Here is a 288,358-nt window from a genome sequence, read left to right on the forward strand (position 1 = left end):
GCAGGGACTAGAGAGATACTATTTAGAGACTAAATTACAGACCAGGAATTATTGGGTCCACAAGTGAGGAAGGGGATAAGACCAGGCTCCTGTGTCACATGAGTGGACCCCAAAGGAGAGTCCTGGGGTGCAGACTTCCAGAGGGGACTGGCAATTGCTATACCCTGCCTCCAGGAGTTTGGCTTCCAAGTCTAATCCATCCATCTTATTAATTATCATCATCCTGAGGGTTGGGTTACCAGTAAACTCCAGACAATCCCACCTATCAGAAGAAAAGGGAGGCAGAGAAGATATTGAACTCCAACAGAAACAATTTTTCAATTTTCCTTCAAGACTCCTTTTTTTCTTTTTCCATTTTTTTTCTGTTTTCTTTTTTCATTTCCTGCTTTCACATCCCCATCATCATTAAAATCAAGTAAATTTCATGCATCAGGCTATTGAAGGACTAGGAGGTTTGAGTAGTATATTATAGTTCTGTTATAGATTCTTTTTTAATTTTAATTTTAAATTTTTTTCTACCTCTATTTTCCTCTTATTTGTTTCCTTGGAGTCTCTTTCTTCCTTTTCTTATGCTAACAATCAACTTCTTTTTATTCTGCATTCACATTTCCTATGAACTAGTATCTCTCTATTCTCACCTCTTACCTTATTAACATTGCATCCTACACCCACCCCCACTCTTTGTCCACCATTAGAAATTGTGGACCTTATTGCAAACCTATCATTTATGCTGCAGATATAATCAAACTCATGATCTCTGTTTATTATGACAATACTGTTAATGTCTTAATAGGGGTTATTTGGTTTAAGGCTGCATATTGTTTGTATTCAGTGGTGCTAATATTAATCTCTCCCTTAAAGGGGAGGTATTGGAAACCTGCAAGGACACTATAATCTTATATGGGGGGAACTGTAATACCTCAGATCTGCAATGCTAGAGGGGAAGATACATGAACAACATTAAGAAACAAGGGGAAAAAGTGCCCCAAACAAACCAAGATACTATATTAATAGAATCTATTGACAGCAAGGTAGAAGAAATGTCAGAAAGGAGTTCAGAATGTACATAACTAAAGTGATCTGTGAAATAAAGGATGATATAAGAGAGCAAATGCAGGCAATGAAACATCACTTCAATAAACAGTTAAAAGAGCAAATGCAGGAAGCAAAATATCATTTTAATAAAGAGAGAGATTCTAAAAAAAAAAAAAAGACAAATCCTTGAAATGAAGGAAACGATAAGCCAAATTACAAAAAAACAAATTACAAACTCAATAGACAGCAACACCAATAGACTATATCACTTGGAAGACAGAACTCAGACAATGAAGACAAAAATATCTAACCTTGAAAATAAATTTGACCGCATAGAGAAGATGGTAAGAAATCATGAACAGAAACTCCAAGAATTATGGGATAACATGAAAAGGCCAAATTTAAGAATTATTGAAATTGAGGAAGGCACAGAGAAACAAACCAAAGAAAGGAACAATCTATTCAATGAAATAATATCAGAAAATTTCCCAAACCTGAAGAATAAAATGGAAAATCAAAAGAGGATTACAGGACACCAAATGTCACAAATTACAACATATCCACACCAAGGAATATTATAATGAAAATTCCCAACATAAAAAAATACAGAGAGAATTTTAAAGACCATGAGAGAAAAGTATCAGATTACATATAGGGGGAAACAAATACACATATTAACAGATTTCTCAGACCCTAAAAGCTAGGAGGACCTGGAACAACATATTTCAAACTCTGAAAGAGCATGAATGCCAACCAAGAATCTTATACCCAGAAAAACATTCAGATTTGATGACAAAATAAAATCTGTCTATGATAAACAAAAGTTAAAAGAATTTACAAATAGAAAGCCTGCACTACAGAACATTGTCAGCAAAATATTCCATGATGAGGAAATGAAAAACAACAATACAAGTCAGCAAAGGGAGGAACTACATTAAAGGAAAAGTCAATCAGAGAGAAACCAAATCAAGTTAAAAAACAAAAATCAGCCAAAATGACCAGGAATACAAATCATATCTCAATAATAACCCTGAATGTTAATGGCCTACACTCATTAATCAAAATACATAGACTGGCAGATTGGATTAACAAAAAAGCCCCAATAATATACTGCCTTCAAGAGACTCATCTCAGAAAAAGACATCCACAAACTGAAGGTGAAAGAATGGGAATAAATAATAATACATATCATGCACACAGACTCAGTAAAAATATAGGATTTTCCTTCCTCATATCGGATAAAGTGGATTTAAAGTCAAAGTTAGTCAGAAGAGATAAGGAAGGACGTTTCGTACTGCTTAAAGAAAACATAAATCAACATGATATAACAATCATAAATATTTATGCCCCAAACAATGGAGTATCTATGTATATCAAAGAACTTTTTGTTTTGTCTATTTTTGAATTGTTTCTTTTGTTTCAAAAATCATTTGGAAGAAAATGGACCCAGAATAGCCAAAGCAATTCCCAGCAAGAAGAGCAAAGCAGGAGGTATCACAATACCATACCTTCAACTATACTACAAAGCAATAATAAGAAAAACAGCATGGTACTGGCACCAAAATAGACAGGTAGACCAATGGTACAGAATAGAAGACAGAGACAAACCCACATAAATACAGTTATCTCATACTAGACAAAGGTGCTAAAAGCATACAATGGAGAACAGATAGTCTCTTCAACAAATGGTGGTGGGAAAACTGGAAATCCATATGCAGCAAAATGAAATTAAACCCTGTACAAAACTCAACTCAAGATGGATCAAAGACCTAGGAATTAGACTAGATACCCTGCACCAAATAGAAGAAACAGTAGGTCCAAATCTTCATCATGTCAGTTTAGGGCAAGACTTCCTTAACATGCCTCCCAAAGTGCAAGAAATAAAAGTAGGAATCAATAAATGGGATGAATTCAAACTTAGAAGCTTTTCTCAGCAAAGGAAACTATCAATAATGTGAAGAAAGAGCCTACAGAGTGAGAGAAAATCTTTACCACATGCACTTCATATAGAGCACAAATCTCCAGAATCTATAAAGAACTCAAATTACTTAACACCAAAAATACAAATAATCCAATCAATAAATGGGCTAAGGAAATGAGCAGACACGTCACAGAGGAAGAAATACAATCAATCAACAAATACATGAAAAAATGTTCAACATCTCTAGTAATTAGAGAAATGGAAAGCGAAACTACCCTTAGGTTTCATCTCACCCCAATTAGAATGGTGATTATTAAGAATACAAGCAACAATAGGTGTTGGTAAGGATGTGAAGAAAAGGGTACACTCACACATTACTGGTAGTGTTGCAAATTGGTTCAACCACTCTGGAAAGCAGTATGGAGGGGTTTCAAGATGGCGGACTAGAGGGTGGCTGCATTTCATGTTGCTCCAGGACGCAGGATTCAAAAGAGTAGATATTGAGAGACTTGGGACCAACTTAAAGCCACCGGGTTAGTCTCTTCCATTGGGGTGGTGTCCCGGATGATGCGGTAGCCCTGGAACGCAGGGAACTTTGTGAAGTAGAGTTGCCCGGCAAGACGCCCCTCCCCCCACTGGAGCGGTAAACACGCACCACTGGGATCATCGTAGAGGTGGCTGCTCAGCACAGCGCTTGGACTCAGAGCAACCACTGGGACTCCAGGCGGCTGCCTGAGGAGGAGCTGCGTGGTGAGCTGTTTGGACTCAGAGCGATCACTTCTGAACACGGGGGGGGGGGGTGCCCACATGAAGAGGAGGAGGAGTGCGGCGGGTCGCTTGGTCTAGGAGTGACTGCATCAGAGCTACAGGCGGCTGCCAGAGGAGGAGTTACGCGGCAAGCTGTTTGGACTCAGAATGACTGCTTGTGAACACTGGGGGGCTGCCCAGAGGAAGAGGAGGAACGTGGCGGGTCCCTTGGTCTAGGAGTGACTGCATCAGAGCTACAGGCAGTTGCCAGAGGAGGAGGCGAGTGGTGAGTTGTTTGGACTCAAAGCGACCGCTCCTGAACACCGGGGGGTTGCCTGGAGGAGGAGCGCTGTGGGTCGCTTGGTCTCCGAGCGACCGCTCCTGAACACCCAGGGGGCTACCCCGAGGAGGAGGAGGAACAGGGTGGGTCACTTGTACTCGGAGTGACTGCCTAGGGCTACGGGCGGTTGGCGGGAGGAGAAGACGCGAAGTGAGTTGCTTGGACTCCTAGTGACTGCGTCGGAAACCGGGCGGTTGTCCGGAGGAAGAGGTGTGTGGCAGGTCTCTGGGTCTCAGAGCTATTGTATGGGGCTCCAGGTGGTGGCTCAGAGGAGGGGCCGCATAGCCAGGCGATTAGGTGCAGAGCAGGGTCCCAGGACCTAGGCGGTTTCTTGGTGGAAGAGCCACACAGAAACACGCCTAGGGGCGGAGTGAAGTTTCCAGGACTGCGGGCAGATTCTCTGAGGAGAGGCAGCCTAAGGAAACTCGTCTGCGAAGGGTGAGGCTCCCAGGCCCAGGAGGTAGGTCCGGGCCCCTGGGAACATTGCAGAGGAAGGCAGCCCAGCCCAGGCAGTAGTTGTAGATTGAGGGGAACCTCTAGGAGGGGAACTGACCAGTGAGACCTCCCCACCGGGTAAGTCTTCCCTGCCGGGTGAGGTTTTCCCACAAGGACGGTAAAACCAGAGACACAGGCACAAACAGGCCTTGCCTCAGCCTGCAGCCTAGCTCCCCTTTGGATGACCATCGGTCAACAAGTGGAGGCACCTCTGCCCACTATCAGGGAATATACCCCACCTGAGGGTCACGACCCCTAGAGAGGCAGCTTCCTTGTGGAGCACCGCATTATCAACTTCCTCCAAGACTTCAGGCTACTGAAGGATAAGAGGGGATATACTAGCAATCTTCAGGGACATTATAAGTCAATAGAGGAAAGCAGTATGGAGATTCCTTAGAATACTGGGAATGGAAACACTATTTGACCCAGCTATCCCAATTCTTGGCCTATACCCAAAGGACTTAAAATCAGCATACTAAGGTGACACAGCCACATTAATGTTTATAGAAGTTTAATTCACAATAGCTAGATTGTGAAACCAACCTAGATGCCCCTCAATAGATGAATGGATAAAGAATCTGTGGTATATATTCACAATGGAGTATTACTCAGACATAAAGAAGAAAAAAATTATGGCATTTTCAGGTAAATGGATGGAGTTGGAGATTATCATGCTAAGTGAAATAAGCCAATCCCAAAAACACAATGATCTAATATTTTCTTTCATAAATGGATGCTGATACATAACAGGGGTGGGTAAATGGAGGAATGGAGGAAAGTTGGATTGTGTAAAGGGAAATGAGGTGAGGGGAGTGAGCAGGGGGAAGGAAAGATGGGGGAATAAGACAACCATCATTACCCTTTGTTCATGTGTGATTGCAGGAATCATGTGACTCTACATCATGTACAACTAGAGAAATGAAAAGTTGTACTCCATTTGTGTACAATGCCTCAAAATGGATTCTTCTGTCTTGTATTACTAAATAGAACAAATAATAAAAATAAAAATAAAAAAGGACTTGTAACCCTTCAGATAAGAGAAATAAGAAAGACAAGTTGTATGATTATGGAGGAACATTCTGTTTCATGATGCAAGGAATTTCATAAGCAGAGCATAGCAATTTTCCTCAGCTAAGAATGAGTTATGAAACATAACAGAATTCACATTAGGCATGGTAGTACACACCTGCGATCCTAGCAATGTCGAAGGCTGAGGCAGGGGAATCTCAAGTTTGATCCTCAAATTTAGATCTCAAAAACATAATGAGATCCTGCCTCAAAATAAAATATGATAAAAAAAGGAAAAGAAAAGAGCCAGGGATGTAGCTCAGTGATAAAGAACCCCTGGGTTCAATCCCCAGTACAAAAAAAAAAAAAAAATTTTTTTCAGGAAATCTGGTTTAGCTGAAAACTGTTGTGCTATTGGGAAGAATTCCAGAGAGTGAAGACTATGTAACAATCTTTATAGAACTTCATATTTTTTGCACTGACTCTTTGCTGCATCTTAAGCTGCTCCTGCACAGGGTGAAACTTGACAAAGTCAAATGGGTGTAGCTTTTCTCCTCCACAAGGCAGGTAGTTAAGAATTGACTAGTTATAAGCTGAACAACCCCTAATACTCGCTTTACACAAATACTTGAGTACTGATGAGCCAGCTTGCAGTGTCCTTCTTGATCAAGTGAGGCATTTAATAGAGACAACAGAGGACACATGTCATAGCAGTAAATCACCCCTATGAGAAATGTCTCCTCGAACCTGCCTAAGAAAGTTTAACAACTTTAAAATATAGTAGTGTCCCCTCTTTCTTTATGGGAGATACATTCTAAGATCCACAGTGGATGCCTGAAACTGTACTTAGTACTGAAATGTATATAAACCATGCCCTTTTCTATTCATACAAACAAAGGATGAATTGTAATTCATAAATAAAACACGGTAAAAACTTAACAATACCTAATGACAAAATGGCACATACAACATAGTATAGTGGAAGTTATGCAAATGTGGTCTTTCTCTCGAAAGAGTCAAGATAAATGCCAATATCCAGACCATGTTTGATTATGGATAACTGAAACTGAAAAATGGAATTTTGAACAAGTAAAGTACTCTAACCATATTTATCCACAAGTAATTGTCCACCAGAATAAAGGACAACACTTCAAAGGACGAGTACAAAATCCAGGTATACAACAGACACAATGTCTAGTATCCAATAGGATATTCTAGGCATGCTGAGGTATAGCAAAATGTAGCACATAATGGAGGAAAATCAAGTCACAGAAACACAGAAATGAAAAGAGATTGTAGAATTAGAGGAAAAAAGCTAAAAACATACATTCTAAACAAATTATACTCAGGAGTTTAATGGAAATAAATGGATCCAAGGAGAGGAATGAAAGACATTAAAAAGAAATGGTCTGGGCACTGTGGTGCATACCTGTAATCCCAGTGGCTTGGGAGGCTGAATCAGGAGGATCATGAGTTTAAACTCAGCTTCAGCAATTTAGCCAGACCATAAGCAACATAGGGAGACCCTGACTCTAAATAAAACATTAAAAAAGGCTGGGGGTATGACTCAGTGGTTAAATTCTCCTGGTTCAATCCCTGGTACCAAAAACAGAAAAAGAAAAAAGAAATAAAACTTTTAGAACAGAAAAATAGCAGAAATTTTAAAATTCACCAAAGGATATCAACAACCTATTGAATGCAAAATAAATAAATAAATAAATCATTGAAATTGAAAATTAACCACAGAAAAAATTCAAACTGAAAGAAATAAATGAGAGAGAGAGAGAGAATAATACTTGCAAAATTGTCAGTGTCTCACTTACCTATGAGACTATATAAAGTAAAGATACCTGAATGGGGTGGAAGGGGAGTAAAAACATTTTCAAAACTTTTCCAAATTTGATAAAAACCAAAACTACATATCCAAAAAACTTTAAGAAAACCAGACAAGATAAAACTAAAACTTCCGAAATTACTTTGTATTAGAATTTTTGAAAATAATTGAAAAGAGGAAAGAAATAGGCAGAGGGACAGACTTCACTAAATGCTGAGAAAGAAAGATAAGAAAACCAAAAACCTCAAACTGTGCAAACCAGATGGCAATGAGAGGGATCTTTGGAGAATTGATAGGCAAGGGGAAAAGCTGTCAACCTAAAGTTTTATATCAAGGAAAAACATCCTTCAAAACTGAAGGCGAGCCTGGCACCTGTAATTGCAACAACTCTGGACACTGAGGCAGAAAGTTTGCAAGTTTGTCAGTTTGGGCAATTAATAATAATAAATTATTTTATTTTACATAAAAGCAATTATTTCAGTAAAATTAAAGTATGATGGGATTTATAACATACATGAACAGAATGTATGACAATGAAGAGTAGGAGAGAGCAAATACAGTTATTGAAAATTTCTTTATTTTGCCAGGTGCAGTGGTCCACGCCTGTAATCCCTGCAGCTCAGAGGCTGAGGCAGGAGAATCACAAGTTCAAGACCAGGCTCAGCAAGTTAGTCAGGCTCTAGGCAACTTAGGGAGATCCTGTTTTGAAATTAAAAAAATAAATAAATAAAACATAAAGGGCTGGTGATGTGTCTCAGTGGTTAAGCACCCAATCCCCATACCAAAGTGGGGGGGGGGGAAGAGAGAAAGAAAATTTCTTAATTTTATATAGAGATGTATTATTTGAAGGTAAACTTGAATATCTTAAAGATTCATGTTTTAAATACAGAGCAATCAACAAAAACAACTATTATTAAGAAGATGCATCTAGTAATGAGGATATTATGGAATGCTACAAATTTATCCAAATGATGATAAAGAAAAAAACCAAATAATTATGTTGAAAAAAGTAAATGCCTATTTGATGTTTAATTTCTATTGGTCAAATATAGTCTAAGCATTCCAATCAAAAGATAATGCCAGGAGATAGCTCCGTGGGTAGCATGCTTGCCTAGTATGCACAAGGCCCTGGGTTCAATCTCCAGCACCATCAAAAAAAAAAAAAAAAAAAAAAAGATGATAGCAAGAACTGCTAAGGAATTGAGTTTTTTTTTTTTTTTTCTACTTATAAGATTGACCTTTTTTTAATTTCACAGAGGGCTGACAGAAGACATAGACTCCACCAGGCGGAGACTAAAGACTTGTCTACTCCTGGCACAACAGTCAGCAACAAATGCAGGTTCACATTTTGTTCCCCTTGTTTCCCCAATCACAGAAGAGTGATGCAAAAGTGCATTAAGGTAGATGGGTTTATGTCATAGCCGTGGAAACCCTATTTTATGTAAGTGGTTGCTGGCAAACCTGCCCAACATTTGCTCTGGAGGGAGATGTAGTATCTGGTAACCTCGAAAGTGAACGAATCTACTCCAGAGGGAGAGTCTCATAATACCTTTACAGCTTGATGAAAAACTATTCCGAGGGGAAAGAAAATTGAGATCTTTGGTAAAATAAAAAAAAAAAAATTCTTAAAAAAAAAAAAAAAAAAAAAACTGTACAGAAACAAGAAGGAACCATGGAGAATTTTTCTCCAAACAGGCCAAAACATCGGTAAGGTTAAGTGCACCTGAAGCATTAAAATATTCCATCTATTGAACCACAACATAAGGTGTAGTGAATTTCACAGGACTGAAATAACACAGAGTATATTCTTCTATCATAATGAAATTAATGAGGAAATCACCTACATGAGAGAAATGTGGAAATTGGCAACATTTGGAAATTAAACAAAAAATAATGTATGGGTCAATCAAAGAAGCATCACATTGAAAATTAGAAAATATTATATGTTGAAAGAAAATGCAAACAATTTATATTGTTAATATAACTAAAATAGTAAAGTAAAATTTATAGGTTTTCTTGATAAAAAAAAAATCTAAGATCAATGATTTTATCTTCCATGTATGTTATGGAAACAAAGCTGGAGGGCCAATTAATCCCAAATAAGAAGAAGGAAGAAACTATGGAAATATGACTATGAGCAATGAATTAGAAACAAATAATGTAAAAATAAATTCTCATATTTTTAAAGATCAATTAACACTAATAAACTTTAGCTTGATCAGACTAAAAGACAAGGTATAAATAACCATTATAACGAAAGTAAGTGCATATTGAAAAAAAATTCTGCCATTTTAGTTTAAACGTATGAGTGTGTGTGTGTGTGTGTGTGTGTGTGTGTGTGTATAATACAACTATCGATGTTTATGTGTGAATGTACCTTGAATTAGACACCAGAGCTGTTTGCTATTGGCAGTCTTTCAGAAGCAGGAAAGAGATTTACGACTGGGGTCAGAAAGAGAAATGCATTTTATTGTATATTTGTTTTAACTCAATCCTTTATGCAACCATTTGAATTTTTCCAATAAAAGAGACTAATTAAAAAAAAAAAAAAACTAAGGTCAGGAAATTTTCACCTGGTAAGAGTTACACAGGTAAGGGAGTCTTCATTAAAGACTATTTTATTAAGGAAAGAGAAATCAATTCCCCTGAAAGAAAAGGCAGGGGAGATAATAAGCACTGAAGTGTCTTAGAGGAAAAGGTCTGGAAAACATTGAAAGGTTGGTCAATAAGGTTGGACCATCTGTTTGCTGACTGATAATTATGGAAATCCTATCCTCCTATAGAGGACAAGGAGTTAGGGGTACAATCTTTCTTGCATTTCAGAGAGCACTCAGATCCTTGAGAAAGATAGTTTGGTTTGTAAAAGTGCTAAGAAACAAGAATAAAATTTACATATTGGAGAGGAAGGGAAAGAAATTACAATTTCAATTTTTCTTATGTAAATGCAATATAAACTCATTATTAAATTGAATAACTGAAAATATCAAGAATGGCAATAATATGGGATAAACTTTCATATATACCACATAGATATATATGAATGTAAAATGCATTCCTAGCTGGAATTTTAACAATATTAACTAATATTATCATTTGACCAAGCAATTCTATCCTTACTTTTTCCTCAAGGCAAATGAAAACATATGTACACATAAAGAATTATACAAGAATGTTTATTCATAATAGCAAAAAAATTGGAATCAACCCATATACACAGATCAATAGGCAAATCAGTGAAAAAAAAAATGGAAAGTGATTGGAAAATATGTAAAACATGGAAAGTGTTTTAATAATAATTAAAAACAAAATCTCCTATTGATGCAGAAAAATTCTCCACAAAGGCAGAAGAAAAGGAAAGTGGTTTTTCACTGAGTAAACATCAACACAATTGAAATATGTATCACAGGTACTATGTTAAAGAGTTGCTAATGAAAAAGAAAAAAGAAAAAAGAAAAAAGAAAAAGGAAGAAATCTCACCAGTGTATATCACAGCAGATACATTCCATTACTTTCATGTTGATTGTTCTTATCTAAAGAAAGGAATAACACATCTTTTAATGAACAAAGAGCTATATCTTAAAGCCAAATGCCTATACATTAAAATACCATGAAGACAGGGAGACAGGTGTCACCCTTCCGGATATTTACTAAGAGAAAACTACTAAGTATCCAAATATACTTCTGTGATACAAAACTCCCAAGAGACTTATTTGCTTTTTGAAAAAGTTGTACATACATCTCAATGAGACACAGGTAGCACTTCGGGTTTCAAGATTTCTAAACTAAATTCTAAAGCAAAATTCTAAAGAGTAGAGATGGGTAGCTTACATTTTGCAACAGAGATAATTCACTTTCATCTGTATAGATTTGTTTTTAATCTTTTAAAATGTCATATAATGAAATAATACTTAAAAAGGAGTGAAGTACTGTTTCAGTCAAGGACATGAGAGAATTTCAAAGACATTGTGATATGCAAAACTTGCATAATTTGTATCCATTTATTTGAAACTTCTTAAAGACTATAAAAATATGAAATTATTTGTTGCTTAGATCTAACTGTGATATATAAGGTTGGTTGGGAATGAATGGGTACAATAGAACTTCTGAGGTTTATGGAAATCTTTAACATCTCAAATGAGTGACTTATTACATGGCTGCTTTTGCTTATTAAAACTCAATCAATGCAATGTGCACATTATAAGTAAATTGTTCATCTATAAAAAATAAGCCTGTAAGAATATACATAAAAATGTTAACTGTAGTTTCTGAGATATTAACTGTCACTTTATATCCTTTCTTTATGAAAAGATTGAAATTTTTCCAAAGAGCAGGAATAATTAATATAATGCTGGGGAAAAATAAGGTTTTGGTATGAAGACCCGATCAGTAACTTCAGCATCGTCAGTGAATTTACCTGAAATGAATCTGACCTTCCATCCTACTTTTCTAAATCAGCATCTACATTTTAATCAGATGCCCTCGTTATTCTGCTTATTAAAATATTTCTGAATAGATTAAATTTTATCATTGCTCCTGGAAAGACTGGTGAACCCCAAATATCAGGAACGAGTGGAATTTCTATTAAACTGTATTTATGAGGCTGGATTAGACATATAATAATGAATCTTATGTTCTGTCCTCTCAGTTGATAAGAATACCAAGGTTCACTGAGGAGGCAGCCAAGTGTGCTGACCTCGACTTTCCATTTAATGTCTGGAGGCCAGAGTCGTATCTCATTGAACAGCAAAAACCCTCCAGAAGTATAACCAGAGAGGCCCGAGAAGCAGGAAGAGCTCTGAGAACCACAGCCAAGCTTTCCTCGGTGGTGCGCGGATGGCAGCATGTGTTTGGTAGTACCTAGGCTTAGCCGCGGGCCCTGCAGCGCTGCATCCGGGTTGCACACCCGCTCCAGGTCTTTGCCTTTGGGGGCGGAGCCGAGCGGCAGGGGCGGGACGAGGTAAGGAGAAAGTGGGGGCGTTGCCGCGAGAGGCGGGGCCCAGCGGGGGCGGAGGGACGAGGCGGGCGGAGCCGTGGGGTGGGGGTGGGGCGTTGCCGCAGGGGGCGGAGCCGACGAGAGTCGCTAGGGCCAGGGTGGGGGCGGGGCAAGCGCCGAAGGCCCGGGACCGGTGTCGGTTCGCGCATTTAGCGCCGCCTGTTCTGGGCGGGCGGGGTCTGGGACCCCTTGCGTGTCTCCATGGGGCTGTGTTTTCCTTGTCCCGGGGAGTCCGCTCCTCCCACGCCCGACCCGGTGAGTAGCGCGGCGTCACGCGCACCTGTTCCCCGACTGGGCGCGCAGGAGGCCCGAGCTGCGTGCAGCTGGGAGGCGGTTATACTTGGTGGCTGTTGTACTTGGTGGCTCGGGCCTGGGAGCCGGTCACTGGGACCTGGGTGACGAGGAAGTGTGGACCTCTACCAAGGGCCCTTGGGAGCCTGCGAGAGAGAGCAAGGCCTCCGCCTCCGTGTTGCCCTCTCGGCTTTTTACCTTTGGCTGACTGGCAGATCTGAATTTGTTGGATGGTGGTGTACACAGGAGGTGCTGTGTATGGGCCGTTCTTGGCGGTGCGGTTGATGAACTTAGGGTGCAAAAGGAAAATTCTCTCTCCATCTAGCGCTCATGTTCTAGGAGATGTGTATTTTCCTCTGTCTATACGAGCTGTTTAAAGAAGGTGCTTAATAAAGTCGCTTATACCCCTGCGCTTTTTTGGACGTTTATTAATCAATGATTCCCTTTAGTGTTTGATTTTTAAAAATTCTTCCTTTAAAAATATTGTATATAGGTTAACGTGTACAATTTGTAAGATTTGCATATTTAGCAAAATACTGGATGCCCATTTAATTTGAATTTCAGATAAACAAGGAATACATTTTAATATAGATTTCTCCCGTGTAATATTTGGCATATATCTTTATAAAAATAGTTATCGTTTATCCAAAATTCAAACTTGAGGAGGTGGTATGTAGTATAAAACAATTGTACTTCTTGTAACTCTTTGTTGTTAACAGTATCTTTACATTAGTGGTCCTTACAGGGAATTAATAACAACCACAAAAACCTAAATTCATCTCATTTCTTCTATAGTTAAAAATTAACTGAAGAAATGAAGTATTTAGGGAAGTACTTTAACTCTTCATTCTTTAGACTATGGATACTGAAAAAGCATCTGATGTGGGGAATTTCAACTTGTCTTGCTTGCTGCTGTTGCTTTTAAATGAAGTTAATTTTGTTTATCTTGCTTTTGATAAAATGCTACTGTCAGCGTTTGTTAAGCCCTCCCCCCATCCTCAGGCTATACCCTCTTCCCTTGATAACTATTCACTGTTGAATGTCATTATGTAAGTGAAGTTTTTCCTGAGCTGTCTAAATGTTTTCCATTATACTGCCTGCACCTCCTTCCTTATTTATCCACCATGCCATTGATGTTTTCCCCCCAAACATGACTGAATTCTGACATTTACTTGATTATATTCCTTTCTGTGTCCTCATTGGAATTTATGTTCATGTGGGTAGAAACATTTATCTGTGTTTTCATTGCTATATTCCCATCACCTAGAAAAGCTCATGAGGTGATGGTGATAATAATTTGTCCAATGGATGAATAACTATATCATGGTATAGGAGAAAAATAAATTATGAATAGCATTCATATTTTTAAAAGTTAATATTTTTAACTAAATGATATATGGTATAGGAAAATAATAGTCACTGTTACCCAACTTGGAATAGTATCACTCATCAATATACTTGTTGTACTCATCTGACACAGTTATCAACCCATTTCATTCAGGAACCTTTCCTAAAAACACCTGCCTATTTCTTTCTTCTTTTTTAACTGGCAGCTCCAAACTGTGTATTTCCCTCCTTATAATTTTAATACCATTGGCTTTATTGTTGTCTTGTTTTCAAAAAGAAAGCCCTTTTTTCAAAAAATAGATTATTATATAGTCTATACTACTTACATTTATTTTAGCATGCACTAATTTAAAGGTATTTTGATTAGGAAAATGAAATTCAGAAAGTTGAGTGTTTTACAAATTTTCTAATAATGGTGTTTTTGTAGTTTTGTTTTGGTGTGGGGCAACAGGGTCTCCATAGTTTCCCAGACTAAGCTCCTGGATTCAAGGGATCCTTCTGTTTCAGACTCCTGAGTAGCTGCAGCTACAGACACACACCATTCCTGGTTTGAATAATAGCATTAATTGTGAAATATTTTGAGTCAATACTGAATGTTTTTATAGTTATATTACCTATAAAATATAGGTATAAAATTTGTACATGATAATGTTAGCTTTTCTTTTGACTTTTTAACATTTTCTTTAGGAAGAGAAAGAGCAAAGCTTGCAGAGGCTGCAGAGAGAAGACAAAAGGAGGTGAGATTAAAACTAAAATTATGCCTACTTAGATAATTAAGTTTGCATTTCACTTTTATAGATGTCTATTACTAGTGGTAAGGTTCCATCATGTAAATGGTATCTGATATCCTAAAAATATGGGTTTAAAGGTAATCATTTTCAATATTATTTCTGTATTTCAATATTATTTCTATATTCCTTTCACTATTATTTCTGTATTTCTATTCTGAATTATATTATTTAATATAAAAAATTAGCCTATAGAAGTTTTCTGCAAATTGAGGTGCTCCTATAATAATATTCTTCCTTGGGACAAAATTGTCATGCTTTGTAAAACAGTAGCAAATGTGAAGAAAGTTTAGGGGGAAATTTCCTGTGGTTGCAAAATATTCAGTTACATAAGGCTGTTGTAGAAATGTTCTTTGTTACCAAAATAAACCCACTCACCACCCTCAAAGAAAAATCTAAAAACAAATGAACAAACACCTTTATGCAGCAGATACCAATATTTTTACATCCCTTATTAAATTTCTTATAGGCTGCATCTCGGGGAATTTTGGATGTGCAATCTGTGGAAGAAAAGAGGAAGAAAAAGGAAAAAATAGAAAAACAAATCGCCACTTCTGGGCCCCCACCAGCAGGTGGACTTAGAGTAAGTATTAAAATTTACTTACAGTTTAATTTAACTGGCATTTTACTTAAGTAGCAATTCATTCAATAATTTCCTCTGAAAATGCATTATGAGAAAAATTTGAAGTAACTTAAAAGCATGTATGGGTTAAAAGAAGTGTCAATTTATCTTAACATTTGTTGGGATAGATTTGCTCTTTTTTCCTAAAGAGAAAATAATAAACTTTTCTTAATTATCTTATTACTATATTTTAATACAGTCATACTTAATATAAACTTAAATGTATCAGAAATTCAGGCAACACAGAAAAATATAAAGAACAATATAACAATCAACCAAATTCATTGCCATTTTGACAGACATCATTTGTAATCTCCATTTATACATCAATCATTAAATTCTGTTTTCTAGCCTAAATTTTTTCCCTCTATGATTTGGGATTGTTGTTTTTCCCATTGCCATTCATTATCATAGTTATGTAAATGTTAATTCTGACCACAGGGTGTACAGGTGTGAGCTCTGCACACATTCCTCCTAATGTATCTATTGCAAAGGGAGACACAGGCTATATAACTGTGGAGAAATTATTCAGGGTCCCTGAATTCTGGAGTCTTCATTGTGTAGCAATAGCATGTATCTCACATGTTATAACTCAGGAAAATAATGTTTTAGATATTAAGATTTATTCTTGGTTCACTTTAAAGGAAGTACTTTTCTAAAGTAAGTCTATTTGTGAAAGGGACAATGTCCTCAATTTCATTTATATTTAATTTGTACATATTTATGAGTGTTTTTTTTTAGCTCATTTCATGTTTGCAATTCAGTTTTGGTTTTACTCTTAAAACTGCACTCTTCCCACCCACCCACCATCACACACATATCTGTATACCCCTAAATTGTGGGACAGGCACTTGAGGAGTGTCTTTAGGGCAGAGTTGATTCTGGCTCAGTAATATCATATAGAGATAAGAGTTATCTATGCTATTTAACATTGTAAGTTACTTCATTTAATTTCAATTAGTGAAATTAATTTTTTTCTTTATCATGAATTTTTAACAATGTGCAAAAATTGATTTCAGTGTTAAAATACATAATGTGATCATTGTGCTATTGTTTTTTATATCTCTGTAAGAGCAAAATAAATCTAATGCAAAGTTGGGAAATGACAAGGTCAAAACTTCATTATAATTATAGTTTCAATATTCTTTTGAGATAAAGAGCTATGTTACTAGGTTTAATTTAATATAGGGTTATCAAAAACAAATAAAAAATATGAATGGTAAATTATAGAACTGGAAATGATATTGAGATCCACTGTTCTATCAAAGCAGAGATACTTAAATTTACATATACTCTTATAAAAAATACTTTAATCTACATACAGTCAGAATTAAGAAATCCTTATTTTCCATGTGCTAACCTAATAAATTTAATATCTACTTTTTAAACTCTGAGAAAGAAAGGGGCTTATTTAATTAAACCTAAACTTCCATACCTTGAAGTATATATATTAAAAAGAAATTAGGCTTTATATTACTTCTGGCCCTTTCCAAAGTATTTTAAATAGAAAACATTTCCAGTGTTAAATTTAGTGTTTCTTTGTTTTTCTTCATGTGCTGCTTTTTTTTTTTAACAATGAAAAAAAAGGAGTATTTATTAGTGGTTTAAAAAATGATACTAAAGCAAAGTCTCTAGCCCTTTTATCCATCCTATTTAGTAAATATGTATAATTTCAGAAACAGGTAAATAAATATTTAGTTCTTCTACAGGGCAGAGAAAAATTTGCTTTACAAATATTTAGTTTAACCTACCACTGTTCATCTAATACCACAAGTTACCACAGTGATGTTTACTTGGGATAAAAATCAGCAAAATGTCAGCTTAGAATTCAATCTGACATCTCTTATAGGAGCTCTAGGTAAAAATTATCAGTCCAATTCTGTCATCAGAGAAAGTTCCTGAGGTGGGTATAGTCTCTGCATTAGTCATATCTTTGCAGAACTTGATTGAATGGAGTCCTTCAATTCCAGAGGCAGATTTCCATTCAGGTGACCTTGGATCCCAGTTTCTATGGTGATTACTTTATCACCATAAGGTCATGAAAATTGTTTTAAAGGGAAGAATTTTAATAATTATCTATTTTTAAACATTCCAGTAATTTCTGAATAACTAAAACAATAGAATATTACTCAGCTATTAAGAAAAATGAAATTATGACATTTGCCAGTAAATGTATGGAACTGGAGAATACCATGCTAAGTGAAATAAACCAGTCCCAAAAAACCAAAGGTCAAATGTTCTCCCTGATATGTGAATGCTAACCCCAAACAAGGGAGGGAAAGTATAGAAGTTCATTGCTGCTTTTATAAGAAATCTTTCTTAATCAATTAAAAATGATTCTTGAGTCCATCCAACTGGACAGTGGCAGGAATATTTTCTCAAAAAGAGTGACTCACTCTCAGAAATCATTACTGCTGCCCACTCTGGGTTATTTTTCCTTGGGATAATCACTTCTGCCACAAACACACTGGTTTCAAGGGGCATGTTCCTACAGCATATCCAGAACATGGCATTCAAAAAAACATTTTGGAGGCCGAGGGATAAGAGAAGAGAAAATACAAGGTAGAGAGAGTATCTTAATCCTCAAACCTTTTGTTAGAGCTGCTGTTTGGCTGATTCCTATAAAATAGCTAGAAAAATATTTCCTTTCCGACTTCATACTTCATGTATTCTGCTCTGCCCTCTCTCAGGGTGGCTCAGGAAAGCTGCTCCAGTGGATGGAGTCTTGACTGCATCTACCCCACTGCAGTCTGGATGAGAGCTCCTGGAGAGCAACCTTCCCTGGGTTTTATGACTCTTGGGATGAAACAATGCAGGACATCCTGTTTCTGGTGGGGTACTGGAAGACCACTATCTTTTCTGGTCAGTCCCTCCCTGTTTCAGGATGGTATGTTGCAGAACATTTTATAGTTATTCTTAAAAACTACAGGCAGAAAAGTAGGGAGAACTGGGTCTGTTCAAGGCTACCCATAAAACTGTACTGCAACTAACCATTGATCTGCTCAGATATTTTTTCTTTTTAATGCATTTAAACCATAGTATTACCTCATCATATTTGACCATGATGTAAAGTTTTATTATTAGTTGTTAATCATAAAAATCATTTTTCATTTCTATATCCCATGTTATTTTTACATATTTATTCATTAAAATTTTGTGACATAACTTTAAATAAAAATTTACTGTTCTTTATTTTTGTCTTTTCTAGTGGACAGTTTCATAAAGCATAACATGAATAAGAGAGTCTACTGCCAAGAGTTGTTCAACATCTGCAATCAAATTGAATTCCTTAATTTAATTTCTTCTTTTTGAAAACAGTAAGAGTCAAACTTTGTAATATCAGTGCCCTTAAGTGCAGAGCTAAATCCATACTGAAGATATTGGAAAAACTTGATTTTCAAGCTCAGAAATTAGTCAGACCTCTCATTAAATTCTTATTTCCTGTGTTTGCTCTTCTATAGAAAGTGAGTGGTTTATTATTTTTTCATAGTTGAAATGTGAATCAAGGACTGGCTCAGTGGAAAGAGTGCTTGCCTACCATGTGTGAGGCTTGGGTTCAATTCCCAGCACCACAAAATATATGTGTACACATCTAAATAGTATATATACATGACATGTAAAAATACTGCATACATCTCTAATTTTAAAATTTGGATTACAGTTCCTTCCTTTATAAAATGACCCACCGCTTATAGTTGTGCTGCATAACCTTATATTGGTTTTACTTCACTACATATTTTTGCTTAAACTTATGGACTTAGTGCCTTTAAAATGGTCATCAGGGAAAATCTTGAAAATTCATTTGAAGGGCTTATGTGAAGAATGCTATACATTTTATATCTTGGTAATATTTATAGGCAAATGTTGAATTTATTTATTTTATATGTCTATAGCTTATAAAATTAACAGATCATTTTACATTATAATAAAGGTTTTCTTTGCTGAATTTAAAATTATATATTAGTGCCATCAGGGGGCAGTGATGTACTATTGTGTAATAACAGACTCAGCTCTTTAAAACTGTAGAAATTGATGAGCTAAATAATCTGGATGAATTATGAGAGAGAATATATTTGTTTAAATTTCATAAACACTTTTATCCTTTTGTATTTATTGAAGAATACTTATAAGATCCATACAGTTGTAAAATTGCCAAGTATGAATATAAGAAAGAGCAACATGTACATATAGTATTCTACTTCAAACATAAAAATATCATTTAATTCTATATGATGCATAGACATAAAATTTTAATTTTTCTTCATTAAGAACATGAGTTTTATAGTACTTTAGGTTTTTTCTTATTGATACATAATAAGCTAAAATAGAAGAATTACTATTAACCATCATGGATGCTCACTCTTCTAAATGGCAAGGTCATATATCTGAGCACTAAATTAGAATTTCTAGATCCTAAATGCCAATAAAGGCTATAAATTAAATAAATCAGCCCTCTTGATTTACAGAGGGAATACAGAGCTACTATTTCACTCATTCCTCCCACAAGGCTTCTATTAAATGCAATGCATTGTACATGTTAATTTTAAAGAGTTTGAACTCTTAATATAGGTCGCGTGACTTCCTGTGGGAAAACTACTTTTTCTGTTATGATATGAAATATTCTATAAATAGCCTGTGAAGACAAAGATAGCTTCAGTTTTCTTTATTCTTTAAAAGATGAGTGACGTTTTCGTCATAAAAGGTAGTTAAATCATTGAAATGCATTTTAGAAACAAAATTTGGACTTTAAAAGATGATTCATTTCTCCAACACAGAGAAAGGATCGTTAATAACTGAATGGATACAGAACTAAAGTATGTGATCCTTGACCTGTGCAAAGCCTTTCTCCTCTGTTACTATAAGAATGATTTTCCCTTCACTGTGTCTTGAAGAGGTAGAGTTTGGTGTACAAACAAAAGGATTACTTCAGGGGACAGCACCCTATTTCTTAACACTTTTATCACAATAGCATGCTTTAGTTACTGTTGAACCATGAGTGAGAGGAAGGGGTGTTGCTGTGTTGCTTCTGGGGGAAAAGGGGATATGCTGCTCCTGTCAAACATGACCTCCCTCCATGGTGTGGCCCACTTTCCTCAAAACACATGCACTACAGGGACAAAATGGTGTGATAACTCAGATATTTAAGAATATTGTTAGGACAACGAAGACCAAAGGGGAAGCTAGATGCTTAATAAGAAACTAGTAAATGACTACTTTCCTCATAAAGTTATGGATAAGTTCCTATGAAAAACATAAGTGGGAGTGAATTTCCCCTCATTCACAACTTAAATCTTACATAACATTATAATGCTTAATGTACCATCCAAATTCCCTGTCCAGAATACTAAAACTTGGCACAGTAAGATGCACACAAAATTGCTATCATGTTACTATGTAAAATGCTTAAACCAAACCTTCTTAATTTGATTCACTGAATTATTAATATGGCTAATAAAAAGCTCTATGTTATTACGCAGCTCCTTTGTGACACATTGCATGTTTTTAAAACATCTATATGTGATTCTGTTGTTTGACCAATCGTATTTGGAATGTGATTTAATAGTTTTACCACATGGTTTTGTTATAAATTCTGTATTGCCTTTGGAGGATATAAATATAAATTTTTAATATAATATTTGGGCTTTGGCCATCTCTGTTTACCAAAATCTTATCTTTACTACATCTTCAATAATGAGCACATGGGTTGGTGGTTAGAAACGCATTTCTTTGGGATTAGCAACAGCAAGCAAGCTAATGACTGGTCATACAATCTCTAAATTTATAGATGGGTGTGCTTCTTTGTTTATACTTTAAGGTAGAAATGATGTTATTACTCTAGTTTTTTAAGAGAAATAATGGTACAAGTCCTATCATTTTTGGTATCCTAGGAGAATTGACATAAGCTGTGAATTTTCCTTTTTCCAGAAGTTTGACTTGTTTATTTCCACAGATAATTATGCTATGTCCTTAGAAAAATGAAAGTGTATCTTGTGAATTTTGAAAAATAATCTGTGTAAATAGATCAGCAAAAGGCAGAAAGATATGTCTACCTATCTAAGTTGAGATTTAAGTTATGTTTCTTGGGCTGGGGAGATAGCTCAGTCGGTAGAGTGCTTGCCTTGCATGCACAAGGCCCTGGGTTCGATCCCCAGCACCAAAAAAAAAAAAAAAAAAAAAAGTTATGTTTCTTTAAAATCCCCAGGCAAGCTTTAAATGTTGTATATGTTCTAAGCTGGTTCACTTATGATAATGAGGCCCTTTGATTTTCTAAATAGCACTGACACAAAGCATTTGTGTGTATAACAGACTTTAAAGAACTTTTTTATTTTGACACATCTGTGTTCTGATAATTGTTGTCCCAACAACTGTTCTTTTGTTCCAACAATTGAAACTTTTAAATTTCACATAGTACGTGGCTTTATATTTTACTCTTCTCCCTGCTTCTGGGTATGCCTCATTTTACAAATATTGCCTCAAAATAGGACTGCTGTGGTTTAAGAACTGAATGTGCATAAATTCCTGATATGGATGTGACACCTTTGTTATATCCTGAATTTCAGTGGCTATCTTTATAACACCATATTTATCTTATGCTGTTTCAATTTAACACCCTCTAGTTATTCATATTTTAAGAACATTGCAATTGTCTTCCGAGTGACACAGTGCCCACCAGTTCATGAAGTGGGCATTACACTTTAGATAATTTTATAAGGAAGTTCTTTTCTTTGAGCTGCATTGAAGACTAGAAGTTTCTGTTCATTCATCCTGCATCTATCCTTTGACTATCCTTTGGTCTATTTCAAAACAGTCTCTAGGCAAGACATCTAACAGTTCTCATATTAATTTCCTGACAGTTCAAACTGAATACTTTCAGAGTTTCTGAAGTCATTCTTTAGGTGTTGGTGATCCATTCTAGGGACTGTATGGGATTTCTCCATCCCACAGTGGAAGAAATAACACAGTAGCAGTGGGTCACAAAATAGCTCCAGAACCAACTTCGTCTTCTCCTCTTGCTGGCATTATTTCTGGTTGTGGTCTTTTCACTATTTATTTACTGGGACTTTACTTTTTGGATATTTCCTCTGTTATTCTCATTCAGACTTCTAGACTATATTGATTTTTGATTCTTTATTTACATGATAGAACGAACCCATGCTCTCCATCATGCTCCCTTGGATCTTACTTCTAGCTGAGAATAAGGTGATACTAGTCCAGTCCACTGCCTGGCCAATCTTCACTCAGGAGTCAGTAAGAGCCATCTAGATTCTGTCATTTCCTTCTTAACACAGTCTTATCTTCCCACATCCCTTTTCTCTGCTGATTAGTTAAGTGTTGGACCCCAATGTCAGCTGTAACCATGTTCTCAGCAATATGTAAAAGATGATCTTAGATGTGATGTAGGATTAATAATCCTCCTCTTTCCCCAAATATATTTATGCCCTAATTCTAGGGATCCATGAATATATTGGTTTCTATAACAAGGGAAATTTTGTAAATCTGATTAAGTTAATAACCTTTTGGAGGCTTATCCAGTTGGACTCTAATCATACAGGTCCTTAAAAGTTGAACTTTGCTCCGGGTGTGTTGGCACACACCTGTAATCCCAGTGGTTTGGGAGGCTGAGACAGGAGGATCCTGAGTTCAAAGCCAGCCTCAGCAAAAGGGACGCGCTAAGTAACTCGGTGAGACCCTGTCTCTAAATAAAATACAAAATAGGGCTGGGGATGTGGCTCAGTGATCAAGTACATCCAAGTTCAATCCCTGGTCCAGGGTTGAACTTTCCAACCTGTAGTGAAGGAAAGGAAAGATGTGGAAAAAGAAGGATAAGGGAGATGATTTGACTTTCCTTAGAACTCTCAGGGAAATAAGCCATTTGAAGATGAACTTTATTTCAGATTGAAGCATTGATAGAGAAACAAGTAATATTTTTAAAATTTATGTATTTAAATTTTTGAATCAGTGAGGACAATATTTTGCTGTTTATTGGTACAAAACAGCCCTGTCTAGGTATATAACGGTATACATAAGTCTGTAATATCATTAGCTACAGTGAATTTACTAGACAGCTTAGCAATGTAGGATTTAGATATATTTTAATTAAGAAAATGCTTTAAAATAACATGAAGTAATATTTGTACAATTCACTCATCAAAATATAAATGTATGTCAGCTTGTGTGTGTGTGAATTACACTAAGTCATGCTAAACACAGACGTGTGATTACAGGTATGTGAAATCATAAGCTATTCTCTAAGGGGGTGTCTTGACTTCCAAAAGTACCCCAGATATTTGGTCAAAAATAAGAGATAAACTTTAAGGCAATCTTCCAAGTGAATGTAAACTTTTCTGACTTGGCCTTTCCAGTAAAGTATTACTATTCTGAATCCTTTGTACTTATTTATAGTGTCATTGGATGTTTTTAGTAGCACATTATCACACAAATTGTCATTTTGTAAAAAATAGCTTAAAAATCCTGCAATTATAAAAATGTCTGGGGTGCTTTTACTCATAAGCATACAGCAGGCACTTTCTGTTGACTTATCTGCAAATCCTAAATTCTCCTAAGTTTTATCTTGGGCATCTGTACTTAGAATTGTGTTCCTAATATTGTTTGTGTTCTAAATACTATGCTCACATATTGAAAAATAATTTGTCTATAATTCATCTAATTGAAATCTGAGTTTAGAATTTATTTGAATAGGTCATTTTCTACAGAAGCATTGAAAATAAATAGTGCTACTCTTTGAACATTTTGCAGTATGATGACATTTTTTTTTTTTCTTTCTGTTACACCTTTTTCCAAAGTAGTTTTCAGAGCATGTGAACTAAACTGACTACACTGGAAAAGTGGATATAGGCCATTCTGAGAGTCCCCTTGTCGTAACCAATTAGTTTCATTTAATCTCCTTCTTAGCCTTATAGTTGGCAGAGACCACCAAGTAATTATCAGGATTCATGTCCTTAAGGGTTGGAGATTTGCTCTGGATGGGGGATGTCTTGCCATCCACACGGGAGATCTGCAGCATTCGGCAAGGGTCATGTTTCAACAAATACCCTGCAAAAGTCTCCCATCCTCCTCCCACACGAACCATGACATGTTTGTTGTGCAGCATCTGAAATGAAAGAAGAGTAAAAGTGTTAAATTCCAAGAATTCTTACAGTATCTAGAATCAACTCCCAGTTCTAGTGGAATCAGTACTTCTGTTTGTCTTGCATTTCATGCCCCATTGTTTTTCTGCTTGGTGCCCAGAGCCTGAGTTAGCCTACAGTTTATGAAAGAAGCCTTGTTTTCTCCATGCCAGGGGCTCTTGGGTAAACTTTTGCCTAAGGGAACTGGCATCTATGTATACTTCTTTGATTCAATGTATTCAGAGGCTTTTCTGGTTACTCATAGTCCATTATTGCTCTCATCACTGCCTCTGGTTCCTGCCTACTTCCTGGTAGGCAGGTTCTTCCTACCAGGTTATTTCCTGCTCAACCAGAATTTAAGAGACCACGGAAATGTCTGCTATTGAATGATAATGTGATCACACAAACACTTTATATGAAATAGAACTGAAAATGTTTGCAAAGAAATGGAATATTCCCTAGTCATTGTCTGAGCACTTTAAGGGAAGGTGTGTTTGAATAATTAAACATTTATGATTTTCTTTGTTCATACTCTTCCTTATTACTGCAGAATGCATCTTAAAAAGACAAAAACAAAACAAAACTTACCTCCAGGCCCAGCTGTAGATTTAAAAAGTGACGAATAACGTGGTTTATTCTGTCTAGTAAAAACGTGAGAGTCATGGAGACTTGGCATGGAAAGCCAAAAAAGTTGACATTGGTTTCTTCAAATATCAAAATCTAATAAGGAATGTTTTGTAACCACCAAAGCACCATCCTGCTGCAATATATGGACACACACAGGCCCCACAATGTCAGGAAGGGGAGGGATATGGGATGTCAGGGTCATTGCGGAACATAAGCAGTCTCTTTGAGTTCCTTTCTCAACATGTCAGCTTGAGATCTGGACTTCACTGATTCCATCCAGATTGGGATGATTTGTGTTCATACTACTTTAACTTAGCTTCTGAGAAAGTGAATAAAGTCTTGAACACTCTCTTATGCCTATGTCTATAAAATTTTGCATGTGAGTTTTATGGTCTCAGTGTAAAAAAACTGATTCATGTGGTTGACATAAAAGTTTTAAAAATTAAATATTGTATAAATTACTAAAGTATGATGAATAACTATAGAAATTCACAAGAATAAAACTGAATGAAATTCTACAGGTTATTCTCATGGATAGTTATTATAATTTTAGACTAGGAAACATCTTAAATCTAGAATTCTTTGTGTTTATTTTAGGCTTTAACTGCTCATTCAATAGTATCTCAAGAAGCACTCAAATAAGGTTTAATAAGTCAGGACTTAAGTTGCAACTACATTGCCTCTCCTGCCAGCCCTTGGTACCCTGTTCTTATGTTACAGATGAAGACAGTGAAGATCTTATCTTTTATGTGATTTGTTTAGGATCCAGATTTCCTGACTCCAATCTAGAACTTACCCAAGAACAGTTCCAACTAATACAACCCATCAAGGCTTTTATAGTTTGATCAGTATATTCCCATACCTACAAGTTTCTATCTGTGTCTCTACTGCCTACTTCAAAACCTGGGACAAAAATTACAAAGTAGTGTCAAAAGAGCACTTTGACCCTTTCTCCCACTGTGCCGAAGAGTTGCTTTACCCATTATTCAATTTTTGCCACCTTCCAGTCCCGCTATTTGCATTCAAGACTTGTCTCTAATCATTCTCCATTCTGGCAGTATGCCCCGTTGACTTGAATGTTTGTGATCAGACTCACAAACCAGAAAGATCCACCAGTCAGAACTGTTTTTAAATAATTAACTCTAGGAGTGACCAACATACTTTTCCACGTGGAGTATACTGATCGTTTAGGAACATACTGTGCTTGCATATTCTTGAATGGATTTGCAGGACCCTGCAAAGTGAATCCCAGAGTCATATCAAATGTGAACAACACAGGAATTAACTTTCTGTCCACCTCTTCTTCCACATCCTTCCTACGGCGGTTGTAGATTTCAGGCCAATATTCTTGCCAGAATCAATAGCTGAGGATTAGCAGAAAACACTCTTATAACATTTCTAGGTTCGCTTTTCTTCCTTGGTAATTGGAGGGTAATGGACATAACTGTATTTCTGAGTGACTTCAGACTTCTTACATCTAACTGCATCCAGTGAAAGTGCCTTTAATGAGAACCACATTTTGAAGAGGCATGCATTTCTCCTGTGCTCTAAAAGCTTTGTTGATGGAATGACTGTGTGAGGGGGAAGTGAGGGAAAGGGTTTGTTTTCTCATTATGAAAAATCATTGTCTCCTGTGATTGTATCATTTTCATCGTGTTTTATAGGTAATCACTAGAGAAGTATTTTTCTTCAAAGATATAGACTGACCATCCTCCCACTCCCAAACTTTGAAACGACAAACAACATAATGTATATCTACGTTTAAAAAATTTCACCACAGAATTAGATTCTTTCATTTTAGAAACAGATATAATTTCCTGTAAAATATTTATATGTGTTCTACTTGTAACACTGCTTCATTCAAGACCTCAAGAATTGGGGCATTGTTAGTACCAAAATCAAATATAAGAGATTTCTTTCTCCTGAAAATTTCCATTAGGTTTCAGTCTTAATAATATACTTAGTTTTCACAGAGTTTCAAAGAGTTTTTTTTTTCCCCCTGATCTTCCCTATGGCCCATATATACCTCTGAAGCTTGGATCCTCACAAACAAACCAAAAACAACAACAAAATGAATATATACATAAATCCATTAACAACTTTCACTGAGTGTTTTGTGTTTGTTTGCTTGATTTTGGGTACCAAGGAGCACTTAACCACTGAACCGCATCTCTAGCCCTTTTTTATTTTTTAATTTTTAGACAGGGCCTCGCTAAGTTGCTACGACTGGTTTTGAACTTGATATCCTTCTGCCTCAGTTTCCTGAGCAGCTGGGATTACAGGCTTGTGCCATCATGCCCAACTCTGAGTGCTTTTTTGATGAAATATTTATGAAGGGTTTATGCAGCTGCAATCCATGCACACATATATTTATTCATACTACTTAGAAACAAAATGGATTTTCTGTATTTTCAATGAAGAATATTGATTCAATATTGAAGAGAAGCAATTGCAGAATCCATTATCTACCCTTATGCCTCTTTTTGGCTACTCCTGGGAGTTGGAGGGAGTTCGGGTTGATATTATTAGTTTCCATAGTAAAACTTAGACATCTTAGCCCTTGGAGAGATAAGTGACCCTCTTTGGATAAATGAGAAGCCAGAGACTTGTCTGTCAACTTTAAGACATTCTCACTCCAGGCTCAGTTGGACCTTGCTAATCAGTAGCTTGTAATTTGCTAAGAAAGCCAGTGGTCAAAAGGCACCAGCTTTGGGGCTGGGGAGATAGCTCAGTTGGTAAAGTGCTTGCCTTACAAGTACAGGGCCCTGGGTTTGATCCCTAGCACTACAAGAAAAAAAAAAAAAGGCACCAGCTTCAAGCATGGGATTAAGATATAAAAGGTTACAGAGATTTGATACCCCTGATTATAGAGATTAAAAATGCATGACCCTTTTTAGTTTGTGTTCAGTTGTTAAAAAAAAAAAAAATTTAAAAAAGTTCAGCACCCACCCCATCTCCTACTGTTTAACCTAAAATCATACTAAGCTCTACAAACATTACACTTCATTTTGTCTTCCCTTTCATTTAGACATTTTTCCCTACACTGATTTGTTCTAGCAGAAGGGCTCAGCTGGTTTAGAAGAGAGATTGTAAGCTTGCTCCAAAAATTCAATCCATTTTAGAGATTAGTGATGTTTTAGACCTGGTTCTCTTGCTTTTGTTTTGTCCAGCTCCATCTCCTATTCTTCTGTCTTAAACATTCTAATTCATCCCCACTCTTGATGATCTGCTGATACCTTCACCTAGATCGAGCATGACTCCTCTCTCTGGTCACTTCTACCAGCTAATTTATCTCAACCTATATTTATTTTCTCCTTTGCTTTCTCATCTCAGAAAGATTTCCCTTTCAAGTTCAGTTGCCTTCACAATGGCATAATTCCCATCACCTCTCATGCTTGCTATTATACCTTCTCCTTACATGAGAGCTTCTTGATAGTTCTTATAGTTAAATATGTCCTTGGTATATTAACATCTAAATTCCTAATTACTGTACAAACTACAGTGCACATTGCTGTGCCCCTACCTCTTAATGACTGCACAGAGGAAGAGAATCACCTAGATTCCACATGCCTCAAATTCAATAGATGGCCCTTCATCCTTATCTTTCTTGATTAATCTGTCAAGTAAAACATTTCATGACATTTCACATCTCCCTTGAAACTTTCTATTCTTTGTCTACCAATGATAAGACTCTGTCTTGTACTGCACACTGCCTAACTCATTGTTCTTTCTCCATCTCCTTTATGGGTTGCATTTTTTCTGACTTTTCAGGTTTTGCTTTTCCAAAGCATTTGGAATGATTCTATCCTTTCTCTACTGCATTTCTCATTCTGACCATTCTCCATTTGCAACCTCACCTCTACCTTGACCTCCCAAATTAAAACACTTATCCTTGACTTTTCCTGGGCTTCAGAGTGCACAAGCACAGCAGGCTACTGTCCTTCACCAGGAGAACCTACAGATCTTTCCTAATAGGGATGGTGGCATGAGCATCTTTTATAGCTACACAGACACCAAAACATTCATTTACCCCTGAATGTTTTGCACGGTCTTTATTCCTGTTGCTGATATTTAATTCAGTGCCTCATCTTTTCCCTTGGCTACTGTAAGGGTGTTTTTGACTGTAGAATTTTCCCTTCTTATCTATTTATAAACTGTTTCCAAAGAGACTTTTCTAAAATGCAAACTTGACTTGATTGTCTCCTGCCTAAACACCTTCATTAGTTCCCTCTCTCCTGTAGTCAGAGATTCAAGTTTCTTTATCCGCATTTATTATTCTCCACACCAAGTTTGTCAACATTTATGTGTCTTCCCTGTTTCCTGGGACCCATGAATTCTTTTAATTCTATATTCCAGATAACACATTCTTTCTTTCATGCTTTTGCATGCTGGCTCCAAAGTGTGAAATATACTTTCTTTTCTGCTCTCCCTACTACTACTAGTAGTCTCCCAAGACTACTAACATTCCCCTGATTCAAATACCACTTTCCAGGGCTGGGGATATAGCTCAGTAGGTAGAGTGCTTGCCTTATAAGCACAAGGCCCTGAGTTCAATCCCCAGTACCAAAAAAAAAAAAAAAAAAAAACCACTTCCCCTGAAAATTCTCCCATGACCATCACCCTCACCAGATAAGTGACTCTTTCCTTGTTGTGCTGTTCATTTATACATGATTAGACTATTACAATTCATCCTACAGAACTGTAATTACTGGCTTATATGTTCCTTTTTGTAATGTGTGAAAACCAGAATAACATGTTTCTTATTTTTGGAATCTCGCATGTATAAACTCAGGACAGGGTCAATACTGTAATCACATAACACACCCTTTCATCTACATTTTCATCGTATGTTCTTTGCCTAATCCTGGTGTCACTGTCAATATTACTTGTATTTAATAGATAGGAAAACATCCTCTTAGAAGTTAGGCTACATTGGTCCTACACAATGCACCAGCGGGCAGAACTTCAACCAGAATCCTTTCTTAACTATACCCACTTATCTGCAACACACCTATATTTGGATTTCCATACATGCAACGTTACTTACCAGTGATAACTTGGCACAGACAAGCCCTCATTAATATCAGAAATAGTAAGTGACTCAAGCAGACTAACTGCTCATGTTAAGTGATTTATAGTTATATCATAATAAACTCTAAATAAACATTGACTTTAATTTCAGATGGTTAACATCTCATATCCTTAACTATTTCAGAAATAAACATGTGTCAAGTGTAGGTAACAGGATGGAGTGCACTCATCCCCAGTCACCTATTGGCATCAGCAGGATCAGGCGTTGATGCTCTGTCTAATGTACGTTGTGTTGCTCCCTCACTTTGATCCTTCATAATATTGTAAAATTTTAGATTCTTTATTCAAAAAAGTAGCACCTCATGACAGGAAGCATCAATGCCATGTCCACTGAGTATATATTGAGCATGAAATCTTATGTCATTATTTGCTGCATTATTTCTTAAGAAAAACGGGTTAGAGTTGTTATACATGTCCTCCTACACTGTGTATGGTGCAAAGCAGAAGTTTTTAATTGTTAGCACCTAGTCTGGCCTTGATCATTTTCCACAAACTGCCTTGACCATTTTCCACAATCTGCCTCATTCTTCACTATGCTTCTGTCCTAGCAGAAGTGAGATCTATTATTGGTTTAGGGAATATTTCTCATGCTAAAGGAAAAACAGAAGAGAGTAACCAAAACCTTATCTCGTCGTTTTTCCCAATGGCTTTCATGAAGGTCTATAACCATATCTGAACTGTTGCAAACACTGCACAATTTTTTTTTTCTTTTCACATCTCTGAGTGACACATATTCTTTGCCCAAAGCCAATCCAAAAAAAAAACAAAGGTCGAATACCTTTGCTGATATGTGGAGGCTAACCCATAATAAGTGGGCGGGGAATAGAAGTTCAGTAGATTTGAGGAAGGGGAATGAAGCGGGGAAGGGTAGGTAGGAAAAGGAGAGACAGTGGAATGAATCTGACATAATTTTCCTATGTGCAGATATACATACACAGAGTGAATCCCACCATCATGTGCATTCACAAGAATGGGGGTCCTAATAAGAATAAGATGTATTGCATACTTGTATAATTATATCAAAATGGATTCTACTGTCTTATATAACCAAAAAGAACAACTAAAAATGTTAAAAAAGAAAAGAATCATTAATAAGAATAGCTAATAATTTCTCTCAGTAATGAACTAAATATTTCCTATCTTATCAAAGGCAAAACAAAATGCTAAGGATTGTCTTGCTTTCTTAGGAGGCCTCTTCCTGCAGTACAAGGGGACCATATTCTTTATATGATATACAGTGATATAGTAAGAGCACCAACTACGTGCAGAAACAATGAGAATAAAAAGAAACAAGATCTATAGAGAAAAAGAGGATTAAAAAACACAAGTCATCGGCAATGCTCTGCCTTCACATATTCAAACAGGCAGAGAGGGACAGGCAGGTGTTCACCTGAGCCAGGCCAGAAAGTTCATCTCCTTTATTCAAAGTGTAGTCACAGCTTTGCTATTGAAGACCTGTTCATTCCCAGAATTATTATTCTGAAAATCAATCTAATATTTCAATGTGGGTAAATCACTCAGCTATTGACCCAGCTGAGGTTTATGACATGTCAGTTGAGTCACCATCTCTGTTTACTGTATTGTCTGACTACCATGTGTCCCTAATACCTGCTTTCCAGCACCAATTTTTAATCTTATTTTCCTAAATTTATAAGGTAACAGACTATATCACAACCAACTAAATGCTGTAGCTCATCCAGATATCTATTCTAAAGAGAAAAAATGGGTTGAAAAGTAATAAGTTAATCCTCACATGTAAACTTAGAACATAATGGAAACTTCCGAGGTTGTGAAAATGATCAATCAACAGCTTCCTGCAAATCCTGGGAGGTTACTGCTATATCAGGGGGCCCAGTGCTGGGTTCGTATGACATGTGATAACAAGATTTCAGAAGGGAGACATTTTTTTCTTTCTAATTACGTAGCTTGGGGAGGGAAACAAGAATCACATTATGTGCAGGTATTTAGAGCCTAAGTGAGAAGAAGAATGTCTTTTTATTCTTCTTGGAGACATTAATTAGTGTCTAGAAACTGAAATATATCAACTCACTTTTCATTGAAAAGGGAAAGTCTATATTTATATAGATCACAGAAAATTATAGGCTTGACTAAATGAAAGAAAAAGATCTCATAAGAGAACTGGAAAAGTATTATGGATTAATTAGTAATGTACTTGCTTTAAGGTGATCCATTCTGTGTACAGCTTAACTTTATTACACAAACAACAAACAAGCAAAAACACCTATAACAGAAATAAACAACACTTAACAGAGCATATCTTTTGTGTGAGCAGAATTTCATATTTGGAAGCTTTATTTAATTAAGCCCGCAGCAGGGATCTGCCTAAATGTGCATATCTGTCCCAAACTCTAACTCCTGTGAGATGTTTCAGGTATCATCACCCTCTCAGGATAACACTTGACAAATTCATTTCATTCTGACTCTAATCTTGGGTTGGTGGCTCTAAAAATCAGGGGCTGTGGGAATATCTCTTGCTGTGCTCTGAACACCAACCTGATGTTATTAGGCCCTGAGGCTATGGAAGCCTTTCAGCAGGATGCTCACAGACTCTCACACTGCACTATGCTAATCCACCCTCTAGAGTCACAATAGGTGATCTTTCTAGAAAGAGAATCTGGTTATACTGCTTTACTTAAAAATCTTAATAACCTGTACATGGTTTCTCCATTGTCTGCAGTGTTTCTCAGACATTTTCAGCCCACCGGAGCACTATGATTAATACTCATTGGAGCAACAAATAAGCAGTGTGGCAAAAATTCTGGGATTCTGGGAAAGCAGTGGTGGTGGAGGGGCAAAACCAGTGGCCCCCGGGTGGGCAAAAACATACATAATTTGGACAATATTCTAGCAATTCTAAAATCCCATGTCTTATCTCTGTCAGTTACCCCTTTCACTATAAGAATGACTAAGCTTGGCACACACGACTTTTATAGTCCACCTACCATTTTCCTTTCACACTTTTTATTTTTATTTTTTTTTGTACTTGGGATTGAACCTAATGTCACTTTCCCACTGAGCCACATCCTCAGTCCTTTTTATTTTTATTTTTTACTTTGAGACAGGATCTCACTAGGTGCTTTAGGGCCTCGTTAAGTTGCTGAGACTGGCATTGAACTAGCAATCCTCCTGCTTCAGCCTCCTGAGTTACTGGGATTACAGATGTGCACCACCATGCTCGGTTTTCCTTTAGCACATTTTTTTCTTACTAGGTCAGAGTTACTATATCAGAATGTGCAGGTTGTACATGGCAAAAGTCTCAGTTCTTCTGGGTCCTACTTGTCTTTGCCCAAGTCTACTCTCCAAAAAACCAACCCCACAGATATTATGAACTCAGAATTGCTGCAAAGTTTCATGCCTTTCTATATGCAGATATTTCTTGCACATTCACCAGGTGAATTAAAGTGAATTCCTTCCTTTGATCATTCAATGAATATTTGTTGAGTGCCAGACAAGGTTGTCCCTAGGGGGCCTTACACAGTGCCAAGCACACAATGCTTATTAAATACTTTTAAAATGAATATTAAATGCATAAATCCTTATTAAATGTACAAACAAGATAAATACTACTTCCCCATCCAATCTTCAATACCTGTTTGAAATCCGTCTGCATGGTTCATGGGAAGAGAGAAGATAGGTAAATAGCAGAAAGATTAGTAAAGTAGAGGAAAGGGACCTGGGGAGGGAGGAGAGGAAAAGAGGAAGTACTATGGACTGATATAATTAGAGCAAATTATATCCATGCTTTTATAATTATGTCAAAATGATTCCTAGTATGATTACGTAAGTGGTATTGAAGCCAGAATTGGGGACAGGCAGTTAGTGTAGAAATAGGGGATTGGGTCAAATCGAGGAAATGAAGGCCATGAAAGCCATCTGCCTCTGGAAGGTGGAGACTGCCCCTGGGAGAATGGAATGATAAGGCTCTCCGGAGCTCATTGATTACCAAATTTACCTGCCCTTATCAAGGACTGCAAGCAAGGAGCTGCTAATTAATGCCCCCCTGGGCCCTTGCCTGACTGAATCACTTCGGTCTTCCCCCTGCCCCATCGGCTTCTCACTGTTTACATCTCACCTGCAAAACCAGGCCTAGTCATGTAGGCAGGAAGGAGAGATAAGGGGGGAGAGAACTAGAGAACAAAAGAGACCTTAGCCTATAAAAGATGTAGGGTGCAGCTCACTTCTTGGGACTTTAGAACATCAACCATGGCCCCCTTCTCCCTCCAGGGAGAAGTCTATATTATTACCTTTAAATAAAACCTACTTAATAGGCTTGGCTTGGCGTGCTTCTCTAGTGTTCAAACTTCAACATTAGAGGGAGCAGAACTCATCACCGGTAAACAGCGGTATCAGTATGAATCTACATCGTGTACAACCATAGAAACAAAATGTTGTACCCCATTTGTGTACAGTGAATCAAAATGCAGTCTGTAAAAAATAAAAAAATAAATAATTTTTAAAAATGATTCCTAATGCTATCTATAACTAAAAAGAACCAAAAAAGGTTAAAGTTTTTCAGTTAAGTCCCAGATATTTGTTGTACAACATAATGTTTATTGTTAACAATATTATAGATACTTAATTTTTTTTAAAAGAGAAGATAGGGAAGGGTGAATTGATTTCTGTGCTTATTTAGGAAGAACAGTTCTAAAAAAAAATCACAATGTGGATGATAATCCACATGAATCTGTACTTGGAGAATTTCTTTGAGAGAAACAGAAATTTCAGGTCAAAAAATGAAGAGATAACAGGAACCACAGGGGAAAGAAGGATATTTATATGGTGAATCAAGAGAAAAATGAACAGAAGAATGTGAAGAAAGAATGAGAAATTTTAAAAAATCATAACTAAATCTAGAGTTAATAAAGTGTATTATTCTTCAAGATCTTCCTTCACAAATCCTCCTTATAACTGGAATGCATGTTTTTTAGAAAAATGGGTTACAGGAGGAATAAATTGCTTCATAAAATTTTCACAGTCCCTTTTCTCCCTCTTAATGCTTAAGTGGCTTAAGTATTGGGGGTCACTGAGCACAGCACTAGCTCTCCTTAAGCCCTTCCTCATGCAATGGACTATGGAGGCTCATATTTCTGCCCAGTCTCTTACCTGCTCTCCACCAGAGCTAGGCAACCATATCCGACACCCGTTGCTTAGAGGAGTCGACAGCCCACCTAAATTTAGCTCAGCTCAACCCCCTGGGATATCATATGCTTCTAACACCTCCTCGTCAGCCCCATTCACTGTGTGTTTTTACAAGCCATCATAACTTGAGCAAAAATATTGTTTTTAGAATGCAGTCATCTGCTCTCCAGAGGAAGAGTGTTAAATTAATTTATAGGACAACACATGCTGTCATTGCCTAATAATATTGTGAAATGGCATATGCTCAAAATCAGGCAACAGGGAGTTCCATTATTTGCCTAAGGTAACTGACACATGGAGGAATGAGAGAGCAGGTGTTCATGGAGCATTTCCATGCAGAAAGCTTGACACTAGTATTTTCCAGATAAGAGATAAGATCACCTGTTAACCGGGTAAAGCCTTTGTAGGCTTCCTTGCCAAAGATTGGGAATTCGTTTCAACCACTCTAGCTATGTGTGATTATAAATGGCTAATTACAGCCCAAACTTCTGCAATTAGCACTTTATTGTTTACATATTACTTTTCATGTTTAGTATCTCATAAACAGTCCATTAGTTTGCTATACCCTTTTCTTCAATAAAACTTCAGAAAGATGAACAGCAGTAATGAGAACACTAGTTTAATCTTTAACAGAATACCCAGTTATTGCTACCACTAGCTTGCTGTATAATCCTAATATTAACTGTCTTTGTGCCTCAGTTTTTTTAAAGCTAGGGCTTCTGTAATTCATTCCTCCTAGATTTGTCAGGGCAAAGATGTTAATATGTGTAAACATGTACCAACAATGTGTAGAACATGAGTATTCTCAATGGTAGCCTGATATTATTATTGTGTTTTTAAATAACAACATTGATGTGGTGTTGCTACTCCTGCTGCTGCTGGTTATGATAGGATTCTTATAGATTTTTTTTCTCATTTAATCCTTAGAGCAACCCTGAGTGGTTTACATTATTGTCCACATTTGCATATGAGAAAACAGCACAAAGAGGTTAATTGCCCAAGGTTACCCTTCTAGAAAGCAGCAAAGTTTATATTTGACCCTTAGTCTCTCCAAATTCAAAGAAAATATTCATTACCACTCAATTGTACACCTAAAAGGGACCTTGTCAAGGGTTTATGGTCTCCTGAATCTTATCTGAACTCTTTTCCTGGTCAACACCTCTTGATTTTAGGAAGACATCTTAGGATTGGATGGATATTGGATGGATTGGATGGATATTGGATGGATTAGTTGGATACTGCCCAACTCTGATTTTACCCCAAACCCAGAACAAAGAAGGTGCTTTAATGAATGATTGGAAGAGTTGACCTGAATTTGAACCTCACTGTATTGTATTACCCACAGAAAACTGTTGAAAGTTAGGTGTGCCCAGAGTGCTTTGCCCTCAGCCCTACATTGCAAAATGAAACATATAAAGGCCTTGACAATCTGAAAAGTACTTCTTATTTCATCTCATTTTGTAATCACGATTACTCAGTGGTTTGGCAACCTAGCATTATTGTTCCCATTATCTAGATGGAGAACTGAACCCTCAGAGAGGTGAAGTGGATAGCTCAATGACTTCCACACATTAGTCTCCTGATGAGCAGTTGTGTGATTCACTGTCTTAAATAGTAAATCAGATATTGGGGGAATGTCATTCCCAAACCAGTCTTTGAATGGTGAGTTTCTATAGTGCCATAAATAGTGAGTCAATTCCCCAACCTGAATAGGACTTTGAGTCAGAAATATTCTGACTATTGAAGTTAGAGATTAAAACAGAAAGAAAGAAAGAAAAAAAGGGGGGGGGGGGAGAATCCTAATTTGCTGCCATCATTTCCCTCTGGGAAGGAAAGTTAACTTCTGAGACTCATTATGGAGACAAATGACTTCAGTATCTTCCTTCTGGAAGCAAATATGAGAAGAGTAGCAAACAGATGATGTATAATGGTGGACTGGCAGAAAGTTCCATTTGCATCTGCTTAGAAATATGAATAGGAGCACTTAATGCCAAATCCTGTCAGTTCTCATCCGCTTGTTATGTCAGGTCTCCATTTTCCCGGCTCTGTACCAAATGAAATTAAGAAGGCTTAACTGCAATCTAATTACCACTATATGGCACCGTTTCAGGAGGAGAAAACAAAAACCATAATAAATATTTTATAGGATGGTCAACACAGTGAAAGCAAAGGGGTAGAAATCACTGATGCTGGGAGACAAGGCTGTCTAGAGGAAGGATATGTAGCCCATCTATATCAGAGTGAAACAAAACTTCATCCACAGCAAAGATATAAAATCTATTAGAGAAGGGAAGCTGAGATTGAGGGGAAGGGATCATTCCCTCAAATAATGGAGTAGGGTCACAATTTCTTGGTTCAGCCTGAACTCCATGTGTCTTCTAAGCCCTGATACCAAAATTCAACAAACAGACCAGAACAAGCAATGGAAGAGCCTAAGGTTAACATTTCATGGTGGTGATGCACAACGAACAGAAACAACAGTGTGCAAACCATATGTTTCCCCAAACTACTGCTTCGCCACTGATTTCAATGTATTTTTAAAATATTGATAGAGCCATTGAAATAAAAAATTAGATATTTCAACTCTTGATACTGACCAAATATTTGAGCATGAGTCTCCTTCCTTCCAAAGCCCAAAATGAAAGGCAAAGGATAAAATGTCATAAAGACACAGGACACAGAAAAATTAAGAGGATGGATAAAACAGCAGACAATAAAGATTTATGCATTTTTTTGAAGAGAGAAAACAAATGAATTGTAATGCACAAAGAGTAAGAGACGTGGAGCTAAAAGCCTGAAACATAATCTGTTCAAAATAAACCAACCAAATCATGCTTGCAAACCAGAGAAAAATCAGATTTTAGAATCATCAGTTACCTACATCAGATGAGGAAAGAAGTGCAACTGAAGAAAAGGAAAATGGGATGAAAATCAGTATAAGGGCTGTCTAGTCCCAGAATTGTTATGCCCTACTCCAGATTTATCATGCCACTGACTGTCTCACTCTGCCAGTGACTTTATCATCAGGGCAGGAGAATGATGGTTTATATTTGCAAAACCTGAAAAAGATATTCCACACTGAGATATCACATGAGCTTGGAATGGAGAGATGGAAGATGTAAGGTAAAGCAAATTCAGGAAAAATGTTCATTGCAGAGCCAGATGGTATTTGTATGGGTATTAACTTCTTTGTATATTTGAAAGTTTTTCCCATTTGAATATTAAGAGGAAAAACACTTCCAGATTCCCATCTGTTCTTAATCATCTCCACTGCAATCTTTGGTAAACATGGATTATCATGATAACTTTCAAATTAGTTTTCTACCCTTGTTCCTCAGTATGTTCTCAACAAAGCAACTGGAGGAATCATGTTAAAACAGATGCCACTTACTTGCACAACTCTATCTAAACCCTGCATGGCTCCCCATTTCACTGGGAGTAATTCCAGAGTCCCCTCAATAGCCTATAGTACCTACATGATCTAGAGTTTTGATAATTTTTTGATTTGTGTCCTACAACTGTGCTCTTCAATTGCTCTGAGGCAACCACACTGGTCTCCTTATTTCTCAAACACTCAGGCTCACTCCAGGCATTCTGTACTTGCTGTCTTCTGGACCCAGAACCATTTCCCCCAAAAAACTGCAGAGCCAACTCCTCATTTCTTCATACCCTTGTTAATGTCTCGCCTTCCAAATAAAGATTGCTCTAACCACTGTTTTAAAATTTCGATCCCTGTTGGCACTCCCAATGTACCCTATTTTGCCCTTCTTTTTCCTCTCAACCTGAGCATGGCATTTGTCACTTTTTAACAAGCTATTTATTTACCTATCATATTTTATTTTTGTTCATTTGGTCTAATCCTTCTCTTTTAGGGTAGCCAGATTTAACATAGAAATACAGGATACACAGTTCAATTCAAATCTCATATAAACAATGTACACTTTCTTGCTATAAATACATTCCCTACATTATATAGAACATACTCATATTAAAAATTGTTATTTACCTGAAACCAAAATGTAGCCTAGCGTTCTTTATCTGGTAACACACACACACACACACACACACACACACATACACACACACTCAAATACAATGTCCTGGAGAAAGGACAGATCATGTGCTCCGTCCGGATATATCTTTAGTTCCTCAAATGTTGCTTATCTCATAACAGATGCTGAATAAATGTATGTTGAATGAATGAATGAATAATTATACATTTTCTGCAGATGAACTTTCAAAAACAAGGAATAGTCCACAAATGATTGCCTTGCAAAAAATAGGGGATACCATAGTAAAAGGCAAGCTAAAGAAATCTCAGAATGATACTTTAACACTGACCAGGGAATGGAAGACATGTAGAGAGGCTGTAAATGAAACCAATAAATTACCAGCATGGGTGATGATCTCCAGCAAAAAGGAAGACAGGAAGTGTGCATGTGTGGTGGGTGAGGGGGGGTCAGGATGGTAAGTCATCCTTTTCCTGCTCCTGCTACTCTGAGTTTATGATTATACTATAGAAAATGTCTAAACGGAAAAACTAAGAGAGATATAATTATATAGTTTAGAAACTTGGAAAAAATACATGAACACATACCATAACAGAGGAACCCAGATGCCTCTGGAAAAAACTCAGCAGAAAGAGTCAGAAGGAGCAGGAAGAGGTAGAGGTAGAGCAGGTTTGTTGTCTTTGGTGGTAAGTCTTTTAGCACCATTTTATTAAATACATATACTTATTTTTATAAAAAATTAACATTAAATTTAAGGTACCTACCTCTGCTCCTTAAGAAAACAAAACAAAAAACAGAGAATTAGAATTTTTAAAACTTCTACTTAGGGAAAAAATTTTTCACTGAGAAAATTGCTTCATTACTGTGAAATCTTTATTCTTCTTTTATAGAGTAGCTGGCAGGCTCTCAGACACTTCACTTTATGAAGATGCAATTTTACCCGAAAGCACTACCAAATCAATGATGATATCCTCCTTAACTCACTTGAGGAGCAGCAGGTGATAGAACAGTATTCAGACTTTAGGCAAAATCTAGCCACCCAATCTAAAATTTGTTTCTTAACATTTTAATATTACTTTATATTTCTTTCACAGTTTATTTTTTACAATTGTTTTCATATGACACATTCTTTGAATTTTTCCCATCACCAAATAAAACCATCATATTATCCTCAGAAGAGTCCCTAACATGAACTTGACAAATCATAGCTTGGATGCCTTATTGATTTTTCTTGTTTTATCCTCCCCTTTTCCATAAGACATATCTGACTCAGGAATAACTATTCAGTATCTCTTTTCCAGAAACCCTTCTAACATCATGATTCTTGGCTCTTCCTATTTCTCTCCACACTTTCTATATCTTGACCACAGTGTTCCCCACATCCTAACTGGCTCCACACACACAATATGCAATGTTTTCTTCTTCCTATAAACTCTGTTTCTTAGTCATTTTTAGTCCAGAAAATAGTAACTGGTAAATTCTTTAAAAGATTTAGTTATTAGTTTTCATGCTATTTATTTATTTATGTATTGGTTCAGGGATTGAACCCAGGGGCATTTAACCACTGAGCAACATCCACAGCCCTTTTTATTTTATTTTTTTATATTGAGACAGGGTCTCCATTGCTTAGGGACCTCGATAAATTATTGGGGCTAGTCTCAAACTTGCAATCCTTCTACCTCAGTCTCCTGAGCCATGGGGATTACAAGCATGTACCACTGCACCTAGCTCATGCTCTTTAAATAGTTCATTAGCATAGAAGAAAATTATGAACCAACCTCATTTACATGTGTATATTAAATCACCTGGGCTAAATGGTCTATTTGTAATCTTTTGTTTTCATCTTCTGCACATATTTGCTATACCTTTTATGCAGTTTGACATATTTTGAATTCAAGCCTTTCTAATCTCACAATTCATTTTCTAATATGAATAAGTAAAGCTTGGAGCTCACTCCAAATTGTTCAGTCTTCTTAAAGATGAATTAAATTCCAGAAGAATTAAAGAATCCATCACTGACTGTGCTCCACTCTTGCTTCAGGGTTGGTCACATGCTGACTTATAAAGGAGCTTATGGTTCCATGGACCACCCAGAGGTCCCCTCAGGGATGACAGGAACTGTTTATGCAAGCCACCCACAACTGATGCTCTAGGATATTGTCACCAGAAACTGCTTGCTGAAACTCACCATTTTCAGACATCAACTCCCAAAGCTCCCATGTTGACTTTTCTTGCTCTTAAATTTACTTTTGCCTTCAAAAATTCTAGTAACTTTTCCTTTCATACTTTATGATAAACTTTTTACCAGTTCATCTTCTATTTCTGTATTTCCATTATTTTATATCTCCATACTCTCATGTCTATAATTTTCCCCATGATTTTCTAAATTCTTTCATGTGTGTACAGGTATGTGTGAACACATTACATACACATAGGTAGCTGGAGAAATAATTTATATAAATGTATCATATCTGATATAAATACATATACATTAGTTTCCCATTCCCTGTCTTTATTCTTTCATACTGTTAGAGAGATTTTGTTGTTGTTGTCTAATTAGAGCCTGGCCAGCACACTGGAACTACTTTGTGTTTGTTTACTCCACCTCTTTCAAATGATATGAATTTCCTTTTGATTAAATTCATGGTACAAATCCTCAAATACGTGTATAAATCCTCAAATACTGGGCTGCTTCCTTTTCTCTCTTCAACAACCTACTACATGCAATAATACTTTCCTGTTTATACAAATATCTTCAGATATTTCAGCAGCCATCTCTATGTTGATGAGAATGTTTGGTTTTCTGATAACACCTGTCTGTCCCTTTCATTCTAAGCTAAAGAATGATGTAGAAGCACCAACATTCCCTCGTCATTGACAAATCTAACTTATATTTCCTAATTACTAACTTTGAATTTTGCTAACCCATTGATAATGTGCTCATCTACTCCATGGCCTCATATGAAGAGCCATCTCTACCTTGTTACTAGAAATGTCACACTGCTGACAGTATGAAGCCATCTCCTTATCTTAGTGTAGGTCTAGGGAGCAAAACTAGCAATGGTAACTCACTCCAATTCCGTTCTCTCTTAAGTATCCATTTTCTGTGCTCTAGTATCTTTGAAGGCTACTCAAAGCTCTTTTCTGCTACTTTGCGATTCATGACCCTAAGTATCTAGCCAGATCATACAACAAAATCAAAACAAAACTTTTATAATTAATGTTAACATTACATTAGTGGTTTCCATAACCTATCCTTGTTTTCTCCTTTATACATGATATTAGTGTTGCACATTATTTTATAGAAGTGGATATTCCATCTTTGGCCCATTATCTTGGAAAAGTCATCATCAGTCTGGAAGACCTCAGCACTGAGATCAGCAGACTGAGATGTGCCATCCATCTGCACCTACCTGGACGTGGACTTTAAAGGATGACATCAGCACCCCAAGTGCTATTTTTACCTAGTTTCCATTTAAAGAAGGCTTTCTCCCCTCTGTATCTTTTCTAGCTCTTTACAGTTTCACAAAAAACTCCATTATGCACCATCTATTCATTCTTAAATCTCAAACCCACCACCCTTTCTTCCCTGTCTCTCACATGCCCTATGAGGTCTTCGGGAAGGAGATTTAATTTTGCCTGATCCATCGGCCTTTTCTATTCATTTTGAGTCTATCTGATCTTTGAGAGTGGCTATTTCTTCTAGACTTTTTTCAACTTTGTAGGTGTTGTGTCATTATTTATGTTCCCTGTTATTTTTATTTCTCCTCCAAAATTCGTTTTTAAGCTGCTTTATTTACAATTTTCTCCGATTCTCTAAAACAAAAATTTTCTCTTCTTTTACATTTCTCTGGATTAAAACATTTTTATCATCTCCCACATACCTTTGTCATACTCACCATGATAAAATTTTACAAAGGATGTTCTGAAAACTTTCATGAAAGCTTTCAGCCTAGTCTTGAGGGGCAAGGGGTCTTGTGAAAGTTTCTTGAATGAAATGATCTGTCTAAAAAATAATTCGAATTTTGATAGATAAGAGGCAGAAAGGGATCCTACACTGAGAGAAAAGCATGTACTAAGGGACAAAAATGTAAAGCATGAGAGTCTGTACATCACACTGAGTCACTTACTATTGACACAGCAAGAATATGAAAGGCTAGGAAAGACTCGTCAGAAGGCAGGATTTCTGAAGTAATCTGTGGCAGTATGTAAGATGCTTCCAAAAGTGTCCCTGTGCACATTGATTAGTGAGGGTCACTGATGGACTTTAAGCAAGGATTGTCATGACTAGGCTTCTATTGTACAAAGCATCCTTCAGCCCATCCATAGAGAAGTCAAGGCTTGAGGCAAGAGATGGGAGATCAAAAGTTCTTGTAGAATCTATGAAAGAGATGAAAGTGGCTGAGGCTTGGGTTCAGGGACAGGAATACCCTGCATCTTTCTGTTGTACCTTCACCTTCAAGTAAATGCATAAGTTATCTATCCCATCGTGATCTTTAGTTGGCCTCATACAAGATAACATAATATTATGAGCATTGTCTTTCAACTTCTTATGTTGAAATCTCTTCTAGCCCTGGTTAATGAGATTTAGACTTTGAAAAAATTTATTCCTGGAGATGAGCTAAAGGAAACTGCAGTTAGAAATAAATGCAGATTTGAGGAGTGTCTCAGACATGGAGCAGCAAGGGAAGGGCAGATCAGGTTGAAAATAAGACAGAAAAGCTGAAACACCAACCAAGGGTAAGCAGTTGGCAAGCCCAATAGACTTCACTTTTCTCAAATCCATTCCAAACTTTCTAACTTCCATCACCCATTATCAGAAACTGTTCTCTTTCCAGAATAATCAATTAATTCCAATTTATAATGCCATTATTTTCAAATTATCTGTACACACAGTTATAAGGTTGAGCTTGTTCTTTACTGGAACATTTTTACATATACATTCTAGATTCTTTAAAAGACGACCTAAGCACAACTTTTCAGCTATCTTCCCCAAACAACTTTTCAGCTACCTTATGTAACTTATGCCTACATTATGCAACTTCATTACTGTTTCCTGAATGGGGTCACTTTTTTCAAATAAATTTGTTATTCCTGATGCTATAGGGAGAGTTTTTGAAATCTACTTCATGGTTTTCATACTGTCCCATGTCTAAATTAGATGCTATTTGTCCTTCTGTTGAATCACTCACCTGTAGTTTTTTTTTTAACATTCTTTTATAATTAATTTGCCTTACCTCTTGAAGAATTGAAGAAGGAAAAAATAAGTTACTTCTTAGAAGCAAGGAGTCTTACCTAGCACCCTTCATAAAGCTAAAATTAGGATCTTTATACTCTTTATTCATGCTTTCCAAAGATATTTACTAAGCAAGTGCTGTCACACGAACACTGTATTAACCACTGGGCTCATCATATATAATACATGTAAAGCTTCCCTGTCTTCATGGAGGTTTAGAGTCTACTAGGTAAATACACCTTGAACATGTAATCACAAATGTAATTAATGCCATTAAGGATAAGTCCAGAAGGCTAAGAGATCAAAACACCTGTTTTGTATCCAATCTGGATTCACAGATGCAACAACTATTTAATTTCTTTATCTCTAATTTTGCCACTGCTGTAGAGGCAGCAAATTCTAAAAACGACCTTTCTCAGTTTTTGTTGTAGCTGGGTGGCCATAAGAACCATACTGGCCAATAAGCTGTGAGGAGAAATTTCAGAGGAAGCCATAAGATGTGATGCTTCCAGCTTGCAGTGACCATCTTGTGAGTATAAAGGGGAAAATGTGAACACAAGGCCAATACACTAAGTGCAGCTGAACAGATGACAGAAGAGCCTTCTCCCTTAGTGGATCAGTGTGTCAATGAATGGCAGCCGTGTCTGATCTATGAATTTTAAGTTACTGTGTCATTGAAGCCACCATCAACCCAGCTTGCATTGCATGCAATTATCCATAACCCCCAATGAGTTCAAAGGAAATTGACAATGTACTAAAGTCCAAAATGGTTGCCTGGATGATGAATCTTCTTGTGACAAGCCTTACAAAATGCATATGTGTTAATTTGGCAAAGAAAGTTAGTGGTAACATCCAAAGAAAAGCACTCCAATCGTGTGAATTGAGTAAGACTTTAATGTGAGCTGCTTTTCACTGAAGATGCTGCAGAAGTGTATGCAATGGTGGTGGATAAAACAAAGAGGACCATGCCATCCAAAGAGCCCAGTGAGGGTCATAAACCTTGTAAGACCATTGAACGATTCTGGTCCATAAATTTAATTCACAACTTTTAAACACTCCTAGGAGGGAAATAGCATGCTTATACATTAAAAAAAATCAATTGATTCTAGGTGCATGATAGTGACCAGACAGAAAGGAAGAGAACAGATATAGAAGACCTTTCTAGAAGTGATTGAAGTTGTTCAAACTAAAGAAGGATGACAGGGCCAGCTCATTTCCCAACCAGCTTTACATATTCACCTTCCCAGAATGCACCACAGATGTGCAGGGGTCATCCTGCCATTCTCTTTGACGTGATGTGAGGTAGAAAGAGTTGGAAGCATATGCATAACCCAATTAACAGAAGAAAAGTGAGATGCAGAAGGAAAACTGGCTTGCCAATTATTTTATCATTTTAGAAGGTCTTCCAGAATGAACTCTGAGCATCATGACTATGTATCATGTCAAGTTAAAAAAAAAAAAAAAAAAAAAAAAAGACTGGCATAATTTATGTGTTATAACAATGAACCTTCACTCTAATGTGCCTCTTATTTTACAACTCAGACAGCATTCAGAGGTAAAAATATTTCTTTTCTGCTAATTAATTTAAGACAATTTCTGATAATTAACTTAAAAATTTTCAATTTCTTTTCTGTTAATGTCAAAGAATGCATAAATATATGTGTGTGTGTCTATATATATATATAGATATATATATATATCTTTAAGTCTAGAGGACATCATACTGCCAGGAAATGAACTGTCTCTGTTTAAACTGATTAACTATTGACTATTGATTCCCTAAAATCATCTCCATCATGTTAGTGTCAATACCAATAAAAATGGCACTTAATGAGACCTCATAATTTCCTCCATAAAAATGGTAATTGAAATATTTTACATATCTTTATCAAAAATTTTCCACTAAAATTTTAATCTACTTGAAAAAATAACAGGTAAATCACCATTTTTTCCCTTATCAATACCACAATCCTGGCACATAGCAGGAATTAAAACTATACACTAAATTGTAACCAACAATTATTGAGTGATTACAAATTAGCAAACACAATGCTAGGGACTTTTAGTACAATATCTCAGTTAATTTTCACACTAGTTTTATAGAACACATACAATTATGGTCTCCAGTTGACATGAAGAACATGGAACTTAGAGATGCTAAGTTATTTAATCACAGAATTTAGTATTTAGCAGCAATAACTGACCTTCAATTACATGCTCCCAAAATGGGCACTGCAAGCTGGAGTCATTGCATCAAAGTTTAAGGAAGGAAGAAGTTGAAAGGAGTAGTGAGTGCCTCTCATGGCTTCGTTTCAGATCGCCCTGCAGAGCTTTTTGGCCATTACAGCCTTAGGGCCACATAGCTACAAAAAATCTAGGGAAGTCAGTTCTTGGATTTTCCTGCCTCAAGAGCACTGGCAAAAAAGAGAGATTGAGAATGTCTTCTGAATTCTGCTGTTCAGTGAGCTTGCTGGGATTCAAACTCAGACCACTAATGACCTGATACTGCCTCTCCCAAATATACAAATGAGTGAAGAAATAAATGGATTAATTGAACTTCTCAGCAATTCACTGGCCATCATACAAGTTTTGTCCCCAGTCATTACAAACCTTAGATAACTAAAAATACAAAAATCACTTTTTATACATAATTATTATAGTGTGCTTTTGTATCTGTGGTTCTCAGCCCATGGGACATTTAGCAATTTCTGGAGAGACATTTTTAATTCTTACAGCCGGAGGAAAGGGGTGTATGTGCTATACTGTCATCTAGTGGATAAGGATCAGGGATGCTACAAAATCTCCTGAAACACACGCAGAGCAAATCCCTAACAAAGAAATATCTCCTCCAATATGTCAACACTACTGATTTTGAGTAATCCTATTCTGTATCATATGACTGTTCGTATAAAGAAATCAAATCATATGCAAACTTTGCCTGTAAGTGGAAAAAAGCCCTCACATTATAATCATGATCCCAGGGTCAATTGCACTTTCTTATATTTCTTGTCTCTTGGTTCTCCTTTTAGTGTCACTTTTACTACCATAAGATTAATTAATATTAACATAAAATTTTGCTACTGGAATAGTAACAGTGAAAAAGATGTGGTGGCTACATTCCTTTTACTTGTAAAGCAGCAGTGCCTTGCTAAAATGGAGACTTGAGAAAATATATACTATTTCATATGCAGAGACCTTGACATATTGAAGAAAGACCAGCCTCAATGACCAACAAGAAGTCAATAACCGTTCTGCTTGATCCAGAAGCTAGTAGATACTACACAGTCTAAAATGGAGAATTAAATGCATTCCAACAGAAAGATCTCAACATTATTTATCATCTGTTTCAAAAAGACTATCAAAGTATCAAGCTGAAAAATCTGTCATAGCAAAGATGCGGTTATAGAATTCCAACACTAGGTGGCAGAAACACATAAGTGCTTGAGTTTATCACCAAACTAAAATTTAGCCTTACATTGTTTGAATTCTATTGGAACAAAAGAAATAAACATATTTCCCCTCAACATTTCTCACTAATGCTGTATGTATTTTACCTGGCTCAAACTATTAAACTGCTTGTTTCCTGGTAAATCTACTTTTCATTCTTGAATATTTGTTTCTCTGTGAAAGCATGTCTGTAGGTACACATTCGTAAGCACAATAATTATGTAGATAAAACTATGTATATGTACATACATTAAATATTATGTATAATTATATAATTTAAGTATATCAAATTTAGAATAATGACGGTAACAATACAATAATAATAATATTAATGATTCTATATTGAACATTTCCTCTCATTCAATGCTTTCAACAACCTTAAGAGGGTGGCATTTGCTTTTTCCCTTTGTAGTTTAATCGTGAAGAATCAGAGTTGTCGAACACATTTGTCAAGGTCTCACACTGTAATAAACTATAGAATTGAGATTCATGTCATTTGTTTCAGAAAGTTCTAAGTCTAGGAGTTTTTTGATATCAATAATTTTGTCTTACTAGTTTCTATTCTATCTCATCAAACATAGACAAGTGCTTAACATGCCAGCATGGTGGCATATGTCTATAATCCCATCTACTCTGCAGACAGAGGCAGTAGGATCTCAAGTTCAAGACCAGCCAGGACAAGTTAGGGTGAAGCTCAGTGGTAGAGACCCTGGGTTTAATCCCCAGTACTCCCACCCCCCAAAAAAGTGCTCAATAAATGTGTTATATCAGTTGAAAAACAAGTAAAGCTCATTTTTTATGTTTGTGAGGAAAAATAATTCATCACAAAATAGATTAGTAGGATGCATGTTAAAATTGGGATTATCAGGTGTCCCCCATGATTAAATCAGAATTTCTTATAGAAATTTTGTTTGTTAATGTTTTCCAGGTGATTGTAATGTGAGACAGTGTTGATAATATAGAGTAGAAACTGTGAGAATAAGGTTTTGAGTACTTATAGAAACCTTTCTCCCCCAGCCTCTGTCTCTCTCTTTGTACTGGAGATCGAACCCAAGGGCACTTAACCCCTGAGCCACATCCCCGACACACTTTTTATTTTTTACTTTAAGACGGGATCTCACTAAGCTACTAAGACTGGCTTTGAACTTGCAATCATCTTGCCTCAGCCTCCAAAACCATAGGATTATAGGCATGTTTTATTTCTTTTTGATAAATTTTCAAAGATAAAACCCCAAATGTCAAACAATTCTGGAGTTTTGAGTGTGAAGTTTCATACTGAAGGTTGTACAGTTTTGCAAATTGCCAAAATTGACAATGCCCCACCCATTGTGTCTGCTCCCTTTGTGATCAATTGTGACTTCAATGACAGAAGTAAAAATCTATTTTTGTCTATTTCTATGAACAGTATTGCCACACAAGGTCAACATTCATGGAAGTTAGTGGTAGGTGTAATTAATTTATTTCTGCCCTTATTACTGATTAGTTTTTAGAGCCTCAGTAAACTGTGCAAGATATGACTTGACATATCTAATACTAATTATAAATTACTATTATTGAAACGGTTCCTTCTCCATAATGGACAAGTGATAACTTCTTGCTCTTTGCATGATAAATATGTATCCATGAACAGGTAGACCAATGATCATAGGGTAATTTGTTAAGCAAGGAGATACATGGCTAGTCTTAATAGTTAATTTCAATAACTCATTCCAAGGCAGTCTTAGTAGTTTCTACTAGTGTTTCTATTGGTCCAATTGTTTTAAAACAATATGGATGGAAACAGTCCAGATGAAGGTTTTTTTCATAGTTTTTTTTAACTCACCTGTTCACAGATGAAAGTCAGGCAGGTTTTGTGATTGTTTTATCAGAACAATAAGATATAATTAGGAACATTTTAAGTTATTTGGAGGTGGCTGCCTCAGAAGTAGATTGTGTCTTTGGAAAGAAAGAACCACAAGATGGTGGCTTTGTGTTCTGGTTTACTTTAGTCTTTAACCAAAGCTCTTCATGGAAAACTAAGTCCTTTATAGGACTTATCTAGTGGGCTTGCTTTCTGTCACTGAACTCCATTATGTTCAGAATCAATTCCAGATCAGTATATATAACTCAGTGTTATCATGGACATGCCTCCTGAATGTACTAACAGGTTGACATCTTCCAGAATATTAATGCCATTTTCCTCATAAAAGTAGTCAATAGTTTTCATGTAAACTCATTATTCTGAAAAGCAGAACTAGGAAGAATTTTTAAACACCCTTTGGTGAAGGCGGTATCTTGTCTAGTACTTTAAAAGGCAGAGAACCCAGAGCAAAAAATCCCAAGTACTGTGAATGTGGTAGCAGATGTAAAGACACACCTAGCAAAGAGAACCCAAAGAAGCTTATAACCTATCCAAATTGTCAAGGCACAGATGCAGAGGTGACTGGGGCATTGCTGGATTCCCAAGACACCAGCAAAGTTTTTCAATCAGCATATATATTGTTCTGTATATATTGTTGTTCTTGAATATTAAGCAGCTGGTGACTCAGTGCCATCTGGCCCTTTCTGATTGAGCACAGAGCTGGTACAGTGAGAACATGGCAGAAGTAAGGGAGAGAAGTTTCCAGGGGGAGGATGTGTCAGAGTGAACCAGAGAAGGGAGGTAGGAGAGTCAGGAAGGACACACTATTACTTCTCCCAGGATGAATAGAAAAGAAGGAGGTGGCAGGGCACAGATGCTTTACACAGTTGACTTTCTCTTCTACCCAGACTATAATAAGGATGTGCTTTCTGAGTGCCATGGGTATTTTGTTGTTGTTTTGATTTTTTTTTCCCTTTCCCTCAGTAATGATGTGAAGTGTAGGACTGTGATCTACAGAATATACTGGGCTTCAATGACAAAACATCCCCAATCACACAGGCCAAACAAGCTGTCATTGGTATTGAGAATCACCAGCATGCAGCATGTAGGGTGTGACAGAGGAAATTTGGAGTCTTCCTTGTTCTCTTTTCCATTACTTTCCTCTGTAAGTGAAATGTCAGTGTGATTTTATCACAGGATTTTGCTCATTTTAGGTTTTCTGGAGCTTCTGTGGCCATGCCAGAAGTCAGTGTTCCTCAAATGAATCTTGACCATGACCTCAGACCTGACTCAGAGGCAACAGTGAGTTCAAAACATCAGGGAGAAAGAGTGACCCAAGGGATGACTTAGAAATGAAGGTTAAAGGCCTTCAATAAGAATAGAATACAGAAGACAGACACACTAAGGATCTAGAACACTTGCAAGAGCAAGTTCATAGGGCTGGAATTGATTTTGAGCCTCATCCTGAAGGCACCTGTGCAACTTGGAGCACATAGAATGAGTGTCCCAGATAGGAAGGAACCTAGCAAATTTGTGGGTAAGGGATGAACGGACTCCTTACAGTGATCAGCTGCTGCTTATAATGGTAAGAAATTTCTATCATAATTTTTGGCTCTTGATGTACAGGTATCTGGGAAGCAGTTATTTCTATATCCATTTTATTGATAAGAAAACTTAGGATCTCAGGTCAATGACTTGCCAGACAACACCGGGTATGGCCAAGCTGGGAAGGTTGGTGGGTGGGGAGCAATATAAACTGTCTGAGCCTGAAAGGACATTAGACATCATCAGTTCAAATTTTCCTTTTTGCTGCTGACAACAAGGAGACCTGAAATGATATGATGTCACCAAGTTGACTTACTTGTAATAGAGACTAGAATCTCGGACCAGCTAGGTCTTAACTTTGTGGAGCCCTCAAACACTGCTCCCCAACTGGCTGGCAATGAAGGATTCCTTCTAACTCATTTTGATTTTAAACACCATGTTTTGAAATGATAAGAAGGACGAGGACAAGACCAACAATGATGATAATCATCCGTTACTAAGAGACTACTAGGGCTGGGGAGATAGCTCAGCTGATAGAGTGCTTGCCTCGCAAGCACCAGGCCCTGAGTTCGATCCCCAGTATAGAGGAAAAAAAAAAAAAGAGACTACTAAGTACAGTTACGGATTAGGTGTCCTCTCTAGTTATCACAAGAAATACATCATAGATGTTATTAATCCCCTTCCAGCGAGGGAATTCATTCTCACAGTAGATGTGTAACTTACTCTAAGTGACAAAACAGTACCAGGGTCCCATCTTATATTATATACTAAGGGAATTTTCCAGCAAAATTTATTTATTATGAAATAAATTAGTTCCTATTTTAATTGATCAATAACATATATGCTATGCAGAAGATCAAATCATTAATATAAAGAAGCAATTATTATAGTAATCTGTCCTAAAGTCTGTTTTGGGGAGCCCATGCATCCCTGACATTAATAAATGTACAAATTCCATAATACTTTCTGAGATACTGAAATTAACCTATGAGTCTCTACTTCTACAAGCATATGACTAAGGTATGTATTTAACCCAGGGAATAATTACCTTGTTAGATGACTATAAAATAATTGATGATGATATTATATTTACACTATATTGCATTGAGTTAAATAACAGATGTCAAGGTTTATTACCTCTATATCTTTAGCTCAAAGAACAAAGACTGACAAGATTTGTTTTCCATTAAGGTTCCCAGTGTAAGTCTATGAGTTGTTAAAGGGTTACCAATCTCTTCCTACAGAAACAAAGGCATGACAGCCATGCAGGAGCTAATGAGCACTGAGCATTTCTCTCTGAGAGTGAAAAATTACAAAAGAGAAAAGATAGATGGTGCTTGCTAGAAATTTTAATTAAAACTGTGAATGAAAAATTTTGAATCAGGCAGAGTGGCAGCTGCACTCCTACATGACCTGCTGCAGTAGCAGAGGTGGGGACATGAGCCAGGAAATATTCTGTGAAAGCAGCCATAACATCCTTGAGTTTCATTTAATCCTGCTCTCCACAAGGCCTAGTTCTGAAGGGCTTTCTGGGAGATGCCCCCACCTCAGCAAACCTCTCAGAACACAAAGCAATCTGCTCTTGGTTGCTTAGTGACACTAGAATGTAGGCCACAGGATGTCTTCAGTTTATGGGACTTGTTTGTCAAAATACAATATAACTCTGCCACACTGCACTTCTGGTTTTGCTGTAATAATTAAGCAAGACTCCATTTGCAATTCCTCTAAGAACTATGATTAAGAATATGAGTGATCTATGTAAATACGATAATGTATGCTCCTCTCCTAAATTGCCTGCTTTACCAAGTTGGAGATGCATTGCTTCTCAACCACCTACACAAATCCCCTCATCAGGCACCGACATGTCTTTGGAGATAGGAGGAAGAACTTGGATTTAACATAACATGAAAATGCTTCAGTCTTAACTCCATCACCTATAGGTCATCTGTCTTTAGTCTGATCTGTTCACCTCTCAGGTTTTCATCGATACATCTATCTAGTTTTAGGGGGATATCACAAGATCAAATGCTCTCATTTAGAGTGTTTGGAAAATGATAAGTTATTAAATAAATGTAAGGTACTGTGACTATTTCTTTTTTTCTCAACTATGCTTACTCATTTACCACACTGTTTGAAAGTTAAAGACAAAGATGAATGGACAGAGACTAAATCTAATCTTGAGTATAAATTGGTGTATTAAGTAGCTTGCAGGTTAATCCATTTCTTAATAAAAACATGCTATTCCTTTATTGGAATCACTCTTGACTTGTGTATCTCCTATATTTCCCAAAATAGTAAAACAAAAATAAAAAGGCACTACTCAAAATAATATATTGTGTCAGTCAGGCCTGGTGGTGCATGCCTATAATCCCAGAGACCCTGGAGGTTGAGGCAGGAGGATCTCAAGTTCAAGACCAGACTCAGCAACTTGGTGAGGACTTCAGAAATTTAGCAAGACACTGTCTCTGAATAAAATAAAAAAGAGCTGGGGATGTGGCTCAGTGGCTAAGGATCCTGGAATCAATTTCTGATACATACATGTGTGTGGGCATGCACACACACGCACACACAAAGAATATATTGTTTGATCAGTAAATTATGTCCTTTAAATTTATTAATAATTATAGAAATAAAATCTTAAATCCAAGGTTCAAGTAGTGTTTGGTGACCTACCAGGTTGTCATTCAGAGTGCTAATCACTGTGATATATGCCCTGACCTCCTAGTTAGGAATTAGTCAGCTCCTAGGGTCTCTTTTCTTCCTCCAGAGCAGCAAAAATTTTAGCTGGGCACATAGATGTCCAGTATAAAAACTACCTTCTTAGTCTTCCCTGAAGCTAGATGTGGCCACATGCTTAAGTTACAGTTAATGAGATCTAAGTAGGACAGTCAAGGGACAGCTTCCAGGAACTGCCCTGAAGGAATACATGTGCTTCTCATCCTTCCTTCCATCTTTTCTGCCTAAGACACAGAGTCACCTGGATCATATGTGTCTGAGGGCCACTACTAGCAATGTCAGAGTGCTGAGATGGAGGAACTGAGTCCCTGAGGACTTTGAGAAGCAGTGTCATCAAGAGAACCCCAGATGTTCAGGACAGAGAAGTAAACTGTTATCCTCTGTAAGCCACCACTGCTTCATTCATTTGTACTTCAGGGAATGCTAACCCTAATTCATGAATTTACTGTCCCTCATCTTTGTTTTTAGAGTTCCTCAACTTTCAAAAATTCTACATTATTTCCAAACAATATCCATTTGACAAATACATGTGAAGAAACTCAGTACATGTATCTGGCAATATAGTGGAGAGTACATTGCACTGGAGACAGAGCCATGAGCAACACCCATGAGTTGTCCCTTAAACTCATTTTGTCCTATCATCACAGATGTGGAGCATCTATAAAAGTATATATAATACATAATATGATTACATAATAATAATATAGTTTATGTGTACTTAAAATTGGTCCCAGTTCCCAATATTTCCAATTATCATCATATAATGATATTAAGTAATATTTAAATAATAACATATATTTAAACTCTAGATTATGATTTCCAACCTATTTTAATGAATCTGTGTCAATTACACTATAAACACAGAATTAAAAGCTTGGGACTTAATGAGTTAACATCCTTAGCACTGAAGCAAGGAAGAAAACACAACAAAGATGAATGGCAACATGAACGTCTTGAATGAGAAGTGCAGGGTGCTTAGGATGAGCATCCCTTAACACACAGATCTAATCAAGCAGTGTTCCAACTCTAGGGAGAAGGAAAGTTTACTGAAATCAGGACATTATGAGTGACAGGTGCAAAAATTAAAATGGGATGTTAGACCCTGGGCAGAGAGGAAGGCACATTTCAGAAAGAGGACCTCTTTCTAAAGGACTTTCAGCAAGAAAAAGCACAGTATGTTGAAAGAAGAGAAGTTCACCATGGCTAGACTGAGGCAGGGACCTCGGACACAAGTGTAGTGGTCGCCACAAGTCCCCAGATTCTCATCCATTTTCTACTGTCTCCCAATCACTTTCCATGCTAGGGGACAAGCACAAAATGAGAAGGAGGAAAGAATTCATGGACAACAAAATTCCATTTTTCAAAAATTTCTTGTGGGTGAAGAGAAAGAATTTAAACCCATACCCCACAATCAAAGTATTCCCTGATTCTAGTCTTTTCTTTTTTTCAATCCCAAAGGGAAACACTGAAGTGAAAAAAAAAAAAAAAAAAAAAAAAAGATAACACTTAAAGGGATCATTGTTTTGCCCCACTTTATGTAAGAATGAACAGACCAAACTAAAATATGCAAGTCATTCCTCTCAACAGAACACTTCTTGTTCCCTTCCATTTCCAATCCTACTCATTTACAGAAATAAATAAATATATTTCTCCCCTTCAACAGAAGTTGCCTTCCCAGATTTTCTTCTTGCTCATGTTAAGGATTTTTATGCAAAACAAAAATGCATTTGAATGTGTGCACACACACATACACACACATTTAAAATCCTCACATTTAAAATCTTCCTCTACTGCGTAGACTGAGAAAAGTCCATCAACATGATTAAATAAGCGAGGCAGGACACTGGAGTGTCCTACGTAATTTCTACCCAGAGGACATTGTAGGCAGCGCACATAAATTGGTCCCATTTCTCTGAACTGCTCAAATATAAGCTGAAAAATCTACTGTATTGCTGCTCCTCCAATAATCCAAGCTCTGCACTTCACTTTCCTGTCACCTCTAAACTGCTTTTCCTGCACTTCTGAAGATAGATCATTTCTCAGCATGTAAGTTTCACTTCAAATATCACCTGCTTAAAGAGGCCATACTTTATAGTTTTACCTGAAGTTACCTCCCCTCCACCACATTACTCCATATTTCATCAAATATTTCCTCCTAACATTTATCAGAACACCAAGCTACCGTGCACATTTGCTTACTTATGCTGAATCAATTTCTGCCAGAAAGTCTACTTCTTAAAGACTAGGATCATGTCTTATGATTACCTACATCCCAGGAGCTAGAAAAGAATTTGTGTAATATCTGCTGAATCAATGAATAATCACTTTTCTAAAAACGACTCTTATAGTTCACAGTATAGATGAGTCACAGTTTTTTAAATAACTATCAAGGTTATACAGCAAATTGGTAGCAGAATCACTTGACCTCAGAAACTCTTTTTTCTTTCCTTAACTAATTTTTTTTCCTGGGGTAGTAGTAATGTCTATTAAGAAATCATAATTTAAAAATTCTAGTTTCAACTTTGCCTCTTCCCTCTATTCCCTTAATATCCAATCAAATCTACCCTCAAAATAGTGCAATGTGAGTATCTCGTCTTTGAAATGCTTGGGATAATAAGTGTTTCAGATTTTAGAGTTTTTTGGGAGTTTTGAAATATTTGCAAAGACTTTATCAATTGAGCATATCTAATTTAAAAAGTTGAAATATTCCTAACGCTCAAAAAGTTTCTATTTCAGAGCATTTCAGATTTGGGACTTTCAGATTAGGAATGTTCAACCAAAGTTCTCACTTTCTATTCTGTTTTCATTCTCTTTGCTACCATCTTAGTGATTATATCATATGATCAGTTAGAATAGCCTCCTAATTGACACTTTTGCCTTTAGTTTCTTTCTGCACCAACCTATAATTTTACATACAAACCTCTGCCAGGTTAATTGCCTTAAACTTCAATTTCATTATGCTATTGCTCAATATTTTCAATTGTTATCTAATGCACTCCATTAAAAATATCAGATTTTGGCTTTTAAATCAAGGCCTATTCCAATTGCCCCCATTTATCTTTCTCCTTGCTGTGATTTGAAAATGGTTTTTCTCATCCAAAGTTTATAATGGAGTTCAGTTCCCATCATAAGGTATTATGAGGGTGGTAACTCAATATGACTGTGATGTTCAGAGAAAGAGCTGAAAAATCTACTGTATTGCTCCTCTAACACAGTTATAAATAAGGTCAGCAGGTTAAGTCCCCATGATTGAATATTGGTGGCTTTATAAGAAGAGAGAGAGACCAGAGGACACATGCATGGTTTCCCTGCCTCCTTGTGATACTCTGTGTTGCCCTGGGACTCTGTTAGCAAGAAAGCCAACACCAGATGTCACCCTCAACCTTGATCCTCCAGAGTCATAGTGAAATTAAGTCTCTTTTCTTTATAACTTATCCTATGTCTGTTACTGTGTTATTAGCAACAGAAAACTCGTATTACTCTATATCTCAATTTTCTACATAATTTTCATCAAACTGACCTAACTATTCAAGTGTCCTTTAGTTCTTCTCATTCATCTGCCATGCATACTTTATTACCTTCCAAAATTGCTCTCCACACTGAACTCCCATACATCTCTCAAAAGACAGGTGGATTTCTGCCTTGTCTGAAAGCTTTTCAGATAAATTCAATGCACATCGATCTCATCTGTCTAAATTCATATGTGCCTAGAAAAGTGCCCAGTTCATTATTGGGGCTCAGAAAATTTTTGCCAAATGAATTAATGAATCTTTGGTTTAAATCATGCTCTTTCTCATAGAAACTCTCATTTATTTTTATTCCATTTGCACTATTAACTTTTTTTCATTTTAAATATGTTGCAGGATATAATTTTTTTTTAATTTTTAAAAAATTTTTACACAATGCATTTTGATTCATTGTAAACTTTTGAGTCTCTTTCCACCTGGGTCTTTGAGGTCTGATGACTCTAATGCAGTCCTTATATAAAAGAGATGATAATACCTATTGCCTAACAGATTATTCTTCATGCTTTAAGTGACCCAAACATTACAGATTAGTGATGAATTTGCAAACTCACAGTTTGTGTACTAAAGAAACAACACTACAAACCCTTATCAGAGAGACTACTTGAGATTCATAAGCACGTCTCTCCATTTCTTCAGTTAATGTTTTCCATATAGCCAAGTTACTTTGCCCTAAAGCATTTAGAAAAAAATGTACTGATCTGCACCAATTCTTTTTGGAATCCTACCTGCATATTCTCTTAACTTTTCTGATCTTCATAGCATGATATTCCTACAATTACCATGTGCCAATTACAGAACACCAAAGGAGTCAGCCAGGACAGCAACTAGGATAAAACACTCTTCCCACATTTCAGGGCAGCATATACAAAGACATACTGATAGATGTTATGTTTTCTCAGGGTTGAGTGAATATTATCATCAGCGCTAAGAATGAATTAGTGAAGTCTGGGGCTTAATGGGAAGCTATTATTTGAAACTCTCTTCAACAATAGCATAATGATTATTGAGTCCCTATACATATGTAATTAGCATGTAATTGCAGTTTCTGCCTTCTATAAATTTGTACTCTGAAACTTAACTTTTATAGTTTTGCTTATATTTTTAAAAGAAAGATAAATATATGATATTAACAACATGTTCTGTAATCACTTAGACACTGACAGCCTAATCACAGGACAGTCTTCCCCAGTCACTTTAGCCATAACAGCTACATCCAGTGCCTCTGTTCTATTATCTTTCATATTAGTACAGAGGATGAGCTTATTTAATAATCTATGGCAGGGGTCAGCAAATTATGATCCACAAAAAAATTTGATCCACTCTCTGTATTGATAAATAAAGTGTTATTGAAACACACCTAATACATTACTTATTATAGTTAAAACAAAATAATTAAGTACTTGTAATAGAAGCTGTATGCCTTCAAAGTTTAAAATAATTTTATCTGGACTTTTTTTTTTATCAGATGTTTGATCTATGTTTTTATCTTGTCTCCCCACTCCCAGACTATCAAAAGAGACTGCTTTGTTCTCAACTTTATCCATGACACCAGAGTTGGGTGCACATAGTAGGTGCTTAATATCTGTTGTTGATAACTTACAGACTTCATAGAAGAAGAATAAATTCTGTTATCTTGTGCCCAAAGCTCTGCATTCAGATACACATCTGGAATCTCTGCTTTCTGGTTATATATGTAAAAAAATTTGCAAATGGCCTAAGAATACTCTAGGGAGGATTTTTGGCCCAAGGATCAGTTTTATTATAAATGCTTTGGTCTCACTGCAAAGCTTACGGGCGGGGTGCTGTATTTTTTACAGCCCTGCTATGCTAAATGAAACATGTACTAAATCACCAGGCAAACCTGGAAATGAGAATCTGGGCAACATCTGGAGAATGAGAGCTGCGGGTAACAAATTTCTAAAAAGTTGTTGATAGGAATAGTGGTATGAGCCTTTATATTAATTTATTTGACTCTTGTCAATTGATATTACCCTGAGATTTAAAAAAAATCCTAATTATAAAATATAAAAATACTGGTTCCCATTTGGTTTTTGATGAGTAGCCTACAATTTTATTCTATGTAAAATTCTCACCATAGAAACCCCTTATTAACAAGTGGAAATTATGACCTATTGAAACCTAGCCAATTCCTCTTATGCCAGGCATATGTGTTGTAGAAGAAGCCAAAGTCAACATGTTGCTTTTCAGTTACTGTTTAAGGTACCAAGACAAATTTACTGTTTTGATTTTAAATAACTATATATTCAATGTAGAAAGTCTCACCTAACAGGTCATAATATATATCTAGAAATTTATCAGATAGCTCTCTAGGCTGAGCCCCACACCCCAGCCCAATGTGGTTGGATGGTATTCATCCAATTTTATACCCTTTTGATTCATTCTCTGCACAACCCAAGTGATTAAAAATCACTCAGGTCTACTCACATCTTTCCCATTCTAAGAAATTCTTTAGAATCTCTGTTGTCGTCCTCAGAAGACAGCATTCTCATAACACAGGCTGTGCCCTTCATGAGCAGGCTGTGTGTGTCTGTCTGGACTCTTCTCTCACCTTCCACACCAGCCTTTCATGGCCGGAGCCCCATCTTGTCCTCTGTGCTATAGGCTGTGCTTCTAACAGTTTTGGAAATGTCTTATTTTATCTCTGTTACCCCATTCCCTCTTTGTTGGTGCTTTTGGGCCTTTGTGCACGCTGTTACCTTTCTGATTGTGATTGGAACACTTTCTCCTCTGCTTTCTAACATCTGCTTTTTTCCTTGAGTTTCATCTCAGTCTATACATTTTTCTAATGACTTTCCTTGACACTTAAAGTCCAGATTAATAGAAAAGCCTCATGATAGGGAAGCCTCTCCTGGGAACTCCAACCCTAAATATGAACCAAGAAATACATCACATGAAAGATTAATGGAATGTACTTCCGTAGTGTTAATGTTAAGTTGATGTCTCTCCCAACAAGACAGTAATTCTTAAAGGCAATATACCAAGTACCATTTTAAGTACTCTTCCAAGCAGTTTAACTCTTTGCTAAATCTTCAAATGCTTTGCAAAATAAAGATATCTAGAAATCGTTCCTTTAAAATATGGTGAGCAGGTGTGATGGTGTATGCCTGTCATGCCAGCAATTCAGGAGGTTGAGGCCAGAGGATCGCAAGTTCAAGGCCAGCAATTTAGCAAAACCTTATCTCAAAATAAAAAAATAAAAAGGGCTGGGTGTGTGGCCCAGTGATAGAATATCCCTGAGTTTAATCCCTAGTATGCAATAAACAAATAAGTAAACTATGGTAAAAGTGCCCCATTTAAAATGACACACTAAATATATTTTAATCAAAATGTCTTGTTTTGAATTTCCTTAATTTTAAAAACATTAGAACATGATTGAAAATAACCATAGTAACTTTAACAGTTACACATTTGAGAAGGTACTGAGTTCTTCTGTTCTGCCTGTGGCAGAGTACATAGGTTTGGGGGTCATTGCATGTAAAATTGCACATAAGATGAAAACTTTGCCATGTTTAACTAAGAATGCCCAGGCAGCACATAATGAGTGAAAGCATTTTTATTACAGGAACACCTCCCTCACTAGCCTCTGGTTATGTGGAAATGACTGGAATACAAATGGTTAATGTTTTCAACACTTAAATTACTTGCTTTGGGAGCAGGGACAAGAAGTGGCATCTTGAAATGATGTTCAATGGAAAGGAACTGATCTGAGAAATGCAAACGAAAGCAGGTAGAAAAGGTAATCTTGTTTCAGAGAGAATGACATTCCATCCCAAACCAGCTCTGAGAAGAGTGGTCAATTTTAGTCCTACACAGATGTGGCAAGGCTGAAGGTAGTCTAAGCAGGAGGGATGAAGGTTGAGGTGTAGCATTAGACCTAATACCCAAAGATGAGGAGTGTGTAAGTGCCCTCCATGAAAAGGTGCTTGAAATGAGGCAGGGGAAACTGAAAACTGGGCACAGATGTGGATTATGAGACTCAGAAATGAAGACTTGGCAAGCATTTCAACAGAAGGTGAAAAATCCAGAGAACTGAGCTTCCTCCAGGGAGTAAGGTAAGAGGAGTTAGGACCACAAGCAGCCAGCCCCCTGCAGCCTCCTGGAGGAGGTTGGCCCTGCGTAGCCCTCTATGGACCTCCAGTTATTTCAACCTTTAGCTTGAACGTGTGACAAGACCTTCAAAACCCTGTTTTGCCACTGTTCCACTGTCTAAGAAGCTCTTGGTATTCTCCCAGAACTTCCTGAGTTCCAGGCTAGAAGGAGAGGTGACCCTGGAAGGGGTTGCACCTATGAAGGCCCTTGTGATTGTTATAGGACCAAAAAAGTGGCAACTGACATAGCTCCAAACTCTTTGGGCATTCCAGGGTCTATGAGAAATGCAGGAATCAAGACTTGCTCTTGATTTTAGTGCATTTAATTTCAAAAAAATACCTGTGCTATCACCCTACAATTCTATTTCCACAGAAAGAAATTCAAGTCATCCTGAAGGGAATGCCACCCCATGACTTGGCTAAATATCCTCCCTTCTTTGTCCTCTTCTCTGGGAGAAGAGGGAAGGCAAAGAAAGCATGGAAGAGAACTCTGTACAGTGTTTAGCCTTCCTACAAGGGGATGTGATCTGTCTCCAAAGAACTAACATGTCAGCTCCAATGTAGCCTCCCATGCAATATCCATGATGGTACTGTGATCATACTGACTTCAGAGATTTTTAAAGACTCAACCTTAAAAGAAGAAACATTTCTAGAGCTTTTAGATAACTACTTCTTATCTCTCAAGTTCAATAAACATGCCCCTTTAAAAGACACTTATGAAAATTAAAAAAAAAATACTAAGTAGTGAAAAGAACACAAAACTCATATTCTTTGAACAAAGTAAACCTGTTGGGCAGCAACCTCTTTAGCAAAGTGACACTTGAATAGTGAAAAGGGAATGTTAACACTAGCCAGAAAGAGTAGTTCAATCAACTGTGATGGCAAATGTGGATGGAGGTGATCACAAAACAGCTCCACAGACAGGTTCATTCAATAGTAATTTGCTTCCCAAGTCGTTAGGGAGCATCTTTCTACAGGTCCAAAGAAAGCTGTGCGTGGAGTTTCTGCCACCCGCCTCCCTCGTGCACTGCTGGGATCTACCCACATATTTTTAGGTTCATTGGAGAAATTTTCAAAGTGACTTTTCAATAATTCATCTTGTTCCTCTGTTTGCCAACTATTAACTGGGATAAGCAATTTAACCATATTGGATTTTCATAATTAGTATTTGACCAATAGTTACATTTATTACAAAGAAACAGCCTACAGAGCAATGTATCCTCAAGATTGCTAATAGCTCTTTCATGTGGCACCCACACATACAGGTAGTAAATGAATAAAGGTATATATGATGGATAAATAATGCATTTAACTGTACTCTTTCAGAAATCTAAACTAATTCTCATAATAAAATTTCAAGATACGTTTGTGTTTAGAGCAAAATTTACAAAATGGAGTTTCTCTAAATTCATATTTTAGTGTGTTATAGACAAGACTTTCTCAAGTAAGTTGCTCTTTCTAGATCATAATTATTAAAAAACTAAAAAGAATCCATCCTTGAATGTACACTGGCAAAGTCATGACCTCAAAATCAAGTCCTGTCCAAGTCCTCTCCTCTTTAAGCTTTATCATACTGAAGTAATAAATCACACATGTTAGTTAAAACACTGCTGGAAGTTAGGTATGGTGTCAGGAGCAGAAATCTGGCAAGGGTCCATGAGCTTCCATATGTGTTAAACCACAAAGGGCAATCTGTGCAGTGGTAGTAGAATGGAAACTTTCTACAATTAAATGGTACTCAATTTTTATTCTGTGAATGTATTATTTAAAGTATTTGAAAGCAAAGACCAAAATGATATTGTGTATGAAATCTAAATCCAGGTTTAAATTTTAAAACAATGTTAATAATAAGGGAAATGAAGGCATATACCGAAACTGAGAATTACACTAAGAAAAAGGCAAAAATGACTAGGTTACTGCTTTCTACTTACCCACATAAAACCCAGATTTCAATTTTTACAAATATGCAGAAAACAAGGGAAATAGTGCATAGTACCTCACTGAAAGAAACAAACAAAAAAAGAGGAGTAAAATAGTCACTTGGAGTGCCCAACTCCCCTCATTTGATTGGAGACCAACGCTTCACAGTGAAAGCAAAGAGGAGAGGTTTCCCCCTTAATTATCTAAGTAATTACCTTAAATGTCTGCTTTGCTTTGGCTGTGGAGACATAGGCACAACCATGAAGACCCTACTAAAACAAGAAGATACGAAGTTCATAAAATGCTCTCCATCTTCATTAAGAAAGGCATGTGAACATCACCTAAAAATGCAAACTGTGATCTTTCATGACAAGATAAACTATCTTCAATGAAACAACTATTTCTAAATCTTTCTATATCCTATATAGTAGGAAAGTGCTATTGCATATACATATAATCTGAGAATTAGAGACTGAGTTTACTATTATCATTTAGAAACACAAACATTAGAATTAACACTTTCTGGAATCCTTCGGTCTCCTTTTCCAATACAAAATATATAAGAAAATAATTTGAGAAACAGTCAACAAGTCTGTCTCAGTTGCACAGATGAGCCAAACCAGAATCCAGAGAATGTGTAACAAAGTCTATGGAAATTTTTTAACTAAATGAAGTCTTTCAGAGTGAAGCTTCTTACTTTGGCACAAAATCCTGCCATCTTGTTCTGACTCCCGTGGGACCTACTCTGCTCACTCGCATTAGCCTCTTGCTTTTTCACACAAGGTGTTACCATTATATTTGCCCTCAGTAAGTTGTGTGATGAATGGGCACAGGTTCCACTCTACCATTTCCTTCTTTTTTCTTTAAAAATGTACTTATGCAGCATTGTGATTGCTCAGTGGTTATAAGGAGACAACCAATTTATCTGAAAGTTGATTTTCTGAGGAGCTTTCAGTAAGAATTGGAAGTACACATCCCAGATTCTCTGCCTAAACATTAGGATGACAAAGTCATCTTTGGGAATAGATTCGTTTCCTTTCCCGTGACTAGATATTATCATGGCTGTGACTTAATTTATTTGTTTATGTATTTAATCAATGTCATCTTCCATTTTATTTTCAGAATATTTCATCTTCACCTTTCCTTTAGTGGATATAGGTAAATACATTATTCATCAAATCTATGGATGGTAGGCATGAGGGAAGAGTCTCCTCAATCTTTGTTGCCAAGATGTTGATTGAATTTCAGGTTTATCTGTAGTACTCCTTGGAGAATTTCATGGTTGTTACAAATGTTGAACAAATGCAGGAGATAAATGGAATCTCTAAGGTTGGATATCTCTTGAGAACACATACACTTAATTTTAAAATATCATTGGTTACTCATCATGTTAGCTGTGGGATTTTAGTGAAATGGTAGGAACTTCTAAAGTGTTTTGTAAACACTGTGAGAGAAGGCTTTGTGACATGCACACTATGGTCCATAGGTCCTCCTTGTGCAAAGCTAAAGCCCACCTTAGATTTAGACCTGCTAGGTGGACAGGCAATGTGATGTTAGCAAAACTGTGTACCTTTTACGTTTCTATATTTTTTCTAATACCCCAGGACTTAAAAGGTACATGGCTAACAAGTAACTGTCCCAGATTAGGTAATATTATCATTATTAACATATTGGTAGATGATGATAAATTAATATGCTGCTCTTTGTGTGAGTGTTGCATTCTGGATTGGGATTCTTGGAGACTTCATGCTTGATGCATAATTTGCAATCAGTTTTGCCTTTTGTCTGCTTTATGAGGGCTTGGAAAGACTACTCAACTATCTCTGTCACCAATACAGGAAAAAATATGAAAAACGATAATGCTCAGAGTGAAAGAGACTGTTATTCAAAGTGTGAGTCACTGGAAAAGGAAGCAAATCATTGATGGGTTGGCTTAAAAACATCAGCTAGGGAAGTATTTTGCAGGCGATGTCTCCAAACAATTATAATATTTAATGGAGTCATAGTCCCCTAAAACTTGTTTATAATGCAAACTAAATTATAGAATTCTGGACTGACTAAAAGGCATCTTTCAATATTTGACAAGAGTGTTGGAAGGAGAAGGTGTGAGTGCAGTGCCAGAGGATTAGAAGCTGCCATGAGTCCATAGAGTGTAAAAGAAAACTGCAATTAGGAGACAAGTAATGCCCTGACTGTGATTTCTTGCTAGCATTCTACTAGAAAATCAGGGAAAGTACTGCTTAATAGTTTTTTGAGGGTTTCTTGCTTTTGTTTGCCAGGAAGTTCATTTTAAGAAAATTGAATGATATGGTATAAGATTTAATCCAAATTATCACATTTTGTTCCTTCCAAAATCTACATAAAGAATTCCTCAAGATCTCAATATGCTTCTAACAAGATGGCAGGAAATGGGAGACTATATTTCAAAAAAAATATGACCAAACTTTAAGTTAATTAATTAAAATTAATTAATAACCAAATTGTAAAAGTATTCATCCTTAAAATTAGCACTAATAAGATGGAACACAGTATTCCAGTGAACTGTACCCAAAGGCTAGACTCAGATGCCTTCTGGGTCTAGGTCTATTACATATTTTCACTGAGGAATTGAAATTCAAAATTTCAAGTATTAGGGGGAAATAGTCTAAAATGACCAACTCATGCAGAAACTTAATAATTTTATGATAAGATAACATTAAATAAATGAGTCCTAATTTAGTATGTCAATGTAATAGTGGCAGCATTTCTAGCGTATAGCTCCACTATGTTCAATACAAACTCAAGATGGCCATGTTTGCAAAGTATATTTCTCAAGGAATCTGGCTGCATCCTGTTTATGCAACTCGAGCCCATGGGAAAATTATACACAATTTATAATGACAGGTATTTCACAGGTTTATCATTTAGCTGCTAGAAGACTCATCAATAATTTAAGAACACAACACATTATGTATAATTATTTCATTTCCTGCTGCAAAAAAAATTCATTCACATTTATATCAGCATAGAATCTATAAACCAACAAATATTCTTGGTAGGAAGGCTACCAAGAAGAAAGAGAAAATTCTTATAAACTTTTCTAATGTCACATTACTATATAATGTCTACTTTATAATTTAAAACAAATACCTTTAAATTTAAAGCACAGTGAACCACAAAGTATTTTTGTTTATGCTACATTTAAAGAAAACATCAAAGGGCAGTTTTATTGTGTGCACTTTAAAATATATGGAATTCTGATATGAAAAGGTTGAAGTAGCATTTAACCTGACTCAGCCACTTACTGGCTGAATTACCTCAGGAAAATTACTAGAAGATCTCTATTAGCTTTAGCTCCCTCTTCAGCAAGATATGTAAATTAATACCTATGTTGATTTTTCTCAAAGCATGGTAATAAAGCTAAAATGAGAGAATGTATAAGTGAATACCCTTCAAATACCATGTAAAATAAGATATCATCACCATTATCAGGCAACAAGATTTAAAGCAGTTAAGAAAATATGTTCTTTAAAAATTACTAAGCAGTCAATTTGAGGGAACTTGCATTCAATAACACTAGTTGTCAGAGCAAACTCCATGCTCATAATTTTAATTTAGACCCTTTAATAAAAGCATGAAAAGGTACAGAAGGCAACTTCACCTCCTTTCCTCAGAAAATTCTTCCATATATTGTTAAATTATGATTATATAATAATCTTTTCGGAGAAAAAGCCAATTGTAAATGGAAATTTATAATTGCAGCAAATTAGAATGTTCTTTAGATTGTTTTCATTCCTAGAATAAATGTTGCTTCTTTAAAATTTTTCAAATGTGATCAACAGATGGAAAAGAAAATCAGATTTGTTGAATATGTGAAAAATATTCTTAATGACTTTTGAATTTTTTTTTTTTTTTTTTTTTTTGGTTGTTGTTGCTGTTTTGCAAGACTATTTTCTGGATACTCTCTTCAGAATCTCTAACCGGGAATGGCTGTTAAATTCCATGGTATTCCCAAGAACAGAGGCAACTAAGCAAATTAGGAGCTACACATCAAATAAGGGTCAATAACTAATGGAGTTTAAAAGTTCAAGCAGTACTACTCATAACATGTTATGCCAAAAGACCATATACTCTGAAATGCAGTTAAAAAAAACCATAATGCACTAATAAAAAACATTTTTTAACTTCCCCTCTGAAATTACATACATTCAATTTAGATGAAGCCTTCAACTCTTACTGGTTGTATGATCTTTAACAGGTAATTAATCTCTAACAGTTTCTTCATTCTTAACATGAGTATAATAATAGTGCCAATAATAGTGACTATGTTAAAGAGTTGTAAAGGATAAATAAAAGAATCCAAGAAAAGCACTTAGACAAGTATTGATACACAATCTGCAGTGGGTGTGCAGGTATATTTTTAGTATTTTTATTAGTATTTTTTATATTTATAGGTATGTAAACATAGTCCCTGCAATACATGTGTACATATGATATATTTGGGGGGATAAAACATACATATATATATTTTTCAATTTGGCTAAAAACTTTATCTCCCCACATTATATATATATATATATAGATATATAGATATATATCTATATATATATATATACACACACATATCTCACATATATATACATATAACTTAATCCCCCACAATATATGTATATATATTCCTGATTAGATTTAAATTTCAGACAGAAAAAATCAATCTGACATTTCCTTTTAAATCAATTAAAATGCCAAATCATTGAACTAATTCAACTTTCTAATTCATTTTCACAACACTCATATACATATGTACATTTGCATATATAGAGATATATACACATACACATCATTCCGTAAACATACACATGTGTGTAAAAAGTTTATATTAATGGTAGGGATGCCATACAATGGAGAAGTTAGAAATGCAGACCACAGTGACTGTACATTTTTTTTAGTGAAGTAATTTCATTTTCCAATTTTTCCTCAAGTTTCAATAGTTTTGATTTGTGGCTACTGAAAGAAAAAAGTCCATTTATTCCAAATGCAGCATAATGGCAAAAGAAAACTGTGAAGATGAAGTGCAGTCATCTTGGCACCACACAACTTAAAGGTGTGGCAGACCTTGCTAGTGGAACTAGAGAGGAGGAAGACTAATCAGGTTCCATAAAAGTAGACAGATTTAAAAGCCTACTCGTTACATGGCTGAGAGTGACAAATTTTCAGGGAAGAATATTTTTGGCTTTGAGCTCTCATTTACTTATAAATGAGACATATATAAATGTAATATTTACAGAAATGTACCTTAAGCCAATAGAACGAAATGAGTTATCAATCCTAAGCATATAGAGACCTGCCTAGATAAATTAGCTTTTCTTTCATCTTCTAATGAATATAAAATTTCATTTTTTTTTAAATCAAATAAGTAGAGAGCCAGGCTGCAATTTTGGATAAACTTTGGCTTAAATTTTTCTATATTTGAGGTTTTCAACCACAAAGGATAACTCTCCTAAAAATACACTCCATGTCCTGAATTCTTTACAGCAGGGGCTAGTCATTATGCATTTACTTTGCATTTCTTTACAATGCAGGCCCTTCTCAGAGAGAAGGGAGTTAAGAGGATTTATTAACATTTGCAAAGTCCTTAGAGGGATGTTTTACCAAAGTGTAAATTACATCCATGTTATTAAGCCCAGCCTCAGCAAAGATGAATAAATGACAAATGAAAGTTTCTTTGATGAAGCAAAAACATTTTTTAAAAAAAAGTCTTCAAAAGCATTTAAATCTATTTTACATGCTATTGATTTCTTTTTCTGAATCTGGAAACACTCATGTTTGATGGTGGCCATGCTTCTCTCATCACGGATTAGAGCACTGTAAATGTTGTCTGAGATTTTACATACACAAGAAGCAAACACAGTTGCAGTTTTTCCCTAAAATCAAATATCTAATTTTAAGTCATAATGATACTCTCATAAATTTCCAAATTAGATGAAGAATTTTTATATTCTTTCAAAAACAAATTTTAACTTTGAGCTTCTAAGCAATGGCTGCTTCTATGATGTTTCCACTAAGATAAATGGAGGCTTTAATCTCCTTGTTAGTTGTTTGAAACTTCTTTGCATTTTTACACAACAGCCTGTTTCTCATCAACAATTTCAAATAGGCTACTTTTTACTCACAATAAATCAGTATGTGTCATAAGAGTAGAAAAGAAAAGAATATCACTCAATAACATTGGACCTTCCTTTAGAGCAAGTCCCAGAAGACCAGTCAGGTTGAGTTGCTATGGCAACAGAACTCTGATACTTTTCTGGTTTGGTGTGTTATAGTGAGTTGATTTTTACCACATAGTATTTTTATGGTAAAGTAAAAAAAAAAAAAATACAGTCAATAACAATGTGTATGAAATTTCTGTTGATCTATGATGATTTAATTTAAATGTAGTGTAAAGAAGTTAACTTCACAGCACTACAAATCCCTTTGCTGATTTCCAATTAAATTACTTATTGTATTTTCCTTAGGCCCTTCAAGTAGTCACATTTTTAAGTTAAGAAAGTAAAAGTATAGAATCTCACATGGTTTTACCCAATGTGGAGGTCTGCTATGAAAATGTTTTGCGATAACACTAATACACTTTGAAAATATCTACAATTAGTAAAAGAAGTCTCAACACTATACTGACAATAAGGGAAAATTATCTTCTAATTCCTATTAAAAAGATATCAGAACAGAAAGCAATACAACTTGTTACAAAACTCAAGTTTTGAAAGTCAAATGAAATAGATAATATAAAGCATCTTGAACAGATCCTGACATATAGTAAAGTAAATAACTCATAAATATTGTCACTATTATAATATAGGCAAATATATTGTATCCATTTTTATGGAAGGAGTCATTGGTTATGCAATTGCAATGCTCTTTGTATTCTGAATACTCTAAAGAAAAAATGGTATAAGAAATATTTTAACATAGTTTAGCCTTAAATATGTCATAACATGTCCTTTTTAGAAGACCAATCTTGTGACTAAAATATTTGCATTTAATGGATTTGTCACAAGTGGAAACTTGGAGTGGAATATGATGCAGGTCTGGGAGTCAGACTTTAATTTTATTCATCATACCACTTATTTAAGTTTTAAACTTTCTAAGACTTGTTTTTTGTTTTTGTTTTTTTAAACCTGTAACAAAAGCAAATTCCCAGATGTATGTAGAAAGGATTTTGTCAGATAATGTATATAAAGTACCTGTAAAATGTCTGACATGAATGATTCTTACTAAATTTTAGTTATCTTCCATGTAATGGCACTTGAAGTCAGAAAAGGAGTTCAAATTCAATATTCCTTATTAGTGTCTTAAAATACTTGGGTTCTAACTGTACCCACAAGACATAGAAAACTTTAATTTTAATATAACACTGTTATAACTGGAAGCAAACCTTAAAAATAACTGGAAGCAAACCTTAAAAATAAATTATATCTTTCTCAAAATATATTTTCATGACCACCTATCCCAGCGTAATGTTCTGGAAAAAAAAGATATAGGAAGGAACCATTTCTGTGGTTAAATACCTCGGGGAAATGCTATATAGTACTTTTCTCTCCAGGAGCTTACAAATCACATTAAGGTATTGACCCTCCCAGAAATTTTAAGCAAAGAAATCAGTATTATTTAGTGGTAAAGAACATAAATTCAGAGCTAAGCTCTCAGGCTTGAATCCCTAACTCATGCACTCATTAGCTTATAACTTTGGGACATTACTTAAATTCTCTGCCTCAGCTTTCTCAATTGTAAAATGGGAGTGGTAACAGTATTCCCCTGCCTAGAATGAGAGGTTACAATGAGACACGTCAGAACAGGCTAACATAGTAATAAAATCATTCAGAGGCCCATTTGAACTCTACCATGCCAACCAATCTTTACAAATAATGTCTTGAACATCTTCTGGAATGATTATTTTGAGGAAAATACTTGGAGTACAATGTTAGGGTAATACTAAGTTGTGATTACATAAAAAAAATTCATCACATTAACGTCCATAAAAAAAATTCATCACATTAACGTCTAATCAAGTAACACAAAAATTTAGCTACTCGCAATACATTATCCCACTGGCAACTATCTTGCCAGCAAGTCCTGCTATGGTAACGTGAGAGCAACTTAAATAAGTGTGAGGAATTTACCCCATGGAAGTTCTGTTCAGTAGAGCCATTCACTTCCATTTCCTGCATTATTATACTAGGTTATTTTCATGCTACTCAATACTAAGCCCTGAGGGAATGGGTTGACAAACAGTTGACGCTTTAATGATTAGTAGAGAGAAGGCCAAATGTGGGACTCACCGATTAGGTCTGCAAAGAGAAACGTGTTATCCAGATAGTGATCTGTTTGCAGGCTTCAGAATGCTAATCCTCAACAATATGAGTGAGTTTTCAAAGTGAATGAAATCAGTAAAGGAAAGGTAAGCGCTTCATCCAAGGAAAAATGTGCTAAATTTCACAAGAAAGTTCAAAATCCTCCCTAAATAATGGTCTACTAATATCAGAGCTCCAATAAACCTTCCTACACTTTTCTAGAAAAGGGAAGGTTAACAACAATAGCATCATGAAAATGAAAAATCAACTAATTAATCTGACAACTTTCAGAGGACCTTTTATTTGTTTTCAAATTTGTAATTTTATCAGATTACTGACATCTCTTGGTTCATATTTTTAATATCAGAAATAAATGCAAAAGAAAAACTTGTTCACTTATAATTCTATTTGATCAACAATTAAATCTATTTTTACGTATTCTTGTTCAAGTCTTAATTGTCATGTCAGTTCTACATAAGCTATTTTACATGTAAAGATATTTTAAATGCCTGTTTTTCCATTTACCATTATATCTAAAGCATTTCCTCACAGCAATACATAAAAATCTTTAAAAATGATCATTTTCAGTACCTCCATAGTAATATTGTTTCAGGATCAGACATGCAAGTGGTTTCTAATTGTGTTGCAGTACAATGAATCTCTTGCTGCATATAGTCTTTTGTTTCTAAAAATTAGTGGTTTTCAAACTTCGGTACACATCAGAATCACCCTGAGGGCTTGTGGAAACAGGTGGCTGGGTCCTAACCTTGGAATTTCTGATTCAATTGGTCTTGGAGGAGGCTCAAGAATCTGCATTTCTAAAATTTCCCAGATGATGCTGATGCTGATCATCTGGGGACCACTTTAAAAATCACTGATATACATACACTATTGTCATCAAATTTGAGATAAGTAAAATAGACATTTTAATGGTATCCAAGACATTTCTGAATTCCCTGCCTACAAGCTCATGCAGATTTGTATTGCCAACTCTCTTGATACTTAAAGCCTGGGTAGATACCAACTAATTGAAAAAACAGAAGAACAGGAGAAAATTGTTACTTCTCTCCTCCCAGAAATCATGATGTTAGACCTGAGATTCATCAATTCATATTTCAAAGATATATATCATGATTGATTGAAAATATTCAAATATCAGTTACTATAGAAATTCATAAGACAGTTTTATCATCATCTAAATTCAGAAGCCACTGAAAAACAATTGAAATATCTATACTTTGTAGGGCAGTACATTTGTATCTGTATAATATAGATACAAGTTAGCATAATTAAAAAAACAGTATTGCTCATAGGAAGGTACAGGCAAAAATCTGGCTTTGAGAAATTGCTTTTGATCAACTAGAAACAAACAGAAAAAGTTTCCATTTACCAAGGATTTGAGAGGATGTTTGCATAAAAATAAAGTCAAGAAGTTTTTCCTTATACTAAAGAATTCTTTATATTCAGGTAGAGATTATTTCTTTACCTATAAATAGATACATATGCATATAAACAATCATGTCTACAGAAGTATACACACGCATCCATGTAAGTGTACATTATATACATGGGAAGTATCTATTCATACATGGGTTTCTAGAAATCCACAGGCAAGACAAATGCTTAGTAAAGATATTCTCTGCAGAAATTTGTTCCTGGCTCTTCCTCTGAAATATGCTCATGTTTTTATAATATTATTTTTGTTGGTCTTTATTGTTTTTATTTGACTATATAAAAAGATATGCTCATGTACAAACATAATCATAAAACAATACAAAAACAAAGTGATTATTGTCAACAAATCTTGTAAAATAGTTAGTAATGAAAATATTAACTCTGGCTTACACTAAGAAGAGTATGTCAAGAATAACTTTTGGAAACAGGTTTGTTAAGAGAATCTTGTATTTATACGTTTCTGAGGGATAATTTTTTTCTGAGTCAGTGTTTTGATAATTGTGTTATCTTTAGGTAACAGTGAAGTCAATAATCTTAATATACTTAAATGTCCCTCCATTGTTCTTTGCATCAAAGAGATTTGTTATGATCCTACAAACACATGGCTGCTCTCAGGATGGGCTGATAACTCAGTGACAAATGCTAAGAAAGCAAGCATGTTTCACTAATATTTTACAAAACACTTTGCACAAATATAACCAAGTAAATATATCTATATTAGCCTTAAAAATGAGACAAAGTTGAAAATATGTTCACATTAAAAATTAAAACTTAAAAATGTAGAATGGTAATGAAGACAAAGTGAGTTATGCGTTCACCTAGTGTAGGAGGATTTCACTACAGTCACTATTTAATCCATGCACTCAAAGAAAAACAGTCAAAATAGTAGCAACAACAACCACAAGATCATTTGAAAACAATTTCAATAACTCAGGTTTTTTTGTTTTGTTTTGGTTTTGGTTTTTAGTAATAACTGCTAGTTCCTTACCATGAGTTAGGCAGAATGACAAAGTTACTATCTGAAACAAATCAAAAGTACTAAGCAAAGTGCGTTCACATCAATAACACATTTTTTTATCAGCATTGTCAAAACGGAGGAGGAAATAGGGATAAAATATGTACTGAAAGTCATATGTCACCTGCCTATGAGATTTTAATTCCTAAGCCTCTTGGGATAATCACAGACAAGGAGAGACTCCTTTTCATAATCCCTTTCCTTCACTAGTGTGGAAATGGACTTATAGCAATCAAAAGGTTAGATATATCAAGGGATATGTGTTCATGGAGTTTTCTTTTTTTTCAGTGCTAGGGATTGAACCCAGGGCCCTGTGCTTTCAAGGAAAGGGCTCTACCAACTGAGCTATATCCCCAGCCCAGATTTTCCATTTTTGACACATAGTTTTGGTTTCCAATTTGAGCAGTGATAGAATGTTTTCTTTAAAAAAAAATCAAGGTTTTAAAAAAAGGGTCTATTTCACAAGAAATTTGTTCTAAAAATAAAATTGTATGTGGACAGTAGAAAAATTAATCATTAAAATATCATTAAAACATGATTCTAAAACTTGTCACAGCCTAATGCTATAACTTTCTGGGACAACCTGAATAGCCACATCATGTATGACTCTTACTGCAGGCTTGCCTGGAACACTGGAAGTATGACATTGACTGTACACAATAGGTTCTGAATTGTTTTCTGATATTAAATTAAAATGTTATTGCCAAGGAATTTGATATGTTTCTTTCACTAATGCAAATCTCAATTCCTCTGTAATATACATGACTAGAATTCAACAAAAGGATACCATTTCCTAAAAAGAAAAATGGAATGTCAAAAAATAACTCATATGTTAAATACTATAAAAATAAGTTATTCATGCTTATGAATATTAAATTCTTTGACAAATGAACAAATATGGAAAATGAGATACAAATTTTGCCTGAAGATATTAGGTTACATTAGAAAGAAATATGTCAAGTTTATTAATCATGCATTATACTAACATTCCTATTATAAAAAGGAATAATTCTTTAAATAAATAAAGCCTTCTGCTTTGATTCTAGGCTCTGGGGACTAATATTATAATGGAAAGTAATTCTCAACTAAGAAAGTCCAGCCTGGTAAAATTTTAACACATCCATGGAGATACTAAATCATTATTATTTAATGTGGTAAAGTAAAAGCAGGCAACTTGACTAAATAAAAAGAAAAAAGAAAAAATGCATGTGATCCTTGCAATAAAGAACAAAAGAACAATAAGCCACTCAGTTAACACTCTTTAGGCCCACTCACACAGAGTTATTCTCAAAGCTCCAATAATAACATATTATTCAATCCCTTTTGTTGCCATTCCAAAGTAGAATAGCAATTATTTCCTAGAAATTAAAAAAAAAATCAGTAAATACTCACTTAAAATCAGGTTAAAATACAAAATGAATGACATTATATTTTAAGGCTAAATTATGATAAAACTTTTCATTTAATAAATGTTTCAGACTGTCATACAAATAAGTTTCAGCTACAACTTGAAATTAAAAAAAAAAACCTTACACTGACAAAATTTCTATTGGGCCATCACAGATATGAGTATTTTAACAATATTCATTGATTGTACTGGATGCACACCTTCAAATCATTGTGTTCTACAAAATAGCAAGATATTTTCACTTTATTAAAATGAGACTAGAATACAGTTCCTTCGAATCATAAGCTCTATTCTTTAGAAAATGGCTGGAAATAAGCAGCTGAATACTTACATTAACTGAAGATTTCTGGGACTATATTAGTGCTGTCTTTTTCATATTTTTACTTTTCAAAGGAGAATACTTGGCAAAAAGTCACAAACTTACTGTGATATTCAATACTTTTGAGTCTTAGCAAAACAGATTCCAGGTAAAAGGCCTGAAATGTTACCTTATTAAACCACCATTCAATTTATGACTATCTGTGATTTAAATTGGGATCACTGTAAAATGGACAGAGATTAGTAAACCAGTCTTTCATTCAGACTCAGAAAACAAAGTAAGACATTGTTGTCACTACCTAATCATGATACTATACTGAGTTTTCATTCTCCTCACTTTGATCCATAATCCAGAGTTCCTGAAAAGTCATGTTGAAATCACACGAAGGGACCCAGAACCAATAGGATCATCAGTTCCATAAGATGAGGTATGAAGACCAGGGAAGAACACTGTTTCTATTTCTCATAGCAAGGGTAGTGTGGTAGTTCCTTTGAAACTGTATCATTAAACCAAAAAGTAATATTTTTTTTCTTCATGATATTTGACCTCTATTATCTCTTTGTGTGTTTGCATATATATGAAAAATATAATTTTATTTATTTAGCACTAAGCAATACATTATCATGTATATTACTTTAAAAAAATGTTCATACCTTGCATCTTCATTCCAACAGTGAGCATTGTCTCCTAACCACTCGTTATTTTCCCCTGTTATGTTCCCCCAACTCAAGTTTTGAATATTCTCATAAAAAACAAGATAATAAGTAAAAGTTTACCCTAATGAAAAGAATCTTTTCTCCTACTCGGTATCTTCCTTGAGAAAGCCGCTCCACACAGAACTTGTTTGGGCATTTGCAAGGAGGATCTTCTGAAATTCGTTTCACCTGAAATAAAAAAAGCAAGAAAATTCATTCTCCTTATTAGGGTTGCATGTAGATTTTTTTTTTTTTCAAAACTCCAAAACCCCTGGACAAGTAATAATTTGAAACTCTTTCTTTATCTATGGGCAGAATGTGAGCACATGAATATACGTTAAACCACAACTATGCAAAGGTCAGATCCAGAAGGTCTAGTCTAAAGGCCAGAGACAGCACTGAGCCATAGGCTAGATGAGAACAGCGATGTTGGAGGAGGATGATGACAAAATCAACTGGCATCACAGGAATGATGAGTTGGGTTCTATCATTTTCCAGAATTAAAAGACCATGAGCCTTGGGGTCAACAAGCTCAATCTACTGAAAACAACACTAAAGTGATTCTAGGTTAAATATATTGAGAACTAGGATAAAATCTATATTAACAGAACGTTGTTTCCACAGTTTAATTTTATTATACTGTTTACTCACTTTAAAAATAAATGATCAATAAATTATTATTTAAAATGAACTTATTGTTTCATCTTATTTTGAACTCTAAGATTTTCTCTGTCATCTCAAATTCACCCAGATTCACTCTGAAATTCATTCCATTTTAGTAATTCCCACCTACAAATCTGAATGATGTGGCCATATTTTAGAATTTGCACACATTTTGTGGAATACATGGCTGAATATCAGAGTTTTATATCTAGAATATAAAATATACTAGAAAAATATATAATCTAAATTTGAAAAATATATAATCTAAATTATATGAGCACAATGTTTATGATAGTTGTGACCATCAGAAGATAATATAATAGACTGTGATTTCAGAATTAACACTTATGTTTATATTTTCTGGGAAACTACCATTCTTTGTTTCATAACTGTGATCCCTCAAACTAACCAAGAACCAGCCCTACACAATAATCTGTGTTTTGAGGGAAAGTTTCCATGGAAGACTTAGAAAGCTACAATGATATGCAGAAGCTGAACAGAACAAAGTCAGATTATGACCAAACTGGATTCCATTTTACTCACCCAAATTCTTTAAAAAGAAAGAGAAAGGAAACTTTGTACACTGTTGGTTGGAATACACAGCCATTGTGGAAGAGAGTAAAGAGGTTGCTCAAAATATCAAAAGTAGAATTACTGTATAATGCAGCAATGCCATTATTAGTCATATGTCCACAAAAATAATGCATTACTTTTAATAGCCAAGATAGGGAATGAACCTACATGACCATCTATGAATGATAAATGGAAAATGAAAATATGGAATTTATAGACAATGGCACACTACTCAATCAGAAGAGAACCAGTCATTTGCAAAAACAGAATGAAATGAACCTGGGGGATCACTGATAACTTGAAACTTGAAATAATCCAGGCACAGAAAGACAAATGCCTCATAATATTGCTAATACATGGAACCTAAAAAGTTAATTTCATGGAAGTAGTATGATGGTGGTTATCAGAGATTGGAGAGATTAGGGGAAGGATTTGGAGATGTTGGTCAAAGGATGTATAAATTACAGTAAGATCAGAGGAATAAGTTCAAGAAATCTAATGTACAATTTGGTAATGACAGTGATGAATGTTGCATTCTTGAAAAATGCAAAGAATGCATATTGTGTTAACAAAATGATAAATATGTGATATAATGCATTTGTTAATTAGAAAGATTTAACCATTCTCTAATGTATATATATTTCAAAGCATCTATTGTAAATGATAAATATATACAATGCTATAAATAAAATAAATAATTATTTAAAATGAAACTATGCTGATTTGGAGTTCTTACCAACAGGTGTGGCTCACTGGAAATCTTAAAAATGCTACTCTTATCTCTGAAAAATTCATTCCATTTTACAATCCATGAAACTTTGAGAATACATTTTTTTAAATGACAGAGGTAAATAGAGTCTCCATAGACAATCCAGAGTAAGCAAGTTAGCTCATATGTTTCAATGTCAGAACTTCATCCATATTTTTCTCATAATCATTCTTCAGATGTTAGCTGCTATCATTTTCTATGATAGTAATATAATTAGTTTAACAAAAATCATGGTACCTAGAATTTTGTCATGAAAGACATTCAATTCTTTGTCATTAAAGAAATTCAATTCCTCAAATAAAAATATGTCTGACTCCAATCAGTCTTATACCAAGCAAAAAGTGTAGAGCAGTCATACGTGAATTCACTTGCATGTTGGTATAAATGAACTGCTTAATTTTGTTACAAGTTTCCAGAAATTATAAACACAAAAGATAATAGAGGGAAAACCATAAAAGTGGAGGGTTTCTAAAATAAAATTTATCTTAAGATCTACATAATCGTGTCTCAAGATATAATGAGAAACAACACTTTTTTATTTTATTTTATTTTTTAGTGAAAAACAAGGGTATCAACTTCAGGATACACATTTTCATTCATACATTCTGCCATCCCTAATTTTCCCAAAATAAGTTTTTCTGAGTAATTTTTTTAAAAATCATCATGTATATCTTATATCCTGAATATATCTAATATGTTCTTGCTAGATTGAGTTCCTTAAGCATTAAGGTAGTATTTTGTTACATTTTGTCAAATCCTTGGAATAAAGCACAATGCATTAATGGTGTAAAAATAATGTTTGATAATTTCATATTGAATACATAAATGAACAGATGAATAGGAACATAGATCTATATAGGATGGAAAGAAAAGTTATTAGAACAAAGTAAAACTGGATTCAAAGGACCTTAGAGATGACTTTCATTTTAAAAATGAAGTTAGTGTTTAACATTAAGCTACTGATCAGGCCTGTCACTTTGAGTTCTGACTTTTTCCCACCATACTATGCTTGGCACATAGACAACTCATCCAGTCATACCAGTATTAACACAATTCTGTCCCAAGAAAAAATTATTTAAAGAATATCCTTGAATGGAATGGTGATCCTAAAGCAAAAAATATGAAAGTTTGGTTATGCTAATGTCATTTCCATGCAGTAATATAGAACAGTACTCTGATTTGGGGTCAGGGGGTGGTCATAGGACCAGTGAATGTGTCTATGTGTGCTATTTTCAGTGTTTCTCTACACTTATCTCTTTCCATGTGTGTTTACTATGTATATCATATATACCGTAATTAGAAGTGGCACAGTTTTCCTTATCACTACAATAAGGGCTTTCATGAGAAAAGCCTGGATGAACAAAAGGAGGGAGGGAAGAAGGGAAGGAAGCTTCGGACTTGGTCACCAAAAAGAAAACCAGATAGCATCAAAAAAGCCACGGCCTGAGGTCTGAACTTTAGAGGCATCATGATAAACACAGTTCTGCTTGCAATTCACTAAGCAAACAATAAACTGGTATTCAAGCGGTTCCTCTGCTAATGACAATTGCAAGTTTGTATGGGAAGCATTCCATCTTGCAGTATTCTTAGACAAAACAGAGAAACTGCTGGTGTCAAATGAAGTAAAGCATAAGGAACGTTTTCTCAAGTGGCTTGCCCTTCTCTAATGCCTTCCTCACTCTGAAAATGGACTTGATTTTTTAAATGAAGGTCTTTTTTGTACTGGTATAAGAGGTGGGGGCAGAAATGGAAGAGACAGGCCAAGCTGTGGACAGTGGAAATAGATTGTTAAGTAAACAGTGACTGATGACATCTTTGCTTCTTACATTACCTTGGGATAAGTCAGTCTGGCAGGTGTTCCGTTTTTGGTTAGGAACCCAGCCAGTTTTCTGCTGAAATGAGATTTCAAGAGGAGGCTGATTACTCAGAATTATACTATCTCTCATCCCCAGACTGAGGAAGTTGATGGAGGAGAGGAAGAAAGCAAGAATGGTTTCTTAGAACTGTATTCAACTCATTGTGTGGAAACTAGCTCAACATGAGGGAATGCAAAGAAGAGAACTAAACCTGACCCCGCCATTCTATCACAGCTGAATCACTCTATCAGGACATCTGGAGAATAAATTAATCTCCATGGGCTCCACTGTGTTTCTTTCATGATATTCTGATTAAAGAAGGTGGGCTACATTATCCCCCTAAAAGGTCACCTATTTTTTCCCCACTATTCCCCTAAGTATTGAGAAAGAAAATGTGAGGAATCATTGAAGGTTTCAAAATTGGCAGTTATTACTGAAACCATTGTCTGGAATAATCTTAACACAGGTCTTCTTTTTCTTCCTCTCTTTCCCTTTCCTTCTCTATTTCTTTACCCTCCTCTTTCTTCTTTTACTCCTTCACTCCATTATCCTTCTTTTCTTTCTTGTGGTTGTACTTAATAACTTTGCCAGAATGCAAAAAGTCTATAATACTAACTAAACACAGGAACTTTGCAAGCAATCTCTATTTTATATCCTTATTCTAAACACATGTTGGGGTGCATCAGTTTCAACCCTCAGCTGCTGTATATGCCTCACATGGGGTGAAGCAACTGTCATAGGAGCTATTTCCTTTTTATATTAAACATGAAACTCTGATTTAAACTGTTATTGAAGTTCAAATTACTTTTCTCTCTGCTTCACTATCCCTGAAATAAAACACTTCAGTGAAAAACTATACTTTAAACAGAATGAAAATAATTCAATGCAGTTTTTCCTAATGTAGAATAAAGGAGACTGTAAGAGATTTGGTGTTCAAATGAATTTGGAAAGTTCCAGGTTAAACGAGATCTTACTTTGGAACTCAACAGAGTTTCTAATATGCTAAAGTGCATTTCCAAAGTCGAGGTGTAGACTACTGTAAGTTTTATTTCTCAAACTAACAGAACCATGGAATTCTTTCCCCCACGGGGTATGTGGTGGTAGTGGTGCTTGACTATGTATCAAATGATGCTTAAAAAAAAAAAAAAATGCTAGTTTAAAGAGTTTCAGAACACTGTATTCTAGATGGTAATAGTATAGAAATATCTGCTTTGCACATTTCTTACATTCAATTAAAACACCTTAATTAAACCAATTGTTAAATTCTCAAACTCTGGTAAACATTAAGGAGGGTTTAAAACCCTTCAAAATGTCCTCCACTGTTTCCAGTGGAAAGAGCAGTATTTGGAATAGGGGGACCAAATGCAGTTTATTTTTTTCAGAAGTGGAATACTGGTAAACCTTCTCCCAAATCCGTTTCATAGTTGTTTCACCACCTTCTGGTCTTCTTCCTTTTTCTCCCTGTCTCAAGGAAAGAGGATGGCTAGATATAAGTTACGGAGAAAAGGGAACGATTCTAGCTACTTCTCCCTAGTTCACATAAATGGCTTCAAGTGACAGTGTTTTCTCCTTCTGCAGAGCTACAAAAGAACAGAAAAGTTCACGTGTTTCCAGAGCACATGGAAAAAACAGATAAAGAGAATAAAGGAGAAGTTTTTTAATAATTTAACTGCATACATGGATAATGTATCCAACAAATATAGTACTGGAAAGATACAGATTAAAATATAGTCCTTGTCTTTGCTAACTAGGACTGCATCTTGAGAGGAATGGATATGAATTCCCCACTAGGTCAATTCCTTATTAAATATATACAAATAATTCAGTCAATAAGGAGTGATTTGCCATTTTTGCCTGGGATGAGAAATATCAAGAAAAGATTTATATAGGAGGTAACACAATGTGAATTTTAAAAGATTAAAAAGTATTTAAAAGCAGATTTAAAAGAGGAGGAGGAAGAAGAGTGCAGAAGCAACAATGGCTACTTCAAAATATAGGACCTGCTCTAGAGGGCAAAATGGGAAACACCCTTTGGGCTGGACTATGGAGGGAAAAGGTGGCGTATGAATCAACCCGGGCTTTAACATGGATCTTATGGGGAACACTTACATAATTTTAACAGTTTCTGAGTTGCATTTAGTTGGTTCATTCTGGTTGCAGGAACATTTGTAGAGAAGAATTTCAAGAACCAAGTGATCAACAGCATCAAATGTCAGAACAAGCATCACATGAACATTAAAAATGTCATTTGATTCAGTAATTGATTCCTTGAGATTTATATGGTGTCATTCACCAGAAATCTTTGGTGATCTGGAACCCTATTATTCATTAAAGAATATGACTGCAGGTCATAGCTGAGAGGGCAAGAATTAAGAGCAGGTATTTTAGCTCTGAGACAAATTTGTAAGAGAAGGACTGAAGAAACATAATATCCTACGATAATTCTAAACCAAAAAGTAAAATTGACAGACAGAAAGTAACTCTTGTCAAAATATAAACAACACATCATTATTTACTATTAATACAATGTTTCTCAATTCCCTTGTAAAAAAATTGAAATCCTATGAAGAGCAAGGCATGTGCCTGATCCTTGAAAGGCTTTTGAAATTCTTAAGTGTAGCACTGAACTAACATGTCCAAATTATTCTTTATGTCTTCAGTGGATCAAGTAGCCAAAATAAATTAAAGTAAAATGGTATTGGCTAAGATACCTCGAAGGGCTAAGTTTAAGTTTGCTGCCCTTTACAGAAATGAGAGATACTGAAGGTTGAGACTAATTGTTGTGTTTCTGCCTTTCTAAATCTGTACTATAGGGTGCTACATGGAGAGAAGCAAAACACAGAGAACTCTCTTTTCCTACCTCTTATAGTGTCCATCAGTCATTTTCCCATCTCAGTCTCTAGAGAAAGAAATTACCAGCCAGGGACCAACAGTACTTTGCAGTCCTGCCTATTCTGTACAGGTGACATCACAGGTGGTGCTAGTTTCTAGGAATTCTTCCTATGCATGTGAGACCCACTTAAGTCTAATCTCTCTAGCATTACCACTTCAATAAAATTCCCAAGCAATTACAGCTCCTAATGAAATTTTATATGAACATCATACAAGTTACTCATAATTTCTTTCATTAATATTCTTACATTTGCACTCAAAATATATGTGAATGGGGGCATATGCATAAACATAATCACACATATTATTATAACCAAGAACTACTTAATAGACAACAGGAGTAGCTTGAAGTTATAATCCATTCTGTTTGCTGTTATACCTACAAACTGTTTACTGCGATGATGAGGGTAATACTAAAATATTTCCTAACTGCCAAAATCTGTGACTCAAGGACTGCTTAGTAGAGACCTTAGAGAGTTAGATAAAATTGTTTTAGACTCTAAGCTCCTCTCCTCCTCTCAGCAGGTTGCATAAAGCTTCCAAGTTTCCATTTCCTTACTAAGAAACCTGCTTTTCAGATAGGAGAGCTCTTGAAAAAACAATGATAGACTCTGACCAATAGCAGGCAGTCAATAAAGTACAGTTATCTTCTCTATTATACATTTGCTTTCCCTTCTTTAACAATCCTCAAGCTTTTGTGCCTTGGGCTTCCTGATCTGTGAAAAGAGGAATCATGAACCAGTAACAATGAGGCTTAAGTGTTTTCATTTTCAAGGAGTTATTTTCCTAGAATTTTAGATGCTACTCAACAGAATTAAATAGCACTTTATTTTATATGACTGGCTCAGTTTTGAATTTCAAAATGAATTGTAGGACAATAGGCTTTTTTATAAGGGTTAATATGAATTCAAGGACAATGAAATAAGGTAAAGTCAGATTGATATGAGATCATACAAAATATGTTGAGTAGTTAAAAAAAAGAAAAACAACTAACTTGGTAAGAAGTCTGATCAATTTACTTACTGCATCATCCAGTAAATTTCCTGTACTCTTTTTCCCAGAAGATTTTGATGAAGGAGAAGGTGAAGGAGAAGGGGCAGAAAGTGTTTCTTCTTGTTCAATTTCTTTCTCCAATTTTATCAAACCAGGAGGTTCCACACCATACCTTTTAAAAATACCAGATCATTATATATGCATAACTTCTAGTGATATAATTTCCATATATTACATTTGATTATAAATGCCATAGTAAACTGCTGACTTTTAAAAACAAAGTTAACTTTAACTGGTATTGAAATGGTAAGTTCTCTAATTAGCCTCCTTCAGAAGCAGGGAGAGAAACATGTATACCTGCTTTGTATGTGTACAAGCACATATATGAACACACACGAAGACATACTAAAAATGATAACAAATCTTCCATGCATTATGTTGGTGAGTCAATAACATGAATAACTGTGGGAAATTCCATCTAGATTTTACATTTACCAGCATTAACAGCACTAGTGCTATGATGAAACTCCTATTTTGAACACACATTTGGTAGATGGAGATATAATCAGTGAGGTTTGAAAACAGCAATACCTCAAAATAACATTTGCCCAGTATAGTGTCTAACACATGGCATAACCTCTGAGATTACTGTTGATAAATTAATTGGCTGCACAACTGAGAAACTGAAGCACTGAGGTTCTACTGCCAGAGTCTTCAGTATTTTTAAAATAATATACCACAAAATGAGATATTAACAGACTCAAATTCAGGTGTTATTAAGATGGAAAGTGGTATTGCTATTATTATGCTTTACAAATGAATTTACTATAGACTTTCTTCAAGAAATTTGCTTAGAATTGTAGAATATCAGAAATATCTCAGGATGGAAACTTGGCAGATAAAGTTATAATAAACTCAGCTTTACTATTCACTGGTCAGATGAACCTTTGCAGGCAAACCAATTTTAATCTCTCTAGACTTCTGTGGATTCTTAATTCTATCAAGGTATAAATTTGGGTTATAGTGAATGTTCTTAAGAGAATAACTTGAACTTGGTAGTGAGTCTTATACAAAAAAATCACAGCCAACTAAAAGTCAATCATAAGTGAAAATGTTATATTTGAAAGTATAAATTAGATCAACTGGAAAATATGATTTAATTTGTAGTTGTAGGCAGACACATGCCACCTTCCAGGAACAGGTTGCATAAGTTTTTGCCTTTTTTAACAAAGTGAAATGATAATAAATCCACTATTACAGTAACAACAGGCTCAACTCCATGTCCAATACAAACAAAGTAGAATAGACTCGAATAAAATTGGTAAAAAAGTCACACATGGAAAATCTCACCCTGGAGATTTTTCTTTATCTGGAAATGCTGAAAATTAGCTATGCCATTGAACATACAAAATCAACACTAAGCCCCAAATCTCTGCTTATATTGGCTTTTGAATACTTCAAGCTGCCTAAGGTACACTCAGGCAGTCCTGAAATGCACACTTAAATGCAATTCATTGGCTTCCTGTCTGTCTGGAGATGTCAGCAGGCTGTAAATCTTGGAATTCCCTTGGGGTTCAGGGTTTGCACCTGCAAGCCAACTTAGTCATCAAATAGGCCTTCTTTTAATGTTTTACAAAAGGCTGCTTCATTTTTATTTCCATGATTAACTTTATACCAATTCGGGTTCCTATTTTGCCTATAAGGTTTTCACAGATTTATAGTATTCTCTATTCTTTTCCAACTACAAGATTTAGAGCTTTAGAAGGGGGTTGCTGTTGTTCTCAAACTGAATAAGGATCAAAGTGAACAGCGGGAAGGTGAATCTGCTGACACCAAATCTCAGACCTGAAGAACTCAGTGATAAAACAGTGCGGTGAATTCTTAAAAGACAAATACTTATTTTTGTCTCATTTTGAAAAAAACAAGAAGATGATAGGGAAAGGGTCTATGATTCATGGTTTTATGATGAGAATATAGGAATGGATTTCTCATCTTTCTGGCACTTGCCACAACTTTTCAGTTTGATCTAATTGAAATAACTGAGTCCCCAAACTGAGCCCTGAACTAGGAAATTTACTCAAACTAGTAGACTATAGTTTTCAAACAAAAGACATCTGGAGTCTATTTTAGTAGATTTAGAGAGACAAAATTTATAGACAAATGAAAGAAATTCCCTCTTTTTAAGGCATGTAACAGATAGTTTTAGATTCTTGCAAGACAATTTTGCTCCATTCAACTTATATTTTAAAGCAACTTAAGGATAGACTTAGACTTGGAAAAAAATTCCCATCATGTGAAAGTACATGATATTCTTAGCCAGTCAGTTCAAGAGCTTTAAATGAGTCACTTAATAATCTTGATACAAGAATATTGTCTTTTAAGTAATATTTCTTTTCATTAGTCCAGAAATTGAAATAGAAGATTAAAGAAAATATATTCACACAGAATTTTCTTTTGAGTGATCATAAATTATGTTCCAAATCAAAAAACTACTCAAAATTAAAATCATAAGAAGTTCTACTATAATGTCAATTACTCATTATGGCACCAAACCAAAGAGATAATCTTATTTGTGCAGTCTGGCACAATGTTGAATTCATAGTAACTTTTTTCTTTTTTTCCAACAATTAATGTCCAAAGCACTTTCATTAAAAATATCTTTGAGGTTTTATTGACTTACTTTTGCTGAATCTTTTACTTTTTACAAGACCAAAACATATTCTGTGTTCAGAAATTGACATCTGTCTGAAATACTAGCACAGAGATTTCACTCTCCAGTAATGATAGCTCAATTTAGCTGAAAGTAAAGGGAAGTTTTACCCATGGGAACAAAAACAAGTGGTCTCATTCCCTCATCTGGGAATGGAGAAAAGCCCAAAGCCATCAAAGGAGTCTCAGTAAGTGTCCCCAGATGGAAGAAAGTGGCAGAGATTCAGAAACATTCTGGGAATCAATTCTGAAGTGACATTGATGCTTTTAAGATGATATTTTTGAAATTTAGAGAAGTAAATGTTTGGAGTCAAGCATAAGAAAGCATTATCTACCAGCGAGGAAAAACATGACTCCCAAGGCTGCATGCAAATCTGTTGAGGACAAAACTCACCTGCATGTTGGGAAAGCTAACATTGTGGTCCTTGAGAACTCTCTCCAAATTACTAAATCTGTTTTAATTCATATATTACTGTGTTTCTCTGTACATTAGTGAAGAAACGATGGAGAATATTTGAACAAATGTATATAGATAAGGATATATCTAGGGCATAATATAAGAGTAAAATTAGATTGGAGGAATGGTTTTCCTTTTGTTCCTTCAACTACTATGCTTCAATACAAGGTCTTGTAAGGTAGTGAGATTTGGCTTATTGGGTTACTGTTTGTAAAGCACAAATTAAATTAAATTAATTAAATTGAAACTTTATTTAAAAATCTTCAAATGTATAACAGAGAAAGATTAATAGACATTTAAACCTAAATGCTTGATCTATTCAGCTGGTGTTCAGTTATTCAACATCATGCTGCACACAGTAACAAAAACAATAACATGAGTGATATATTAGCTTATATTCTTTTTCACTGAAAAATGTGCAATCTTTCACACCACTCAAGTAGGTGAAGAAGAAAAGAAAGCAAAAATTATTAATTAAATGTAATAATATATAAATTATCTTAACCTTTATTTAGCTCCACTGTGACATTCGTAAATTTTTTGTACTATATCTTTTATAATTATCACTGATTTTACACCTCATATGGTCATGAAAAGTGGTCAAACATGGAATAACCCAGAATGACAATATTAATGTATTTCTGGTCAGAGGGAATCCTTCACATGGTACTTCACCATGAAATTGACAACTGACAATGCCTCCCATTCATTAACCAAGATTCTAATGTATTTAACATCCAATGGTAAAGGACAATTGATGCCAGACTCAGCAGGAGGAAAGGTGATTTCCAGTGGCATTTCCTCAGAGGGTAGCACATCTTCTGTGAAGACTTGGACACAATCAAAAATGTTCATTCCTATTAGAGGGTCCATGTAATAAAAAGCATAATTATAAAGTCCTAAAAATAGGCAAATAACTACAAAGTAAATGGGAGGACAATGACAAGTCCCAGCTGATTCTAGAAATAGAGCAATTCCTTCTGTTTATCTTACACCTTTCAGAAGCAAAAAAGGAACAAAAATGGAATCTGGTACCAGAGTATTTTAATAGTACAACTAAAGCAGACAATATGCTGTTAAGAAGGACATCTGGACTATCCATGCTTCTTTTACTGGAGCATTTTGGTGGTAAATGCTCATTTGTTGTGATTTTATTTCATGCCTATGTATTTTTAGCTTCCCCTTTCTGAGGGAATAGCTTCTGAGTCCTGGGTAAGCCTTAGATCCAGGGCTGTTTTTCCTGCAGACCAGACCGCCCAGCCTCTTGGTGGAGTGCACTTGTCAGGGTCGCAGGAGCAGCAATGCCTTGGCCCTGCTTCTTCACAGAACTCAAGGACATGGCAGCACTCAAGGGAACAAGGTCTTAAAGACAACCAGGCACCCAAGCTTGAACACAGCTGAGTACTACATGCTTAAGTTGACAAATATTTAACAAATTATTAAATCTTTAATAAACGATTATGGTAAAATAAAAGTCATACCTGAAGCACACTTCTTTAAAATAATATTGACTATGATGATTTAAAGAACTTGAGATTACTTCTGACTACAGGTTAATTTATTACTGGATCAAAAACGATCTATTCATTAACAGCAAGTTTTCTAGCCATGTTATAATTAACTGATTTACACATGTTGTGTTTTCTTTTCCTTGATATCTTACATAAATTCCTCATTTGAAAATGTACATTCAGGGCTATCTCTCACTGTATTTTAATGGTTCATACAATCCTAACCCCAACGGTCCATCCAAATTTGGATCAGAAAACATCTTTTAAGTAATTCTGACTTTTTATTTTGCATCAAGGCCTCTTTGAATATTTAAATCTTCATTTCTCATTCTTTGAGTTTCATAAGACTCTCAAAGACACTGTCTAATGGTTTGCAAGATAATGAATGGAAAAACATGAAACCAAAACAAGTTGGCTTAGGTCCCTGCCTCTGCTTATTTGCTATGAAGGCTACAGTTAATTTTTTTCTTCCCCTAGAAGAAAAATGTTCACAGAGATATCTCTATATATGAATGATATCCTATTAGTCTTTTTCTAATAAAAAGAGAGAAAACTGGGCATTATGGTGCAAACCTTAATCCCAGCAACGTGGGAGGCTGAGGCAGAAGGATTGCAAATTCAAGACCAGCCTCAACAAATTATTAAGAACTTATCTCAAAATAAAAAAAAAAAAAAGGCTAAGGATGTAGTTCTGTGGTGGAGTGTCCCTGGGTTCAATTCGCACCCAGTCTCCACCTCACCCTTCAAAAAAAAGAGAGAGAAGAGTTTAAAAAGAATTATTTCCCCCACTCAAAAGTGGAAACTAAAATAGTTGAGGGAAGAAAGGGGTTGAATGTGGGATTAGAGGAAAATGAACAAAAAATAGTTGTTGCAATTATTAAGGAGTAAACAACACGCAATGATAGAAAGGAGTAGAAAACAAGAGAATGCAGTAGACTTTCTTCTAAGAAGAGTCACTTGCCATATGGAACGTCAAGGTACTAGATCCTCCTCCAAGAAAACAAGAGAAAGCAGTAGACTTTCTTCTAAGAAGAGTCACTTGCCATATGGAATGTCAAGGTACTAGATCCTCCTCCATACCACCTTCAATAAGTTTTAAAGGGAAAATGTATTTGATTCAAGGACATTAGCAAATGCTTAGACATAGCATCTTTGACAACAAGATTGTGATGTTAAGAACATTGGTGGCTTATTTTTAGTTTGAACAACTGCTCTCAAGATGTCCACAGCAACCTCTGTCCATAGCGGAGGTGATCTATGTCTCAACACAGTAGCAGTGGTTTGACCTACCTGGCTGCAATCCGGCCAAGCTCTAGCAAACAGAGACACACTTCTCTGGGTTGCTTGTGCAGGACTAGAAGACAAGAAGTAGACACATTTACAATAGAAGGGACTGTAAAGTAGCTCCACAGGGAACAGACTTGCTGATGGCCAATGCCCTCCCCAGTCCCTCTTGATACCAGTAAATGAGCCAATATTCATTTTGACACTCACAAGCTCCCTCACTTCACAGTACACATAACTCTATTAAAGTAGTTTTCAAGACCCTATCTACCTTCGCCCCCCAAAAACTGTTAGTCTCAGGAACTCTCACACTAAGTAATTCTCATTGTGAACATATTTTTTTCAATGAGTTAATATTAGTAAGTCAATATTAGATGCATATATAGCTGTGATTTTGATATTTAAAAACACACAGCACACACAAGACTAGAAAGTAAAGACCATCCTTTTTAATATCCTGGGTCTACCCTTCACCAGTGAGTCTAGAAAAAATAATGCAACAAATAAAGATAAAAATTGTAAATTACAGTCTTTTATTAACTTCCAAAAAAAAATGTCAAGTAAGACCCTGAAATTTGGTGTCTTCTTTTAATCAACTATGATTATTAAATAATGTTTTAAAGAGACACTTTGAACTGAATGTATTTCATATGTAAATCAATTTCATAAATATGTATCAGCCACCTATGTTTAATAAATGATCAAATTGGAAGACTTCTCTGAATTTGTATTTCTATTCTAATATAATTTAATTACTTGATAAGTCTACTTTACTGATAGCTTTGGCTATATTTCATTATATTGACAAATCATACTTGCATTCGCTAAAACTAACAAGAGCATGTACTTCTTATACAACAGTCTTTAAAAGCACGATCATGGTATTTTTAAAACACTATTTGTCATTTTAAAAAAAGGAAAACAAATATTGGAAAAATTTTGCTTTGAGAATGGTCTTTACAAAGTTTTACAATTAGTGTTCTAAGAAAATAAGATATTTGCTTATTAATAAACTTTAACAAAAAAGCAATATGGTTTTAATTCTTAAACAAAAAATTTTATAAATTTTGTAATTTTTATAATTTTTACTTTACTTAAACATTCTAATTCCTTCTCCTTACAGATTACAGCAGCAGCAATGTTTGGTCCACTGATACCATGATAGAATTTGCTAGAAATGTGTATAAATAGAAAATAATACTTTTGCTTAATTATAAAAGTAATTCCATTCGGTTTTAAACAGACATATGAATTATTCTAATTCCATCAGCAGTGCCATTTTAAAAGAACTGATTATGGAGATTAGGAATTAGGAAATATTTCCATTATTGATGACAAAATTTAAGTTTTAATTTGTCGCTGGGGAATTATCACAAAACTCTATTAAGGGAAGTCTTGAATTACTTCTAATTAATGATCCTTCGTGGGACTGGGGTTTTGGTTCAGTGGTAGAGTACTTGCCTGGCATGTGTGACAACCTGGGTTTGAACCTCAGCACTGCATATAAATAAATAAATACAATAAAGGTCCATTAACAACTAAAAAAAAAGTATTTTTTAAAAAAATCCTTCATATAAAATATTTAGTACCTCTCATTTCAAATATGCCAGATGACTCTGACTAGAATAACAACTTCATAAAGTTTTGTACACTAAATCACCTTCAGTGCAAAGTAACAGTGGGATTGTAATATCACATAAACATCAGTTCCAAGCAGAGAACAATAACAAACATCATAAAAACAAAAGCAAATAAAATCAATATTCCTGTATTGATTATCAATTTCTTTAGATTTGTAATTTAAAAAAGAAAAACAAAAAACAAAAACACGTCCATGACATAGAATAACAAACAAGTTCTGAGTGGGAGGAAGAACTCTATAAAAAAATAAGAAACAGAAGCCTTGAAATACTCTGCTGATACCCTCATCTGAAGTGAAAGCTGTGTGAAGCAGGTGGCTAAAGCCCCAGGAGCTTTAGGTATAATTTCATGCATTTCTTGATGGAGATAGTGCCAAATTATGAACATTATTAGTGAATTAACTAAATGGTGTCAATGTGTAATCAATATCCAGCTGTAGGAAGTAATATTCAAAATAGCTATAATGATACTTTAACTACATTACACATATTATGAGGACTATATAAGTATTGGTGTGTAAATAGGTATATTTTATGAAAAATAAAACTTATTCTGAAGAAAAACAATAATATGGGCCACTTAAGAAAGATAACTTGTCATGAAGGATACATCACTATTGTGTATCTCTTTGTTTCCTCATCTGTCAAATTAAACAGGTTTTGCCTTCTAAAATATTAACTGTACATGGCCTTATTAGAAAATCAATTTGGCAAACTGAAAAGTAACTGCAAGATTCTTCATTTTTTCATTTTAATAAAACCAACCTATAAAATTTGACACAAATAGCTTCCCCCATATGATTTTTAAGGAAAATGCTAACAAAAACTTATTTTGTGTTCAAGTTTTCTTAGAAATATTATATTTAATAAATTCATAAAATTGTTTCAAAATATACCTATGATATTGCTTCACATGTTAATGACTTTTCAAATATTGGACATACCATGCCTGGCTTATCATGACCCCAAAATACAATGACTGCTGACTGGTAAGCAATGAATAAAATAATCTAGAGGTGCACAATTTGGCACATTGACTAGAACTGAGTAATTCTTTAGTTACTATTATATCTCATAATATCAAGGATGATGATAATTACATGGTAGTAACAGTGGTTGAGACAATGCACAAACTGAAATAAGATAATTTTAACTACCAGCTTTAGAAATGGCAAGAATTTATGCAAATGCGTATTGAACAGTAAAAGTAAGCACTCATAGAACATTGTTGTGAAATTAAAATTCAATAGTTTTTAAGCAGTATGGGTATGTATAACACGCCTAACAGTTGACTCTTTTTTTTGTACTAAAGCAAATTCTAAACTAAATTTCAATAGATGGAAAGAATGTACTGAGGGGAGGTACAGGGCAATAAAGTTGACCAAATTATATTATGAGTACGTACAACTATATGACACTTAATGCCACTATTTTATATATGTATAATGCACCAATAAAAACATAATATAGTGTTTGTGGATTACAGTCACAAAGATCAAAGTGTGAGCTCCAATAGTTACTACTTGTGTTATTTTGGGAAATCATTCCATAAAAATCTCACTTTTCTAAGGAAATAAGATACAGCGTACCTCACAATATTTTTGTGATGATCAAACAAAATAATATTACTGTATGCTTGATCAAAGCTCAAACAAAATAATATTACTGTATGCTTGGCACAGTTATTGTTAGGAAATACTTGCCTAATATTAGTTCCCATCATTATTCTTTTTCTTTTTATTGTTTTTTGTGATTTATTTAAAGATTATTCCCATTCTGTTCAGTCACTTAACATTAATGCTTTCTCCTATATCTGGTTTTTGTGCACCTCTAAAGTGTCAGACACTACTACATGGTAGAAGAAAAAACTCTGGAATGAAAAATTAATTACTGTGGGGAGACAATAATTAGAGTGGGATCACTCTATGATAATGTTTATCTTTTAATTATATTTAATTTATATTACATCAGAGATAGTGCTAATTTTAATCAAGTTTTATATTAAATAGATCATTTTGACCTGTATGTATAGTCAGCAGTATGTATAGACAGATCAACGTGAATAGACTTTAGCTATTATATGTTAAGTATAAACTTTAAGTAACAATTACAATTGGACACATTTTATTTTTGAGACACCAAACATCCTACCATAAATTTTCCTATGACCCGGAGAAAAATTTAGTTAAGTCCACAATCAATAAATTAATCAAATTGACTATATATTGTATAATTTAGAAAAGCAAATAATTGAATGCATATCTTTATTAGGATGATCAGAAAGGCAACTGTTGGTGAATTGAAACTGAGCTAAAACCCTTGCATTGAGTGATATGTACCATTAATTTATACATATTTATTCATTTTGTCTTTTGGATAAAAATTTTTATTTCTTGTGAAATTTATGGTAGGAACCACTTTTCCCACTATATCATTATAACATTGCTTTGAATTAAGGGTAGAAAAGAGCATTCATCTTGTCTGTTCCTCTGAATAAGTTACCTTTAACAAATAAAAATCTCTCTAGTCAATAGTGATTATTATGCAAAAGGTTATATTCGCTGAATGCTTTTAAGAAATAATCAAAACCAAATCAAAGCAAAGTATAATGCAGAACACCTCTGGGAAAAGTAATACAGATTCCCATTCAACAATATGTGTCCAGAGACTCAATCTTATAACCTAAATTCTATAAAAATCTCATGGGCATCAAATGTCAAATGGAATGCTGCTTGCTCCAGGAATAGAAAATGAGGTCTTCCACTAAAACAAGGGTTAGAGTTTCAATGTCACAGAATCTGCAAGGATAAAATGCATTAGACCATGAATGTATAGTGTAGCTAAATATATTAAGTTTTAACAGATGGGCAAAGAAATGAAAGCATGAAAAATTTGTTGTGCATTTGGTTTCTATATAACTACAGGTTGCAATATTTATAGTAATATTGAAGGAAACCATTTTTTAACTTTTTATTTTGGAAGAAAACTTGAAAAAATTATATATTGACTTAATGGAGTCGAATGATGAAAAAATATCATAAATTAATGGCTTCCTGACTTTGCAGAATAGAGAAGAGGTTCTAAATATTCAAAGTGGTAGAACAGGCAATATAGGAAACTGTGTAAGTCAGAGGAATAAGTTTCCTAATCTCCAGAACAGGTGCCATGTCTTCTACTTGCTCTTCCTTCCTAGTTAATTATCTGATGAGAGCACTTGGAACATGATAAACACTTAGTAAACTTTATACCCCTCAGTCTACAGATAAATGAAATTGGTTTCACGTGGGAACTTATAGAAATACAATTACCAGGTTCAATCTCAGCCCTACTTGTCAGAGTTTGCATTTTAAAAAATTTTCCAGGTGAAGAGTAAATACATCAAAGTTTGATAGGCAGTGTTTTAATATGATATGATAACAATAATCATAACATAATTCTGATAGGTATTTTTGCTAAAATAATTGTGCTGTGTGATACATGAAACATGCTCTATACATGTGAAGTATAACACCTATGATTGTCATGATGAAGATGAATGGAGGGAAAGTCATTCATACCCTAGATTGGCTTTTAGTAGATGTTGTGGGCATTTCTCTCCTTCCAGGATTTACAAGTACAAAACCTGCTGATCATGAAAGCAAAGGGATAGCCACGAACTGTTCCCTAAGTCTCATCATTCTGAGGAAGATCTACACAGAAAACGAAGAGTTTGAATGTAAGAGGCAATTAGGGATAGCAATATACAGTCCATAACACTGACATGAAAGTGTTCCATCTCCAGAATTACAAGAGAACAGAACAAAAAACAAAAAAACCTAATCTGAAGCTAAGAAGGAAAAAGCAAACAAGGAAAAATTTCAAAAGTTCATCAATGCTAAGTGATTAAAATCTTTGAAAATTAATAGTAGAATGATTTAAAATAGAATATGGCATCCATATAAGTCACATAAAGAGTAGCCACTCATAATCACATGAGTGATGGAAACTCTAGAATAGACTGTATGCAGTTAACTGCTTTTGCCTCTTAGTTGAGAAATGACCTGAAGAGGTGGTATCCTTTCTTTCTCCAGCACTCAGCTCTCCTGTTAAATTCACAGACTAAGTCACTATCACTCAGAACAGTAATGTGAGGCAAGAGTCTTTTCTAAGTTCATTTTTATTTGTTTCATTTTTCCTTTAACTTAATCCTACAAACATTTAAAATTAACCCAAAGTACAAATTTCCATAACATAAGAGTGATCTTTTGAATTGATGAAGCTCAATTTTAATCTTACCTTTGACCACTTAAAATCTTAATAATATTTGGTGAATAATTTAATTCTCAAAGACAGTTTATCATTTGTAAAATGATGATTTGAGGGAGAGCGCATATGGTAACCTATGGGCATTGCTTAGCTGTCCTTTATTGAGAATAAAGTTATATATATCCATCAAACATTAGGGCAGTGAAAATTCAATCCTGGAAAAGAGAGAAAGGTGCCCACTTTCCTAATTCAACCTGACCCTGTCAAGTCCTTGATGAAACCATCATTCCAGACACTCAGCTTTGTCTCAACCAGACTCAATATTGTTCTCTCTTACATTTTCCTTAGAATAGGGGAATGACTAGATTTGAAAGGAATTCCCAGAGTCAAAAGTAAAAAGTGAATTGATGCTAATAAAGTAAGTACTTTTGGAAGCAAAAATTTATTTTTTTTAAAAACGGGGTTCTAAAAGAAAACAAGTCTGGGAAAGAAAATTAAGTGAGTTAACCTCAAGCTGAATGGGTGGCACAAAATTGTTATCCTATGTTTACTAATAAAGCTTTTTATCCTTCACAGAAATACTCTTATAGTCCTCAATATAGACAACAGAAAGAACAAGGGGTGACTTCTCAAACACCAGAAAGCAGGCAAGGATTCTTTTTCTGATGCAAACAGTGACTTTTTAAAGTATAGAATGGAAAGGTTAATGTTCGAAAATCCACACACGAGTCATTTCATTTTTGTGCAAAAACATCAAATCAATACCACAAATAGTAAAATACTGATGGATGTTCAATAGAACAAAGGATTTTGAAAAACTGCTCATCAGAGTAATGCATCAAAAGAAGACAATACTTATAACAAACACAAACACAGGAAACAAAACTTAAAAGTTATAATTCAAACAAATCACACACATTCACATGCTACACAGCACATAGCAAACCCTTTTCTTGCTGAGTAGATTCATTCTCAGAGAAATAGATGCAGAATAGTCACAGGCCTCCAAATCCTATAATTATCCAATAACACAATAATATTGACACAATTGTTGTAAATAAAACAGTGTGAATTATAAAGTATTGCCCATCCCCCCTTTTTTCCATCTCCCAGATCACCAAAGTAAAGAAAATAAACAAATCTCTGGAAAAAGAGTTAAACTGAGAATTTCTAAAATGGCATGCCAACATAAGTTATATATAAACCTCGTAAACAAAAATAGTACTAACTTAAAATTGATTTATACTTAAAAAACCTTAGAAACAATTCTCATAAAAGCATCAGTGTCATGACATATATTGCTTTTAAGCTGAAAATAGGTTTATCTTAAGATGTAAACATGAGCCACATAAAAATATTCAGCATAACCTTGGAAAGGCAGTCAAATATTTAAATTAATATTTGAAAAATTATTATCTAGTATTAGGAAGATTATTGATTAATGTAGTCAAATATCTTTCACATCTCTTTGAAACTGAGAAGAGAAATACTTTCACATCTAAACACTTTTGGTTTTACTCCACAATTAAAAATTCATTTCCTTTAAATAATTATTGAGAGGTTACTTCGAATTAGACTGAGAAACTACAAACATATAAATTCAAGAAAATATTCCTGGTAATCTTTTTAACTTAAAGCACAATCCTAAATGCTTTAAAGGAATTTAATCTTACTATATGAGAGACATGAAAACAAAATTTCCAGGCATTAATTTATATGTCAACAATGTTTGAACAGTAGGGGTCAGGGTGAGCATTACTTGTGGACCATAGGTTTGAATATGCTGCACAGAGTGTACAGAAATCTATGTTCTCTCTTAGAACTGCTGATTATGGAACAATTTCATAATCACATGAAGTGCAGTTTATCCTCAATAATATGAAAATGACTTTAAAATATGCTGATATACAAAATTATGTGTCAATAAATAATTCTCTTTGCAGGTTGGCCCAATTGTATCTTAACATAAATAAAGTTAATTATTCATATTTCAGATTACATGCCAAAAGTCTTTACTATCTGAAGTTTGTTAATAGATAATTGAGGAAAATATAATTTCCAACCCAATTATTTTTTCTGTTTTAAATTCTGAATATGAATTTTATTATTACATGATATATATAAATGTGGACCATCATGTTCTTATTACATTTTTTTCTCATATCCTTAAGTGGTTTCAAGAATATTATTTTAGATTAGCATCTATTGATGACTATAATTTGTTTTAAACTAACACCAACTATCGTACAGTGTTTATTTTTAAAAATGTTTCAATGGACATTTTGGTGCCTATCTCTTCTTTTCTTCAGATAAGTCTTTAGAAATAGAACAACTTAAAGTTTACAAACATTTCTGAGGTATTTGATATGTAATGTTACACTCTGGTAACTGGTAGTCCTAAAAGAAGGACTACCAATTCCCAATTTTTTATCAATTCAAGAAGATTCTGTTTTCTTTCCCTTTTTTTTTTTTTTTTTTTTTTTTTTGTTTGGGAACCGAACCTAGGGCCTTGTGCTTGCAAGGCAGAAAGTTCTGTTTTCTTATACACTCACCAACACCAAATACATGATTTTTTTTTATTTTGCTCATTTTTCATAGTTTTTATTTACCTTATTACTAAGATGTCCAACATTTTCATAACTTAGGTCGATCTTTGCAAGCCTTTTATGGCTTTTGTCCATGTTTTTGTTGGCTCATTTCTAAAGTACTATTCAGGAATCAGTTAACTTGCAATCTAAGAACTGACATTTCAGAGGAAAAATTATCTTCCAAAAATGTCATGGAAAATGAGTTATAGAAGATAAATTGCAATTTATATATTGTATGTGATTGTACAGGAAGATATCTGCCAACAATCAAACTGACAAGAAGCAAGAGAAGCATATGCCATCAGTGGCTGTGGACACCCCAGTTCTTCCCTAACACAACTTCCCCCACCCCTGGAGACTTCATGTTATTAGCTGTTGTGGAAAGAGAAAAGGTTGAGTTGTGAATTACAGTCTTCTCACAAATAATTGTACAGAAAAGCACTGCTGCGAAGGGTAGCATATCAGTTGCCACCAAGATAAGGATGCTTTATGCAGGCAAAGACTTTGAACAGCAGAAAAACAGAAGCCTTTTCACACACACTCAGTACAGAGATCTACTTTATCATTCATTCAAACACTTTTCCCCCTTCATCAGGGCATCTTTTCATTTGATTTGCTGTTTTAAACATTAGGACACAAAGGATGCTCTTCATCTGGTGTGTCATTGAAATGAAATCTTAAGGTAGGAAAAAGAAAAAAAAAAAAAAAAAAAACTTGCCCTAAATTCCCTTTCAAAAGTGAAGTGTGAAAAGACATCAAGCAGAGTACATGGTGTTATTGTATAGGAAAGTCAATTCTGCAACTACAGAGTTCAAGGCCAGCAGCAGTCGCTCAATCACTTCCTCACCCACAGTGAATAATAAGGAAAATCCAAGGAGAAAGGATTCCACTTGGGAAAATGGAATTTCTCATTGTCCCTCCCCTTGATTATCATTAACATCTATGGGCACAGCTGTTTCCTCTCTCTGACTAATCCTAAAGTCAATGCTATAATATTGGCCCCCTCCTTCTGTATCCCAGGGCCTATTATACCTCACCTCATGTCCTTATCTGAGAAGGAGAAATTTCAAAGTTATCTTTTAATTTAGCAGAAAACTGCTGCCTAATTCTTTGATTTACTTTGGAACTGAAAAGATTAAAAATGAGTTTCAATTTTAAAAGCCTTGAAATTTTGAATTTAATAGCCTTAATTATTTTTTTTTTTATTTTTACAGACTGCATTTCAATTCATTGTACACAAGTGGGGTACATCTTTCCATTTCTATGGTTGTGCATGATGTAGATTCATACCATTCGTGTATTCATACATGTACATAGGATAATGATGTATGTTAATTGAAAGTTATAAGCTAAGTTAGAGAAGATAATCAAAACTGAATAACAGGCAAATCACTCAACAGTTTATATATAATATATGCATATATTTCTTTTTATAATGTCAGTTTATTTGTCAAACATGGTAAAAAAGTAAAGCAGTGTCAAAATTCTTCTTGACATAACTGGAAGTGCTACGAAGTATATATTTACCTACCAAGGTAATCCCAGAATTTGCTTTAGGCTTTGTAGCTACAGAAGACAGTATTACTTATTACTTTATTACTTGAATTGGAATTCAAAAAGTTGTCAAATTAAATAGTGTACAAAAATACACACTGGAACCTTGAGCTATACTGATTATTTCCAAAAGAGAAAATTTAGAATTAGATTGATTGTTGTGTCTGAAATTTATATTAATTCAAGTAACAACTCACGGATTGTGAGACAAAATCATATTTACATTTATAGCTCTCTGTAATGCACTTGGTTTATAATAGTGAATGAAAAAATGTTTCTTTAATAAAAACTTATATACAAACAAACTAACATTAAAATGAAGCAATTTCCCCCATGTGGCAATTCTTTGTCAATGTAGGAGCACTTCAGAATTTCATACCATGTCATTAATTGTCCACACATTTTTTGTGGCACATATTGAGTATATTCTTTGTGACTAAGACTTGGAGATATACACACACACACACACACACATATGTAATATACATATACACATAGGTATGTGCTATACATATGTGATACATATTTCAATTTCTTCTCTTATGTGATGAAATGGTAACACTCAAAGTTTAATTATTTAATAAGCATTCAAGCAGCACACTATTGCTTATAGTACACTACTGTGCAATAATTTTGTTCAATTTTCTTTCAGGTCTAAAATTGTCTAAAAGTCTCAGCTTAATTTAATGTTAATATTCACTGTTTTAAGATTTTGTGAATTAAATTTTGTAAACTTCAGGCAAAAGAACCAGAGTCTTCTTTTTCTTTCTATTTGATGTTTTCTTTCTTTACTTGGTTCTATCTCACTAAAAAGGAACTTTAATTCTCCACATTAAGAGTTATCATGCAGTGGTGCCCATATAGGAGGTTGGAACATTCAAATTCATGGTATTGGGTACTGTTGAAACACTATATAGTCCAAACATGTGCTTTCTTCAAAGGAAATACAAAGACTCACTCTATGATCTGGAAGTGAACTTGCCAAAATTCGTTCAGAGAACAAAACAATAATCTGGGTAGGTGTTCACAGAATGTATCTGCCTTTTATTTCATTATCTTTGATTATCTCAATATCCCCTGTTCATACCGGACTTCTATCTCTCTAGGAAAAAAGCCAGATAAATATATAAACTACCAAACTTCAATTTCAACAAAGATGGAGCTGATGGGAGATACAAAGTTTTCATACTTTGTTGAGGAGAAAGGAAAATGGTGTTTTCATGACTGGAACATACATAGCTAACCTTCTAGCCCAACTAGAGTCTGGTAGTAAAATATAGTCCTGTGCTTTCCAAATACTGACCAAGTTGCATTAATTGCTCACATTTTTAGCTTGGAAAGGATTGTGCCACATCTGTTTCTATTCTCTTATCCACAAGGTAAGCAATAGTAAGAAGACATATATATTTTTCCACATGCAGTGGAACAAGAGATCTATTAAGTTCACAGGAAATCATACTTTTTAAAGATAATAATCTCTGTAATTCCATCATAGAAAAAAATTGATTAATATCTACTGAGATAAAAAACAATTTAAATATTTTATCAGCTAAAGTTCTGAAAGAAATACATACCCAGACCTTCAGATTCAAATAGACATGTTTCATCCACCCCTAAATCTCGGCACCAGGATAAGAAATTTGCTGTATTATCTCGGGCAAAAAAGGAGCCTGAGGGTGCACTGGCTTTGCATGGAATCTTCTTCAATGGCAGACTCTGAAAAATAAAGAAATCTCACTCTTGTGGAATATCTGGCAAAGTTATCACTATGACATATTAAAAACACATTTTAAGTTTTCAAGACAATGTTTTGGAATGATCTCACATCAATAAATAGGTTTGTGAAAAATTATAGAAAAGGAAAGATAATGCTAATGAAACTTACTTGGCATAAAGAAACATGAAAACTTTGTGCCTGCAAGCATACATACTTGCCATTTTAGTACTTTGTAGGAAATGTGCATAAGTTCCTTTCCTGGCTCAAATAGTTTCTTCTCTATTTCTTTTTCTTCTTCTTTTTTTTTTCTTTATTATGAACATATTCTGTCAGTATTTTTTACAAAGTACTTATAAATGTTTTTTTCATTTGTGAAAACATGTAAATGTATATGAAAATTATATATGCATATAAATTGATATATACATAAAATATATAGAGTATGCTTTTGTATTCTTAAGTGTATACATATAACTATATCATAAAAGTTTCCCAAGAATTATAAAGTCAAAAGACAGTAGCAAAATTTACCTAGAAGTGTCCATACTGGTACTAAGAGAGGCACATATGAAAAAACCTTTTAAAAATAACACTGTACAGTCTTTTTTCTAAAGTATTGAATTTTAAACCATAGGATATAGCTGTACAAAGATAATTCTCATCTGAACTATGCTTTCTGACCTTGAAGGATACAATTCTGCATCATTTCATTCTTGAGATAAGAAAACTCTTAAGGGGATGTGAACCTGGACAGACATTCTCATTAACAAGATTTTAACATAACTCATTAATAAGATTTTAGCAGGAAATCTCCTTTGGCACCATACCAAGTTGTCTTTTCCTTAATAGGATATAATCAGTTTCCAGGGCATTCTATGAAACCATAAAAAGTGTTTCTGTGTGATTTACAAGATTTAGTCAAGTGTTTGGGTAAAGTGAGCCACATAAAGCTTTGTCTCAAAGAGCAAAATGATCAAGGGTAAGGAACAACTTTAAATTCACAGACTTGTTGTTTTCCCTTTTTATTGGGAACCTTTAAATGTAACAACCAACTAAAGATTATTAAATTAATATACAAGAATGGCTATAAAAATTAAAATAGTGGCCTAAGTGGATTGGTAAAATCCTCTTTACTTCAAACACAGTTAACACAGTCCTTCATGCTCAGCAATTTTGAGGATACAAAACAAAAATATTACATTCCTATATTCATTAAAAGATATAGTTGTCTAATCTCAAAGACCCATCTCTTTTTTGCAGACTAAATTTGATTTTGGTAGATAAAATAACACAACAGGGATATACAAATATTTATACAGATACATACTTCAAGTTATATAAACTATATATGGGGTTGCCTATAGAATAATCTGCTTAACAGATTTGGTCCAGGTTTTCAAAGAAATGCTTGGTATATAACTTGCAAAAATAATCATAAAGAACATATTATGTCTCTTGTAAAGTATTTCAAACATCAATTAGTACTTTAATTTTAAAGTGAAATACATCTGCTTAAATCTAGCAATTTACTTCTAAGAATACATTTTACAGATATAATGGCATTAGAACTTAAAATACATGTCCTAGTATAATTCCTGCAATACTGATTGACTAGAAAAAATAGAATATGTCGAGAGAGGGATGGTTAGATAATATGTACAAGTTAAATGAAACTCTATGCAATCATTTAAAAGGAACAGGACAAATAACTATACCTGTACTGAACCATAAATACGTCCCAAGTATAATCTTAAAGCAGAAACAAATTTGTAAATAGGTATCTTTACATTCATGCACAAATAATGACTATGTATGAAGTCCAAATCCTTATAAATACATTGTACTTCATACATATATACACACATACATATATACACATAGGTATTTATTATAGACCATAAACTTGGGATTACTTCAAGAAGTAATTTTAGGATTACTCTCAATAAGGATATAATCAAATTGTGGTAATTACCTTTGAGGAAGGGATTGATTTATGCATAGAGAATCAATTACTTCTCATTTTATATAATTCTTAAAGAAGTAGCAGGATTTTCAGTGTCTTTATATTCTATCAATACTTTCAAACAATAAAACTAACATGGATGCATTATGTCAGCCAAAACATTATTTCAATAAAAGGATTTGCCCCAAAATATGTACAAGATTTGGCTATAAAGCTGTCTCATAATGTGAATAAAGCAATAAAGATAAGTTTTAAAATAACATAAATAAATCCAAACACTGAGCCGTTTTAACATCAACTACCTATATCCTTGCTGTGGTGGGCAAGATTTTGAAACCACTTCAAACCAATGAGCTTGCATACAAAAACTATGATCTAAGAACTAATACTTAACATAAGTAAGTGCATGCTAAGGGGAATGAGATTCATGATCTGTATGGAAAAAAGGAATGCTATATCCATATTGCTCTGAGGAAGCAAGAGATTGAGTTAACACTTAATTCACCAAGGGACACATTTTAGAGAATACTCACAAGGAACATGTTCTCAAAAATTGTTTAACCTACTCTTTAAGAACTTACAAGGACAAGTACCAAGGATAAAAATGAAAACTGTCCTCCTACAAGCTCGAAGTCTTTATAAAATCATCTATATATCATATTCCAGAATCTTAAGTATTTCCTTACAATTCAATGCAATCATATTGAAAGATATCAAAGTTATTTTAGGACAAATAAAATAAAAGCTGGCTACCAATACTTCATAACTAGGGAATTTCCAATGCAGAGGAAGTCAGTATTGATTAAATTACATGGCATTCAGGTAATTTATGGGATACTTACATCAGTGCTTCTGTATCAGTGGAATATTAGGAGTAAACTATGAATAGAATGTTCCAATCTTCATGAAGATGAAACAACTTTTTGGTAGAATTTTTAAGTCACCTTCACTAGTCAAAATGACTCTTGAACCTTCACACACAGAACCAGTAGGGTCCATTACATACAAGTAGAAATAAGGTTTTCTGCTAACTGGCAGAGAGCAGCAGTGCATAGCTTGTAGGAACCAATATTTTTTTTTTTGTACCAGATATGACTTTGAACTCCTGATCTTCCTGCCTCAGCCTCCTGAGCCTCTGGGATTACAGACATGTGCTACCAGGCCAGGCAGAATCCAATATGCTCCCCATGAGTCCAGGGTCTTCCTAGGGTTGTGCACCATTTGTAATTAAGAGTTTGGAAGCAAAATTCTTGGTTTCACTCAAATGAAGAACCAATGATTCAATAATACTAGCATTCAAAACATTTGGAACTAAAAAATAGTTTTAGATGTCTTATACAAAGATATTGGTTATGTTCTGGAGATTTTGTCCTGTGATTTTTTAACATGTAAATTTTTCTCAGTTCTCATGACAATCTTGGAAGAACATCCAACCCTGTAATACTTCTTTCATAATAAAGGTTAAATTAACACAAACTGATCTATCGAGTGATATCAACTATTCATCTTGTCAAAGAAAAGCTTGGGAAGAGCAGGTTTAGAATTCAGAGCTGGCTTCAATAATTTTAGAAACATACTCAAATAGCTGAGAACTTTACAGTTATGGACAAGAATATCTTAAATGCAAAAACAAAAGAAAACAACGACAACAAAAAAAGCTCCACCAGCCTGCGTATGTAGATCACCTGATATGTCTTACATATTATCTTTCCATCCACGGCTCAACTCTCCAGATAATTTCTACAGCAATGGAACTTAATCCACTACATCTCAGGTAAATTACTTGCTAGGGCTTTGGAGTCCAATTACTTGAGTTAATACTCAGTTATATCATCTTTGCGCAGTGATATCTTATGCAAGTTACTTGATATCTGTGTCTCAGTCTTCTCTTTTATAATTCAATTCTATTGTAACAGTAAGTCTTCAATAACTACTATTCATTATCACTGTTATCAGTACAAGTAAAAACATACCAAATAGCCTATGATTTCCTTTTCTCATATTTTCTTCTAAACATTTTATTTTTTTCATTATGGTTGTAAGAATTCATAAAAGACTATTGTTTTCTTCTTACATCCATCCTAAATATAAACTCAGCTTCTGGATAAGTTTTCTGGTACTGAACAGTTTTCTGTGATAACCAGTGCATTAAACTCTAAAGCATTTGAACTGTAGTGAGTGTGGCTGGTGAATTAACTTTTTAATTTTGTTTTATTTTAATCAACTTAAATTTAAATAGTCATATGAAGTTTATGGCCCTTATATTAGATAAGCATGTTCATAGTTCACCATTACTTGGTGTTTTATAGTCTACTATTTGACCACTTGACTAGTTCCTCTGTGTGTAGTAACTGAGGCAGACAAGTTGCTATTCACTTATGAAGACTCCATTTACTGATACAGTGTTCAGAATTGTTATATTCTGTTTATGGTGTTATAGTTATTGTTAGCTTCAAAAAGCCAGTAGTGAGCAATTTATTTTTCACACATATAATAATCTATGCCTGGAGAATCAGGATCTTATTTAACATTATACTGCCTCTGTGACAGATAGGTACTTTATGCACTTGAGGGACTTAACTTGCTTTCTGAAATTTATGGTGGGGTCAGGAGGAAGGGAACTAGTACAATGAGTGCCTACCATCCTCTGGGAATGTGAAACTCTCTCCAGATTAGTTATCCTATTGAATTCTCAAAATATACCATCACAAGTTAGGTAAATATACTATGTCCATTTCCCATCTGAACAAACTGGGCTTACACACAGTTCAAACCAAATCATTCTGTCTTTATATCCATACACTTTTAACTACTCCATGAAAGCTCACTAGTGCCTCAAATTTAATATACTTCATCATTTGATTTATTTCACTAATTTTTGGCCAAGTATCATAAAAAAGAATTATGTGTTGTCTGTCATCTATTCAAGGTCAGAATAAAATAAAAAAATAAGATCAAGAGAATGGCATCTTTAATTCCCTTTATATTGTGAACAGAAAATTTAATATTTGTAGTTTAAATAATTCATTCTTCACAAAAGTTTGAGACACACACTCCCCTCAATCACATCAAGCAGACATTTCAGATATAAAACAGAGGAAGGCCTGGTACTTGCCAAGAACTAATATCTTTCCTTTCCAAAGGGCATATAGAATGTACTGTTCAAATATGCAGGCAATAAAGTCACACTTTCCATCATGGAAATAATGTTTCCATTTGTATCCCCATGCTGCTTTTAGTTTCACTATATATTTTATTGAAAAATAATCTCCTTCAGTAAAATTATTTCATTGGAACATTCATAATACCAAGGTGTCTAAATATAAATACCAAGTGGCTTTATAAAAGATGAAAATACATTCTTTAAGATCAAAATTAAAGACATATTTTTAAGGTGAGGTAAAAAGAAACCTTTCTGGTATCATATCCTCAGGACTCTACAATAGGACCTTGTGCCTCAAACAGTGAGCTATGATTTAGTACAGTAGTAACTGAATGTACTAAGCTTGAATTCCAAGTGGACCACTTCCTTTTTCCCTTTCCAAGATGAATTCCACACTATAGATATCAAGTCTTATATCAAAATATTGGTATGATTTTCATGCTGTGATATTATAACAATATTCACATAATAAAAAAAAAGTAAGACATAAGGTTTCTTACAGAATTTTGGTGCACCTTTCTTCCTCCAAAATTATAAGGATCCTCACTTAAATAACAGAGTTAGCAAATAAGTGAAGCATTTTGGATTACTTATAAAAGTTCTGGCATGTTATAAAATTATGTTAGAAATGAAGACCAAATCTAGTTCTCAAACTTAAGGTGTAAAAGAGGAGGTGGATAATACTAATTATTATGTAAATGAGTTGAAAGTTTACACTTACTGAAAAACCTGCCCAGGGTATTTACAGCACCCTTTATTCATAATTACTAATACTAGGAGGTAACCAAGAAGGACCTCACTAGGTAAATGGATAAATACATGGTGGCATGGGAAGATAACAAAATATTCAGGGATAAAAAGAAATGAGCTATCAAGCCATAAAAAGACACAGAGGAAGCATAAATGCATATCACTAAGTGAAAGAAGTCAATCTCAAAATGCTGCATGTGGATGTCTCCACCTGTATAACAAACTAAAAAGGCAAAACTAAGAAGATGGTGAAAAGATCAGGGGAAAGCAGGGCGGGAGGAATTACAAGGCTGAGCACACAGGATTTTAAGGTCAGTGAAACCATTCTACATCATGAACGCTGTTCTACTGGATATAGTCATGCATTTGTCAAAACTCAGAATGTTTAACATGAAGAGTGAACTCGTGTAAACTATGGTCTTTGGGTGATAATGATGTGTTAATGTAGGCTCATGGGCTGTAACAAATATACCATTCTGGTGTACATTCCACTCAACTTTAATGGAAAACTAAAACTTCTCTAACATTTGGAATCTAAAAAAGTCAAACTCCTAAAAACAGGGAGTGGTATAGTGGCTCCCAGGGACTGGATAAGGGAGGGTTGAGAATGGGGAGATGTGAGCTTATGGGTACAAAGTTTAGGCACAAGTTATGTAGAATCCACCATACAGCAGGATGACTGTAATTAATAATACTGTATTACACTTGAAAATAGTCAAAAGAATAGTTCCTACAAGTTCTCATCCCAAAAAGTGATGTACTGGACATATTAATTATATTGATTTTATAATTTGCAATGTATGCATATATAAAAATGTTATATTTTACCCCACAAAGATACACGGTTTTTGCCACTTATGTTAGTAAAGCTGAAAAAATAAAGTCTATAAAAATTTCCCATGTCATTAATAGTTGCTTAAGAAGCATCAAATGCTTCATAAAGGAAAACATGTAGTTTTACACAACCTAAGAACAAATACCTTCCTTTGGTTTTTAAATACTTGGTGCCCAATTTTTCTATACAACATGAGGATCATTACTCAAATGCTCTGCTCCTATAAAAACTTTCATTCTCCCAACTTAACTGTTTATATATGACTAGAAAGAGATAAGCTTCCTAAAACCTGCAGGACTCTAGTTCTATACTTTAAGATCCAATTAATTGGTGAGGCTATCTAAATTTTTTAACAGAAATTTAATTCGATTTAATTCCACTAATCATAATTAAATTGCAATTCTGCCAGTTGTAACCCTGGCACTGGAGAATGAAAGGCAGAAAATATAGGGCCATGTTTCCTTTCTAGCAACTCTCCATGTCTTGTTGAATAAGACGAAAAAAACAAAAAAATCATGTAACTTTGTAAGAATTACAGAAGTTAAGATGTGGTCTAAATTTAGTTCTTTGGGAACTTTAGGGATCAGTGTTTATCTCAGGGAGTGTTGGACTAGGTAGGCATCAGTATGGAAGTTCTTAGAAAGTAACAGCCACTTACAAAACTGAAGCATCTCCAGAACTCACACAAAGGGCAGGGTATTGGGAAAGTGAGTCATCCCACAGTCTTGAACAAGCCTGGGAGTTAGGAATGAGTGCAGGGTACATGTGGACAGGATGAGAATAGAAAAGTAAACCAGGAAAGAATAGCAAAGGGTCTTTCATGCTTCATAAACATCATAATTGGAATCTCTACTGGGGCTAATGAATTCAAAGGCTTCACAAAAGGCCAGGCAAATGAAACAAAAGAATGAAGTGGCTAGCTGCAGGGGACTGTGAGGAGTGGAGATGACTGTGCACACCTGAAGGGATCACTCCATGTCCAGGAGAGCCACCCTTATTCATTCATGGTCACCATAGAGGAATAGAGTCCCAATATCATGGGGTCTTCTAATTTTTCAGAAAAATGAGTAAATTCAGGTATTTTCATTTGAAAATAGCCTGATTTTGAGCATTTGGGTATATAATATAGGACAAGTCAAGCAGTTGCCAGTTTGCAATCTGAGTATTCATAACACAGAGTAATAAAAGGTTTTCATATTTTAAGCTAAGAAGTAACCTGATCGTATGTGAGGTTTGGAAAAATAATTATGTCATTTTTGTCAAGAATGAATTGGAGGAAAAACTGTATAGATTGTACAAAGGTAAATACTCATTTATTTTTCTCTCACCACCTCTGTCTTGGGGAACCTTCACATCACAGAAATAGGAGAAAGAGTGGAAAAGTGAAATATGAATTGGAATACAGAAGTTTTCTTAGAGAAAGGCATTTTGAATGACAGGTGTGATAGTCCCTCAGATGCTCAACAATATTAATAGTAATTTCAAATTATTAATTAATCATAGTAAATCAACAAAATCCATGAGAGTTTAAAAAACTGTTTTTGAGACTATATATCAATTTTCTGATCACTTCCATAATTAGGAAATTACTTTAAGGCTAGATAATTCTTTTAACATATATCCTGAATTTTAATTTTCAATAAATCTTCATGTTTTAAGATGTTTGTTGATAAATTATTGTCAACGAATTTTGAGTTTACAGAGTCACTAATTCTAATGTTCTAGTTAAAGCTACTTTTATTGTTGTTGTACTGAGAATTGAACCCAAGAATACACAACAACTGAGCTACATCCCTTGTCTCCTTTTTAAAATTTGATACGGGTTTTTACTAAGTTATCCAAACTAACCTCGAATTTGTGATCTTTCTGCCTCAGCCTCCAAAGTCACTTGGATTACAGGCATGCAACACTGTGTCTGGCTAGTCAAAGCTACATTTTGGTACCCATTTGTAGAATATTCAACAAAGGAATACATTTTCAAAATTGTCTTATGGATGGATTCCACAAAACTGAATGTATTTTAGGGTTCAATAAATTCTGTTGTTGTTTGTTGTTATTGTTATTTTTGTTAACCACACTGTACTGCACAATATTTTTGGTCATGTTGTGAGTATAAAGCAATTTTCTGATGAAGACAATTATGATGTAGATATGAGGTGTGCCCCAAGAGCTCATGGGTTAGAGAAAATAAAAATTTTCAGAGGTGAAATGATTAGATGACAAGAGTTATAACCCAATCAGTGGACTAATGCCCTGAGATTAACCTACTGATTGGAATGAATTGCATGGTAACTGAAGGCAGGGAGGATGTGGCTAGAAGAGCAATCACTGAGGGCGTGCTGTTGGGGTATATATTCTGTCCCTGGTGAGTGGAGCTCTCTCTGCTTCCTGGTGGCATGCTCTGGGCTGCTTTCCTCTGGCATCTCTTCTATTATGATGTATAGCCTCACCCCTGGCCCAGAGTTATAGAGACAGGTATCTGTGGGGGACTGAGACCTCTGAAACTGACACCCCCAAATAAACTTTTCTTCCTCTACATTGTTCTTTTGATCACAGCAATTAAAATGTTGATGAAAATAAGACCAACAACAGTTATTTAATTTCTTTAACTTTTTGGTACTACAGGTCCAACATAATATTTCAAGGATTAAACAAGATGTTCTGAAAAGTACTGAGTACCAATGTTCAATCATTACTTCATTAATGATAAATTTTTAAGAAATGTGTACTTCTATTACAAATGCCTTGATGAGAGTTCAATATTAGTTATATAATCACCTCTGTAGTTACTATAATAAATTCACATATATGTAGGAAAATATAAAAAATTTTAAAAATTTAAAACAAATTCCTTACATTTGTATGGCAATTCAATTATCATTTTCTTTGCTCCATTTTCTGATGTTTCCCATTTTCATGCTATAAGTTCATCTATGATTTTAATACTCTAATCAGAATGGGGCTTTCAAAGCGTAAGTTTGATTGTTTCTCCTGCTTAAAATCTTCAATGACTTCACACTGCTTGTAGAAACAGGACAAAACTACTTCTTCTTCTTTTTTTTTTTTTTTTTGTTCTCTGCTTTTATTCTTGACACATGCAAATGAGAAATCATTTTGAACCTGAGATTTGCATACTATGCCATCTGTTTAATTTAACCTAACTGGTAGAAAAGTTTATTTTCCTTCATATGTTAGGAGAAGAAGGAGAAGGAGAAGAAAATGGCAAAACAAAACATGTACATGTGAGGCAGAGTGCATGGGTAGTACTGTCCATTGTCCTCCTATGCAAGATTAGACTGCCATGAATGCTGGAAAGATCTCTCAACAAAGCTTCTTATAACATGGTATCCACAGTTTGTATTAGTTTGGGTCCTACTTGCAGGACAGTTTTATCTGGAACTATGGTTCCTCTCTCTCCTAAAACCACTCTTGTTCCCACTCTTTTATTCTCTCCAGGTTGCCTCCCACCACATGATCCTTACATATAACTGGGCTCTCTGCCTCTCCCATACGTCTTTGTCCAATTAACTCCAGGACTCAGGTAAAGGATCACACAAAATGTGATCTTTTACACTTCCTTTTAGTTGGTAAAATCTACACTGTTCAAGTGTCTCTGCTACCATGCTCCTGAACATGAGTAATTAAATAGTGACTTTCTCTCCCTCCAGACTGTAAGTTTCATAAGGAATGGAACAAGTCCTGATTTTGTTCATCATTTTATCCCCAGTGCCTAGCATAATACCAAATAGTACTTATGGAAAATTTGTCAAACATATACAAATATGAGTGTACACAAAATATACAGTCCCTCCAGCAAGGGACAACAGACAAAGGACATAAGCATCACATCCAGAGACAGACTGCCTGCTTCTGAAACCCCAGTTTTCACTCTTTAATTGTGTGATATCAGGCAAGTTAACTTAGCTTCATCTGTAAAAGGGCATAATCACAGTGTCAACACCACAGGGTTGCTGCGAACATTAAATACAGCCTGGCACATAGCAAAATTTAAATATGTTGTTAGAAAACTGAAACAAAGGAAAATTGATGAATTGAAATCAAATTCATTATGGGGCTTCAATGAAACCCATGGGGAATTTAATGATGACTAAAACACATAAACATAATCTTTAATATACCTACAATTTCCACCTATATATTATGAGATCCAGGACAGCTGTAAAATCATTACATCTCTCCTTACCCCCAAACTCAAATTTGCTTTTTTAAATTGTCTGCTCATCATTGATTATTCCTTTATCATTTCATTAAGTCACCAGTCTAGCTCATTGTCATTTTCCAGTAAATATCTCTTCAGTTATACTCTTTTCCAAAACAGTACTATATTCTCACCCCAGAACATTTACTATCTCATGTTTAAACAAATGTAAAAACTTCCCAAAATGTTTCCCCATCTTCAGTCCCATATCTCTCTCTCTAACCCAATCTATACCTCACCATCAGATTAATCTTCCTTAATGGAATGTTCTCTTTCTCTAGCTCATTGCCTATAAAAGAGAGATCGAATGCTAAAGTTTTATAATAATGACACCCATCAGCTTCCTCAACTTCCCCACATACTCTATAAACCAATCACACTGGTCTATTCACTATTCCTAGAACATGCCTATATTTTGTCAATTTTAATGTTAAGTTGCTACCATTTTATGTTTCATTTGCCAGAAGTTTCTGTCTGTTCCTCTACATAAGATGATTTAAATTCCAACTGATTCTAGGCAAATTCCCCCAAGCACAAATCAATTGACTTGTTTCTTGAATGCTTATGGGATCTACTGTGTATATAAGCAAAAGTTAATGTACAGTGGTGTTATAGCTTGAATATGAAGTGTTCCCACCAAAAACTCAAGTGTTAGGCAATGAAGCGATGTTTAGAGATGAATAGATTAGATTATGACAGCTCTAATCTCATGAGCTCTAATCCATCAGATGGATTAATAATTTGAGTGAAATACTAGGTGGTAACTATAGGTGGGTGGGGTGGCTAGAGAAAGTACTCCCTGGGGGCATGCCCGTGGGGAGTATATCTTGTCCATTTCTCTGTGTTTCCTCTGCTGTGTACTTCTGCCATTATATTCTGCCTTGCATTAGGTCCAGAGCAATGGAGTCAACTGAGGCCTCTAAAACTGTGAACCCAAAATAAACTTTTTCTCCCATAAGTTTTTTGTTTTTGTCAGGTATTTTGGTCACATAGTGACACCAAAATGACTAACATAAATGGTGTGTCTAGATCAGATGAGTTAAATCTAAAAAAGCTTATAACTTAAAAAAGTATTTATCATCAGAGTTTAAAATGTATTTTAAAGATCATGTTAAGGTGAATACAAGGTTGTCTTTGCAGTACTTTGTTACTCGTTTGCTTATAGATATCCTTAAGCATAAAGAAAGGAGTAATATGACAACACTGAGACACCCATGAGGGTATAAAGCACCTGTGCCCATTAGTACCTGAGTTTTCTCCAAGCAGTACTCTATGCCTGTCTTTCCAATTGCAAAATTAAGCACTCCCCTTTATCTATTTCTATGGGTAGTAAACCCTGGACCAATTCCTTTGACCTGTCCTTTCCAATTCATCACCGAGTTCTGCCAAGTCTGCCTAGTCTCAATAAAACTCAAAGTCATCTACTTCTTTCTAGGTTCACGTCCACCACCCTAGACTAAGTGGTCATTATCTTTCAACTGACTGAAAGTTAACTTCCTACCTGTAGTCCTCAATTCCACCTTCACTTCTTCCTTCCAATATTTCTCTGTACCACAAGATTCTATCATACTTTTGTTTGAAAAACTTCATTGGCATGAGGTTCTTAGGATAAAAGGCAACATCCAGCAAGCCTTAGCTTCTGCCTCATCTCTTGACATTCTCACTCTGTTGTTCAGGCACACTTACTTTCCTTTATTTTCTCAAAATAATCACATATTTTCACATCCAAGGGTTTCATATGTGCTGTTTCCCATATTGGAACACTGTGTTTACTCTCTAATAGCTAATTCCCATTCCTGCTTCAAAATAATATAAAATATCCTTTCCAAAAGATAAAGTATGTCCTCCTCTTAAAACTATTCACAAACTTGAACTATCTCATACATATATGTCACAGTTGAAATTCATTATTTGTTTAAATGGTAGCTTAATGTTAATCTCCTGTGCAAATCTACAGGACCAGAGATCATGTCAGCATGCATTATCTTCCCCTGTATGTTTTAAGTCTCTAATACATAACTGTTGAATAATTGAATGTCAACAATGTAATGTATACTATGGATATAAAACATTTTAGGACCACTGATATCCCATAAACCATTTTTTAAGCATTTACCATTGATGTCTATATTTCATGTTCATGATTTATTTTTAGTTAAAATATAAGTTCTTTGAGAGAAGATAACAGTGCTTTATTCTGTTTTCATTTATCGGCATCCTGTACATAATTGGCACTTAATAAATGTTTATTAGTTACAAAGCACTGTTAAAAAAATGTTTTATGTAGTTTGGTCGTTCAGGGAAGGCCTTTGCCAAAAGATGACACTTGAACAGAGACCTGAGGAGAGTGAGGAGCAAGTCATGTACATATATGAGGAATGAACATTCTTGGAAAATAGAAAAGCACTTGTAAATACCCTGTGAGAAGTAGGACCTTCCTGCTAGGCTCAAAGAGTAGCAAGAAGTCAGTGTTCCTAAAGCAAAGAAGAGTGCGTGTGTGTGTTTGTGTGTGTGTGGGGGCAGGCCATAGGAAATGAGATCAGATAGGCAGCAGGGAAGAGAACATGAAGGCCCTGCAGGCTGTGGTACAGATTTTGACTTCTTATCCCAGCAAGTCAAGAGTCCACTGGACAATTTTCATCAAATAAGTGACATGATTTGATTTCAGTTTAAAAATGATCTGGTGATCTAAGCAATGTCTGCCTGGCATAGAGGAAGTACTTAGAAATATTTGCTTTATTATCACATCAAGAAAAATGATCAGATATCTACTTTTCAAAATTTAAACAAGATCAAAAATAGCAAATGAGAATATGGAATAGCATGTGGTTTGTTTCCTTATCCCTTCTCCAAAATGATAAGATTATGCAAAATTCAAAAGTGCTTAGGACCGAAAGTGTTTCAGAGTACAGATTTTTCCAGATTTTGGAATATTTGCATATACATAATGAGATATATTGGGGGAAGGGACCAAAATCTAAACAAAATTAATGTATGTCTCATATACAATTTATACACATAGTGTGAAGGTGACTTCATACAATATTTTGGGGTTACCTACAATTAGATTGTGTCCCATCATCACATGAGGTCAGGTGTGGAATTTTCCATTTGTGGCATCATGTTAGCACCCCAAAAACTTCCAATTTTGAAGCACTTCAGATTTTCAGATTAGGGAAGTTCAGCCTATGTTTTTATGTATATTCCCATACCCATTGGTTATTATAGGTAAAAATGTTTCTTTCTTGCTTTAATTCTTCCACAGCACCCATTTAACTCTACAAAAATGTGTTTGAAGTTTGCATGTTTATGACAATTCTCCTTGCTAGGTTGAGTTCATCTTCAACACTGGGTACCTGTTCTGGATTGATATGAGCAAAAAAAAAAAATTATCTTTATTTTCATTAGTATCTAAGTGAAGCTTAATAATCATTCAGTTTGAATATAAACAAAAAGCACAATGGTTCATCAAGATAAAATGTGAAAGTTTTTATTTTGAATTACAAATGCTGCAGATAACTGAAAATATTGGGTTTACTTTCTCCTCAACTTTAAAATTAATACAGTATTTATCAGAACATTGTCAGATTAATTTTTTAAAAGCAAACATATTTTTTTTTATTTTTAGTTTGTGCTTTAATGTTTACATTTAATATTGTAATGACTATTTATATTCTCATAGTCTACCTCAAAATTGGTCTATTTCATACTGTGTTTGTAATCTCACAGGTTTTATTTCAAATATTTAAAAAGAGCATTATGCATTTAAAAAGAACATAAAGGGATCCACGGGTTTCACCCAGCAGCCAAAGAGAGTGTGGCATAAAAAATGAGTAAGTATTCTTGATCTGGAAGGGTTTATGTTTATTAACTCTGACATCCTTCATAAAACCTATGAGTTTAAGTTGGTTCATCCTCATTTTAAGTTTCTTTTCTTCCTCTTCATATCAAAGGTTTAAATCTTAAGAATTGATTTAGCTGTTTTTGTTATTTTTTCCACCTTTGGTTTAAAATATGCAAATTCCTATAGAATTTATTTCCTATATGGAGTAATAATGCCAGCAAGGCATTCAATAGAGAAGCAGACTGTGCTGGTGTGAAATTAGACATGACCAGCAAAGTAACATAAACATAAAACATACTAGATGGCTTCATGCATGGTATGTAATGCATTTTCAAACTGCTAAGTGAAACAATAGAAGGCATTCATATAGTGATCTCCTAAAAACTTAAAATATAGTCAAAGAGCTCTATACACTGTAAAATCAATTATCTCATCTAAAACACATTATGCCATTACTCTGTAATGCAGCAGTATCACATACCTTGGACCACACACACACAAATATAGTGAGTACTTACATGTTAAATTACCTCACAATCCTCATTTTTAAATGAAAAAAACATCCTTTGCCTCTTATTTTTAGTCCCTTAAAAAAAGGTTCTTATTATAAAAATTTGAATGTTCACCTTTAAGGAATAGCATGCTTATTCATTATTGATTTGTTCAAATGACTTGAATTTCTCCAAAGCATTTCATAACAGCTCATTTTAAAAGAATTAATTTCCCATTTTGCATATGGTGAGAGTGACTTTTCTTGACATAGTATTCTACATTCACAGTGCTTTGAAAGCAGTGACCACAATTAGTGCTATCAAATATCATGAAAACAGTTCCCCAGTTAGACTCCTTTTACAATCTTGTCTTGCCTGTGAGCCTGCATGTGGTTAAGGCAGGATGTGAGCCCTTAAGCAGAATAGATGATGTCATCGTGGAATAATTCAGGTTCCCCTTCAAGCTCAAGGAGCAAAGTTCTGCTGGTGCTGGGAAGTCATGTAGATGAGAAACGTGTGAGTGGGTGAACATGTGTGTATGTGTGTGAGCATACCTTTCTCAATTCAGAATTCATTTTAATTTTTTAATGCTTTCTGGAATTTTAATTTAACATTTTCTTTTAATCTTTTATGACATGTGTCTAATGTAACCATTATATATACCACCAAATAATAGCTTATGGTTTGAGCTTGGGAAAGGTAAAAACAGTTTTGAAGGAAAGACCCTTTGTCAGCAGGTTCACATGAACTTGTAGGCATGGAAAGCCATGCAAATTTCTAGGTTAGAATTTGCCAACTGGTCTTTCTCCTTCTCTCCCCTCCTCTTTCCCTCTCGGGACAGGGATTGTATCAGCATGCAAAATAGAGCTAGAAATACTTCCACTCACATCTCCTAGCTCAGAGGCCTCACCAGAAGCACAACTCAATAAGAAGAGACCACCAGGACTGGGGCAATTAATGGCTTGTTCTTACAGAGAAATGTTGGCAGCTACAGGTCTACAAGAAATAAGAGGGAATGTGAGGGAAATTTTGTAATGTTCTTAGTTTGTTACTTTCTTCTTGTTATGTACAAGGAAAGCCACCTCAAACATAAGCACTTTCCACAAAAGGCTGACTCCATGCCTGGCAGGTCATTTTCCCTTTGGCCGGGACCTAGACTCTTGTCCAAATAAGTTTCAGTACAGTCAGTCATAACATAGTTTGGTTTGTTTTCTAATTACAGCTACAGATAACCAAGGAATTTCAAACTGCTTTTTAAGTCATATTCTTAAAGAACCTCAACCCACCTTCTCAGACACTGGCTTTATCTACAATAAATATAGAATAGGATGGATGATGACAATTCCTTCTATGATTCACTAAGGAAAAATGAATAGGAATTATTTGTATTTTGACCATGTGATAATAAAGAGAAAGTGATTTACTAATGGATGGGTAGTCAGAATGGTCAAATTAATTTATTGAAACTGACAATGCATAACCAGATGAATGAAAAAATATACTCCATCATATATGACGTATCAAAGTGCATTCTACTGTCATGCATAACTAATTAAAACAAATTTAAAAACATAAAAAATTTAACAAAGTCTCATAATAAGCATGTTAGAAGTTACGACATATAGACAATACTATATAGAGATTATAACATGTATTTTTATTTCATACTGCTATCCCTTTTGACTTAGAAAGCAGATGAAATGCACTCAAAATAAAGTAATAAGAATGTGTACAAAACTTTAGCATACTGTACCATATGTTTTGACTTCTAAATTTTGCCACACAATAAAATAGTGAATTTAACTAAATAGTTTTCCCAATAATTTTTTAGACTTGATGTCACAAACTGTATGAGTACATGCATTTTATTTCTCCATAGTAGGGAGTAAATGCCTTGGGAGTAGGTGCTGCCTATCTTTCAGTCACATCTATCTTTCCCACCACCAAAATGCATGCACACATCCTCAGCAAGGACAATTATCTCTTGTTTATAACATATAACTCATTAAACTTTTATCAAATTTTAAAACAATATATAACACAAAATATTTGCATTTGGTAATATTCCATATTTTTAAAGGTTAATAAAATGATGGACTTGCAATACTCCAAATTATATTTCAATTTGAGGGGCCCATTTGTTAGTAAAATAAGGCATTCTCGAAAAGCCAGTAGCAATATTTATTGCACAATGTTCTTAAGCACTGAAATGTTTTGGCTCCTTCCTACAGTTTTAAAGAAATAGTATTTCTACACTGATTGTTAAATAGTGCTTTGGTAGATGGCTAATTAAGGGCTTTGAGAAGAAACAAAGGTTTTATTCTCCCATTTCAATCACCATCTATTTTAACTGGGCAAAAGTAGCAGTTGTTGGGAAAAAAATGCAAAAGAAACAAAATGATTCCATCCTTTTGGCTCCTTCAGTAATTGAAAGATACAATCCTACATTACTGTAACAACACCTCATTTCAGGTCAAAACATCTCTTGAGAACTTATTGCATGAAAACCCTGAAATCTTCTTTTTCTTAATTCTAAATAGTGAACATTAGTTCACCCTCCCCTAAACATTCATTTGTAAGACCCATGGCAAATTGTACAAACAAGTCTTAAATCCTCAAACTGAATGAACCTGGTGGATATTAATATGCTCATTTTTATTCTCATTTTTACCTTTAGATCATGCTCTGAGCTCAAATAATTGCATATTATGTGACTACATAATAATACCCATAATTAACTATATGATCAACCTCCTATGGGAATTTTCTGCTTATCAAGTATTTTAGACCGCCAGGGTTTATTATTTCGAGGAGTCTTTTGTCAGCACTTCCAACATCCTTAGACCCTTGTTTGTCCCCACACTATCCCCAAATTCTCCAATAATTTGTCATTTCAATTACATAAAAGAACTTTTTCCCTTATGGTTTTTCACATTAGATTTTTGAGCTAAGAAAAACCAGCAGAAGGAGGACTTTCAAACTTGGTGAGTATAATGGTCTTCAGGATTAAAATCAAGGATTTTCAAAACCCACTGATAGCACTCTGAGTCTAAAAGTAAATATCAATATTGGGGCATTCATTTGTTCATTAATTTTTTAATTCATCCAAAAACATATCTACAGAGCACCTATATGACATACATTATGTTTGATCCATAGATTATAATACACAAACCATGTTCTCAGGGAACTTAGAGTCTAGCAAAGGGATAAAGATAAGGAAACAAATATGTATAAAAATACAGACAGGGTGGGGAATAATATAGAGATGGGAAAACCATAAAGAATGCGGCCAGTTCTACCTATGGAGTGTGATGATAAAAGACATCTCTGTGCTTCCAAAATTCCCTTCCCCCTATTTAGATAGGAATATGTTAATTTTTTTTGGGGGGGGGAAATCCCTTTCTCTTTTTATTCAGTTTGAAAAATTTTCAATCAAGCTATGATTAGAATATTGGCTGTTAGACTCTTCAGACACTTTTTTCATTCTTAAATTTTAATTTTGAGAAGAATGATATACTAAAGTTAATAACTAAATGTTAATGAGCACATATGTGTACTAGGTACTACTAAGGTGCTTATTTATATTAACTTATATGGTTCTCTTAATAACTTAACGAGGAAGATGATATTAATAGCTACATTTCACAAATAAGGAAACTAAAGCACAGAGATTTTAAGTAATTGTCTCAAGTTAATAAGCAGTGACAGTGGAGTTATTACTAAAAGTCAAGCAGTCTATGCGCTGAGTCCACACCACTAGCCACTTCTGTACAGCTGCCTTCTGTAAACATTTGAAATGATTAATTATTATAGTGGCACTCTGAAATGACTGTCCACATATCTATGCTGCATAACCCTTGAGAATGGTCAGATTCTGAGGTTCTCCAAAGTCAGGTTCACTTTCCTCCGAATTTCTTTCTTTCCCTAAAAGCATCTTATATTCTTCCAATAAATTAGTTTTGCCTGTGTTAGCGACAATTTGTTTTTCTTTCTTTAGGACCAAACAAATAGGTGTTTGGCATCAAACCTCAAAAAAAATGAGGTATTTGGAATTGCTGTTGAGACTGACTTTAGAGTAAAATTGTGGAACAGAAAACTAGCAGCACGTATTAGACAGAGGTTGAAAAAAACTTTTTTTTTTTTTTTTTTTTTTTTTTTTTTGCAGTGCTGGGGATCGAACCCAGGGCTGTGTGCTTGCAAGGCAAGCCCTCTACCGACTGAGCTATCTCCCCAGCCCAAAAAGAACTTTTTTGATAGGATCTTAAGCGTATGCAATATTTTCTTTTGCAAAAGAATATAGAATTATGAAAATAAAATTAAATATGAACTTAAATATTTATCTAGCACAATAAATAGCACAATAAATTAATAACTTTTGAAAGATGATAAATACTAGAACCATCACAAAGCACACAAAAACTATATAATAATTTTATTAAAAGCTTCATGGAACACTACTTTATTTTTCCCTGTATATTTTGACTGAGACTTTTTGAGTGCCTCAATTAAAAACAAGTTTCAGAAATATTTGCATAAGAGAACAGAAGTATAATGAAAATTTTCCTCTAGCATTAATAATCAAAGTAAATATTTTAGTAGTTTAAAAATTCTTTTTCATCTTCACAACTCTATGTTGGTAAATATAAAATTTGAAATTTACAAGAATTCTGTTGTCAAATTTGGAGAAATTGATCAAGTTTCTTTCATAAATGGAAGTGGATATGGAAAGATTTTCCACAGAATAGCTGTGATATAAGGAGTTCAGATACAAAGATGACTTGCTTTTGGTATTGGCTACTCCTTTGCACAACTTCTGTCCTCTGATGAGGTCCTATTACACAATGAAAAAACTCTTACACTCTTGTCATGGGGAAGGGTAGACATGAAGGGAAAGGTCAGGCTGGGAGTTGAAGCTCCCTGTCCAGAAGTAGAAAATTTATGGATTACCCCCAGTTGGTATTCTCCTGGGCCAGGATATGAAAAGAACATCAGTTATACTGGACATTCCTGGAACCACAACTATGTCCTTAAACATCTTACCTAGCCCCAGAGTGAAGACCTTATATTTTAAGCCAGAGCTGACAACCTCCACCAGGTGTCAAAATATTTCAGCCTGTCCCAGTATAGATGTAACTACAGTTCCAATCTCAGCAAGACTCTGGAATTCCTGGCAAACTAGTTACATAGCCTCAATGCACACTTAAAATCTTGAGAACCTCTAAGTGTATGATGGCAAGGTTTTTCTCCATCTATGTAGTAGTTTCAGGGAATGTTAGTTTGAAAAGAACAGACTGTAATGTTAAATTTGGCAGAATTAATGAACTCTGACTGTAATAATAAGATGTCTTGAATTCTCTGTGCTAGCATGGGTGGCCAGGGATGATCTTATAAAAATTTCCTAGATTGGTTAATGCATATGTAAATCTAATGCTAGCCCACCCTCGAGGACACTAAAAAGCCAGAAATCACTTAGTGTAATATAGAGGAAGGAATTCAAAACTTGGAGAAGAAAGAAATGCTGCATTCAACTTATAGTGAATACCTCAGCTAAGCCTATTTTTTATTACATCACTTAGTGAGGCCTAAGAGACTCTATTTTTCTATTTTTTCTATGTGGGACTTTTTTTTCCTCAAGAAAGGGACAAGAGCAGTTCTTGAAAAAATACAATTATTTTTAATGTGAATGGAGATTTTTAGGTGGGCTGAATAAATGATGGCACTTAATTTCCTAAGGCAAGATGGATATGGAACCAGAATACAAGACATTCCAATCAGATCTGTTAAAATGACCTGCACCACAAGAAATGTAACTGTTTTATTAACTATAGGCCCTTAGGGTATAAATAGAAAGCCAACTCCTCAAAGTTTTTGTTTCATTAATAAACAAACAACAATAACAATAAAATATGAGATCTTCTGATAACCAAATTCCCAGGGTAGAACCAATATACAGACACCAGATCCAATGAAGAAGGGGCTACAGTAATGACTTTGCCTTTATGCCTTTATTATAAAGGCAAAGCTTCCTTGTAATCTTTTTTGCAGGAATTTGAACTGCTCATTATGCATTAGGAAGAAGGGAATGCTTTATGAGGATTAGGTGATAGATTTTTTTTTTAATCAAAATACACTTTACACTAACAGTAGAACATATTTGAATGTATCAGAGGTTATTTTTGTAGTTTTTTTTTTTTAAGTGTTTAATTAGCATAGATATTTCTCATCAACTGTCAAAATTGTTATTTCCTGACATGAGTAAGTTCTTAGGTTATTAAAGAACCAAATATTATTTCATGCCTTTGAAAAAAATTGGAGATTCACACTAATATTCATAACCTGAATTGGCAACAAAAATAAAGTCTACCATATTTCTATTCAATCCAAACAATATAAAAGATCAATGAGACTTGAAACACAGCAGGAAAATTATAAGGAAGTAACAACTTTAATCAGAATTAGTCTTACAGATGTGGTCTTTTCACTGAACTGTTATCAATCTCTATTCTGGTACTTGGTTTGATGTATTAGTCCTAATTTGAGTGAACAGAAAATTACAGAATCAGTTTGCACATGCTTGACAGGGACAACAGAACTCTCACTATCCAGAATACCAACTCAAGGTCTGTGACACGACAGGGACTCTGAACATTTTTAATATCCCCAAATCATCAAACTCCTTTACTGTGTTATATTTCTCTGGTTCAATCTGAGAGGACAGGAATTATGGGCTGAGTAGATAGCTTTATAAAACACATGCATCCAGAAGGCAGAGGGTAAATCCCTTGAAATCCTAGGAAGCAGTTCTGACTGCTAGATGAAGTTTCTAGTTTCAATCGTAGGGGCCAAGCAGTAACATTGCTTACTTAGTGAAGGAAACCATGCAAATGCTCCTAATTTGCTAATTTTTGTCTGATAGAGACTGAATTTCTAAGAGAGGACACTAGGACTGTGACCTTGAAGTATTTGTCATGAATTCATTGCCATATGATCCTCTTGGTCATATTTTTTTTAATTATTCTCTGCATTATTTTATCATTGAGTAGAATTGCCATATATGGAATTAGTTCAATTAGGTCTGAAGATCCAGGAAAATTTCATAAGAATATCATTAACTCCCTATCATGAATATTTTCTAATTATTATTTCCTTTCTCAATCTGCACCTATAGCCCATATCAAGTCTTTTACGAACAGTTGACCTTGAGTGAAAAAAAAAGTCAAATTCCTTCTCATATTATTCTGTACGAAATAACAACATATACTGTGGTAGCACTGAAGCCCCATTTAGGCATATCTCGATAAAACAGTACAGAGAAGAAACACTGCTAGTGAGAAAAACATTAATTCAGACATTCAAATGTCTGATTTCAGGGTGAAAAACTTGGCCAGTTACTCAGGCACTAGAGAAATGGTGATGAGGGAATTTATTTTTATACTGGAAAATAATTCATTATATTTAAGGATTCTGGATACTTATATTTTATAAATCCCAAGGAACTGCACTTTACTATTAACTTTTCCATTTGTTTTTCTTTTTTCCTTAAATAGCAACATATTCATCAAAAAATCTTTTTTTCACCTATATTCTCTATATCTCATCACTATTCACTTTGTTGGTTTAATCCTAGCATTATTTTACATTTTGAACATCTTATATTACTTAAGTGACATAAAATCATCTTAGTTGTGTAGTTAGATATGAATGATTCCAGATTAATCAGAGCTGAGATTTTTTTTTTTCTTTTCATAAAAATTCTTGTATCACTTTCACCATAATCTCCTGGTCTGTCAGCGGTATCAGCAGAAAACAAAAATCTCTAGATTTCTCTGAATTCCATCATGTTAAAATGTTCTCTAAACAAAAAGTGCTATTGATTTTTTTTTTTTTTGAGAGGAAAAACTCTAAATCTTTATGTTTTATTTAATTCCCATATATATAGTACAACATCCTGAGGTCTTGTTATCTTGCAGCCTGGAGAACTAAGTATTCCAGATGGGCAAGTGGATGACGGGCATTCTATCTGACTAGGATGTTCTTTCCCCTGAACAAGGCCTAGATTCTACATTTGGATGGTGAATGTTCAGTCCCGTCCTCAGAGAATAATGTAGCATTCTACTAGGTAACAGATCTTTTCTTCTTCGTGTGCTTCAAACCCGATCTAACCGCTCAGGGCCCTTTGAAATCAAAGGAAGCGCTGAACCCAGAGAAATTCTGATGTCTGAGACAGACAGTCTCAAAATAAATGAGATAAATGAAAAGCAATTTTAGAGGGAAAAGCAAGGTCAACCCCTTTGAATATATTGCCCTGTGTTGACATTGCAGTGGTTGAGAGAGTCTTGTACACAAATCAACAAAGCTGTTGGTGGTGAAAAAGAAAGGGGTTAAAAAACAATAAGGGTTTCATTCAGTTGAACTCTATTTGGACTAGGAAGTGCAAGGTCATGCATAAATGTAACAATTACCCTGTCTTGATTGGAGATGCCAAGTTTGAGTCAATTAGCTAATAGGCATAAATTCTCAAGTTGGACTTGATATTTGTGTTGGTTTTATTGTCTTACAGGATATTAGAAAGATTTGATTCATTTATATTTTGTCATTAAAGATCCTCATCTCCAAGAATATTAAGAATAAGAGTTATAGTAAATTTATCATACATTAAACTAACCAAAAAAATTTTGCATTAAACCGCTGTATACCAGTCTCAGATGCTTCCATCCAACTATTGCTGAATGTTAAGTCTCTGAATGAAACTCTCATGCAAAGGGAGAAAATGCCCACCATGTAAAGGCTAAATGAACTACTCACAGTTAACACACCTAGAGAGGTTATTTTTGTCCATTGATGTATGAACAGAAAGAATCTTAGAATAATTTATTTAAATTTAGAACATTTTATGAAACCAGAGAAGGATGTAAAAGAGTCATGGTTTTCTAACTAAAATGTTAAATATAGGTTGTCTAACACATTAAAATGGCTTTCAAATATTAAGAGAATTTAAGTCATTCTTAGAACAAACATACTACACATGTACTAGGTGAAACTTATTTGTCCAAAAATGTTATTTCCACAGCTGTCAAACCCCTACTTAACTATCCATCAGGAAAACTAAAAACACATCTATGAAAACAAGGAGATGAGAATTAAGCTGCTAGACAATTAGAGGCTCCTGTGATATGACTTTGGGTGGGAACATGTTTATAGTTGACTTTTTTAAATAATTTTGTTTCAACATCATTCTATACAAAGTTTATTGAAACTAATCAAGAAGGTATTGATCAGTTCATCTTATTTTACCATCATTGTTCCTAAACTTCACTATGCCAAGATGGAGAATAATATTCTCTCTCTTTATCTCTCTCCCCGCCCCTTCTCTCTTTCTCTCTTTCCAACACACACACACTTTTGTTTTGTGGGAAATAGTCAATCCATTGTTGTAAATATAGACTTTGATTTAATAATAACAAAATCTTTCTTCTTATTATTATTTTATTTTTTACAGACTGCATTTTGATTCATTGTAATAACATAATCTTTTGTAATACCTATGTTGTTGGCATTTTTTATATATTAAAGCACAGGTTATTTTGATTTAATCTGCACACACTGGAAGGTAGTCATGAAAGATACAAATGCTGCCAAGGACACAGAAGGTAATTCAATCAAAAGTAACTGTGTCAGTTCTGAACTCAGGTCAAATTTGAATTTTTGAGCACTGAAAGTGGGGACATAATGGGTATTTTTAAACCTGCTCTTGTTTGAATGAGCAGTTTTATTTTTATACTAAAATAAATTTACCATAATCAGAATAAATTTTAGCTTTAAATTCAATTAAACAAAATGCCTAAGTCTTAAGAAAGTATTTCAAGTTTAATAAAATCTTGCTGCAATTCTATTTAGAATTAAAGGAAATTTTTCTGTTTCTTTTTATGCTTTATTATAAAAATCATATAACATCTAAATAAATGTTTTAAAGAAAAACAGTTATAAAAACCTTGACCCAGAAATATTCTCCTCATTTTGTGTTACAACGGAGATTTGGGGCATGTATCTACATATTTGTGTATAGCAATGCAAAGTTATTGTTTTCTTCTAGTCCATCTAAAATGCTCATCAGGTTCTCAACACTTTTTCACATAGGGAAAGGAGATGATATTTATCAAGATCCATTTTTTGTGCCATATACATAATTATGAATCTAATTTTATAGGAAACTAAGACTTCCAATTTTATAGGAAATTTCATTTTACAGGAAACTAATATTCAGAAATAGCCAATTAATAAATAATAAAATTAGAACTCAAGCAAAATGGATTCAAGGTCAAAGACTTTGAAGTATAAGCAAATGCTAACATTTGACAGCCTTGTGATCACACCTTTATTTGGACATCTATTTTTCTGCTTTAAGAAGTAAGGGTTTATAAAACAAAATCACAGAACTATATATTAGTCTTAATAAAGTCTGTTCTTTTTTCCATTAAGAATTCAAGTAACCCTGACCCCAAGGCAACACAAAGGTTTCTAAACCTCTGCAGTAAGAAGGTAAGGTTTTCTTCCTCTTTGTTTACTGCTTCACTGTAAACTTTCCACATACTGTCCTGCTATTAGGCATCAGATGTCCTCATCAGCAGGCTGAAGTAGAGGTCAGTTACAGTACAAGGGAAAACACAGCAGAAAAATAATTGGTATTCTAACATCAAGCTTGACAGGAAATGTTTTCATAAAGTTTCTGCATGTCTGTGTTACCCAAAGTTGACTAAAAGGAAGCAGCAATAGGCTTGGAAATTAGAGATTCTGTGTCAAATATTTCCTCATCCACTTACTAGGCAGATGATCTTTCACAAATCTGTATCTATCCAGTGGAAGGGGAAAAAGAAGAAGGCAGTAGTTACCAAATTTTGCTGAACATTAGAATCCTCTGGGGAACTTTTGAAAAACTCTCCAGTCTTGAACCTCATGGGGATTAAATCAGAATGTTCAGGCATGGTAACCAAGTCTCAGTATTTTTTAAAACATTCATACAATTCCAATGTACAACAAAGTTTGGAAGGTACTGAACTAATATAATTATAGAGCTTCTTTTAAGATCAAGATCAAGAAAAGTGGGGTGGAGGAGCAGTTGTATATTACACAGTACTTTACAGGGTGTTATAAACTGTATCTAAACTAACACACACAAAATCACTAACTGTTCTGCCAGAGTTGCAGTTTTAGGGTATTTTTGGTGTTGTTGTTTTAAGTTTCCTTCAACATTTTTTTAAATCATTTTTTACTTCTTTTCCTTCTCAACTAAGAATTAAGAAAAAGATCATCTGCCTTATTTACCTCAGAAAATATTAAACATCATAATTTTATCCTATGTTTATAGAAAAGAATCTTAGGACTAATGCACAAAAAGGAAATATGAACCCTTAGAAATATAACAATAACTCCAAAGGTACTTAGTTCAATTCTACTACTCATTTAAAAACAACAAAAAATTGCACTCCAGATATTTTATTCCAGTAGTCTGCCTTAATATTTTTGAAGACATTGACATATTTAGTAAATCTTCCTTGGTTAGATTTTATGTATTGCCTGATGACACAAATTATTTCTCTGCTATTTTAGCTTAATACATCAGATTCAGCAAGATTATAAAGCATACTCCTTTAATACCATCATTTTCCATAACCATCTAGTTAATTAGACTTACCAAAAGGCTAATGACATTTATATAAATAAAGTGCAAATAAAGTGTTACCTCACTACAAATACCTTCTATATCAACTTTGTTGTTTAATACAAACGCATCCATTTACAATAAATTCTCAAATTACACTCAACTATAACTGTAATCTGCCTCTCAGTAGTGACTCCTGTACTGGGACCTGTACCTTTGAGGGCTTGTTAGCATCCATGCTCTCTTTGAATTTCTCCTGAACAGTTGCTGCAAGTTGACAGAGCAAGGCACCATTATCCAACTTTTCCATAAAAGTTTCTGCTGTAATCTCCTTCCCTGAAATAACCAAAAAGGAATGTTATAAAAACATTATCATTCCCAAACACAAATGTCAGATCTGTGCTACAGAACATATTTTACACTAATATTTTCACTAACATTTCTATTACAGTTGAGAATAGGACTTAAAGAATGATTTCATAAGACAAGAATTTAACATAATAAATGGTTTCTTAAGAATTTCTTTTTAAAATGTTTTCTCAGTGCATTATAGTTGTACATAACAGTGGGGTTCATTTTACATACTCATGCATGGATTGAATATAATTTGTTCTACTTCAGTCCCAAGTAGTTCCTCTTTCCCTCCCTTCCTCCCTCTATTCCCTTTTATTGTACCAGCTTTCCTTCCATTCATAGTTTTTAAATTGATGCATTGTAGATATATATAAAGGTGGAATTCATTGTGGTATATTAATATACATACATAGCATAATTTGGTTAATTTCATTCCACAGTTCCTCCCTTTTCAAGTTTTCATTTGGGTGCAAGAACCTAAATATTTTATTGTTTTCATAATAAAGTTCTAACTGCATAAAAATTTATTTCACATTAAAGGTGATAAATGATGTCCTGGGTGAAAGAGCCCCATCATTTCACAATCAGGGGAAATGAAAACCAACTAGTGAATGAAACTCGAAGAACCAGCTTTACCAGGGATTACACAATTTGGTCTGACTCTCAGTTCTCATCCTCAGTAGCCCATCCAATTACCATGGCCCACAAAGGAGAGCTGGTATTTTTGTGTTAGGAATATATCTTCTTACAAGAACATCACACATTTCTTTTCTTTGATTAAAATAAATCCTTGCATATAAAAATATCAACCACCATTGGCCACTTCAATAGCATGGCCAATGCATAAGAATTCATCATTAAAGTTTGTTCAACTTGCTTAAGAAAATACATGTAAAATAAATGCAAATGATAAATCCTATAAAAATCATTTCCTTTTTAACTATTCCCTCTTCCTACTATGTCTATAACTGAAGAATTATTAGAATCAGATCTCTGCTTCATCTTTTCTATCCTCATAACTATCTCCACAGCTTCAAGAACTGCACTTACAAGCAAAGTTCACAACTCATTCACCACCAACATTTAACTGGATCTCACTTAAAAGCCATTTTTTTCTTTTTCTTATATGGCCACTGAAGCATATTTCCTTTCTTCTTCTTTTCTTTCATTTTGTAACCTTTATTAAGATATACTGCATGTGTCTTACCATTTCCCCTTTTCAAGTATATAATTCTCTGACTTTTTGTACTTCATGAAGTTGTACAATTACCACCATAATGATAGAACATTTTTATCATTCCCCAAAGAAACCCTATACCCTTTAGCTATCAAAGCTTAGTCCTCCATCCTCTAGCCAGATATATAAACCACTATTTGCTTTCTTAAATAACTTCCTTAAAGCTCTCTCCTTCACTTGGCCCTTTATTTCTCTAAGATTTGGATATTTTATTTTTGCATCCTTTATTTTCCTATAACCCACAATTCAAAAGTCTGGTAGATTCAAGCTGCCTTCCAATTCTCATGTCATAATATCAATAAATACCTTTAAGAACTGAAACGTAAACCTCCAACAAAAATATCAATGGCTATTCCTTGTGTGCTCAATGTCTCTTTCCAGTGCATACCACATTCACTGATAAATTAATATTACCGAACACAACTGTCACTGGTTCATCCTTCCTCAGACACAATTATTCCACAGTTTCTAATCTCCTCCTCTATCAAGAATATGAAATCTGTGCACATAAACCTGACATGCAAAGGTGTTTCCAAGTCTCCCTCTAGTCTAACATCTCTGTACTCTCTCTCATCCATGGTCCACAACCTACTTTCAATGTTCCCATCAAAGCCTTCTGTTTTTACTGTCAGGTTTCTGTTCCTGGCATGACTCTGCCTTCAGAATTCTACCTTCCATCTGCCTGGCCAATTTCTACCTTTCTTTTAATTACAGTTCCAGAAAGAGTTTCTCCCGGTACACAATGATCTGTTTTCTGTATAAGCCATTCTCACAAATATCCTTTGTTTGGGTACATATCAAACGTTTTGATTGTGAGCAACATATTTCATATAAAGTTCTTGTCTCCCCTAGTACCATGTAAACCTCTTGAGGTCTGCCTTTTTTCACTTTTCTACAGAGTTAGGCATAATGCTATTCACACAGCAGGCACCTAGTCAATGGGTTCTACCCAGTGGGTTAATTAACAAATGAAAAGATAACAAACACCCTGGGACAAAACAGGTATTATTTTGGTGAAAAGTAGTTAGGTTAAAAGCAAAAAAAATAGAAAGTATTTTAAAGTTTTATATTGACATGCTCATAGGCTTATGTATTTTTATTTTTAATCTTCAATGCAGGGATCTCAATTCCATGTACACTTAAGTAAACACACTGGAACCACAGATAAACTACTGACTCAAACTGACAATATCTAATAGATTTAAAGAGACATCTGTTTAAAATGATTTGTGCCCAGTTTTATTGGGGGAAAGGATGGGTAAAGAAATAAGAACTACTTTTTTGTGTGTGCTTCCCTCTTACTGGGTAGTTCACATTTTCACCCAAAGCTAGGGTAATGACTTCTGCAGGTGGCAAAACATCAGTAGCTCCAAGTTCTCAAAGGTTAGCCTGGGAAGAGCTGCTTCTACATCAAAACTGTACACAGCTCAGCTCACTTCAAAAATGAACACAGTAGTCTCAAAATACAAAAAGTCAGCAAAATAAATTGTACTGTTTATTCCCCATGTGGACCTGTATTTGCTAACAAGGCTGCTGTTTTGCAAACTGGCATGAAAAATTGCATTTGAAAAAGTTTCTTAAAATTCTGTATTCAAATGCATTTGAATTTCAAAGTAAAGGAGGTAAAATGTACACAAACTGTTGAATAACTCTTTTATGAGACATTTATAAGATTTCCTACATTTGGAAGAGAAATTTGGGTATTATTATTTCATGAAGTTCCATGGCAATTTAAAGATTCCATTCATAATTTTGAGTGACAATTACAATAAATTTAAACAAACTTGTAAAGAAGAAGAAACATAGCTTTCATTAAAAAGCCATTAGCAATTTACCAAATGGTATGATTTTTTACTTTTCATACTTTGTACTTAAAGATTTCTGGTTATCCAACTTTTTATGAATACTAGAAGAAAGAATTTTACATTGAACATCTGTATCCAATGAAAAATATATTAGGTGTCAACTTTCAATTCTGTATGTTTTATAGCTTGGAAAGGTGGGATTTTTTTTTTTTTTTTTTTTTTTTTGGCTAAAACAGAGACAGTTACATACTTTACAGCTGAAATGTACTGCCTCAAATGAAGGAAAAATGCAAGACTGCAAAGTTAAAAAAATCATATATAATGTATTTTCCATCCATTAAGAATCATTAAATACGCACTTAAATGTACTATATAATTATAAGAAATCAGTCCTAATCTTTATGTGAGATAATATATTACTTTACTCTTTATTGTATTACTATTATCAATTGCACTTAAAAGAAAACAACAGAATATAAAACTAGTTCAATTTAACCATACAAATCCATAAGAACAGGTTGCGAAGAATCAACTACAATTTATCAAGTAAAAGTCATACAAAATTAAAAATCTCTGTTAAGCAGAATCAGATCTTCTTTGAACTGTTAGCTGACTTCATATTTCCCATTATTAGTATCAGAAGCAATGTCATTCTAAAACAAGAGAGCTATTTTTTTTCTAGCCACATCCTTTCCTTGTTGTTGACAAGTTTAGGGAAATAAAGGGCAGTGAATAAATAAAATTAAATCATTTCGTAGTAATGAATTGCAACTGGGTTGTAAAGATCATTGGTTTGAAGTTTAATCTGAAATATGCTCATCTGAAAGTACTTCCTTTACCACCTGCATTCATAATTATGAACTTTGATCTTTACAGCATCAATTCAGTCATGACTGACAGCTTATCGGTAGACAAAGATTAGGGAGGTTGATTAAATATTGTGTTAGTCATTTAAAATATTAAGGTTCAATTACAGGAAATAAACATCTACCAGAAATCTTTTGTTAGGCAGCTACAACCAACATGCATGCCCATCCACATCAGTGCATTCCTTCCAGAAATATATTTTCCATAATTTCCATAAGGACTATCAATCTATAAACTATTTTAGACTGAAGCCACCAAGGGAAAAATTCATTTAATCTTCTCTGATGCTAAGAAGAAAGGTTTACTTTTCAATAAATGAGTAGTACTTAATTTTTACAGCTATGACCACACCTGATTATCCTTTGGGTGTTATGTACCAGGTACTGTTGTAAGCACTTTACCTATACATGTGTTCATGTATTTAAAAACTCTTCTTATAAAACTCTGAGTGGATGTTATTATTTTATTCTTTTACAGATAATGAAAGAGGTATACAGATTAAGTAATTTGCCTAAAATCACACAGCTCATAGAATAATCTGACTCTTTGACCCAGGCATTTCAGGGTCATAGTCTATGATTTTAACCATTATGCTTGACTACTTAAGTATTTGCACAATACACAAATGACTCTTTTCCTAAAACAACACATTCTCATTAATGTGATTATCTTTTCTCTGTAAAAACACCTACAAAAAAGCTTTTCAGGAAAAGAACAGTTTGGGATTAAAGATAGTGGGACTGAAAATGAGTAGCAGCCTACCTGGCAGTTTGGAGAATTCAGGCATGTTCTAATATTTGATTTGATTTGCTGCAGAAAAGAACTGCTATGTTGTAATCCCTAAGAATGAGCTGATTATTTTACTATTAAACTCTACTTCTATTCTCAATGTACCTCTCAATTATAATTTACTTCTGTAGTTGAAGAACACAAACACAAATTCTTTTCTGTCTTAGCCCAAATTATTCAATATTTTTAAGACTGACTTTTGAAGATGGTGAGATAGCAAATAACTTATTTTACCCAGAAACCCCAGGCGAGTACCTACTCTATGCTGATCCACAAATGTGTATCCTTCATTTATATAAAATGCACTCATATTTTTAAAAAGTTGATTCTATTACAAAAGTCAGTAAGAAACAGGCACTAACCACTCTGAAAAGTATCAACTTATGAACATGATATAAATTTTTTTAAGCTAGCATATCACCCTTCTTAAAGAATTTTTACTGATCATACCTACAACATGGAAACCTGCAGGAGAAAGGGTGTTAAGAAAAAAGAAAAGAAAGTCATTCCAAACTTATCAGACAACAACTCCAGTAAGCATGCGCTTAAGTTTTAATGACAAAGGTATTTTACTGTTTATAAATTACTGGAAAATGGAATCATTACATATTGATTATATTAAAGTGAAAACAATTGAAATTTTTTATGTGCATGTAGAAAGATCAGAGAAGAGAAAATCACCATGACCTCAACTGTCATAACAGATCTACTAAATAAAAGTAAAGTTAATTCAGCATAACTTTGTTTTTAATATATCTTATAATTTGTTCAAAGTTCCTGAATATACAAACACAAATGCCTTCATTCTAAATATTTACAGTCTTTAAAAATAATGCCAGTGTTTGATGCTTAACAACTATAATCCTTTCTGAAAAGTATACTCCCATGTGATTCATATAATATTGCTGGATAAAACTCATAGAAGGCAAAGTAAAGCATCATTTTCAAATTATTAAAACGTAAGTGCAAAATTTACAATTTGAACACACTTATGTCAGTATATTCATTTCAAAGTCATCCATCAACAACCATGAAATTACTAGAATATGCCTAATCTTCTTGAATGATAGTTGATGACTATACAAGGGAACTTTTAATTTAACAGCCTCCTGTTTCCTCAAAGCAAAATTAAATTTTTTCCAAAAGATTTATTCGTATAATCATTTGATTTCCTAAAATGTCCTGAGGACACTGTTAAATGACAAATGAGCAATGATTAGTTCATAAGAAGAACAAAATAGTAGCCCTTTAGGGAAATAAATATGGATAAATAAAGATAGAATAAAGATTCAATGTATACATTGAATTCGAAACAGAGTACAGTGACCAAATAATCTTTTTATGTCTTTTCTGAATGTTTGTCATAAAATGGGATCATCCCAGCAGTTATAAGAAGACATACTGGGAGTACAAAGAGTATTTCCCATAAAATCAGTAGATTTACCCAGGAATAGGTGAATAGTCAGAAAATGTCTCATGATCTCATGTGTCATTTATCATGCTGTCCCCCACTGAAATCCCAGGTCCTGTGACTATTCATTGACCTTCATTAGTAGACTTATAAGAGCTAGTATTTTACATTCTAATATTTAAATTTTAGTTTGCCTGACAGCTTACTGTTGTTTCTTTAACTCTAAGTCTGAGAACCTAAAGTAGTATTTATCATTATTACTGATTAATTAAGTATATAGTACATGAAAGTTACAGTGAAATACCTATATTTTGGGCATGAATATGAATATTGGTTTATGAACCACAGAAATCATTTTCTTGTTAATCTAATCATATTTGTCCTTCAAAAAAATCTGAATACCAATTGAGCATTCTTTAAAAGCTACCTTTTTTCAATTGATATTTAATATGTAGGATCAGAAATATCTGCATTTATAGTTTGATTAAAACTCCTTTGGATAAATAGAAAAAGAAAAGTTTCATTTTGGACAACTACACCAGAAAGAAGCAGGAAATATTTCCATAACACAATGATAAAGTAAGATCCCATATCACAACAGTAAAACCTAATTTAAGGCTTTAATTTAGTATGCAAATTTCTACTTCAAGGTGAAATTCAAATACTTTCTATGGAGAAAACATTAACTTTGAAACTACTTTCAAGACATCTCCAACTTTCAAGCAGATAAAAAGTAAGACTTGGAAAGAGAACAGCATGGTAAAAACCTGCAAATATTTCTGAAGGGACAAAATAGCCAGTAATAAATAATTTTAAAATTTACCTTAATGATTCCATTTCCAGAGTATGTGAATACTAAATGTACATAAGAAAATTACCTAACATGGCCATACATTTATTCCTCCTCTCCTTGTAACCACCATTTTGGTACTAACAGTTTCCTATTTCCAAATGTTTTACCACTTGAAATAATCTCAAGTTATTAGGCTACTTTCCAACTTGCCATGAGGGTAATCACTTGAAGTTCATTATCATTCTACTTCATATAGACTCAAGAGAATTCAAAGGTAATACTTTACTACATGTATCTTGAGATTCGTTCGGGAGTCTGTTCCTGAGAAAATTCATAAGCCATCAATTGCATTTGTCTTACAACTACTAAAATTAAAATAAAAAAGAACAATCTTATTCTTCAAAAGAAGGTCATTCCTTTCTATAAATCCTTTCCTTGTTTATGCATATCGATGACCTCAATTGCCCTCTTGGGTCTCAACAGATGGATTTCTTGAAAACTTAACTTTTGGGAGTGGAAAAGATATTAGAGATCATCTACTCCAATCCCTCATTTTATGGTTGAGGACACCGAGCACAGAAAAGATAGCTGAGTGACTCTGGGCAGGTTTCCTATGGAGTTGCAGAGCCAGAACCAGAAGCCAGGTCTCCTGACTCCCAGTTAGGAGCCAGGTCTCCTGACTTTTAATCCAAGGATCTTTCCATTACACACACTGGCTCTCTTCTTTGAGACTGTCTTGGGCTGTCACACTGATCAAGCTACATTGTAAGTGATCACATTCACTAAATAAAATGCCTTTGATGACAAGTCATGGGACATTGGAGTGTCCCTGTAAAATCAGGCTATCCTCTAATTAGTCACACTTCCCCTGCCTGGAAATTTCAATGGCTCTTCATTGATTGTATCGTAAATTGTAAGTTCCTTAATGTGCTACTCAAAGCAGTATGTGATTTAGATCTAAAAAGTCTGATGAAACTCTCTCTATTGTGTTGATGGTAGCCTTCATTTATTTCTTCCAAATTGTTAAACTCCTTCCTGCCTCAATTCCCTTTCCTTCCACAAAGACTCTTACTCCATGCTTTGTCTTGCTAGGTACCAATCATTCTTTAGCTCTCACTTTAAATATAAGCCCCTTGAAATTTTCCTCAAGCCCTTTGATATTTTGCCCTACCCACACCCCATTTCACATTGTGATCGCAACTTCAATATATTTGGGTTTATCAGTCAATTGGATTTACATATTCAATTACCTATATAATGTGTTTCTTTGCTAATCTACGCCAAGCTTTGTAAGAATAGGTACTATGTCTATTCTTAATCACCTGTACTACAATTCAGAATGTGTCTGAAACATATTTGTAATAGTTATTATTTACTGGTTGATTATCATGTTACAGACCATAATCTAAGGGTGATAATCTCATTCAAACTACCACCAAATCTTTAAAGTTGGTATTAGTATTGTACAAATTTTACAGATAGTAGAACTGAGGCAGTTTGCAATAAGACACACAGTAAGTGATGAAACTGAGTTGAAATGACACATTCTTATTCTAGAGTCCAACACGGCTGGGCTCACACATTTTTCTTGAATTAATGAATGACTTTATGCACTAAATCAAATTAACAGTTTCACTGAACTATATAAATGGAGTAACGTGTTTACTATATGCCAGGCACTGTTTTAAGTATTATATATATTTATTTACTTCCACAACAACCTGTAAAGTAGATAATACTTATAACTATTCTATACACGAGAAAACAAGGCACAGAGATGTTCAGTAACTTGCCCGAGATAACACTTGTAGAAATTAACAGAGCTGGGGTTCAAATGCCAGCAGGTATTTCCAGAGCCTGTAATCTTAATTTCTTGTACTGCCATACACGTGATAGTTCATATAAGAAGACAGACAGTTGAAAGTTAATGAATTGCTAATATAAAATCATTAGTGAACTCTAAAGTGATAAAAGAGAAAAATCCATGTTTAAGCTAAAATAACTACATCTGATAGAAATAAAATTCCTTCTTTGCATGGATGAATTACTAACAGACGGTAACTCCCTCCTTCTGGTAGAGAGGACTTTACCAAAGAGTGAAGGGAAAGGTCTTGCTGGGGGGTGTGACTGGATTTCTGACTCATTGTCCCTTGAGCACCTTTTGGAATACCACAGTTTATGTACCCTAATTTGGTAGCTCTGCTTAAACTCTGAAAAGCTGCTAAAATAGGGTGCACACAGTGAAGAATAAACAAACACCTAACTCTAAGATAAAGAGGAGAAAATAAATAAGAATAAACAAAATCCATGCAAAAATTCACAACCACAGCAAGCAGGGAAAAACCTTGTTAAAATGTGCTAAAACCTCACCACACCAGGCAAAAATTTCAGGTGGACAGGGTGCTTTTTATTAAGCTCTTCAGTTTCATCAACTAGAAAGTGAAGATAAGAACACTAACCCTAAAGAATTCCTTAAAGAATAAAGCCATGTTGGCAAAATCCCTTTAGCAAATGACAAAGTGCCTTATAAATTTTGCTTTTACTCAATATTCAAACTTACATCTTATAAACTATGTAAGCATCCCTTCCTCAAGATGTAAATCAATTTTATTCTACAGGGAAAATATTAGTGGAAACAGTACAGGTATGTATACTATGATCATTTAAATGTATAAATCTATTTTGCAAATGGTAGAAATTTTATCCAGTCAATATGCCAGAAAAAAAAAGAGCAGCTTTGCTTGAGATAGACTTTTTCTCAACAATACTTTCAGACAAGTACATGAAAACAAAGGTGAATTGAGAAGAAAAATTTTAGTTCACAGTCAAATGACTGTAGTCAGCTCATTTGAACAAAGGATAGATGTTTTTGTTACTGAGTTTGGGTATTCAGCAATTTTAGAAGGTGTGCTATAAAAGTAGGACAAATAAATCCATTTTTAGAAACTAGATTTCACAGACTATGGCCTGTGAACATTGTCAAAGAATAGGTCAAGTTGGTCAGTGATATGAAAGAGAAGTGAAAAATAAATCAGACCAGTATATAAATGTACTAAGCAATTTGACCACATATTTCCACATTTCAATGCATGACGTTGGAATCATGAATCACAGTTCATGTGAGAGACATTGGGAAATTCATTTAAATTTTCCACATGCCTCAGATTTCCCAGATGAAAAATCCAAATAATGAAAGCCTTTCTTTCCAAGGTGCTATCACATGCTTAGGTGAAGGACACTGTAAGAGGAAAAGGCACAACAATAAAATGTTATCTATGGTCCCAAAATGATATCTTACAACCTTACCTAATAGATTGGTTAACCACAAGGCCAGATCTTCTTTCATCGGTAGCAAATTAGCTTCATGTCTGCTGGCCAGCCATTGGCTATACTGATGCATATCAGAGAGACCAGGTCCACTGCGCACCTTTGGGCTCAGAGCAGTGCACATTATTTATCCACTGGTAATACCTGTTTTGGAAACAAAAGAGCAATTGCTTTTATAAAGACTTTTGTGGCTAGATTCTTGCCACCATGACAGTGTAATGAACCAGTTTCATAGTTTTTTTTTTTTTTTTTTGGTGATAAGTCAGGTGATTAATTATTAAACCACATGAAACATTATTTGCTTTATTTGTGCTGGCCCTCTTATTTTTGGCCAACCACTTGGTAGGAAAGAGCAGCAATCAAAGGTCAAATAGGAAATCAAACAGTACGCTCTTAGTTCATGTAAAATAATATATTTGGAAAGAACCAGCTGCTAAGGCAAGAAATTCCATTTATTCAAACATAATAAAAAGTGGTCAAATTAAAATTTTAGTGTCCAATTTGTTAACTCTCATTGTTCAGGTTAATTTTTGAAAGCATAAGTTTCTATAGAATTTTAGGACTAAATATTATCAGTTACATTATTTGCACAATTTATGGTAAACACATAGTCCTCTTAAGACTATTGCCTAAAAGATTAAGCACAGCACTTGGTTCTTGAAAATAGCCAATTAATTACACACTCACAATGAAAAAATTGGGTGGGGGACAGGCAAGGTGGTACATTCAAAGGATCTCTTTGACAGTCACAGAAGGAAACAACCAGAGAGAATCGGACTTAACCAAGGTCACAAAGATCACACAGATCACAGGTAGGCTGAATCTGGGTCTTCACAGTTCAACACTCTTTCCATAATGACACATTTTTTATGAAATGGATTAACTGAGAACCCATACTACTAATAAAGAATTACACCTTAATACTAACAAATCCTGTCACAGGTGGTTTTTTGTCATCTACTGTTATGTTTTTCCTTCTTTCTATCTTCCCACTTAATCTGTTTTACCTGCTGGATTTTGTTTGAAATAATTTTTAGAGTAGGCATAGATAAATGTTTTATTCTAGAAAACAAGAAATGATTTCATTTACCTGATTTCCTTATGCCTAGTACAACTTCCCATGTGTATCATAGAAGAGGTATTTGAATATATATACATATATGGATATATATATATATATGTGTGCTCTAAATATGACTTTTTTATTCATGGTTTTCAGTATATAAGTTACAGAAATTGTTGAAACTGCTAAAATAATGAAGTCATATGTTTATCAACTTTGTCTACAAATACAATATGCATATGAAATTACTCAAATAACACATAATTAAATGACAATGAAAATGAAAATATTTGCAACAGGCATGGAGTAAGATTTGTGTGCTATCATGGGATTTTCAGTTATATATTAGTAGTTGTTTTACTTTCTAGTTTTCAGGGCTAGGAAAGAACCCATGACTTTGCGCATGCTTGGGAAGCCCTCTACCACTGAGCTACATCTCCAAGGCATCTGTGGCACTTTAAAGTAAACTTATTGTTATATGTTATCTTTTGGGTTTTATTCTTAGAAACTTTGTATGTTTTTCCTTTTCAGTTAAGCTGGAAATGTAATTCATTTAGAATTGATTAATTTCTTTTAATGACTATTTTTGAAAATGTAAGACATTGATATCTCAAACAATGCAAAATGTCACCTTCTCCTAAATATTAGAAAAGACTGTTAGGGAAGTGAGAAAATATCTAAAATGTGTCATATATATAATGACTTAAAGGCACAATTTTATTTCTAATGCAATTACTCTTTTGAATAATTTTTTAAAACAATTACCATAAATTTTCTTTGAAAACATCCTCTACAAGTCTAAGTATCTAAAGCGAAGCAGCATAAATATGAAATGGTTTTACTCTACCTTGAGATAAGTTACTTAATTGTCAGTATAGAAATCAGAACATTACCATTGTTGAATTCTATCACAGTTAATAATGACATTATCCATATAAAGTCCTAACGTTTTTTCCAAACCTTGTGATTAATCACAAAAGTCCTAAAACACTTTTCAATCCCTGTTCTTTTAAAAATACGTCCATTCCCAGCAAAATAAAACATCTCTTTTTAGCTAGTTAAGATGCCTACAAGTCAGCTGGCCTCAGAAACAAACATTTAAGGAATAATACATTTAAGCACATGATTCATGTATTTAAATAACTAATTGAAATCTTAAAAGGATTACCTCTAAAATGCCTTTCTTCTCAAGACACAATCTCTCCCACTACTTTCCTGAAAGTGAGATGTGGTGCTTTAGTAACTTTACCTACACCCTATTATGTGTTCTGCAACTTCCATTGAAGCATCAGAGACCTATTTTGCTCTGTAAAAGCAAGAAGACACCTCAGATTCTTAAGCTCATTGTCCAGCAAAGAATTCATCAAGGGATAGTTTACAGTAAGCCTAATGGGTTGCAACCATTTCAATGAGTCAGAGGGACACAATCCTTCCCCTCAATACTTGCAAACAGTGAAGTTTTTATCTTCCTTGACAGTGCTACATTTATTTCTCATGTCATCTGGCTTGCATTTTGCCAGAAATGTAATTCAAGCTATCTTCTAATATGTGCAGGTAATCATCAAGTAAAACCAATTAGAATATGCCAACAGTTTTTATTCTAATACTTTGTATATAATCAAAACTCCAGTGGGGAGAAAATCCAAGAAGAGTTACAATGCCTCAGGAGGCCGACATGAAGTCGAAAAGATTAACAAGTTAATTAATATGCAATAAAAGTTAGTTAAACTTGTATTGTCTATGACAACTGTGTAGAAAACTAAAGTCACTGTCATAAATGGGAACCCTTTAAGTCCCTCTGAATAGATTTAGAATTGTCAATCCAGTCTCTCCAATCCATTTCAATTTTCAGATTGCCACTAAACTGAGCACGACCAGGTGGGTTAGCTTAAAGTAGCCAAGTGGAGGTCTTAGATTTAGACTTTGTAGAGCCCCGCACAGGAAACTTGAAATGGATTCATATTGCAGGACCAAAATTTGGAGTTTGGAGGATTTTACTCTATGGAGAAGTAGATTCCAATACAAATGACTAAACTGTGAAGAAAGGTTCAATGAGTTTATAGTACCCAGATGAACACATAGTTACAGAAGTTGAACATTTTTATAATTTTTATAAATTATTTGTTGAATCAATCTGGGTGAGTTGAATTGGATTATAAAGAACAAACTGTAACAAAAGGATCATTTCGGTTCTTTTGAATTCATTGAAAAGTTTTCGAAAACAAAAAGATGTCAAGGAGTAGCTTATAAAGATGGAAAATGAAATGATTAAATGAGCCACTAGGATTAAAGAACAAAGTTAGGAAGTTAGAAACAAATTTTGTATATCTAGACATTTACAGATATTTCTAATAAATTCATGTACATTTACAGATATTTCTAATAAATTCATGTAATCTAAATATTTTAGAAGCTTGATCAGTAATTTTGGCAAAAGAGTAAGAACTCAAATACTTCTATGAGTCTTATAAACTATGGTTCCAGCAAGCTTTCTGGGTCTATCAAAAGTGGATAACTCACCCTTCAGGACTTAGAATTCAGAAAAACAAAATTTAAAGGGAAAAACATGCAGAAACTTAATACAGGATTTTTCAAAGACTGTGTGTGTGTAGATTTTTCTTTCTTTCTTTCCATAGTAGATGTGATCTGGAATAGCAATTATGAATATGATGAGACTTGAATAAGCCCAGGGGAAGAAGAAAAAGTTAATGACTCCATAAGTAAAATATCACATGTTTAAAGTCTGTTGCTCCAGAATCCCAGCTGAAGAAATCAGTTGACTATGGGAAAAAAAAAAAAAAAAAGCATTCTTTTATGCCACCTAGAGGTGTGCTTTATTATGACCAAGATGGCTTGAGGTCCATCTCTAGAAGCTGCCAAGTTAGAGAAAATGAATTGCAATATTACATAGAAAATAAATATGAAAGAAAGAAAAAATAAGAATAAAATTAGATAAACATTATATCTCTACTGTTTTCCGTAAGATTCAACATAAATGCATTCTACTGCCATGTACAATTAATTACAACAAATAAAATAAAATAAATAAAAGTCAGATTCCTGGAAACAATATTGGAATCAGAAGAAATAGGATAAAATAATGGTCCCGCTACCTTGCATTAGGTAAATATTCTATTCTAGTCCCATGTCTTTTTCTCTTTGCACCTGAGTTTTCACTATGTACAGTGGAGGCTAACACTTCAAAGAAAATTATGAGGAATAAATATTTGTGCTAATGCTAATTATGTATTTTATGGCCAATATATTTTATTTTAGCAAAATCTAAAGCATTGTCCTCAGAAAATATACCAAAAAAAAAACCCAAAACATAACAATACAAAAACAAACACTTCCACTGATTAATTTGTAAAGAAATCTGCAACAAAGTAAGACCATTATAGATAATTCTGAATCATTAAGAAAACAACAGTAAAGGGGGAGAAGTGCAAGGAGATAAAGTATTAGTGTTATAAAGTCATAAATAATGAAAAATCCAAAGTTTTATTCATATCAAGAAGAATGCCATTGCCAAGATGATATGTGAAAGGTTGAGCTGTACAATGACTAGTGCTTGTGTGTTTACAATGTGCTTCTTTATCATACTAATTTTTTATACCAGTTGAAGAGCATAAGCTATTAAGATAGAGGGATGCTCTAAGAGGATATCACTACCATCCCACCTCAACTCTCCCTTCTTTCTGTCTCTGCCTGTCTCTCTCTTACACACACTGTCTCTGTCTGTCTCTCTCTCACACACACACATACACACACATTCAAGTGTGGTCAGTGACCACAAGAAGTCCTAATGACAAACATCCCTCACTAAAGGCAACCTCTGATCCCGTCAGCATTGTTGACCTAACCTGTGTCTATTCAGCTTTGGGTGTTACAGATGTTAAGCAATACAGAAACAAAATGTATAGGCAACTTACACCACTTTTTTAATATTAAAAGCAAACAAAAATGCCACAAACCAAAAATCTTTTCAAAATCTGAAAGGAGAAAATATCATCTTTCAAGCTAGACTCAAAAAATTTAAAAAAAAAAAGTTTTTTTCAAACATTATATTTTACTCTTGTGTAATTCATTTTGACCAATCATAATCTCTCTACATAACACATATTCTCAATCAATGTTATGAATGCAAAATCTTAATCTATGTATCTAATCAGAAAATAAAGTCAACAATTTAAGCAGAAAGGTGAGTTCAAAGTTTATAATGGAACTTCTATACCTAGCAAGGGTGCCATTTGTCCACAGATAAAGTATAAACAAACATAACAGCAAAATAACATTCAACCCTAGTATATCTACTTATGTGATAAAATCTTTAAACTCAAAGCAACTTTAGAAAATGTATCAATTGAAGTTCTTCATTGTTAGCAAGGATCTTGGGCCTAAGGAGAAATATTGCCCAAAGTAACAAAGCTGTTTAGACATAGTCCTTAGAAGTATCCTCGTCTACCCTCCTGGAGCCAAATCCCTATGATATTAACTCTCCTCCAGGTACTTCTCTTTTTTAATCACAGCCCTATAATAATTTGTCTTAAATGAAATGATGGTGTACCTACAATACCTAGTCTTTCTCAAATCATGACCATAATAATAATAATAATAATAACAACGACAACAATAATAAGGCTGAGGGGGAATTGATTTTCTATATTCTCATGACATTAGTTTTTTTTTAATCTGAGTTTTAAAAAAAAGACCCATAAATTATTCTTCCAAATAATTTAAAACAGATTTTATGCCCCTACCAGATTAAATTAAAACATACAAAACTAGGCAAATTTAATTAATTGGAAGTATTTAATGACATATCAAAAGTTCATGCAAATCAATTAGGTAAATCTTAATTATTGAGCAGGTTTTTGTAAAAAATTATAACACAAACATTTCTGATTTATTTGACTCTGAGGTAGTTAAGACTTAGGAGAGTTCTACATTTTATTTCTAGATATGAATTTCTCGTTTAGGGGAAAAAATTAGCAAAGGTTCAATTGAACTGATCCCAAAAGTTTTTTTAATATGGAAAATTACACAGACACCCTATCCATTTTCATAAGAGATATTTTATACGTTGATCCTAGATCTTTCCTCTAGTCAAAAACATTGAATGGAAAACCCTTACAGTCACTAAGGAAAAATTTTAAAGAAAGAGTGGATATTATCTGGGGCACTAACCACAAAAATACCAAATAACACAACATCTGTGGCAACTTTAAACAGAAGTAAACAAATTGTGAGAGCCTCCTCATTTGTTTTCAACCAAGGTAACTTAGTTCTTCCAAAAGTTCCCAGAGTCTACAATGCAGACTTCCAATCTTGAAGCAAAGTTCTAAAATAATACACAGTACACTGAAGATTGATATAAGACCTGACATTTCAGCATACTTACAAGTTTAAGGTTTAGCTAAGGTTTCACACCAAGATACCAGGAAACCCAGGGGCAATCACATGTCCTTTTATACTAGGTGAAATAAATTTTGCCATGTGAATGTTTTGCCCAATACAGCACAATCCACATCACCCAAGCAGAGTAGTTAGGAATGAAGTGAAGAAATAATCCCAAAGTTAACTAAAACATAGGCTGAAATCAAAGCTACCTTTCTGTGACATAGACTACTCAGGCAGCCCTGTGCAAATGCCCCAGTGTGCACTGGCAAGGCACCTGTCCAATGCTTCATCCCACTGGCCCTTACCTTCCTTAAGCAGCCAGAACTTCAATGCCCATGTTGGAAAGGACCACCATTACCACCACCTTTTCCACAGTTAGAGGGAAGCATTCCTTGAGAAGGAACTCATTGATCAATTTCAAAGACAAACTGGTCATATCAGATCCCAGCTGTAGTTAATCAGTGTCCACAAAGCTAAGAGGTTAGAGGAAAGAAGCAATGAGTACAAGGGTTTGTTCTCAGCCTTGCCTCTGTGAATCTCAGGGGATAGGTGGGGAGGAATAAAGAACTTCCTCTGCCTGGTTGGTACATCCAACTTGTCTGAGCCTTTATTTCAACCCCAGGAGGCCAAATGGGTGTTCCTGTGCACATGCAGATCTTATTTCCTCTGCATAAAATCTCCCATATACAATTAATCAAATTTTGTTGGAGAAGGTTGGGTGGGAGGGGTAGATGATAAGAGTAAAGTTTTGTAACTTCTTAATTGTAAAAGAATGGAGATGAAGATGAAGAAAGGGGGAAGATTTTAAGAAAGGTTCACTTGGCAAAATATGTGAATATGCGCCCCCTAACGCACACCTCCAATTGTACGGGAATGTAGAAAACAGAATCTGTAAACTCCTGATTTTGCTCTCTCTCCTTTCCAGAGACTAGAAAAACCGAATATCTGGACAGTTAATTGCCATTTACCATACTGAGTTGATTCAATAATTAATGCTTCCAGAGTTGGCTCCTCTGCTCCCCAATTTCGGACTCCAGTCTACTCTTTAAGCTGGACAAAAATAATGATACCACGCAAAACTTCTCAAAGGTATTGCTACATGGGCTAGAGTATGTTCATTAAGGAAAAGCACAACTCCATCGAACTCATTCAATGGATAAAGAGTATCTCCCCCAATCTCAAGTGTCACATTCTTTCTTCTCATCCTGGCCTTCCTGACTCAAAAACTTTCAAGATCAACCCATTAACCACCCTTCCTTCGCCCTTCTCTCCGAGGAACAGACAACGCTGAGCGTGCATTAGACACTGTGCACGTATACATATGTGTACATTTATAATCAATGTGCTAATTAGAACTCCTCACTTCGGTCCCGGGTTGGCTGAGCCATCCCAGCAGGCTTTTCGTGGTATGGTCATTTGGGTCGCTCCACAATCAGGATGAGGAGCACATGGTTGTTTCCGGGGAATCAGAAAATCACCCACCGCAGGTACTGTGGCTCTCAGGGCCCCAGACTACACTTGCCGTGACTCTCACTCTTCCCCGCCACATCTCTGCGGTTATTGTTAGTAACCTGCCCCTCCCCCGCCGCCCCTGGTGAAACAGACCGGCAGGGGCTCCCGAAACCCCTGGCTGCTAGAGCATGCATGCACGCGGCTGCAGCGTTGGCGGAGAGCTCGCCCAGCCCGCCTTGCTCACCCCCAGGTCCCGAGCTGTGTTGCCCGCTGCTCTCAGAGGCGCCAGGGCTCCCGCCTGGGCTCCTGCAGATTCTCGGGGCCGGCCCCTTCCAGGCGCAGGTCTTGCAGCAGCGGCTCCCCGCACCCCACCAGCACAGCGGCAGCGGCAGCTCCTACAGTCGCACTGCCCCTCTTCATACTTCACTGAAGGCTCCTCTTGGTGCTGTTTGGGAAAACGATTTTTCCCCCTGCCAGAAACAGATTTCCTACATTTCATCAGTCCACATAGACCAAGCGGAAGTAAAATGCTTACTTTTTCTGGTGGACAGCAAACGCAATTGACACTGATTTACCCTTCAAACGGGGAGAGATTGTATTACAAGCCCTTGGCAGCAATTCCGAGGTTGGGGCCAAGCTCCAGCCCCTCCTTGTCCCCCAAACACCAACCTAAGAGAAGAGGTGGGGGTGGGGAGGGGATCATATTTAACTCCAGGGTTTTAACAGAGTCAATGGCTTTTGCACAATATTAAAATTGGGTGTTGGAAAAGTTCTTTCCTGGCCTGTGATTTTGCAGACTCAGAGGCATGAGCTTTCCAGTAACTTCAGCCACTCTTCATTCCAAATTGAAGAATTTGATGTCTTCTTACAATTCTTTCTAAATATCAGATTTTAGAAAAGTCTGTGCTCACGGCTGTTTTCACTTTACTAAAGGAAATGCAATTCCACCCTTCGTTTTCTCAGTCTTAGTTCGGCATTATGTTGAACATCATACACAATTTAATCCAACTGTTGTTTATTAGGGTATGTATTCTGAGATGAAAAGTCTTGCATTAAGTGGACAGATGTCCAAGTGTCTGCTTCATTTCTAATGTACAGTGGCCCCTTGCTCAGTGTACTAACCACCTCAGGTTACCACTTCCCATGGAGACTGGATGCAAAGTATCACTTGTATTGTTCTCCTATGTATTTCTCCATCCGTTGTATATGATGGCAGTGGGACAGGTATTCAGATCCTTTTTTGCATACCATCTTTTAAATCCTCGGATATTTATCCCCACACCCTACACCCCCAAATTAGAAACTCTCTATAGATTCAGGGTGGCAAAGGAATGTGGATAATTTTAGATATAATTGAAAAAATGCATTTTGCATTTATTATTGCTTTCATCTGGAACTGGTCATTGGCTCTGAAATACCCAGAAACTACATCACTTATTTACTTGTACTGGCAGTAAAAATAATGAAAAAGAGAAGAAAACAGATTTTAAAAGATTTGGGGCATTGAATTTCAACCTTTTCATTTTAGTTCAATATAACATTATAACTGTCAGCTCTACCATCCTCTTCAGCTTCCCAAAAGAAAAGAAAAAAGAGCTATTCCTCGTTTTGAGGATAAATTGTATTATAAAAAGACCTACATATATAACAACAATGAAACAGAACTCTTTATTAATGAACTTAATTAAATAAATATGAATAATAAAAGTTTTCAAAATTTAACAAACTCAGCATTCCTAGAGCCCCAGCAAAGTATTTTGAGTTTATGAACCTCTGCAATTCAAGTAAAATGTCAATGTCCTGGATAATTTCTTATGATCAACTCATCATCTGGTAAATGTTCACTCATGCATTTTCAGGGTATATAATAAGAGTTCAAAAATTTATCACCTTAAACTTTGAAGAATCTGATCCCGTTCCTCCCAAGATACATTTTGTTACACTGTTCAATGCTAATCTTACAAAAAGCAAAGTGTAAGGCAATATTTTTGTTGGTGGGGATAATGCTGAAACCTGTTTTGGAAAATAAGGAGAACTACAGGGGCATTGGAAAAGCATAAACACTTAAAATTACTTTCTCTGCATTCCCCATCCTCCCAGATATTTTGTTTTAAATCACACTTTATATCAGACCTCCTCTTCTGTAAGGAAGATACATGAGGAAAATGCTCAGAGGCATTTCAAAATTAATACTTATATTTATGTACTTCAATCACTTATTGTGAAGTGATTGTCAAAGATAATTTTTTCCAAGAAATTTTTTTGCTTTTTCTGGTCTCAACCCAAACTGTTCATCTTAGAAATCATATAGAATCCATCTTAGAAACCAAGGGACTCAACTCTAACCTATCTGATGTGAAGGTAAAGGAAGCAAATATCTCAATAGATGGAGAATGTCTAAATACATTTTAAAACTTGATACCATAAAAAGTCAAACCAGATTTAAAGAAAAAATAGTTTAGTTTTTTTTTTTTTTAAATCATCACAGTTAGAAGACTTTAATACTGAAAGTTTCTGAGTTACTGTGCATTTCTGGCATTCCAAACTTTCAACATTGTCCCAATCATGACCTTATTCCTTTTCCCTGAGAAAAGAAAAAAAAAATTAAAGATGTAATAAAATATCCTGTCTTTTTTTTCTTCATCACCTATACATTATCTCCCCTTTTTATTTTCCTTTACTTTCCCTCCAATGGAAATAATATATACTCAGTTATTCCTGAAAGAATTTTTAAAAACTGATGAAGGTTAGAACACCTTACAGAAAATTTAATAACATGGAAATATACTCTGGGTTAAAGTCAGTAAACCAAATTTGGAAAAGTGATCAAGAAATAATTATATTACTAAACAGTTTTAAAGGAGCAATTGAAGATGGTAATTTGTAGACTTGGAAGCAAGTGAGAATAATGATAGAAAAAGCAGAATGAACACATGAAGTAGTATTAAAATATATATGAATCTACATAATAATTGAAACATCTATTTACATTTTATTAAAGTACTTCATCAGTGAACTAAAGTATATTTATCTTTCCCTATTTAGCATACTAATTCATGATATTGGTCTTCAATTGATTTATATTGAAATTTTTTTAAATGTTATAAGGCAAAGAAATGAAATTTTACAAGACTAGCATGGTGTTCACAAGTAGTTTTGGGAATAAAATAGGACTGGTTTGTCACATTTTAAACAATCAATGCTACTATTTTTCTTTACCACACATATTTAAAAACTACAAAGAATAAATTAAGTGAGAAAAATTGCATGTGAAAAGTTCAAGACTAGCTCTTTATTTAAAATGTAAGTTAAAAAAATCTCCTCACTCTCTATGGAGAACTTTAAATTTTATAAGTGCAGCACAAGAGTAGTACAGATGTTCATGCCCTACTGTGCAAGACTCATACTTTTGCAAAATATATTATATAAAAGCATATATTTTCTAATTTTTCCACAAGGAATAGATTAAAATCATTTTACAAAATATGCTACTTGTCTCATCTGGTTTTAAATGTTCTGTGCAATATATACTATTGTGTGACCTCCCTTATCTAAGTTAATGTTGAGTATTTAAAACATTTTCCCTTCACTGTATATATTTTGTGGTTTGTTTCAAAATGTTTCTTTTTAGGTCTGTCATCCTAATTCTAAGAAGCTCACAAGTAATAAGAATGTTTAATATAAAAATTTACATTTCAATGTAAATTTTCAATTGCCTGTCTTTTGCACCACTGAATCTTTAGCATATAGTAAGCACTCAATAGATAACTCTTGAATGAATGAATATTATAGAAGTCAGTATCTGAGCAATCTTACTTTTAGATGGTCATCTTTTATATATTGCCCTTAATTTGGTAGTTTGAGACTTAGAATACAAAACTAATGTTAAAATAGCTTTACAAATAATGGTTTCATTCCCAAGCTAGAAGCATTTCATCTGGTAAAATGTACTAGAATTCACTAAAACAGATGCTTGCCTGTGTGCCAGGTTTATAAATGAGGTCAGTCTGTGTCACTTGTCACTTCATTAAAAACCAAGGTTGATTTGGACTCAAGGTTTAATCATAACCAATATAACATGAGTGCAATGAAAAGCAATAGAAAATATTACTACCAGAGTAGCTTTCTTTTCTTTTTTTTTTTAAATTGTGACCCACAATAAGAAATATGCTATGGAACAGAAACATAGAAACACTCAGACACACTTAAACTGAACATGTTCCACCAACAGTACTTGCCTTACTAAGTTACTGCACTCTGATGTTTTTCTATTTGGCATTATTCTTGTTTCTTTTTTTTTTTTTTATGCCATTCAATTGAAAGGAAATGCTGTTGGTGAATGTCTAAATTGCTTCATGACCCACAATTTGGGGGGAAAAAAAAAAACTTACAATAAGGAAAGGAAACTAAAATGAAAATTGAGGCCAGTTACCAATAAAAAGATACTTTAATTATAAAATATAAAAGAGCTGTCTATATTATCCTCAGTAGATATGGCACAATGTAATATTACAACGTCCGTCCCAAATATCTTACAACTCACATCTCCTTGTCTTTGCTTATACTAATTGGAATGGTCTTTTACTTTCTCCACTAAACAAATCAGATTCATTCTTCTAGAGACATCTTAATTGTCACCTTCTTTGTGGTTTTCTTAATCTCCATAACCAGAAAAACAAAACAAAACAAACAAGCAAATAAACAAAAAACACTGCTTGTCTTTCTGTGTCCAGTCCTCTGAATATTTGGTCATTCTTTTATATTTTATTTACATAATAGTATCATGGTTATTTGCTCATGCATCTACCTCATATATTCAACTGTGGGTCCTGGAGAGCAGGGATTTATCAAAGATGAACCGAGTGGAAATTTCTTTGTAAAGAAAGCACCAGTTGTTAATTGTGCATCCTTATTGATAGAAAAGTTAATATTATAAGTGAGATTTTTACTATCAATTTTTCTTGGAACTCTCTTGCAGATAGACATGGGTCCAGTCTGCTTGTCTTGTCTTGTCTTGTCTTTTTGTCTTTCTGTGTTAGGATTGAACTCAGGGCCTCACCCATGCTAGGTAAATGCTGAGATACACTCCCAACCCCATGTTTCTATTTTTGCAGACATTGATAATTACAATCTTAGGATTATTTTATAAAAAGATGAGAAAACTTGCTGAAATTTGCATTATTGAAAATCTAGCATATTTCAAAAATATGGAATCTTTGCCAAGGACTGATTTACACAAAACATTTAGAGAAATGAATCTTACAATTATCTCATCAAAGATTTTTTTGTTGTACTAAATTGTAGACTAGGTGGGATGCCACAAAGTGTAGCACTTCAAGCCCAAAGTGAGATAACTCCTTGGGTCAGTGGTGCTTTCCTTGGCAAAAGGAAATGTTGCCATTGTCCCTTGATCACAGTAGGACTTGAATTCTCAATTCATTTGTAAAGAAGTTTCACCAGCCATAATCCCCACCAGGCCAAGAAGGAAGAGATCTTATACATTGTAATAACAATAACAGTCATTAAGGTGAGCACAATAATTAGAAGCCTAGATTTGGAGACAAATAAAACCAGCTTCAAATTCTAGGTTCTTCATCTGTTTGCTAAAAATTTGAGCAAATTACTTAACCTTTCTAGTGATCACTTTTCTCATGTATCAAGTGGGATTGACAAGACCACTTCCTCATATGCATGCATTGAGTTATATAGTTCATGCAAAATAGTTAGTTTACTGTCTGACATATAGTAACTTTGAAATGAATGTTAGACATTGTATTAATTGAGCACCAAAATCATCCTATTGACTCATTATGACAAGTCACTGCAATAAGAATATAGCCATGATGAAAAACATAGAAGATGAGAGAATCTTACGTATCCTTTCTCTGAGGCTTCCTCTGTTCCCATCTTTCTCCCTTTTAGCCCTCCAGTGGTTTCATGATTTGTTCCCTCATTCATTCTCCAACCTCCTTTGTGCTAAACATGTGTTATATAAAGGTGAAGATGCATGCTGTGCTCTCCAGGAGCTCCCAGTGTAATAGGAAAAATGGTTTTAAAGAGATTTTCTAATTTTTCTAATTTTACACATCTATTAAGCAAAATAGGTAGAATTCAGACATGTCTGACTCTGACTGATTAAAAGTCTATGCTCATTTCACAATACAAGTGCGAATCAATTAGAAGCCTGCCTTCTTGTTTCCCTTCCTCCCCCTACCCTCTCCACCTACCTTTGTTTTTCCCTCCTTTCTTCTCTTCCTTCCTTCTATTGTTTTCTTTTATTACTTTAGTTGGGGTGGGGAGTCTATACATCAACTTTTTTTATACTTATGTGATAAAACTGGAATGAATTTAAATTTAAATATGATAATGAAATCATTAGAGAGAAAAAGAAATCATTATTGAAAGGAACAGACTGTTTCTGTCAGGTATCCTAACTCCAGGCCCCTGGCGCTGAGGGTTCCATGTTACGAAGTATGAAGTAAAATATCTATACCTTTGTGGATCAAGGGCAACACATCTGACTCCAGAATTAAGTCATACACATTGTAAAAGTATAAGGAAGTGCTCCCATTAAGAAGTCAGATAAAACTTATGACCAGGAAAATTAAAGAGAAAGTTACAAATCCTACATGGAGTTCTCTTTTCTTTTGGCCTTCCTCATAGGAGAGTGTCAATGAATGTCAAGAAAGGCATCTTTTTAATTAGCTCAACGACGAGGCAGACTGAATAACCAGGAAGTTAAAACAAATTCCTAAAGGTGGTTTTAGATATGTTACTATTAATGAAAAGATGATCATAAATTTAATGATTAACCCTCAGAAGAATTTGACTCTAAAACAGAACTTAGAATAAGAATATGCTAATCAAACATTGGAGTTGAATTAAATTATCAGAGTTAATAGTGAAAGATTAATAGCAAAGATTAATAGTAAAAGAAGACTTACTCGAGGTTATAAAGAGTTTTCCCCTTAAGACTAAAATATGTTAAAAACTCAGTTAAAACTTTGTATTTCAAAATTAAATTATTGGCAATGACATGGTTGTTTACACTGGATTTCAAATGTGACAGGTACATCATAGTGATTACCAGGGATGGTGAGTACTTCCATTTTAACTGCCAACTTCAGCTGTAGAAAGCATCTATCTATATATTTTTTTTTCTTGTGTTGTAGATGGAACCCAGGGCCTCACATATGCTAGGTAAACTCTCTACCACTATTGTGGTTTAGATATGAGGTGTCTCCCAAAGTATATGTGTGAGACAATGCAAGAATTTTCAAAGGTGAAATGATCTGATTATGAGAAATATAACCTAATCCATGAATTGATCCACCGACATGGATTAACTGGGTGGTGACTGTAGGCAGGTAGGGTGTGGCTGAAAAGATAGGTCACTGGGCATGCCTTTAGGGTTTATATTTTGTCCCTGGGGAGCAGTGCTCTCTGCTGCCTGGCTGTCATTGTCCTGACCTGCTTTACTCTGCCATGCCCTTTTGCCATAATGTTCTACCTCACCTTGAGTCCAGAGGTATGAAGTCATTCGTCCATGGACTGAACCTCTGAAACTGAGCTAAAATAAATTTTTACTACTCTATATTGATTTTGTCAGGTATTTTGGTCACAATCATGAAAAAACTGACTGAAACAACCACTGAGTCACATCTCTAGCCCTCTGCTTATTATCCTGAAAGGAATTAAAAGTGGGAAAAGTATACTTTTATTGATTAGCAATGTCTGTTGATGGTGTAGGGAAAGGGGTATAATAAAATATGTGCCAGAATTTTGCCTTTTGTTGTATAAATCATGATATAATATGGGATATGCCCACATTTTGTTAAGTGAATGTCATAGTTCTTGCAACCATACTGAGTTCAAAATGGAAACAATTTGTAGGGCTGAGCATAACTAACCTACATTTTAAAAAATCAGGTAAATGATAATAATTTCCCACACATTCTTCTATGTTGCCAATGGAACATCAATGAGAAGATTTCTGTGCTTACCACTGATTCCTTACTCTTCAAATCACCTCTCAAGAATTTTTCACAGTATTTTAAAGACTTGGATTTTCATGAATTCTTATCTAAATTAGCCTGGAAAAAAAGAAGTCTAGTATGCCTTTTGTTACACTAGCATAAGGCATAAAACCATTAATCATGGTTTTACAGAGAAACAACTAAATGTGTTATGTGTGTATATTATAAATCATAAGGAATTAATACACAATTATGGGTACTGACAAGTCCCACAATCCACAGGGTAAGCTTGAAAGCTGAAGGCCCAGGAGTCTCAATGCTTCAGTTTGATTTCAAATGCAAGAAGAAGGCAATGTCCTAGTTTGAAGGCAGTAAGGTAGAAAGGATTCTCTCTTATTTGGGGCAGGGTTAGCTTTTTCATTTTATCAAGACCTTCAACCAGTGGAATGAGGCACAATCATATTAGAGTAGGAAATCTGCTTTACTCATTTAAATGCTAATTTAAATACTACTAATTTAAATACCAATTTCATCCAAAAATACTCTCACCGAAACATCCAGAATAATTTTTGGCTAATTATGTGGGCACACCATGACCCAGTTGATATGACACATAAAATCAATCATTACAGGAATAGATGACAAGAAAGACCCATACTGATTTAAACGCTCATAATTCTTATGAAATTCAGCACTCTAAATTTCCTGTTTCCCATATAGTTAAGAAGCTGGAATGACAAAAAACATACATAACTTGAAAAGAAAAGAAAACACAAAAGTAGGAAGGGCTTGCATTTTATCTTATTTTAAATAAAGCATGATGGCGAGGTTATGACTTGATCCTTCACTACCAAAACAGCATTTCTACACAAGACTACTTAACCTGTGAATACAAAATACATCTAAATTTTCAACTCAAATAACACATACAGTCACTAACTATCCGTGTCCTCTTACCTTTTTTTTTTTTTACATATTTTTAAATAGGAAATCAGCAAGAATCTGTTCCCAAGGAATATCTCTCACACTGTTTTCTCTAATTCTGTTATTAATAAATAATGAAGAGGAGACATGCTTTGTTTATTCCAAGGGAGACAAAGTCCCTAATCTCATAGAACTTATTTTAATAAAATGAGACCAAAATTAAGGGAAAAACAATAAAAACTAATAATATTTAAGGTGATAAGAAGTACAGTATATGGGAAAATATCATGGGAGTAAGAGAGATAGAAATAGCTCATAGATAGCGGGTGTAATTTTATATAAGGTGGTCATGCAAGCCTACACCAACAAAGTGACATCTGACCGAATATTAATGAAAGCAAGTGTGTCATATGGATACTTAAAAACTGCTTCACACAGAGAAGCAGCCAGCGCAAACTCTGAGGCGGGGGAATACCATGAATCAAATATTCAAAAAAATCAAGAATTCTAAGGCAAAACAGGTAGGGCAAGAGGAAAAGGAGATAAAATCAGAGAGACAGTGAAGATGTGTCCAGATAGGACCCTGTAAATCTTTGTAAGGACTTTACTTTTCTCTCAGAGTTTGAGCAGAGAAATGGTATGCTCAGACTTACAGTTCGAAGTTATCACTCTGACTCCTGGGCGGAGACTATAGAGGGGCATGGGTGAACTCTGGGAAAACTCTTTAGTGAATATTCTAATAATTCTGGGGAAACACGACTGTGACTTGGGTGAGAGTCATAGTAATGGAGTTAAGATAAGGGTTATAGTTTGGATCCAGAATGTCCCCCAAAGACTCATGTGTTTAAGGTTTGGTCCCCAAGGCAACCATGTTCAAAGGTGGGGCTTTTAGAAAGTGATAGTATCTTGAAGGCTATGATGTCATCAATGGATTAATTCATTGATGTGTTCACAATTGATTGGCCTATTGAGAAGTGGTGGAAACTTTAGGAAGTGGGGATAGTTGGAAGAAGTAAGTGTCTGGAAACCTGCCCTGGAAGGCTGTATCATGTCCTTGGCCTCTTCCTGTCTTTGCTTCCTGACTGCCACGAGGTGAGCAACTTTGTTCTGCTACCAGCACATGATGCTCTGCCTCATCGTGGATCCAGAAACAACAGAATCAGTCAATCATGGACTGAAACCTCTGAAACCAGGAGCCAAAATAAATTGTCCTTTCTTTAAATGAATTTTCTCAGGTATTTTATCATAGCAATGGAAGACTAACAATAAGTAATGGAACTCTAAATACATTTAAATGGTTATACTCTTTCCTTTACACTCTTTTACTCAACCTCTCTCTCTTCAGCATTTTCATCCTATAATGGGACAGTAAATTAGTTTAGCCTTGAATCCTAATTTGCAAGCTTATACTATCCATAATGTTTCATTATTGTTTCTATTTAAGTTATGATGTAACTTATCACAACTTGCTGATAGATTAATATGAATTTGCATAATAGACAAAGAACTCCTGGATTGTATTTTTTAATTTTATTTTTTGGTAAGTAATGTCAAAAACTATGTTGCCATTTACTAAAACGGGAAAGATGTTAGAACTTGTTTTGTAATGTTTTGCCTTATGTCATTTCAGGGGAATAGAAGATAGGCTTCTAGTTTGGGATAATCTAAGTTTTAGATTTCACTTTATCATCCACGGCAGTCATAGTGTGGTCAGTGGAGCACAGGAAAAGTGCAGAGTAAAGATAATTGAGCAAATCTTATGTGTATGTACAAATATTGAACTTTCTTCATTGGGCTGAATATATCCAAGTTATTTTATTTCTCACATGAAATGTTGTGGAATTGTCAAATAAAAGTAGAAATTATAAATCTTTCCAATTGTTTAGTTGCAAGTTGCATGAAATCTGGGTGAAATGGTTCATTACTAAGTTGTGAAGTAAATTTAAATTCTAATAAAATGCATTGAGTAATACAACATTGTGGGCCAAGAGTTGATGTTTACATAATTAGACTGCCCCAATTGACAATGAAAGCCCTGGAAAGAGTGTGAAAATATGTGGTGGTCATGACCCTCACAGCTTGAGACAACAAAAATAACTGTATAAAGAAACTTTGGTTCAAAAGATAACCTACTTTTTTCCTTCACTATTATTTTTTCCTTTTCATCTTTATTTATATTTAGGGTGTCTTTTAGTGTGTGTGCGTGTGTGTGTGTGTGTGTGTGTGTGTGTGTGTGTGTGTGTTCTACCTTGGTTAGTATTGTTAGTTCCCTTTCTTAAGCAACCAAGCAAGTTCATGCCTTGTTTTTATGGGACCCCATATCCTTGCCACACCCAAATCTCCCTGGGGTCCAGTGTTAGCTAGGAAAAGCACCTGTGCTCTAGCATGCACAAGGTTATTCAAGTTATCCAATCCACTGGGAGGCAGAAACGCCTAGGCCTGCCCTGCTGCCACACATAAGCTGTTCCTGACAGCTTCAGCCTGTTAACTGTCCCAGGGTGTGACCTCTTATGTGTTATGCTGGGTGGACTTCCCTCATTTGGAGTTGCAACAAAGATTTCCACCTTTCATTTATCCAGGGTCAGAGTATTGTGCGACTCTTTGAGAAGGATCTATAATTTTATAAAATAGGAAGGAAGAGGTGGACAAGGCTCTTTTCATCCTGACCATTCCCCTTTCTTTGCCTAAGCCATACTCTCGTAATGCCTCACTTCTTATGTGATTACCAGATTCTTTTGACTTTATCATCCTTCTCTTTAACAATGGCTCTTGCCTCCCAGCATCTCCAACTCTATAGAAATGTAGTGATTATAGTCTCCTGGGCTCAGAAATTTCTGTAAGTTATCTCAAAATGCTCCATAAAAATGAAAAAAAAAAGTAAGAAAATATGAAAAGTTTAATAGAGTAAAAGTGAAAATGTCCAGCATAGAATATAAGAGTATGTGCGTACCATGCATTGCTCAGCCACCCCTCCATAACACACACAGATACATCATAAACACCACCAGTGGGAAAACAGAAAGTTACCTCTCTATGGAATGTGCACTGTAACTTGAACTGCCTGTCACCATCTCCATCATTAGCAAATTTCTCTAATTCATGTATCTTGTGGCTTATAAAGTAGGCATGTGATTTTCAGTTGTTAATGCTGCTTACTTGTGAACTTTTGTGAAGGCACAAAAATTATTTCTAGATGCTTTTTTAAGTATGTTTTTAAAGGTTCAGTAGTTTCCTTGAATTACGCATTGTTGTCTTCTTATGTGAACATTATTTTTTACATTTGCCTAATTTCTTCTTTACACAACTCTGTGCTATTTTTTTTTCCTAACACTATACTTCCTTGATTCAACAGATATCTTTCTCAACACTCCATTCCTTAGGTAAATCTTCCTAATGGGTGCTGGTGCCTGTCATGTGCTGAATAGAGAACAAAAGTGGGGAAGATACCCAACTCCCTTCTTTCATGGCTTATGTGGCTGCACCCACAAGGAGACTATGTATAGCTTCAATTTCAGAAAATGTAGCCATGTTTAAGACCAAAAAATCCAGACCAAGAATCAGATGTGATATCAGCAACTAGTATGTGCTATGGTTTTTCAGTTGGCAGAGATTATAAATGTGGTCAAAATGAAAAATACTCAATTTATTTTGAAGGATTTTTTTGTTTCTTGTTCATTATCAAATTTGACCACACTTTATTCAGAAAATGACACCACCCATTAAAACATTTTTTTAAGTAAGATTATTTCTATGAAATAACAGGGAGTAAATATGAGTCAAGAGGCACAAGAAACACAAAAACTTAAAACAAAAGTATAGACAAAAATGTTTGCACTCTTCCCCAGACTTTATAATAATTGATAAAATCCTGATTTTCAGGATTGATATAATCTTGCTTACTCAGCTTTAAATGTTAGACTGATTTTGAGGTCCTTCTAGACATGTAGAAGGTAAGGAAATACAGTTAGGTTCTTTGTTGAGAAAGAATATGATTTATATCTTATGCTTTGGTTTAATTTCTTTGCTGAGCAAGCAGACAAGGCACTTATAAACACTGCCAAACCATACATTAATTTTTTTTTCATTAAGGCATAGTTTATAAATGGAATGAAATTATGTATGGGAATTACACAGATGTCTTGATGAATACAGACACTAATTTTTTCCAAAACAAATGCAGTTTCCACCATTTGGGGTTTATGATTTCAAAAATGTGCAGTGATTTTTGGTTCTGTTCTTCTTTTTCAGGAACTTTGAAGCAATTTTTGAACCAGCATAAAAGTAGATGGAGATTCTGGTAGTGCTTTTGGAATGCTTCTTGCATACCATACTATCACCTCAGTGTGTTTTTATATTGCTCTTAAACATTTATGGAATCTTTATTGAGTATTTAAGATAGGCACTGTGGGAATACAAAGATGAATTAGACACAGTATTTTCCTTGAAGAATTTTCTATCCATGAAAGAGACATCTAAAGAATTAGCCTAATGCAGAATGAAATAAGTACTAAATACAAATATCTGTGACATTCCACAAGAGAGCACAGAGAAGAAAGATAGGCACGTCTCTGAGAATGAGGGTGGGTGCCAAGGTTCAGTGACCCTCATAGGATAAGGTGGGTGTGGGGAATTGAACCAAGCACAGAAGCCTGAGAAAGTAGTCTCAGGAAAAAATGGCAGTCTAAAGAGCCTGTGGGTGCCAATGACGAAAAGTGGTAGTGGGAGATGAGGTTCTGATCAGGGTTTAAATAGTCTTGAACACCATGTCAAGAACTTCAGATTCATAATAGTGTAACTAAAGTTTCCAATTTTCTAGGAGATTGGGTTATTACCTAAGTTTTAAGCATTACACACTTGCTTTTTTCTTTGATGAAAATTGTCACTTTCTAATGTATGTATCTTTATGTTAACCTTAACGATTTCTGGTTTACCTTTGAGTGTCATGATTAATAATTCAGGGAGATATTGCACTGAGAAGGAATGTGTCCTTTATCAGAAAAACAGTAGATGATTTAAAATTATGATTTTTTCATATCACTTGCATCTGCGTTCTTACAAGTCATTTTATACTTACTTTGAGAGAAAACGATGTACATAATTTAGACTAAAGTGTTTTTAAAAATAATGAAACTGTAAGTGATGATTATACCATAGCTTTTAACCCAATTTTGAGTTAAACATCTTTTTCACCATGTTGGTTACTTAGGTCACTTTGATATTAGCTAATATCAATTGTACATAGATGATGTACTAATCACTGTATTAGGTATAAGCATTATTCAGACCTCATAACATCTTTGTGATTAATGTAATTATCTCCTCTTTATTGATGAAGAAACAAATACAGAAAAGTCAAATCCCACTTAAAGTTAAAAACAACACCAGCAATAGGGAGAGGGAAAGGAGGAGGGAAAAGGAATGTACTGAGGACTGAATTAGAGCAAATTATATTCCATGCTTATATAATCATGTCAAAAAGAACCTTAGTATTATGTATAACTAATATGAACTCATAAAAATACCTATAAAAATAAAACACTGGCATTAGTCCCAGGTATATCTGATTCCAAACTTTTGTTAAGTTTAACAAAGAATTTTTTAATATTGACTATGTGATTGTTCCAGTAAACAAAGGTATAAATACTTAGTCTCTTCCCTTCTGGAGTTAAGGTCTAATGAAAAGTGTTTCCCTACCTAAGAATGTTCATATTCTTTCCACTCCATTATCTTGCATTCCTACATCATGGAAGGTAGTATAGAAAGTACTGTGTACACTGAAAATACTATAAAGACACAGTCTTTACAGTCAAGAAAGTTAAGTTGGACTTGGGTGCATACAACCACTCAAAAATATAATTAACCTGTGTATTCTCTCCTCTTTTGTGAAGGAGAGATACCCTGTGCACTAAACCTGGACTATTGGTCCTACAGGCAGTGATATACCTTGCTTGGTGATCGGTTATGTCATCAAAGATTTCTATCATAAAAAAAATGCTGATTTGAATTAAAAATCAATAAATAGTAAATGACAAATTAACAATTCATCTATAAGTTGAATTGGCAATAGAAATAACTTGATATGTATATTGCAACACAGAAGGAAGTGTTTCACATGAGCTAGAAGGGAAGAGTGCTTCCAGATATACATTAGGTGCACAGCAGCTGAGAATAAAAAACAAGATTGTTCTAAGATAGAAATGAGATTAGATTAGTTAAATTAGAAGTAAGGTGAAAATTTTTAGGATGCTTCACAAAATAAAGATTCCATATATTTCTGACTGGTTTGAAATCATAAACTACACTAAATAATTAGCATCTTTTCCTGTGAGTGCTTATATATGAGAATATTTCTAGCCTTTGGAGTCGATGAGAAATGAGCATATATAAGGGAGAAAAAGCTGAAAGGAGAAGGTGGGGAGAAAGAAAAAGAGGGGGACAGAAAGAGGGAGGAAGTACAAAGAAAGGAAGAAAGAAATGAAATGAAGGAAGAACTTTTCTGAGAACTAGAAAGTATGTTGGGTAGTGAGTCAATATTACTTAACTGAAACATTTACCATAGATGGTGGATGTAGTAGGTTTTGCTTTCTGAATTACCATCTCAAAAAGATGTACTGCAAATACAATTTAACATAGTCAAATAGCTTATGTCGCTCTGTTTACAAAATACTCTGCCTTCCTCAAAACTGATTTTGTTGGAAGTTTCAATTGCATATTCCTTTAATACTACATAAAAAGTTCCTCTAGTTTCCTATCATCTGGATATTAGATTAATATTCATAGTTTACATCCTTGACTATATAACTAATGAGATTTTAAAATTCAAGAATACATAAATGAACTGAGGTAGGACGCTGTCACTGAGCCTGCCCACCCACACCAAGGTCAGACTGGAGCTGAGCCCCCCAACCTTCTCCCACACCAAGGACAAGGCTGGTAACTGAGCCTGCCCGCCTGCCCCCATGCTGCTTAGGGACACTGCACCTGCCTCTACACTGACTCAGGACACCCTTGCTGGGGCTCCCAGCTTCTTTGGGGGCTGCGGGCATTTTGAATTATCCCTGAGGGTGTGGTCATCATCACTGGAATGGTGGCTCCCTTCCTGAGACACCTACAGGAGACTTGATGCCCTTTGACAGGTACCTCTGTTTACTCACTTACATCCTACACCCTTCACCATCCTCTTGTTCACAACTAGAAACACTGTAAATAGTAATCTAACTGATCCTGTTCATTACAATAATGTTAAAGTCTTTATAGGAGCTATCTGGTTCAGGACTGAATTTTCTATTGGGTGCTACTGGTATTGATTTCCCCTTCAAAGGAGAGGTAGTGGAAAATTGCAGGGTCATAATAAGCCTATAAGGGGGGAACTTCAGTATCTCTGATCTTCATACTAGAGGGGAATATATAGAAACAATATGAAAAAACAGGGGAAGAAAGTGTCCCTAACAAACCAAGATGCTATTGTGATACAACCCAATGACAGCATGGCAGTAGAAATGACAGAAAAAGAGCTTAGAATCTGCATACTTAAAATGATCTGTGAAGCAAAAGACGAGATAAGAGAGCAAATGCAGGAAATGCATGACCATTCCAGTAAATAGTTAAGAGCAAATGCAGGAAGCAAAAGAACACTCAATAAAGAGATAGAGATTCTGAAAAAAAACAAAAAACAAAAAACAAAAAAAAACAAAAACAAAAACAAACAGAAACACTTGAAATGAAAGAAACGATAAACCAAATTAAAAACTCAATAGAAAGCATCACCAACAGAGTAGATCTCATGGAAGACAGAATCTCAAACAATGAAGACAAAATATTTATCCTGAAAATAAAGTTGAACAAACTGAGAAGATGTTAAGAAGTCATGAACAGAACCTCCAAGAATTATGGGATATCATGAAAAGACCAAATTTAAGAATTATTGGGATTTAGGAAGGTGCAGAGATACAAACCAAAGGCATGAACAACCCGTTCAATGAAATAATATCAGAAAATTTCCCAAACCTGAAAAATGAAATGGAAAATCAAATTCAAGAGTCTTACAGAACATCAGGTACACAAAATTACAAAAGATCCACACCAAGGTACATTATAATGGAAATACCTAACATACAAAATAAAGATAGGATTTTAAAGGCTGCAAGAGAAAAGCGTCAGATTACATATAAGGGGAAACCAATACAGATATCAGATTTCTCAGCCCAGACTCTAAAAGCAAGAAGGGACTGGAGCAATATATTTCAAGCTTTGAAAGAACAAGGATGCCAACCAAGAATCCTACCCAACAAAACTAACCTTTAGAATTGATGAAATAAAATCTTCCCACAATAAACAAAAGTTAAAAGAATTTACAAATAGAAAGCCTGCACTACAGAACATTCTCAGCAAAATATTTCATGAGGAGGAAGTGAAAAGCAACAATACAAGTCAGCAAAGGGAGGAACTACCCTAAAGGAAAAGCCAATCAAAGGAGAAACCAAGTCAGTTAAAAACCAAAAATAAGCCAAAATGACCAGGAATACAAACCATATCACAATAATAACCCTGAATGTCAATGACCTAAACTCAATAAGCAAAAGACAAAGACTGGCAGATTGGATTAAAAAGAAGGACCAAACAATATGCTGCCTTCAAGAGATTCATCTCAGAGAAAAAGACATCCATAGACTAAAGATGAAAGGACGGGGAAAAACATATCATGTTCATGGACCCAGTAAAAAAGCAGGGGTCTCCATCCTCATATCAGATAAAGTGGACTTCAAACATAAGTTAGTCAGAAGGGATAAAGGAGGACATTTCATACTGCTTAAGGAAAGCATAAAACAACAAGATATAACAATTTTAAATATTTATGCCCCAAACAATGAAGCATCTATGTATAACAAACAAAAACTTCTCAATTTTAATAATCAAATAGATCAAAATTCATTAATAATGGGGGACTTTAACACACTGCTCTCACCACTGGATAGATCCTCCAAACAAAAACTTAACAAAGAAACTACAGAACTAAATAATACAATCAATGATAGAGACTTAATGGATATTTACAGAGTATTTCATCCATCATCGAGTGAATATACTTTCTTCTCAGCAGCTCATGGATCCTTCTCCAAAACAGACCATATGCTATGCCACAAATAAGCCATTAGTAAATTAAAAAAAATAGAGACCCTACCCTGTATCCTACCAGACCATAATGGAATGCAATTAAAAATGAACAATAAAATAACAAACCCAATGGAGTTAAAATCAGCATACTACAGTAACACAGCTACATCAATGTTTATAGCAGCTCAGTTCACAATAGCTAGATTGTGGAACCAACCTAGATATTCTTCAACAGATGAATGGATAAAGAAACTGTTGTATATATACACAATGGAATATTATTCAACCATAAAGAAGAAGAATAATATGGCATTTGCAAATAAATGGATGGAAGTGGAGAATATCATGCTAAGTGAAATAAGTCAAGCACAAAAAAACAAAGACCGAATGTTTTCCCTGATAAGTGGAGAATGATATATAATGGGGGTGGGGGGTGGGGAGGGAGAGAAGAATGGGGGAACTTTAGATTATGTAGAAGGAAATGAGAGGGAGGGGGTATAAAAATGGTAGAAAGAGACAGACATCATTATCCTATGTACATGTATGATTACACGAATGGTATGAATCTATATCATGTACAACCATAGAAATGAAATAATGTACCCCATTTGTGTACAATGAATCAAAATGCAGTCTGTAAAAAATAAAAAGATAAAAAAAATATATAAATGAAGTTAAAAATACTTGGCCTTCTAGAATTTGCATGCTCAATTTAGACTCCAAAATATAGAGCTGAATGAGGAAACATTGGCAACTAGTATATGCAATGAAAGGTAAAATGATCCACAAGTGCAGTATGGAGACATTACATCGTTCTGTTAAAATTAATTTAAGGTTCTTTCCCCCTTTTTACTAAAATCTGTAAACAAACCAAGTAAATCATCACATCAGAACTAGAGGAGAAATTAGAGTTCATTATAATAATTTCTCACATGAAATTACTCGTATTACCTGATGCTCTCCTGGTTGGGTAGAAGACTGAAACATTACTAAATGAATGAAACATTTTGAAATGAATAAAACGTTTTTCTTACCAAATGAATAAGATAAAATTAATATTTATTTTTACTAAAAATACCAAGAGCAGAAAACTATTTGAACTAGAAAAAAGTTAATAAAAAGTTACACTTCCCAAGTTACAATTTTAACTAATGAAATTTTTTACTATAAAATTTATCATTTGGGGCTTAAAATTATATTAATCTCTACTATTATCATTACATTGATTATAATACATTGGTTATAATCACTCTCATTATTTAGGATATTTAGGATTCTATTTACGATATTAATTATTCAAAATTATTTAGGATAATATCTCTTTAAACTTTCATTATAGAGTCAAATTTAACCTGCCATATATATATGATGTGTATATATGTATATATATGTATCATATATATATATGATTTTATAAGTATAAAAACTTGCCTTTATTATTTTTACTTTCTTTTTTTAACTCTACAGTTCCCTCAGGAATTCTTTCTTGTTGTGAACGCTTAGCATTTTGGAACATGTAGATTTGGTCATAGAATACAAAAGTCTTCAAATGAATCCAGGTCAAATATTTGTAGTACAAAATAATTTTTGATCAACCAAACTTCCACTCACTTCACAGGAAAAAAATGGCAATAAAGATGTTGCTCAATGGTCAACATCTACTCCTCTATGTACAGTAGTAATAAAATAGGAAAACAGTGAAATAATATCAATGAGAATAGTGAAAGCACACCATATTATAAGATAGGAAGGAAATGGAACTTTCACCCACCAGATCTGTTTAAATAATGACATGCAAACTTTGAAAACAGCAATTCATTAATCTATTCCAAAGGATAAAAGGGAAAGAAAGATTAGCTAAGCACTCTTGACTTCAAAATTTCCTCTCCTTTTACATGAGCTCTCTTCTTTAAATCTTATGGAATATTCTTTGTAGAACTTTTTTTAAATGAAAATTTAGTTATTAACTGATAAAATCAGAACCAAAAAGATTTTTATATTCCAATAAAATGCCTCTGTGATCTTATAAATTTTGTTTTAATCACTTATTTGACTTATTTCATCTAGTTTATTTTGAAATGCAAGGAAACTTTGGTGAAAACACTCCTTGACATTAATGTTATTAACAGACCAGTCCAATCTAAGAACTCAGATTAGGTCTGGAAGTGATTAAAAACAAGCAACTTTCTTGATAATTTTTTTCACCATGATTGCTTTTTAATAAAAGAATAATAAGAAAAATTAGATTCACCCATTATTTTTCAGAGGAAATTATCTATGAATGTTCATGTCAGTATACATGTACTTTACATGTATAGTTTTTTGTTTTCCATTTGGTTGGCTTTAATTTTTTATATATTAATTCTCTTAGGACATTTCTGGTTATATGTCTGGAAACTTCAGCCATCCAGAAAAAAAGAAGGTCGGGAAATAATGAAAAAAATGTGCTGAAAGAATTCACATAAAAGTTTTGGAGACTTGAAAATGGGAACAACAGACACTTAAAAAGTTATTGAACCAGAAAATAAAAGTCTTTCCTGGCAGGTATTTATATAGCAATATGCTGATAACTATTGGATAAAAATAAAAGCATTCAGACATTATTACAGAGCTCCCATCCATGAAAACCAACTTTAATTCAAAGGAAAGACAACCTAATTCATATTTTTCTTTCTGTTTTGAACATAAGAAAACAAAATAAAATCATCAATAATGAAAGAAAAATTAAATATTAAAAGAAATTTAGTTTCATTGTTTACTTCAGCTATCTTCTTAGGATGTTCTTCCCATTAACTACTATACAAATACATGCCTATATACATAAATACATAGAATGTGAGTGTAAATCTATATAGTGATGTACAGTTTCAAAATAATTTATGTCAGTGACATTCATTGTCATTCCTTTGATATAAATATTTTAATAAACAGACGTCCACAAAGTGGAAAAACATAAAAATAAGAAAACTCAGAGCAATTTCTTTCAGCAGGACTAATACAAGTATTTAAGTGGTTTCTGAATATTAGGAATCCAAGAAGTATCAAATTAAATGCTCAGGTTCTGGGAATCAAACTGCAGATTATTTAAGGATGAGGGGGAATTGTTGATTATTAAATTCTTCTTCTTCTTCCATAATTTAAACCATGTTTTTAAAAACCTATATCTTATTCCATCAACATGTGTTCTGGTAGACTTTGAACCAAGTTTCATCTACATTTAAATCTCATGAATTAATAAAACTTAAACATGGAAACATTTTATGATTATCACATTATTCATTCATTCAAACTTCATTATGTAAATTTATGTAGAGAATTGTTAGGAAAAACAGATAACTTGAAACAAAACCAAAATCAAGCATAGAACTATGGACTCTATGCCCTGAGCAATAAGGAGTCATTAAAGGCTCTGAGACTAAGGGGTGATAGGCTAAAATATGCAGCAGTGTGTCTTGTTCTTTTATTTTCATTTTCCTTTCTAAATTTGAACCCAACTACAGAGCATGGAATGGGTCTATAGAGAAACTTCTTGATTATTTCTTGTACTCATAAAACATTCTGGTAAGTTCGTGTCTGAACAAAAATATAATTTTTCAGTACACAGAATCATCTTGTTTACATTCTACATATTATATAAATTTTCAAATACGTTGTTACTAATAAAATTACAAGATACTGACAAAATAAAATTTAAAAAGTATTGAGCTGGTACAGAGTACTGACTCAAAAAAAATTATTTCTAGACATCTTGTGAACACACAGTATTCTATAATTACCTATTCTTGTATTTAACAGACTATTCCAGGAAATCCAAAAGACTGCAAAGAGAAATAGAACTTGAGGATTAAAAACCAAGTTCATAAGATTTTTCACTGAGAAAATGTTCTGCTATGAAATTTTTTTTCTTATTCATCATTATTGGCATCAGTCCAAATTGATAGTACTTTCAATTAAAGATAAAGAAATTTCACCCAATTATTTTCTTGGGGAAACACAGAATAATCTTTGATTCGCCTTTAGTATTTGTTGATTCTTGTTCAGAAAGAATTTTCAGATCATAGCATCACTCTCTCGACCTCTCCTTAATACTTCCTCCACCACTTCCTCAATGAGTCCATCGTTTTGCTTACAGTACTAATATAATATTTTTCTGGGGGAACTCTATTTCTAATGAACAGTCCTACAGTTGGTGACAATCAATTCTCTAAAACACTTTGTAACACATATGATCTAATCGTTTTCTCCCTCCAAAATTGCCCATAGAGTTTGAATGCCAGGTGACCACAGGCATATTTCCTTAGTAAGATATTCTTATGTCTTCACAATTGGAGTCCATTACAAACACGTCCCAGACTATAAGGAATATTCTTTTCCCCCTGAAATTAGTTACATTTATGGAAGGACTTCACATTGCCGTATGACATTCATTCATCACTGTAACAGTGATGATTTTGTCATAAATTAGCAACAGTATGTAATAATGACAGGGTTTCAGAATCATTATATTGAACTATTCATCATTCTCTGAACACATACTGATTGATAATATTAAGTTGAATCATAACTTACATTTAAAAGAATGGCTGAGAAATCAGGCAATTGTGTCAGTCAGGTGCTGGTGGAAACAAGGGCACACTGCACAGGTATTTTGAAGATAACTTATTAGAACCATATTTATAAGTTTGAGTAAGGATAGGGGTATGTTAGTATATTCAGTGATTAGCAACAGCAGATGTTCCTAAGCCTGCGAGGGGTAATATGTTTTAGTTACTTCAAGCTCAGGGAAGCCTCATAGATCTTCTGCAGAAAGGAATCAGAATTCAGAGGTAGCAGAGAGCAGGGGAAGAAAAGTCCTACACATTTCTCCTCTAGTCCTCCCAGCTGTTGACTGATTCATCCCATTGGTCAATTCAGTAGAAAGCTACAGGGCCAGGGAATAAGGCTGATAGTCGGTAAGGATGAAGCCACTTCTCTGTCAAAGCAGGGCAAAGAAAGAAGAGAATGGGTGGGGGACATGGGAAAGACAAACAGCAAATAACTTTCTCCTAGTTCTCTTTCAAAAAAACGTAAGCAGCTAATCTCAATCAATTGCCCCCTTTCCTTAGCTCCTTGTACTAGAAGGCTTATGTTAGAGCAGTTCTTCCTAACCCTTTCTCCACAAGAAAGCACAAGGCAATCATTCAAAGAAGATTTGGGTGACACATATAAAATGTTTGGTGAAAAATTTGAAATTACTCTGTATGATAGTGTGAATAGAGAATATTTAAAAGATTATATTTAAGGGAAAAGGATGTGGTACAGTGGTGAAACCCATGCAAAGTATGCATTAAGCCCTGGGTTCATTTCCTAGTACTGACATAAAAATAAAGATAAAAAAAATGAATAAATATTGAATTTATATAAAAGTTCCCCTAATTTAAGACTTTGTATTTTTAAGAAAACAAGTTTCTTCACAACTGTAATTTTTAATATTAGTTTTTATTTTTGAAATAGTCACTCACAATTCCTGATGAAGACTTTTGAATAGTTATCTTTCATATTCTTGAGAATCAATATTGACCAGAAATGTTATTGATAAAATTGGAAAAACCATTTTTGAATAGCTATAAAGCCTTCAAAATTTGTAAAATTTATAAATTGTGAGAATCATAATCAGATAAATTATAACTGAAATCTCTTCAGTCATTATAAAGGCAATATAAATTAAGAAGTGCACATCTACTGTTCAGTTGTTCGTTGTTGTGTTGATTTTGTTGTTGTTTAATGCCCTGGATTTGAATCTAGGAACCTAGGTTTTAATTCCAGCTCTGTCAATTAAAATTATGCAATTGTAAAAAAAAATATTGAACATTACTCTGCCGATGCAAATAAATTTCAGTTCCAAACAAAACTTCACATAATAGATATTTCAAACTATTGATGGAATTCTAATTTCCAGAATATAGATGAACTGATAAAACAGTCTTTCTGTTGCTAACTGTAGGACCAAAGTCACACAACACACTCTGTCTTAAATTATGAAAACGTTTGGAACCATCATCTAGAACTGTGCCCATAAGAGGATCCCCTCCTTTGTTCCCTCCTCCACCTCTTTCCTCTGAATTTACAGAACTCTGCTCTTTTCTCCTTGGACATGTGGAACGCTCACAAAATTCATGAGTCTCTAGTCCTTGTTGGGTTGCAGTGTGTATTAACTCTAGCCATGTATTGACTGTCCAGGTGGTGGTGCACATACAAGAAAGGCCCACAGGATAGATTATCAGAACTCTTCTCATCTCAGCAATGACTCTAGTCTCCCAGATGTCACTACTATGCTCCAAAGCCAAAGGAGATCAGTAACTCAATCTTGTAACTCCATTATGCACTGACTGGGAAGCTCAAGAGCCAGAGAAATATTTGTTTAATTACAGTCTCTTAAAAACCTTCTGAAAACAATTCTAAGGAAATAAAAGGTAAATATGGTGTGCATTTCTCTATTAGGTATGCAAATTTATATTTCTAAGGTTTCAAATGGGGTTCTACATTTGATCAAGGGTGAGTTGTAATATGTGACATGTGACACAAGACAGACTGATCAGAGACAGGTTGCAGTATCATAGAATATAAGACTGGAAACCTAGTTGTCAGATTCTCCTTTATATACCTGAAGTCCTTAATCCACTACAATTCATTGGTTGATTTTTACCTCTTTTGTAAATGAAACAAAGTTGTGATTTTACTGAAGTAAATCCCCCTAATAATTTTATTCTCAGTTTTCATAAAGATAATTTACATTGCCACTCCAAAATAGCAAATACAATGTTTATAACGTTTCTATCAGAAATCTCTCAAAAATTGTGCCAGCTTGCTCTTTATTATTACTACTAAAGCATACAGTTTTATTCTTACCCTTGATTTGAGTGAGGTGATGAAGGTGGAGTCCAGTGTATTCCCTGGTCGTATTTGCTCTCAGAGTGACTATAAAAGGTTAAATACTTTCCTGCTGTTACACAGATTCCTGAATGAGGACACAATCCTCTATGTCTATCCTTCCTAGAAGTGTGGAGCTCTGTTGTGCTTGTTCATGTGGGAAAATGTTACTTTATAAAGTAGAGGGTTAAATTTAGTGAATCCATGGGGATATTTCCAAATTCCGAGTGGATGCCTGAAACCAAAGGTAGTGCTGATCACCATCTACACTGTTTTATTTTTAATTTTTTTTCCTATTTGTACTGCAGTTTTTCCACATAGCAGTAGAGTTAATCTGCTTTTCCATGTTTTATTCCCTGATGCCTTCTTTGCTTCACTACTTTTGTACCCTGGACTCTCAGTTAAGTTAAAAAAAAAAAAAAAAGTGTTACTTGAACGTTAAGCACTGCAATACCAGAATAGTCACTAATTTCTTGGGCCTGTGTGCCCATGTTAGGTTGCAAAGCATACTCACTCTAGCCACTGAATGGATGTCCTGGTGGTGATGCACATCCACAAAAGGACCACAGGGTGGATTATCAGACTTCTCTCCATCTCAGCAATGATGCTAGCCTCCGATATTACAATGAAGGAAGGTTGCAAACAGGATAAATACAGTGGACCAAAGGAAAATTCATGTCCCAAGCCCAACAGAGCAGATGGCATGAGATTTCATTATGCTACTCAGAATAGTATGCAATTTTAAACCTGTAAATTGCTTATTTCTGGAATGTTTCATTTAATATCTTCCAACTGTGGTTGACCCGAGGTAGCTAAAATTGTGGAAAGAAAACTGTGGTATGATATTGTTCAGAGTAGAATAAAAGAACTTCAGAATAATTTGTTTTCATTGGTATCTCGATTGCATAATATCTTATAATTTTGAGTTATTGCATATCTAAAATAACCCAGTTAGACCTAACTTAAATAATGAAATCAACTCAGTTTTTCAAGTAATAATAATACTGAACAAAATATTAGTAGAGGCCTCTTAGAACCAGGAATAAATGTTATTGCAGCAAGACTCATCTTTGAAAAAATTTCTTTCACCATTTCCCATAATGATGTTGGTGATTACTCTTTTATATTTGGAAGGAGTAGAATTGGAAAGACATGAAGTTGTGTATCTGGGAGTTTTTATTCTATTGACAGTAACAACAATAACCAGCGTATGTGTACCACACACTTTTCTAAAGTGCTTGTAGTAGTACAAGCAGTATGGTTTCACAATCCTACATGGGTTTAGATTACAGGCTGTGTTGACCTAATTTTTCTTATTGACTCTTGAGATTGTCTTGGCCCTAGGGAGGAGATGCTGTGGTGGATTTGGGCCTCATATCTACATATAATAACATAAAAAAGAGAAGTTATCTCATAAGCATGCCTGTACACACTCACAATCTCTTTTGGGTGTCTATTCATATTTATCATTGCTCATCTATCTCAACTTTGAAGTAAGAAACCTCTCTGTATCCCCTAAGTCTAATTGAATGGAACCGTTCCATCTGGCCATTACTGAACAAATTTCTGTCACAAGGGAATGTTATACATGGGTAGGTTTAAGGGTGGTTCCTAAATTAATTACTATGTTAAATTAATTACTAAGTTAACATGATTGGCTCAAAATTAGCAGTGCCTACCATAGATCTGAACTGGGATCAGTAACCCTAACTACTTGGATTTGCACAGTGGTGGTAGTAGAACAATTACTAAAAGGCAGCCACAAAATCCACCCTGGTATGTTTATGACCTCATTTAATTCTCCCCAGGGCCTATGAAATAGGTTCTTTGTGAATACCTCCTTTGCTTACTTGTTTATGTTGCTCAAGTCCCATGGTTTGAATATCTTATTTTAATAAAATCTACTTATGTTTGCCTTCTACTCTCTATACTAATTTACCATATCCCAGGAATTTAGAGATTGTAACCAAGAGATGGGAGATTGTTTTCATACCACACATTATACATATTCATATGTCATGTTTAGTTTTTTATTTCTCACTTAAATTTTTCTTTGTGTCATAATTGTTCACTTTGAGACACAAACTAAGTATCAATCCCCTATGAAACTTCTAAGAAAAAAATACACAAAATTTGATATGCATTATAATTAAATAGTTGAGCCCCTTCCCATCTGAAGAATACATGTTTTTTAAAGTAAGGAACTTTGTTTTAATCATCTTTCAGTCCCTAGCACTTTACTTAGAATAAGAGCTTCATAAATGCTCATTGAACTTTGCAGATGTCAATGGATTACTAAGGAGAAGACCCAAACCCTGAGCTTCTTCTTTTTTTTTTTTTTTTTTTTTTTTTTGCCAGAAGGGAAATCATGAATATTATGTTTATTTGATAAAAATGCGCTAATATTAAGTGAGTAGAAACCTACTACATTGTAATACTAAGGTAATAATTCAAAATAAAATGAATTTTAAAAAGTACAAAGATATGAAGCTGGAGAATTTAACCACTTAAGTCCCAAGTTTTAAATTCTGTGAACAATTTCAATGCAACTGACACAGAGGAATTAAAATAGGTTGGAATTCATAACCTAGAGTTTATATAGTATTATAGTAATATCATCACACTGTTATTATGTTGTTATATAATTATATATTTATATACTATATTTTAAGTTTTTATTTGGGACAATGGGACAAAATGGGGGTAATCTCCACTATTCTTGTTGTATTCTCTCATTCCCCATCCTGAACTGAAGTTCTTTTGGAATTTTTTCACTCCTTGACTAGGTCAGGTTCTCTCAAGTACCAGTACCTGCAAAAATATTAAAGGTTTCTGTGATCTTTAAAGTTTTTCTCAACACTCATCCTTTGAACTTCCAGTTGAGAAGTCAGTTTCTTTTATTTTCCTCAATGTAAGTTTAATTTTAATATTTTTACATGATTTTATATGCAACATTTACTTTTATTTATAGTTTATTATAAATCCATTGAACAGTCTAGAATGTATAGAATCACAGAATAAGATCAAAAGAAATGCTGGATAGCAAAAATTAAGAATAAGTTAAATCTTACTTTATAACTTACGAACTCATGTCTTCTGCTTTTCAGTTCTATGGTTTTTGGTCTCTCAGTTTTGAAATATTTTTTTCTTGATAATGCTCTTCATATTTCTGTTGTGTAGCCAGTCACCATGTTCAGCGTCCCATCAATGCTGAGACTTGCACTATCTTTGTTAGCCAAGGCATTTATGCCAATGTTATCAAACTTGGATCCCATATTTTCATCTGATAGGTGGCCAAACTCTTGAGCATACAGGCTGGAGTCACTGAGCTAGCTTTCTTTCTTTCTTTTTTCTTCCTCCCCTCCCTGCCTCTCCCCTTCCTTTTCTCTCTTTCTCTCCCTCCCCCTCTCTCTCCCTCCTTTCCTTCTTTTCTTTCTTCCTTCCTTCCTTCCTTCCTCAGTTTCAAAGGTCTAAGGCCACAGATGGCCTATTCCCATTGCTTTGAGCCTAAGGTAGGACATCATGGGGGAAGAATATGATGGAGGAAAGCTACTCCAGACATGACACTAGGAAGCAGAGAGAGTAAGTCAGTATCTTAAGGAGGCTTTACTTACCTCACCTGAGGCTTGGTGATCATACTCCATTATTTTCTTCTATTGCTATTGAGGTTACTAGTCTAATGTCTCTCTTAAATTGTAAAGGATTAATTTCTCCAGTGAGGTAAGGATTGCATTTATCTTATATACCACTAAATCTGAAGCACTGCACACTATGTGACTTAGTAATCTTTTAATAATGAATGAATTACTGATGCCTGCACATTTGATAAAGGTGGGTTATACATTTAGATCTGAATTTCTAGTAGCCAAAACAAAGGATTTTAAGATCCATGATATTCTTAGGGTAAAATTACTACTTTAGGACCAAGTAAGAGTTTGGGCAGATAATATTCAAATAATTAAACTGAATTATCACTATGAACACAACTGCTTTATTTATTTATTTTGGGGGGTACTGGGTATTGAACTCAGGGACACTCAGCCACTGAGCCACGTCCCCAGCCCTATTTTGTATTTTTATTTAGAGACAGGGTCTCACTGAGTTGCTTAGCTCCTCACTCTTGCTAAGGCTGGCTTTGAACTCAAGATCCTCCTGTCTCATCCTCCTGAGCCCTTGGGATTACAGGTGTGTGTGACAGCACCCAGCACTGCTTTATTTTTTTAAAACGTGTTGGAATGCTCGTTTTAATAAGTGAAAAATGATTCTTATTTATAATTTTTCCTTATTATTATTATTAAAAACAAAACACCCTCTGCCTACTTAGAATAGTTTTGGTTAGAGTTTTAGGACTGGAAAGAAAATCTTCCACAACGAATTATTAAATACATCATCAACTTCAGTAAGTTCAAAATTATTGCTGGTCCATGAACAATAAAAACTCTAGGTGTTAGCAAAGTTAGTATTTATTAAATACATCCATGAGTAGATAATCTTAATTATGCTCAAGAATGGGTCTTCTCTCTCTCTTCTGAAAGTCTTTAGGCAAACATTTATTATTATGTACTTTTAAATGCCATTTCCTTCAACAGGTTATTTTTGTGACGTGTCATCAGAGCTATTTTCCTTTGGAAATTATAAAATAATGATAGTGAAATTCTGAAATAAAATTTTAAATTCAACAAAGTATTATTTTTTTTTTTTTGTGGTGCTGGGGATTTGAACCCAGGGCCTTGTGCTTGCAAGGCAAGCACTCTACCAACTGAGCTATATCCCCAGCCCTCAACAAAGTATTATTCTTGAAGTTGATTTTTTCTTTCAGTTAACCTGGACTTCAGTTCTAATAATGAAAGAACAAGCAAAAACCAGGGAATTTAGCACAGAGCCCGTATAAATTGGCCAGTGTTATGGTTTGGATGTGAGGTGTCGCCCTAAAGCATACATGTGAGACAATGCAGGAAGGTTCCAAGGAGAAAAGATTGGGTTGTAAAAGTCTTAATCCAATCAGTGGTTTAATCCCTAGTGGGATTAATTGAAGTCCTAGGGTGTGACTGGAGGAGGTGGGAATTGGGGCGTGGCTTTGGGGTATATGTTTTGTATCTGGAGAGTGGAGTCTCTTTTCTCTGCTACCTGATCACCAAGATGTAAGCTGCTTCGCTCTGCCACCCTCTTCAGGCACGATGTTCTTCCTCACCTGGAGCCCGGAGGAGCCAGCCTTCTATGGACTAAGACCTCTGAAACCTTGAGCCCTCAAATAAACCTTTCCTCCTCTACAAATCTTCTGGTAGGATCTTTTAGTCACAGCAGGAAAAAAGCTGACTAAAGCAGCCAGTATATTTTCTCAAATTGATATTAAAATTTCATTTAATAACGTTTCCTCACATGAAGTAGCATGTCTCTGGCATTCCCTAATTATGATAAGCCTCAATACTGCTTCTCCTTTTAGGAAAATCTCAGAAAATTTCTGCACAGGGGTATTTCCAAAACGAAAGGAAGCGCAGAGACATTTGTGACTGGCAGCGTCTTGAACATTCATCCAGGAATTGTCAATATATGTGCCCCACAACTACTCTCTTCCCATTAACAGCCTTTTCCATAGCAGGAAAATGCAAACAGGTCAGAACTTTTCTCCAGTTTAATTTTCCCAATTCAAGGAACCCGGATAAAGCCACTGTAAGATTGACAAGAACGTTGTCCAATAGTGTGGGAGATGGGCGTATCATTTCATGGCTACTCCAATCGGCACCCAGAGAGTAGCCGTCTCTAAGGTGAAAGCGGAAGTAAGGGTTTGGCGCGCCAAATGGATCCACTCCTGCAGCACCTGGAGCGCTTTTCTGAGGTGCTGGCGGTCTCCCGCACCCCCCACGTAAGCACCTGGGACCAGGCGACCGTGCGCAGGGCTCTACAGTGGGCTCGCTACCTGCGCCACGTCTACCAGCGCTTCTGCAACCATGAGAGCATCCGCACAACTCTGGAAAGGCGGTTGCACAGCTTGCGGAAGGAGGGCGGCCTTGGGGCGGGTCCAGTCCCTGAACTGACGAACTTTGAGGCCCTTGCGCACTGTGACATCCTTCTGTCTCTACGTCTGCTGAAGAACCCGGCCCTAGGGAATGCCGCTTGTCACTACCTGCTGCAGCAACTCTTTCCCGGCCAGGGCGTCCCGGATGCCGACGGGGAAACGCTCCAAGACGGCCTGGCCAGCCTCGCCCGCCGCGGGTCTGCGGTCCACATGCTGCGCTTCTATGGCTACAGAGAGAACCCGAATCTTCAGGAGGACTCACTGATGAAGACCCAGGCGGAGTTGCTGCTGGAGCGTCTGCAGGAGGTGGGGAAAGCCGAAGCGGGGGATCCCGGCAAGTTTCTCTGCAGCCTGTGGGAGCGCCTGCCACAGAAGAACTTCCTGAAGGTGGTAGCGGTGGCGCTGTTGGAGCCTCCGCTGTCTCCCCGGTCCCAGGGAGAGGAGTTGGAACTGGGTAGCCCCCAGATTCTTAGAGAGGGGAGTCAAGAGCTAGTCCATTGGCTTCTGGGGAAGTCGGAAATCATGGGTGCCTTTTGCCGCAACGTCCCTGCGGGTCTTCTGACTTTGGTGGCAGGTCGCCACCCAGTGCTTTCTCATGCCTATCTGAGTGTGCTAACTGATTGGAGTCGACATCTGTACTACGACCTTCAGAAAGGCGTGTGGGTTGGAGCGGAGTCTCAGGATGTGCCCTGGCAGGAGTTGTACACTAGGTTTCAAAGCCTCTGTCAGGCACCCCCACCTCTGAAAGATGAAGTTCTGACTGCGCTCAAGTCTTACAAGGCGCAGGATGGAGATTTCGAAGTTCCTGGTCTTAGCATCTGGACAGACCTGTTGTTAGCTCTTCAGAGTAGTGCATAGTACCACATTTGGTCTGTTTTAGGTCCCAAACCAAGCACTAATTCTCCACGAGCAACGTTTGTTATTTGAATATTTAGTGTACAAAACGAAAATTCAATGTTGAAAAGGAAAAAGCAACTTTTTCTTAGTATGGTTTACTCTTAGTTTGGTCCCTCCCTCCGCCCACTACCAGTGAGGAGTTTTCTTTAACCAATAACATGGTTGTCAGAAATATTAGTTTGAAAAACTTATTAGACTATTTGGAGTTTAAGCCCTGAACTTTGACCTTGTTGATCTAGTGTTCTAACTAGTTAAGTTGCCTCAACATGCATTAAAATTGTTTTGTTTCTTATTTCTGCGAATTACTGCTCTCTGAAAGACCCATAGTTTGTTAATTTAAGATGTTGACTTTAATACATAAAAAATGTTTAAAGCAGAGTGAGTGGAAATATATTCATTTGGGTATTAGTATAAATTTGATGGTAAGAGAATCAAACTTCTAAATTAGAAGACCCTGTTGTTACCTCTGCCATTAATTAGGTTAGTAGGACACAACTTTAGGCAACAGTTACTTCTTTACTAAGTGAACGTTTATACTCAAATAATTAGGGGCTGGGGTTGTGGTTCAGTGGTAGAGCACTTTCCTAGCACGTGTGAGGCACTGGGTTTGATCCTCAGCACCACATAAAAATAAATAAGGGTATTGCGTGTACCTATAACTAAAAACAATTTAAAAATAATTAAATTTTATTGTTTTTCCCTTAGAGACTTATGAAGACAGTTTGGAGTATTTATTTTGTGTGTAGGAATTTAAGTTTTTTTAGTTTACTTGAGTATACCTCAACTAACAGAATGAGTAAGTCATTTTTATTAGGGATATATAACTTTCCAGCAATCAAGGCATTTTTGTCCATATCCAGGTTAACTGATAACAAGAGTGTTTGGAACATACTGATACTCAGAAAGTTAGTTTCTGATTCCAGAAATGAAATTAGAACAAAAGGAGTATTATCTTGTAGAAAATTTTATTTTGAAGTAAAATTTAGAGGTAATGTTCCCTTAGTAAGTACATGTTCTAAAATAATCTTAGGTGAACAATAGCAAATTCTTATTGCCTGTGGTCTGATTCCTTTTTCTAGCACTAATTGATGTAGACCATTTTTAGATTGCATTTACCAAAAACAGTAAAGCAACTCCTTCTGTTAATTACACGAGCCTTATTTCAAGAAACAACCCAATGAAGAGTTGTGCCATGGCAAGGCCCAATATTAGTTTTAGAAAATAGCAGTTTGAACTCTTTCCTCTATTGCTATAGCTACATCTGAACACTATGATTTAAGATAAGATTGATATAGACTTAACATTTTAAAATCCATTTTTGTACTATTTGTTGATCTCTTATTTTAAATTCCATGATATATTTGGTACATATAGTCTTACTGATTTAATCTGTGCTCCAAGACCATGTTCTTATGTGTATAAACTGAAAGAGATGAAGTGAAATGCCCAAGGGCACCAAAAAGCAACATGAGAGTAGAAGTCATAGCTGTTATTTATTTTCTTTCCAAGAGTTTAGCACAGTATCTGGTATGTGTATTATTACTCCTAATGTTTGAGTTTATAAAATTATCATTGAAACCTTACTCTGTATATTTTCTTGTATCTTAAACAATATGAAGAACTTGTTAAGTTCCTATTAAATTTAATAGCCTAGTTATCTCTTTAGGACTCCATGTATAGAATGGGAGAAAAGATGAAAGAACTATATAAATGTGAACATATGGACAACTTTATAAAATCTAGAAATATTTATTTTGTGGTTTGTCCTATTAAGTTTCTATTTGTTTTGATTTCTCATTTTTTATTTCTCAGGGTTTTTTTTGCTTTACTGAATTGTTTCTCTTTTTTTCTTACTCTATTTTTCCTTCTACCAGTTGGGATGTTCCACATCTGAGCTTCTACTCTGATTATTTTTATCATATTTAATTTAAAAATATCTGAAACTATTTAATATCTTAATCCCCTTTTCTAATGATATAACAGATTTTAGGAAACTAAGTCTGCTATCTTATCACTAAACTCACAAGTTATTTTCCAGTGTTTGAGTTTTGTTCTTTATTCTAAAAAAGCCAGCAAATTATAATAGTATAATTAATATTTTATGCAGACAAGTGTGTTTTGATTTACCTACATTTTTAGCAGTTTTGTTAGTTCAGTTATTGTATAAATCCCAAAATTTTGTTTCCTCAGATATTAATACTGGCATTGGTTTACTTACCATCTTTTGTTGTTCAGAAATTCCCTTGGAGAAAATGTCTTGGTGATAAATATTTTTAGTTTTTATATACAAATATGTTTGTCAATGTTAGAAGGTTGTTTTGATGTGTATCTGGTTCTAGATTAACATATTAAATATTTTCACTTTTTTCTGGTTTTCATTGTTGATACTGAGCATACTTATAGTTCTTTAGTAAGTGATCCCTTCCTGTTTTAAGATGGTCCTTGGTTCAGTGTCTGTAGTCACTATAGTATGTAATTGTGAATTTATCTTTAGTTTGCATGTTACATGTGTTTATGTTTCATTTTTCTAAGGATTTTTGTTTTTCTCTGTTTTGAACAATTCCCAGCCATTTTCCCCCAGTGTTTTCTTTCCTCCACATTTTATAATCTCTCCCATGACTGATCCAGACTATATTAGAATTTCTTATACCACTCTTCTATCCTATTAGCTCTCTTTCCTGGCTTCTTTCACCATATGACTTTGTGCTACTACAAAAACTGCTATCATTATCCAGGCCCATTTCTCCATCTTCTCTGTAGTAATAATATCCTACCCCCAGGTTTTAGTTAGAAATGACCACCCTACGTGGGAGTAAATTTTTCCTGTTTTCTCTGCAGTTAGGTATACCCATAACACTAGATTTTGGCTACTTAAATATAAGGAGAAGTGATGTGTACAACTAACAATTCACACCCTAGAAATAGGAAGTCATTTTGTTTGTAATGCTCTGTTTTTCCCTTTTAGTGGACTGGAAAATCCAGTAAGCCACCTGGAATCATATGACTAAAGATGACTAGAGGAACTGCTGTAGACTCAAAGATGAAGTCACATGTCCACAGAGGCAAAGCAGCCCACCTGTATATCCTATTTTGTTACATGGGAGGAAATTAACTTTTTTCTACTGTTTTTTATCCAGATCACCATTCAGGGTTTCTTTGTCATATCCACAACCCTGTAATCCTAAATTAGTACTGATACAGTCTTGGTAATTCTGCATGTTCTATTTGATATTTAAGCCATGAGTTTTAATTTTCAACACCAATTTTTCCCAGAATTTCATTTAGTTTTCGTCCTCCCATATCTGCATGGCCATTTTTAATAATAATCTTGCTTTGGTGTATGTGTGCATGTGCGTTTGTGTGTGTGATTCCACTTTTATTTTTTAACATTGTTATTTTATAATTTGTATTAATCATTTCAGAACCTAAATTCCCTTGGAATCAAAAGCTATTCTGTTTATTCTCATGCCAGTTAGTTTCTTTACATGTTTGTAATTTCTTTGAGTTCACATGTATTTGATTTTTAACTATGGAAACTTGGGAATCTAAGTAGGTTATTCTTTCTACCAGAAAGGCATTTTCAAATGCTTATGCAGTAAATATATAAAGCCCTAAGAAGGGTCATTTTGGCAGATTCCTAGCTTAATGTAAGAATTTTGGCTTTAGTTTATTTACTATGTGATTTGGGAGTTTCCCTTATTGTCTCTAATTCAAACAGTGTTAAAGATGATGTTTTATTGAGAATCTACTTGTTCGTAGCAATTAGGCCTATGGAGTATCTAGCCAATGCTTCCTTTTAATCCCACACCAACATACTCTCAACACTTCTCTGGAGTAAGTATTGTCAATTTTTCAAGTCATCCCTGTAATGCCAAATTCAAAGGATACTTCACTGCCATTGAGTTATTTGCCCTCTCAGGAGGATTAGCTATTCCCTACCATTGCCACCTTTTTGAAATTGGACTTGAAAGCCTATAATTATGACCTATATCACTATACTCTATCCTGGTCTCCTCTCAACTAATTTTTCCCAGTAGAACATCCTGCTCCCTGCTCTCCTAATCAACTTTTAAATGTTAGAGATGTCTTAAAGTTCAACAGCTTTATTTCCTCTTTCTTGTATACTCTCATTAAATGTGAGATATCCATTTTCACAATTTAAATACTTCCTATATATTGTCAGTTGCAAAGTTCGTATCTCAAGCCCAGAGCTCTTACCAGAGCTTCAGAAATAACATATTTACCTGAATGTCTTATTCACAAGCCTCTTGAACTAAACATTTCCAAAACAGTTCTTACTATCTCCACAGAAGCCTTTTTATCCTCAGGTATTTCTAAATAAATATCCAGAAACTTGGGGATTGTCCTTGAATTATTTCTTTCTCTTAAGCTTTACTTCTATTCTGTCAGTATATTCTCCCGATTCTCCATTTGCCACTCATCACTCTGTGCTAATATGCTATTGTAACATTACATTCTTACTTGTTTTTGGAGGCATCACACTCCAAAAACATATTCAAAACATATTCAAAAGTGTAATCAAAACAGCATGTCACTGACAGAAAAACAGACACCTTGACCAATGGGATGATAGAAAAAGCAGGAATAAATCCAAACGTTTATGATAAACTGAATTGTTGTAAAGGTGCCAAGAATACACGATGGGGAAAGATGATCCCTTCAATAAGTGGTGTTAGGAAAACTCCCATGCAGAAGAATGAAATTACACCCTGATCTCATACCAAACACAAAAACAGCTCAAAATAGATCAAATATTTAAATAAAATTCTGAAACTATAAAACTGGTAGAAAAAAAAATAGGGAAAAAGCTCCAGCAATCCTGTTTTTTCTCTTTTACATCTCCAGCACATGTGCTGCTCTTTCTACCACCTTAACCAAAGCAGATAAACAAAACGTCTGTTCTCGTTTTATCAGACACCAACTTCATTTATTTGCTATCCTTTTGAATAACTTCCTGAAAACTCCCCATTTTCCTTGAAGACTATTCCAGTCTGGATTTGCCCTCACCTCCTGCTTGTACAATGCCATTCCATCCAATGTGCCTTATTGAGGACACCTAATACCTTACACATTGCTAAACCTAATAGTTTTCAGACCTCCTCTTGTTTAATCTATTAGCAAAATTTGTTACAGTCGAAGATTCCCTTTCTGTTACATTTTCTTCATTTGATTTCCAGGATACCACAGTCTATTGTCACTCTTAAAATATTCTGCTCAACATTGGAGTACCTTAAGGCTCATTCCTTCTCTGTCTACACTTTCTTGATAATTTTATTGTGTACATGATTTTAACATCATCTGTATATCAGTGCCTTATATTTTTCTCCAGACATTTTTCTCAAAATCCAGACTTGTGTAACCAACATCACTAAATTCCTCTTTTGGAAACCACAAAACTCAACATGTGCCAAGCCTACTTGATCTGTAGCCTTCCTCATCTACATTATTGGCAACTCCATTTGTTCAATGGATCAAGCAAAAAATGTTGGGAGGAACATTTGATTTTCCCCTTTTCACTCTACATCCAACTTATTTGGTTTATTAGTTCAACATTCCAAATAGATTCAAAATTTGACCACTTACCATCTCTATTGTTTAGAGCCCTGGTACAAACCATCTTTGTCTTATACCTGGATTTCTGTAATAGCTTTTTAAAAATACATACTTAAGCCAGACACAGTAGCACATGCCTGTAATCCTAGTAACTCAAGGCTGTGACAGGACCATCACAAACTGGAGACCAACCTGGCAACTTAGATCCTGTCTCAAAAATATAATTGAAAATGGGGTTCGGATGTAGCTTACAGGTAGAGCAACCCTGGATTCAAACCCAATGACCTAAATTGTGAAACTGATTGGCATAGCATCACCTGAAGACCATGGTTTACATTAGGGTTCACTCTTGGTGTTACACATTTCATGGATTTGAACAAATGTTTAGTAGTATGGATCCATCATTGTAGTATCTTATAGAGTAATTCCACTAAGCTGAAAATCCTCCATACTCTACTTATTCATTCCTCATTCCTCTCCAACCTTTGAAACCAATGATCTTTTTACTGTCTCCATAGTCTTGCCTTTTCAGAGTATTAAATAGTTGGGATCATACAGTATATAACCTCAGATTGGCTTCACTTTCTTAGTAATATGCATGTAAGTTCCCTCCACAACCTTTTCTTATGTAAGAGCTTATTTCTTGGGCTGAATAATATTTTATTACCTGGATATGCCATAGTTCATTTATTCACCAATTGAAGGATATCTTGGCTTTTTCCAAGAATTGATAATTATAAACAAAACGTCTATAAGCATGTATACAAGTTTTTGTGTGAACATAAGTTTTGAATCCATTTTTTTTTAGTTATCAAGGACTATGATCACTGGGTTGTACGATAAGGGTATGTTTAGTTTTATAAAAACTGCTAAATTCTTCTGTCATCTTTTTGTTGTTGTGACAAAAATAACTGAAAAGAGCAATTAGAAGGGAAAAGTTTATTTTGGTCCTCAAGGTTTCAGAGGTCTCAGTCCATAGACAGCCAACTCCATTCCTTAGGGCTTGAGGCAAGGCAGAACATCATTACAGAAGAGTGTGGCAGATGAAAGCTGCTCAGGACATCACACTAGAAAGCAGAGAGGGAACCATTCTCACCCGAACAACATAAACCCCAACAGCACACCCTCAATGACCCACCTTCTCCAGCCACACCCTACCTGTCTACAGTTACCACCCAGTTAATCCATATCAGTGGATTAACACACTAATTACTATAAGGCTCTCATAACCCAATCATTTCACCTCTTGCATTATCTTATACATGAGCTTTTGGGGGATACCTCACATCAAAATTATAGCACTCCAAAGTGGAAGTATCATTTTTCAATCCCAACAGCTACTTCTGCCAAGTCCTTTCCAGTATGTGATAAAGTCCCTATTCTGGATTTTTGCCAAAATAAATGGTATTTCATCGCTGTTCAGTATGTAATGGTAACTCATTGTTGTTTTAATTTGCAATAATGTTTTTTTGTCAGCATTTGTGGATTAAATGCATGATCTCATGCATGGTAGGAAAGCACTGTACCACTGAGATACATGCACAGCCCTTTAAAAAATTTATTTTGAGTCAGAGTCTTGCTAAATTATCCAGGCTGGTCTTGATCTTGAGATCTTCCTGCCTCAGTCTTCCAAGTAGCTGAGATCACTGTACCACCATGCCTGACTTGCAATAGCATATTAACCTGGCCTTGATTTCATCTTGGTTTATTTGCTATCTATATCAAAAAATGCAGGAGCAGTGTAAAACACAAGGCAGCTCATGTTCTTCCTCTCTTCAAAATTTTGCACTGGCTTCTCATTAATAGTCCTTCTAATGGTCTATGTGATTTTATATGATTGGCATTTTTCCCTTTTATCTGTCTTTCCTCTGACTCTTTCCCTAACTCCTCCTGGCCTAGTCACACTGCTTTCCTGGCTGCTGTTAGAAAGTGCCAGATAGGGTCCTGCCTTATAGATACTCTCTCTGCCTGTAATGCCAATCTCCCTGTTATTGGATTAGTTAATTCTCTTACTTATTCTTACTTCAAATTTTTGCTCAACTTCTACCTCTTCAAGACCCAGTGTAAGTATTCTAGTTAATATTATGATTTTCCCAAACAGTAGACTTGCCTACTGTTGCCCTTCCTCCCATTCCTCCTTTTCCTTTTTTATGATTTAGCTATGAGGTGTCCCCCAAAAGCTCATGTGTAAGACAAGCAAGAAATTTCAAAGATGAAATGATCGGGTTATGAGGGTCTTAACATAATCACTGCTTAATCCCCTGAAAGGGATTAACTGGGTGGTAACTGTGGGCAGATAAATTGTGGCTGGAGGAGGTGAGTCATTGGAGGTGTGTGACTTTGGGAAAATATTTTGTCTGTGGTGAGGGAAGTCTCTCTCTCTCTCTTTTTCTCTGCTTCTTGGTGCATGTCTCCAGCTGCTTTCCTGTGCCACTCACTTCTACCATGATTTTCTGCCTCACCTCAGGTCCCAAGGAATGGAGTCAGTCATGTATGAACTGAGACCTCTGAAATCATGTGCTCCCAAATAAACTTTTCCTCCACTCATTGTTCTTATCAGATTTTTTGGTTACAGCAGTAAAAAATCTGACTAAAGCATCCTTGTACTGTGTCATCCTTTCTATTTTGCACAGAAGTTTTCACCAACACTTACTAATATATTATTTACTCATTTGTGATGCTTCTTACTACTTACTTTCTGCCTCCTCTCTATGGATTCAAGTCCCTCTTCAGCAGGGCAATTTTTCTCTTGTGTTCACAAACATATCCCAAGAGTGAAGACCATTTCTTGGTATAAAGTTAAATTTTAAAAAGTGTTACATATATACATGAGTTTTTATGAAATCAATTTTGTTATCTCACTCACTTGCTTACAAATGTTGGGTAGATCCTTCCCATTCCACATTGAATAAATGCCAATTTTTGCTATACAAGATCAAGGGCATATTCTGCTTATCTTGACATGCTCATTTCTTGCCATTCTCCTCTCTGTACTCTCTGAAAACTCAAATTTCTTTAAGTTCTTAGAATAGGCAGAATTTTTTCCCCCTTCTTAGAAACTTTGTTTACATTATTCCTTTAGGCAATAATGATATCAGATATTTCACTTCTCATCTTATTTTTTCCTATCACCATCATAATACCTCTATCTAAATATATTTAAATTCTGCTTTTTTTCCAGACATCCCATTTTCCTATTAATTATAGTTTTGTTGTAAACGTATGTCTGTCTTTTCCACTGGACTACAAGCTCAGTGATGACATGACTTCCTCTGATTTGCTTCCCTCTGAACAACTAAGACCCTCACATTCTAACTGATACACATTAAACAACTGAAAATTATGCTTGAAGGAATGAAAATGGAATAAACATTTGATTAGATCTTAATTCTCTGTCACATGTTTAAGAGGTGTAAATCATTTTAGTAGTGTTTATAAAGAGAATAAATCTAAACTTGAGGGAGATTCCCAATACATGGTAAAATTTCTACTTTACAACCCAATAATCTGATAAGTGCTCCAAAGCTTCTTGCATTTGAGTTGGATCAACATTCATCAATGTTCAGATTTAGTCGTTATGGTTAAATTTTCCATTTTTACCTAATCTTGTACCTCCTTTATATATTTTTGAAATTCTGAAACAGTACACTAAAACTCAAAAGTAAGAACAAGTTATAAGTGGCCCATCTTCTCAAGAAAATTGTGGATGTAGGGTATTCTTTATTAGCATAAATTAATTAACATAAACAGTATAGAAAGAAACCATTGATTTCTCTGAGGAATTAATTGGAAATGATCAATCATTATATTAGAAATGTGACACTACATCATTTATCAGATGCTAATTGTCATGGTGGGCTAAGGATGCCCTTTTGGCTTAGAAATACTGTGGCCTTAAGGGGAAGTAAGCTTGAATCATTACAATAATGAATGTGTCTTCAACTGTCTTTTAGAGGTTCATTACTCTTAATATTATGGCTGAAGTTTGAGTTAAGAAGAGTTTACAGTGTTTTCAAGGACTACTATGGTTTTATCCTTTCATCTAATGAATGACCATAACTCAAATTTTAGAATTTTTTAGATGCAGCAATTTAGAAGTATAAGCAAGGGAAATAACATGTGAAACATCAGGTCATTTTTTATATTTATAATACAAACAGAATGTCAAATTCTGAATGACATCTATGCTAACCCTGAAATTTTTGAGATTCATTTGAATTTTGCATGTGAAATTAGGTGCTACATATCATTATTTCAATAAAATTAATATGTTTATCACTACAAACAAAACCTCCTTACTTTATATACAACCTTAGTTTTATATTTATATTACAAACTCTTATTCATTTAATAAGCATTTGATCATTTACTATAAGTTGATGTAATTTAATGTGCTAAAAAGATTACACATCACTTTATATAGTTTATATATTTTGCTTTTATTTATTTGTTTTTTTAGATGGGATCTTATTATGTTGCCTAGGCTGACCTCAAACTTTCCATCCTGCCTCAACCTCTCAAGAACCTAGGCTTACAGACAAGTGCCAACATGCACCAACATGCCCAGCTTGTAATACATATATTTTTATGTTATGAACCAAATTTATCATATTTTTAAGGAAAACACATCTGGAAAAAATATGTAAAGGAAAGGTATTATGCAAATCAATATTGGATCTTTTATCCTTCACATTTGCTCAAAGCTTTATGGGATAGCTGTTAAAATATTCATTATTAATACCAAGCATTTGACATAATGTCAATACTTTTTTGTAAGATATTCTTGTGAGGTTATACATAAATTTATGAGTATTGACCATATGCCCAGAAGGAAAAAGAACATAGTGTGCTGTTAGCTTTCAATGAATGTAGATGCACCATGAAGAAAAATGGAAAACTTCATAACTAACAGCAGGCGTATTAGGTACCTTTAAAATGTTGACTGAATTTGCATGCACAAATTTCAAATAATACTTCTCTAATGAATTAAATATTAAAATGTGGGATAGGAAAATCAATGCAGATTATGAATTCCTTTGTAGTTTATTCTAGGAATGAGGAGATCTTATAATTTTGTAATAAATATTATTGGTAGAAAAGGAGTAGATTTTCTATCTTGCATTCAAAATATACAGAAAAACAAAGTAATGTTCATGTTCTTTGATGATTTGCAAAAATATTCAGTACTTTATCTAAACATTAACAGCTGAGAGTATGGGTGATATTGGAGGTGTCCATTCTCTGACCTATTTTTCCAGTAATTGCAAAAAGATGGGTTCCTGACACTGCCAGTTTGAAATTGTTGTTAAAAACAAAAATAAATTACAAGTGACTAACGAGAGCAATTTACAGAGGATACATGCTATAGTTCACTAGTCAGCAGAGGTAGGTTGCATGTGGAATTGCTATAGTAACCAAAACTAATCAAGAGCAGACACTGTTTTCTAATTATAGCTAGAAAGCACTGAACCTTGTGCACTGCACCAGTAAATTGGCCCCTGTAGATTCAAAATGATTTCACTGTTTGTCATTACAGACTTTAGTGAAGGCAAGATATTTGAAGAATATTGTTTCTGAAATTTGTAAATATATCCACATTTTTGTCGAGTTCTGTAAGTGGAATATTACAATTACTGTAACAATACTATAATTTAAATACACTTATTATTCCATTTAAGAATAAAAGAAGATTGGAAAACAATTTTTTATGGTGTGAGCACTAAAGTGCAATTAAGGAGATGAAAAGGGGAAACAAATTTAAAACTTGTTAAATGACTTTTTATGACTAATTTTTATCAAATAATACTATCTTTGGACAAACTCGAATAAACTGGTTTGCTACTCTAAGCTTTCAAGTTCTTCTTTCTATAATTTAGCTTAAGAATAATAGCATGTCTTCCTTCAATAAACCAACTAAGAGCATGACTATTTAAAAACTTCTTCTAGCCTATATTTTTTGTAGGTCTCTTGGTGATACATAGTCTTAGCTGTCTTTCCTCTAAGAATTAATTGATTTTTGAAAGACAATTTGGGCCAGATATAGAATTTGAGACTGTTCTTTTTTTTCTCTTGGCCTTTGAAAACGTGCCATTTCCTTCTGTCATCCATGTTTCTGACATAAGATCTGTCATTTGAATTAACTTTCCCCCATAAATAAAATATCAATTCTCTCTCACTGCTTTAAGATTTTTTTCCTTCTTTATAGTTTTCATAAGTTTGATATTGATGTATTTTGTATGGATTTCTATGGATTTATCCTGTCTCAGTTTTGTTCAGTATTTTTTTCTTTTAGCTGTAGATTCTTCTCTTTTGCCAAATTTGCAAAAAATGGCAGGCATTGGTTTTACAATATATTTTTTCAGCCTGATGCCTTTTCTTCTCTCCTTGCTAGACTCCAAAGACAAGTCAGATTTTGATTTTTCAAAACCCACAGTTCTTGGAATTTCTGTTCATGTCCTGTCATTCAAGTCCATTTTCTTTCTTTCATTCATATTGGATGATTTCTCCTATTGTTTGTGAGTTCACTGATTACTTCCTCTGTATTGTTCATTCTGATATTTCAGTTATATTTTTTAGTTTTTCAGTTTTCATTTTGTCCCTTTTCATTTCTTTGCCGAGCCTTTTACATTTTTTCCTTTGTTTCAAGAGTGTCTGTAATTGCTCACTGAATCATTTTCTTTCTTTTTTTTTTTTTTAGAATTACTACTTTTTAAATCTTTGTCAGAAAATTTCAACATCTGTGTCATTTCATTGTATCTACTGTGGGTTATTTTTTTCTCATTCACCCCAAAAAATATTTTGATGGGTGAAATTCTTTTTTCAACTCAAAATTTAAAAAAAAAAAAAAAAACTGTCTAGTTCCTTGAAGGTTAAATTTCTTAGCAGAACATTCGCAATGTTAAAAAGATAAAAGGCTTTTAACACAAGTTCTTTCATCCATTGATAGTCAAAGAATGAGCATGTGTTATCAATGAACTCTTGGAATTATTTGCAAAATTTGTTTACTCATGTATTCACTGTTATGGGGAGAAGTCCTCAGCTTTCATCAGATTATCTAATGCAAAAGTAATTACCAAAACTTTTGACTCATTCTGTCCTCTAGAGTACTTGGATGTATGAAGTATTTGCTATATTAAAATCAGCATGATTCTGGATAAAACCAGTAATCATAGTAAAATACCTCATGCTTATTTAATCATTCGTTTTGCATATACCAATACATTCAATCACTATAACCACTCTGTGAGGCCAGTTACTATTGGCAAATTGAGGCCAATTTGCACATAAGAGGTTTTTATGGAAATTATAAAGCCTTCCTTTCTTGAGCCTTATCACACTTTTAGGATTGTTATTTTATTTTCCTACTAAACTTAGTTACCAAACGTTGACTAATGCTAGTGAGAGAAAAATTAATTTTTCCAGATTAAGATAAATTTTTATTTTAGTTTAAATCTCAGTCTTCTGAGATAAATTCTCCCCATTTTGTCTGTGTATTCCATAAGTGATCTTAGCTCAATCAACTGGACATTTTATGTCATCCTGGCATTTTTGAGATAAGGACTTCTGACCGATGGGCATTTTTCTACTGGCACAATTTTTCTGTTCTTTTGTCATGGGCAGTGGGCAGAGAGATTGATGCTCACTTTTTGAAGAATATGTTCATAGTTCAGTTGCCATGGCAGTACTGGCATCAGGAGAAGTAGCAACATCTTGCATCCCTACTGCAGTTAAACCCATGCACTGCACCCCAGCTGTTGTTAGTGTTTTCCCATACAGACACACTGTCAATTATTAGGCATGAAAAAAAAAAAAAAATTCACACCGTGCCAGTGTCCTGTGGAAGCTAAGTAAAACTCAAACGGAGAGGGATTAGAAATCTGAAACTCTTGATCCACTTAGCCCTGCCAAGGTTCCATGGTAGCATAGACTTTCTAAATGACTGTCTCCTCTCAGAAAACCAAATGCAAAGTGATGTGAAAGTTACCAAGCTCCCTCTGCTTTTGGATGTGCAAACCTATTGCAAATTTCCCATGATTACTTTAGGGTTTTGGCTCTAAGGGGAGGCAATTTAGAAGTAAACTCTGACAGTCCCATCTAAACTCAGCTCATCCACGAAAATAGTTTTAATCTCTTTCCTGTGAAAAGACTAGTATAATGTCCTGACATAACCTTCTTTCATTATAGGATTGATAGTGTAATTCTATGATCCGAGTCCTCTAGATATGCACTCTTAATATGCAAAGTAAGATTTTCAGGATCTAAAAAAAGGGAAAAAAACACAATAAAAGTTTTGAAAATTGGTGTTTAGGATCCCGTTTGATATCATTGTTCCTAGTTATAGCCTCTCTCTCCCTAAAGGAATAAATGTTTATTACTGGTACAGGCAAGAAATAAAGTCACAAGGGATATTGACTGTCAAAATACTATAATGTCATAGTAGGAGAGAGAGAGATGAAAAAGTCAACAAATAAAAGACTTTTTAAAATATATCTCTTAAGAACAATGGAAAGCTAATATATATTTATTTTTATTTTGATGGGGAAGGAAAATGTGTCTTTTCTTGGAACTGAGATTAAAAATGACCAAGCTTTACCATTTCTTGGGCCTCATTTTTCACCAAGCATGTTTTTTCTTAAGATATTGGCAATGCTTTTAGTGGAATGAGCAGGTTTCAGTTAAATGAACAAAACTTTGAAATAATGGATAAGGAGTCCTGGGTTTGGAGGAAGACAAATTAACATTTATTAAAAATGTACAATGTGCCAAATATTTTGTTAGATTCTTTCCTTACATTATTTTATAGAATTGCCACAATAAATCTGAAAATCAAATAGCATTGTCTACATTTTATAAATGAGACATAGAAGTTCTTGAAGGTTAAATTCCTCATCTGTAGTCATCTGGCTAGTAAGGAAAAGAAAGAGAGTTATAACATCCTTTTTCTAAAATTTGTCTTTTACTGTAATACAATGAATTGCCATATATAGACCATTTATTCAGGGCTCATAGGAAAGAATTTTTGTCCTCAAATTTATATTTACTTATGTTATTTTAATTCTGGAATGACTACTGGGTAAAAGCAAGTAGAAACTCTGGACAGAGCTGCCAATCAATATTGAGGAGGAAGAAGAAGAAAAGCTGAGACAAGGAAATATGCAAATTTACACCATAAACACAAACAACTAGAGAGAGGCCACTTAAGGTATAGTAAACAAGGCGAAACTATTTTTGAAGAAAATATAACCCTCGAAAAGAGGGGAATTCTTCAATGGTACTTCAAGCTACATAAACATAGATATAGATATCAACACATATAGACATACAGACATAGATTTATGCCTAGAAAGGTATCTAGTAGTTTAATTTACTTTAAGTATCATTGCTTCTGGATAGTGGGATATGGTCTTATTCTCACTTGCTTTTTTCATTTTTATTGAATGAAAGATGTAAGCATATATGATTTTTAGCAAGAAGCCCGATGTCTCCTCTCAATAATTTTCATCAGCTGACCCCTCACTCTGTTCATTTACTATAAATACCCAACTGTCCTGATTTCTCTTCCTTATTGCAATATTTCTATTGCAATCATGAATACAGTTTTTTGTTTTGTTTTGTTTTTTACCATTTTTTGTGGTTTAAATGTTTTTTTTTTTTTCACCCCAAAATTCATAGTTCAAAATCCTAACTCCATGGTGCTAGTATTAAGAAGCAGGGCCTTTGGGAGGATAGTGAATCATGAGGGTAAAATCCCCTCAAGGGGAATCAGCACACATATAAAAGAGGCCCCAGAGAGTAGTTTTACCTCTTCAACCATGAGGGGACACACTGAGAATTCCTGTCTTTGAGGAACTGGCCCTTACTAGACACTAGATCTGCTATTATCTTGATTCTGGACACCTTAGCCTCCAAATCTCTGAGAAACTGATTTCCATTACTTAAAAACTATCCATCTTATGAAATTTTTTATAACAGCCTGATCATACTAAAATGCTATTTAACCAAGTGTTAGAAAAATTTTTCTTATCTAAGTCTTGACAGCAAAATAAATCAACTTTAAATAAGTAGATTTTCAGTATTACTATGTAATTTGAGCCTAGGTAAGACAATATAGAAACAAATATTTTCTACTTTGAAGTTCCTAACTTATCATAATACTGATGATTTGAGGAGCACTTAAAAAAAGTACAAGATGTACATCTGTAATCCCAGTGGCTCAGGAGGCTGATGCAGGAGGATTACAAGTTCAAGGACAACTTCAGCAACTTAGTGAGGCCCTAAGCAATTAGGGAGAAACTTTCTCAAAATGAAATATAAAAAGGGCTGAGGATGGAGTTCAGTGGTAAAGCACACCTGGGTTCAATACCCAAAAGAAAAGTACAAGGTAATCAGGGGCAGCCAGCATGGAATAAGTCATGCAAACAAAGATTTTTTTTTTCATTTACATGAAATTTACCAGACTAATATTCTTTGAAGTGCCAAGAAAAAATTCATTTTTGCCAAAATATATCATGTAATCATTATGGTCAGAGAGGGATACAAATTGATTGATTTGTAGGTTGTTTTCACCGATTATACAAAACAATCCCTACCAATCATGGTTATGCACTTGATTTACTCTGTTACATAAGTCTGTTCTTTTGCAACACAGTAGTTATCACTATTTGGGATCACTTATTCACTTATTTGATTAAACATGTAATTTATTTTATAGCATATCGAAAGTGACATTATCCTCCTGTAACTTGAAGAATTGAAGGTAAAATAATTTAGTCAACATTGTACATTTATGACTATTGCATGCGTAATTCCACCTTTGTCAACTGGGATTGAAGATGATGGACTTTTAGGGGCAAATGAGTGAATGTTCTGACTGATGAAGACATACGAGGTCCTGGACTTAATGACTTTTAAGTCTTCTGAACTCCAGACCATTGCAAAGATGTTCTGGGGAGGTGGACAGAGCTGCATATATGCTGTTGGATTTACTCAGTCCATCAGATCTAGGACTAATATTAGTTAAGCAACCATAGTTTTATTACTTAAGGAGCAAAATCAACCATCTAGGCCAAATCCATAAACTAGCTTAAATAGTTGGCAGGATTTAGTGGCATAGTGGTGCTAATATAGAAATAAAGATGTTCCAAAGACAGACAATTAAAATGCTTTTACATGTAAGATTTAAAGGCTAGTGTTCTTCAGATAGCTGTAAATATAAAACTAGAATTTAAAGAGTTAGACACAAATAACATTGAAAACAATGGCATAGGACTTTGTTTAGCTAAGAAAGTCGGCATATTTCTTTGCCTTGGGATTTTTGTCTTCAACTCTTATTTGCTGAGGAAGAGAGAGAGTATGATGCAAAAGGAGAAGGTTTTTAGGTATTGAATATGTGAGGAGGAAAAAAAGGACTTGATAGAATGAGTTTTTCAAGAAGAGGATAACCCACAGCATTATCTGTAAAGAGAAGGTTGAGAGAAATAGAAACTGTCTTTGGATTTGACCAAATGATGTATTTTTAATTGACAATAACATTAGTATGTATCTGTGTGGTACAGCTTAATAACTATATATAATATCTATATAATAACAATAACTTCATATATATGATGAGTAATCATCAAAATAAGGGTAATTAACCTTAGATAAACTGAGAAATACATGGGTCAGGCAGTTTTTAAAAGATTAAAAAGTGTAACAGCAAAGTATAAAACAAAACAGACTGCAAACTGTTTTGAAACTGTTTTGAAAAATTCAGTTCATTGAAAATAACAATGTTACAGAACATGGTATTTGGAATCAAGTATATTCAAGTTGGAACTCTGTTGAGCAATGTTTTGTTTCTTCAGTTGGCAAGAAATGAGAACCATACTAGTACCCTCCGAGAAAATCTTGTAAAAATAAGCAGTAAAATATATGTACCATATTTATGATAGTGTTTGCATATTATAAATGCTCAATGAATGATATATATTATTATGAAATAATTTAAAAGAAGGAAGAAAAGGAGAAGGAGGAGAAGGAGGAGAAGAAGAAGTAGTGGTGGTGGTGGAGGAGGAGGAAGATGAAGAGGAGGAAGAAGAGAAAGAGGAGGAGAAGTGATATATTTTAGGGTGTTTGTGTGTTTTCAAAATGGCTTTGTGCATGCTTGAAGGGAAATAAGGTAGATATTTGTAGTTTGCATACAGCACATCTTCAGGTAACAACCTCCTGGTTTTGCTTTTGGAAAATAACACTTTTTTCTTACAGTCCATGGAGCTCTGGTTAAGGTGCTCTTGTTTTCCTTTGCACCAAAATATGAAGAAAAGGGAAATGGTTGGAACCAGATTAATCTTGGTGTCCTGGCAGACTCAAGCTTATCCTGGATTTTTAGCACTTCCTGTGTCCTTGGCCTTTTCCTATTTTAGTTGAGTTTAGTTTTCCAATTATTCCTGTTAGTTAAGAACCCATATCCTTTCAATAAATACTCTTTCATAATTGACAAGAGGTAATTTCTGTTGTTTCTAGTCATAGAATTGTGCCTTATATAAAGAGGGACTAGGATAAAGGAAGGGATTCAAGATGTTAGGGAAAGGATACAATTCAATAGAATTAAAAAAATGGGTCAGAAGATCTTCATTAAAGATTACAATTGCAGGAAGGGGAGAGAACAGAGTTATAGATAAGTGTGTCTGGAAGAAAAAAAATTAAGAATGCATACATGTGAAAGTATAGGTAGATGACCTTGACCTTGACCTCAGTGAAGAAATCATTACTCAGTTATCCCGTATAAGTGGCAATGGAGGGGAGGAAGTGGAACCTTAAGAAGAATGAAGGTGTGAAATAATTACCCAGAGAGGTCATCTGGTAAGAGTGGACTCATAAAACGAAAAGAGTTTTCAGCTTTTGTCAGAAAGACCTCGTATTAAATTATAGGATTGAGTAATATTTTTTTGATCATGATAAAACCAGTCAGTATCAGTACATTGTATCTAATTCTTGTTTTCTGGAAGCAAATAATGATGAAAAGCCATTTACATGGAGGAAGTTAAAAATTAGCTTTTCAGTCAGAGTGAAATGAGACTAAGAGAGTGATAAAATCTTGAGAATTAGTAGCATAGTACCACAGTGAACTCAAAGAATGACAGGCCCTAAAGAAATGGAAAAACAATTACACCCATGTCACATCTATCAGAAAGGTGCAAGAAACATTACTTATTACCAAGCAACTGTTTTTGTCATTGAAATATTGAGAAGATTTAAGGGAAGAATTTTAATTATTTATATACAACACTCTGATTGCAGGAAAAAGTACCTTCTAGTTTTCATAGCTAATTTTATCTCAATTCTATACACCCAAAATTGACCAAAAGAATTTTGTGATAATTAAATGATCTCTGATAATTTAACACACACAAACTGCTTTGTGCAGTAAGGAAGCCACGTGTGCTTATTAAGCACTTAAAATATGCTAGTTCAACGAAGAAATTAAACTTTTAATTTTGTTAAAAGTAATTTTAATGAAGTTAAATTTTGTCATGTGTGACTACTGGCTATTATATTGGACAGTACAACTGAGAGCATACCTATGTTATTCTTCCAATGAAACTCAAAAATCACATATACAATATTCAAGAATAACTAAAATGGAAGGTATAAATAACTGAAGAACATATGAAAGAGCTAGAATGCAACTATAATTTCAACCTGTTTGTACAATGTATACTCATTTTTGTTACGTCGACCAGTTCTGTCATATATTTCCAGTTTAACCTAAAAAGAAAAACAAGGATCTCTAAATTCTGAATAAAATAAGGAAACTATGATCAAAACATTATAGTCCAAGAGATAATTTCATATTTTTTTTAAAATTTGCAATGCACATTGATGTTTAGAGTAGTTCTTTTCCAGAATGTTAGGAAACTGGGGAAAATAGGGATAAAAGAGGGAAACGTATTCAGAAATTTCTGTGCTGGTTTATATACCTTATACCCCTGAGATTTTTCTTGTTGCCAGAAACACCCAATTAAATGAGGAAAATAGCATACATAAATTTTATATATGTATGTATGTATGTATGTATGTATGTATGCATGTATTTGTGGTGCTTGGGATTGAACCCAGTGCTTGGCCTGGAATATACTAATCATGTTCAGCATAGCTTGCTTAGTTCCACAATAGAATTCAGAATGAGATCTGCCTTAAATGTATATTTTGCTTTGGTAATTGTCCTCAAAACCATTTTTCTTCTCTTATCTTCATATTTCCTACTGACTACATTAATTACCATATTTGAGTCTGCAATTAATTTAAACATTTCAATTTCCCAAAGTAAATTGCAGGAGCTCTGATTTTAACAACTTGGAGAATAGGAATTTAAAATTTAAGTAGTTTTCTGATGATTCAGTCAAAACTTTTAATATGTTAATAGACACCATTAATTTCTATTTGAGAGAATTTTTTATTTTGTTCCCACAGATAGTATTGAGGGCCTACTTTGTGTTAGACTGGATATAATAAACCAGAGACTACAATGTCATGGAGTACCTAAAATAATGGGGAAGACAGATATGAAATATACACACACAAACACTCTCACATTCATAGACAAAATACACAGAAGAAAAAGATGCACAGAGAGAAAATGTGGTATTTCCCAGCTAAGACTATATGACCATTTTTGGCTCAGAGAATCTCACAATACTAATATTGTTATGGGCACATTTGGGTGGATTTTGATTACAAATTTCTTATCTGGTCATTCTTCTTAATGTGTTTTCCTTTTGTAGCTGATAAGTGAGACTTTCTTGACTTATGGTAATGATTTCTTTGTTCTAATCAGAATATTCTTTCATTTCCTGTCAAATGACTGTCATAAAGAACCTAAGAACATTATATGTGCATTTTCTTTTTGATTTGAAACCATAATAAAATGTTTCTGAAGTTATGAGTAAATTCCAACAATAAAAATAATGTGGTATTTTTGTAATTTTGTTAGACTATATCATTTCAATAATAAATAACTGAATTATACCAAATCTTATTTTTCTGGGGTTATTTACAAGGGATATAGAAATTGAATCTCCAGGTTTTCCAGTGAATGCATGCATTCATTAATTCAAATAAATTTGCTGTTTCATTTTATTTTAATAAGATATATGTCCTAAATTACATATAAAGCACATTTTTTGTAGATTAATATATTTTCTTCTTAATTTTATACAGATTTTTACTTAAATTAATGGTTGTAAATTTCCACTGCATTGCCTGAACTGTGCCTCTAATGTACTTATTAGCCTGGAAAATATGGCCAAACTGATTTAGCAATGCAAATAACATTTAAAATGAAACTTGAGGACATATGAAAATATATTCAAAATAATTGACCATCTGGACTTTGTGTTCAAAAAGACAGAAAGATATAATTAGTGTCCATAATTAAAGATGTAATTAATAAAACCCATTTTCCTGTTATACACATATTTTGCTACTGAGTCATTTTCTGGTCATTCTGTCTTTTATTCCAGGAAAGAAATATGATTATGTGAGAGAGGATATATTTCTACTAAGTATATATGACTAACTCAGAGTATAGAATTTAAGAAAATGTTTTTTTGTCCAAAATTTCCAGTGATGTATGCCACCTGTCAAATCTTTCCACATTTTAACTAAAGCTTTTTGGTTAAGCCATTCAGATCATTCATTACTATGATTGAATGTTGAGTGTGAGTATTGTCTACATATTAATTTGGGCTTCATCTTTATGTTCATAGAATAAAGAGGTGGCCAAACTACTATAATTTGAGACAAATTCTTCAAGGACTGTATTTTTTGAAAACATGAAATATTTGCTACCACATTAAATCTGGCAAATATGCCAATTTAACTCAAATAAATAGTTAAACTGACTAGAATTTATTTATAATTAATTTTATCAGTACTATTTACATAATCACTAATAAAACAATTAAGATTCTAGAAACTGCCAAGTATGAGTTGGCAATCAAGAATGAAAAGAGGGAGAAGGGGAGCCGTGTCCTGTGGTGCAAGCCTGTAATCCCAGAAGCTCAGGAGGCTGAGGCAGGAGGATCTCGAGTTCAAACCATCCTCAGCAAAAGGGAGGCCCTAAGTAACTCAGTGAGACCCTGTCTCTAAATTAAATACAAAATAAGGCTTAGTGGTTGAGTGCCCCTGAGTTCAATCCCTGGTACCCCCTCCCAAATTATTCTAATTAATGTGAAATTCTGAATTGGTTATTTCATAAAACTATACAAAATAATTTAATCCACTCATAAATATAAGGTTGGAAAGTCAGTGGGTTAGTGGAATTTAATACATGATTAGTATTAACAATGGAAATGTCCAGGACCCTAAGTTACATATTTTAATTTTTGTAATAAGTAAGCTTTCACTTGCTTGACTTACTGGTTTTTATATAATTCTATTTGTGCATTTAGTTGTTATTGCATAATAAATATGATGTATTAAAGCTTTGATCAAGTTCTTATTTCTTATTTATACATATTAAAAATAAAGAAAATTTAAGCACAAATGCTGGGATAGTGACTTAAGTCCAGGCATTAAAATGATAAAAAATAGAAGAGGCCAAACCTCATAATAAACTTTGCTTTTTTGTTCTGAGACATTTGCCAATGATCTTTCTCCATCAAGAGCTTTGGAAAGCAGATGAGCTAACATGCCAAATATTCAGTAATGATTAGTTTCAATAAAGTGAGAAAAAGACTGGTAATTCTAATTTTGAAAGTATAAAGTTATTTTTAAAAGAAGAAAAAAGCAGATTTTCAAGTTATTTTTAAAATCTAAAGCCCTAAAATAATACTGAATGAATCATTAAATTCTTAACATTCCATTTAACTCGTAACACAATAAGTGCAATGACAAAAATCATATGAGAATTACAAAAATATTTCACTATTAAATCTAAGATTTTATTACTTTCATAAACTTTCAAAATTATTCTATAAATTTTTGAAAACTATGAAACTATCAATCAAGAACAACACAAGAGTCACATATCTTGATCTTTAAAAAAACATTGTAAAAGAAAGATTCACATGGCAACTTGAATTATTTTACTTTTAGCTAGCTTGGTGACATTCTATTTGATGGATAATTACCCACAGGGACTCAGTGTTTGCTGATTAATTTCTGCCCAATCCACTGGGATGAAAAAGTAGGGACACACTCACCAGATATTTACTTTGGGCTGTATCTCACTATTCATTAGGGATATTTCTATGTGTACCTTTTCAGGTGATCAAAATATCTGTAACACAAAGTCTCTCTACTTAACTGTCCTACTGATTCACGTCATAGGTAAAGACCCATGTATACCATTATGTAAAATTGATGGGATGGTTCGGCCTTAGTTCTGTTACTGAGCAGGGACAGGGGTTCAGAGAAACATTGGTGAATGTGATTATTTTAGTTTTTACCTGGCATATGGTTCTTTTACTGAGAGAAAGAAATCCCTCCTGCTGATTTAGTTATTTTTCATGTTTATAAGCTGTAAGCATAGGCTCATATGGTAGAGCCATATGAAGCAGTCAATTGCAAATAACTTGTAAAAATGATTTATTTATATTAGTTCCACATTTTCCTTTTTATATAAATGCATTTTATATATTCTGCCAAAGTTATCACATTTTATTATTTAAAAATTGCAAAGATTATGGTTGTGCTTTCTTTTTTGTTTTTCAGTTTAAAATGAAATTTATTACTTTTAAAAAGCATTTGAATAATGGGAATGCCATCTGTACCAGCAAAGATAGTTATGTTCCTGATTGTTGTGGCTTTGGCTTATTGTCACCCCTGTTGATGCACCTTATCCATGTGGCAATCTGCAGAGCTTCCATTTCTGAATCTCAGTGTGACTATGCAAAGAACTTCAGAACTGGCATCTTTCATACTTACTTCACTTATGTCCCTGTCTTTCAAAATTCAGATGATATTCTTGATATTTTCATTTTCAAATTTAAAAAATAATTTAAATCCATATGTAAGAAAATCAACACAATTTTTCTTTTCTTTGCCCCAATTGCCTATACCTAATCTATTTGTATTTTTAAGAACTATATACTTTTAAAAATTCATTGTGTAACATTTTAAATAGAACTTTTAAAAACTATAAATCATATTATACACATTGTTCAGTACCTTGCTCTTTTCATTTAATTATATAGCTTGAGGACCTTTCCATCTTTTTTCATCATAATCTAACTCCCAATAACAGCATAGTATTCTATAATGTAGACATAAGTATTTTATGTCACAATGTGATGTATGTATATATTACATACATACGTAATATGAATCAAAATATATTTGTAATATATTATATACATATATAATCATGATAATGACATTTAGATTTCTACTTTATTGCTATTGCTATTAAAATACTATTATATGTATATTTTTCAGACACCTTTTTATTTATTAACTTTTAAAATTGACTAACAAAAATTATATATATTCACAATATACAAAATGATGTTTTGATACATATATATATTGTGAAATGAATAAATCAAGCTATTCAATATATGCATTGCTTCATATACTTATTTTATGTAAGAGGAATACTTAAAATCTACTCACTTAACAAATATTTCAAATATTCAATGTACTTTGTAGTTAGTAGGAAAATCTCTTGAACTCAGTAGCCTATCTAACTGAAATTTAACCTTTAACCTTTAACCAACATCTCTCCAGTCTCCTAAATCCCAGATTCTGGTAATGACCATTTCTTTGAGTTCAACAATTTGACACTCCCCAGTGAGTTCATGTGGCATTTTTCTTTCTATTATTGGCTTATGACGCTTTCTAGGTCCTTTCATGCCATCACAAATGACAGGATTTGGGATTTCTTTCTGTTTAAAGCATGAATAATATTATATTATGTATGTATACCACATTTGTTGTATTCATTCATCTTATGTATATTTTTGAACTTTATACTTAATTAAAGTTTATCTTTAATCCATCTGGAATTTATTTTTGCCTTTTAGCAGGTGCAAGTGGAGATTCAGTTATGCCAATATCACTTATTAAATATTGTTTGTTTTTCCGACTGGTTTGCAATGTTAATTTCTTATATCCTAAAAGCTTCATGCAAATGACCTTAGATTGTTTTTTCTTTTTGATCTACTTTTTGATAAAATAACATTTTTAATTTCTGTATCTTAATAATGTGATTTGATACCTGGCAGGAAAAGATAACTTACACGATTTTTACCAAGATTTTTTAGTTAATTGTTCCACATTTCTATTAAAGTGAATGTTAGAATTAGCATATCAAATTTCATCTAAAATGTAATTGTTTTCTCATTTGATTTTGTTGAATTTGCATCTTGATTAGCAGTTAATACCGTTATAGTTTTCGAATGTTCTCATCTAGGAAAATCTTCTCTCCTTTCATTCAGAGATTTTTTTATTTGTGTTATATATTTATTTTGTCCTTTATGTTATGTTATTTAGTTTATTCTCTAAAGTAAATAAATATGTCTTAAACATTTCTTGTTAAATTTCTTGCTAAACATTTTATAGTTTTGGTGCTGTTTTGAAGTACCTTTGTTTTTATTTTTTAAAAATCCTAAATAAGGAAGTTACTTCTTCCAGTCATTTCTCATAATCCATATTTCTGCCTTACTGTATGCAACATCTTTTGAGAAATTTAATTTTATACACACATGTGTGTTTGTTTATTAAGCTTCAGTTGCTTGAGGATTCATATAAACTTGTCTCATATAACAGAATTCTCAAAACCTCAGGGAAAATGATCAATATCCTTGTCCCTGGTAAAGGTAATCCCTTCTTTTTGCCCATTTTCAGTATTATTGTTAATAAACATGGAAAAAATAAAATATTTTTAATTTTCTACTCAGATTGTTTGTGAGCATTGTGAAATATGGATCTCTGAGTGCTTGAATTAAGAGAACATTTTAGATTATATTTGTCCTAAGTCATTCTGTATTTAATCCCTAAGTTTCTGCCAAAGAATGAAATATAAATTTACATAGCTATTTTGGACATCATTATATCATTGATTCAACTCAACATTTTTCATGATGGTGTATTCATTTCAGAAATTGGGAGTCAAACAAAGGAGGCAAATACTTTTTCACCATCACGAAAATTAACCATATTTTGGATAAATATTCTCTTCAATTCCCATATATAGTTTTTGGACATTCTTTTCTCTGACCTATAATGCAAGGTTTTAAACAGTTTGGTTATAGCTGGTCTTCATTTCAATTTCAACATATGCTGGTAGTGCTTGCTAACACTTGTCTCATTTTGCTTTTACTGTTTCTGTTGCTGAAAAGTAAGTTTTAAAAAAATGAAACAAAATAAAACCAAAGACTTCAGGTTGAAAAATCACCCTGACTTGCAGGAAACATTGGGATTTCTGTTCAATGTCTCACAATAAGAAGCTGCAAGCATTGAAGGAATCACAGATGAATAACTACTTTCATTGTTACCAGTTGTGCTGGGAAAGTATAAACAAAGTTTCCCTTGTAATTTGGTATGGAGCAATCTAGCATCTGTCATTTTTGTGCACTCTCCTTTCTTTTTGTATGGTTAGATTTTGAACTTATGACTCTTTTTTGTAAGATTGCTTTCAGGTACGGGGAGTTGCTTTTCCAGCACATGTGGAGAATTAGAAGTGTGTGGGATTTTAAATTTATACTTTCTTCACTTCTCTGGGGTGGCCTGAAATCAGGCCCCTATCATCAAGTTGAGACAACTTGGAATAAAATTTATACTCCAATGATTCCCTGAATGCTCTGATGAAATTTTCCTCTGTGAGACTTTGAGAGCCCACACTTGCTGGACTCTCTTTTCCCCTGGTCAGTTTCCTACTCTTCTTTCACTTTTTTTTTTTTTTTTTGAGAACACTTCCTTACTATACCACTTCGCTGTGCATCTTTGTCTCAAGATCTTTCTTCTGGGCAAGTTGATTGAAGTCAAAGAAAATGGAAGCATTTTGAATCTTATTTTCATATTTTATACAAGTGTTTTCAATTTTTCCCCACTTAATGAATTGGCTGTCTATATGCTCTTCTTTAACATCCCTTTCTCCATCACACTATAAAAGTCTTTTTGTGTGTGTGTGTGTTTCTGTTTTTAGTAATAAACTCCATATTACTATCTGGTATCTCTAAGTCTCTTGTTTTCCATCGGATTTGTTTTCTTACTCAGTCTTAACAGCTTTGAGCCTCCAGCATTTGCTATCAGTTTCTGCAAGGGGTTGAAAGAATTTACCTTGGCAAGATTTAGCTTCAAGTTTAACCTCACTGAGACTATAAAAAGTTCTTTGACCATATATTCTCAAGTGTAGGAAGGATGAAAAATCATGAGAATCTGAAGCATCACTTACTGAGTGCTGTTATGGTTTGGATGTGAGGTGTCCCCCAAAAGCTCATGTGTGGGACAATGAAAGAAGGTTTAGAGGAGAAATGATTGGGTTAATCTAGTCAGTGAATTAATCCCCTGACAGGATTAACTGAGTGGTAACTGAAGGTGATTAGGGTGTGGCTGGAGGAGGTGGTCCCCGGGGTCTTTCCTTTGGGATATATAGTTTGTATCTGACAAGTGGAGATCTCTCTCTCTCTCTGCTTTCTGATCATTATGTGAACTGCTTCCCTTCGCCACACTCTTCCTCCTTAATGTTCAGCCTCACCTCAAGCCCTGAGGAATGGAGTGGCTATCTATGTTCTTGTGAGGTCTTAGTTACAGCAATGAAAAAGCTGACTAAAACAAGTACTTGCTACACACAAAGACTAAATATTTTCGCACATTATTTAATTTAAATATCATACTCATTTGAAACCTTACCATTATTATGAGCATTTCCTGTATAAAAAGTTAAGCACATACATATTAAATAATTTTCCTGTGTCTATTCAACTGTATAGTAAGTATACAGAAGCTAGAATTTGAGTTCATGTCTCTCTGACTCCAATTCAGGATTTACATAACCACTAAGTGGCACTGCCAAATGGAAATAAGACCCTCAGAAATGAGCTAGACCCTTGTTTCTGAACATGTAGTCTGAAGGACATCCACATTTAAAGGACCTGGACAATTATCACCAATTCAGAATCATGGGCTCCACCCTAAATCTCTTCAATCTGAATCCAAATTAAAAAAAAAAATCCTTAGATAATCATATGTACATTGTTTGAGAAGCACTTTGCTAGATCTCCTGAGGTCATCACTATAGATGGAAAATAAATGAACAGTTAATTTATTCCACAAATTTTCATTGAAAGTTTATTCTTTGAAAGATTTGTATTGGGTCAAAGTAGTAAAATTGGTAACTGCCTTAGGTTGTTTATAGTTGGGATCCAAATGATTTGACCAATGGAAAAAAGAAGTTCCTCAACCAAATTGTCAGTATGCAAACCACTGTAAACTACGGAGTCAGTCACAGAGTGAATGTAGAGTTCTTCCATCAAGAAAAGTTTAAACCTGCTGTGCAGGGAGCCCTTCATGATTTGTGTGAGAACCAGGCGAAGTCTGAGCAGTTAACCAGGAATATCTGGCCTTAGGGACTCACAGATATTGACTGTTGGAGATTGCCTGAGTCATGTGATACCCTGCATTAGCTCACTTCTCAGGTTCCAGTACAGGCACCCGGAGATGGGAGTGACCTGCTAGAGCCAAATGGCCTGCTTATCTCGATCCCCATTCTGCTTTTCTCAAAGAAACTCCTTCTGGTCTCTTTTGATCTGTACCACTATAAATAAAGCAAGTGGAGGCTCCTTGCTTTGTTAGAGTCAGATCCTTCTGAATGACTCAATTGGTCATGCCCCTACTTTTATGATAATTTTGCCTTCTGTATTTCTGACAAATAAATTTCATTGCTTTTATTTTGAAGCCAGCCCATCTTAATGACAGGAACTCTTTCCCTTGCCCATGCAGGACGTGTGTGAAGATGTGTGCAAGACTGCTGTATGTGTGTGGATATGCACATGCCTAAGTGTGCATGCATGTATGTGCATGTGCAACATTTTAGCAACAGCCTACAATTACTCACGTCTTCATGTGCACTAGCATATTTGCCTTTGTTTAGAGGTGACAAAATGTAGTTGGCTGACCAGGTAGGTACCGTACTATAACAGCAGAGGAGCTTATTTTCACCATAATATACCAGTTTAAAATGGAAACTCAGTGCCTATTTTAAAGAGAGAATAACATGAAAAATAATAAGAAATAATAAATAGAACTGTTTTTTTTCATGAAGTGACAGAGTCCCAGTTATTTCTGGACTTGCTGATGCTAACTCCCTTGTGGTTTATGTAGAGTACCTGACAGTTCTAAAGCTATATTTACCCAAATAGGTCAAGGATTCATACAAATATTAACTGGCACAGGGTGAATATTTATCTTGGACATACAAAGATTATTTCTTTCCATTTGATAGTTTAAGTCTTAGATTGCCAAATGTCCATAAAATTACCAAATTGCTAGCAGAACAATGAATAAAACCTCTGCTCTAGGATTCAAGGTAAAACTTTTGGTGATACAATCACCAAGAACTCAAGAATAGTTATTGCTATTGCCTTGTTCATATCCCAGTATGTCCCCCAGAAAGTTTAACACTCAAACAGTAGCAGGTTACTTACTATTTTTTTTTTATTAGCTTGTCAAGTGGTTGGTATCACTTAATGTAGTATTCTGATAAAGCTTTGTTGAAAAGATTAGACTTTTAGATCTAAATAGAGTCTTCATTTTTCATCTTAAACCAAATTTAAAATTTAACTGAAGTCTCTGCATCAGAAGAAATAAACAAGTGTTATAGCATGCACGGTAGAAACAAGAAGCAAAGAGTGAGATGATTGGGTCTGTTCTGAAGAAATAAGACTCAGTTTACAGGTTCATCAGCAGAGCACACTCAGGAGTGTTCTTAATTTTGATAGTAAACCAATTAGTAACTAAAACAAATCACTATCTGTAATCACAAAATTAAAATCTGTGTGTGTGTGTGTGTGTGTGTGTGTGTGTGTGTATGTGTGTGTATTTTTGTCCCTTTGGGAAGAGTAAGAAATACTTTTTCCCAGCATGGGAGAAGAGCCGAAAGCACATTCTTTGTACAAGGACAATAACAGCCTTCCTCAAGCAGAATTTTTGACATATCAATCTGAAGTACTTTCATTTGATCAACTCCACTAAAATTCAGGATTGAAATTAAGACACTGGGTAGGAATTCACACATGAGGATTATAAAGTGATCTTTCTCACAATGAAACAAAAGAATATAATTTGATTAAAAAAAATTTCTCATTCTACTTTTAACAACTTTCTACCAATTTTAATCTCTGCTTTTATTCACAAAAGTTTAGGAATATTGAATTTAGTTGGAGATAACAAATTTAAAGTGTTTGGGAATATTGAGTTTACTTGGAGATGACAACTTTAAGTAACACTTCCATTTTTCATCTTAGTCTAATTTGAAAATATAAGCCTGCTGGTCTCTGACAAGAAGAAGACTTTATACAACCTGTTGGGTGCTTAAAAATCACTAGAAGGGCTGGAAGATAAATATCTACTCTTGATCCTCTAGGAAAGACTGAGACATCTGCAAAAGTAGTTGATTGAGGACTACTTTAGCATCCTTAACCAGGACACCATTACACTACCTTCTATCATTAGCACTTGATTTCTTTATTCTCAATCCAGTGAGGAAGTTGTTATGGAGACCACTTCACTGTCTCTAGGAGATCATTGGTTATCAGCGATACTGAGGTCAGGAACAACCCACAGGAAAGGGTAGCTTCAGATCTGTGCTCCAGCTTCTGGATTTGCATTTGTTAGCTGAATGTGGTCTTGACGCTCCTTAGGTTTCACTTGATTGGAAGAACCGACATCACATCTGAAACTCTAGCTATAAGAGCTAGAGTCTTGGAAATTCTGTTTTTAGCTTTTCAGACTCTGTCTACAAAAATGCAGTAATGAAGAGAAGGCTGGGAAAGACTGACTGAGTCAGAGAATAGGAGATGGTCTACTCAAGTCTCAGAGAATCCTGCTATAAAACCTAGAGTGGTTTAGATTTGAAAATGGTATTTTCACAATTGTTTCCTTATCTCATTTACTATAAAGGAAGTTAAAATGTCAAATTTAATTAGGTTAAATTTTAAATACCTGGCAGACATAAATAGATTGGGAAACTAAAATACAAAAGTGAAATCTTGGAAAATGTCAGTGATGAAATAATTAAAACCAGGAATAGGATATGATCCAATTTCTAAGTATCCTGCTTTTATATTCACTATAGAAATTCATTTAAATGTTTACTAAAAATATCTCTTCTATTTATTATACTTTCCATGATGAGTACCAGGAATTTTGGCACATCTTTTAAGTTTTTATGATTTAATAATTTCTATAGTAACTATTTGAGGAGGGAATTTCAACTTTGTTAATGAATAATGATTTGGGATAATCCAGGGTTGTATTTTAAAATGCAAATCTGAACCATAAATCTATTTCCTCAGCCAACAAGATACAATATTAGACTGCTTGGCTAACATGTCTAACCCACAGACTCTGAAATATATAGTGTAACTGTGAATACCTAAACCAAATCCATTAATAAAGGAATTCATGTCCTCATTTTTTCCTATTAAGCTTTGATTTTGCCTTTGGTTAAAAATTCTTTGTACCATATGCAGACTATTTAAGGAAAGCAAAAAAAAAAAAAAATGAATTTACAACTCATTTTGCTCCCCTGAGGTAAAATGGCATTAATGCTTTACTATTTGAAAAATTGAAGTGCTCTTCTAGCTATACAAGTTAATCTGTCATTTCTTAACTTCTTAGAAGTCCTCCTCTGTATTTTCTATTACTTTATATTCACCATAAGCTTAGTGTTCAGGCAAAAGTATCTTACTCCCAAAAGAATGCAATTTAAATACTGCCAGATCACACAGTCGGGTAGTCCCATGCTTAGTATGATTCTAGGAACCCTTATTCTTTGAAGTTCGTCTCTAGATATCGGTCTTTGCTATGGGGTGTGCACATAAGTGTTATGGGAAAGGAAGATTAGAAAGGAAGGCCAAATTCATGCATTGCAAGGTTTCAATATTCAGATCTCAAAAATCAGGTCTGGTTACACAGGTTAAAAAAAAAGAAAAAAGAAAAGGAAAATAGCAAATGTAAAATTAACAGTGGATTGCAAGGAAGGAAGTCATGTGGCCTGCATGCCTGGCTCTTTTTTGACCTTTTGACCTAAGCTGAGTCTGCACCTCAACTGGCTCTTTTAGAAATTAGCTACTCATACCCCTAGAGCACTTGCTTCCTATCCCATCAGTCTGTTATTTTTTTCATACCTCTTCCTACTCAGATATGGTCTCATTCATTTGTTGTTCTAGCTGCATGTCACCTAACCCCTTTCACCAGAATTTGATCTCCATAAAAACAGACGTTTCATCTCTCTTGTCCCCCATTTGTCTTGCCAGGGCCCTGAACAAAGTCTTGCATATAATAGTTACTCAATAACTATTCTTTGAAAAAATGAATAAATGAATCCTTAACTAGGTGCTCTCTTTTCCTCTCTCAAAGGTTATATATTTACCCTCCTACATGAATCATAATATGTAGTCTTGGGGAATATCCTCAGTTGGGCTTCAATGCAAAATTATATAAGAATATTCCAACACCAATTTATATCCCTTGGTCACATTAAATCTACTGAAACAGGTCTATAAAATCTCAAAACTAATAACGACACTTCCAGTTAGAGACAATGTTATGAGTAAAATGTAACTCATGAGGAGATGCTCTGTAAGGGTTCATGTCACAGTTGTTATTTATTGGACATTGCTAATGAATCAGGTCTTCATATCAAATCACCCTAGGTCCATTTTACAGGACATATATTTATATAGAAAATAATAGTATCATTATAGACCTTGGCATAAGCCCTTGGAAAATTCTCTCCCAAGGTCATACTTTTCTCATAACAGTGATTATTTTTCCTGCCGATGTTTCTGGCCAAAGCAATAAACATTCCATTTTACCCAGTATTGATTCTCCATAGTTGAGTTTGGGTTCCATGTCTAAGGATTTGCTGCATGTTCCATATCCAGAGATTTTCCTTGTTAATTGTTGTTAATCATGCCTTTATTAAGTGTTCAGTAGAATATCTGTACTTTTCAGATTGTAGGGGGGTTTTAATTGGGTGGATTCTTTTTGATTGAGGGTTTTCTTAGAAAATATGGTGGTGTCATTGAATATTTGATAATGATAGTTTTACAAGTCTGAAGACCATCAATTTGGATATTGGCTCTCACTTAAAGCACCTTACATGCAGAAGTAAGCAATTTTTAAAGTCCCATGAAAAAATTTTAATATCAACTCAGAAAAGGAACACTGACTGTTTAAATAATTAATTTCTTGGAAAAATAGAAGAAATATAATTGATCAAAATGGTCTTACACTATATTCAAATCTTTTGATATTTTTCATATTACAAGATTATTTCATAGGTCCAAAGTCAAATGTGAAGGAAAAATTCATTCTTACATGCATTCATTTAAAATCATTCACATTGTTAAAATATTGTATTATTTATAAACATCTTTAAAATTCATTTATAAAACAGACCATCCTATCGTGAGAATCAAAGAATCCTAAAATGTCTGGTACTTTTGTTTAAAAACTGCATATTACCTGTGCAGGTTCAGAGAAGAAAGTGAGAGAGATACCAGTCTCTTTTTATAAGGAATTTAGATCTTCCTTTAAGTTTCAGTACTTATAACCAGATTTGGGCCAAGTTATTTAATTCAAAGTTCCCTCATTTGTAAAATGGAAAGTATAGTACCTACTTCAACGAGATACTAATAGCATGGTTGCTGAAACAAAAAAATCATTTACTATTAGATATTATTGCTATTAGTTTTATAATTCTTAGTATCTAGAGAATGCTCTTTGTCAATTCTACCCATATAAAAATGCAGCAATCCAAATTTTTATGATATATTATAATGTCTCCATATGAGGGCCTAAATATTCAATTCATGGGTGAATCTTTGCATTTGCAGTTTGGTTTATTTGTAAAAACTGGTGATCTATGAATCACTTTTCCCTATTACTTTGTTTTGTCTCAAACTTATTATGAATCACTCATACCTCCTAGTCTTCTATAGGCATCTGAGGTCTGGCCTTCAGGTTTATTATACTATTTAGGGAAAGGACAACCACCCCAAATTTCCCATCTATTTACTATGGAGTGTCACTTTTCTTTCACTTCTTTTTTCAGCAAAACCTCAATGAGCATATGGCATGTTCAACACAGCGCATTGGAAAGTAGAGATTCAATGATGTAAATAAAGCACAATTCCTGTCTTCCAGCTCATAATCTGCAATGCGTATGGAGTTTCAGAAAGAGCCACCAACCTGAGACCAGAACTGCCTAGCGGGTCCACATAATTTTGACCTAAACAATGCTTGTTGCTTAATGTTACTGAGTTTCAGGGTGATTTGTTGCAGAATAAGGATAAATCATATAGAAATGGGTACCAGAAGTGAAGTATTGCCATAAGAAAACTTAAAACATGTTGCGTTGACTTTTGGATTGGGTGAGTGGGTGGGTGGAGATTGAGAAGCTAGTGCAGCCTCATGGTCAAGTCTGGGAAAACAGTGAACTGTCAGGGAAGCTGTACACGTCTTACAAAAATATTATGGTCCTTTATGACAATTTTTAAGATATTTATTTGGAAGGTAGAAAATGTACCTAATAAACATTTGAATTTGGCAAAGGTAAAATTTTGAAAGTATCATTTGGTTCTCTTTGTTACTTGTGATTATGACCAAAAAGAGGTTTCTGAATAGGAAGGAACTGTACAGTTTATAATCAGAATTTAGAGGGACTATAGAAAGGTAAATACTTGCTGGGCTGGAAAAAATGTATCTCATTTCCAGTATTCTAGTTGGAAGAACATTCTCTAAGTGAAATGAAACCTGGCAACAAAGATGAAATCGAGGTGTGGCTATAAAACCATTTGTTAATAGTACCGAAATATTTTTAAAGGATACCCAATGTTTAATGTGATATACTTTAGCCAGAAAAAAAGAGCTTTTAAGAATCTAAAAGTTATTGTCTTGCAACATTCTAGCACATCAAAACATAGAAAGCATGCCAGAAAAAATACAGATGTGATTGTTCAAGCACAGAGTGAATACAGGATGCATAGAAAGTCCACAGAGTTTTAAGGAGAGGTGTATCAGCACTACCTGAACTAAAAGTAATGGAAATGTTTTAAGTTGTGAAAAAACCTTCAGATTTAAATTCCAGGTTTCAGGAAATAAGTTTAAAAACTAACAAAAGTGCTAGCTAGGCTATTTTTTTATTCTAAAGGGAAGACTTCTCAGAAAGCAAATCAAAGAGTCCATAGTGCAGACCCCAGAAGAGTGCAGAGCAATGAACTAGACAGTCATTCAAAAGGCACAGGAAAGATCAATAGATTGGGGAGGCACTCAAGGGAATATTTCCTTGCCTGAGAACAGGGCCATGTGTCAATTTAGGCTCTATGGTATTTCAAATGGCAATGGAACAGGGATCCTATTGGCACTCATTAAAAAAGGAATATCTAATTCCCCTGTTTACCACTCTATCTTAGGTTTGTGAGTATCACATACATTTGTCTTTTTTAGTTCATGGATCCCTACATTAAGAGGAGCCACATCTGAGGAGCTACACTAAATTCTGAACCTCAATTCTAATGCCATAGTACAATAATATTTTGGGGGAATACAAAATTGAATCAGCATATTTTACATGTGGAACATAGAAAATTTGTGGCCAGCTTGTATAATAAAATAGAATAGGAAAACAGCTACAATTTTTTGTTCATCCTTGAGTTTAAGCCTCATTGCCACATAACTTTCAAGGCCTTACTAATATAACTCTGGGCTTAGACATGTGAGTTTCTTCAACTAATAGTAGGTTAGATGATGTAATGCAAAATAATAATAATATTTGATAATAATAATAGTAATTATAATAAATTTTGAGAATTCTGTGACCACCATGACATTAATAAGTCTGCACCATTTATGAAAAATATAAAAGACCACATGGAAAGAGGCCCAATTGTCTCAGTCAAGCTCTGGGTTACATGAGAAAGGTCAGTTATGTCTACCAGCCACCAGCTGACCTCCTACTGACCACAGGCACATAAGTAAGCTGTGCCTGGTAGACCAACCCATATGATTCTAGTCCTATTTACAAATTGTGCAAACACAGAATTATGTGAAAAATGTTCTTTGTTTGAATTCATTAGATGTTGGTTGCTTTGTGAAGATTACAAACACATTCAGTCACACTATTAATCAAAGGTAACGGTCGAGTAAGGATATTTCAAACAAGTGAGGACAAAAGGCAGTTTTCTTTACTGCATGCATTCTTAGGAAGCCACTGGTGGGTGTACTTCAGAAGAGTAAGGGAATATATCAAGATTCAGAAAATAAAGGAAACCAAAGAATAGGGAAAACAATATGAAACCATAGCCAAAGGCCACTCGGTGTTTTATAAGTCCTCTGAATTGCCCAGTACATAATAGAGTGGGAAATCTGAGGTCTTAGACAGTAAGTAAAATTGATGACTTGGTCTGATATGTTTGAGCCATAGAAAACGTCTTAATATAAATTTTTTTATTTTATTTTTATGGACTGCATTTTGATTCAGTACACAAATGGGGTACATCTTTTTGTTTCTATGGTCTTGCACGTTGTTGATTCTTAGCATTCTTGTAATCATACAAACATAGAGTAATGATGTCTGTCTCATTCCACCATTGTTAATATACATTTGACAGTGATTGATAACTTAAGAAGAAAAGAGTGGTAGTTAAAATTGATTAGTCAAAAAGTAATAGTAGAACATATTATTTACAAACACAAAGGCAAATAATATTGGAAATTTTTGAAAGTTTCTGCATCTAAGGGTACTGTCTCTTGCTCAAAATTAATATATTACCCAATAGAAAAATTAGTTACCTAATACTTAAAGTGAGCTTTGTATCATCAATATTCTGAGCGTTAGTATCATCACATGTTAAATAGGATAAAATATATTACTTTAAAGATCAAAAATAACAAATTAAGTACCTCTCACAGATCCCTACCAAAAGCGATTGCACAAAAATTGTTAATAAATGGAGTATTTCTAGTATGTTTCATGTTTTTGTTTGGATTTATTTTTTTCCTGATGTTTCAAGAAATAAATTTAAAGTATCTGTCTCTGAGGGAAGAAACTGGAATGAGAATGAATTGTGTGAATTTGGGTTTTGCTATGTTTCAAAATAAGCCCTTTTAATATTAGTAGTTTTTTTTAAAAAAAACTACATGAATATATTGACTGTTTAAGTAGAAATGAATTTTCAAAAGTGAAATTAGAGGTAAAGCACTATGAGGTGAAGATAGTTGAAGCACAAGAACTATTGCTGTGAAAGAGAACAAAAATAGAGGAGGCAGTTGAAGGATGATGTGAGTTTCCTGGTGTATTTACTTTCCAGAGCTGCTGGGACTAAGTACCACAAGTTGAGCATTTCGTTCTAGAGGCAGAAAATCTGGGATCAGGTTGTTGACAAGATGTTTGTTTTTTGATTATCTTTTTTTTTTTTCTGATAAGTCCTGTGAGGAAGAATCAGTTCTATGTCTGTCCCCAGTTTCCGGTAGTTTACTGGTAATCTTTGGCATTTCCTGATCAATCTGTATAAGTCATACTCTAATCTCTTTCCTCATCTTCACATGGCATTATCCCGCTGTGGTGTGTGTGTGTGTGTGTGTGTGTGTGTGAAAATGTCTCCATTTTCTAAGGATACCAATCATATCAAATCAGGGTTCTACTCTTTTCCGCGATGAACTTATCTTTACTAATAATACCTTCAACAATAGTATTTACATATTAGGTTACATTTTGAGGTACTATCGGTTAGAACTTGAATATACAAATTTTGAAAGATATATTTCAGCCCATAATGACTGAGATAGGGTTCTTTTTGCCTATTGACTCAGGTGTGTTTATGGAATGTTCCGGAAGAGAATAAGAGGCTGATGATGTAAGTGAAAGGAGGATAATTGGTGGAAAAACAGTGAGTTATTTCAGGTTGGTATTGCAGGTCATTTTAATTTCTTGTACAAGTCTGAGTAGGTGAGAGAGAATGAGGTACAGTGCACATGTGGAGGGGTTGGATTTCAGCAGGAGGAACACTCGCTGCAATGTAAAAAGAGGGAAGAACACCATAGTGGAGATGTAAGTGGAGTGGAGGACTTTGAGTTGGGAAGAGTAAATATTCCTGTTCAGGGCTTCTATTTCCTTAATGAGTAATGAGGTGACATTATCAGTTGAAAGATTGAAGAAAGAGAGAAGGCATCAGATAATTGTCTTAGAGCAGAAGAAAGGAAATTAGTGGGAAGACATTTTTTTAAATTTAATATAATGATACAACAAAGCATCCTGCATGGAACTAGTTAGACATATCTTGATGTAGACAGAAAATGGAATAAAATGGGGTAGAAAATTATTTATAGCCTTAACAGTAAAAATGGGGTTAATCTGTTTGTGCTGACATGGAAGCTCTCCATCCTGAGAGAGTGGGGAAAAGCATGATGTAGCACTATATGATATGATTCTTTCCATGCATATTATTCTGGAATAAGCATTTGTTTTTGGAAATATGTAAGAAACTATTAAAAGTGTTAGCAATGTTACTTTCAGGGAAAGGTACTGGATCACACACACATATATACACATACACACTCAAATTCTAAGTCTTGTGCATGAATTACTTTATTTAAAAAATCCAAAGGACTCTGTGGGGTTTTGAGGCAGTGAATGATTATTCGTTTTTTATTGTTATAATTTTTCTAAAATTAAAAAAGTAGTTTACAAAAGTAAAAATTTGGAGACTGATCTGATCCAAGTTGTGCCACTCTTTCTTTTCTCTCTCCCAATCCCATATATAATTTTTAGTCATAAATTATGGAATGAAACGTTTGAAAACATTTGCTTCCTATTATCTCTGTTTTTTCATTGGTGTAACAAGTTTCTGCTTATAAAATTGGAGATAAGCAATGCTAATCATATAATGATATGTTCACTCATGATAACCATAACCAAATGTTCATTGGTCATGGATTTGATGACAGCACTTTAGTTACAGCTTTGCACAAGAGAGAACTGACACTTGTTACAAATGACATTCCACACAGAACGTGTATAACTTGCCTATGGAGGTTCCGTTCTGCTTCTACAATTATTGAACATACCAGGGTTTCTCGGATAATGGAACTGCACTCAGTGATAATGGCCGATATTTTAAGAAAATACCCAGGGTCTCAACCCAGTTCCCAGTCATTTAATATAAGAACTTTTGATGGGAACACTTTTGAAATATATTTGCTGACATATAAACTGTAATAAATCAACTCCAGCGACCATCTGGAACAAAATATCTGGAGCACAATGTTATCAAAAATGAAAGAAAGAATCATTTAAAGAATTTGATGGGAATAGACTTACAATAAAGAAGAAAATTGAATTGTATCTAATTAATATACAGTTGTGACTTTATCCTTAAAAATAGTCTGATAGAGTGTTAGACCAATTTCTTTGCGTTTGAGATACACTTTGTTATCATTTGGACATGAGGTGTCCCCACAAAAGCTCATGTGTCAATGCAAAAATATTCAGAGGTAAAATGATTAGATTATAAAAGATGTAATCTCATCAGTGGATTAATCCATTTGATGGGTAAATAATTTGAATGATTTGAATGTACTACTGGTGGTAACTGTAAGCAGGTGGGGCATGGCTGGACATAGTAGCTTGCTGGAGATGACCCCTTGGGGAATATATTTTATCCCTGATACCCACACCCCCCCCATCCCCTTCTCTCTCCTTCCTGACTTCTGCGAGCTAAGCAACTTTCTTCTAGGACATCTATCGGCTATGATGTTCTTCCTCACCTCAGGCCTAGAGTTATGGCAGAACCTCTGAAACCATGAGTCTAAAATACACTGTTCCTCCTCTAAGTTGCTCTTGTCAAGTATTTTGGTCACAGCAATGCAAAGCTGACTAACATACCTTCAGTATGAGCTACAAATAGACTGAAAGTGTTCTCTGGAGTACACCATAAATATACTTTAAAACCTCATGTTGTGCAGGGATCTGTGTTGAAGGTATTCATCTAATGACACACAAAAAAGAAAAAAAAATTAGGTTTTTATTTATAACAGTGAGCCACGTAGCTTGCAAAGGAGACATAAAGAGCCCACATCCTCAAGCAGCTGTGTATCTCTTGAAACTTTAATGGTATAACATTTATTAAGGTTTTCATTGTCCCAAGAAAAAATGTTGAATACTCACATTTTGTACCACATTTTATTCACTTTAAAATCCTATGAAGTACGAACAATTATTATCTTCACTTCATATATTTATATGAGTTAGTGTCAGCACAAAAGTTTAAGCAACTTATCATTAACTTGTAAGTGACCAACCTAGACTTTGAAATGTGGAAGTCAAATTTGATAACTCCTGTTATTGACAAGAAGGTGATACTACTAATTATAACACACATAGATCATTTACCTGAAGGATATATTACATAGTTTAGGTGTCCTTTTTAGGTATCTGATACCCTGTAGAAATCTTTATATAACCTGAAGAAACCTTTATATAACCTGAAAATAACCATTAGTTATTTATACTGAAATTAAATAAGGACTGCTGCAGATGCCTTAATGGAGATAGCATACTTTCAACTGAGGTAATCATCTTATTATTCTCCAAAAAACTTGTGCTCACTTTAAAAAGAATAAAAGGTAAATAACCTGCATGTGCATGGGCAATCAGGGAAAATGTGCAGTACATTAAGTAATGAGAAAAGCGTTGAATAATTGCTGCCATTTTGTAGCATCTTGGACTAACTTTAAATATTGTCCTATTACGTGTTTGCATGGTAGATATTATTTTGCTGATGAATAACTGAAGCTGAAGGAGACTAACACCATGTACGAAGTCACACTAAACTCTGATATTTATCTCCTTTGGATTATTCTCTGAATCATACTGAATATTTATGATCAACTAGGTAAAATTTAATGATAAAAGAATTACTAGGGCATAGTGTTTGAATTTTATAGGCACTTTTAGTCTTTGAACATACCAGTTGCATAGGAAATTTGTGAAAAATTGCTGCGTACTCTGTTCTCTGAGAATCATTAATATGATAAAAAATATAAAAAGTGAGACCAATAAGTAATAACAGAGTTCTGCTTGGCTTTAGAGTTTATGGCCCTAAGAAATAGTAGAATAATTATATGAATGAACAAATAAAATACATAAATGATCTGGAGTAATATGTCCCCTTCATTCATTTCATATGCATCTGAGAGCCTTCTGATGAAGGAGGCTGGTGGTATATACATTCCATGCAAATATTTCCCAAGAAAAGCTGAAATCATAAGAAGGATATGGGTAAAGCATGTTTCAAATTTGAAATATAAAAAAAAAAAATGAAGGACCACAGATTTAATAATCACAATCACTTACAGGCAGCATAATCCAGCAGAAATCTGGAGATAATATTAACTGGAAATTTTCTCTTTATGGAGAGAGATTATAAGATACCCAAGTGTCCTTAACTAAGTCTAAGAACTTCTTCTTCCAGCAGAAGATATCAATGAACACATTAGTAAGGCAATCAAATCTGCAGACTGAAGAAAGAGACTAGAGCTGGGATCTGTCTCCTTTCTAGGCAGTAGCTATTTACCTTGCAGTTTCCATGAACCATGTATTTGGGGAGCAATTCAGTCCCTCAGCTCTTGCTGAGGATCTGTCATGAAACTGCACTCAGATATCAGTTGGGGCTGTAGTATCTGAAGCCTTGATAGTTGAACAAGCCACATCCAAGGTGTGGCAAGTTAGTCCTGATGGCTCATGGGAGACCTCACTTTCTATTCTGCTGGCATCTCTACAGGACTGCTCCTCACAGCATGGCAGTAGAGTAAGAATTCCAACACACCTATGAAGAAGTTATTCTTTCAATGACCTGCCTTTGAAAGTCACTCTCTGTGACATCTGTTGTATTCTATTAATCTTATTTTTCAGCCCTTATTCTACTAGGGACCATCTAGGAAGCTAGCTACATATTCCAGTCTCTTCCCTATCACCTTAAAAAATGGCTTGTGAAATACTGATGATTACCAGTGTGAGAAGAATGTGAGGAGCTAAGCCAAGTCCATATTTATAAAAATGTAGCATAAGAGATCTGTAATTGGTTGCATATGTCTTATTTAAATATTTTCAGCAAATCTTGCCATTATTTATCCACATTCAGAGAATAATGTTATTCAGAGCAATTTAATACTCTTTTATTATTAAGAACATTAACCATGCTATTTCATTAAAATATTTGAATAATGATATTCACCAGGAGTAGCATTTATTGAGCTCTTAACGATGTTCCACCCATATGCCAGGAAATAAAATGCACTGCCTAATTCTCACAATGACTCTATCATACTCATTTTGGAGGTAAAGAAGTTGAAGTAAGAGAATTTAAGAACTGCATAAGGCAGTAGAACTGAGAATTAAACTTATATTAACCTTAATCTAAAAATAGTTCTACTAACCTCAGTGTTATTCTTCTAGGTCTCTACAGCCCTCTGGTCACCAAACTTTAAGCACTAACATTAATCATTAGAAAAAGGTTAAGAATTAACATCAGAACTAGAACAGTTACCAGTTGTCAGTAATAAAGAGAGAGAGAGAGAGAGAGAGAGAGAGAGAGAGAGAGAGAGAGAGAGAGAGAGAGATTGAGATGTACCAGGGAGATTGGAAAAATGGAAGAAAAGTAAAGGAGTCACAGAAAGTACAGTGAGGTGGGAGTATATCAAGAAGGGATATAGGTAACAAAGGAAAGCTTGGTGAGTATGAGGATCAGGAATAGGTCCATATTCCCTCAAAATAGTCAGACAGAAAAAAGTGGACACCTAGGTTGCATTGAGTGCTGAGGAGACAGTGAAGTTAGCAGGTGCAAGGGAAAAACATAGGAAAAAAGCCAAGATTCAGACCTTGGCTTTACCACTACTAGTCCCTTGGTGATTTTAGAGAAGTTACTTGAACTCTTTGAGTCTTAGTGTTCTCAAAATGGTGATAATGATGATCCTGTACAGCTCATTGGGTAGTGGGAAAGATTAAAGACAATGTGGAGAGTCATGCAGCTGGGAGATGGGATGGCATACAGAAGATCATGAGCAGCATTTGTTGTGCTCCAAGCACTGTGCCAAGTGCTACGTACACATTATTTTTTTAATCAGACTATAATTTTGGATTCTTCCCTTTCTAATATATGACTCTGAGAGCCACAAATAATACCAGAACTGTTTAAAACTGAGCTTAATTAGCCTAAAAAGTAACAGAAAATACCCATTCTCCATAAAGTCTCTTTCATTAGAAAATGAATGTAGTTTTTGTCTTTTTTAATTTGTTGTTTTTAGATATACATGTTTATTGACATATTATACATACGTAGAGTGCAACCCATTCTATTTAGAACCTCATTCTTGTGGTTGCACATGATATGGAGTTACACTGGTCATGTATTCATTTATGAGCACAGGAAAGTTATGTAGGATTCATTCCACTGTCTTTCCTACGCCCATTCCCCCTCCCTTCACTTCATTTCCCTTTGTCTAATCCAATGAACTTCTATTCTTTGCCTCCCTACCCTCCCTTGTTATGGGTTAGCATTCATATATCAGAGAAAACATTCTGCTTTTGGTTTTTTGGTATTGGTTTATTTCGCTTACCATGATATTCTCCAGTTCCATCCATTTACTGGCAAATGCCATAATTTCATTCTTCTTTGTGGAGGAGTAATATTCCAATGTGTATGTACACCACATTTTCTTTATCCAAGAAAATGAATGTATTTTTATAGACCCTCAAATACATTCCTTTAGAATTCTGATAGTCCAAAATTGTCACACTTAACGTGGTGTTCTATGAATATTTAATTGATCCACATTACCTTCATTCCTTTTACTGCATTATAAATTTTGTGAGGACAGAGCATTTTAACTGTTAAAGCTGGATTACTCATTTTGTCTACTATGTAAAGGATTCATAATGATGGTGAGATGAATAAAATTAAAATAAGAGCAGGCATAATCATTCAAACTATTTGTACTTGTATGAGTTAGCTTAGTTGTTAATGTAAGTGAAATTATGTAACCCATGGAGCAAGGAACCAATTAAAAATATGATTACCAAGGTATGATCATGGAAATGAGGTCATCCTTCTGTAGTGGGTGATGTTGCATCTTGGAATCCTGATTGAAATGGATTTGCCAATTATATTTTATGTGCTATAGGAATGTTGTCACATTCAGCATATAAATTGTGAATATGGAAATGTGATTAATAAGCCTGATATAATTTAAGCAGACCATGAAGGAGTGTGCTGCAGTTCCTAGTCTTTGACTACTTCCATGACCAGAAAAGACAATGGACTCTGGTTCTAGTTCACTGCAAAATACCACCTTTATTTGGTATTATGTCTGGGCATTGTATTAAATCAAGAGATATAAAGATGATTGCTCATAGGTCCTGCCTGCCCTCAGGACATGTTAACTTTAGTGGAAGAGAAAGCATTACTCTGGTTCAGGTTGAACTATAATGAACAATATATTTAAATTCCTTCAGGTCATAGGGAAAACATGATTTGATAAAGGAGGTCTAGAGGGTAGTTATGACTTTGAATGTCAGAAACAAGACAATAAACATATTTTTGGAATTATTGTCTGATTTTTAATACAGCAATCCTCAGTGCCAAATAGTTTACACAGAAAAGTTAATATGGAGAGGGCTATCCTCCAGGTTCTTAGGGTTGAGAGTCATGGATGTCTTGAGCCACTTAAGAAAGGTATAAGTCATTGTATTATAATGACATAGAATGTTTTAAATTAATAGTAGAATATTTATTAGTAGTGTACCCAGAAAAATTAGTTGGGTATACCTACCCAAGTTTGATTGAAAGCTCATTAACAATTGTTTATTTGATATTTGCAATGTGAGTAAATGTTTTAAAAATAACTTTGGTATTTCTGACTACAAAAGAAGTTTATGTATTTGCTTGGCCCTCATTTTTCTGAAGATAATTACTATCTAACTTATACCAACAGCAGCAGTGTTAGTACATCAGTCAGCAGTGCTTATAGAAGAAAGCAGCAGAATGAAGAGTAAATATCTGGTTCATCAAATTAAGAATAATATACATCAGGAGGTGGGGTATCACAATAACCACAATGACTGGAATGTAGGAGTATGGAAAAGACATCCTGCACAGTATTTCAATGGGAAGAATAGGAAGAAAGAAGGTGAAGTCTGGGTTTCAGAGAATTTTACTAATAAGGGAATGAGCTTGAATATTTTTTCTATCATTGGGACCTACGTTTTTCACCTGCGAATTTATTCTGGTATGATCTTAAAGGGTGTTTCAACTTGCTTCAATCATTTTACTGTGCTTATCTAGTCCTCTTCAATTCTTGCTGCTAATTATATTACATATTCAACATAAAGTGCTGGAACACCTACCATGTGTGGGTACCATGGAAACACACTAAGAAACATGGAAAAGCTCCTCCTTCATGGAATTTATAGTTTTATTTAACTTGCAAATAAGTATATATTTCAAGTTTGAAGTAATGTTTTGGCACAAGGGATTTAAAAGGATACATATGCTTCAGTTATTCTAGGTCTTTCTAGAAATAGTCATGAATATAGCTATTCAGTATATTTAATTCCACTAGTCTGTACAACTAAATATATATTGTTACAACTTTTTTACAAAAGCTACTTTCCCCATTGCAACCTTTTAAATTACTTTTCACATAATAATTAAGCAATATAAAGTGATTTTTTTTTCTGTCTCTCTTCCTCCTGACAAATGTATATTTGAGGTGAGATTTAAATGCAAATGTTCAAGTCACTATTAAGCATGAAAGATCTCCAATACTCTCATATTTATATAAAGCTATAGAAAAGTAGAGAGTTATTATACTGAAATGATTTGGTGATGAGAAGAAAATGAAACAGCTGGGACAAGATGAAGCCATGGACTCCAGGGAAAATCAAATTCATGTCCACACTAATGCTCTTACTAGCTGACTTGTTGGAAAACAAATACAATTTATTAGATAAATTTGCTGTCGTGCATGTTTCTTTGCAGAATCACTTATTTGCTGTTGCTTTATATTATAGCAATAGAATAATAAAGGTTTTTAATACTGATGATTGCTGATATTTTTTCCATTTACCTCAAAATCTGTTTAAAAAGAAGCTTTGATTTGCCGTTTCATTTGATTTGATGAAAAAGCAAAACCCAGAATATGAAGAATTATGAGTTCATTTTCTTTATTTTTTGTGTAGCCTTTCAACACACAATAACTTAGCATGCATTTCCTTCTAATTATATTGAAATAAAATTTCTGTTAAAGCAGACTTGAGCTCCCTATTGTTTTATTTGAATAATGACTGGATAAGAACCCAACTTTTCATCTAATGCAGAATGGAGAGCAGGTCTATAAGGTTACCATTGAGAGGGGCAATGACTGTTTTTATTTAAATGTAAAGTTCATATTTGGTGACCTTGCCATATATTTTTTTTTTATGTGTGTGCAATTTTTATTTTTTCATGAGGAGGTGAGACCGTGGGTTTTTTCTCTGGAGGCCTGTTCTCCTGGCTGGATATGTATGACAGGTTTAGGCATTAAATGGCTTTAAGCTTGTCAAAGAAAGGTTATTAAAAATGTCCCTGCCTTTCAGGCTCTGTGCTCAGTAGGAGACCAAATGTGGTCCTCTGGGGCTGTCTTTCTATTTAGTCATGTCATTTGGCTCTTTGCCTATAGCAAAAAATGAGACACCATCTGTTATTTCTCACTAATGGCTGTCGGTCCTGCGTTTGCCTGGCTCATTCTGCTTTCACGTTTCCCACCAGTGGCTGGACACAGCTTCACTAACATGATTCTCTGTAGAGAAGTATGCTTTATTATTAATGGGCTTAGAGATGTGGAAGTGCTTACATACTCTAAAGCACTGCTTAAATCTCAGTTTTTGTCATTATTTTATTACTGCTGTGAAATCTATATAATTTTTTTCTATTAGGGTGATCAAGATTTTCTATGGAAACTGCCTTTTGCTGATGATAACACTAGTTTATTTAAACGTAAGGCTTCTATGAGACATCCTTTTAATTTTCACAAAATCCTATGCATTAGGCATTATCACCTCCATTTTATATACCAGAAAACAAGCACAACAAGGCTATGATACTTGCTAAGTTCCAAAGTGACAATGAGGAGAACTAAGGTTTACCTGGTTTAAACCTCCCTCCACATCTGTGGTCTCAACCGCGAAAGCACTTGTCCATAAAACAGGATGGGTTCTTTAGGGTTATAATTGGAAACTTGAAATTTAAAAAATCACCATATGCTATAATCATTTGTTTTCCCCCGGGTAATTTTCAGTGTTTGCATTTATTTACAAGTGAAGAAATGCCTTCCGTTTAAGTTTAGAACCCACAGTGGATTTCCCACTTTGCTGTCAATGTAAGTAAACATTCTCCCCCATCTACACATGGGGATTCAGAACCCAGTGAAGACCCTTGAGGTCAAACTATTGTCAGGCTCTTTCAAGAAGCCTTCACTTGAAAAGTATTGGCTGAAACCTCACTTATCATCTGGGCCATGATGTCTTTTCCATTTCATAATCTCAACATTTGACTGTGCTTTGTGGGCAAATATTTGTTGTATAGCAACAGGTTAACAATTGCATCAGACTAAGAGATTCGTAAAGTTTTCAGCTAAGAAGTATTTTGTAATTGAAAGTACAAAATCATTGCATGGTTTTGAAAATCTTACAGCATGGTAGAAACTGAAAATACCGAAATAGTTAAAATAAAAATAAGTTTGATTTTCTTTGTAAATTCAAATCAAAATTGATTCCAGAAAACTTCACTATAGTTAATACAAAACTAAAATAATATTAACTGCTTTGTTGTAGTGTCTTTACTGTCATTTATTGTTAGATATTAGTGATGAGTTGGGAAAAGCAAAAATTGTTACAAATGGTAACTCATTATCCAGAATGCTATATTTGTATTATGTAAGTAGAGGTTGAGGAAAAATAAGTCCCACAGTTAAATATGGTTGGAAAAGCAGTATCTAAAAAATAAATGGGTCTCAGCCTGGCATGGTGGTGCACACCTGTAATTCCCATGACTCAGGGAAGCTCAGGCAGGAAGATGGCAAGTTCAAGGTCAACCCTAGCAAATTGGTGAGACCCTTTCTTAAAACAAAAAATACAACAGGCTGGGGATTAAGCAATTTAGTGTGACTGTCTCAAAATAAAATATAGAAAGGGTTGGAGTAATGGTTCAGTGGTAAACCACCCCTGTGTTCAATCCCAGGTCTCAAAAAAGAAAATAAAAAGGCGGGGGGTGTAGTTCAGAAGGAAAGCAACCCAGGTTCAATCTCCAGTACCAAAACAAAAACAAAAAGAAAAAGAGAAGGAAAGGAAATATATGGTTCTCTTTACTGAAAATAAAAATAAAGCCAATTTAAGAAACATTTTTATTTTTGATATGTATTATAAATCTTCAAGGGTATAATGTTTACAGTTTTTTCTAAGTCTAACAATGGAAACTTACTTTTTTGAAAATTTTACGTAACTAGTTTTACATGTTTTCAAAAACATTTATCAGATATATTGAATGCATGTTTCAAAGATACACTGAACTTAGAGCCTCCTCTAACTCTTACTTCTCCAGTTGACCAAAGCAAAAGCTCAAAACTTCACCCATGTCTTATTTTATTTCATCTCTCACAACAAGTTAATCGCCAATTCCTAGAAATTTTAACCTGAAAATTCCTTTGGAAATGACCTTTCCTTCCCATTCCCACTGTTTATATGTACCTCACATCATTATCACTTATTATCTCTGTACTAGATTGGTATAATAGCTTCCCAACTGATTTCTCTGCTTTCCATATCCACATTGTGGCCAGAACAATGTTTATAAAATATAAGTTGGGTTTTGTAAATCAAGTCCTTGCATGACTTCATAAGTATGATAAAAGTGACCTCTTCAGCACGACTTTAAAAGTCTTATGGAATATGACCATGCCTAGATCTCTCACTATCTCTTAGCTTTAATCACATTGGACTGCTTGTGGTTTTTCTTGTGTATATGTGCTTTTCCTTTTTCACCTATCTCTGTCTACCTCATTCAATGCTTAAATGATCACTGTTTGCAAGACTGTAATTAAGCTAATCTTTTTGCAAACACTTTTCAATTGATTCAGGCACAGTTATATATTTGGTCCTCTTTATTAAGGGTTTCTTAACCCAATGGTGAAATTTGTGTGGAAGAGGTCCATGGAGAATGTGATAGTCAACTCCAGAGGTGACTTCCGGGGATGCCTGCCTCCTGGGATCCTTTGCCCTACTGTAGTTTTCTTCCACATTTTAACAATGTTGGTGTTCATGACCAATACAATACTGCACAAGTGATGTGTGTCACTTCTGGTAGCATAAAAAGCATTATCATTTTCTCCTCTGTCTCTTTCATGTATCACTTACTCTGACGGGGAGCCAACTGCCTTGTTTGGATTATTCCTCTGAAGAAGTTCATGTAACTGAGAAATGAGTGTTTAATCAGTGTAAAGAACTCCATGGGGCCTCTTGACAATAGTCATGCAGAATGTACAGAATGTATCTCCTCTATCTGTATATATACCCAGTCAAACTTTCAGCTGACATAGCCAGCTTTCCTGAAACTTCAGGAGAAACCTGGAGCCAGAAGTACCCAGCTCAGTCACATGAAGATTTCCTGACGTTCAGTGATTGCATGAAATAATAAATGTGTGTTGTTTTATGCTGCAAAATATTCATGCAAATATTAAATAGCACCAGATAACTAATGCAGACCATCAAGTTTTCAGAAAGTTCAATGAACAAAAAGGATGAAGAATCCTTGGTACTCATATTATACATATATCTTTTAGCATTTGTCACTGTGTATCATTTCATTATTATGTTTTCCAGGTTCTTCTTCCTCTCAGCTATCTGAAAACAGCAAAATTGCATTTTTTATTGCATCCTTCATACCTACCTCACAGCTGGGAATAAAAGACAATATTTAAAAAAAAAATTTCTTATTAAACCAAACTTTGCCTTATATTTGGGGTCTGAAGTGAATTCAGGATTAAAAAAAGGATTCCGTCTTTTGGAAAGCAATGAAGTACCTCTTAAGGACTTTTGATGCTATGGTTTATTTGCTGAGAAGGACTGGAGAATTCCAAGTGTTCTACAACTTTTAGAGGTGTTCTCTCAGTAAAACAGTTGTAGAGAAAAAATAGATATGTAGATAAAAAAATATGCATAGAAAAGTTGTTACTTTTTCTTCACTCTCAACAGAATCTAAACATGTCTATTATGACACAAGAGTCAGGAGAAAAAACTATTCCACAGTCATTTAGTCTTTTTAAGGTGATTTGGTCCTCAAAGAATAACAGCACTATAAACAAGGTATAGCCTCAGACGTATGCTTCTGATATGTGTGGTTAGATGGCACTTAGAAAGTGTCTTCTTTCAATAAAACCCACAGTCTCCAAGTCTGACCAGCAGACATTTTATGGAATTCTAAAAGCAGGGCTTTTACATCAGGTTTACTGAAACACATGCACATAAACAGAGAAGACCTTTGAAATTTTAACCACTTATTAAGATATATTTCCTATCAATTCTAATTTGTGATTAAAAACCCCTATTGTACCTTATAAGGAATGTTACTTTTTTTCCTTGTTTTTGGAAGAGGAACTCTCTTATGTAGAGAGCAGTCTAGTACGTCTCTTATAGTATGCCATTCATAATCAAAGAAAACTCTAGAAATTCTGAATCATTCATAAATACAAAACTAAAAGGTCATGAACTAGAAGAAAAGAATGGGTTTATCAAAACAGGGCTGCCTTTTAAACATCTTATGGCCATCTGAGAATTTGGTTAGACCAAATAATGGGCATTCAACAGTTGATTCAAAGTTTGTATCTTCGTATGAACTGATTCCTGCTATCAGCTCCTGCCCTTGTTTTCTAATCCCACTTCAGCTGCATGCAGATTGTTGACACTAATCACATGCCGTGAACTCCAGAGAGAATTTTGCACCATTTTCCTTCTCCTTTGTGGGAGAGCAAAGAACAAAAATCACTTTTTAAAAAATGTATTCTCTATTCTGTTGGGAATGTACAAATCTAGCCAAGACTGAGAGTTCCAAAATACAAATTTTCTTATCAGAGAAGATCTCAGAGACATTCATTTATTTCCTTGGAAATTCTTGCTGTCATTGCCCTTTATCAGATATTTACCCTAAGGACCAGAGTTCTTTTCTTCTTTTAATTGAAAGTAAGAGATTCACAAAACCTTCACCTTAAGATGGACTTTGATATTCAGTTGCCCCAACACGCTTAAATCATCTCTACAAAACTAACCCAGTTGTAATCTAGTCTATTGAAAGTTCTGAAGACAGAAGATCTCTGACTTTGCAGCTCTGGAGGAAACTTTCCCCTATTTTAAGTTACAATATCTTTCTATAGTTTTCACATAGTGGAACCATACCAGGCTAGCCCCTCTAACATAGGCCAGGTTATCCAGAAAAATCTGACCCTGCCCACTTCAACCCACAGCTACCCTACCACCTCCTCTTCTTTATTCAACTTCATTGGCTCAGCTTTACTTTCAGGCAGTTAATGGTCTCCTCCTTCTTGATTTGAGATCTCAGTGAATTCATTGTCTCCAGCCCAGAAGGTTTCCTCATCCTTTACAAGTCAGTTAACTGTTACTAGCCTGCCAGAGCTAAATTTTACTGTCATTTTTTTCAGAAAAGCTACCTCCTGCACTTCCATAGGGTCCCCAGCTATAGTTGTGCTTTTTGAAACATACTGTATATTTTCTCATTACTCTTATCATGTCTGTAATTTTTTGTCTGTGTAACTACTAGATAAATGTTTGTGTCACTGACTTAGTTGTATGAAACTGCAATAACAAAATACCATAGACTAGGTGGCTTGAGCAACAAATAGTTGTTTCTCACAGTTCTGTAAGCTATGCAGGTTAAAATCAAAATCTGGGGGATTTGCATGGAATGAGAATGTTCCTTCTTGGCTTGTTGACATCTCACTGAATCTCCAAATGGCAAAGAGAGGAAGCTCTGGAATCTTCCCTTCTTAAAAGGTACCAATCCCATTATGGAGATTCTACCATCATAAGATGATCTAAAACTAATTACCTCCTAACAATCATACCTCTTTATACTGTCACATGGGGGCTTAGGGCTTCAACATAGGGCTTTTGGGGGAACATAAGTATTAATTCAATTCCTAAAAGTGCCCAACTAGGCCTTATCTATAGAACAGATAAGTCCATGTCCTCAGCACAAGTACAGTGCCTGGAACACAGAAGGCATTAAACAAATAGCAATTAATGCACGAAAGAATTCTTCATATGTCATCCAATCATTGTAACAATTAAGGAGATTTACTTTCTAAAAGAAGAGATCTCAGGATTTCTTTGATCAGCATATTTTAAAATGGGTCTGTCACATCATCATCATCATCATCATCATCATCATCATCTAATTATTGTAATGTAACACAAGGTATCATTAATGTTTTGGTAGCCACAACACCCTACTTCACTCTATTGACATATAGAACTGGTTCCCTGATTTTGCTGTTAAACCTTCACCTTTATACCTTCTCCTATTTTTAATCTAAGCATAGAAAATAAGACTACAAACCAAAACCATCAGTACATTTGCATATGAGAAATATCCCCAAGTTGTTCAGTGGAAACAGGAAGCTAACTTTAATTCTTACCCAAAGTTTTGGTCAGAATCTTGATTAGTTAAAGGTACCAACCAGTTAAAGGTACCTCTCTGGCTTCATGGAAAGGTTGAATACTATATATAAGCTATTCAGAAAAAACTATGGTGGGAGAACTTAACTGAAGCTCAGGTTTTTAAAGTTGACCTAGTCTAGGAGGAGGAGAAAAGTTAATTTGGTGTCTTCAGATTCATGTGGGCCCCAAAACAGTTTGTATCAGATTTTCTGTCTGGTTAGAAGAAATAAGATTTTAGCTAGAAGTTAAAATGCAGTTAAAAGGCAGGAGAACTGGTAGAATTGCTGGAGCCACAGGACTCCAGCTCAAACAAAGATGACACAGTGATCATATTAGCCACATTTGGGAGTGAAGTGTGAGTTATTATTAACTGACATAATAATGTTGAGGCAAGAATTAAAACCCAAGACTGTCTTTGGGAAATCAAGATGATTAGACATGCTAGAGATGACTTAATTCTTAGTCCCATCAGTCACAGACACTGGAACTGTTTAACTGCTTCCTACTTTACTTCTAACATCTGTAAAGGATAACTAATAATATTTACCTTATGAATAATGCCTAACACCACCTGTCACTATATAGATGCTCAAGTTTAGTCATTGTTAGTCACCCTCCTACAGTCAAACCTCCCAGTCTGGGGTCAAAAATTGAGAGATTGCTATTAGAGTGGGTGTAGAGGAAGCATCAGCAGTTACAGCAGTATGTTGGTAGAGACAGAGAAAACTAGGTCTTCCAGGTCAAAGACATTTTTGTTATTTTAGCTTGGGTGTGTGTGGGCTGGGATGTTGGCTTTCCAACTTCCATTAAGTTACAGAACATAAGAAAGTGTCATTTACCTATACATATGCCCAATACTAACCAGAGAGGATTAGAGTGTTAGAGTAACCCTTAGAGGGAGATATTTTTTAACAACTAACACTAGAGGTAAAAAAAATAATTCATATTGCAACTGCTTGATTTATGAGCCAAGTATTTAAGCAAACCTGTACAGGAAAATAAGGAAAGAAGAAGGCACGATTGGCTCTTAAATGTGGGAGCGCAGGCTGGCTGCCTCCCAGTGGAATGCTCCCAGGCCATAACACTCAGTCCTTCCAATCTCACACTTCATTTTCTTGGTTTGTATATTTAGGATTTTCATTGTTCTTCATTCTCTGAAGACTTTTTTCCAAATATTTGGATTTTTAAGGCAAGTGCCCAGGAAAGAAAAAGAGAACACAAAATCGATAGTAGTTGCTCTTTTTTTTTTCCTTTTTTTTTTCTTCTGTCTTTGAAAGTTTTCAGATAGATTGCCAACTCAAAAACACAATGACATGCTAAGGATGCAGAAATCAGATGAAAAATGAGCCAACCGGGCAACAAAAAGTAGCTGTGAGAAATGGAGCTTGTTAGCATCTTCCCTGGGGATGCCAGAGAACAAAGGAAGCGTTCAGCACTTTCTTCCAACTCTTCCTCTCTGTTGTTCACAAGATGAAGCTGATAGTAAGGGCCTGTGGGGATAAAGAATGTTGGTGATGAAGGAAAGTACATTCAGAGTTTCACCATTTTTCTGGATGGAGATGGAGGGACCTTTGTCTCAGCTTGGAGGAGGTTGGAGAGGAAAATGACTTCTCTACTCTCTATCCTCTGTGCTCCTGGTGAGAAGTGCGAGGCCATGATGACTAAAAGTGGGCTTGAGCTAGATGTCTGGACTCCAGTCTCTGCTCTGCCCCTTGCTAGCTGTGTGAACTTGATTATATTCTTTCACCTCTCTACACCTTATAATTTCTTACATATGATGGGAGTAATGCAGTTTCATGGGACATTTAAGGATTAAATGAATTAATATATGTAAAGTTCTTAGGATAGTGTCTGGTAAAGACTATACTCTCTGCTTGTAGCCCATTATTATTGTCACTGAAACCTCTCTTCCCTTTATCCTCATGTCAGATGCATCAAGATCCCTATGTCCCTATGTCCTTTCTCATAGGATTCAATGGGTCCTGTAATTGATTAGTCTAAAAAGTGGGTTGACTAATGTATGAAACCATTGTGAGGAATTTGAGCAAATAACATTCATAGTCACTTTTCTGCCGATCACCCCACCTTCCCCAGGATCAGGTGTATTTTATCTGATTAATCCTTATGGTAATGGATGCATGCATGCTTAGCTTTTTATCTGGCCATTCTGTAACCTGTCTACCCAGAGAAACTGCATTCTTTACTACTTTGTAATATGTGGTAAGATTATTAGGAAGGATCCTCTTCTACCAGATGAGAAGATGGGCTACAGTTTTCCACTGAATCAAATGTGGGTGGAAAAATCTATATAATAATGCAATGATAAATATTTCAGCAACTCAGTTGGCCACATTCCCAGATTCTCCATATGAAGGTAAGAAGAGAGACATTATTCCTTGGCCTCTGGTCCCCAAAATTATCTGACTGTATACATCTAGTAAGAACTTGCCCAAGGAGCACTTTAGTTATGAAAATTAGATTTTAGATAGTAGATAGTATACTTGCTCTTCTTAATTTTACTTATTTTCCTTTTTTTAGTTTGGCACCAATTAGAATACTATGTTCTATTGCCTATTGACGACCTGTTTTTAGGAGAAAGTCTAATACTATTTAGGTAATCTATGCCATTCCCTGACCCAGATTTTGATAGCTTGCTTACCCCAAAATCTTGTTTCCACATAATTATTGATTCATTGACTTGGGTTGCTGATTAATTACTCTGTTCATTCTACTATATGACTTACGGTATTTCCTCCAAAGTTTCTGAAAAACTATATATTACTGAGCATCTTATATATGAAGTGAGAAATTTAAAGGTATCCCTTAAAGCCATCATTTTCAACTGTTACTTTGAGGGCCTGTGATTAATTCCACAGTTGTTTTAATGCATTCGATTTTATCCAGTTCTTGCAACTTTATACAGTGCCTTCATTGCAAATTACTTGAGATTGTGGCAATGCCATAAGCATCTCTGTTACCCACATAGATTCCAGGTTTTACAAGGGTTCAGATTCTATAATGCTGACTGCTGGCTCTGATTGTCTACCAATGACTTTAGATTCCTGAGACATATGACAGAGGAGAAATTCAAACAAAAACCATGCCCTACTGGTGATATGACTTCTACCACAAATCTCATATTCAACCTGTTGAGCTAGGTGGATTAGTAGAGGTCATGTAAATAAATACCACTTAGGGCTTCTTAATCGCTGGAAAACTTCATAAAAATTAGTTTTCTAACATCATTAATTAGTCATTAATTTTCTAAAATCATGAATTTTCATGTGAGTTAAGCAGTTAGTAACATCAGGGTTAAGTTTGCAATATCACTTCTTCCCACTTCTGCACCCACCTAAAACTAGAGAGTTATATTATTGAGGGGATGTTCTGTAGGCTTCTAGCATGAAGGATTAGAAAACAAGACCTTCCTTCTAGTGAATGACTTACTTGGGGATCTTACTTCCTTTAAAAAGAATGGGGAAGAAAGAAAATTGTTCAAGATTTATTTTTATCTCTTCACGTAGGGTTGCATATCTTACGTGTAGAGTTAGTCTTGATTCCACTCCTCAAGTCATTTGTCCATAGGATTTGTCCACATCACAAAAGATGATGCCTTCACAAAATAGAATAAAAATATTCTGTGTAGCTGTCTTATTGCCTTTATCCTTTCAACCAAAGATATGATCCATTAACATGGTAAATGGAGTATATGGAGACCTGCATGATGTGATCATTGTGGGAGAAACTTCCTGAGGTTAGGCTTATAGAGTGAGTATTGAGGGGGTCGAGTAGATAAAGGGGAGGGCCATCAATTGCAGCAAAAGAAGGATTAGGACTGGGTAATATGCCCTGGATTATGTGAAGTCGGGGAAATTCATTAATAGGTGGAACACATTAGAATGAACCATTCATCCATGCAATCCAAACATATGCTAAGGGCTTCCTTTCCATCTGTACTGCCTGGATTTGGTTTTAATTTGGTGTTCTATTTTGAAGGATTTGCCCAAATCAGCAGTTAAAAAGTGATTCACAAGTGAGTAACTTGCATGAATAGCTCTTGTTTATATTTCATCAACAGTATTTCCAATATACCCATAAAAATTCACAAAACCCCACCAAAAACAATCTTTTGCTTCTCAGATTTCTTTTGTGGTTGTTTTGGTTTTTATTTTACACTGCCTGAATATTTTTTAAAATGTGAACACAATATTAATCGAATTCATCATTTTTGTGTGCTGACCTAACCAGGAAACATCATCTGGCAGTAGTCCCCTGTGCCTCTAATTGCTTAATTAACATTCAAATCCAAGGCTTTCAAAAAGGGCTGGTATTATTTTAAGCTATGAGGTAGTTAATTGCTGCCATGACACCTTTGAAGCTGTCAGATAGCATCTATAAAGAGATTCTTGGAAGATGAGGCTATCTTTAGGTAAAATTAAAAGCCCCAGTTTTTTTTAAATTATGCAAATATTAATTCAGGAATTAACATGCTTTCCAGAAAAATAATATTTAAGTATGAAATTTATAACTCAATAATATTTCATCAAATTAAAAAAATGAGTAACTTTTTATAAAATAAAACATTTTTAAATGGTACACAAAACCATAAAAATCATACACAGAAATGGGGGTAATATGTGACATTTCAATATATGTGTACATTATGTAATGTTTAAATCAGGTTAAATGTAACTATCTGCTCCAACATTTATCATTTCTTATGGTAAAAACAGCTTTCAAAAATATCAATGGATTCTAAAATGATCTTACTGAAAAATACTAATAATTCCTAAATATAATTACTGTCAGCATAGTCTTCTTTATAAATAATTTAATTTGTAATGTAATTTTTTTCAATTTAGCAAAATTAAAAGAAGAGACAATAGTTCATGAAAGTATTGGCACAACCTCAGAAAAAATATTTTACTGGAAAATCAATAAAGGAAAGAAAAGATAAAGATAATAATATTTGGATGGATAATAAACACAAATACAATATTTACAAAACCAGAAATATTAAGCAAGAATATGTCAACAATTTCAATAAATTTCAATAAATAACAAAGAAACACAAATTGAGAAACAGAGCAATGTTTTTCACAACCTTTAACTTAGCAATCAAAATAGAAATATTTAGTCAGACACAATAGGTACACAGTTGTAATCCCAGCGACTTGGGAAGCTGAGGCAGAAGGATCGCAAATTTGAGACCAACCTCAGCGATTTATTGAGGCCCTGACTCAAAAAAAATATAAAGACTGGAGATATGGCTCTGTGGCAAAATGCCTCTGATATAACATATTTAAAAAATAATTTGGGGGCCTGGGATGCAGCTTAGCAATACAGAACTTGCCTAGCATGCATAAGGCTCTGGATTTGATATTAAACAATATGTGAAAGAAGTTGAATAAAAGCACTCTTAATCAGGATAAATACCACCACCAACAGGATGATGAGAAGAATTAAGTGGTAATGATCTTGTAGGTAGAGTGCTGTCACAGGAAAGGCATTTAAACAAAGGAGGTGAGAAAGGGTCTTGGTAGATTATGAGGAAAACATTTTCCAGGTAAAAAGAATAGCAAGTACAAATACACTGGTGTGGAAATTTGTTTAATTTTTGTGAAGATCATTGTATGATAAAATAAGCATCAGTCATTATTTAACAATTTTTGTTAGCATCTCTTGCATACTAGGCTTTTGCTGATCATAGATCATAAAGTATCTTTCTTTTCAGTGTTCAAATAAAAATTAAGATATGTAAAATTTAATTAGTGCATTACAAACACTACAACTCTCAGTGGCTAGAAATGATAATTATTTACTACTGCAATACATGCATTTGTGAGTCTGCTGAGAGTTGGCTGTGGTTTGGCTGATCTTAGCTTGCTCTGCTGATTGGTCAGAAGTGCTATTTTTGGCTGTGATTAAAAAAGGGTCTTTGGTGAGGAAACTCTGTGCCCTATGTCTCATATTTCTCCTAGGACAAGTAGGTATTCTTCTCATGGCATTGGAAGAAATACAAGTAAGAGATCCAATAGCCTTTCTTAAGCCTCCAGGGCCTGAGACACAATGGAGGGAGCAAGTGTTCTCTTACATTTTTGTGTTGTAGGTTTGTCATTCTGTGCATCTTAGTCCTGGTCTGCAATTTTCCACTTATGCCAGGTCTGCTCACATCTCACTGGCCAAAGCAAGTCACATGACCAAAAACAAGGACAGGGATTTGTGTCCTGTCTTTGGTGGAGAACACTACAGCCTTACACAGCAAAGGGTATGCAAAGGGGAGAGGGGCAGAATTAGACTATTTAAAGCAACCTGTTAATAATTGATCAAAGAAATACATAATCCAGTGGATTCCAAAGCATGGTATCCATTCCACTGCTGCTGTGTAAAATGATTTTTGTTGACATTTTAAACAATAAACGTTACCTTTATGTTAATAGTATCTGCTTATTTTCATATGTTGAATAATACTGGTACTTTGAGATATTGAATTTATGAATATGATTCCATAAAATGAATTTGAATTAAGTGAAACAGTGAATAGATGTATTTTAAATTATGGTTAATAATGGTGTACTATTCACCTACAGGGGAATCAACTCAGGAGAGAAATAGGAAAATGAAGTTTAGAAAACAGTATTCATTGATATATGAGCCAGTCAAAAGCTTTGTAATTGAAGAATGGGGAGAAAAAGGAAGATACGGAGGAGGTGACATCAGAAGAGCATCTTCAACAAACTAGGATTAATAAGGCAGAGAAGAGAAGGGAGTATCTTTCAAACAAAGAAAGCAGTATGTTCAAAGTTTCAAAGATGTAGAATTTCATGTCTTTTACTATAATAGACCCACAGGTGGATTTCAGTGAGCCAGACAGTAGATTGGATTCCTTTTGTATCTCACTCCTGGGGGATTTGAAACCCTCAACTCCTCACCCTAATTCCATAGGCAGGGTTTAGTACACACAGGGCCATAGTAAATACCTGTTGACTGAAAGAATTGCTCAAAAATTCTTTTGGCAATTTATATAATACATTAATCCAAATTCTCTTAAAATCATTCTCATTTTCAATCTTCCTACTTCTCAGAAAGAGCAATTTTATCTTTTTAGGACTGCTTGGTTTTGTTTTTAGAGTGATTCCCAAATGGCTAACTTCACCGAAGGCTATGAAAGTTGAATGTATACAGGCAAAACAAGAGCAAACTCACCATCTGAGAAAAACATTTATAAACTAAGATACTGGAACTCTCAGAAAAATAAATGAAAACCCTCTCCTAAAGCCTGAGCTTGAAGAACAGCTACCATCTGCCTCTCTTGGCCTGAAAGCCTGTGTTTGAATCATGCTGTTGATTCCCCCACAGAAACCAGTCAAAACAAGGTTTTCAAGGCAATTGCTCTTTTAAGCAAAGTTTTTTTTTTTAACTTGATGTGGCTGTGCTATATTTATTCTGCACATTATTTAGTGTCCCAAATCTGCTCCCTCCCCAGTGTTCACCAGAGGAGTGAATAGCATCACTATTTATCCAATTGCTCAGAACAAAAAGCTTGGAATCATCTTTGACTTTTATTCATGCTCCAGTATATCAGGAAGTACTCAAGTTCAACCTATAAATTATATCCCAAATCCTTCTCTTTCTCATCTCTACTATTATACCTCTTTTACTCAGGTTTTATTTATTTTTTATTTTTATTTTTTATTTTTTTTGTCACTGTGACCAACTGATCTGACAAGAACAATTTTAGAGGAGGAAAAGTTTATTCAGAGTTTACAGTTTCAAAGGTCTCAGTCTCTAAATAGCTGGTCCATTGCTGTGGACCCAAGGTGAGGCAGAACATTGGGGTGGAAGGGTGTGGAGGGGTAGAGTACTTCAGGACACGGCCACCAGGAAGCAGAGAGAGTTCCACTAAGGAACAATATATATACCCCAAGGGCACACCACCAGTGGCTTATCTCCTGCAATTACAACCTACCTGCCTTCAGTAACCATCCTGTTAATCTTTATCAGGGGATTAATCTACTGATTGGGTTATAACTCTAATCATCTAATTATTTCACCTCTGAAAGTTTTTGCGTTGTCCCACACATGAGCTTTTGAGAAATACCTCATATCTAAACCATAACAATACTCTTTCCCAAGCAACCGTTCCCTCTCTCCTTCACTGGGGTAAGAGCTTTCTTCAAGCTCCCAGTTTCTATTCTTGCCATCTTATAGTTAATTTTCTACATTGTAGTTATAGAACTCTTTATATAATGTAAATAGGATTATATCCCTTCCCTTCCCCAAACTTCCTATTTGTTTCCACTGTGGTTTGAATAAATATCAGAGTCTATGACTCCACAAACAAATGATGGGCATATGCCCAAAGGATACAGGAGTCAAGTAAAAGAATCTCACAGTGGTTAAACCTGGAACAAGGTGAGCATCAGAACGAGGGAGAACTGGATTATAATCCAAAGAAGACCAATGTCTATGAATCCACATGAATATAAACATAGCTAGAAAAAAATAACCAAATGGAGGAGAACAGGCAAATCTTTGGTAAAGAAAAATTCCAAATAAGTTGTATAAATACATCCCCTTCAAGAAGACGAAGACAACTTCCCACCTCTAAGTGAGGAATGCCAAAATTGAGTGGGGAGGGAGAACAGTGGACATTTGATAAACAGCACCTCAGGCAGGTGACAAGGGCGGCAGCATCAGGGATAAGTCGTACTGAGAACATGTAACCCTGATGTGATGGGCTGAGGAAGGTGTGGTGAATCTGGGCTTCCTCCTAAGAACCCACAACACAATATAAAGAAAATAAATGCAAATCAAGGAGCACTCTATACAGTGTCTGACTAGTTTTTCTCAAAACTCTTAAAATCATTAGGCAAAGTCTAAAAAACTATCACAGCCAAGAGGAGGCCAAGGAGATGTCAGAGCTAAGTGGGATGTGGCTTCAAGAACAAGATTCTGGAACAGAAAAACAATCATTTTGTCAGAACTAGAAAAAGCTGAGTAAAATCTGGGCTATAGTTTGCAATCATATACTGACATTGATATATGTGTTGTGACAAATGTATCATATGAGCATAACATAGGGGAAACTGTGTGAGATACGGAAAACTATCTCTTATCTTTACAACACTTTTGTACCTCCAACATTGTTCTAAAAATTGTTGGGAAAAATAATCTTCTCTCTATATATCTCCTTATACCTTTCCTCTTCAAAAGTGCAGTGGTGTTCTTGCCACTCCTGAACCCATCCAATCTGTCCTATCTCGGGGCCTTTGCTAAGCTATTTTTGTTCACTGGAATGCTTTCTCCCTGCCGTGTCTTCCTTACATAAAATTACATCCTCCATTGTTCTTTAGCCTGTTTTATTATTTTGTTTTCAACACACTGAATTTGGTATGCTTGCATTTTATATATTTATTAATTTATTCACTGTCATTCTTTCTCACTAAAGTATAAATTTCATGAAGGTGAAAGATTGTTTTCCTTGTACACTATTGAATTTTCTGTTCCTAGAAGAATACCAAAGGTATAATAAGTGCTCAACATTTGCTTTCTGGTTTACCAATTGAATTTATTTATTTTCCCCAAAGTTGCATCATGACACTTCCATAAATCATATGCTTAAGAAAATGTAATCTATACAAAATTGTTATTTCTGCCGAGTACCTCATATACACTTCATTTGATTCTGTGTTGATAATTCTGTTTGATAGATACAGTAATTGATGCCTAGAGATGTTTCATTCCTCGCTTTAGACCATAAGATGAATCAGTTCTCTACATTCTCAAATGGTAATTTTTCCTTCAGGAACATGTGTACATAGGTTTGTCTCCCTTTCATCTTTGATACACACAAACACACACACACACACACACACACATTTTTCATTTGTAAGGCAATTTGAACACAGAGTTGTCTATGTGAATTTTCAACCTAAGAATAGCTCAGGTGAGATCATTCTGGTCCCTACATTAGAAGAGAGAAAGTGTGGAATTAGCTCTTGTTGGCTTCCAAGGAGATATCTAAAGAAGACTAAAATCCCTTCTATCAGGTTTTGGAACTGAGAAGGAGACTTCAGAGAGATGTAGATCTGTATATAATCCATCATTATGGTGACTCTCCAAAACTTCAAGTCAGGATCTTCATAACTTTGACCACTAACTTTGACCACTATCTTTGACCACTCACCAGATATTTCCAAATGACTACACTAGGTGATGTGCTGGATGCTGTGGAATTTATAGGGAGGACCAAGAGCATAGTTGGATCTTACACATCTTTACAATCTATTGAGATAACAACTGCAAGAGAAAAGATTAACAGTAACAAGGTAATAAAAGAACAGATACCAAAAGGAAGATTTTGTTATCCACACAATGAATGAATGATCAGGAGACTTGGGAGAGAGTTATAGTACTGACTAACAGGGAGAAAAAGCCAAGTCTGCCATAATAAAGTAGAAAGTAATCATAAAATCATCTAAAATGAACAATTATTGATGCAGGTATAAATATATAATTTGCATTTATGACCATTTGTTTTCCTCACATGCACATATTCTAAACCTGAGAGCTTTTGTTGCAAAGTGTCTTCTCATCCTCACTGTTGTTAGTCACAATTTTGTCACTGTGACCAAACTGACATGAACAACTTAAAGGAGGAAAAGTTTATTTTGGTTAAGAGTTTCATAAGTTTCAGTTCATGGTAGGTAGACTGGCTCCATTGCTCTGGAACTGAGGAAAGGCAGAATGTCATGGCAGAAGGATGTGGTGAAAGACAGTTACTCAGCTCACAGCAGCTAGGATATGAGAGAAAGAGAGAGAGAGAGAGAGAGAGAGAGAGAGAGAGAGAGAGAGAGAGAGAGAGGAGTCCAATGACAAGATGTAGTTCCCAAGAGCTACTTCTCCAACCAGGCTCCACCTGTCAATAGTTTCCACCACCTCCTAGTAGTCCATTCAGGTACCAGTGGATCCCATCACTTTGCGGAAGCACCCACTCTGAACATTGCTGCACTGGGGACCAAGACCAACACAAAAAATTTTGAGGAACATTCCAGATCCAAGGGAAATTCAAAATGAACTGCAATCCTGTGAAAAAGAAAATGGTCCCAAAATATAAAAATTCAGAAACGCACACTGTATTTCTATTTATATTGAGGTATTCTGCCAACTTTTAAAAATATAGTCATTACGCAGACATTTTCTGTGTATAGAGAGAATCAATAGAATTAAGTCATATTTTAATTTCATACTTTTGATGAAATATTCCTAGTCATGTTTTGAAATCCACACTTCATTGTACATATTTCAGAATAGTAACCACTACTTCTAATCCTATTACACCTCCAACTCTTCCAGTCTATCTTCTTCTACCACTAGAGTGCACCAAAATATTTTTTACAGGCATAGAGAGCCCAGTGACTGTGCTTCAACTATAGATTTTCCTCTTTTTCTTTTTATTCCACAATGCTGTTACTTACACATTTACATATCTGTGATGGATTAGGTATTGCACAGGACTGTTAGTTTATAGAAAAATAAAGACATCCAGTTGTTGGAATCAGGCAAGGATTATGCCTTCATTCAATAGTCCAAACTGAAATGAATCACTGTTCTTCGGTGTGTGTATTCTGAATTTTAAAAGTTTGTGCTGCAAGTGGAGGAGGTAGTCTATTTGGCAAGCATAATAGAACAGCTTGAAATACATACAATCCTGGCATGAAATTTGGCAATGGAATCATTCAAGACATCAGTGAGCCAGTGGAGTTCTGCGAATTCCTAGAATACTCTAAGGAATAGATAATTTTTACAATTCAGAATATCATCCATGTATTTTAGTATTATTCATCCCATAAACATCACCTTAACACATACTATGTGCTTGGCACTGGTTTGGCTAAGTTCTAGGGTGGATCTCATGCACACACTGACATTCTTTATTTATTTGGCATTCTATTTGAGGGCTACAAAATACCCTGCTTCCAAAAGTATTTCTCCTACAATAAATCCTCCTGTAATATTTGCTTTGACATTAAAGTTCATTATTAGAAGGTCACTGTCACTGAGTGAAATTATATTTCCAGAATACCTTATTAAAATATATTTTATCCAAGAAAGATAACCCTTAGAATTAATAATGATAATGATGATAATAGCAAATATCATTTATTTAGACAAGTTCTTTGTGTTTAACTTATTTATATAAAGTACTTGTTACCAATGTTACATCACTTTCTACATTGCCAATCTGAATAGATAAAGAACTTGTCCAAGGAACACAGACAGTAAATTGCAAAATCACATTGAAACATGATTAAATACATTTTAATCACTATTCGATATGATAGCAGCTCTGGATTTTTATCAACAGTCAGCCTATGCATTTCCTCTAAGTTTTAGACCTAGGTATGATAGTCAACTTTTAATTTCTACTTGGATATCTCAAGGTCATCCCAATGGTAACATATTAAAATTTTATCACTTTATTTCCACCACCTTTCCCAGTGGTCATGTGTGGATACACTACAAAATAGATACTCTGCTCTCTTCTTTCTCTCTCTCTCTCTCTCTCTCTCTCTCCTCTCTCTCTCTCTCTCTCTCCTCCCTCCCACACACCCCTTTCTCATTTCAGATAAAATTACCATATTCTTTCTATTATTAAAATAGGACTATGGGATACATGCCTGTCTCTTATTGGTTTCTTACCACCCCCCATATCCAAAACATATACATATTCTGTTGGTTTTACTTTCAAAATGTATACCAAACCTCTTCAGCACTCCAGACTTAATCCAAGCCACCAGCATCACTCACAGAATTAGCTTCATATCTGAGCCCTTTTGTTTCCTTTCTACATCTCTCCACCACCATGAAGTCCATTTCCAACATGGAAATCACTGTTAACTTGCCTAAACATGTCTTAAATATCATACTCCTTTTTAAAAAAAAAGTTTAATAGTTTTCCACTGTATTTAAATCTGAATTCTTTATTATGACTCAAATTCTCCATGTATTTGCTCCCTTCTCTTCTGTTTAACATCCTCTGAGGGCCCTCTAACCCCTTGCTTTCAATGTTCAAGTTAGAATGGTAATATGCAAATTTCCATAACGTGCTAAATTCATAATGGCACAGGAAGTTTGTATGCATGTCCCTCTAGTATGTGGGATTTTCGTATCTCTTCACATGGCTGGCTCCTTATAATGCTTCAGGTCTTAGTTTAAACGTTGGATTCTCTTGGCCATCTTTCCTAACTATCTTATGTAGTCTACACTCAATGTTCTCTACCCAAACACTATTTCTATACTTCATAGAATTGATCATAATTTGTAGTCATTTAATTACTTCTTTTCTAGTACTTGGTATTGAACCCAGGAGTAAAGTACCACTCAACTACAATTGTCCTTTCTATTTTCTATTTTGAGACAGAGTCTCACTAAGTTGCATGGGCTGGTCTCAAATTTGGGATACTCCTGCCTCCGCCTCCCAATTAACTGGGATTACAGGCATGGGCCACCATGCCTGGTGCCATTTAGTTACTTCATATTTTTGTAATTGTTAAAAAATGACTGATATCGAGTCATACATTTTACCAATTCAAGGAATTATTACCTTTTAATTCTCCATTGTATTCCCAATTCGTAACTAAGAATGTAGTATCCAGATTTCACATTTATTAAATAACTGCTAAGTATTCTATCTACAAGGAACACGTCTAAACAGTAAAAATGAGATAACAAAAATTCAAATGAAAATTAAAGATCCACTAGGCAAAGACAAGCCAAAAGAGGTGAAGTTACCAATCACAATAGAAAAACAAAAAAACATGAGATTTTTTAAGAGAAAAATTTATATGTCTATCACATTATTTGGTTAGAAATATATTATTCCATGACATGAGTCAATTCAACCTACTATATTATTTAATGAATAAAATATTTGATCATCTCATCACATTTTGTAAAGTTCATGTCTTGTTTATGGCAAAGACCATTAGCCAACTAGCCATAGAAGGGAATGCTCTTAATCTAACAATGAATATCTTCAATATGTTTCCAAAAACATTTCTTTTAGTAATTTCGCATTAGAAATTTTCTTTTTAATTTCATCTGCAAATGAATTGCCCACCATCACTGTCCTAGCCCTTGTGACAATAATAATATCTTAAAAACAGAAGGATTAAAGTTGGAGGAAAAATTTTATCACAGCTCATCAATATGTGCACTTACATGGTAAGTCTAAAGTTCTACATCTGAACAACTAGAATACAAGAGCATAGGAAACTGCCTGTTTATTCAACTCATAAATAAAAATTAATTGCATTTCAATCAAAAAATGTATACAGTTCCTTAGAGCTTGTTTTAATGTGATTTGACCAGTTGAAATTCCACATTTTCTCCTTTTCATACTACTGACTGAAAATCAGGAGGCTATTAGAGTCCTCAAGCTATTCTCATCGAAGTCAGAGGGAAAGGTTTTGGATATAGGGTCATTAATTTTTGTTAAGGAAAGAACTAAAATTAAGCAGAATAATTGTATTTCCTAAAGATGGATGTGTTCTGCAGAAGGAAATGGAGCTTAATGTCATTACATTTAATTGTCCTGCCTTTCCTTACTCTACAAATAACCACGATTTGAAATATTAACACTTTTCATGATAATAAAACTTGCATAAGAACGTACAAAGGCAGGAAGACTAAGTGAAGGTCATGCACAGGCAAGTTTCTGAAATGCACAAGTAAAAATTTATTTTGAAATTTGCCAACATTAATCTTTCTCCCAAGTTTTCAGCCTGAAGTTATTTTAAAAATGTTTTTGAATTACTTTAAAAACATAATCATTCCCTTCTAGATTAGTTATGTTCTATGTCAGATCCTCAATGAAACACTTGTCAAAGTTCCTTTGGTATAATTGTTTCTGTATAATGAAATTCAACCAAAATACATCCCCCTATATTACTTACTTTCTGTTTTAATAGATTATTCTCTCTTTAATGCATTTAATTGTAGACTATGGATAACAATGTACAGGATCATTGCATTTCTTAATTTAGTAAGGGTTATAGTTTATATCTGGGATGCCCCCCAAAAGTTCATGTGTTAAGGGCTTGGTCTTCATCCCCTGGTACTGAGATGAGGTAGTGAGAGGTCTCTGGTCATTTGGAGTATGACCTTAAGGGAAAGTGGTACCCCAGGCCCATCCTTTCTCTCTTTTTCACTTCCCAGTCATGGGGGAGTAATTTTTGCTTTTCTACATGCTCTCCCACATGGTGTGCTGCCTCATCACAAGCCCCAAAACAATGGGCCCAATTGATAATAAACCAAAATCCCTGAAACCATGAGTCAAAATAAACCTTTTCTCTTTATAAGGTTATTATCTCAGGTATTTGTCACAGGAAGGGAAAGCTAACCAACATAGTAAGTTTTCCTCGAATCTCTATTGGGTGCCAAGTATTCATATTGGTAAGGTAAGGGCTAACCTAGATTCCTACTTCCTAACTGATGATCAGAAAGATAAAGAGATTATTGCAATATATAGTGGCTAATTCTATGAAGTCTAAATCCAGAAAAGTCATTAAAAAAAAACTATAAACATCACTTCTTGATGATAAAGATGATCAAGAAAGGCTTTCCAGAAGAGAAAAATCTGAACTCAATATAAAAGACTGGTTAAAAGCATAGGGAAGGATGATGGTAGAAAAGATAGAGAGATGTAGGCAGAGTAAAGATTAAAAGGGGGGTTTGCATGCCATAATTCACCTAGAGTGAAACACTATATGGATCCACTGAAAGAGTTCAAGCCAGAAGGATCATCCCTAGCGTCTTTATTCTCCAGAACTGTCAGATGACAAATTTCTGTTATTTTAAGTCATGTAGTTTTGTGGTCATTTCTAATGACAGTTCTAGGAAACCAATGTAGATGCTCTTTCAGTGCCCATCCCTGTCACCCTGTCAAATTCAAATGTTGAAGCCCTAACCCCCAACACCTCAGAATGTAACTAAATTGGAGATAGGGTTTTTAAAGAGGTTTTAAGTCAAAACAAAGATAATAAAATTTTGAAATAAAGTGGGATGGAGTGAAATGTATAGGTTTAAGATTTCACTAAAGGTGAATTTGAGACAGCCTGGTGAGTCAGTTTCAAGGTTGAGAATGAGGATGGGGACAAGACCCTGACTTGGACCACTGAAATCCTGGTGGAAATTTTCACTGGGAGAAGAAGAGGAAGAGCTGTAAGGAGAAAAAGGGGAGATTTGGACTCAACTGTTGGTAATACTGGGAATTTTAGGAGCTTTGACAGGGTGGAAATGATCAGTTACCTGTTGGACATGCAGTTTTGGTGGTCAGAAGAGCAATTCTTTCTAGAATTATAACTTTTGGAGTCATGATTGTATAGAAAGACTATGGAGTCACAGGAGGTGACACAATCACTTAGGAGAGCCTGGAGACAAAGGACAGAAGAGAGCTGAGGATCTAGGGAACACCAACACTTACTTACCAGGCTGAGGTAGACTAAGTCACATGGGATATGTGCAGTACTGTGGGAATTATGAGCCTGTCATGATGGAGAGAGAATCCCCCATATCTGGCAATCAAGAGCCCATGGCATCTTCTGATAGAGTATTTTCATTTGAGTGGTAGTGGCAAAAAGTAGACTTCAGAGACAGTTTGGGAGTCACATGAGAGAAAAAGAGCAATAAATAACAACATAGAGGTTATGACATCCCATAAGGTTTCATTATCAAGGGATGACTTATTTTTCAGGTTCTGGAGACAACTAAATATGACCCAGTGTCTATAGAAAGGAGTTAATGGAGATAAGGAAGAAAAGGAAGACATTTGTAGGCAAATATACCTGTTAATGGGAAAGTACACAGTTAAATGAATTAGCCCTACATAAAAGGAGCAACTACTAGTCTTTTGGAAAGAAAACATGGGAGTAAGATGGGAATGTGGTGTGGGAGTGTTTTCAATATGAAGAAACTGGTCGATGAGGTTGCAGGAAACTTAAAGTTTATATTTTCAATGGAAACAAATGGGCATGGTACATATCATAAAAGGTGGATAAATTGAGGGAAATGATAGAAAAGCAAGAGATTTGAGGAGAGTTGAGATGGTTTAAAGAGCTTCTGTGATAAAAGGGATAAAGTGCTACCTAAGCTAGTAGGGTTATGTGAGGAATGGATTATTTGCAGACCCCATCGTGTATGTGATTCTTGAGCAAAGTTCAAAGGTTCAGGACTAGAAACGGAGAAGGTGAACTATGCTAGGGAGTTAATCAATTCAAGTTCATACTGCAAGTATTTATAAAGAACCTAGTTTGTACCTATTTGGACTTGCTGATTAAAAGGAGATTGAAGTGTAGTCTCAGTGCTAAGAATTTTATGGTCTCTCAAATGTTTACTATATAGGGAAGGGGTAAGTTAACACATATAAAAATTCAGAAAATATAAAGTACAAACATAAAACAAAACAACATATTTAGAACTATGAGAGTTGAAAGGAGAGGAGTTTGAAGGTATGTGGAGAGCCTCCTACATGATGAACACTCTGCCAGGAGTTATCATGTAATCCTTTATGCATATTTTGTTTTGGTATTATTGTCCCCATTTCACTGATGAGAGAGCAGACTCAGAGAGGAACATGATTTATGGGGATAAGGAAAATATTCATGGAGTAGGTGACAATTTTCTAGATAAAGACAAATGACAGGTGGCATCAATTTTTGGGTATGTTTGTGGAATGGCAAATTCTTCTGTTTGACTGCATTAAAGGAATAAAGAATGAAGCTATTTGGCACTTGGTCTTGAGTACTAGCCTCAAGAATTTGACCTCTTATTGTAGATACTTGGAAAGGATGGAAGGCTCTTGAAATGCTATTGACATCTAAATATCAGTAGCCTCCAGTAACACAGATTGAACAGAGGAGAATGGGCATGGTGGGACCACTCAAGAAGCAACCTAGATGTCTGTGAGAAGGTAGTAAGGAGAAATGGGACCACCGTGCTGTTTTCAGCCCCCATCTATCTCATTCAGCTCTTTGGACATGTCCTTAGCCTCTTTAAGTCTTATCTTTTCCTCAAGACATTGAAAAGATTGGAAGGAATAACTTCTAAGGTCCCATCTGAGTTTTAAGATCTGAGCTTCTGAACAGGAGTGGTGGCAGTGAGAAAAGTAACTGTGGGGCACAGATGATGGAAATTCATGATTTCAATATCCTTGTCCACTTGGTAACAAGTTTTCCTGTCCTAGCACTCCAGCTGAGGTTCTCACCTTCTTATGTCTGAATCATGGCAATTCTCACCTAATTTGTTTCCTTTTCCCATTACAATCCATTCCAGGTTCCATTTGCTGAAAATGTTCTCCCTCCCTCCCTCGGACAATTACATGCCCTTGATATTATTGACCCCATTTCACTGATGAGACAACAGGCTCAGAGAGAAACATGACGCTGCAGGATGAACAATCTCTGTTCAGAACTATCTTCATTTCTTCCTCCTTCTCACCCTTATATCTCTTTCCCTTTCTTCTTTTTCTTTTCACATTACTTTTTTCACAGGTTGACTGAGGTATAATTGGTAAATGAAACTACATATATTTAAGGTATACAGAGTGATGTTGATATACTAATTTTTTATAAAATCATTGCCAAATTCAAGCTAATTCACACTTCCATTGCTTCACATAGTTACCTTCTTGTGTGTGATGATGATGAGAACACTTAAGAGCCACTCTCTAGGCAAATTTCAAATATACAATATAGTATTACTAGCTTTATGCTGTACATTAGATCTCTAGAACTTATTCATTTATATAACTGAAACTGCACCTTTTGATCAATTGAAAAATTTTTTTTTGATCATCTTACTTTTCTCTTAAAATTTTTAGACAGGAAATACATATCTATATATTTATATGCATATACATATATATTCATTCATCATCAATAGTGGTAACACAATAAGAACAATTCAATAAGTGCTGAAACAACACATTTTAACTACATTACTCTAATTAAATTCTCATTGATCCAAGAAAATACTTTAGAATATTTCAGAGAAATTGAAAGATGGAACATCTTTCAGATAATATTTCATGGTTGTTAATTCTTTAATAGGACTTTAAAAATGGGGGGCAGCAGTTGGCAGTAACTGTTCCACTAAGGCCCTGGAGTAGATAGTATAGGGTTCTGATTAGGAGAAACTTCATATATTTCCAGTCACCCTAAAACAGGGTAAATTTTACATATGATGAAGAAACTTGAGGAGCATATTAACATAGTTAACTGACTAGTTCCGAATTAAGATTACTCAAAGCCTAGGGGTTGTTTGGTCCATGTTTTCCTTAGAAGACAGATTTGACTCCTCTCTAAGATCAAAATAAATGGGTAGCCACGGCTCAATGTTCTACACTATTGAATATGACTGGAAAATTTTTGAAGCAGGTGTTACTAATCACTCACCGTAGCCATAAAAGAAATCACAATATGGCAACTTTCTGGGGATCCCTCTGAGGAAAATTAATTGTTAAATGTATTTCTTTGGTAGTTGAAGGATTTGAGCAGATCCTCAAGTTAAAAGTAAGCCAATAAATTGTTGGGAGACTTCTGGCATAAAAAATGATTTTTAGTTTTAGAATATTGAGGCTTTGTTTCTAAAAATAATTACAGTATGTGACCAAATAATTCAGAGACTAATCTTGTTCTTGTCATAGAGAAAAATATTTTTCTTTCTATTCTCCATGAGACTAAGGTGTGTATCTATTTAATCCAAAAATCGAGTCATTAATGTATAAATGCAAAAGGAAGGAGGTGAAGAAAATACATTCCTGGTTTTTATAATGCTTGAAAGTGCCAACTAAAGACCATTATTCCCTGGTGTTACAAGGTACATCTGTAAATTACTGCTGTTAGTGAGTTTGGACAACTAACTTCATTACAAAGTAGCAATGGGACTTTGTTCTTATGAGCCTATGAAATAGTATAAAATGCCAATACTAAAGCAAACTAGGACATATTTGATATTTTTAACTCCATACATACAATACAATAGTCACAGTGTAAGTGTAATGATTGCCTTGATAATATCTGGAAAAATGCTCTAAATTAAATATTTATATTGGGTGATATAAATTCAATTAACCCATATTTTTCATGCTATACAGAGTGAGAAACTTTGTACAGTTTTGTCTCATCTTATGCATGTAGTCTTCAGAAATATATTTATCATTTTTCCCCAAATGTCTCTGTCTTGGAATAGCAAAGCCAGTATTTAAGAGTATAAGTTTTGGAGGCATATAGTCTCAATTTCAACCTTGAGTCTACCACTTTTCAACTTTGGTCGTAGGAAAATTATTTAAATTTACTAAATTTCAGATTTCTACTCTGTGAAAGTTAAAATAATCATAATACCTACTTCATGAATTTACTAGGATGATTCCATGAGATAATATATGCCGACAGTTTATTATAAAGACTGAAAACAAAATAAGTGCTTCATGCACATTTTCTCTGAATGCATATATAAATCAATAAATGATTAAGAAAAGTCAATTCCATCCTCTTTCCTACCCTTGACATCTGTGATCTGAACCAATGCTTATTAAAACAGTAAAAGAAAGAAAAGTCACAAAAGTTATAATGAATCATATGTCCTTGTGTACTACAATTGAAAGTTACCAAGGACAAATTGTGCATGAAGAATTCAATAGTTCTCTTTTTCCACTAAATGCTGCATTTAATGGATGAAAGTTATCTATTTAATATGTTTCCTTTTCTTCAAAGATAGGTTGTTTATAATGCCTGAAAATGATCCTTTATGTGCTTAGTAGTACCCAAGTCAAAGAGAAGTCCATAAGACATAGATGAATTTCAAAACCTTTTAGGTAGAAACGTTGAATTCATAAGTTTAATGACTGCTCTCAAATGACAATGATAATATAATGCATTCAGTAGATATTAATTTAAGACCATATTTTCATTAATAGGTATTTTTCAATATCCATTAGATGACCCACATGATTTATTTAATTGAATTCTCACCATAGTCTTGCAGAATGGAAATTATAATCTTTTAACAGAGAAATTATGACCAGCACACATGGCCCAGACATTTCTTGATAGAGATGCCCCAAATACTCCTCCATTTCTAAATCCATAAGATTGTTATCGCTCTTATTAAATTATTATTCTGGATTAGACATTTGATAGTATGTAAATGGTTATGAAACTTATTCCTCCTTTAAAAATGCCTTTTCTACTTTACAATGTAATGCCTTACATTACCAAATTTAATCTTTTCCATACTTCAAAATGATAAACTTATTCCTTTTGCCATTATATAGGTAAGTCAACTATAGAAAGATAATTTAATTAACTTGCCTAGTGACTCACATCTATTAAATGCAGATTTCAACTTAAACTGAATTCTTCTTCATCAATAACTAACTAAATGTAATTTTTAAACATTACTTTCACCTGTTACATGGGCAATTTTAAGAACATGATAATGGGTGCTGTTTACTAAGATATATGAAAATTACCACTTTCATATATTCTAGTGGAAATATAAACCCATAAAAACAATCTAGACAGTCATTTGACAATACAGCTTTGTTGATGGGACAGTTATTTTTTGCCTCTTTGAAGTCAAATTCGAGCATTTGGCTTGATTAGGCCAACTTTTAGTGATCTAAAAAGATATTTGAAAAACCATCATGTGCTTTATACTTTGTTCTTACTGCCTTACTAGCTTTATCCCAGATGGTGACTCGTTCCAAAGTAAAGACTAGGACTAGAGAGAAGATGGCATGGGACAGAGTCCAAGCAACCCTGATGACTCATATACTGAACCACTGTCTTAAGCCTCTGAGATTCTGAGTTGTCCATCCAATATAGCCTAACATAAGGATATTTTCTAGTGATAATTTATCCCAAAGAAAGAGTTAAGAATATTCACCAAATGTTTTGTTAAATGTATGTCTATAATAGAGAGCTTGGAAGGAATCCTAATGATTATCAGAAAACTTTCAAATAAATCATGTAGATCTAAATATAACTGAAAAAACAGAGGAGCTGCCATCATACACACACACACACACACAATCCTTCAATATGATAATAATTACGGTCAATCTTTCAAATATTAATTATTATATAATCATAATTTTTAACTTTTTTCCCCCAAAACAACATACACCATTGGGCTTATCATTATTTGAATCTGAAATGCACTCAAATGCTCATGTGTTGAAGGCTTGGTCTCTATGGCAGCAGGGTTCAGAAGCAGGGTCTTGGGAAGTGATTGGATCAGGTGGGTGGATTAATCCATTAATAGATGAATGAGCTACTGGAAGGTGGTGGGGGCTATGGTGGGTGGTCCTGGTCAAAGGGAGTGGGTCGTTGGGGAAATATCTTGGAGTCTCTAACTTGTTCCTCACCCTTTTTCTCATTTCCTTTCTTTGCTTTCTGACTGCTATGAGGTGGACAACTTTACTCTGCCACATCTTTTCCCTTGATGCTTCTGCTTTGCTGCAGTCTTAAAAACAGTGGAACTGACCATGAACTGAAACCTCTAAAACTGTGAGCCAAAGTAAATCTTTCCTTAATTAAGTTGTGTACATCAGGTATTTTGGTCACAGTGACAAAAAGCTGACTAACATAGTGTTTACAAATTTATTTCTAGGCTGTTTATATCTAAATACACTAAGTTGTTTCAGGCCTTGCTAAATTGCTGAGGTTGGTCTTGAACTTGTGATCCTTCTGAATCAGCATCCTGAGTCACTTCGATTACAGGGATGTACCACTATGCCTGGCTTAATTCTAATACATTTTCTTATTTGTATTTCCTAGTTTGTGTTCAATAAACATTTTTTAGATCAATAATAAAAATAGAAACAACTTACAATTCTCATAATCTTATACCAAATCCTATTCTCCTTGCTTTATATCATGTCTCCTGTTTAATGATAAAAGTTTGCATTTCCATAATGAATGGAAGGGGATTACTGAAAGCGTGGTTTTGACCACAGGGGCTCTATTTTCTTCTAGAGCCAGAAATTGATCCCTGCTTTTGAAGTTCAATTATAATGATAACAGTTTACTCTGGTACCCTTACAAAGTTGTAATATGGTGCTCTGGCAAGGAAAGCAAAGGAATGAGTCCCTCTGTTTTTGATTGTGGGTTGATAGATGAAATGTGATATACTCAGAGTAGAGGTGAACTGTCAACACACTGTGCCTTTTGATACTACTCAAAGTACCAAGTTACTTGATTTTCATGATTAAGAAGATCAAGGGAAGACTGAAAAAGTCATAATCTAGGAAAGATTGGGAAGCATAACAACTAAATATATTGTGGTATCCTGAATTGGACTTGAAACAAAAAAAACCAGACATTATATTTAAAAAATGGTAAAATCCAAAGTAAGATTTCAAGTTTAGTTAATAGTAATGTACTATCAGTTTCTTAGTTTTGCCAAATTCACCAGGGTAATGTGAGATGTTGATGATGGAAAAAAAATTTGAAAATGGTGTAATAGGCAGAATAATGGGCTTCTGAGGATGTGTAGAACCTCTGAATATGATACTGAAATGAGAAGAGGAATGCACAAAACCAGGGTCGGGATGATGCTGTGGAAACAGGATAGAATAGGATATCTTTCTTTTCTTTTTCTGTTTTGTTTTGTTCTATTTTTGTTTTGTTGTTGTTACTGGGATTGAACTCAGTGATGTTTTACTACTGAGTTATATCCCCAGGGTTCAAACTTATAATCCTCCTGCCTCAGTCACTGGGATTACAGGTGGGCCTGCCACCACAACCTGCAAGAAAGATTTCTAGTTTTGAAGATGGAAAGGGGGAAACACCCCTAGAAATGTGGAAAATCTTTAAAAGCTGAAAAGGCAAAGCACAAGTTCTCCACTAGAGCCCCCAAAAGGAATATAGCCTTGTCAGTACCTTAAGTTTTAGAGAGTTGCACAGCAGACTTCTGATCTTTAGAATCATATAGTAATAGGTCTGTGTTGTTTTAAGCCACCAAGTTTGTGGTCATTTGTTAAAATTGGCATGAAAATCTCAAAAGACTTATGCAGGAATTCTTCGTAGTGCTATCATTTCAACTGTGCTATAATTCTAAAATTACAAAGTAGAATTTTCTTTTCAAAAGTTTAAGAAGAGTCAGAGTGCATTATAGGACTTCAGCCATTCAAAGGCTTCCTCAACCTAAGAAACACTGAACTCTCAAATATGTTTGGAGTTCCCACTCCTGGGATCTATTTCCTCCATCCAGCCTCATGTTCAGTCTCCCCAGAGTCTGTCACCTTGGTCAGATGCTGAGCCTGGATACCTAGAATTTGACATTCCTCCCACCTCACATGTCTCTGACCTCCACCTCTTGTCTAGCTGTAGTTTTGCTACTGCTGAAGATGCCACTATCTCCCACAAATTTGGGCAAAACAACTTTTTTATATAACATATCTTACTAAAGGTAGAAATGTAGAAAGGAGAAGAGCTATATTTCCATAGCAACCAGACAGAAATAAAAATGCTGTCAACTCTTTTATCAGGGTTATAGAGTATCAGGAAACTATGCAAATCATCAGTTCAGTTTGGATAGGCTCTTCTTCCTCACCAGATTCCAGTCAGTCCTCTAACATGCACGCGTGGTCAGTAAGAGATGATTTCCAGGTGAAAGACAGCACCACCCTTTAGATAAAAGGACTAGTTACACTTCGAGAGTAAAAAAATCACATTTCACAAAAGAGGCATCCTCATCCAAAAGCTTACCTTGATTTCTGTTCTTTCTTTGTTAGTTTTGGGGTTTGTTTTGTGCTTTTCTTCTCATATATGGTTATTTCATATATACAGGGTTATCTATTAGAAAATTATCTGTCTACAGGATCAGAGAAGTCATCTCTGTCTGAATTACTGTTCCTACTTCTACATCTACATATTCAAAATACAATAATTACATAACTAGTGGATCATCTTTCAGGCCTCATGTCTGGATCTTAGCTCAACCATTATATACACATACACACATACTCTATGTACTGTGTGTATATATATACACACACACACAGTACATATATATACATACATATACATATATACATATATATATACATACATATATTTATTTAGTATATATACTCAGTATGTACATATATAATATTATATATCATCCTGTGTGCAGTTTAATAAACCATGTGGAGTATTCCTGGGATTAATCTTTTTCTCTAGTTTTTTTTTAATGTGTGTGTGTGTGAAGTATCAATGCAACATAATTGGTACTGAGTTATTATTTACCCCTGCTCTTCTCTGCCTTTTTTTTTTTTCTTGAGTCCTGATGATCTTAAAATGTACCCTATAAAAAGGCAGGGGAGACATTCTGGGGAGGTAAAGAAAATTAGGAAATTTCAGAACTCTAAACATCCATAGAGATGCTTTAATTCAATCTGTTACCATATACACAAGGAAACTAAAGCCTGAAAACACTGTGTGTTCTTCCCAGGATTAGAGCATCAGTCACTGGCAAACCTAGAAAGCAAGGCATCAATTACTGGCAGACCCAAAAGCCAGTTCTTCTAAAGCTTTATGTTCCTTCTCTGAGCAGAGAAGTTATTAGCTAACCCCTCTAAGTGTAGGGAGTATGTGGGTAATTAGTTAACAAATTTCTAGGATTATACTAACAAAACATAACCCAAATGACAAGTTAAATCCCTGAGAGGAAAATTAAGAAGACATCAGATATCAAGTCCTCTTCAAAGGTAAGCTCTGCTTACGCATCTAAGGAGAGTTTTGCTACTGGACCCTATTCTTCACTCTTCCTGATAAAATAATTACTGTGTGTCTAAATGTCTTGTCTGCACACTACTTTTATGTAGCCTGAGGTCAGATAACATGCTGATATTGGTTGTTATTTTAATGTCACTGCTTAGCACATTACCTAACTCAGAGGCAAATGTTTTGAGTTTTTTTTTTTTTGTTTTGTTTTGTTTGTTTTTTTTCTGGTAATTTGGATGCTTCTATCATGAAAATCCTCCTGACAAAAAGAATGCAATTATTGTGCTTTTATATTGACTGGTATTAATTTATTCAGCTAATTATCAATCATACATGTATGACTTTCTATTATGGCAATTCAGTAAGGTAAAATTATATAAGGTGTGAATGTGTGTCATCAGGAAAACATTCTGTTTAATAAAAGAATTCAAAGAGCAAAATAGTAGTTTTAGTAGTTTTCTGTCATGATTTGTGTTGTTTTTCAGGACATTACAATACTTTTTTGGCAATTAAATATCCATAGACTGTTAGGTTAACCCCGGGGAAGGACCAACACATTTCTATCTAGAATTGGGTCTAGAATGTGTATCTTTTGAGACACTACAATGTCTTGGAGGAAGAATCACTCATGTAGTGTTCTCTAACTTCTTCTTCTCTGAATCTGCATGACTGAACAAAATAAAACCACCAAGAATATTCATTTTATCTGATTTTTAAAGGAAAGAAAAATGGGATATATGAGAAAAAATTTCTACTGAAAGTAGATGACATTTTTCTCCTAGATGAAAGTTTACATGGGAAGCTTCTGTTTGATAATTGGTTGATCATTCCTGTCCTTTGTAGATAATCAGCAGCATTCTTTAATATGGTTGTATTTGTTTTTCGAAGAAGGAGGAGGAGGAGGAGAGGGGGAGGAGGAAGAGAAAGAAAGAAAGAAAGAAAGAGAGAGAGAGAGAGAGAGAGAGAAAGAAAGAAAGAAAGAAAGAAAGAAAGAAAGAAAGAAAGAAAGAAAGAAAGAAAGAAAGAAAAGAAAGAAAATAAATCATGGTTTGGAGTATAATTTGTTTTTCACCCTAAAACCTTTCTTGAGTGTGGGGGATGAGAGAGAAGGAGGAATAAATTTCTACAGCCCCACTTACATCAGTCTGGATCCTGAAATAATTTGTCTTTTGGCCACAACTAAATCTTGTTATTGGTTTCAAGCAATAAATCTTCTGAGTGTTGAGAGGAGAAAAAAAAAAAAAAAAAGGAACACCATTCCACTAATGAGATTACTCTGAAAATAAAGCGGTGGATTAGTAAAATCTAATTTGGAAGTGATGAAGTACATGTGATGTCCAAGTAATTATTCCTGCACAGTCCCCATCCATGGGGAGCTTGGAGTTATTGGACACTGCACTATGTTAATGATGCCACCGCCTGACATTTGAGTGAATGTGCTGACCGTCTGCTGTGTCGTCTCTGCTATTGTCAATATCACCACTGGGGCCAGCAGCTGCATTCATAATGCTGCCACAGGCACAGCTAGAGCTGAGTGTGTGTGTGTGTGTGTGTGTGTGTGTGTGTGTGTGTGTGCCTGTATGTGTGTTCTCTTTCTTTACTGTTTTAAAATCTGGGTCAGAAAAAAAGTGCTATCCTGAATACTGCTATATGTAGAATCACAAAATCCAGTGTTTTCATTTCAATGCTGAGACCAAGTGCACTAGTTGAGTTCTGTCTTCCTTTGTCTTTCAAAAATATAAATCTGTCAGGTAATATTAGTTCATGTGGTCAGTGGCAATATTTCTAATAAAATGGTTTCCTTCTCTATACCATGCAATGGAAATCTCTGATTACCAGTTTGATGAAGTACTTTGCTGATAAAAGATTCTGTGGCTTTAATGCATCACTAAATTGACTCTAAATTAAACAGGTAAAAATCTCCTAAGGAAGTGGAAGGATCAACTAAACTCAAAGAAAAGAAGATACAAAATTTAAAAAAAGGTTTTTATTTTTAATCCATCAAGAGTTTAATCGAGTGCTCATGTAAGAGGTCTCCCCAAATGCTGAACTCAAGTGTGATTGGGGAGGGTTTCCCAGAAGATGAGAGGCTCAGTGAAAAGATCATGACAGACAAAGTGGAAGGGGAAGGGAAAATGTGCAGGTAACAGGATACCTGCAGTGCAGGCTAAGAAGTCACACTTTGTTTGGCAATTTTAGACCTAGACAACTTTTTTTTTTCAAGTTTCTAAGATCTAAATTTAATTTGAAGCCTCATGAGAATCTAATCTTACAAGAATCTTCCCTTACTATCTCTCATCTACCTAATTTTGTATATCTGTTCATACTTCTTTTTGTCTAAAGAGAGTTTCTTTCTCCTTTCTGGACATAGCAAGAAATGTTCAAATAGATCCTCAGCATTATTATTATTATCATAATTATTATTACTATTATCGTTATTATTTGGCAGTGCTGGGATCAAGGCAAGGGTCCTGTATAAGCTAGACAAGTGCTCTAGCACTGAGCTACTGAGCTACACACCCAGCCCTCTGAGCATTACTACTTACACTTTGCACCCCAGGTTTAAATGTCTTGGGGAAGAGGTCCATTGGCCCATCTTGGTTTATGTTCCTTCCCTTGCATCAGGGCATAATAGCCAGACTCAGAAGAAAATTAAAGTAAACTGCTTCTATTGTGCTATGGTTTGGATGTGAGGTGCACCCTAAAAGCTCTTATGTCAGACAAAGCAAGAAGGTTCAGAGGAGAAATGATTGGGTTGTAAGAGTCTGAATCCACTCAGTGAATTAACCCCCTGATGGGGATTAACTGAGTGGTAACTGAAGTGGTAGGGTGTGACTGGAGGAGGTGGGCATTAGGGTGTGCCTTTGGGGTATACATTTGTATCTGGACAGTGGAGTTTCTCTCTCTCCGCTTTCTGATCATCATGTGAGCCAGTTCCCTCTGCCACATTCTTCCACATGATGTTCAGCCTCACCTGGAGTCCTGGAAAATGGAGCCAGCTCTCTATGGACTGAGACCTCTGCAACTGTGAGCCCCCAAATAAAATTTTCCTCCTCTACAATTGTGCTGTTCAGGTCCTTTAGTCACAGCAGCAAAAAAACTGACTGAAACACATTGCAATCATAAATTCATGTGGTGAAGTGATTCCCAGAAATGAACTATGGTGTAATATGTCCCATGGAAGTCTTCCACATACACTATTTCTTTTGTTGCTTCACTCCTAACAATTTGAAGACCATACGAACTCTATAAAAAGTCAAAGTCACTGCTTCCTTCTAAAGCATAGCCTCTCAGGGTTCCAACATCTTGCTTTACCACCCCAGCTACTAAACTGGACACTTTAGTTCCCTCTGCCTTGAGAGATAAAACACTGATGCATGCATATATCAAATCCAAACAGAAAGATAATATTTAGTAAGAAGAGGATCCAAAGTTAACAAGCCATTGAGATGCCAACATATTTGAATCCACATAATAAAGCAATATTGAAATGCAGGAAAAAGTGAAAAATTAGTTATCAGTGCAACCAAGAAAAGGGAGTAGGCAGTAAAGCATGACATCGTCAAGTTAGAGGTCCAGGAATCAGATGCAGTAACTAATCCTTTTCCTGCTGAGCATGGATCTAGGTTACAAGCAGAGGGGTCCTTAACAGGTACCAATATGCTGACATGGGAAAAACCCATTTCCTTTTCTCAGCAGTGAAGAATGAGATTATCAAATGGATATTCTGGATGAAGATAAACTGATAGGGTTGGAAAGGATTTTCTTTTTCTCAGAACAAAGGGAAAGTGTTGTATTCTTAGAAAGAAAAATTTAAAAAGAACATTAAAGAAGAAAAATGGTTGGTAGTGTAGAAATGGATTTGTAGTGATCATCTATATGATAAAATTGGGGGAAAGCAACTGACAATTTATTGGGCTAGTTACATTATATACTCTGTATCATTTTTGGGGGGAGTACACTCTACAAGATAGGAATTATTATTTGTACTTTATAGTGGAACAAATTTGAGACTAAATGAAAGTAAAGATACGTGTTTCAAAAGCACACATGATAGTACTAGGATATATCCTAGGAGTGAGTATATGATCCCTACATCTATATGCTTTTGACTATGTAAAGCTGACAGGTTTACCAGTTCTTATTGTATCTGAGACATCGTATGGAATTTGCATCCTAACTCTTCTATATCAAATGTATATACACCTGTGTGTTTGTATGTGTGTCTGTGTGTGTGTGTGTGTGTGTGTGTGTGTCTGTTGTGGGTATGTCTCAACCTGTTCTTCTCACCATTTAAGGAGAATCCTTGAAACACCTGGGTTTAAATATTAGAAGTACTAATTTACTTTTGCTATCTTTCCAAACAAGTGGTAAGGTGAAGAGCTGCAAAAGTTAGTTGGTGTTGGTTACTCATGAAGCAAGAAAAAAACTTAATTCTTTGACCCCACTTCACAAGTGTAAATTCAGGTTTGAAGTTCTGGTTGATTTTTTTTTTTTTCTGCTTGCTTTGTCATTTTCTTAAAAGACTCAAATAGTGCATCCAAACCATCCTACCACCCCATCACATTGCCGTCCCCAGTCCCTGTCAACCTCCAAGCTTGAGGGGTTCATGCATGCCAGCCAGCTTTTGAGCACTGCGCTGGTCATCTAATCCCAAGGTGACTACACATTGCCAATCACCTCTATGTCTACAGGCAAAAAACCCACAAATTCTTCAAACTGAGATGAGAAGTTCCCCCCACAACACATAACTATAAGATCAACTCCTTTATTTTTTACACCCTATATAGATCCTGATGCTCTACTGAGGCACTTTTAATATATTATCTATCTCAGTTAAACCTCATAGTAAGACAGAAAGGAGAAATTATGACCTTTTTTCAACTGAGAAGAAATCTAAAGTTCAATAGCATTGAGTAATTTTCTGAAGGTCAGAGAGATAGCATAGTGATGTGACTACATCTTAAACCATCTGAATGCAAACCCAGGTGCCACTTGCTACTTGTCTTTCTTCTGACAGTTACTTAACCTGATCCATCTACCTGACTGTGTAATAGAAATAATAACAAAATAATGTCTCCACTTTTAGGAAGTTGTTCAAAGAATGAAATAAAACTGGACCTACACATGGAACACACAAGACTTATCATCTCATTAGAGGCTCAGAAATAATAGATTTTCACTTCGGGCAAGGTTGAGAGTTGAATCCAAAGGAATGTGTTGTTCTTCTACACTATTAACTACCTCTAAATGCTAAACTATGTCAAGAAGATTTTAAAGCAACAGAGTAATCTGCAAAGAATTAAAAAGAGTTAAAGGCTGCTCCACCCTTATAGACCAGCATCAGGTTTTATCGTGTTCAGGGATCCCTGCCTACTAGCATACCCCACGCATTCAGAATAAACAGCTCTAAAGAATGCCTCTCAGCTTGTCCTACCAAGCATCTCAGTCCACCTCTCAGTTCTTATCTCTGAATCCTCACCAGACACGTGGCCTCACTTCATAATTAAACAACCCAAGAGGTTAAAAATACTTGATAGATGACATGCTGAGACTAAGCCCTTCTCCTTTTATTACATAATCTAGCACATTGGCAACATTTTCAGCCAAGCTGCTCATTCCACAAGTCTGGAAGAACATGAAATTATCAATCTATGATCTACTTGCAAAATATTACAACTAATTTGATGATTAAATATTTTGAAAATGTGGAAAAAGTCATTCTATAAAATCTTATGATGCTAGATACTTCTGTAAAACTTTCCAAGCCAGCATTCTAGTCATTAGCAGTTAATCATGTAGAATGTGCCTTAATTAAATCAGATTCCTTGTAAATAAATATTCCCTTTAATACATTGAGATGTTTGATCAAATCAATTTTCCATAAAGGAACATAATCAAACTACTAAAAATCTTAGTGAGAATCTCTGAACCCATTTGATTTCAGAAATGCTTTTAGATCCTCTCTTTGTCAATGGGAAGGTTATAAGGTTCTGGGAGTTTCTAAGAATCTAAAAACTTTCTAAACAACATTTTAGGAATCCTAAGGATGCAGATGTGGCTAATAAGTCATTCATACTCTTAAAAGTCACTTTCAGGTATAAGGGATCCATGTATCAACAATAGTTAGAATAGAGTGTGACAGTGCTGTATAGAATTCTTTATAATAGGCTGGGGGTAGAAAGGTGAGTGAGCAAATCTGGATCTTGGAATAAGGAAAATAGGGAGGACTTAGTTTTCATAGTTGGTTGGGGAAGATCCTGTCAGTTCACCAGCAAGATGAAAGAGAATGGTACAATAAAATATTAGGCAGGAATCAGCATGGCATTTTAAGAAACTGAAGTATCTGGGGTCTTTCTTGGGGTTGGGTTAATGACTAGATATTGTCCCAGAGTGGAAGATAGAGGCTTGGAAGAATGGCGTGATCATTTAAAGAGTCTGAACTTCCCTACTGATAACCAAGTCTTAAGACCTTTTTTCCTGATCTGGCTATCAGGGATTATATAAACCCTCCAAAACTGCACAGAGACATTTAGGGGGCTGAGCAGGGTACTGAGAAGGGAAGCAGGCTCACAAGCTTTCCTTAGAGTCTCAAAACCTCCATTACTTAATAGAGGAGCTGGCATAATATGATTTATTTACCCTCTAGTTTCATAGGGATATTGAATTTGAAAGAATTTGGATTTGAGGTTATGTCTTCAATCTCTTTATTTATCCTGCAATATTCCAGGTTTATGGTATGCAGTAGATTTAATGTAGTAGTGGTGTTCTGCCAATCTCAGCCTTGATTGGCCCAGAAGTGAGAGAGCACAATTTATGGTCTCAGGTCCAGTCTAAGGCCAGTAGCCTCGGTTGGAGCTCTCTGCCACCTTTACCTCTTCTGCAACTTGGTTCTGTGCAGCTTGAACAATATGCTGGCTCATTCTTGCTCGCTTCAGATCTGGAAGCAATAAAGGAAGACAAAATAAACAGCATATTTCTGAATGATGGTCTTTTAAAATATTAGCTCTCTTCTCTCTTCAGTTGATTATTAAAACTAAGTTCATGCTGGAGCCTGTAACTTAGGACTTTTCCCTTATCAGTCACAATCAAAACCCAGTCTGCATTGTTTTGCCCTTTTATCAAATTTCTTTTAAGAAATTACAATGGATATTAAAGAGACTAAATTTATTGACCTGTATTAAATAGTTATGTTGATTGTAGAACTATCACTTAGGGTATTGATTACTATAATCTCACAAAAAAATCTTGTTACAGAGCCACCTCAATGTTTCACTTCAGGAGAAATTTATCTTAGATCTTGTTACTGTATAATATACTCACAAGAAATTCCACAGTTTGAATCTTATGTCTATATCAATTTTGAAATCTGCTTTGTTTAAGTTTTTGATGTGCCAAATACATAACCTATCTCTAGCAATGATGTAGATTCACATTGTATATACTCTGGGAACAACTTCGTTCTTATTTATTTTGTCATTGTTCTTTGTCTCATGTCTTTATTACCCAGTCGCATTACATGCACTTATGTAAGTTGATGCTTTAGAACAGACTGGGTGTTATCAATGAATACAACATATTGATAATATTTAGGAGCATACTTTGCTTTAAATGTGTGAACTGGATATGAACTAAATAAAACTCTAGGTGTCAGGCTTGAGTATTGTGTTTCCTCTTTAAATTCCAAATATCTTTCATCTGTAATCACTCTGCAGAAGAGTCTGTCACAGTTCAGTGCAGCACCCAGAGGTCATCACAAGAGACCTGTGAATTTACATCCCCATACATAATCATTCTCAAGCAGGCCATGGCTCCAGTGCTTACCCCAGGCACAGAAGAGCCTTGCAGGGGTTAAATTAACCAGCCAGGAGAACATGTGAGCTGAACATATGGTGAAGTGTTTTGATTTTTAGACAAACAAGTTTCTGGTACAAACAGTCTGGCCTCTGAGACCCCACTGTCAGCATAAAAAAAAAAAAAATCTCCTTATTTACCAGAGTGAAAAGAAAGGGGGGCTTTCAATTACTTCACCTCCAAAGCAGTACACAATGGAACAGGAGGAGAGATCTCACATTGATAGAGAAGAAAACAAGTGTAAGTTCCTCAGGGAAGTCAGAGAAGGCTATGGAAAGCATGTTAAAAGTAGTTTACAGCCCTCACGGCAAGTGAAAAGAGAAGAAATTGGAAGTGAAGTCCCACAAATTGAAATTAAAATGGCAATTCTCTTGAGCTTCTGGGTCCTCCATCCACAGACCATCCCCCACACTGCTCTAATTGTACCACTTCAAACATAATGAGTTGGGTTTGGAAGTACCGGGGACTGTAAATGAACCCATTTATCATTGTAACATTCATTAGATATTTGATGGAGCACTTGTTTTTAATGTTTAGCAATACAACACAGAAATCAGTCATTGGAGGTATCATCTGTATTTAGGAAAACTGAGAACATGTTTTCCCTAAGAAATAGTGAATTAAAGACATTATTTGGCTGACTCCTTAATTTATGCTTAAGATTTGAAGCTGGAATTTCAACTTCTATCCCATTCACTGGGATTGGGGTTTTAGTATGATTGACTGTTGGTTTCAGAATGAGGAAAAAGGGCAGTCTTGTCCTGAAGCTCAGCAGTTAGATGAACATCTCATTTTCTTTATTTACTTACATGTAAGAAGAGGATTTTAATGTTACTTCTGACATGGAGTTGTGGTGACAACTAAATGATATGTCAGTAAAGTGCTTTGGGCAGAGTCTAGCACATACTAAATGCATCACAAGTAGTATCTGTTATTCTTGCTCATAACAGCAGCAATCATGCCCAACTTTCTGGAAGAGGAATAGTAAATCAGCACTTGTTCAATAGTAAAACATTATTCCTCTTTTATTCCTAAATACCTAATTAAAGAAATGCAAATTAAAATAAAGAATTACAGTGTCTGCAATATTGGCTAAGATTTAAATGCTTGCCAGTATTTGTTAATAGAGATAGAGAAAAACTTGGGGTAATTATGAACAGGAATGCTCATTGAAACCTTTACTGGAGTGTAATTTGTCAATACCTGTCAAAGTGTTAACTGTTCATATAACTGAACATAGTTATATTGCTAAACATAGGAATATTGCTAAAGAATTAATTACTTACATAAATGTACTATGCTATATTTATAGGGAATTAACCACAGAATTGTTTGTAGTTACAAAAAAAACTGGAAATGAGTTTAAATGTTTATAAATGTGGTAAAATTCAAGTCAATTGTGGTATATTCATATAAGGCCAACATCATTCTAAATGGAGAAAAGTTGAAAGCATTTGCTCTAAAAACTGGAATAAGACAGGGATGTCCTCTATCACCACTTCTATTCAACATTGTCCTTGAAACTTCACCAGAGAAAAGAAATTAAAGAGATGTGAATAGGGAAAGAAGAACTCAAACTATCACTATTCACTGATGACATGATTCTATATTTAGAAGATCAAAAAAATTACACCAGAAAATTTTTAGGACTAATAAATAAATTCAACAAAGTAGCAGGATATATAATCAATACCCATAAATCTAAAGCATTTCTATACATCAGTGATGAATCCTCCAAAAGAGAAATTAGAAAAACTATGCCATTCACAACAGCCTCAGAAGAAAATAAAATATTTGAGAATCAATCTAACAAAAGAGGTGAAAGTCCTCTACAATGAAAACTACAGAACATTGAAAAAAGAAATTAAAGAAGACCTTAGAAGATGTAAATATCTCCATGCTCTTGGATAGGCAGAATTAATATTGTCAAAATGGCCATACTACCAAAAGAGTTATCTAGATTTGTTGCAATTCCAGTTAAAATTCCAGTGTTGTTCCTATAGAAATAGGGAAAGCAACCATGAAATTGATTTGGAAAAATAAGAGACCCAGAATAGCCAAAGTAATCCTGAACAGGAAGAGTGAAGCAGGAGGCATTACAATACCAGAACTTAAACTATACTACAGCGCTATAGTAACAAAAATGCATGGTATTGGCACCAAAAACAGACAAGTAGATCAACAGTACAGAATAGAAGACACAGAGACAATCCCACATAAATACAGTTATCTCACACTAAACAATGCAAAAAACATATATTGGAGAAAGATACCCTCTTCAACAAATGGTGCTGGGAAAACTGAAAATACATATGCAGCAAAATGAAATTAAGTCCCTATCTCTCACCCTGCACAAAACTCAACTCAAAGTGGATCAAGGACCTAGGAATTATACCAGACACCCTGCACCTAATAGAAGAACAAGTAGGCCCAAATCTTCAACATGTTGGCTTAGGAACTGACTTCCTTAACAAGACTCCTAAAACTCAAGAAATAAAATCAAGAATCAATAAATGGGATGGATTCAAACTAAAAGTCCTCTTCTCATCAAAAGAAATAATCAATATGGTGAAGATAGAGCCTACAGAGTGGGAGAAAATCTTTAACACACACACATCAGATAGAGCACTAATCTCCAGGATATACAAAGAACTCAAAAAACTTGACGCCAAAGGAACAAATAACCCTATAAATGGGCTAAGGAACTGAGCAAACACTTCCCAGAAAAAGATATATAATCAATCAATAAGTACATGAAAAAATGTTCAACATCTCTAGTAATTAGAGAAAAGTAAATGAAAACTATTCTAAGATTTCTTCTTACTCTTGTCAGAATGGCAATTATCAAGAATACAAGCAACAATAGTGTTGGTGAGGATGTCGGGGAAAAGGCACACTCATACTTTGCTGGTGGGACTGAAAATTGGTGAGACCATTATGGAAAACAGTACGGAGATTCCTTAGAAAACTTGGTTGGAACCGCCATTTGACCAAGTTACCCCCTCCTGTCTGTACTCAAAGGAATTAAAATCAGCATACTACAGTGACACAGTCACATTAATGTTAATGGCAGTTCAATTCACAATGGCTAAACTGTGGAACCAACCTAAATTCCCTTCAGTAGATGAATGGATAAAGATAAAGAAACTGGTATACACACACACACACACACACACACACACACACACACTCTCAATGGAATATTACTCAGCCTTAAAGGAGAATAAAATTATAGCATTTACAGGTAAATGGATAGAGTTGGAGAATATCACACTAAGCAAAATAGGCCAATCCCCAATAAACAAAGGCCAAATGTCTTCTCTGATATGTGAATGTTGATCCATAATGATGCGGGATGGGAAGAATGGAGGAACTTTGAATTGGGCAGAGGGGAGTGAAGGGAGGGGAGAGAGCATGGGGGTGGGAAAGACAGTGGAATGAGATGGACATCATTACCCTAGGTACATGTATGACTGCACAAATGGTGGGACTCTACATCTTACACAGCTAGAGAAATGAAAATTTGTACTCTATTCATGTACAAAGAATCAAAATTCATTCTGTTGTCATGTATAACTAGAAAAAATAAAAATAAAAAATTTTAAAAAATGCAAATAGTAAATAATAAACCAGAAAAAAATAATTTTAGCTAGTTGTTGAAATGTATACATATTTATATATTCATTATGAAAAATTAACAAGAAATTACATGCCAAAAGTAATTTAAAAGTATGTATAATATATATGAATTAGAATAAAACTTCTAGAGTGTACATACACAAATCATCTAATCATCTTATGAATCCATTAAGAAGTAAAAACTAAAAGAAAATCTTAATATAATCACAGAAAATATTGATCAAACTTGATACCCATTTATGATAAAACAACAACAACAACAACAAAAGTAAACCAAACCGTGCTTGAACTAGTGAGGAGTAAAATAGATACTTCCTCAATCTGATAACAAAAATCTATGAAAAATTAAAATAAAAATCTATAGCTAACATCATAATTAATAGTAAAAGACTTAATGCTTTCTTCCTAAGATTAGAAATAAGACAAAGTGTCCTCTCTACATTTTTATTCAACACTGTATTAGAAATCTTAAACATGGCAAGAGGAAGCCCTAAAATTGTATTATATTCAGCTGACTTTAGTTTATATAGATGTCATCATTTGTTACTGAAGGAAATTTCTATAAACCTTTATTCAAAATAGTGAGTTCATTAATATCATTAAATATAAAGTATCTATACAAAAATCAATTGTTATTTATCTGTTAGCCAAACTCAGAAGTTTACATTAAAAATAGCACCGAAATTAATAAGTATTGAGGAATATACTTACCAAAATGTTTGTATAATTTGTACATTAAAATCTACAAAATATTGCTGATATTAATTAAAGAAAATCTAACTAACGATGTGATAAAGAGATACATTCACAAACCAGAAAATTCAACACCATTAAGACGTCAGTTTTCTCTAAGTTGGTCAAAAATTCCAAGTAAAATCTCAGTAGGCTTCTACGGTATTGATCAAGTAAACCTAAATTTTGTGTTAAAATATGAATGATCTACAGTAACAAAACTAACTTTGAAACTGAATGGAGTCTAGGACATTGACTACTGATTTCTTAACTTAATATAAATCTCTTATAATCAAGTCAGTACAGTATTAAATGAATAGGATCATGCTCAGGGCCACACACCTGTAATCCCAGTGACTCAAGAGTCTGAGAAGTTCAATGCCAGTCTCAGCAACTCAGTGAGAACCTGTTTCAAAATAAAAATAAGAAGGACTGTAGCTCAGAGGTAGAGTACCTCTGGGTTCAATCCCCAGTACCACCAAAAAAAAGGAAAGGAAAAAAAAAAGAAAAAAAAAAAGAGAGGAAGAATACAATATAATAAGCGAAAAGGACTAGAAATTCTAAAATAGGTCCCCTCGTATATCATCAATTGATTTTTAAGAAACTCACCAACGCAACCCAAAATATATTCCTTTCAACATATTATATGGAGTAATTGGATACACACACACTTACAAAGAACTCTCACCCTTACCAATTACTATATGCAAAATTAACTTTAAGTGAAAATAAATCTAAAGGTAAGAACTACACATATAAAATGTATAGGAGAAAATCTTTGTGACCATGGGTTAAGAAAAGATAGCTAGGTCAAAGAAATGCAATAGGTAATAAAGAAAAGATCATTGAAACATTTAAATGTAAAGATAAATTTTACTTATCAAAAGACATTGTCATGAGAACTAAAAGGCAAGTCGCATAGTAATATTTGCAAACATTGTACTAAGAAGATATAGTTATAGCAAATAAGAATATAAAAAGGTATTCAAATACATTAATCACTTGAGAAGCACAAATTAAAGTCACTACAATGATATACCATGACATGCCATTAGAATTGCTAAAATGAAAAAGAATGACAATACCATATTTGTCAAGAATATAGGCTGACCGGAACCCTCATACATTGCTGGTGGAATATAGTTTGGTGAGAAACAGTCTGACAGTTTATTGTTGACTTACACTTACCATAGGATCCAGCAATTTCTCATCTAAGTGTGCAGCCAAGAAAAGTAAAAATATTTATTAACACAAAGATTTGTGAATGAATGTTCGCAGTAACCTTATTTGTAACAAAAATTGAGCAGTAACCAAATGTCCATCAGCAAACGGATTAAGAAATTGTGGTATAGCCATATCATGGAGTAATGGAGCAATCTTCAGCAATGAAAAGAAATGAAATAATTAATACATGCAACAAGTTGGATGAAATTCCAGTGCATAAGAGATCACAAACTGATTTTATTTATTTGAATAGCTAGAAACACTAAAATCAATAGAGATAGAAATCAGATATCAATTTCTAGAGGCCAAGGGGTATAATAAAGAGCTTAATTATAAATGAATGCAAGGGAAACTTTTACAGTAATGTAAATATGAATGTGTCAGTAATTATATTAATATGTATATTTATAAAAATTCATCCAAATGGACCCTTAAAGTTGGTGAACTTTACTGTAAGGTAAAGTTGATTTTCCAATAAATTGATATGTTTTTGATTGTGAAAGTAAAATTAAGGTGAAGTTGTCAAAATCATTATAGAATATTTACAAAATTATTCATTTATTTAAAAAAGTCTGTATATATATACATATGCCTTTCTAGAAATACAAATAAGTAGCTACTTTGGGGGTCATGTAGCAGGATTTGAGAGTGGGAAAGTACTTTAAAATCTGTTTTTCTTGTTCTCATCTCTACTTTTGAATGTCTTTATGATAAACATGTATTGCTTTTTTTTATTTTTATTTTTTTTTTACGTTTACATAGGGTAATGATGTTTATTTTATTTTTCCCCTCCCCCCACCCCTCCCACCCCTCTTTTCCCTCTACACAGTCCTTCTTTCCTTCATTCTTACCGCTCTCCTTAGCCTAACTCTAAACCTAACCCTAAACCTAATGCTAGCCCGTCCCACCCCCCATTATATGTCCTCATCCGCTTATCAGCGAGATCATTTGTCCTTTAGTTTTTTGAGATTGGCTTATCTCACTTAGCATGATATTCTCCAATTTCGACCATTTGCCTACAAATGCCATAATTTTATCATTCTTCATTGCGGAGTAATATTCCATTGTATAAATATGCCACAGTTTCTTTATCCATTCATCAACTGAAGGGCATCTAGGTTGGTTCCACAATCTGGCTATGGTGAATTGAGCAGCAATGAACATTGATGTGGCTGTATCTCTGTAGTATGCTGATTTTAAGTCCTTTGGGTATAGGCCAAGGAGTGGGATAGCTGGGTCAAATGGTGGTTCCATTCCAAGCTTTCTGAGGAATCTCCACACTGCTTTCCAGAGTGGCTGCACTAATTTGCAACCCCACCAGCAATGTATGAGTGTTCCTTTTTCACCACATCCTCGCCAACACCTATTGTTGCTTGTGTTCTTGATAATCGCCATTCTAATTGGGGTGAGATGAAATCTTAGGGTAGTTTTGATTTGCATTTCCCTTATTACTAGGGATGTTGAACATTTTTTCATATATCTGTTGATTACTTGTACATCTTCTTCTGTGAAGTGTCTGTTCATTTCCTTAGCCCAATTGTTGATTGGATTATTTGTATTCTTCGTGTAGAGTTTTTTGAGTTCTTTATAGATTCTGGAAATTAGCGCTCTATCTGAGGTATGGTTGGCAAAGATATTCTCCCACTCTGTAGGCTCTCTCTTCACATTTCTGATAGTTTCCTTTGCTGAGAGAAAGCTTTTTAGTTTGAATCTCTCCCAGTTGTTGATTCTTGCTTTTATTTCTTGTGCTATGGGAGTCCTGTTAAGGAAATCTGATCCTAAGCCAACAAGTTGAAGATTTGGACCTACTTTTTCTTCTATAAGATGCAGGGTCTCTGGTCTGATTCCGAGGTCCTTGATCCATTTTGAGTTGAGTTTTGTGTAGGGTGAGAGATAGGGGTTTAATTTCATTCTATTGCATATGGTTTTCCAGTTTTCCCAGCACCATTTGTTGAAGAGGCTATCTTTTCTCCATTGCATATTGTTGGAACCTTTGTCTAGTATGAGAAAATTGTATTTATTTGGGTTTGTGTCCATGTCCTCTATTCTGTACCATTGATCTACCTGTCTATTTTGGTACCAATACCATGCCGTTTTTGTTACTATTGCTTTGTAGTAGACTTGAAGATCTGGTATTGCAATACCCCCTGCTTCGCTCTTGCTACTGAGGATTGCTTTAGCTATTCTAGGTTTTTTATTCTTCCAGATGAATTTCATAATTGCTTGCTCTATTTCTGCAAGGTACATCATTGGGATTTTAATTGGAATTGCATTGAATCTGTATAGCACTTTAGGTAGTATTGCCATTTTGACGATATTAATTCTGCCTATCCAGGAACATGGGAGATCTTTCCATCTTCTACGGTTTTCTTTAATTTCTTTCTTTAGTGTTCTGTAGTTCTCATTGTAGAGGTCTTTCACCTCTTTTGTGAGATTGATTTCCAAGTATTTTATTTTTTTCGATGCTATTGTGAATGGGGTAGTTTTCCTAATTTCTCTTTCTGAAGATTCATCACTTATGTATAAAAATGCATTGGATATATGAGCATTAATCTTGTAACCTGCTACTTTACTGAATTCACTTATGAGTTCTGCAAGTTTTCTGGTGGAATTTCCAGGTTCCTCTAAATATATAATCATGTCATCAGCGAGCAGGGATAGTTTGAGTTCTTCTTTTCCTATTCGTATCCCTTTAATTTCTTTCGTTTGTCTGATTGCTCTGGCTAGAGTCTCAAGGACGATGTTGAATAGAAGCGGTGAAAGAGGGCATCCCTGCCTTGTTCCAGTTGTTAGGGGGAACGCTTTCAGTTTTTCACCATTTAGAATGATATTAGCCATGGGCTTAGCGTAGATGGCCTTTATAATGTTTAGGAATGTTCCCACTACCCCAATTTTTTCTAGTGTTTTGAGCATGAAGGGATGTTGTATTTTATCGAATGCTTTTTCTGCATCTATTGAAATAATCATGTGATTCTTAACTTTAAGTCTGTTGATATGGTGAATGACATTTATTGATTTCCGAATGTTGAACCAACCTTGCATCCCTGGGATAAAACCCACTTGATCGTGGTGCACTATCTTTTTAATATATATTTGTATGCGATTTGCTAAAATTTTGTTGAGAATTTTTGCATCGATGTTCATTAAGGATATTGGTCTGAAATTTTCTTTCCTCGATGTGTCTCTGTCTGGTTTAGGTATCAGGGTGATATTGGCTTCATAGAACGAGTTTGGGAGGGTTCCCTCCTCTTCTATTTCATGGAATAGTTTGAGGAGTATTGGAATGAGCTCTTCTTTAAAGGTTTTGTAGAACTCGGCTGAGAACCCATCTGGTCCTGGACTTTTCTTTGTTGGTAGGCTTTTGATGACCTCTTCTATTTCATTGCTTGAAATTGGTTTATTTAAGTTGTGTATGTCCTCCTCGTTCAGTTTAGGTAGTTCATATGTCTCTAGAAATTTGTTGATGTCTTCGAGGTTTTCTGTTTTGTTGGAGTATAGATTTTCGAAATAGCTTCTAATTATGTTTTGTATTTCACTCGTGTCTGTTGTGATGTTTCCTTGTTCATTCCGAATTTTAGTAATTTGAGTTTTCTCCCTCTTTCTCTTTGTTAGTGTGGCTAAGGGTTTATCAATTTTATTTATTTTTTCAAAGAACCAACTATTTATTTTGTTAATTTTTCCGATTGTTTCTTTTGTTTCGATTTCGTTGATTTCGGCTCTGATTTTAACTATTTCCTGTCTTCTACTACTTTTGGTATTGGTCTGCTCTTCTTTTTCTAGTGCTTTGAGCTGTAGTGCTAAGTCGTTTATTTGTTGATTTTTACTTCTTTTTTTGAATGCGCCCCATGAAATAAATCTTCCTCTAAGTACTGCTTTCATAGTGTCCCAGAGATTTTGATATGATGTGTCTTTGTTCTCGTTTACTTCTAAGAATTTTTTTATTTCCCTCCTGATGTCTTCTGTTATCCATTCATCATATAATAGTGTATTATTTAGTCTCCAGGTATTGGAGAAGTTTCTGTTTTTTATTCTGTCATTTATTTCTAATTTCAATCCATTATGATCTGATAGAGTATAAGGTAGTATCTCTATCTTCTTGTATTTGCTAACAGTAGCTTTGTGGCATGAAATATGGTCTATTTTAGAGAAGGATCCATGTGCTGCTGAGAAGAAAGTGTATTTGTTCTTTGTTGGATGGTATATTCTATATGTGTTGGTTAAGTCTAAATTGCTGATTGTGTTGTTGAGATCTATAGTTTCTTTATTCAATTTTTGTTTGGACGATCTATCCAGTGGTGAGAGAGGTGTGTTAAAATCGCCTAGTATTATTGTGTTGTGGTCTATTTGATTTCTGGAATTGAGAAGGATTTGTGTGACGTACATGGATGAGCCAATGTTCGGGGCATAGATATTTATGATTGTTATGTCTTGCTGATTTATGCTTCCCTTAAGCAGCATGTAATGTCCTTCTTTATCCCTTCTGACTAGTTTTGGCTTGAAGTCCACATTATCTGAAATGAGGATGGATACTCCAGCTTTTTTGCTGTGTCCGTGTGCATGGTATGTTTTTCCCCATCCTTTCACCTTTAGTCTATGGGTGTCTCTTTCTATGAGATGAGTCTCTTGCAGGCAGCATATTGTTGGATTTTTCTTTTTAATCCAATCTGCCAGTCTGTGTCTTTTGATTGATGAATTCAGGCCATTAACATTCAGGGTTATTATTGTGATATGATTTGTATTCCCAGTCAATTGACTCATATTTGTTTTTGACATGATTTGGTTTCTCCTTTATTTGGCTATTCCTTTAGGCTAGCGCCTCCTGTTGCTGATTTGCATCGTTGTTTTTCATCTCTTCCTCATGGAATATTTTGCTGAGAATGTTCTGTAATGCTGGCTTTCTTTTTGTAAATTCCTTTAGCTTTTGTTTATCATGGAAGGATCTTATTTCATCGTCAAATTTGAAGGTAAGTTTTGCCGGGTATAAGATTCTTTCAGGGCTTGGTAAATGTTGTTCCAGGCCCTTCTAGCTTTTAGGGTCTGGATTGAAAAATCTGCTGATATTGTTATTGGTTTCCCTCTGAATGTAATTTGATTCTTTTCTCTCGCGGCCTTTAAAATTCTGTCTTTATTTTGTATGTTAGGTATTTTCATAATAATGTGCCTTGGTGTGGGTCTGTTGTAATTTTGTATGTTTGGAGTTCTATAAGCCTCTTGTACTTGGATTTCCATTTCATTCTTCAGATTTGGGAAATTTTCTGTTATTATTTCATTGAATAGATTGTTCATTCCTTTGGTTTGTTTCTCTAAGCCTTCCTCAATCCCAATAATTCTTAAATTTGGCCTTTTCATGATATCCCATAATTTTTGTAGATTCTGTTCATGATTTCTTACCATCTTTTCTGTTTGGCCAACTTTGCTTTCAAGATTAAATAATTTGTCTTCAATGTCTGAGGTTCTGTCTTCTAGGTGTTCTATCCTATTGGTTATGCTTTCTATGGAGTTTTTAACTTGGTTTATTGTTTCCTTCATTTCAAGTATTTCAGTTTGGTTTTTTTTTCAGTATCTCTAACTCTTTATTGAAATGATCTCTTGCTTCCCGTATTTGGTCTTTTAACTGTTGATTGGTGGGATCATTTAATGCCTGCATTTGCTCTTTCATCTCCTCCTTCAATGCCTGCATTTGCTCTTTCATCTCCTCATTAGCTTCCCTGATTGTTTTAATAACGTACATTCTGAACTCCCTTTCTGACATTTCTTCTGCTGTGCTGTCATTGGGTTTTATTGATGTAGTATCTAGGTTTGTTTGGGACATTTTCTTCCCTTGTTTTCTCATATTGGTCAGTTGTCAGTGGGACCCTGAGATATTGCAGTTTTCCGCTATTGGCTTATAGTGTCCCGGTAGATTTCCAGTGTATCACCTCCCAGCCTTCAGTAGCCTGATGTCTTGGAGGAATCTGATAAAGCAGCTCATCCGAAGAAAACTGCCCCTAGCCCCCTACTGTTTCCACGGTTTGGAACTGGCTCTGTGCGGAAATGCTCTCACTGTGGGCCTGCACCGAGCAGCTGGCCGTGTGGGAGGAGCCCACCGCTGGAGTGTGGAAGGCTACCTTGGGAAGACTCTAGCTGCCCTGCCCGGCTCCAATAAGCCACCTCTATCTGGGCCTGCCACCCGGACCGAGCTTTACCCAGTGGGCAGACTCACCCGTGACTCTATTTCAGTCCGAGTCTCTCAATGCCTCCCCTTCTTAACTCCTGGGTTCTGGAGCGACTGGGGGTGCAGTCTCCCTCTAGGCCGCCATCTTGGATCGCCCCGTGAAGAGAGCCTGCAGCCGGAGTGGGCAGAGCCGCCTGAAGAGGTCTCTGGCTGCCCTGCCCTAATCCCAGAGGCTGCTTGCGGATCGAGGCTCTCCGCTGGTTTGTTGCCGGAGTATGCTGCGCTGCAGTGGCTCCGGGACTCGGAGCTTGTTCTGGTCAGAAAGGCTCTCACTAGCGGGCCAGTTCCGTTCCGAGAACCTGGAGAAGCTGGCTGTGTGGGCGGGCAACATGTATTGCTTTAATGATAAAATATAAATTAATGAGAATTAAAGATAAATGATGTGGTTAGAATACTAAAATCACATTTTTAAAAATTAAAAATTGGGGCATAAGAACTATGTAGAGGGAGTAAAGAAGTAGATATTATCTCAATGTTTATCATACTAATGAATGCAGGATCTTTGGAGGGCCATCCAGAAACAAATGAATGTTTCTGACTTGGTGTGAGGCACAATGGTACCATTGTAGAGGTTTTTCTTTATGCAATATTATAAGCAATAAAAGAGGGTAACCCATTTGAATTCCCAAGATCTAAAAAGTCTTTCATTTTAGTAACTAAGATATAGAGCAAACTAGAATATTAATAACTACAAGTCTTACTGTAAGTTGCTACTATTTTCTGTAATAGCTAAAACAGATAATAAAAGCAATCACACTGAAGTCTAATATGAAAAAAATATTTTTCAAAGGATATGCTGTCTTCATATGCCCCCAGGTAGAATTGGAACCCCACCAGAAGCATACCTGTCTCTCTGAACATTCCTATTGAAGATAGTTTGTTAACCATTTGATGTACACTAAAATACTAGTTGCCCTCATGTCTCTGGAAGCATCCAGTTATTTCTTCAAGAAACTGGAATCAAGTTCAAATTCCTGCCTTTGGTTTTCAAGTCTTTGTTTTCACTTTAACCAGCACTCATACTACAATCCTGACTTTAACTGGTAAAATTGGATCATGAGATGTTTTAACTTTCTCTTTCAAGACACAACTTCAAAATCATGATTTTCAAGAGAATATTCTGTGGACAAATAAAACTCAGAAGTACAAAAAACAAAATTGATCAAATCAATAGGCATTGAGAATTTCCAAAAGAAGTGTATGTGGATTACAGATTTTCCCAGGCTGCTTTGACTATTGAGCATCTCTAATAGCCAAGGTAATTAATTAGTTAGTGCCTTGAAGAATCAGAATTTTGCAAAATATATTTGAATAAATGCTGCTTTAAATTCAGGTTTTGAGCACCAGAAAATTACAAAGTTAAGAACCATTAATTATTGACATTTTCTAAATGGGATAACTTATTCTCTTCTCCACCCACTGATAACTTTGTGGTCATAGATCAAGAATATTATTTATCTTTTTGAAAGCAAGAAAGTGTGAAGAGCATGGGGCTTTGTCATCAAATAAATCTTGGTTTTATTCTTATTTTATAATGTGTGTGTGTTTGTGTATGTGTACAAAAACAAACTAGATAAAATTTTTTCTGTTTATGGGTTTTGTTCTGTTTATTTTCTGTGTGACCTTAGTAAACTTAATATCTTCTGGAAAAGAGTGATCATAATTGAGTACAAGTCCATATTTTGGACATGCAATGTTAAAATTAAACTAGCTACACTGGAATTTTCCCCATTATGACTGGCAATTTTGGCAGGGAGTCAATACAAACAATATGCTTAAAATACAGAGATCTAGTTAAAGTGAGAGAACCTGAATGGTGTTCTTTTGAAACTCTGCTTTTTCCCTTTTTACCAGAATAAAGATCTCAGAGACCTCAAAGAGAAAAGAGTTCCAAATAACTCTAATGGGAATTGTCATCCCCCAAATCTCTTGTCTGATGGTCATGGCTCTAGATAATTAGTAACTCAATGGGAAATTCATTAGTTTTGGCTCAGAGCCCAATTCCCAGAAACATTTTATTTTCACCTTCACACTTTTGAGAAAATTCCACTTTTAGGTGTCTGGGTTTTGGATCTGAGTGAAACTGTCATATCTTAATTATATTCAAAGCTCCCCTCTTGACTTCTATTTCAGCTGTGACATTAGCCTTCACACTTGGATTGGCTTGAATTCTCTCTGGCTTGAGAGTGAGAATTTCATATGTTTTCTTTTCATCTGCAGACATCTGTATTCTGTTTAACACAGGATTGTAAAAATCATGGAGCAGGAAGGGCTCGAGCACATTGTGATCACTGTGGGACTTGTTCCTTCAGGCCAAAAGCTACAAAAATCCTTTTACCAGTGCTTTTAAAAATTATTTCCATGATAAAGACCAGGGGTAGGGAAAATCAAATAATTATAATTATGATCTTTAACAACCCCTTCTCTTTAACTATAGAGAGCTTACCCATCATTCTTCACTTTGTCAACACCAATTATACAGACTGAATTATTTAGAAGAAAACATGTGTTTAATTTACAGTAATTTCTAACCATTCTTGCCATTGATGAGACACAAACATATTATTTATTTAGAAATCAGATGCATATGTTTAATTTTTTGTGTGTGTGAATGAGGAAGAATCATTTTCCCATAACCTGTACAGAGTTTTCTGAACTCTGAAGGACACTTAAATTCCTTATATCATGTGTCTCTCATTGTAATTTATAAAGGATAGAATAAGTATTGTAGACAAAATACATGAACCCAGCAATTAAATGCCTTTTCAAGGTTAAATATAAGCAGATGAGTTAATACTATAATACAGACTTTTGGCATTTTTTAAAAGTTTTAATTTTCTTTTTAGTTGATGGACACATTTCTTATTCATTTATTTATATGTGGTGCTAAGACTCAAACCCAGTGCCTCACACATGCTAGGCAAGTGCTCTACCACTGAGCCACAGCCCTATTTTATTAGCTCATAGATCTATAACTTCATATTGCCCTTACAAATACAGACACTAACTTCAAAAAAACAAAAAAATTAACTGAAGAAAAATGATAAAGAAAAATGCAAAAAAGTAACTCATATTAAATTTAAATAGATTTTAGCTAAATTAGTGAAATGTTTATAGTTTATTAATGGAAGTTGTAAGATGGACTTCGTGTTTCCAGTTTCTTCCCAAGAATGTTGTATTAGATTGAACATTTGTCATCTTTACTAATTCATACCCTTTGGAAAATAGTGATAAAATCTATCTTAAATGGGATTAGTAAATAAAACTAATGTGTCCTAACATAAGTAAGAAATACTGGTGTCTCTTCAAGCTGACCACATCCTAAGAGGAACCATTTGCTAAATTCAGTGACAAGGATGTTGGCTGTATTAGTCAGCTTTTGATTGCTGTGACCAGAATACCTGAAAAGAACAAGTTAGATAAGGAAAAGTTTATTTTAACTCAGAGTTTCAGAAGTCTCAGTCCATGGTCAGTCGACTCCATTGTTCTGGGTCCAAAGTGAGGCAGAACAACATGGTGGAAGGACTGGTGGAGGAAAACTGATCAGTTCATGGTAGCCAAGGAGCAGAGAGTCAGACACCGGGGACAAAATATAAACCCAGAGGGTACAACCCATGTGACCTACTTCCTCTAGCCATGACCCACCAGCTTACAGTTGCTACTCAGTTATTCCACTTAAATGATTACCCCATCAAGTGAATTAACCCATTGATTAGGTCTCATAATCCAATCATTTCGTCTCTAAACATTCTTGTAGTAACATAGGAGCTTTTGAGAGACACCTCATATACAAACCATAACAATGGCCATAATTATCAAGTTTTTCAGTAAGCTAACGAGTCTAGGACTGTCTCAGCTGCATGTCTACCTTAGAAAGGGAACACTATGAAGGACAGTCTTAAATGCTTGAATGAGCACCCCATTCAAGACAGTATAGTGTCCGGCACAGTGGCCTATGCCTGTAATCCCAGTGACTTGTGAGGCTGAGGCAAGAGGATCACAAGTCCAAGGCCAGCTTCAGCAAATTGACAAGGCCCTAAGTAACTTAGTAAGAACCTGTCTCAAAAACAAAACAATGACAGCATAGACTTAGTCATACTTCCTTCATGTTTTCAAAACAGCAATAAAATTTTAATATTATAAGAAAAGAAAGGGAGTACAAGACTTGTATATACTAATATCTATGTGATTTTTCAAATTATTATCTATGTTAACTACCTTATACCTAGTGATGCTCTTGTGTTATTAATTGGAACTTTTGGGCTTTTTAAATTATTCAAAATTTTACTTTATTTTTCCATCATTAAATTTTATTTCCATGAAAAGATAACACATTAACATAAAATTCATTTTCTGTAAATTACCTGTAGTTCAAAAGAAAATATTTATACTTTCAGGTTGGAGCAAGTAGAGAATTGGGATTTCTTGGAAAGTGACCTATGTACAATGAAATATTTATTATTCTGAGTTGTTTCATTGTTTGTGGGTGAGTCAACAGTGAATCATAATTGTTTCTGAAAGTCTATCTGACTCCTGCAATCTTAAAAGTGAGCTCTAATCTGCAGGAAATTTCTTTGCTGAAGGAATCTAACCGGTAAGTCCTGAAGCTGGGAGCCTGAGCAGGTGTGCATTTCCAGTGGAGATAAACAAGTCTGGAGACAATGTGCATGAGGGATTTCATCCTTATATCTAAAAAATGAAAAGAAATTGGGAGAAAATTATCTAGAAATAATAAGGCAAAGGACATGACAAAGATGTGATGGCATCCAGAGGCTATTACAGAGCCTTCCCTGGCATTTGATAGATACTTGTTGAATTGATACATGAATGAATGAATGGAAGAAAGGGATCATGCCTTCTTTAACACTGGTTGGAAGAGACATGAAAGAGAGGGATAAAACAGACGTTATAAGCAGGTTAATGTAATATTGTTTGCTCTCTTCAAGGGCGCTTCAGTTTGGGAAGTATGTGAGGATCTCTAGTTAGGACACCAGAGGAAGTAATGCTGGATATTGGAGAGCTCTGCTTACAGGCAGGAGGAACCAGCAGATATGACAGATCAAAAGGCTGAATATGGATGGAATATGAGCAGAATTCAAAGGCATAAACAAATGTCAGAATTACTTATCTATCATGAACAATTCTATTCTCTGTCTAGAGTCCATCTAAGTTTTACTTTAGTTTTTCTTTTAAGGTTCATATCCTACAGCTTTCTTTCAGTGAACTGTATGTACATAGACTATTACACTTTCTCCAAACTGCATGCAAATATAAACATTTTTCTTTCTTCCCAGAATACACTCTTCGCCCTCCTCTTTCCTCCTGGAAAACTAGTCACTTCCTAGGACCAATTCTTAGGTATACATCAATGCAACCTTTCTTTCATTTCTGTTTTACATCTTCCAGAAGACATCATTTTTTTTTTCTCCAAGATAGTATCTACTAGGATGATAGGATACCATGTTATTTCAGGATTATATGATCACATCATTTCTTATTGGATTAAGAATTATTTGGAAGTTGGTGGTGCATGCCTGTAATCCCAGCTGCTCCGGAAGCTGAGGCAGAAGGATTGCAAGTTCAAAACTAGTCTCAGCAACAGCGAGATGCTAAACAACTCAGTGAGACCTTGTCTTTAAATAAAATATAAAATAGGACTGGGGATGTGGTTCAGTGGTCAAGTGCCCCAGAGTTCAATCCCTAGTAAAAAAAAAAAAAAAAAAAAAAAAAAGACTTCTTTGGAAGCAATTGTTTCATACTAATGTCTGAATCCCTAGTGTCTATCATAATACTTGGCATATGATTTAGTCATCTCTTTTGCTGCTGTGACCAAAAGACCCAACAAGAACAGTTTTAGAGGAGGAAAAGTTTATTTTGAGGCTCGTAGTTTCAGAGATTTTAGTTCATAGATGGCCTACTCCATTCCTCAGAGAGATGAAGCAGAACATCAGGGCAGAACTGTGTGGCAGAGGAAAGCAACTGGAAATTTTACACCAGGAAACAGAGAGAATGAGAGAGAAAGAGACCCCACTCTCCAGTGACAAAATATATACCCCAAAGGCAAGCCCCAGTGACCCACCTCCTCCAGTCACAACTTACCTGACTACAGTTACCACTCAGTTAATCCTTATCAAAACACAAATTCTCTGAGTGGTTTAAGGTTAACCAATTATTTCATCTCTAACTCTTCTTGCATTGTCTCTTATATGAACTTTTGGAAGACACCTCATACGTAAATTATAGCAGAATCTAAGTCTAGTAAATGAATCAAGGCATGGTGCAAAGCATGAAAGATGAATATTTTCCTTCGAATTCATCCTTATGCATCCCCTGGCTGCCTCTTTATTCATTCAATCATGCATACATTTTGTTTATTGAATACCTCCTATGCTATTGTTTAAAGTATCTTTACCTCATTGGAGTCAAAAGACTGACTTTTATGTACATCCAATGCCCACTGTCCTCCTCCAGACCATTCCCAAATTGTGAACTGTTTGGTTTCTCAGTCTACATCAACTCACAGATTGCTCCCACGCTCCCTTTACCCTGGTGACTATTGCTGCTTTGCTGCTGGTAGCTGAGTTCTCTAGGGAACATGTTTCCAGATTTGATTTGTGCCTGAGTGAAACCCCCATAGCCATTTGGAGGTAAGGTCAATAGTTCGGTGCGGGTTTCTGATCTTTGATATTTGGAGGGCCAGCTTGTGAGCAATGTGGCAAACTGGATCTAATAGCAGCTAATGAAGCCAGCATGCATTTCCTTGGCAGTCATTTTAGTCCCCATTCTCCATCTATTTGAAATAAGATGCTTCCTGTCAGCCTAGTGTAGTTCAGAGGAAAGGGCACGGCTTGCCAGAAATGAAAGAATGAGGGCAGAGTGAATGGGTACAAAGCTCCCTGTGAGTACAGTATTGAAAAAATGTCTCAATCAATCATCACAGTAACCCTCTACAATAGGGATTATAATCCCCTTTTATAGAAGGAGAAAGTGAGGTACAGAGATACCGCTGACGTAGGTTACATCAAAGTTAGTAAGCAATAGTGTCAGATCTTAAGTCCGGACCTACTTGATTTCAAGTTTCAAGATTCAAAGGTGCATTGTTTTTTTCTGTACAATTGCCTGTGATTCCAAGAAGAGTGATTTCAACTCGATATGAAAAAGGACTTTGAAGAAACAGAGTGAACAAATATCTTCAAAACTTAGTGAAATTACAAAGAAGAATTCATCCAGAGGTCAGAAGAACGTGAGAGAAAACAACTGTCAAGGAAGCTGGAAAAAGAATAACTTCATTTGTAGGAATGTTGGTTTATGGACTTCTCTTTGTCTAAAATTCTGTGATTATATACCAATTATAGTTAAACAATCATACATACACGACACATGCAGAGTCAAGCACTTGCTTTAAGTGAATTTTATTTTGTTACCTTTACCTAGTATTTCCTTACAAAGTCAGAGAAAATAATTCCTCCCTATTCCCTATCACAGTACAGGAAACAGAAAGGGTTCAATAAATGGTTATTTGAAAATTGATTACCTCAGATCAAATTAACATAGGAACTCAAAAGATAAAAGTTTTCAGATTTGGAAAGAGAGAAAGAGTAGAATCCATTTCAGTAGAGAAGAATGAAAGAACTTCTCTAGACAAATACTTTTACCACACTTTCATATCAGGCACTAGAAATAGAGTGGCAAATAGAAACTTATATAGTTCCTACTGTTCCAGGAACATAGTATTATTTAATTAAATAGCTGTATTAGGAATGTATCATTACTGAGAAAAAGTCTTCTGAAGTAATTGAACATATTTTTGAAAGCGTATAATAAAAGAATTTTCCACTAGCAAGTGGTACTTGAGTTTGCATTATGAAGAATCAATAGGAGTTAGGGAAAGACATGAGTGAATATAACATGATAAATTTGAGGCTCGTTGAGGAGACTATTCAATGAGTGATGGATACATGGTGGTGAGCACTGGAGCACATAAAGGATGGGAAATGAGATATTGGAAATAAGGATAGACAGATGGATGGAATGGTGGCCAAATTTTGAAGAACTTTGAAACCATAATGATAAGGCTAACAAAAATAAGAGGTAGTAAGTGATAGTAATGAAAATTAAAATAATGAGCCAGATGAGGTTCTTTATAGACTATCTGCGTTAGCATAATTACCTCTGTGTTTACATGTGGAAACTGAGACTCAAAGATAGACGATGACTTCCTGGAATATGCCAATTGGTTTAAGTGCACACTTCAACCCATGTCTCCCTGCAGTTGAGTAAAAGTTTTCCAAAAGAGGACTGAAGCGATGAGCGTATCTGGTGGCTTGTAGAATGGATTAGAAGACCCAGAGCCAAAGAGTTTGTTTCAGAATCCAAATGTGAAGAAATCTGGGCCTTAGACCAGAGGAACGGTCATGGGAATGGAGAAACTGGGTCAAGTGGAGTGGGGAGAGAACAAAAACAAATACAGATGACTGTGTGGATTGAGGGAAGAGGGCAACATTTAGCTCGTGTTTTTAGTTACTGAATCTGGATGTTCTGGAAATGGGAGGTGCCATTGTCTCTATAAGGAAATTTTGATACTAATCTGGTTTGCGATAAGGCATGTATTAGATTGAGAAATGAAGGTTATTGAAATTTTATACAAACACTGGACTATTTAGAATACAAATTGGACTTTTTTAAAGAATAGGTTAATAATTCAATAATAATCCAAACCTGTCTGAAATGAGTTTTAAATGTTTATCAGAATTTATGACTAAATGCCAAATGTATTCAACTAATACATATGTTAAAATTCACGCTACAGATCTCACTTTTGACTAATGAGATTTCAAATCCACCCTGATTCACTCCCGTTTACAGAAGGAAATTAAAAAATTGATTGGTTACTTCCCTTGCTGTATATGTCCACCTTGATTGGCCAGCTGCCCGTGGCTAGGCAACCGGGCGGAGAATCTTTGGAATAAGTAGCAGACTTCATCACAGCAGGAGCCGTGAGGCAAGAAGCTCTGGGATCAATTAAAATGCCAGGCTTTTCCAGGCTGCTTTCCAGCGCATCTGTGCATGAGTCCACATAAATTTAGGGAATTAGAGATCAGACAAAGGTAAACATTTCTGTGCTCTGCTCAGCGTTGATTTAGAATGAGAGGATGAAGTATGCCATGGTCAAGCCTGGAGGGGGTTTACACCTTTGGCGATTTCTTCCCTCCTCAATTGCTTTATTATTTTAGGTATGCTGTAATCGAAGGCTGTTTAAATCATCTGTGTATTCCTTTGGGGAGGAGAAGAGAAAAAGAAATAAAGGAAAAGCCAGTTCCTAGTTTCTTAGACTAAACAGTAGAATATGACTCATTCTTTAATTTTATAGTCACACCTCTGAAAGAAGAAATTGTCAAGGCTCTCCGTTTTCCAGCTATTTGGCCTCCTGGGCTTGTGGTAGATAAAAAGCTCACTTCTGTCCCCATAGACAATGAAAGACATTTTCTCCCTTAGAATCTGTAGAAGTCTGACCTTTTGTGGAACATTCTCTCTCTTTGTTTTCCTTTTTTATCTGATTTTTGGAGTCTACAGTGCTGCCTGTTTCCCCAGTGCAGAAGATCCTGTGCTGCCTGTGTGCTGAGAGGAGGAACTCCCACAGAACCCATTGTACCTGGGCTGAGATTAAGGGTTGAAGGCCAGTGTCTGAGTTAGCAACAGCACAACAAAGATCTGACAGAGATGGAGAGTCCAGAGTAGCTGGAAGGTTTGGAAGACAAGACAAACATCATGAAGGGCAAATAATACATTATTGTTTCAATCCTACAGGGGAAAAAAAATGCTCAGGAGTAGCAGAGGATAACCTTTATATTTGATAAGAGAAAACACAGACTGACATCATCTTTCCCTACATATTCAGTATGGAATCAAAAGAGGGCCCTTGATCTCATTTCTTAGTGAACCTAACCAACTCAATGTCTCCTAGCCTATTCCTATACCAGTAACAAGTCTTAGAAATATGACCTCCAAAGTTCTGAGATATTCGTAAAATTCTACAAATTACTTCAAAATTTTAAATAGCGAGGAAGGAAATTAACATTTATGGAGCTCCCAGAGCTAAATGTTGTGCGTCTATTTTATTTTTAAATTCTCATGACAATCCTATCAGGCAGTCATTCTCTATTCTACAGGTGAGGAACCTGATGTTCTGTAAAGTTCCAAAGTCATGTAGAGATGAATGACAAAGCTCCTGTTTTTCTGATTTTCCAGCCCACATTGTTTCTACTCCGCCACAAAAGAATTCTCTCAATTGCTCAAGAAATCTAAAGCAATGAGGGTTACTCACCTAAAATTTGACCTAGATAGATAATTCATTTGATATGGATTAAAGACAGAAGTGCAGTATAATGTAAATCTATAATGACCATTTCCACAAGAGTACAAAAGTGTAAGAAAATCTTGGTTAAAATGTCTCTTGTCATTTTGCTGGAATGGACAGCAATCCAGGAGCCTGGTGCTAATCCTTCCTCCTCCCCAAAGTAAGTAATAGCCTGATGTGCTTATTAATCTCTTCTTTGATTTTCTTATGCTTTTCCCACAAAACTTTAGTCTTCAAACTGGATAATTTACATTTACCTGCTTTTGAAATATATGTAAATAGAATTATTTTA

The 288,358-nt window shown here is 34.8% G+C and overlaps 3 protein-coding genes across 6 annotated transcripts; 2 read left to right on the forward strand and 1 right to left on the reverse strand.

The window, feature by feature from the left end:
• The first annotated feature begins 12,574 nt into the window (after positions 1–12,574).
• On the forward strand, positions 12,575–21,652 carry Svip (small VCP interacting protein). Its single transcript, XM_047518380.1, has 4 exons — positions 12,575–12,635; positions 14,705–14,748; positions 15,269–15,382; positions 18,630–21,652. Exons 1-4 carry the CDS (start codon positions 12,575–12,577, stop codon positions 18,642–18,644), a joined length of 234 nt encoding a protein of 77 aa, XP_047374336.1. The 3' UTR covers positions 18,645–21,652.
• A 2,428-nt stretch (positions 21,653–24,080) lies between these two features.
• Positions 24,081–148,415, reverse strand: Gas2 (growth arrest specific 2). Of its 4 annotated transcripts, XM_047518379.1 has the most exons (9): positions 148,137–148,415; positions 139,957–140,121; positions 129,609–129,730; positions 102,325–102,466; positions 90,730–90,793; positions 84,793–84,934; positions 77,098–77,205; positions 64,013–64,066; positions 24,081–24,533 (listed from the first exon to the last, which is right to left on the reverse strand). In XM_047518379.1, the coding sequence occupies exons 2-9, from the start codon at positions 140,099–140,101 to the stop codon at positions 24,315–24,317; spliced, it is 996 nt and encodes a 331-aa protein (XP_047374335.1). In that variant the 5' UTR covers positions 140,102–140,121; positions 148,137–148,415; the 3' UTR covers positions 24,081–24,314. The 4 variants fall into 4 exon arrangements, with proteins under 4 accessions (XP_047374335.1, XP_047374332.1, XP_047374333.1 ...); XM_047518376.1 differs by lacking the exon at positions 64,013–64,066 and having other exon boundaries at positions 148,137–148,413; XM_047518377.1 differs by lacking the exons at positions 64,013–64,066; positions 148,137–148,415 and adding an exon at positions 146,746–146,835.
• Positions 148,416–178,601: 30,186 nt separating this feature from the next.
• On the forward strand, positions 178,602–182,094 carry Fancf (FA complementation group F). Its single transcript, XM_047517524.1, has one exon. The coding sequence runs from the start codon at positions 178,613–178,615 to the stop codon at positions 179,687–179,689; it is 1,077 nt and encodes a 358-aa protein (XP_047373480.1). The 5' UTR covers positions 178,602–178,612; the 3' UTR covers positions 179,690–182,094.
• The last annotated feature ends 106,264 nt before the right edge of the window (positions 182,095–288,358 follow it).

This window comes from Sciurus carolinensis, chromosome 11, assembly GCF_902686445.1.
Source record: "Sciurus carolinensis chromosome 11, mSciCar1.2, whole genome shotgun sequence".
In the NCBI taxonomy this organism is placed as follows: domain Eukaryota; kingdom Metazoa; phylum Chordata; class Mammalia; order Rodentia; family Sciuridae; genus Sciurus; species Sciurus carolinensis.

Bases quoted from the DNA above. Each gene is read 5' to 3' on its own strand.
- Fancf (XM_047517524.1), top strand. From the start codon at position 178,613: ATGGATCCACTCCTGCAGCACCTGGAGCGCTTTTCTGAGGTGCTGGCG.
- Gas2 (XM_047518379.1), bottom strand. From the start codon at position 140,101: ATGTGCACTGCTCTGAGCCCAAAGGTGCGCAGTGGACCTGGTCTCTCT. The intron at 102,467-129,608 runs GTACAGGTCCCA...TTTATTTTTCAG, and splicing joins ATGCTAACAAGCCCTCAAAG to AGTCTGCCATTGAAGAAGAT. The intron at 77,206-84,792 runs GTAAGTAAATTG...TTTTTATTTCAG, and splicing joins GAAATTTACTGGATGATGCA to GTGAAACGAATTTCAGAAGA.
- Svip (XM_047518380.1), top strand. From the start codon at position 12,575: ATGGGGCTGTGTTTTCCTTGTCCCGGGGAGTCCGCTCCTCCCACGCCC. The intron at 12,636-14,704 runs GCGCGGCGTCAC...CTTTAGGAAGAG, and splicing joins CACGCCCGACCCGGTGAGTA to AAAGAGCAAAGCTTGCAGAG. The intron at 14,749-15,268 runs GTGAGATTAAAA...AATTTCTTATAG, and splicing joins CAGAGAGAAGACAAAAGGAG to GCTGCATCTCGGGGAATTTT.